At 44.5% G+C, this 250,471-nt stretch overlaps 22 protein-coding genes, 3 non-coding genes and 1 pseudogene across 37 annotated transcripts; 16 read left to right on the top strand and 10 right to left on the bottom strand.

Moving 5' to 3' along the window:
- Positions 1-474: 474 nt before the first annotated feature.
- Positions 475-4,859, bottom strand: LOC112935987 (ent-isokaurene C2/C3-hydroxylase-like). The gene is made up of 2 exons (XM_015759389.3): positions 3,855-4,859; positions 475-1,383 (listed from the first exon to the last, which is right to left on the bottom strand). Exons 1-2 carry the CDS (start codon positions 4,788-4,790, stop codon positions 760-762), a joined length of 1,560 nt encoding a protein of 519 aa, XP_015614875.1. The 5' UTR covers positions 4,791-4,859; the 3' UTR covers positions 475-759.
- Positions 4,860-6,557: 1,698 nt separating this feature from the next.
- On the bottom strand, positions 6,558-11,744 carry LOC4348723 (transcription factor-like protein DPB). Its single transcript, XM_015759390.3, has 9 exons — positions 11,380-11,744; positions 10,507-10,589; positions 10,207-10,250; positions 9,748-9,825; positions 9,521-9,667; positions 9,361-9,429; positions 8,543-8,641; positions 7,839-7,909; positions 6,558-7,138 (listed from the first exon to the last, which is right to left on the bottom strand). Exons 1-9 carry the CDS (start codon positions 11,604-11,606, stop codon positions 6,916-6,918), a joined length of 1,041 nt encoding a protein of 346 aa, XP_015614876.1. The 5' UTR covers positions 11,607-11,744; the 3' UTR covers positions 6,558-6,915.
- Positions 11,745-14,808: 3,064 nt separating this feature from the next.
- Positions 14,809-17,839, top strand: LOC107275942 (heavy metal-associated isoprenylated plant protein 6). The gene is made up of 3 exons (XM_015758203.1): positions 14,809-14,896; positions 15,032-15,328; positions 17,457-17,839. Exons 1-3 carry the CDS (start codon positions 14,809-14,811, stop codon positions 17,837-17,839), a joined length of 768 nt encoding a protein of 255 aa, XP_015613689.1.
- Positions 17,840-20,869: 3,030 nt separating this feature from the next.
- LOC4348724 (heavy metal-associated isoprenylated plant protein 3) lies at positions 20,870-22,651 on the top strand. The gene is made up of 4 exons (XM_015757298.3): positions 20,870-21,146; positions 21,236-21,543; positions 21,662-21,740; positions 21,842-22,651. Exons 1-4 carry the CDS (start codon positions 20,972-20,974, stop codon positions 22,357-22,359), a joined length of 1,080 nt encoding a protein of 359 aa, XP_015612784.1. The 5' UTR covers positions 20,870-20,971; the 3' UTR covers positions 22,360-22,651.
- A 31,044-nt stretch (positions 22,652-53,695) lies between these two features.
- LOC136353551 (probable inactive receptor kinase At5g10020) lies at positions 53,696-54,431 on the top strand. The gene is made up of 2 exons (XM_066304557.1): positions 53,696-54,086; positions 54,139-54,431. Exons 1-2 carry the CDS (start codon positions 53,696-53,698, stop codon positions 54,429-54,431), a joined length of 684 nt encoding a protein of 227 aa, XP_066160654.1.
- Positions 54,432-58,277: 3,846 nt separating this feature from the next.
- Positions 58,278-58,416, top strand: LOC112936747 (small nucleolar RNA Z247). Its single transcript, XR_003239171.1, has one exon. It is a non-coding gene; the product is annotated as a small nucleolar RNA Z247 (small nucleolar RNA).
- A 4,697-nt stretch (positions 58,417-63,113) lies between these two features.
- On the top strand, positions 63,114-67,360 carry LOC4348725 (ras-related protein RABF1). The gene is made up of 8 exons (XM_015759456.3): positions 63,114-63,322; positions 65,097-65,170; positions 65,295-65,378; positions 65,492-65,586; positions 65,775-65,880; positions 66,569-66,658; positions 66,772-66,858; positions 67,012-67,360. Exons 1-8 carry the CDS (start codon positions 63,145-63,147, stop codon positions 67,048-67,050), a joined length of 753 nt encoding a protein of 250 aa, XP_015614942.1. The 5' UTR covers positions 63,114-63,144; the 3' UTR covers positions 67,051-67,360.
- Positions 67,361-68,147: 787 nt separating this feature from the next.
- Positions 68,148-70,383, top strand: LOC136353665 (L-type lectin-domain containing receptor kinase SIT2-like). Its single transcript, XM_066304808.1, has one exon. The coding sequence runs from the start codon at positions 68,161-68,163 to the stop codon at positions 70,234-70,236; it is 2,076 nt and encodes a 691-aa protein (XP_066160905.1). The 5' UTR covers positions 68,148-68,160; the 3' UTR covers positions 70,237-70,383.
- Positions 70,384-71,440: 1,057 nt separating this feature from the next.
- On the top strand, positions 71,441-73,919 carry LOC4348726 (L-type lectin-domain containing receptor kinase SIT2-like). The gene has a single exon (XM_015759455.3). It carries the CDS (start codon positions 71,560-71,562, stop codon positions 73,681-73,683), a length of 2,124 nt encoding a protein of 707 aa, XP_015614941.3. The 5' UTR covers positions 71,441-71,559; the 3' UTR covers positions 73,684-73,919.
- A 4,610-nt stretch (positions 73,920-78,529) lies between these two features.
- On the bottom strand, positions 78,530-87,446 carry LOC4348728 (uncharacterized). Of its 2 annotated transcripts, none has more exons than XM_015759235.3 (14): positions 87,261-87,446; positions 86,834-86,979; positions 86,670-86,755; positions 85,503-85,779; positions 84,539-84,882; positions 83,158-83,449; positions 82,850-82,917; positions 82,089-82,340; positions 81,268-81,343; positions 80,674-80,750; positions 80,556-80,605; positions 79,898-79,982; positions 79,574-79,672; positions 78,530-79,079 (listed from the first exon to the last, which is right to left on the bottom strand). In XM_015759235.3, exons 2-14 carry the CDS (start codon positions 86,943-86,945, stop codon positions 78,876-78,878), a joined length of 2,022 nt encoding a protein of 673 aa, XP_015614721.1. In that variant the 5' UTR covers positions 86,946-86,979; positions 87,261-87,446; the 3' UTR covers positions 78,530-78,875. The 2 variants fall into 2 exon arrangements, with proteins under 2 accessions (XP_015614721.1, XP_015614720.1); XM_015759234.3 differs by having other exon boundaries at positions 86,834-86,994.
- A 118-nt stretch (positions 87,447-87,564) lies between these two features.
- On the bottom strand, positions 87,565-96,898 carry LOC4348729 (UDP-glycosyltransferase 86A1). Of its 2 annotated transcripts, none has more exons than XM_015759239.3 (2): positions 96,064-96,898; positions 87,565-88,805 (listed from the first exon to the last, which is right to left on the bottom strand). In XM_015759239.3, the coding sequence occupies exons 1-2, from the start codon at positions 96,632-96,634 to the stop codon at positions 87,883-87,885; spliced, it is 1,494 nt and encodes a 497-aa protein (XP_015614725.1). In that variant the 5' UTR covers positions 96,635-96,898; the 3' UTR covers positions 87,565-87,882. The 2 variants fall into 2 exon arrangements, with proteins under 2 accessions (XP_015614725.1, XP_015614724.1); XM_015759238.3 differs by lacking the exon at positions 96,064-96,898 and adding an exon at positions 89,292-90,169.
- Positions 96,899-105,263: 8,365 nt separating this feature from the next.
- LOC4348731 (cell division control protein 48 homolog E) lies at positions 105,264-109,729 on the top strand. Its single transcript, XM_015758769.3, has 9 exons — positions 105,264-105,401; positions 105,502-105,664; positions 106,402-106,630; positions 106,760-107,526; positions 107,633-107,854; positions 107,944-108,015; positions 108,110-108,391; positions 108,474-108,833; positions 109,182-109,729. The coding sequence occupies exons 1-9, from the start codon at positions 105,364-105,366 to the stop codon at positions 109,473-109,475; spliced, it is 2,427 nt and encodes an 808-aa protein (XP_015614255.1). The 5' UTR covers positions 105,264-105,363; the 3' UTR covers positions 109,476-109,729.
- A 2,543-nt stretch (positions 109,730-112,272) lies between these two features.
- LOC4348732 (pentatricopeptide repeat-containing protein At5g08305) lies at positions 112,273-116,731 on the top strand. 2 transcript variants are annotated; one of them, XM_026021039.2, is made up of 4 exons: positions 112,273-113,929; positions 114,253-114,407; positions 116,087-116,424; positions 116,516-116,731. In XM_026021039.2, the coding sequence occupies exon 1, from the start codon at positions 112,314-112,316 to the stop codon at positions 113,793-113,795; it is 1,482 nt and encodes a 493-aa protein (XP_025876824.1). In that variant the 5' UTR covers positions 112,273-112,313; the 3' UTR covers positions 113,796-113,929; positions 114,253-114,407; positions 116,087-116,424; positions 116,516-116,731. The 2 variants fall into 2 exon arrangements, with proteins under 2 accessions (XP_025876824.1, XP_025876823.1); XM_026021038.2 differs by having other exon boundaries at positions 112,273-114,407.
- On the bottom strand, positions 114,863-118,025 carry LOC4348733 (serine/threonine-protein kinase PCRK1). 3 transcript variants are annotated; one of them, XM_015759106.3, is made up of 5 exons: positions 117,878-118,025; positions 116,881-117,341; positions 116,505-116,765; positions 116,265-116,384; positions 114,863-115,685 (listed from the first exon to the last, which is right to left on the bottom strand). In XM_015759106.3, the coding sequence occupies exons 2-5, from the start codon at positions 117,307-117,309 to the stop codon at positions 115,158-115,160; spliced, it is 1,338 nt and encodes a 445-aa protein (XP_015614592.1). In that variant the 5' UTR covers positions 117,310-117,341; positions 117,878-118,025; the 3' UTR covers positions 114,863-115,157. The 3 variants fall into 3 exon arrangements, with proteins under 3 accessions (XP_015614592.1, XP_015614591.1, XP_025876825.1); XM_015759105.3 differs by having other exon boundaries at positions 116,881-117,346; XM_026021040.2 differs by having other exon boundaries at positions 116,881-117,420.
- Positions 118,026-122,757: 4,732 nt separating this feature from the next.
- LOC136353749 (ABC transporter G family member 25) lies at positions 122,758-130,758 on the top strand. Of its 4 annotated transcripts, none has more exons than XM_066304961.1 (15): positions 122,758-123,087; positions 123,198-123,271; positions 124,518-124,766; positions 125,110-125,173; positions 125,284-125,427; positions 125,530-125,564; positions 125,947-126,020; positions 126,614-127,329; positions 127,713-128,009; positions 128,409-128,855; positions 128,934-129,082; positions 129,604-129,893; positions 129,970-130,094; positions 130,202-130,354; positions 130,478-130,758. In XM_066304961.1, exons 1-14 carry the CDS (start codon positions 122,825-122,827, stop codon positions 130,350-130,352), a joined length of 3,078 nt encoding a protein of 1,025 aa, XP_066161058.1. In that variant the 5' UTR covers positions 122,758-122,824; the 3' UTR covers positions 130,353-130,354; positions 130,478-130,758. The 4 variants fall into 4 exon arrangements, with proteins under 4 accessions (XP_066161058.1, XP_066161057.1, XP_066161059.1 ...); XM_066304960.1 differs by having other exon boundaries at positions 130,481-130,758; XM_066304962.1 differs by lacking the exons at positions 122,758-123,087; positions 123,198-123,271 and adding an exon at positions 123,786-123,925 and having other exon boundaries at positions 130,481-130,758.
- Positions 130,759-132,980: 2,222 nt separating this feature from the next.
- LOC4348735 (uncharacterized) lies at positions 132,981-136,709 on the bottom strand. Its single transcript, XM_015758407.3, has 2 exons — positions 136,081-136,709; positions 132,981-133,829 (listed from the first exon to the last, which is right to left on the bottom strand). The coding sequence occupies exons 1-2, from the start codon at positions 136,565-136,567 to the stop codon at positions 133,288-133,290; spliced, it is 1,029 nt and encodes a 342-aa protein (XP_015613893.1). The 5' UTR covers positions 136,568-136,709; the 3' UTR covers positions 132,981-133,287.
- A 3,513-nt stretch (positions 136,710-140,222) lies between these two features.
- LOC4348736 (uncharacterized) lies at positions 140,223-144,116 on the top strand. Its single transcript, XM_015757747.3, has 7 exons — positions 140,223-140,666; positions 140,788-140,884; positions 140,997-141,112; positions 141,208-141,252; positions 141,643-141,668; positions 143,495-143,630; positions 143,804-144,116. Exons 1-7 carry the CDS (start codon positions 140,288-140,290, stop codon positions 143,896-143,898), a joined length of 894 nt encoding a protein of 297 aa, XP_015613233.1. The 5' UTR covers positions 140,223-140,287; the 3' UTR covers positions 143,899-144,116.
- Positions 144,117-148,709: 4,593 nt separating this feature from the next.
- Positions 148,710-163,857, top strand: LOC107279132 (uncharacterized; annotated as a pseudogene).
- A 7,027-nt stretch (positions 163,858-170,884) lies between these two features.
- Positions 170,885-171,868, bottom strand: LOC112936624 (uncharacterized). The gene is made up of 3 exons (XR_010736880.1): positions 171,395-171,868; positions 171,240-171,298; positions 170,885-171,159 (listed from the first exon to the last, which is right to left on the bottom strand). It is a non-coding gene; the product is annotated as an uncharacterized protein (transcript).
- A 6,006-nt stretch (positions 171,869-177,874) lies between these two features.
- Positions 177,875-182,151, top strand: LOC9268141 (uncharacterized). 2 transcript variants are annotated; one of them, XM_015758348.3, is made up of 7 exons: positions 177,875-178,412; positions 180,246-180,339; positions 180,417-180,491; positions 180,573-180,640; positions 181,357-181,539; positions 181,645-181,701; positions 181,786-182,151. In XM_015758348.3, the coding sequence occupies exons 1-7, from the start codon at positions 178,155-178,157 to the stop codon at positions 181,888-181,890; spliced, it is 840 nt and encodes a 279-aa protein (XP_015613834.1). In that variant the 5' UTR covers positions 177,875-178,154; the 3' UTR covers positions 181,891-182,151. The 2 variants fall into 2 exon arrangements, with proteins under 2 accessions (XP_015613834.1, XP_066160679.1); XM_066304582.1 differs by lacking the exon at positions 181,645-181,701 and having other exon boundaries at positions 177,883-178,412.
- A 9,552-nt stretch (positions 182,152-191,703) lies between these two features.
- On the top strand, positions 191,704-194,897 carry LOC4348738 (uncharacterized). Of its 3 annotated transcripts, none has more exons than XM_015758353.3 (8): positions 191,704-191,856; positions 192,071-192,311; positions 193,456-193,549; positions 193,625-193,699; positions 193,782-193,882; positions 194,106-194,288; positions 194,388-194,444; positions 194,530-194,897. In XM_015758353.3, the coding sequence occupies exons 2-8, from the start codon at positions 192,099-192,101 to the stop codon at positions 194,629-194,631; spliced, it is 825 nt and encodes a 274-aa protein (XP_015613839.1). In that variant the 5' UTR covers positions 191,704-191,856; positions 192,071-192,098; the 3' UTR covers positions 194,632-194,897. The 3 variants fall into 3 exon arrangements, with proteins under 3 accessions (XP_015613839.1, XP_066160700.1, XP_015613837.1); XM_066304603.1 differs by having other exon boundaries at positions 191,704-191,851; XM_015758351.3 differs by having other exon boundaries at positions 191,709-191,851; positions 193,622-193,699.
- A 16,023-nt stretch (positions 194,898-210,920) lies between these two features.
- LOC4348739 (uncharacterized) lies at positions 210,921-215,464 on the top strand. 2 transcript variants are annotated; one of them, XR_010736907.1, is made up of 14 exons: positions 210,921-211,409; positions 211,494-211,571; positions 211,658-211,713; positions 212,193-212,312; positions 212,449-212,519; positions 212,862-212,955; positions 213,031-213,237; positions 213,665-213,916; positions 214,040-214,148; positions 214,371-214,455; positions 214,537-214,606; positions 214,688-214,762; positions 214,859-214,950; positions 215,038-215,464. XR_010736907.1 is itself a non-coding variant. In XM_015758634.3 (14 exons), exons 1-14 carry the CDS (start codon positions 210,999-211,001, stop codon positions 215,117-215,119), a joined length of 1,785 nt encoding a protein of 594 aa, XP_015614120.1. In that variant the 5' UTR covers positions 210,921-210,998; the 3' UTR covers positions 215,120-215,464. The 2 variants fall into 2 exon arrangements, 1 of the variants encoding a protein (XP_015614120.1); XM_015758634.3 differs by having other exon boundaries at positions 214,371-214,438.
- Positions 215,465-215,595: 131 nt separating this feature from the next.
- LOC107276329 (uncharacterized) lies at positions 215,596-216,525 on the bottom strand. The gene is made up of 3 exons (XR_010736908.1): positions 216,385-216,525; positions 215,981-216,131; positions 215,596-215,869 (listed from the first exon to the last, which is right to left on the bottom strand). It is a non-coding gene; the product is annotated as an uncharacterized protein (transcript).
- Positions 216,526-216,586: 61 nt separating this feature from the next.
- LOC136351091 (pentatricopeptide repeat-containing protein At3g24000, mitochondrial) lies at positions 216,587-218,963 on the bottom strand. Its single transcript, XM_066304604.1, has one exon. It carries the CDS (start codon positions 218,596-218,598, stop codon positions 216,685-216,687), a length of 1,914 nt encoding a protein of 637 aa, XP_066160701.1. The 5' UTR covers positions 218,599-218,963; the 3' UTR covers positions 216,587-216,684.
- A 2,890-nt stretch (positions 218,964-221,853) lies between these two features.
- Positions 221,854-223,844, top strand: LOC4348740 (probable inorganic phosphate transporter 1-3). Its single transcript, NM_001423046.1, has one exon. It carries the CDS (start codon positions 221,952-221,954, stop codon positions 223,530-223,532), a length of 1,581 nt encoding a protein of 526 aa, NP_001409975.1. The 5' UTR covers positions 221,854-221,951; the 3' UTR covers positions 223,533-223,844.
- A 6,404-nt stretch (positions 223,845-230,248) lies between these two features.
- Positions 230,249-232,324, bottom strand: LOC4348741 (probable inorganic phosphate transporter 1-8). The gene has a single exon (NM_001423048.1). It carries the CDS (start codon positions 232,123-232,125, stop codon positions 230,500-230,502), a length of 1,626 nt encoding a protein of 541 aa, NP_001409977.1. The 5' UTR covers positions 232,126-232,324; the 3' UTR covers positions 230,249-230,499.
- Positions 232,325-250,471: the final 18,147 nt, after the last annotated feature.

Here is a 250,471-nt window from a genome sequence, read left to right on the forward strand (position 1 = left end):
CATGTCTCCTTTCATCCTCCCATTTGGCTAGAATGTTGTCCGTTGAGTCATGGTGTAGGTACAGAGTGTTTGACTCATTTTGAGGTAATTTGGTCAACTTGTGGGCCCTTCGATCCACATACTTGCGTCTGATCGGACGGAGGTGTGTTCCTTCAAATGGCGGGTTATCTTCATACAAAATTGCGTGCACACAATTCTAGTGGAAATGGTTAGTAATAAACCCTACCACTAGGTTTGGTATTTCATTTTATTTGCTTTTATGCATGAATTGACAGTCATATTTGGTATTTAAGGACCGTAATAGCAATCTTATCTAACCCTGGTCCAAAAGTGCAAAGGATGGTATACATATGTGTTGTTAAGTGAAAAGATTGATTTACCCCTAGTCTATTGTGAATCTTGGCTAATAAAAATGGCACAAAGTGAAATTTAATCAATTTTTAACATACACACTCATATCCAATTACACGTAAGTATACAAACCTTGTCTTTTCATGTAGTAATATTTCTTGGTGTACATTGCGAAATTGCGTCCAAAAGGCGCCCTTATCAAAATACATATACACTGAGTACAAATTTGAGGTTTGACATGGTATATACCCTCCGCACAATACAAATTTAGCGAATTTGAAATGTAAACAGCAATTTAGATATCCAAATTTATTGCGATAATTGGGGATATGTCCCATCAACTTCGATAGAAGGGAGAAAAGGCAACATACTATGATAGCATTACTTCAGATATGTATGTGTTGCCACCTAAACACTGCTTGGAGCAACACGAGTAACAGGGTGCAAATATAGGCTGGTGCGTTTAGGCCCAACAAGTCCAGGTGCCTCTCTCATATCGATTTCCTCAGGCTCCATTTGATTAGGAAGTTTCCAATCAAAATGGTAAAGCAAACTAGCCAAGGGGAATTCTACGTTGGCCATACCAAGAGTTATACCTGGACATATTCTACGGCCAGATCCAAATGGAAGGAATTCAAAGTTATTTCCATTATAGTCTATACTTATGTTTTCAAACCGCTCTGGCTTAAACTCCTCGGCACTCTTCCAATACTTTGAATCCCTACATATTGCCCATGCATTCACAAACACGATAGTGCCCTTGGGCACATCATAACCCATAACCTTGCATGTCTCACGACATCTTCGGGGGCCTAAGAGCGGCACTGGGCAATGCATTCTCAAGGACTCTTTGGTTACCATTTTAAGATAGCTCAATTTGGCAACATCATCATCGGTAATAGTGTTCTTTCCCTGAAAGGCTTGCCTCACCTCATCATGCACCTTCGCCATTACTCTTGGTGACTTGATGAGCTCTGCCATAGTCCAGTTTAGAGTGGTGCTAGATGTTTCGCTGCCTGCTGAAAACATGTTCTGCAGTGATTTTGTTATTTATCAGTACCATGATTCTTGATTATCAATGAATCATATAAATTTGTAGAATATACAGTCCAGACATACACAAGTATATATATCATGTACCTAGCTTGCAACCCTTATACAATATAACTTTTTTTATCTATTATAATTGTATGGTTATAAAAGATGCACTTTTACGTTTGTCTAAGTTAGACTTCTTTTTCTTACTTTGAGGGGCTTCAGCAAACATACATTATGTTTGTTACTACTATTTGAGAAATTATTGGCTCCAGTAATTCTTTAAGGTATACGTGTCTATATAGCTCTGGAAATTCTTTTGGAGCTAGAGTTGGGCGTTGATGAGAGGTATACTAGCCCACAAATTTCATATTCTGCAATTAAGGCTGTGTTCGTTTGGGTGTGTTGAGAACAAATCTCTTGTGCACGGAAAATAGAGTGGTCCATTAGCACATGAGATTAATTAAGTATTTATTTTCTTTTTGAAAAATAGATCAATATGATTTTTTAAAGCAACTTTCATAGAGAATTTTTTTTTTAAAAAAAAAGCACTATTTAGCAGTTTGAAAAGCGTGTGCGTAGAAAACGAGGGAGGTGAGTTGGGAAAGAACTCAGCCTAACAGTAGTAAATAGTAGTAGCAGTCTAGCTACTTTATGTGCTCAGATTTTATAAACTGCACTTTAGAATGAGAATGTATAACTTTTGTTTGGATTAGTAGCTTTTCAGAAAAGAAATAATAATAATAATAACAACAATAAAAATATTGCGCATCAGTCACTTTATAAATACGCATCCACCACTATGGAATTTCTAGCTAGGTTTCTTACCCCCTCACTCACCTAAATTTGTGGACAAATAACCTAGAATTGTATTACTAATTATTCTAGATTTCTTACACCTCATATTAAGTAACTGTAATTTTAATTTCAAAAGAGATTATTTGAGCATTAAATAAATTTGTTCAAGGTGTGTACAATCCATCCTTTGGAACCGCACAACCCAGTCCATCCAATAGCCAGCCCACTCAATATCACCACACTTACGCTTTTGTTCTCGCCTTGTGTAATAGAATTAACCCCGAAGTGATATGATTGGAGGGACAAGCTCATATAAGTTGGTTTCACTCTGGATAAACTAGCAAGATGATGTGTACACAGCTCTCATAGGCCACATAAACCTCATTCTAATTGAACGAGGATACAACACAGTGATGATCTTCTAACGATTAGGACCATATATATGTTTATCAATTGGCACATATTTTTCCTTGTGGTTAAACAAGCAATGTTCTAATTCTAACTTGAAATTAAATATGAGTACATTCATTTGAGTCCTCTTGCCATTATAAAATAAGAAAATTATAAACTGGAAAAAATAATGCTGTGTCAAGGTTAACAGAAGAGAGACAGTAAAAACTAAAACTACAATTTCCATTCATGTTATTTAAATTTGTAATTTTTCACGTTATTCCTGGCAAATACTACTATGTACTACGACAAAGAGCAGTTCTAAGATTCAAAAGGAAAATTAGTAGAGAAGGGAAATGACATATATATCATTATTTAATACGGATGGGCTATCGGTGGGAGAGGAATTTTTTTTTGGGAAATAATACGATTTTAATGAAAAATAGCAAAAATATATATCGGTTAGACGAAATCGCAAGTTTAGCACCGGTTCGACAGGGTACCTATCGAACAACCGCGGTTCGACATGTGATTAAATAATTTTAAAAATAGAAAAAAACATTGTAGTGTCACTGTAGCCACGCCCCTATCGAACACTGCCCGTTGGATATGTCCCTGCCAGGTACTGTAGCAAGTACTTTTTTTTTTCTTGGACCAACTAGCCTGTCAAAGTGTGGCAGTCCAATAGGTACCTGTCGAACCGCAGTTGTTCGATAGGGTACCCTGTCGAACCACGGTTATTCGACAGGGTGCTAAACGTACGATTTCGCCTAACCGACCTATATTTTTGCGATTTTTCATTAAAATCGTATTGTTTTTTTAAAAAAAATCTGTGGGAGAGTACGTGGTTAGGTAAAAGGAAAGAAATTAATTTTAAGTGAGAAGTGGTTGATGGGACAAGCTGCTCTTTGTTGGATAAAATTTAAACATTAGAATTACACTCATTGTGGAATGAAGTAAGAAACCGACTGAAAAATTAATTGAAAAAACTATCCACTGCATTCCACGCTATAAGTCTCTCTTTTACTCTTTTTTATGTCAAACTTAAGTAGGTTTGATCAAATCTTTAGAGAAATATAGCAACTATCATAACACCAAATTAGTCCCACTAAATTTAATATTGAATGCATTTTAATACTATGTTTTTGTTTTGTATGAAAATGTTACCATGTTTTTTCATACTAGATTAAATTAAAGCGTTTATGAAACGGAGGGAGTACCTTCCTTTGTTTTTAAGTATTTTTAGATAAAGGAGGTATATAGAAGCAATTAATCCTTACGTGTAGAAGCAACATCATGGTTTCGTTTGTGATTGGGATCGGTGTGTCGCCTTCCTTCTGCAGCCTCAACAGCACGTCCAGAAAGCACTCGTTTCCGGCCGCCGCCGCCTCGTCGTCGGCGCCGGCGCCGGCGCCGGTGCTCCTCTCCTTGATCTGCTTCCGTTCTTGGATGATCTGCTCCAGGATGCGCTCCATCTTCTTGCGGGAAGCGAGAGCCTTCCGCGGCGCCGTGCCGAGCATCCGCGCCAGCTTGCTCGACGGGAAGACGTCGGCGACGGTGAGCCACGTCGTCTGGTCCAGCGCGGTGCGGAGGGCGTCGAGGAACTCGTCGCGGTACCTGCTCCGGCGCCCGCCGATGCAGCACCTCACCACGACGTCGTTGACGAGCTCGGCCACCCTCGCGGTGAGGTCCACGGCCTCGCCGGCGGCGGCGGAGGCCGCCAGGTCGCGCACGAGGCGCGCCACCTCCTCCTCGCGGACGCACCGGAACGACCTCACCCGCGCCGCGGTCAGCAGCCGCTGCGTGCAGAGCTTCCGCAGCTGCCGCCACCGCTCGCCGTAGGGCGCGAAGGCGAGGTCCCGGCCGCCGAGGTAGATCGCGGCGATGGTGGTGCTGACGTAGCGGTCGGCGAACGCGAGGTCCTGGCTCCGGAGGACGTCCCGCGCCGCCTCCGGCGACGACACGACCACCGCGGGAAGCTCGCCGAGCCAGACCTGCATGAGGTCGCGCCCGTGCTTCTCGGCGAGCGCGCGCATCGAGCGGTGGATGGGGTGGCTCCCCACGAGGTGGTGGATGCTGCCGATCACCGGCAGCGTCCATGGCCCCGGCGGCAGGTTGAGCCTTGGCTTGGTGGCATATGATACCAGCTTGGAGATGACGACGGCGACGAGCACCGACACGGCCAGAGCCAGCAGCAGCAGCAGCTTGTCCTCCATGGTATTGCGAGGAGCTAGTAGCTACTACCTTCTTGATAAATTACTTAAGTTACTCCCAGTAGGACCTCCGTCCTTAAAAAAACGAATCTAAGACTGGATGTGACATATTCTAGTACAATGAATCTGGACAGAGGTTTGTTCAGATTCGTAGTACCAGGATGTGTCACATCCAGTACTAGGTTAGTTTTTTATGGGACGGAGGGAGTACACAACTATAGTACACTTTCTATAAGCAGAAGCATGAATAACGCCGCATTTGATTTTATGCCATCCTTAACATGTGAGTGGCTTATAATGTCAGTGAAGAGGGGACCCCTGTTTTTTTTAAGAGAAAGGTGCATCTACATCCAACGGGATACATGCAGCTTTTTTAAATTAGGAACTTAGACTATCAAACAGAGAACTTACTCACTTAACCCTCAAATAATCCAATGTGAAATTCGCTTCTATAAAGATTTGAACTTTGAATCTTAGGGAGTTGGGGTGCTATTCAGGTCAAGACGCTATTCACCCTGGGTGATATTTTCTTTGATCAATTACGGACCACACACAGCAGTTGGAGTTGACTGACTAGGTGCAAAACACATGGTAACACGACTTGAACTGATCTTTTAGACAAAATTTGCTAGTGACACTCGAAATTTGTGTAATTTGTTAGTAGACATTGTAAAAACATGTCATGACTAAAAGAGACTCTAGAAAGATTAACTTTCTGAAGGATACTTTCGGCTTAATTGGAGATAGAGAATTTTTTCAAAAAGATGACAATGCCCCTTGGGTCAAAAGTTTTTAAGGTGAGGTTGGAATGAAAATAAAATATGATATATGCTTGTGATGTATTTGGGTGATGGTAAATTTAGAGTTGCATAATTTCTAAAATTTTACTCTAACACCATGTTTGAAGCTCGTGTTCCTAGTGGTATTCTCGTCTTTTTTTAAGTTTATGTCTCCAATTGAGCCAAAAGTATCCTTTAGCAAATTATCCTTTTAGGTGTAATTTACCAATCTTTTATCTCCTAACGTACTTGTCTCCAAACCAACGTGCTGATAGTTAATTTGCAACCCAATTATAGAAGGCAGAGTGCTAGTGTTTTCACCGTGAATATACGCATTTACCCAATTATAGAAGTCATATTCCAACCTATATATTTATGAAAGTGACGTATCACCTATTCACATAGTTCCTCTGTTTCATAGTGTACGTTATGAAACGGAGGAAGTACCATTTTTCATAACTTGACATATTGTTTAGATGACATGTAAGGGACACGTGGAAATGGTGAAGGGTTTAAAATTCATTCGCACCGAGCCACAAGATAGATGCTAATTCAGGCTGCTGTCCAAGACAGCGACACCGATTGATGCACATCAGTTGGTAACAAATATCTTTCCACTTAATGGTGTATACAGTTCGATATTTTCTATGTATTTGCAGTTGCCCTCCTTTCCCATGATTAATTGTTTGGCTGTTCATTACGTAGCCACAAGATCCATCTGGCCTGTTAGAGACAGTTCTATCTCAAAGCATGGTTGCTCCCAGTTGTACGTGGACAAAAACTTAGTTTTCCAAACGAAAACGATTCCATAAACAACACTGGCACAACGATTTGATTTTACTTCGATGTTCGTCTAAAAGGGTTTTAACACTATAGATGCTAGCTTTCCTCGAGCATCACACGAGATGGCGCAGACAAGACAAGGATTTAAGTTACGTATAACTTAACTTCATCGCAATCTGGCCTATAAATTCCTCCTGTCCAGTACAAATATGACAAGAGCAGCCTGGAATCTCCTGGAATGTTCATCCTAAATAAGATGACTATTGAATCTCCAGGAATGTTCATCCTAAATAAGATGACTATTGATGAGACAGTACTTCACAATTACATTAGTACAATATTGAGTTTACTAAAAACCAGAAAGCTGAATCCTACAAGTTAAGTTAGGCATATGGTTTGTCAACATGCCCATCGATCTTCTACCAGTGAAACTAAACTAGACCCGCCATTTTTCCCCCATTGATCTAATGTACAGGCTCTTTCTACATGTAAAGTTACAAAAAGGGAAAATTGGGGAGTAACAAATAAACCAAGTACCTCACACCATCAACAAATCATAGTAACCCCTAATGTTCATGCTTGACACGCCCTTTAAGTATACCGGGAATAGGGGGCGATGTTGGTAGTCTAACTCCGTTTGGCCTCGCAACTTGGGGTGATTGATGATAGATAGGTGTGGTTGAGCACTCACCTCCATTTCCAACCCAGGCTTGCGTATCATCTGGTTCTTTGCCAGAGAACCCCAATGCTTTCAGTACAAAGGAATCGTCATGCAGTTCAAATGGAGTGCTGCATTTTCAGAAACATGTGTCACTCGTTATTCAGTCATGAAGATTTAGTGGTAATCACCTAATTTTGCACCGCTCGTAAAATGCAAACAGAAAAATTGCAGAAGATGAAAAGGGGGTTCATCAGCTAGTTATATAGGCTGATCATGACGAAATGTAGACACAAGCTACCATCTCAGCAACCAAGCATTCTCTTTGATATCAGATTGATTAGTAAATAATGATCAATGGATCTGCCCACTTTTTTGACAATGGGCTGTATGATAGTTGCATAGGACTACAAGCGCTGAGACTCATTGCCACACTGCTTACAAATATAAGGACTCATTGCCACACTGCTTACAACTATAAGGACCATAGTTTCAACCTTTCAACCAAGCTATTAGACAGTAGCAAATCATTAAGAGAAATTCATGACCAACAAACAGAATTATGCAACAGAATGTCAAGATTTGTCAAATCTCATTTTCCTCATAAGGGATAAATTCAAAACAGAAAATGAATGTAATTAAGATCAGAAAAATGACTAGCTGTTTATGCTTTTGTGAATAGTTGTTTAAAACTTTGCATAGAAAAAATGTATAGTTTAAAACGTTGTACAAAAATAGTAAGAAAACCTGTACTAAAGTGAAAGTTCATCACCAGCTGAAATTTGTACGATGCATATGTTAGGGAGAACGCATTAGATATTCTTGTCTTACCTATTGAAATCAAAATGCACCAGCTGCATATCTTCTGATATCTCCACTTCTACTGTAGCATGAGGACGTGTCTACAGGAAAAAAAAAAGCTGTCAGTCTGTCACTTAGTCTGTGATTATAAAATAAATAAATGATGGCAGAATATACACAATAAAATTGAAAAGCAATTGCATGGAAAGTTAAGCTGTAAAGAAAACGGAAACAGGGAAGGCAAAGCCGCAAAGTTGACCAAGAATGCTGCTCCTACAACTAATTGATGGCTCTTGCAATTAATACTTCATAAAATATATTCAATTCATAATTAGCTAAGAATATGCACATGTCTAATGGTACTGCTCCGAAATTTTGGACAATAATTATATAAGTCATAGGTCCAACCAGGTCTGGCTTAAGATATAACAGGATTTGAACTTGGCATCCCAGTGTCATTATCCAAATGGTCTAGAATCTCAAAATTAGGGTACCAAAAGCAGATTGGCCAAATATTACAAGCCATAAGTGGACACTAGAAATTGGCCTGACTAGGTGATTTCGTTCATTCATTGTCGTTTTGTTTTGTTTTCACAAGGGCTGAAGTAACACCTACATTACTTTCAATTCATATGGAAAAAAGCTAATCAAATCAGCTCAGGAAATCAAACATAAGGGTTTGTCTAGGCCGATATCTGAGTGAGGACTGGGGAATAAGATAACATTTCCTATACCTGCACCAATATAAATGGCAATGCCACTCCTCCTGAAGGAGCATTTCCTGAACCATAAAGCTGCTCGTTTCGCTGTGCCAAGTTTTGAAGACCTACAAACTTAAATACAAAAGAAAAAAAAAAAGCAACGTCTGTAAGATCCATCATGGTGAGGCAACATGAGAGATAAATAAAATCAAATGGCTAAGTTGGCAACACCATTTGATCAGAGAGTTTTAAACCATTTATTATCCTAGCTTCGAGTAAAGTTATAGGCTTCTACCATTACTCAAAATTAAATCAGCCCTTTCTGTTTAAAACATACTATATTTGTTCAGTCCATGGTTGGGAAATAAAATTTTAATACATTATCATGAACACATTTATGACAACAGGCATTAATGAGTTGTTGGAGACAATGACTTTAATGTGGTGTGCTGTTGTTGCCCATGACCAACACTGACAAGAGTTAAAACATACTGAATTTGGTTCATATGTAAAGTGGTCGGTAATCAGCACTCTCAAACATAGATACTCAAGCAGCACACCCGTACAGCAGTAATCGATTAAACATCTTTTGCATTCATTTCTGATATCAGAAAGAACAAAAAGAGAAGATTTGGTTATTTCCTTAAGTTTTCATGCAAACTGTAGAGTATCAGGGGGCACCTTTCCCTACACATTGTCCATTGGCACTGATGACTTAACCATTCAAGGCAGAGTTAAAATGTTTATATTATTAGTAGCTTTAAGAATATTCAACTGCAGCTAGGAAAAAGATTCAGAACTAAGCACTTTTAAGTAGATTCGTAACATTAGATAGAAGAAAATATCCTTACTTGATCTTCTAACTCCTGCAAATATGCATTTTTCTTGTCGATCCTACCTTTCAGTCCGATGATCTCTGTCTGTAAAATTTGTATAAATTTATCAAGGGAGCAGCCAGGGGAAAAAAAAGAAATGTCAGTAAACATAAAGGATTAGATGCAAGAAGACAACCTTCAATTCTTCAACATCGCTCATACTTGTCCGAGGCAAGCCCTTCCACTGAATTTCCTTTTTATCCTTAGATATAATATCCATAGCCATCAGGACATTCAATGCATCATAAACCCTTCGTCGTATATTTTTCTCATCAAATTGTGGCTGTGTTGCATTCACATAATCAGCATTACAGATAAAATATAGCATAAAAGTGACAAAGGAGAGTAGTCATATTTCTTAACTGTGTTAGGGTTGTCAGGATCAGGTGATGCAAAATTATTGTTGGGGTCTGCAAACTCAGCTACAAGCTCATCTGCCACCTGAAAAAGACAATCCATACATATATTATTGTTTAAACACAAATAATAATAAAAAGAACCAAACAAGTGCTGTCGTTGGAACCAGCCAATACATTTTATGACCGTATAATCACCCTATGTAACATGTAGCAACACCTAAGATAAACTAGATAATTGGATTCAATCTCACCAAAACAAGATGAATATCCTTTGGCTTGGCTTCATGCTAAGTTTAGAACAGATGAGACAAAACAGCAAAGCTGATTTTTCAGATTTTGGGAAAAGACAGATGCATCAGCCAGGATAAGTACCCACTTAGCAGCTAACGCCTTTTATAACACTACAGTTAACCATGTTAAAAATAAGACAAGTACAGTTTACAAAGTAATATGAACACAATACCTCGTTGTAGGTTGTTCTCCCTTTGCTTTCAACTTTCTCACAAACTGGTAAGAACAAATGAAACACTCCATTACAACTGTTAATGCTAGCACATGGTGAAGTAAAACTAACTAAAATAGTGCTCTCAAATAGCAAAATGCATGTCTGATTTGAAAATATTCAGCAAAAGATGCTTCTGCACCAGTTGCATTTAAATGATTATAGTAATATCTGTCAATTGCCTTAAGGTTATGTTCCATGTAAATCAATATGGAGATGAACATCACAAATATATTAGTGAGCTAGAAAACTATTCGTCACCTTTCATACTAAATTGGCGCAATCCACGGCCACCCTTGTCAGGGCCCGTTGCACGTGTTCCAGGCCCCCTTTTTTTCTTCTTGCTGCATCACAAAAGGAGAGGCATCTTTTCATCACAAGTGTACTATGAAATTTATTAACAGTGATACACAAAGAAACAAAAAATAAAAATTTCACGATGACGGAAAACAGAACCAATTTATGTTCTTTAAATGTTGCTAGATGTGAATCAGCTTAAGCTAGCAAGCAACAACAGTACAACAAACAACATATAAATATGTAGTTCTAAGTAAACCAGCATGGAAGTGGCTTTGATCAAAGATAAACGAGAAATAGCAAATACTTCTGTGGACTATGGAAGTGCTATGCACATTGATGTTAATTATATTGGTCAGCACATTCTGTAGAGAACACAACTAGCAACCACCATGTACGACAGACAGCGGAAGGCACCATAGTCAAATAACTGGTGGAATTCCTGTTATACTAGTTTGATACCTAAATCCAAAAGTTAACTTGAGAATATGAAACAACAATTTCCCATGGCTTGTGTAAACATGCTCAATACAAAGCAATCATAACACTTTGCTCAAGTTCAGCATCATATCTTAGCAGCACTCTCATTCATTACCATCGCATCAATTTTCAACAACAAACAAGCTACAGCATTATACTCAGAACCGAATCTTAGTTGCCGAGCAAATGCAGCTCGGTACACTGCCGATCCTCGCAACCATAAACCCCATCACAGACCACGGAGGATCCCAATCCCCACCCCCGCCAGGAAATCCTGACCAGACCAGCCCCAAGGGGCGAGTCAACCCCGAGCAACTGAGAGCCTGAAACGATGCATCGGCAGATTTCTTCACGGACCTCGTGGCGGGCTGCGACGAGGGCGCGTCGTCGCCCTGGATGTCGAGGCCGTCGAGGCGGCGGGCGACGGTGGTCTCGCTGGCCGGCGTGGACGCGGAGGCCGAGGCGGCGGGCGTGGCGGCGCTGCCGCCGCCCTGCATGCCCGGCGCGGCGCGGCCGGTGGGGGAGCCCTCGCTCCCCCCGCCGCCGCCACTGGTGGAGGCCGAATGCGCCGCGCCGGAGACCATCGCGGCGGCGAGATTGGGGGGGAGGAGGCGGGGGAGAAACCCTAGAGAGCGGAGGTGGGGGATGGATGGATGGAGGGAGCGGAGATGGGCAGGAAGGAACCGACGGGGGAAGCGAAGCGCGGAGAAACGGGCACGAGAAAATTTTTCTTTTTCTCGTGTTTCGTCTTTTCTTCTTCTCTTTTATTTGGGCTAACTTTTGGGTCATTGAGATTAGTTGAGCAAAGGGTGTAAAGTGTAAAATTATAATAAATTGGAATATATTCAAATACGTTGAGTCGAATTAGAACATAATTAGGATATCAGATAAAGTTAAAAACAACCGATATCCGGAGCGGCAGAGCGGTGGTGACTGGCAAGTGGCAACGGTGATCGTGGTTACGGTGTCGTGGCGCCGAGCAGTGGAAACATATGGACGGCGCAGCATGACTGATCGACGATTCGATTGGACAAATGAAATGTCGTCAAAAGCTATGAAGCGTGCGTATCCAATGGTAAATAATAAAAAATTCTGATTCAGATTATACTGTAATTTATTTTTATTGTGTTCTCTATATGATCATATTTAATATTAACATACATGACATAGTATAAATAAAGTAGAAAAAAATATGTTTCGACATATTTCGTTAACTATTATATTCTTGAATTTGGATCATATGCACATTGTCCTAGAACAAGAAAAGTGTTGGAATGTCCTAATCAAAACATTATCATTTTAATTTATCTATCTTGGATTTGAATTAGTTTTTATATTTTTATTGAATATTTTCCTAAAAAAATATTTGAAAGACCTCATGAAACTTTTTTTTAAAATCGAACATTTTCGATACATCGACATTTTTAGCATGGTGTTTTTCTATTCCACGGCACTACAAAATGGCGTAAAAGAAAAACCATGTGCGTTGTTATACCTCAACAACCGACATAGACATCAGTATCTGAACACGCAAGAAAATCATATCAGACAATGATGACACTGAGGCATGGCATTTGTTAACAAGGTTCAGCCAACACCTACATCCCCAGAGCAATGATTGAGAGCGTTCCTCCCCGATCTAGCTAGGCCACCCACCACTCGTATCCCCACCTATGTTGTTGCAGCCATACGGTAACATGTATTCTCTCTATTTAAGAGAGATACCAAAACATAGTCCAATCCTAATTCTATCTTACACCTATTACAACTTCAAGTCCCGATTTATTTAACAACTCTGCAACTATATCCGACACAGTCTAAAACAAACTTCATATTGATGAATATGCCATTTCAATTTGAATTTATTCACATGCGAACCTCCATGTACTCAGACTTGACTTGCTTCCTTTTGCTGCTCTCACGAGCTACTCGACAAGCCTATCACTCGTTGCTTTCATTTTCTCTATAACTTCTTCCTCGAAACTCCACCTACAACAGTACTTTCACCATCTCTTCCATCCTAGCAGTCATCTTGTCAAGCAAAACTGAATTCCTTTGTAGCAACTTGGTGGCAACATACCAGTTAAATTATGAGTTGGCGGGATGATATGATATGTCCAAGATCTATAAGTTGTTATAATGCAGATATATGAAATTATGTTATTAAAGATGAGGAACAGTGAGTACTATTAGGTAACATCTTCGAGTGATTCAATGCGAATATATGGAAATCTATGTCACAATGGATTTCTCGTACTATCATTTGCTCGGTCTAAGGATATGAAAGTGTGAATGTTAAGTTCAGTTAGCTTTGATACCATTTGTTATAAAAACTGACATGATATAGATCTTAATGGCCAAATGCAAAGAGCACGATACATATGATCCAAATTGATGACGAGCACCGATATATGATATTTGTTAACGAGAGTCGGATATAGTTACATATATCTTATGATAATAATTTTGAGCTTCACTATTACACAATTGATTTTTCTGGACGCTGCCCCCTTTTGTTTCCAAACGGTTCGTAAGTAAAACCGCACAGAAAAATAGGGGGACCTGGGCGCAGGCTGTTGCCTGCACGGGAAATCGAATTTTCCCGTGCGGTCCTCTTAAATGGACCACACAGGAAAATAAACTGATTTTCCTATGCGGACATATTAAGAGAACCGCACGTAAAAATACTCATCCCTCTTTTCCCTCCTACCCACTTCGAAATTTCCCCTTTTTTCCATGCGCCTCGGTCCCCTCTCTCTTTTTTATTATCTCACGCGTCTTCTCTCTCTCACACGTGCCTCTCCTATCCTCTCCTCACTCCTCTATCCTCTCCTACCGCGGCGACAACGCCGATGGCGGGCGGCGGGTGTAGGCGACGGCGGCGGCCCATGGCGACAGCGACGGCGGCGTGTGACGACAGTGGATGCACGGGATACGGCACGCGGCGGCTGTCCCCGCCACGGATCCGGCGGCCAGCCGCCCTCCCCCGCGCGGGATCCGACTCCCCTCCCTAGATCCAGCAGAGGGGAGGGGCGTCAGCATTGGTGCGGTCGGAGGGGAGCGCGGATCCGGCGGAGGTCGGTGGGAGGCGGGCGCCGACGACGACGAGGAGGGTTTTTATTTTATTGAATTTTTTTTCCGGATTTTTGTTTTTTCGTGCAGGCGACCTAGTGAAAATCCGATTTTCGCGTGCAGGGGCGCCACCCGCATGCGAAAATCACGATTTTCTTAGACACTTGGGTGCATGCGGGCCGCCCACCCACACGCAAAAATCGTTTAATGCGCACGGGATAATCAGTGTTGTAGTAGTGCTTTCTTGTCCGATTCAATATAATTACATTACACAAGTACAGTACCACAACTTTTGACACAGGTCCAAACAAACTTATGCATGCCTCGCACAGCCCAATGCCACCCTAAACAATTTCTAAAACAAAATTTCGGCCCAACCTCCTGTACGGAGCTCGTAGCTGCTGCGTGACACACGGGCGCGTTTCCAGCTGAAATCCGCGACCGCAAAGGAAAGAACTTGCCTACACGTAGCAACGCGCGTGTATTCTTTGCGTATATGCTTGGCTGGTCATTCATGCAGGGAAAGAGATCCGGCTACTTAACTGTGTAGAGGTAATTGTGGGATTAGATTGAGTTTGATTACAAAATTTTAATTAACTTTGATGTGCTCACAGCTCTAGTATAAAATCACGCAGAGCTACCATGTGTACACGCCCGTCTCACATCTCAAAGAAATTCAAGAGGTTGAACCCACGCTGGATATCATCGGAAACAATGGCGCCTGCGACTGTGATCCTCGAGATGGAAGTGCACTGTAATGGCTGCGCGAGGAAGATCGAGAAGACGATCAAGAAAATTTCAGGTGCGTATATATATATATACCAATCGATCTCCTGCTTGCGCGCGCTTGTGGACTTCCGTGATCAAGATCGATGTGATAATAATTAAAGTGTCAGATGTGTTGATCTCTTTCATGTCGATGTGGATGATGCATCAGGGGTGGCGCTGGCGACGGCGAGCCTCGGGTCGCCGGGGACGGTGGTGGTGCACGGCACCGCCGACGCGGCGGCGATCCAGGCGCGGCTCAAGGCCAAGATTAAGAGGGACGTCGCCATCGTCAGCATCACCGCCGGCGCCGTCGAGCCACCTCAACAAGCCCCGCCGGCGGCTGCTCCGCCTCAGCAGGCGGCGCCGCCGGCTGCTCCGCCGCATCAGTACGGCGGCGACTACCGGCAGCACGGCAGCGGGAACAGCTTTCGGTACCCGCCGTCCTACTTCAGCGATGAGAACCCCAGTGGCTGCTCCATCCAGTGACGACGACGACGACGTATAATGCAATATAACCTAGCGAGCTGAGGCGAGCACTGGGCACCGGCGAGCTATTCTACGGGCGACAACCGCCACCGCCGCCCGGTCGATTGCACTAGCTAGCTAGCTACTTTTATGCTAGTTTACCCAACAATTGGTGAAATAACGAAGCTGCAGCTGCCAATGCATAGAGTTAATTTTAGTTATCATATATCCAATACCAAGCTCTATTTTCTAATAAATGATGCCTGTTAACTTTTATATATTTAAGAGTAAATTGCAGTTTAGGCCATATATTTTGACCCTTGTTGCGGGTTGGATTAAGTCTTATCCAAGATTTTCACTTTGGACCATATTATATTGCCATTTGTTTCACCTTACACCACCATCTCGTCTTCCCCCAAATCAAACAACCCATCACTGATGCCATCTAATCACTCTCGAGCATGGGATAATATCAGTGGCATTGGTGCACCATGCTCAAGCTAATATACATCGGCCTCAACTCAATGAAGCAAAGAAAGAAGAGAATTAGGAAACACTAGTCCAATATGAAACTTGTGCAAAAATACCTAGTACAAAGTGGTAATATTGACTTACCCCTAGTCCAACTTGCAACTCTGGTAATAAGATGTGACCCAATGTGCAATTCACTCTATATTTAATCGTATGTCCAGAAATCGATAGATTTGTAAGCAGAAATGGTGACAGATTTATAGCAAAACTGACTCATTGTACGGCAAGAACAGGACTGCGATCAACGTGCGGCCCATCATGTTTGGGCCGGACCGGAGTGCACATAGAGCGCGCTAGGCCTCAATTGGGCCTCTCAATTCAAATCTCTAGCGCAGCGCAGGTCAGGTCAGGCTGCTCGCAGGCCACCTCTCGCCTTCTCTAGTCGTCGACGTGCGGTGCAACCGTGCAATTCCCAAAAAAGAAAACGTCCGTGCATGAGAAAACTTGATTCAAATTCTAGCTTCCCGTGAAAAAGAAAGAAACTTCCATGTAGTATGGATGCAAAATTTTGGTAATAAACAAAACAGGGAAGGGAAGAAAAACATATATACGGTAGGTTATTTTACATTTGGTAATTAAGGAACAAAATAAGAAAAGAAAGTGAAACCTAAAAATATGGTATAAGCATGGGCGCCCGATTCTACAAAGATCTTCCCGTTAATGGACGTGACTACGACGAGACCATACGTTGAATTATTGTAACCAGCGACATCAATCTTATATCCAGTTGCTACTAATACACCTGAAAGTGCATGTATTTTTTCTTCTTATAGAATTTTCTCTTAAATTACTCATCCGATTTGTGATCCGATTACATCATTGGTTTCGTCAGAATTAAATCTTTATAACAAGATCTCACATGATTATATTTTCTATGAAAAAATACAAATTACTTTTATAATATATCTAAATTATTTTTAGATTTTACTAAATTACTTCTCAGTCATAAAATTAAATTCAATAAAACCTGAAAGTAATTTACATATATTATAAAAGAAACTTAAAACAAAAGTAAAGTAAATTGTTACGGTATTAAAAGTAAATCTATTATAGGGGTAAAAATATAAGTCTATCTAGAAATTAGATTTAATCAACATATCACAGTAACCCCACAACGGATTTACTTCTAATGTCGTGACAAGTTACTTTCCTTCTGTTTTAAGTTACTTCTATAATATATGTAAATTACTTTTACGCTTTATTGAATTTACTTTTATATGTCTAAAATGTAATTTAGATATAATCTAAAAATAACTTGTATTTTTTCATCAAAATATAATCATGTGAGATCTTATTATAAAGATTTAATTGTTACGAACACAACGGTGTAATCGGATCGTAGATCGGATGAGTAAGTTAAGAGAAAATTTTATTTGAAGCATAGGTAGTAGTAACGTATTTTATACTTACTTGATAGCCAAGTACTATATATTAACACATATTCAGACAACATCTGATGGCGTCATTCGTTGGCACTAAAACGAGACGTCTCTCGATTTTGCGAAGCCCGTACATAAGCATGAAATGTATTGAAGAGTGGAAAAAAAAATTCCACCCGTACTTCTCTAGCTCAATGCACGAGAGTGATCACTGATCAGACACCACATGCGCGGCTGCTGGTCGGCGGTGGCCACCGCCGTCGGTCTCCTCCGTGAAGGAGAAGCTGGACGATGCCGCCGCCGAGAACGCGGCCGTAGCCGGGGGTGCCGGCGGTAGCGGCAACGGCGCCTCGACGTCGGAGTCCTCGCCGGCTGTCGCCGTCCTGCAGATTGATATGGATTGCTGGGGACACAGCAAGATGGTCAGGAAGCTTGTGATGGACTACCCCGGCGTTGACAAGGTGACGGTGGACATTCCAGCGAGACGGGTGATGGTCGCCGGGAAGTTCGACGTGCAGTGCTTGGAGTTGCTCCTCCAGGTCAGGTCGAAGAAGAAGGTCACCATCATCAGCGCCCCCGCGCTGGCCATTGCCGGCCGGTGATGGCGGTGAGTAGCCGTAGCCGTCTAGCCGGTCGGCCAGGACGAAGGAAGGAGTGGTGTTTTATATGTGTAAAAAAATGCGAATATTAGGGAATGATCTAATATCAAAATAATATCAAATAATTAGAAGGGATGAGTCTTCGAATTCAGATCGTCTAGCAGACCACCCTGTGAAGTTAGCTGAAAGACCATGGGCGTTTCTTGCTTTCATGTGTAGCGTGAAGTCTCTAGGAGAGCACGATATAAGATTTTTGACGCGCACCAATAATATGTTCCTCCATTGCTTTAAATTTTTTAAGTCAAACTTTTATAAATTTGATCAAACTTTAAAAATGCTACACTTTTCTATACATTTGATCAAAAATATATTTTTTTAAAAAAATCAAAGCGACTTGTAATATTAAACGAATGGAGTATAACACCATTGTAACGTTTTCATCAGAAGGATCGATCAACCTAAATAGAGTTACACACGCATACAGCATAGGCCCTCTTATAAACCTCCGCAAACCATCATCATGAAAGCACACATGCATAACATATATCTATTGCTATATTTGACCAAGTCTGTATATTTTAAGATTCACATAGTTATTATATTTCACCGTGTCTAGTTCGAAAGTTTTTCTTCAAACTTCCAACTTTTCCATCACATCAAAACTTTTCTACACACATAAATTTTCAACTTTTCCGTCACATCGTTTTAATTTCAACCAAACTTCCAATTTTAACGTGAACTAAACACAAAATCTATAATATGTTCTTCCAAAATTTAAAAATAGAATACATGATGGCTATGCACCAATCCACCAACTCTGATTCACTTCATACCCCTGGAATAAAAACGATCACGAGGGCGAGCGTGGGCCCACCCTGCCAGAGTCCATTCGACTGTTATTAGTTTCGATTTTTCGACCTCAATTACGCCCCCGTCACGCGTTCACGCGCCCAACATGAGAGCCGCACCAACCCAAGCCTTAATTTCGGTCAACCGCAACGCACGGTACGCACCCAGCCCAGCGTCCGGTCAAAGTCGTCGGCCAGGGCCCACTTAGCAGCAGGCACCCATGCGGCCCAGCACACTTCCGAGCATCCACGCGGGCTCCGTTTGCTGTTCGTCCGTGCCGGGCCCACCGGACAGCACGTACACGTGGCGCTCCCGTGGCTCCCTGGCACAGCGCCACGTGGCTTTGGGAGTTGAAAAGTCAAATCTACGGCCGCGACGCGACGGCTCCCGCCCGCCTCGCTCCCCGAATTCCGGGGAGGGGAAAAAAAACCGCTTCCACCGGGAAGCAAACGAGCGGACCGACGCGACGCGCGCACAGTTCGTTTCAAAAAATTTGGCCCACCATGCATATGTTGCATCCGTACCATCTCCCATATTTTTTTTTCTGAGGGAAATATCTCCCATATTTGGACTTTGGAGTATTCGACGTTGTTTCCTTGGTCCTAGCACAAGAAACACAGTTTCTTCTCTCCACTATTCTGCACGTGAAAAATAAGTAAAAAAATAATAATCATCACTCCAACTCCACTAACGGCCTGTTTGGTTGGAAGGAGTTGGTGATGAGGAATAAGAGTTTATGATATCTGGGAGTTTAAGTCTGTAATTTGGTTGGAAGACTTGGGAATTCGAGGGGGTTTGGGATGAGGAATTAAAAGGTCGAATTCCCACCAATATCTTACCTGGGAGAGGCCTGTTAATTCGTGAGACTGGGAGGGAATTCGACGTGAAATCAAACAAGGGATGAGGACTTAACTCTCATGACCAATCCCACCATCAACTCCCTCCTTAAAACTCCCATTCCTCTTCCCTTCTCTTGCCAAATAGGCCGTAAATGCTAAAAAAAAAATCCCATCGTTTCAAAATAAGTTCATTTATATTTCATCTATTCCAGAATATAACAACATAGAACTATAAATCTAGATATGCTCCATGATTAGGCTGTGTTCTTCTTCATATTTCCCAACTCACCTATATCGCTTTCCGCGCGCACGTTTCCTAAAATACTAAACATTACATATTTTGCAAAAAAAAAATAAAATACTAAACATTACATATTTTGCAAAAAAAATATAAGAAGGTTGCTTTAAAAAATATATTAATCCATTTTTCAAATTTATTTTAGCTAATACTTAATAAATCATGCCCTAACAGCCACTCCATTTAGCATGTTGGGAGCGAGGGGCTGTTTGGATGCCCACCTCAATTTACCACAGTTTTTGTACCAAAGGTGTGGCAAGATGCAAATTGTGTGGCTCAAATTTTGATGGCCACACTTGTGGTAAACTTTGGCTAAGAAAAGGGTCTATGACTAGTGGGACCAAAAGAATAGAAAGTGTGGCATGCCAAAGTTATAAAAACAAACCAAACACTATCTACATTTGGTCAAACTAACATACCTCAAGTGTGGCAAAATGTGGCACCAACCAAACAGGCCCTGAGTGTTCACAACCCTCGCTCCCAAACTCAGCCTTAGACTTATCCTAAATAGTTACATTTTGGGACAGAGATATATCTGTGTCCAATATTTGATCGTCCATCTTATTTAAATCTTTTCAATAATTAGTATTTTTGTTGTCATTAGATGATAAAATATGAATAATACTTTATACGAGACTTATTTTTAAATTTTTTTCATAATATTTTTAATAAAACGAACAGTTAAAAATTAGATAAAAAACACACAAATGAACCTATTTTAAAACGGAGATGTACTAGCAGTAGAAAACAAGGGGCTATAGCTGGAAACACGAACCAGCCAGGAACAAAAACGAGAACGAAGGGCACACGCCCCTGGGCCCACCAAGACAGCCTCACCATTCCCAACAAGTCAGCAGCCACCACTGCAGCGCAGACCGGTCCGCCCCCCCCGCCCTTACCGGGTTCCCCGACCCGTTAACCCGCTAATACCTCCATTACTGCGCCCACCAACTCAACCCCAAGTAAAAGCCGCACACTCTCATCACTATCCCTCCTCTCCTCCTATTTAACTCCCCCTACCCCCCACCTCCTCCACCTCCTCTCCTCAAACCTCCGCTCCTCGAACCCCGCGCCCCCATCCACACGCCCCCAGTAACCACCACCGTTTTCCTTCCTCGGAGTCCGCGGTGACAGGAGCCCACCGTCGCCATGGGTGAGGAGAAGAAGGATAAGGCGAGCGGCAAGGACGCCGGCGAGAAGAAGGACGCCGCCGGCGGCGGCGAGAAGGCGGCGGCGGCGGCGCCGGGGCCTATCGTGCTCAAGGTCGAGTTGCATTGCGCCGGCTGCGCCAGCAAGGTCAAGAAGGCCATCAAGCGCGCCCCCGGTACGTGTGCGCGGTTGTTCGCGGCGCGGTCGGTAGGTGTTCGTCCGCTCGTTCTGGGTCGTGATGGGTTGTTGTGGTGGCGTGAGCAGGTGTGGAGACGGTTGTGACGGACACGGCGGGGAACAAGGTGGTGGTCACCGGCGCGGCGGACGCGGCGGAGCTGAAGGAGCGCATCGAGGCGCGGACCAAGAAGGCCGTGCAGATCGTCTCCGCCGGCGCCGGCCCGCCGCCCAAGAAGGATAAGGAGGAGAAGAAGGACAAGGACAAGAAGGGCGGCGGCGACGACAAGAAGGCCGAGAAGGAGAAGGGCGGCGGCGGCGGCGATAAGAAGGCGGAGAAGGAGAAGGGCGGCGGCGACAAGCCCAAGGAGGAGAAGAAAGCCAAGGAGCCCAAAGAGGTTAGTTTAGTTGGATGGAATTAATTCCTCTGCTGATTCCGTTTCCGCCATGCGTGACGCACATGCAAAAACTGTTCTGAAATTCCTCTGCCTTTTGGATTCTTGATTTTCCAATCAGGAGACGGTGACGCTCAAGATCCGCCTCCACTGCGAGGGATGCATCGACCGCATCAAGCGCCGCATCTACAAGATCAAAGGTGGGTGTTCTTTGCGGCGGAATCTGAATTCGTAATCAGGAATCGAGTTTTTTCACTTTTGGGCCGAGATTGACGCCTTATTGCGTTTGACGCGATTGCAGGGGTGAAGGATGTGGCGGTGGACGCCGCCAAGGACCTGGTCAAGGTGACCGGCACCATGGACGCCGCCGCGCTCCCGGGCTACCTCAAGGACAAGCTCAGCCGGCAAGTCGAGGTCGTCGCGCCAGGCAAGAAGGACGGCGCCGGCGGCGGTGACAAGAAGGACGGCGGCGGCGGCGACAAGAAGGACAAAAAGGAGGGCGGCGGTGGCGGCGGCGACAAGAAGGACGCCGGCGGCGAGAAGACGGACAAGGACAAGTCGGCGGCCGCCTCGGCGTCCGTGGCGCCGGTGCCCCTCGCCGACGCGGGCATGTTCCAGATGCCGCCGCAGTACGGCTTCAACCCGTACCACGTCCACCCCGGCGCCGCCTACTACGGCGGCGCCCCGCCGCCCAACCCCGCCGCCTTCTACCACCACCCCAACGCCGCCGCCGCCGCCGCGTACCAGCCCTACCCGTACAACGTCCATGCCCCCCAGATGTTCAGCGACGAGAACCCCAACGCCTGCTCCGTCATGTGAGCTCCTCCTCCGCCGCCGCCGCCTCCGCTCCCCCACCCGCTGTATCAAAACCACGGCATGGTTTTTAGCGGTTCAGTTCGTCGCCGTCGTCATTAGCTAGCTTAGCTTAGTCATCTCCATGCATCAACCCGAGGGATTACTAGAGTAATCTAGACTTGTAAATAACAGCAGCAGTTGAGTTGAGGCCGTAATGCAATGCAGTGTGATGAATGATGATGTAATCCATGAATCCATCCATGGACAAGCCAGCCACCACCATCTTGATGATGAAATTTTTTGTTCTAGCTACTAATCATCACCACCATTATTATTATATCGCTAATTATATGATTAATCAAACTGTTAAAAACCTCGGTGATGCGTAGCTGTCGCCGGTGAGGTCATCGACGACGGCGACAAATTTGACAGGCAGCCAGCCATTCCGTCTTCAGGAGGGTTCGAGACGCTGCTCTCTTTAGCCGCGGCCGTCGTCGGCAAGATTAATCTAGTGCTCCAACAATTAATTATCTTTTTTAATCTCGATGGTTAATTAGTGCGGCTAATGGCGTGCGATGGGGACATTTCGCTTGCTTTCAACTTAGTTATTACGGCGTCGTATTATCGTCGGAATAATTAAATATGGTTGTATATGCGAGGATGGTGTCTTATCTTGTGGTAATGGCCTTATGGGGGGTAATTAAGCATATCATTAAGATTGATTAGTGGGTAATCTGCTTGTCCTCTTCTTCTGGGGCAAGAAACATCTCCCGTGTCAAACACCGCGATGGCGATGTTGGAAGTAGTTTATTTGCAACGATCTGGCGTGAGCTAGAAGAGGGGCCACTGGAATATTCTGGCGTTAGCAGGCGAAAATTTTTGTTTGTTTTTTGTTTATGGTTGATGTCACATTTTTGTTTATTTTTTGTGCTGCGATTGCGGCTGCGGGTATATAGAACAATCTTGTTGTGTTCAGAAACGACTAGAGAGGATGGTTATATTTTTTTAATGGAAAGAAAAAAACATACTCTCTGTTCATGTACGTTTGTGGCGTGGGCAACGCCGCAATGGCTCATGTGGCTTATGACCACGGGCATGTTCACTTTGATATCATTTTCAATCTTACTAAATTTTATTAGATGTTATTTTCAACCTTACTAAATTTTATTAAAGTTATCAAAAAATGAATATATTTAGTTTGTTGTTTAATTTTAGTAACTATATAAGAAATGCCAAATTTTGGTACGGTTTATTTTTTGACATCAAAGTGAACAGGCCCCACATTTTTACACAAGAATGAAAATGTGTTCTATCTATTTTTCCTTAACATGCGCATCCATTCACCAGTCTAAAAAGGCAAAATTTGTTACATGACACGTAAAAATTGTGTAATTAACTAAGAGACACCGCGAAAACGTGACACTGTTCTAGGACACTAATAAACTGTGAAATTTGCCTAGAACACCGGACACATTATTTTATCATTTTCGTGATGAAAGTGGTGAGAATTTTTTCGAAATGCCTGAATTGCCCCCCGAGTGTCGACAGCTTCGCAGTTCTCCCCGGCGCCGGCAAGATTCCCGGCCAGCGAAGGGACGTCAGCGTCGTCCATGGCGACGAAGCTACAAAGGAAGAGAGGCGGCGGGTGGGTGCGCGTGGGGAGGCGGCCAAAGAGCGGCATGGGTGGAGCCGAGCGGAGGATGGTGACCTTGATGTCCCCGCTGCGGAATCCGGCCTCGGCAAAGACGCGACTGACTATGGGGTTATCAAGGACGGCCACGAGGGAGTTGGAGATGGGGGGCTTGTCGGCTGTAACGCCCCGATTTTTGGTCGGGATTAAAAATTATTTAATAATGCATTGTCTAGAAATTAAATAAAAGATAAATCAATTTAATCAAGTGAAATTATGGAGGAAATTAAAATTTCCTTTAAAAATCATTGGCTGAGAATATTTTGTAATATTTTTTGTGCCCTAATATACTCTCCGGAATTTTCCGTGAATTTTCGGAGCTCAAAAAGTAATTTTAATAGCACAAAGTTCATTGAATCAATTAAATAAAAAGAAAACAAATTAAAAACTCCCCTTCCTCCTTGGGCCATTTTCGGCCAATCCTTCCCCTCCCCGCGGCCCACGCGCCCCTCCCCCTCTCGGGCCTCTCTCTCTCCCCTTCGGTCCGCTCGCCCTTGAAGTCTAAATAACCCCCTGCTCCCTCTCTCCCTTAGGCCGACAAGTGGGACCGCGGGACCCACTTGTCAGGTCCATCCCCATCCCGGCCAACAACCGCCCGAAGCCGCCATGCCGCCCGTTGCCGCCCACGTCGCCGCCGATTCCGGCCCTCCCACTCGTGCCCTCGCGCCCAAACCGAGTGAAATCGGTTCCCCTCCACCTGCTCTACACTCTCCCCACGTTTCCCCCGAAAATCGCGCCGGGATCGAGCTCCACTTCGCCCACGATGTTGCCCACAACGCCGGCCGTTGCCGCTCCAAATTCGCCACTCCCCGGCCTCCCCGTTGCCCCCTCGCGCTATAAAAGCCTCCCAGTGCTCTCCTCTTCCGTTTACCCTTCCTCCCCGAGCTCCTCGCGTCCTCTCCCGTGCTCCCCACGCGAGCCCAAGCGCCGCCGCTCGTCGGCAACCCTCCAGCTGGCCGCTGCCGCCATCCCCGCGCTGCGCCGCTTGTGCCATCGCGTTCGCCGCTCTTTGCCGCACCCCGGCAGCTGCTCCATTTTCCCCAATAGCCACCGGAAAGCCGCCCCACCGCGCCACCAACCTCCGCCGCTCGCTGGCATCATTCAGCCGCCCACCACCGCCGTTCCCATCGCCGCCGTGCTGTGCCGTTTCCACCGACGGCTTCGCCGCATCAAGCTCCACCCCGACCTCAACTCCGAATCCACAAAACCACCACCAAAACACCATTCCACCGTGCATCCGAGCCACCACTGCCTCCCGTCGCATCCAGCCGGCCACCACTACCGCCCAAGTGGCCGCTGCGCTGCGCCGCCGCCGCCGTCAGCATCGCCATGCTGAGCTCCACCCTGGCAGCCGCTCCTCTCCCTTCAACCACCACCGAAAAACCATCCCCACCGCCAACCTGAGGACGCCGCCGCATTTGCCGCCTCCTGCTGCCGTCCCATACCACCTCGCGATGCGCCGTCGCCTCCTTCGGCTCTGCAAGGACGAGGAGTCCCTTGGCTGCCTCCTCACCGTCGCCATCCCCCGCCGGAACGCCATCTGCCCTGCGCGAGGTGAGCTCCGTCGCCGTGCTTGTTGCCTCCGGCTGCCCTTCCTCGTGGTTCCCGGCCACCCTGCGCTCGCCTAACCCATCCATCACCTTCCTCAGGTCACGGCGCCCCTTGGCCGCCCCTCTGTTGGCGCCGCCCGTCGCCGGAGCGCCGCCGCCCCCTCTCCGCCCGAGCTCCGCCGGCCGCCTTCCGTCGTCGTTCCGTTACCGGCGCCCCTCGGTGAGGACCCCCTCCGTCTCCTCTCCCTTTCCCCGCGTCGCGCCGCCGCCGCCGGTGGCCGTCCGGCCGTGTGCCGCCGACGCCTGGCGAGTCAGCTCCCTCCGTTGCCGATTTTGGGCGCTGCCTGTGGACCGCCCGTGCTCCTGGTCCACGGTGCCGCCTAGGCCGCGGTGGACTTGGTCCACCGTGTGCCCTTCCCTTCGAGCCGCTGACGTGCGAGGCCCGCGTGTTGGCGCCGGCTTCTCTTGCTGATGTTAGCGGCAGCCCTTTTCCTTTGTGAAAATATTTAATAAATGCGTCATAAACCGATAATAATTATAGAAATTCATTTAATGGCTCAACAACTTCTAAAATTCATATCTAATTCATTCGAACTCCAAATTGGGCCATTCAACTTGCAAATTTCATCTAAAATTGAGTTCTACATGTATGTTTACTTTTTATGTATTGTTTCCTTAGTTTTTACTAGAGTTTTTCCTCATTTTGCATGCCAGTGTGTAGAATCTGTCGTTTCGGAAGTCCGCGGTCGCGAGGAAAAGAGTTCGGAAGATCAAAGTGAAGAAGCAAGGCAAGTCACATATTACCCTTGAGCATTTTGATCCTAATTTATAAACGTTTTACCGTTTGCATATAAACATGCATGTCTTGCTAATTATATGGGATCCGGGTATTACCTATCTCTTGCTTGTGCTATGTTTACTTGATATCTGTTCTTTGTCAACATTGGGTAATAAATCGACTAGCTCAGGTTACTTATGTGACCTAGCTAAAACTATATGCTTAGCCATGTTTAATTACCACTAGCTCAGTTGATGGGATAATTGCAGTATTAGACCTTTTTAGCATCAGAACGAGCTGCGTGCTCGAGACACCCGGCCATGTTTCAGTGGCCGTAATTATCCAACTAAAATGCGACTGAATGGTGGGCTGTGGGTGCATGGTTTTGCTAGTCGCACCCATGGCAATTAAGGACCGGTTTGCGGGATGCCCTAGAATAACTTATCGTACTTACCACAAGCCAGCGTGGGCAACGGCTGGGCTTGTAGTGTAGCTTTCCTCTTAGCTGACGCATCCAGGCAAGGGTGAGCGTGATGGAGTTTGGATGGGCCATGCGACGGCCTATGCGGCTTCCGGATTCACCTAGGCACGAGAGGGGACTGCCCGCTGCCTTGCGAGGAGTGGGGGTGAAACCTGAGGTGTGGTGTGCTTGGTTAGAGGGGGTTATGCGAAGGGTCCTGTCACGGCCTCTTTCCGGTATGTCGTGGTGGCATATCGGCGCACGGAAACATGTCGTGGGGCTGTGTCTTGTGGGTACAGTTGTACACCTCTGATCAGAGTAAAACTATTCGAATAGCCTTGCCCGCGGTTATGGGCGGTCGACCAGATTCACCGTGATTAGTCCCACCTTAATAAATCGACTCAATGCACTGTAGTTCAGGTGGGTTGGTTGGGCCTGTTCAACGTGGTGTAGCGTTGATCAGTGGAGATTTAATGCTACTTTAATTACTCAACAGTTTTACTGTTTTGCTCAATAAAACGTTTTACAATCGCCTTTATGCAAATAGTCTCAAACCATCCTTGTATTCCCCTTGCACGCCTACATCGTTGGTGTGGCTTGTTGAGTACGGTGGTTGTACTCAGCCTTACTATTATTCCCCTTTTTCAGAAGTGTAGTGTTTCTGAGCTGAAGATGGAGTTAGAAGGCCAAGGCTCAGACCCCAGTTGAGTTTTGCCTGTGGAGTGGAGCTGAAGCCCCTCTAGAATCGCCTTTTTTCCGCTGCTGCTGCTTTTGTTTCGGTGTGAGGACTAAGTGCCTCTTCTGTAAGTATTTTACGCTTTATTTACGTTTGGAACTGTTTATTACTTGTCGTTTTGTGTACCCTGGCTGGTCCTGGATAGGGATTTAATGCACAAAATAGTCTGGAAATTTGGGCTAAAATTCTGGGCGTGACATCGGCCTTGGCTCGTCGATGCACGTGGCCTTCGGGTGCTCTCCCTCCAATCCAACCGCCTCTCTAGCGGGCGCACGCAAGAGGTTAGTCCGATTGGCGCCGCCGCCTGGCCACCACGCGCCGGGGCCTCCCCTGCGCTTGGTGCCACTGCCCGGCCAAGATCCTCCTCCGCTTGGCCACGCCTCGCCACATCGGCACTACCGTCAGCCACCCACCATTGATCTGGCCCGACGCCGCGCCTCCATGGTTGCGCCATGCCGTCGACCACCCTGGCCGCTAGTGTCGCCGCACCACGTCATGCCAACCTCACCCCACCGCGCCTCTGAGGTTGCTGTGCCATTCCCGGCGAAGTCAAAGGAAGGGAAAAGATGGAGAGAATGAAGGAAAGAGAAGTGCAATCCAGGCATTTAGAAAAATATCTCACCTCTTTTGACATGGAAATAATAAAATAATACAATCGGTGTCCTACTACCAATTATACGTATGTTTAGTATCCATCAGCCCTATCACGTTTACATGGTGTCTCCCAACAAATTACATGTTTTTTACGTGTCCTGTGGCAAATTTTGCCATCTAAAAATGCCGAATCATATGAACCCTTTACGTAGCATTGGAGCTCCATTGGTGTAAGGGCATGAATAAATGCTCCACCATGACTCTGGTCTCGGTCATCCGTGCAGTATGTGAGCAGCCGTAGAGGAGAAAAGGGGAGAGGAGATTGGCTAGCTGTGGCCTTAAGGTGCCTTCGCAGGGGTATAAATGGCTTTGAAGAGGCACATGAGTATAAGGCCTTGTCTAGTTCCTAAAATAAAAAATTTTTATGCCGTCGCATTAAATATTTTGACACATGCATAAAGTATTAAATTTAGAAAAAAATTAATTGCACAGATTGCGTGCAAATTGCGAGACAAATATTTTAAGCATAATTGCGCCATGATTTGACAATGTGGTGCTACAGTGACCATTTGCTAATGACGGATTAATTAGGCTTAATAAATTCATCTCGCAGTTTCCTGGTAGAATCTGTAATTTGTTTTGTTATTATACTACATTTAATACTTCAAATACGTGTCTGTATATCCGATGTGATAACTAAACCCAAAAATTTTTCCCAACTAAACTAAACAAGGCCTAAGTTATGGAGAGAAAAAAATGCCCTAAAAGTAAGATAAAGGAAAGTGGACCTTGAGAGATCTCGTCGGGGACGCACTACTAAAAAGCAATCTTTTTCAAATGGGCAAAACCTATTTTTACGTGCGGTTGAGCCGCCAGTCCGCCCGAAAGTGTTACGAAAATCACTATTTTTTTCATGTGGGTGTTTATGTTGTCCGCATGCAAAAAAAAAAAAAAAAAAACCCAAAATCAAAACCCTAGCCACTGCTAGCCGAAACCCTAACGTCACTAGAGTTTGCCGCTGCCACCATCATCACGCCGGGGGCTAGGGGCCATGAATCCGCCTCTCCTGAGGGTGGTGCTGCCAGATCTACCTCCCGTTGCCACTGTCGCCATTGATGCTCCTAAGGGCCGCGCAGCCGGATTAGCCGCCGGTGCCACTCGCAGTAGTTGCCGCCGTCGCTCCTGAGCGAGCCTGCCGCTCCAACCCGCCGCTCGAGAGGGAGAGGTGAGAAATAGAGAGAGGAGATGAGAAATGAGAGGAGGAGAAAGGACGTGAGAAGAAGATACGAAAGATAAACTGAAATAAAACATAATTGATATAATAATGGAAGGGGCTGAAATAAAAAATATTTATAGATCCCGTTAAAAGTGACATGTATTTGAGAAGAGTGGTCTCAAATGGTTTCATCCTACGTGGTAGCTAAGACCATTGATATGAGTGACCTTCATTGTCCATGTTCTATATGAACCTATGTGGGTTTTCTCTCTTGTCACTAACTAATTGTTACCTCTTATATTATCACTAATTATACTGAGATCATTTGTTTTATCCATAGTAAACTTACATTATTACATTCCTTTGGTATGTACTTCTTGATTCACGTGGAAACTATCTGTTACCCATCAGCATTTCTTGAATACTTGATATCAAAAAAGTAATGATTGTTGCTTTCATTCTAGAATATGTTTTAGCCCAAAGTTGGAGTAATCAATAAAGCTAGATATATAGAACGTTTTACGAAGAATTAAGTTGCCCCTTGCTATGACCCCCTTTTGGGAGTAAAAGGCACACTCAACCTTGAAGTCGTTTGTTTTGAAGGTGGTTTTACAACCAACATGGTGCAGGCTGCATCATTAGCATTTCTTTTCCGCTTCCTCGGTTCTCCTGCTCAGGATATGTTCTAATTTTAGATATTGTCCGCTCCGTTCTTTTGTTCAACTCTAAACTTCAGCTTCCTCTTTTTTATTAGTAAACTTTTTAAACTATTAAATGATGCGTACTTTACAACATATCTCTATATACAAGTTATTTTAAAAAATCAAATAAATCCATTTTTTAAATTTATAATAGTTAATATTAAAAATTAATCATGTTATAATGAGTTTACACGTTTCGCCTGCTAGCTGTAAAACCTAACCTATACTATATGCATGATCGAACGCAACATGCTAATTTGCCATACGTGTGCGTCCAGTACAATAAGAGCACTACTGTGATGACTAGGTGTGGCGGCATCGTGTGCATCGCCTATCAACTCTCAAGACTCCAGCATTTTGTCAACCACTATCACGTTTCGAATATGACGGAACATGGGTTCTTACTTCTTAATAGAACTCCCTCCGTACCATTTTAATTATAATTTCGAGTTTTCATGTCTAACGTTTGACCATCCATCTTATTTAAAATTGTTTTATTGTTTTATGATTAGTATTTTTTTATCATTATATGATAAATATAAATGGTATTTTACGCGTGACTTATTTTTTAATTTTTTCATAAATTAGTCAAATAAGATAGACGGACAAATATTGAACACGGAACCTACAATTACACTTAAAATGGAACGAAGGGAGTACGATGGAACATGCAACATTTTTGCCATTGACGAACTACATACCGTAGATAGGGAACGCCTCCTTGATAATATTGTTACTGTTTCAGGACATCGGAATGGAATGCTAAGCCTTCTACCCCCGCTCCGCACCTATCGTCAATAGCGTCGTCTCATGTTACTTTGTCCTCTTCCTCCACACCCTTCATGCTCCTCTTCCGCCTCTCGCATGTTGTTTTTTTCTCGTGCTACTCCTCCTCTCACCTAGGCAGCGGAGGATGTGAAGCGCCCCAACTATTGTGTCGAGGAAGGAAGTGTCTATTACCGTCGAAATCGGGACTTCATGTTCGCACGATGAAAAATGTGGATGGTTGAATATCAGTGCTCTCCCTGTTGCACATCCGAGGTGGATTTGAAATCCCGAGATCACCAGCCACTGGACTTAGTGCCACCCTAACTATTTGTCGTTGTCTCTAGGTGGTTGAACCAACATCAATAACTATCCCTATCCCTTCTTCTCTTCCTTCGTAGCTTAGATATGATACCCGATAGGTATTGGCTGATACCAACGGGTATCAAACGATACCTGTGAGGTAACAAATTTGATATCATTAAGGTATCAACCCATTAAGGTATCGAAGTTTGATACCTACTTAATATAGTGATAATGGGTCTAACGTTTTAGCCTTTAAAATTTAAGTCTTGAGTCTAAAATAAAGTGGACCGAATTTTTATATATTTTTTATAAAAGATATCTAAGGGCTATATAGGTTTGTGAAAAAAATACATAGACCTTGACATCACGTTTGGACAGGATCTCGATAGGGTTTAAAGGAGTTACTAACATTTATGAACTAGAAATTATCATGCTAATCGAAAAAGGACTAGTTCAGATTATATTACGTCGAGATAGCCACGTACAATCGTATGTGGAATTAGCTAAGTTTTGTTTTATGTTGTTGAAGTAAAATTGAACTTTGTTTCCATGCACAAAAAAGTCAAGAACCCACGCGTGCATCATCTAAACTTTTTTCCAAAAGCAAGTCGTATTCAGATGATAAACTCTCCGGTGTTTGACCACATTTGCTACTAATAATCTACCATCCATGTCGCTTGGACCTATAGCATGATAATCGCCATTATTGGCGCAATCAACGTCACGGAGGCGTACACTCAACGAGCCTCGCGCCGCCGGCGGCCGTAGCATCGTAAGAGCAAGTTTAATAGTTTAGCCAACTACAAGCTCCAATTCATCTATAGCCAATCTAATAGCTCATTCATATAATAGTTACAAACTATACTATTTATATCTGGTTCCACATGTCATACATACACTGCGTCTTGGAGTCCGTGCTACATCTGGCTACAAATCTGTAGCCCGCTGCTCTTCTCTCTCCTCATTTATCTCTTTAAAATATGTTTACCGCTAGTTTATAGCCTACTATTGTACCTATTCTAACCGATATTTTGCCTAAAACAGGATTTGACAATTAGGATGGGTTCAGTTTCTGAAATTGGAGAGAAGTTTGGAGAAAGTTGGTAGTTTGAAAAAAAATTTAGGAGTTTATGTGTAGGAAAATTTTGGATGTGATGTGATGTGATGGAAAGTTGGGAGTTAGGGGAAAGTTTGGTGTGAACTAAACATGGCCTTAGGTTAAAAAAAATCTGAAATTTTAAATCTAAAACTATAGTACCAAATTTAATTGAACTTGCTTAAAAATCATATTCAGTAAAATCTGTTCAAAATCAAAATTTGTCCGAGAATTTCATCTCAAATTTCCACATCTACGGAATTTCAGTAGGGATGCAAATAATAAGGCTGGCAGGTGGGATTCTTTTTCCTGTTTACCATTTTTCTAATTCATGTTTTTTTAAAAAATTATACTACCATGTAAAAAATGCACTAGCAAATAGGTTTTTATGTGATAGTGGTATTGTTCACGTGCATTCCAAAATATCACTATTTTAGACTTTCAGTCATGCGCATTTCTTCTTTCTTCTGGATTTGGATTTGCAAGACTATTCCCTGAACCCGCTTTGACCGGCCGTACGGACGACTCATACCGGGTGTGGCCAGCCTGATCTATTTGATTTGATTAATCAATGTCACCAACCGGTTGGAAACTATGTATACTAATTAAAACCGTGGGGAGTTTAACATCAGCTAAAGACAATTAATTAATTTTGAGGATACCGTGGGGAGTTTAACATCAGCTAAAGACAATTAATTAATTTTGAGGATTTTTACGGTACTCTATACTGCAAGTATATCTATACTACAAGTATCTGATCTCTCTCTAAATTAGTTTGCAGTATAAATTGAAAAAGATATTTTTATATTTTCGTGTTTCTTTTTTTTTTGTCAGATCCGGCTTGAGAGAAATCCGCTCGAGAGGTTAGCTTTCCTTCGTTCCATGTGCTATCGCCACCGCCGACAACCAAAACTCTCCAAGCACCTGAGCCAAACTCGGTACCGTCGGCGACGACGCGTCCCAGCCTCTCGTTCGCCATAAACTACTGAATAGTACTGATAGCCATTTTCATTTTGCATGACTGTCTCCTGGTGCCGCCTCCGTGCAGGGATTGATAGAACTGGCAAATCATCCCGTCATAAACTGAGAAATCAATATAGTAAATACTGAGAACTTGATATGTCTGGCAAAAGAAGTATGGACCAATTAACTAGTCACCGTCTATCAGTTTCATGGATCATGGCTATGTATGCCAAAACTTAACAGTGCTGATAAATATTTTCAGATGCAAGTGCGACAAAAAAATCTCTACTACCGGTGGAAAATTACTCCCGATGAAAATAAATCCTAACTTCAAATAACTAAACAGCCATTTTTAGATTTTTAACAAATACATAAACCTACTCTTTTATATACTGCAAGTGTATACTTGTAGTACAATGTAACGTAAAATTCCTCTTAATTTTAGCCGTACGTTGCATGCTTCGATATCCTGGGACTCGACTCGATCGCGTAAACAGTGATCAACTGATCACAAAACAGCCGCTGTCTCCTGCGTCTCGTCGTCACCTAGCCGGCGAATCGACCAGCTGTCCTGGATGAGAAATTGAGAAGGGAGTGAGTGAGATGGACGCGATGTACTACGTGTTTAATTTTTCTATCAGAATTAAGATGCGTGTTAGGTCATCGGGGCTTGTCAAGTAGTACTTGCTCGAATTTGATTAGTTTCATTTGTTTTCTACGGGGGAATAATGGCTAGCTGGTAGCTCCTTCTATGTGTGTCGGCAGCGAGCTAGGCATACGTATTGCTTAGCTGGGCGATATATCGCCACGGTTCAAAGGAAGGCCCAAGGAGAGCGCGTGCATTTTGATGAGTTCAGAAAGTTCAGATATTTCTTTTATGTTTTAGAAAGGCTACTCTTAAGAGCATCTGCAACCAAAACCACACATAGAGTGTGGCACTCTCAGACACTCATATCCTAATGGAAGATGCCCTTAGATGGGTACTTCAAAATCTGAGGCAACCGGATAAATGTACTCCAGCCCACAACGAGGTTCCCCAACCCATATTGCCACAGGTATTATTTCTCTCCCTACCCCTAGCCTATTCTCTCTTGTGTATACCGCAACCCACCCAACAACCGAACCGACCACTTCTCCCCATCCTCTTCTCTTTTTCTAGCGAGACGCGTCCACCTCCTCTGCCCGCCCGTCGCCGGCGCGAGTCTCCGCCCCTCCTCCCGTTGTTTTCTCTCCCCCCGCCCGTCGCCATCCACCACACCGGTAGCCGGCCCTGTCCCGCTACCGCTGCCAATATCCCCGCATGTGGCACCGCGCCGAGATGGTCCGCCTTGGCGCCGTCCCAACTCCCAGCGCCGCCTCCACCGCCTGTGACGACGCACATGAGGCTTGGTGGAGCAGCCGACGACGCATGAAGCGCGGTGGCCAGATCTGGTCGCTGGCTGGTGGCCGACGGCTGCCGCGGCACGACCGAATCCATCGTCGCCGCCGCTCGCCTCTCTCCTCACCACGCCACCACGCCGCCCAGTAAGGGGCAAGAAGGGCAAAATATGAAGGGAGGAGGTGGGGGAAGACGAGGACCCCGAGCCGCTCCTCGGGAAAAGGGAGTGGAGGCGCTCGTTCCCCTCATGGGGGTCGCGCCTCCCTCTAGGGACACGGCTGGCGGATGACGTGAGCAAGGGTACGCTCTGGGGTACCCATTGCTTATGCTCTAAGGAGATTTCAATCACCTTCTCCCTGGCCGTTAAATCCAATGGCCTGGGAGTCAGCTTTAAGTTCCAGCCAAAGCATGAACATATCCAATCCTGAATTTCTCCTGATTTGTCAAGATTTGGCCGTAACTTATCAAGATTTGTCAACATAACCGATTCGTACGTGGGTCACACGGGCCATGGGCCCATGGCTATCACAGATTCACAGTTCAGACAAGAGGAACTGGTCTGGGTTAAACCAGTTCATCTGATATGTCAACACCCCGATGGCTAAACAATGAACCTGCCTACTCTCTCCGTCCCAAAAAAAAAAAGACTCAATTCCTAAGTTTTTTATTCAACGTTTGACCGTTCGTCTTATATGAATTTTTTTTATGATTAGTATTTTCATTATTGTTAGATGATAAAACATGAATAATACTTTATGTATGACTTATCTTTTTAAATTTTTCATAACTTTTTCAAATAAGACGAACGGTCAAACAATAAACACGGAAACCCTAAGAATTAATTTTTTTTGGGACGGAGGGAGTACTTCTCTTATCCACCATCGTCGTCGCCAACCTCCCGTCGTCGACTGTCACAGATTAACATTAGAACATTATGACCATGAACCGTCACTATCCAATTTTATCATCTAGCTAGCTTCTTCGTTTGGTCCAAATATCTTTGTCAGCTCTCAGCCTCTCACACATGAAACGCTGGAGTTTCTTACCTTTTGTCCAACTATATACTATTGAGAACCACGACTCACTGCAAAACCCCAAAAAGAAAGACAAAGAAAACCAAAGAAAGAAATAACTGCAACAAGACGTACACTGTTTGGATTTGTCTACCAATTCAAGTTTAGATTACGAATCATGATCTAATCAAGTACTCCCTCTGTCCCATAATATAAGGGATTTTGAGTTTTTCTTATAATGTTTGATCACTCGTCTTATTCAAATTTTTTAAAAACTATTATTTATTTTATTTGTAACTTACTTTATTATCTACAGTACTTTAAGCACAACTTTTCATTTTTTATATTTGCAAAAAAAATTTGAATAAGACAAGTGGTCAAACGTTGCAATCAAAAACTCAAAATCCCTTATATTGTGGGACGGAGGGAGTACTCCGTATATATTGGAATCGTGCATTCGTGCTGGAAAAATATGGTGAATACTAAATATGTAATGAAAATCTGGAAACTGCCGTTGAATCGAGAATTGAACTTACGAGATTCGTCTACATCACCATGAATAAAAAATACTTATAGATTTACTCATGAGTAAAAATTTTACTATGATATAGACGAATCTCAGACCTCTATTTTTCGATCCAACGATAGTTTTCAGCTTCTACTGTATTTGGTTTGCATTACATAATTTTTCTGTTTGTGTGGGAGCTTAAATTCCCACTCGCCCAATTCAATTCAATTCGATGCCAATGAGCAATTTAAGCATCAGGCTAGGGTTTGAAATTTTGAAATTGGATTTTACGCTGGGGTCACCGAAATTTCTGGCTAAAATTATTTGAAAATTTGACTAAATTTAAATAAAATTTAAACGAATTAAAAAAATGTAAAAAACTCGTTGTTGCGGGGGGGGGGGGGGGGTGGATTTCAGAAATTTCAAACCCTGCGTCAGGCCGGGGCGCGCACTCTCAGATTCCCAACGTTTTACTAATTTTTACGCTGGCCGCTAACTGTTTGGCAGTGAGATTCGTGAAGAGATTGATCATGCACCGTGCGCCATAAACAAATATATATGAGTGGAACACGGGGTGGAGCGGGTGGTACACACATATACTCCCTCCGCGTAAAAAAAAAAAAAAGAGACAAACCCTGGGTTTTCGTGTCCAACTTTGACTGTCTGTCTTATATAAATTTTTTTATAATTCGTATTTTTATTGTTGTTAGATGATAAAACATGATTAATATTTTATGCGCGACTTGTCTTTTTAAATTTTTTTATAATTTTTTCAAATAAGATGGACGGTCAAACGTTGGACACGAAAATTAGGGTTTTTTTTTTTTTGACGGAGGGAGGGAGTATATACGACGACAAGCAGAAGCAATCGCACACAAGTTCCAACCGCGAACCACCAACCACATACCCATACATGCGCCTACCGAATATGTGCATGCGTGACCGTGCCGGCCGGCCGGCCACCCGTACGTTCGTGCTCGCAACACGTACGCACATACGCGCGCCATGGCAACAACGAGACCGACGGCGATCTCCGTCTAACAGACAACAATAACTTAAGATAGGATACCGATTCAATCAAAACCAAAACCAGCCGTCCCCTATTACAGGTTCTACAGTAGTGTCCGGATTACCAACGTAGGGCACGTACACTACGATTGAACCGGCACCTACAAACCATCCCTTAATTATTAGGTGTTCTGTAATAGTATCCGGATTAAGTATGCAATGTACACCGCGAGCTAGTTCATCAGCCGCATGATACATCGCCTGATCGCGAGCCCCCTCATGCTCCACCGCCACCCCTTCCACGTTAATTAGTTCTTTCTCCGTATCCCCAACCCACCTTATCGTTGTTCGGGCTCGCCAGCATGTGCTAGCGTGACCTCACCTGGCTGGCATTCTCCCCTTCCCCAACTTTGCCTCCACCACCAACACTGGCCCACCGTCCACTCCAGTGCCGCCGTCGCCGCCTCGTCGCCCACCCTTGTTCGTCACCCACGGTCGGTTCGCCGTCTCTCAGACCATTCCTCTAAACCCCGATCCTCCACTTCCCACTCCTCTCACCCCATCACCGAAAATCTAACTCTAATTGTAACCCCATATCCCGATCTTGTCGTGACGTGGTTGAAAAACGTGCCCAACTTTCCCCCTCGCGCGTGTACACAAATTAGGATTCGTGAATGCGCACTGCATGTAAATATGTTATGTTTTGTACTAGAATTACCAATAGCCGTTAGTCTTACTTAAACGTTATAATACAAAATTTTAAATGCCCTTCCGACTGGTTACCGCCAACTGGTCCATGTTCCAGAGTCGAGACTGGTTACTGGGTTATCGGGTTTCGGGTGCTCGTATTTGGAACTTGGAACCACAATCCCACAAAGCAGAGTATCTCTAGCTAACTTCCACACATTTTTCTACTATGCATGTATGACTGTCAACGTAGACCATATTAGTATTAAACTGCAACTGACAGCTTACACCCTTTTTTTTAACAACGCAGATCGAGTTTCAAGTAGCATATGAGAGATTTGAAACCGCTAGCTTAGCTTGGATGCATACATGGATCGAAACTCCCGCCAAAAGGGGTAGAAAGACACGAGCCCTTTACGCAAAGACTCATCTCCGTTTCGCGCTCATCTGCCAAAATCCTCCTTCCCTTTAACTCCCTTTTCCCCTTTCCTTTCTCATCAGCGAAAGCCTCTCATCATGAAAGAAAGCATGGGGATCCCTACCCTTTACCTACACTGACCAGGGAATCTACCAAAAGGACAGGAGGGAAGCAGACAACACAAGTTCCATCCATCTCTAGCTCATGTGCAGTAGTAGGCTATGTTTAATTCAGCGCAAAGTTTAAATTTTGATTGAAATTAGAGATGATGCGACTGAAAAGTTATGTGTGTATGACAGATTGATGTGATGGAAAAGGACTGAAGTTTGGATCCAAACTTTAAATCTAAACACAGCCGTAGTAGATGATGCAAACATTTGCAAATGTGTAATCCATGGAAGTGAAGTGGCAGCAGCAGTGGCAGCGAGCGACCTTTTCTCACATGCCTCTGCTCCTCCCCCTCTTTAGTTCATGCCACTTCGAGGAAACCTCCATCCACTCGACGGCGGCGAACTGGGACAAGCATGCTGGTGATCACTGATCAGCCTCTCCTTTCCAATTCCCTCTTGTGTGCGTGTTTTTCTTTCTTCTGTGTGTGCCACTGTGTGTTGTTTGCTGCATCCAGTAGTAGCTGATGCGGAGGACGAAATGCCAGGCTGCCATTGCAAGTATTTTGTTTCTCTGAATGTCTGAAGTTTTCAGAGCCATTCCCTTTTCCGGCTTTCCCCGGTTCCGGTGCAGGGTGTGTGTGGCTGGGTCCGTGCGTCGTTGGGTTGAGGGAGGCTAGCTAGAGCTATAGCCATAGACGTGCTGAAAAGAAGAGCCGAGGAATGATGGCAGCTATAGCTGCTAGTGCAAGGTTCGCATGATGACCGCATCACCTGCATTGCTCTTTTTTCAGGTATACACATACTACCTAGTACGTGCATCTACGTACGATCGATGATTAATTGGACAGCGTAAACAGTGTATTAGTATATTCTAGTGGCAAATACTCCCTGGGTTTTATATTATAATACGTTTTGATTTTCTTCAAGTTAAATGTCTTTGAGTTTAACTAAATATATTAACTAATTAAAGAAATACAGAAAGGAGCATTAACGTTCACTCTCACGGCCTAGAAATTCTCATATTAATTGAAGAAAAAAACCAGAGTCCATATACAAATACAATTTAAAAATAGTTGAAATTCGAAATTAAGAAAAATAAATATTGGAAAAGGAGACTAGAGCCCTTTCAGGTATACAATTTAGAGCTAACTGAAATTCGGAATTTAAAACATAAGAAGATTAAAAAGTAGAGGTTAGATTCCATAGAAAAAATACAATTTAGAAATAACAAAAAATAAAAAATAAGGAATACGATAAGAACATTATAGAGTCCATATAGGAATACAATATAGAAATAATAAAAATTCGGAATTAAAAAATAAAGAATATTAAAAGATAAGTTTAGAATCTATATAGAAATATAATTAGAAATAACGAGAATTCAGAATTAAAAAAAATATTAAAAGAAGAGTCTAGAGTCCATAGAGAAATTTAGAACTAATTAAAAGTTGGAATTAAAATATAATAAAATTAAAAGTAAAGTTTAGAGTCCATATAATAATACAACTTAAAAATAACTAAAATTTTGAATTAATAAATAATTGATATTGAAATAAGAGTCTAGAGTCCATATAAAATACAATTTATAAATAACTAAAATTCAGAATTAAAAAAATAAGAAATATTGAAAGAAGAGTCAATAGTCCATATAGAAATACAATTTAGAAAAAACTGAAATTCGGAATTAAAAATAGGGAATGGTGGAAAAGGAGTCTAGAGTGTATGTAAGAATTAATATAATTCAGAAATAACTAAAATTCAGGATTTATAAATGAAAAATTAAAATAAGAGTTTAGAGTCCATATATATATAAATAAAATTTATAAATAATAGAACTTAGATCTTTTTAAAAAAAGAAATATTGGAAGAGGAGTCTTATTTCCTATAGGGATACAATTAAAATTAGAAATTAAAAAATAAGTATTAAATATCATGTATATAAAATAAAATATGAATATTACACATTGGTTAGTTCGGGTAAGTTAGTGCAGAATATAAATTTATAGTGTTATTTTAATATATTTATAATAATAAAATATGAAAACATATAAGCTACTATGTGAGAAATATGTAACGATGCTACTAGTTTATAGAAAAATATATCAAAATTTCAACAATAAACAAACATAGTATCAAAATATATTTTTAATGTTATGTTTCCTGAAGTTAATTTTGTGCTATAAGATTTGCAATATTTTTTAGATTTATAGAAGTTTAACTTTAAGAAAAAGTCAAAATATTTTATAATACGAAATACAGAGAATAGCTAGATAACTGACCTCAACAAGGTAACGAGTGATTTGTAATCATGGCTAGCTAACTGGTGATAATATAAATAGTGGGGGCTTTGGCCTTTGCAGTAGTCTAGTTTATTCTGCTGCTACAAAGGAGTACATGTATCAGGACAAGCCATGCATTTCCAAAGTACTAATTAAATACTCTCTCTGTCTACTTTTGATCACTATATTTTATCTTGGCACATAGACCAAGAATAAGTAATTCTACTTATCATCTATTTAAACATGCTACTACTTACTAGTCATTCCTCGTAAACAAGCGATTCATTGATATTTGTATTTCTTCATGCCCATGTAGCCAATCTTGTATGGAAGAATGGTGAGATATGCATTAAATCCGAGAAAATTATTGAGAGGATAAGTTGTTGGATTGAAATATACTTCCTCCATCTAATTTTGATCGTCATATTTTATCTTACCACACAGACCAAGGATAAATAATTCTACTTATCATCCATTTAAACATGCTACTAGTCATTCCTCGTAAACAAGCGATTCATTAATATTTACATTTCTCGATGCCCATGTAGCCAATCTTATGTGGAAGAATGGAGAGTCGCGCATTAAATCCGAAAAAGTCATTAAGAGGATAGGTTGTTGAATTGAAATATACCTATTAAAAATAAAATTTTTAGATTTGGAAATATACCTATCAAAACCTATCAAAAGTAAATGGAGGGAGTACCTATCAAAAATAAATTTTTTAATTTAAAAATATACCTATCAAAAGTAGATGCAGGAGGAGTCAATCGACCACGCAGGGAAAGATTCTGGAGAATTTTTCGGTTTCGAGGAAAAAGACGATGCGTTGTGTCAACTTTGAAGGTTTCCCACATTAGGGTCACCGTGTGCATGCCTAGCTAGTGAAGCCTTTTTCGACTTTCCTCCTGGAAATGATGATATAATTAACCCAGCTTCCTCGATCGATCTGCATGCATCTGCCCCCCAAATAATTATATATCGTCTGTATGTTTGTTGAGTGAGCTATAGTGGAGTGAGTAGCAAGGGATCACCAAAATATCAATGGAGTTGTTACGGGAGTTCAAAAATACGAAACAATATCGTCACACGACATAGTACCTACTCCAACTGAGTAGGCAACACACTACGTATACATATCTCACTGTCACACACTAATTACTAATAGCCCGAAAATAAACATGTGATTAATTTTCCTTTCGAGTGTTGCCGAATATAATCATGAAACGGATCAAAGCAAACCTGTCAAAAAGCATATATATAATGCGTTGGAAAATAAACTGGGGTTAGGGCTTTTTCACCACCTTGGTTGGGGCTTTTTCACCAACTTTAGCTATGGATATCACTGTCCAAGAAAAGAAAGAGAGAGCTTGCTTTCTCTTGATCTATTCAAGTCTCGTACGTACGTGTACTGTTGTATAGGCATACGTCTAAAATTAACGAGTCGAAAAGAAAGAAAAGCGACTAAACGAGCACATATATCACGTACAGTACGTACGTGTACGTATATATAGCTCGTAGCTACAGGTTCCTAGCTAGCTATAGCTGCTTAGCTTTAATTAATCACTATCATTAGAGCACGTTTAATAGTATAGACAACTACTAGCTTTAAATCATCTATAATCAACTTAATATCCAATTCATACAATAGTTCACTACTGGAGAAATCATCTTTGGTCGGTCACCTAAAATCCACAATAGTCCCAGTTTGAATAGGAACTGGGACTAAAGATCATTTTTAGTCCTGGTTAAAACTTTTGGCAAAATTGGTTATATAGCATCGAAAGTTCACGTTTTTGGTTTTATAGCACCGAAAGTTATCGGTTCACTTTAATAGCATCCAAAGTTCACCATATTCCCATTTTTAGCACTTCCGTCAATTTTTCCGTCCGTCTTGATGATTATTGATCCAGCCACACACATGATATGACATTTCTACCCCTCATTGACATGCATTACACTTGTACTTGTGAGGGGTAGAAACGTCATATCGTGTGTGTGGCTGGATCAAAACGGACGGAAAACGATCGAGAATTGACGGAAGTGTTAAAAATGGGAACATGGTAAACTTTGGGTGCTATTAAAGTGAACCGGTAACTTTCGGTGCTATAAAACCAAAAACGTGAACTTTCGATGCTATATAACCAATTTTGCCAAAACTTTTTGATATTTAGTCCCGGTTGGTGGTCTCCCCGTCTCCTCCTCTCCAGGCGGCCGAGTCCGGGCGGCGGCGACTGGCGCGGCGGGCCATGCGGAGAGCTGGCAGGCGGCGGCGGATGGGAGGGCAGCTGGAGCCGGCGGGCCGCGTGGATGGGAGGGCGACGGCGTGGCCGCGCTGGCGGGCGGGCGGCGGCGTCGTGGTCACGCTGGCGAGCGGCAGGCTGCAGCGTGGCCGCACTGGCGGGCGGATGGGAGGGCGGCTGGAGCCGGCGGCAACTCGATTTTGTTTTTTTTTTAAGAATTTGTGATACATAGGATCTGAGAATTTTTAGAAGTTGTGATTCATTGGATCTGAGAATTTTTAGAAGTTGTGATTCATTGGATATGTGATGTATTTCTTTTAGGATTTGAGATGTGTTTTTTCTTGAGAATTTGTGATGTGAATCTATGTTTGTGATGATACTTTGATTTTGATTTGGGGATACAGGGAGCAACATGATTTGGGAAGAGATCTGTGCAGTTCCAACTCGATTTGGGAAAAAATAATGAAAAAAAAATAGTGGCCAACCGGGACTAAAGATGCATTTTTAGTCCCGGATTGCTACTCCTGGGAGTATAGGGGTTACCAACCGGGGGGAAAAATGCTTTCTCCACCAGTGGTTACATATAATCAATAGGTTACAATATCAATACATGGTCTCACCTATCATATACACATTATATCTTAGAGTCCGTACGGTAGCTGGCTACAAATCTGTATTCCGCTGCTCTTCTCTTTCCTATTTTATCTCCTCGATGTGTGTTTATAACTGACTTATAGTCTTCTATTATACCTGCGCTTACCAAACTGCCTTTTCTTTGCGTACCAACAGTTACACTACCGTATACCCCGTCCTGTCCCAACAACTCCGCAAATCGAACGCTAAGCTGTACTCTCTATTTATCCCATAAAAACCAATCTAGCTAAACATCAACGCATCTTAATAATACGAATTTAAATAAGGATCTGTCTAGATTTATAGAGAATATATCCATATTTAATACTAGATTAATTTTTTATAGGACGGAGAAAGTAAGTGCCGTGGTACATACACATCACTAGTGGAAATTGATTTGGTCAGGTACGGTACAACTGAACTTACACCGGCTGTCTGCTTCTCCTTTTCGTCTCCTCTCCCACACATCGCACATTTCACTGGCTGTGCCGGACACCATCAGGCACGCGTCGTATCCGAGATGTGGACGAGACGCCACGTAACAAACGCAATTTCTGCCCGGAAAACGCCCAACTGCATGCCGCATGCGCGCATGCCCAAGAGCAATAGCAAGCGAAAATTAAAAGGCGCGATGCAGGGTAAAAATGGTACGGAATTCCTGATCTTACCGATTTCGAATTTCGTAGGACTATCGTAAAACTGTTTTTTTCTTTTACTATTTTCGTTTCTAGACATACGTAATTAATATAGATTTTCAAATTTCTACCAGTATTGTATTAAGGGAAGTGCTAAATGACGGTACCTTGTTCCGACAGGATGAGGTATCAGGCGATACTTTTAGGTCCCATCTATAGGAATAAGGTATCAGCTGATACCTACTAGGTATTAGGCGATACCTCTAAGATATCATCATGTACGATATACGAACAGGATACCGTCATGTAGTATTTTTCTTGTATTAAAGCTATCACTAAATATGAAAAAATTCTAATAGTATTGAAACCGTTTTGAATAAAAAATAAAAACAGTAAGGAAAAAGTACAAATTACCCCCCGAACTAAGAAGACAGTATGAATTACCTCTTTGAACTACAAAACCAGATATTCACTGGTGGAGAAACCATCTTTGGTCGGTCCGGCAAAATCCATAATAGTACTGGATCCAAAAAGAACCGGGACTAAAGATTGTTTTTACTCCCGGTTATAAAAATTTTGATGTTTAGTCCCGGTTGGTAAATCCCCTGTCAGATGTATGTCAGGGGGCCGAGGATCTTTAGTCCCGGTTGGTGTCAATAACCGGGATTAAAGATCACCACTTTAGTCACGGTTGGTACTACCAACCGGGACTAAAGATCAAGATGATCTTTAGTTTCGGTTGGTAGTACCAACCGGGACTAAAATTAAACATGTACTATATAATCTCTATCCCTTATCCTCTCATCCAAAGTTACAACTTAACATATCGAATCTCACCACCTCTCCTCAGATCTATCCTCTCTCACTCTCTTCTTCAACTCCTCCCCTTCCTCCTCTCCTCCCCCTTCTCTCCCATTCCTCCTCCCCTTCCCGGCCGGCCACCCTTTCCCATTCGGCGGGCCGGCCAGCGGCGGGGCCGCGCGCAGCGGCGGCCGGCGGCGGGCGGCGGGGCGGCGCCCGGCGGAGGGCGGCGGGCGGCGGGGCTTCGGGCGGCGCCGGGCGGCGGGGCCGCGCCCGTCGTTCGTGGCGACCGGCGGCGGCAGCGGCATTCTTTTTTTTTTTAATTTGTGATGATTCACTGATATGTATTTATCTGAGAAGTTACAAATTTGTGATTCATTGTTTGGATCTGTGATGTATTTGAGTAATTTCTTAGGATATTGTGATGTATTTGATTTGTGTGTATAAGTAACTTTATGATTTGTGATGTGGATTTGGTGATGTGAATTTGGGATGTTAGTTAGATTTGGGGATTGATTTGGGGATTTGCCTACTTGATTCGGGAGAAAATAAAGAGGAAAAAAGAAAAAGAAAAAGGGACCATCTGCACTGCCGCTATTGTCTCTTTAGTCCCGGTTGGTAACATCAACCGGGACTAAAGATTCCCGGTTATTTCAACCGGGACTAAAGATGTCCATCTTTAATCCCGGATGCTTACTCCCGGTTGGAAAATCGGGATTAAAAGGGGGTTCCCAACCGGGAGTAAAGATGGTTTATCCACCAGTGATTGTAAAACCTGAACTATCTATACCGGACAAATAAACCCCTCGATCCAATCCAAAGCGGTATTGTCCTACGTGGCATACGCGTGGCAATCCAGTCAGCTTTTTTTATAAAAAAAATGGTTGGGCCTACCTGTCATACTCTCCTACCTCTCTCTTTCCTCTTCCTCTCAATCTCCCTCTCTTTTCCTCTTTCTCTCAATCTCTCTCCGTCTCTGTCTCAGATGTCGCCAGGGCGAGTTGGTGGCCGGCGATGGGCGCAGCGGGGACGCGGTGGGCATGGTGGAGCGGCGACTGGCGATAGGCGCGGCGCGCGGCGGGCGTGGCGGTGGCGCGGTGGGCGTGGTGGAGCAGCGGCCGGCGATGGGCGTGGTGGGGGTGCGGCGGGCATGGTGGAGCGGCGGCCGCCGGCCGGAAGGCTACTGCGGGTGGCGGGTGTGGCGGATCTCCCCGCCACCGACGCCTCTTCTCCCACCGCCCGCCACCGACGCCTCCTCTCTCGCTGCCCGCCACGACCTCACTGCCACCGACACCTCCTCTCCCGCCCGCCCCCACCGGATCTTCTCGCCACCAGCCACGCCGGTGCGCCTCGTCCTCCTCCGATTCCTTCTCTGCCGCCGGCCTCCCTTGCTCGAGCCGTCACCGCCTGCCACCGGCGCCATCCTTCGCATCCCCAGGTTGAAGACGATGATGACGAGCTCGGGTGCGGTGGTGGTGATGGCGGCAACCGCCGGGGGCTCGGAGCGGAAGGGCGGAGACGACCTCCGCCTCCACCATCGCCACTTCGCCGCCCTCCGCCGCGACAGGCAGAGTCGGGGACGGCGCGCGGGAGGGCAGTGGGGCGGAGCGGTAGCACGGGGGCACGGGCGTCGCCCCCTCTTCGCCGCCACCCACTCCGCCCGCCATCGTCCGAGCTCCTCCCGCCGTCCCGAGCTCCGCCGCCCCCTTCATCGCCCCAAGTTCTGCCGAACACCGTCCTCGAGGTGAGGCCGTGAGGAAGGGAGAAGAGAGGATTTTGGAGAGAGATAGATAGGTGAGGGGTAAAAGAGAGGGTGAGAGACTGACATGTGGGGCCCGCTAATTTAAAAAGAAAAGAATTGCTGACTGGGCTACCACGTATACCAAAACCGCTTGCAAACCTGCTCGGGGGAGGGGGTCATCTGGTATCGATAGTTGAGGGTGAAAAATGACTGGTTTCCAGGTTTAGAGAGGTAATTCATACTCACCCAATACTTCAGGGGGTAATTCATACTTTTTCCAAATAGTAATATCATTTCGGACCATTTTCATGCCTAGCACGAGAGGACTTTTATTGTACAATATACTGCAAGTATATACTTGTAGTATAAATGATCTAACGGTGTAGGTTCATCTGATATTCCATCAGATTAGTTTTGTGCAGTATAAATTGAAAAGGGTATATTTGTCTTTCCATCTTTTTGCGTGAGGGTATTTTTGTATTATCACGTTTCCAGAACCCATTCGAGAGAGACGGTGGCTCATATGAAATCCGTTCTCTTTCCTAGTCCCACCACCGCCAGCCACCGCACCGCGCCGCCGGCTCGCCGCCGACATCCACCGCGAGCAAGCGCTGCCCCACGTTGCGCTAAACGAACGGACGATAAAATCCAGCGCATGCAGGGGCGGAGCTAGAGTCATCAGGGGGTTCCCAGGAACCCGGTGAAGAAAAATTGTAACTAAAACTTACCTATTTTCAGCATATGTGCACCTCCTCAATATTAATTTAGACACCCGTATCAACTTAAACTCGATATAAAGTAGAGTAAATTAAACAAATGGCATACCCCTCCATTTCGTTCTAGCTCCGCCCCTAAGTGCATGTACTACTCATCTATCCATCCATGATAGATGCATGCCAGAGTCTTAGTCTCTTGCCCGTGTCGTCGTCGATCGGTCGGCATGTACGCTAGTACGTACTCGATCGATTTGTCAAAAAAAAAAAAAGCGGTAGCATGCATGAACGGACGACGAGATACAGAACAATTACTTCCGATGAAAATAAATCTCAGCTTTAAATGATTAAACAACATTTTCCAGATTTTTAACAAATATCAAACCAACCCTTTTGTATACTGAACAGTAGAATGTATCCAACACGATGTCAAACGGGACCCATGACTGCATCAACTCGATCGTTTTGGAGTGATTGATGTGGGGAGGTTCAGCTAGCGCTTTTGGCTAACGGGAGTGAGTGACTAGTGAGTGTGAATGGATCAATACGCGTTTGATGGGAGTATCGGTTTTCTTCTCGCAAGGAAAGCGACCCCCGGCATGGCTGGGCCGGTCGTTTCTGCGTTAATTTTTGGCCTGAACCAGATCGACCTGATAGACGATGGTGAGCGAGGGGACACTGATAGTGTGTGATGTTGAGCTATTTAACCCTGAATTCTCCTCTATCAGTCGTCCATCGAACAAATCCAAACTCCCTGATCGAGTATTTTTCTTCGAGCGCAAGTGTGACCATTAGGCTGAGTTCGGATGGGGGAGATGGGAACCTAACTCCTGTGCACGGAAAACGGAGCGGTCCATTAACACGTGATTAATTAAGTATTAACTATTTTTTTTTCAAAAATGGATTAATTTGATTTTTTTAAGCAACTTTCGTATAGAAACTTTTTGCAAAAAACACACCGTTTAGTAGTTTGAAAAGCGTGCGCGCGGAAAACGAAGGAGAGGGGATGAGAAAAGGTGCATGCGAACACAGCCTAAATTCGTTTGGACTTATTAATTGCTGGTTCCGTTTGCTTCTTGCCAAAGCAATATCCTGCCTCTCTTGTTTTATCGAGAAAAACAGACGGCCGGAAGGTCTGAAACGTAACACCACTGATATATTTTTTTTTCTGGAGTAAATTCAATTTTCATGTTCTAATTTTTCTCTTTCTAATAACGGTGGATGGATGTTACGTTGCACTAGAGGTGGCCAAACGGGCCGGGCCAAACGGGCGGCCCGGGGCACGGCCGAACCTGTAGCAGGCACGGCCCGGCACGGCCTGCTACAGTAACGGGCCGTGCCGGCACGGCCCGAGTAGCCGTGCCGTGCTTGGGCCGCTGGCCGAGCCCGCGGGCCGGCACGGCACGGCTACTGTAGCGGCACGGCCCGCGGCACGGCACGGCCCGTTTCGCCGGCGGCCCGTCAGGCCGAAAGCGCCACGTGGGCGGGCGGCGGTCGAATGGGAAGGCGCCACGTGGCACACTAACGGCTATTTGACCGTTCAAATTTGAAAATAACCGTTGGGAGGCTAAAAAATTCATAAAAATTTCGAAAAAATTCCAAAAAATCTCAAATTTCGCCCCGAACGGCCCGTGGGCCGCAGGCGTGCCGTGCCGGCACGGCACGGCCCGGCCATCCACGGGCCGTGCTTGGGCCGGCGGCTCGGCACGTGGGCCGGCACGGCACGGCCCGTTTCATCAGCCGTGCCTAACGGGCCGTGCCGAAACGGGCCGTGCCGGACCCGTGCCCGTGCCGGGCCGGGCCGTGCCGCCCGTTTGGACACCTATACGTTGCACAACCATGCATTCGTCCGAACTCAATCCAATATTTTGTACCTTTTCCTCCCAAGAATCGTGGCCAGATATTTTTTTAACGAATCGACGAGCGCCAATTTTATTGAATAAAGAAGGAGAACTTTACAAAGCGAAAGGAAAAAAGAAAGGAGCTAGGACCTTTGGTCCAAGCTAACTTAAAAAAACCAACTATTAAAACTTCTCGCTCCTGCTAAGGCCCAAGTTTTGGCCTCTTCCTTGATCTTGGCTAAAAGGGAGGTAGCTGAAAGTTCTTTCTGTTGGAAGGTTCTGCGATTCCTTTCGTTCTATATCTCTCAGACGACCAACAACATTAAAGTGCGGAGTGACTTCTTAGGGGTCTCTTGTATGTTTGCGGTAGCCTCCCACCAATCTAGCACCGTTGAAGTTTGTCTCCATTGGCTAGGATTTAGTTGCTCGCACGTTGCCCACTCCACTAGTGCCGTCCAGACTCTCCTTATATATTTACATGCTGCGAGGAGGTGCAGGGCTGTTCCCTGGGTCTGACGATATAAGGGGCAGATGGAACCGTTTGGCCAACCAGAATCGTGGCCGGATAGAAAACGGGATAGTGTACTGTGTTTCCCGGTCCATCACGATCTGTCTCCTGCAGCATAGCTTGACTAGTTCGGATCCATCCAAGGAGTATCTAGTAGCTTATAGAGTAGTAGCAGTCAGCAACGAAAGAGATGTGTATGGTTGGATGGAGCAAATGTGAATCGACATGGAAACACTCCTCGATCGTGTTCGAGGGCTAGCTGATCTTGCCGATCGACTTCTCCATCTTTGACTGGTTAGGTGATTGAATTCATCTTTAAAATAAGTGTTACGTGATTAAAATGAACCGAAACCTCGCGTGCAACGCCATGCATGGAACGCACGTGTTCACAGAAAATGGCTTCATCCGAGCGCCAAGACAACCAAGAACTCAAGAATTCCAATCCCGGCCGACGCCAATAGATAGACTTCCTTTTTTGCGTTTCTTTTTTGGTTGCGCGCACAGTAGGGAGCAGCGGAAGCTCCAGGAATGGAATCTGTGGGGCCCTGCGGCGGCACACGTCCGTTTCCGCGGATTTTGACAGCTCCGATCCGAGGCGCCCGAGTCCACGAGGCGTGCGTCCGGGCGCGCGCGCCCGCTAGCCCGCCCGCCCGCCTGGACGGCTGCTTCTTCTCACATCTCGCTTTCTCCGTGGCTGTCACCGCCCGCCGCCGCCGGCGGCTGCTGCCGCGAACCGTCGTGTGATCGACCGATCGATCGGTGGACTGGACGACTGCGGTGATGCGGACGTGACGACGAGGCGGGCGCTCGATCGATCTCCCGCTCGCGCACGCAACGCACGGCGTGCAGCCAGAGCGTATCGTTGCCGTGGATGACGCGGGAACACCGGTGGAACACCGGCGCGCGCGCGTGCGTGCATGCATGGGCGGCACGTGGAGTGGCGCGGCTGCGGGCCGCGGCGGTGTGCTGTGGGGTGGAACTAGAAAACTCGTGTTGGATACTTGGAGTGAGACTTCGGGTGTCTACGCATAGCTTGTGGACTGCGTGCCATCGGCTTCGGGCTTCAAAGATGGGCCGCCTTGCTCTTGCTGAACGAGGCCAGCACACACAACCCCGTTTCGAAATAAGTACACCCGTACATATCCGTGTCCAACATTTAACCATCCATTTTATTTATATTTTTTAATAACAATAAAAATACTTTATCATATAATAACAATAAAAATAGTAATTATAAAAAAAACTCAAATAAGACGGACGTTCAAACGTTAGAAATTAACTGTGCAAAACTACACTTATTTTAAGACGGAGATAGTAGGTAAGTACGGAGTCTTGTCCAACGGAGGGTGCTGAATTTCTTTCTGAGAAAAAAATACACCTATCCTCTGGTGGTACTCTATCCGTCTCATAAAAAAAAACCTAGTATTAGATGTGATATATCCTAGTTCTACGAATCAAGATATACATCTGTTCAGATTTATTGTACTAGAATATGTCACATCCAGTTCTAAAAAAAATTTGGATGGATAGAGTAGGTGATAGGTGATTTTAGTACCACGCCTTTATCTGTTGCGCGCACAGGAGGGCGCAGCATAGTAGTAATACTCCCTCCATTCTAAAATATAAGAAACAATCATTCTTTACCAAAAAACTAAGGAACAATCATTATCATAATTTTATTCGAATCAATCCCAACTAATATAATACAATACAATGTACCCAATAGAATTAAAGATCTTGTTAGCGTAGAATTTAAAAATAATAATTTAGAAGAGATGATGTGCTAATTAATTGTCATGCATGCATACATGTCTTAGGCCATCCCCAACCCTCCATGTCATATAGTGTCCATAGAATTTAATACATTGCCACATAAGCAAAAATATGATGTAGCAAGAGAGTTAATGAGGAGAAGGTAAAAAGACGAAGAAACCATTTCTCATACAAGAAATCATCTCTACATAAGAACCAAAAATGAAAACAAGATGATAGGTGAATAAAAGGAGAGAGAATATAGATGATTGGATGAGAATTTAATTTGAAGACAACATCCATTGAATAGGTAGTTTCTATGCATAATGTCTATATGACATGGCAAGTATGGAAACTAGTAGATGGTTTCTGGGTTGGGGATGGCCTTATATAACCTCTTATAACAAGGGGTGGAGGCACGAGCGTGCGGTCATCACTTATCCACCGTCCATACAATCCAACGGCTCACGGGTCACGCACACTTAACTGCTGTTAAAATCAGTTCCTGACAGCCCACGGCATCTCAACAAGAGACAAGTACTCTAGACTCCAGAGTCAGTTCGGTAGACGCGTAGTGCCGCCACCACTGTCGCCAACTCGCCATCGCCACCGCCGCCGTCCTGGGCATCATATTGAAGCTTTGCCATTCCATCTTCTTGCTGCCTGGAATTTGGATTTTGGGACATGATTACAATGAGCAGTGCAGAGCAAAGCATGCATTCGATTCAACCATTATTCAGTAAGTAAAGCATGCATTGCATAAGGCATCATAAGTTTTAAATAACACCACTCATTACTAAGTACAATGGTGAGCAAGCCACATCGTAAATCAAAAGAGATAGTGAATAGAGTATACGATATTGGAAAGAACAAAAGCAACCCCTAGAATCTACAATCTCCATAGCTACAATTTGTCTTCATTACCATACCATCAACAGTTGAACAAAGAAATAACTTAGCAAATTTGGTATTTTGACCCCAAAAATTGAAGAACAACAACAAATAGTTGGGCCTAGACGACGGTTGGTGACGACGCGTGCGTGTCGGCAGACGGCATCGGCGGCGGCGACAGCGGTGACAAGAAGGCGTCAATGCGTCATCGATTGACTCATGACTCATGAGTGCTTCTTGGTGGGCTGCCATGGACTGGTTACTTTCAACAGCAGTTAAATGGGCATGGCACGTGAGTCGTTGGATCTTGGATTACATGAACGGTGGATAAGTGAAGACTGCACGGCCGTGCCTTCACCGGATGAAGTTGGACCATCCAAATCCAGCTCTGCGGAACTCGCACGTCCGTTTCCACGGATTTTGACAGCTCCGAGGCGCCCCTCCCGCGCAGAAGCCGCACTGCACCGTGCAACGAGCGAGACGGGCGGACGCCCGCTAGCACGCTTTCCTCTTGGCTGTCCGCAGTGACCGCCGCCGCCGCCGGTTTCGGACGAACGGTCGTGTGATCGGTGGACGATTGCGGGTGATGCGGACGGGGCGACGAGCGGCCGGGGGAAGATACCGGAGATCGATCGTTCGCTCGCTCTCCCACCCGCGTACGCAACGCTCTGCCTGCGTGCCGCCAGAGCGTATCGTTGCCGTGGATGGTGATGGTGGTGGCCGGCTAGGTTCGTGCATGGCCATGGGGGGCACGTGGGGACGTGGAGTGGCACGGCGGAGAATACCGGGGTGAACCAGAAAAAAATGGGTGAACTATAGTGTTGGACCGTTCGTGTCGTGTGTGCGAGGTGGGCTCGGCGACGCATCTGCCGATGCTTGTGGGCTGCGCGTGCCATCGGCTTCAGGCTTGAACGATGGGCCGCAGCTCGCTCAAAGGACGCTAGCCCACACAGCCCAAGCGGCCGAACCTAATATGCACGTACAAGTTACAGTGTAATTACACTACGATTGTACTATAATTACATCTGTCAAATTTTTAATGAAAAATTTGTCGACAAATATATAGCAAATTCGATCGTACTACATGGCATTTTTCTTTTCTTTTCGAAAGATGGCAATTCGCCTCCTTCTACGGAAGGAAACTTACGGCTTGCGATTGCATTCCGAAATATTAATGTCACAAATCGAAGATCGTAATCACAGAAACGGGCAAGAGGCGAGATATAGTAGTAATTCGCATATTTAACGCCACAGCAATATATATAAACTGACGGCAAACAAATCGATCGATCGTGTCTGTGTGCGTCGTACACGAGACACAAGTAAAGCGATCGATCATGATCATGTCAATGCCGGTGCTCGCGCTGTTCATTCTTCTCGCCGCCGGCGTCGCGGCGGCGGCGGCGACGCATCCCGGCGATGACGTCGCCATGCGATCCCTCGCCAACACGACCGGCACCGCCAAGACCCTCCAGTGGGGGGCGAGCTCGCCGGACCCATGCGGCGGCACCTGGGTCGGCGTGACCTGCAACGCCGAGGGGCGCGTCACCGCCATCAACGCCAGCCGCGGCGGCCTCACCGGCCACCTCGTCGGCGCCGACCTCAGCACGCTCGCGTCCCTCTCCGACCTCGACCTCAGCTTCAACGCCCTCCGCGACGACCTCCCCGTTCTGCCGCAGCCACTCGGCGGCCTCCGCGCCCTCGACCTCCGCTCCAACTCCTTCTTCGCCATCACCGACGGCTTCTTCGCCGCTTTTCCGGCGCTCGAGACTTCAACCTCGACGACAACGAGATGTCGACCTTGAAACGTGGATCCCGTCCGACGTGACGTCGTGCCCCGGCCTGCGGAGCTTCTCCGCCGTGGACGTCCACTTCGCCGGCGGCTTCCCCAACTACTTCGGCAACGCCACGCTGTTCCCGGAGCTGGAGAGCCTCTCGCTGGCGAGGAACCTGCTGTGGGGGGAGATCGCGCCGGAGTTCGGGAAGAACAGCAAGATCAGGTTCCTCGACGTCAGCCAGCAGGGGCACGACGAAGATGCCAGGCCCGATGACGTCATGCAGGGGGGGGGGGGGGGGAGGGCCTGAGCTTCGTCTCCGGCATGGCGAACCTCGTGGAGGCACACCTCCAGCGCAACGTGTTCAAGGGGCCGCTGCCGGACGCCACCAGTCTCGCCAACCTCCGCGTTTTCGACGCCAGCGACAACGACTTGTGTGGTGTTGCCAAGTTCCCTGCCGGCGTTACCGTCAACGTTGCTGGAAACCCTGGAGTTGGCACGCCATGCCCTAGTTGATTTCGGCCTTTCTCTCTCGCAAGATGATCCTTGCATTTTCGCTAGTTTAATTCCATGATCTATCTATGTATCTAGGTTAATTGGATATGCCATTATAAATATGATTGTTTTGAGATATACCATTATAATTTTTTATTTGTATTAGTGCCATTATAATTTGCATGTAGTTTGAAAACTGCCACTAGTCTACATATTTTAGCCGTATTGGACATAAATGCCCCCGTCTTCCTCCTCCATCTCTCGTACCAGCCGACGTAGCTGAGCGTGACGATCGAGCACCTTCCACCACCGCCGCCTCTACCTTCTCCGCAGCACCCCCACGCCCGCGCACCACCACCGCCCACCTCGAACCGCCCCTGCATGTCCATGCTCAGCTCAGCGTGTCAGCGCGCCATCGACACCAACCACGCTAGGATGCGCCCCGCCGCCGACCTCCGCGAGCCCCGCGTCCAGCTCCAGCACCGCCGCCGCCTCTGTCCCTCCACCATCCCCGTAGCTTCACCCGCACGGCCGCCTGCAACTTCGACTACAACATAGCTTGCAGCGCGCGCCTCCTCGTGGTGCCGCTCCAGCGCTCCTCAGCCTCCGTCTCCAACAGTTGCCGCTCCGTGGTGATGATCATGTTTGCGTACTGCAGGTCCAGCACCGCGCTGCCCACCGTGCCCGGCGGAATCTCGACTCTCGAGGAGCTTCCCCTCCAGTCGAAGCCCAGCGGCGACATGTGCCATGGTTGCTGCCAACGCGAGCGTATGATCGAGCATGAGTTGCTGCTCATCTCGATGCGCAGCGGCATGTCTCGACGTTGGATGGGCCCCGACAACACGATAGTGAGAGAGAGCAGCCCCCGATGGCGTGCCTTGGCGCAGCTGACGAGAGCAGCCCCCAGTGTCAGTGAGAGGGACGCCAAACTCCATAGCAGGGACAGCTCCTGCTCGTCGATAGTGAGAGTGAGAGTGAGAGAGCACTCCTGCTTCTACTGCTCTACCGAGGGAACTGAGAGTGAGAGAGGTTGAAGATGAGGGCATTTCCGTCACATTTATGTAAAATGTGTATGTTAATGGCACCATTACAATTTCAGAGAAATACCAATGGCATAATTCTAAATGCATGAATAGTAGTAGCAATTTTCAAAACTGGAAAATTTTTAATGGCAATGTATCCAATTAACCCATGTATCTATCTACCAATCTATTATATTATTAAAATAATTTTAAAAGAAGACACCACAGATTCGCTCTAGATGTTTAGAGATTCTCAAATTAATCGAAGAAAAAAAATCTACACCGTTAGATCGTAATAGATCTCGACATAACGGTTGAGATTTAATCGAAGTAGGTGTAAAATGTTGACTCGGACACGTGAAAGAGTGGATAATAGATCGAAGTATGTGTATGTTTTTTGAATCGGAAACGTGAAAATGAAGTTACTTAAAAAAAAGTCAAACAACTTATATAATATAAAACGGAGGGAGTACAGTTTAGGCAATGCTCTGCGGGCCTAAATTATTGGCCCATATTTGCGTAGTGTGTGCTAACATCCTTGGGCAAGCCAGCCCATCTTTAACAATGTAGAAGCCCATTGTCACACGGATACAGTGTTTTCTTTTTGGAATAAGTTCACTTTGTGACCCTCAAAAGTGATCGAAATCTAATCCGTGACCATAAATAAAAAACCAGATATCTTAACTCCCTAACTCTTAAAACCGGTGCAATTTAACTCCCTCGGCGGTTTTGGAGGGCGGTTTCGCTGACGTGGCGCCTACGTGGCATCCCAGTCATCAAATAAACTAGAAAAATAAAGTGAGGCCCACCTGTCAGCGACTCCCTCCTATACTATATCTTCCTTCGTTGGCAGTGGCGGTCGGCGGCATGGGGGCGCAGCGAAACCAGTGGCGGCGGCTCAGCCGCGGAGGCTCGCAGTAATGGGAGGATGAAGGGAGTGACAGCGGCGGCTCACGGCAGTGGGAGGACGAGTGGAGCGGCGGCGACAGCAACGGCGGTGGCTCTCACGGCAGTCGGAGGACAAGTGGAGCGGTGGCGACGGCTAGTGACGAGCTCCCATCCGGCAGCCCTGCCATGTCCACCACGTCGAATGCCGCGGCGTAGTACCATAGCGCGTGCGAACCACACCTCCCACCACCCGGAGTTGAGGCCGCCGCCCTCGTGCTCGTCGAGGAGGAGGATGGCGGCGCTCGTGCTGCGTGCTAGCTGTGCTTGCCGAGGAGCATGGGCGTGATGGCGTTGAGTATCCACAGCGCCATGGAGTCGTCGTCGCCGCTGAAGGCGTCGTCGGTGAGCGGGACTACCCAAGCAGAGTCGTGGTTGAGCGGGGACGAGGAGCCTCGGCCTCCTCGCCGCCCTTCTCGTCGGTGCTGAACAGGGAGTGGACCGAGCGGCAGCCGAAGGTCTGCCGTCGTTCCCCTCGTGCTCCCACTACCGCAAGCCTCCACGGCCGAGCCGCCGCCGACCGCCGCCCCCTGTTCCGCTGCGCTTCGATGCCGCTAGCCGCCGCCGCTCCCCTCGTCCTCCCGCTGCACGCTGCTCTACTTCGAGCAGAAGAAACCCACGGCGCCGCTGGCGACACCCTTAGCGTCGGCGCGGCCGTGCGGCGGGCTCGACTTCTTCCTTGCATCGCACTCCCATGCCGCCCGCCTTGTCGACCTCGTTGTCGCAGAAGAAACAAGGAAAGATGCAAAAGCAGCACTAGCAACAACCACCACCTCCCCTAAAACCAACAAGAACAGTTGTTCGCTACGAATCTAGCTAAGGAGCTAGCAGAAGTAGATGGAGATGGTGATGCATGCAGTTGCCGTCAGGTACCTAGCACCTGGAGGAGATGAACTGAGCTAGCTTGCTTGCCTTAGCTTAGATATGGCGCCTTCTTGCCCAGGGTGTGTGCTTGTTGTTGTGCTGCTAGATGATGTCGGTGTTGAAATATAGATAAGTTTAGTTATCCTGTTTCTGTTGTTATCTCTTTATCCTTATCTCTTGTAACCATATGTTGTTATCCCTTTGTAATCGCCACGGTAGAGGCTGTTTCTACCCTATTTAACACGTACCGCGACCCAGCGTGAGGGAATCGCGTTCCATCTAGTTTTCCTATATGGTATCAGAGCCCTCTCCCTCCAGATCAATCTAGTTCATCTCGCCATGGCGACGTCGTCCTTGGTGGCTCCCTCTCTCCATGGTCAGGCGGTGACTGAGAAGCTGACCAAGGCCAACCATGTTCTTTGGAAGGCGCAAGTTCTCGCCACCCTGCGAGGAGCGCAGATGGCGGGGTTCCTGGATCGCTCGATCCAACCACCACCAGCAATAATCATCCTTGCCACGAAGGACAAGGACGGGAAGGAGACCACCGAGAAGGTGGCAAATCCGGTGCTTCTCCAATGGCAGGCGCAGAACAGCAAGTTCTCAGCTACTTGCTGACATCTCTATCAAGGGACATCCTCGCTCAGGTGGCAACCTTCACCAACGCAGCAGACGTTTGGGATGCCATCGAGGAGATCTTCAACTCGCAGTCCCGTGCGCGTATCATCAACACGCACATGGCTTTGTCATCTACTGTGAAAGGTAACCGTAGTATTGCTGAGTATGTTGGAAAGATGAAAGGGCTTGCAGACGAGATGGCATCTGCTGGAAAAGCCCTTGATGATGATGATCTGATCTCCCATATCCTTGCTGGTTTGGATTTTGATTATAATCCTGTTGTGTCCTCGATTACGGGACGCACCGAGTTTGTTTCCTTTGGTGAAGTCTATGCGCAGCTGCTGAGTTTCGAGCAGCGTCTTGATCTCCTTCAAGGAGGCTCTTAGTCCTCCGCCAATGCTGTGTTGCGAGGAGGGCGCGGCGGCGGCGGCAGAGGCGGCGGACGCAATGGAGATGCCAACCGCGGTGGTCACGGTGGTTTCGGCCGCGGCGGTGGCAGAGGTGACGATGGCTCCTTCAACAACAACAATCGTCCGACATGCCAACTCTGCGGCAAGATCGGCCACACCGTGCACAAGTGCTGGAAGAGGTTTGATGCCTCTTTCACTGGGGAAGACAAGAGTGCCAATGTCGCAGCCTCGTCCTACGAGGTTGACACAAACTGGTACATCGACTCAGGCGCCACCGACCACATTACCAGTGAACTTGACAAGCTGACGGTGAAGGACAAATATGCCGGCAACGATCAAGTGCACACGGCAAGCGGCTCAGGTATGGACATTAACCATGTTGGTCGCACCATTATTCACACTCCCACTCGCAAGCTTTATTTGAATAATGTTCTTCATGTTCCTGATACAAAGAAAAATCTAATTTCTGCCTATCGCTTGATGCTTGACAACCATGCCTTCATTGAACTTCATCCTTCCTTCTTTTTGATCAAGGATCAGGCAACGAAGATGCCGCTGCTCCGCGGCAGATGTAGAGCCGGCCTATGCCCACTTCCATCATCTACGGTTCACATAAACAAGCTCAGCAAGTCCTTGGCGCTTTCAAGGTTTCCCCGACGTTGTGGCATAGTCGGCATGGCCACCCGTCGTCAGCTATCGTTGATCAAGTCCTTAGCTCAAATAAATTACCCATGTCTTTTGAGAGTACTCAGAATCAAGTTTGTAATGCTTGTCAGCAGGGTAAAAGTCATCAATTACCTTTTCCTAAGTCTGTTAGTGTGTCTAAAGCTCCTTTAGAGCTAGTTTTTTCGGATGTTTGGGGACTAGCTTCCTCCTCTGTGGGCAATAAGAACTACTATGTAAGTTTCATTGATAATTTTAGTAAGTTTACATGGGTCTATTTGCTCAAACACAAGTCTGAAGTTTTCTCCAAATTTCGTGAATTTCATACCCTTGTTGAACATTCATTTAATACTAAAATCAAAGCTATGCAAACTGATTGGGGTGGTGAATATCAAAGACTCAATAGCTTCTTTTCTCAGATTGGCATAGCACATCTTGTCTCCTGCCCACACACACACCAATAGAACGGCTCAGCTGAACGGAAACACCGGCATATCGTTGAAATAGGCCTAGCTCTCCTATCCCATGCCTCAATGCCCCTCAAGTTTTGGGATGAAGCCTTTGTTACAGCTGCCTATCTCATTAACCGGGTTCCTAGCTGGGTAATCAACTTTGAGACACCTTTAGAACGTCTCTTTAGCATCAAACCTGATTACTCTGCCCTTCGCACCTTTGGTTGCGCTTGCTGGCCGAATCTTCGTCCTTATCAAGCTCATAAGCTATCCTTTCGATCTAAACAGTGTGTTTTCCTTGGATATAGCCTCCTTCATAAAGGGTTTAAATGCTTGGATGTTGCTTCCGGTCGGGTTTATATCTCTCGCGATGTTGTGTTTGATGAAACTGTGTATCCATTCACTACTCTTCATCCGAATGCTAGCGCTAGGCTTCGTACTGAACTCCTCCTTCTTCCCGATAGTTTCTCTCCTACCACTCAATCTGATCATGGGGTGAAATAGTGCACCAACCGCTGGTTAATTGTCCTCCTAATTTTTCTGATCAAATTGGTGAGAATTCTTCAAGAACAGGAGTTGCTCAGATTGGTGGTTCAGCTACTGGAAGCAGCGCAGCAGAAACCAGGTCGCCGGGTAGCGCCAGCAGAGAAGAAAGCGTTTCACCGGAGGAAACACATGATTTTATGCATGGTCCTGTGCAGTCTCAGTTTTCTATTGGTGCAGCTGGCGCAGGAAATGATGATGGTTCACCAGTGCTACGTGACGTGTCAGCAGAGCTGCAGTCAGACAGTGATGCTGCACCAATCTCTTCATCACCTAGTACTAGTGCACCGAGTGGTGGAGCAGTGCATAGCACACATGCTGACCAAGTCACGTCGCCATCGCCAGCAGCGTCAGAGCAGTCTGAACAGGAGCAGCAGACAACACAGGCAAGTGATCAGACGAGACCAGTCACGAGACTACAGAAAGGTATTTCTAAACCCAAGCGATATACAGATGGGACTGTTAGGTATGGATGTCTTACTACTACTGGTGAGCCAGAAAATCTCCGAGAGGCTATGGCAAATAGTAATTGGAGGCTTGCCATGGAACAAGAATACTCTGCTTTTATGAGTAATAAAACTTGGCATCTAGTTCCACCAACCCAAGGTAAAAATATAATAGATTGCAAGTGGATGTATAAGATTAAAAGAAAAGCTGATGGGTCAATAGACAGGTATAAGGCTAGATTAGTTGCAAAAGGGTTCAAGCAGAGGTATGGTATTGATTATGAGGACACTTTTAGTCTAGTTGTTAAAGCTGCAACGATTCGCCTAATTCTGTCTATTGCAGTCTCAAAAGGTTGGAGTTTGAGACAACTTGATGTTCAAAATGCCTTTCTGCATGGATATTTAGAAGAGGAAGTATATATGAGACAACCCCCAGGTTTTGAGAACAAAGGCCAGCCTAATTATTTGTGTAAGTTAGACAAAGCCTTGTATGGATTGAAACAGGCACCAAGGGCATGGTACTCTCGCTTAAGTACGAAATTGCAAGAACTTGGATTTATTTCTTCAAAGGCTGACACCTCCTTGTTCTTTTATAACAAGGGTGGTTGCACTATATTTATTCTTGTGTATGTTGATGATATCATTGTTGCCAGTTCTTCTGCAGAAGTTGTTGCAGCCTTACTTAAGGACTTGGAGAAGGATTTTGCATTGAAAGATCTTGGAGATCTGCACTACTTTCTTGGAATTGAGGTCAAGAAAGTGAGTCAGGGACTTGTGCTATCACAAGCCTGGTACGCTTCTGATATTCTCAAGAGAGCTGGAATGTCTATTTGCAAACCAGCTAGTACACCTTTATCTACTACTGAAAAATTGTCTATTGAAGATGGAGATTTCTTGGGACAAAATGATGCTAGTCATTATAGAAGCATTGTAGGGGCTTTGCAGTATCTCACTCTGACTAGATCAGACTTATCATTCTTGGTAAACAAGGTCTGTCAATTTCTACATAGTCCTACTACAGTGCATTGGTCAGCAGTAAAACGAATTTTAAGGTATATAAAAGGGACTGTGGAATTTGGACTTAGATTTGGTAAGTCTGATTCTATGCTTATTAGTGCTTTTTCTGATGCTGACTGGGCTGGTTGTTCTGATGATAGAAGATCTACAGGAGGTTTTGCAGTTTTCTTGGGTCCTAACTTAATTTCTTGGAGTGCTAGAAAACAGGCTACGGTTTCTAGATCTAGTACTGAAGCAGAGTATAAGGCCTTAGCTAATGCTACGACAGAAGTTACGTGGGTAAGGAAAATTTTGGATGAATTGAGAATTGCAAGACCTTCGGTAGCACAATTGTGGTGTGATAATTTGGGAGCTACTTATTTATCAGCTAATCCAGTCTTTCATGCAAGGACAAAGCACATTGAGATTGATTATCATTTTGTGAGAGAGCAAGTTGCGAAGAAGCTACTTGATATACAATTTATATCTACAACAGATCAGCTAGCTGATGGTTTCACTAAATCCCTGCCGGCGCCGAGTTTAGCACAGTATAGACACAATCTCAACTTGGGCTAAGTTGTGATTGAGGTGGAGTGTTGAAATATAGATAAGTTTAGTTATCATGTTTCTGTTGTTATCTCTTTATCCTTATCTCTTGTAACCATATGTTGTTATCCCTTTGTAATCGCCACGGTAGAGGCTGTTTCTACCCTATTTAATACGTACCGCGACCCAGCGTGAGGGAATCGCGTTCCATCTAGTTTTCCTATAGTCGGCATGGATGGAGTCGTTGCCCTTGCGCGGCCCGCCGGCGAAGGAGAAGAGCCAGGGCCGCGCCGCTGCGCGCACCCGGCGCTGCCACGCGGCCACGGCGGCGGCGGTCTCCAGGTGGAAGTAGGTCGGGTAAGGGACGGCAGGGTTGTTCCGATTCCATGGGCTCGCCTCGACGAGGATCGCTGTTATGTTTTGGACGGCGGGGTAGGTGAGCAGCTTGCTGCCCCACTCCCAGCCTTCGTTGCGGTGTCGCCGGAAGTCCCAAGTGGTGCGGCCGACGACGAAGAAATGGTCGCGGCCTCCCATGGCGTGCCACTCCGGCGGTCCGGCCGCCACGTCAGCCACCCGCCGAGGTCATCGAAGAGCGTGTCCTTCACCGACGCGTTCCGGTGGAAGAGGTACCTCCCGAGGCCCACATTATATTTGTGTGTATGAAAAATGGGTCCCGCTCGTATTTCTTTACTTTTATACACGTAAGCGCCACGTCAGCTCCACATGGAACAGAGACCAAGTCAATGCCACCACGTATACGCCACGTCAGCGAAACCACCCTCGAAAACCGCTGAGGGAGTCAAATTGCACCGGTTTTAATAGTATGTGGGTCGAAATACCCGGTATTGTGGTTCAGGGATATGATTCAGATTCGACCACTAATTAAGGGAGTCAATGTGAACTTATTCCTTTCTTTCTCTTTTTTTTTTTTGGAAAATACAGTATGCGAATACGCCTACAAGTATACAAAAGTAGTAGACGACTAGACCTCTCTTGCCATTGCAAGCCTTACACGTGACCCTGCGCATGCTGCGTGTCCCCGAGCAGCTGTCGCACAGAAGCAGTTGCAACCTGCGAGCGGAAACCCACCTCCACCCCGTCGCCGGCCTGCCGCCGCCGCCGCCGCCGCTTGCCCTCCTCCGCCTTACTCGGCCTCCGGCGCCTCCTGACCCCCCGGCCATGGGTTGCTCTTCGTCTCTGCCAGGTCGTCGCTCCTCCCCCACCAACGGATGAAAATAGTTTTTTTTTTCTTTCACTTTCTTGTTTTGCTTGCCTACTTGGACCTTGGATCTTTCCTTCTGCTTCCGGCGATGCTGCTGCTTGTGGGTACTACTGTCAGCTCTGAAAGCTCTGAAGAGGCAGTAGGATTGACTGTGTTGACTGTTAGAATTAGTGGATGGAGAGGTTGGGTCAACGCTGGTTTGGTTTTGGGTGTAAAATCTTGGCCGTGGCATTGTCCAGCGGTAAAATTTCCTGATTGATGGTGTTTTGATCCGTATTCAGTACATGTGGTCCTGGGTTTCCTTTCTTGATTTGTGATTTTGTTCCGTAGCACCAGAGGGGCTGTGAATTTGTGATCATGGAGGTTGGTGGAGCTTGTAATGGGGAAAGTTTGGTTTTTTAGGTTGGTCACCTACTAGTACTCGGCTTGCATGCAATTTTTCACGATAACATTGTAGGGAGGTTCTCGCGTGCTAGATGTGAATCTTCTGCAAAGGTGCAGGAAATTAGAATGCAAGGGATATGGACAGAATGGTTTTCATTCGGCTGTATTTATTTGTTGAGTACTATCAATGTGGAACTTGGTTTCATCCATCAAAATCGGTGTGTTGTTTCTTGCTTTTTTGACAGACCACATTCCACTTACTGCTTTTAAGTAAAATAAGGAAGAAAAACCATCTTGATTTCATGAAGCGGAACTTTCTTTGTTGAAAACTGTCCAAAAGAGATCCTAACTTCTGATGTGCTGACAAAAAAGCATTTAATGATTAACACAGCTACAAGTAGGATATGTTGTTTAACTAAGAGTAAATTTCATAAAACTACAGATACTTTGCATGATCTATCACAAAACTACAGATTTTAGAACTAGTTTCACAAAGCTACAGATTTAATGTCTTCGTTTATCACAAAACTACAGGTACTTTGAACACTATATCACAAAACTATAGATTTAAGAACTTGTTTCACAAAACTACAGGTTTAATATCTTCATTTTTCACAAAACTACAGGTTTAATATTTTCATTTATCACAAAACTACAGATTTAGTGTCTCCATTCTCACAAAACTACACGTTTTAACAATGCTAAAACCTGTAGTTTTGTGAGAATGGAGACACTAAATCTGTAGTTTTGTGATAAATGAAGACACTAAATGTGTAGCACTATAATAAACGAATGCACTAAATCTATATTTTTGTGAAACAAGTTCTTAAATCTGTAGTTTTGTGATAGATTGTATAAAGTACCTGTAGTTTTGTGATAAACGAAGACACTAAATCTGTAGTTTTGTGAAACAAGCTCTTAAATCTGTAGTTTTGTGATATATTGTGCAAAATACCTGTAGTTTTGTGAAATTTACTCTTTAACTAAATATAGGCTATAACAGGATTATGGGGAAGAAGAATAGTGTGAACAAGGATGCTTTGCTATATTTCTTTCACATGTCAGCCACATGTAAGATGTAACATAATTCTAGTAAGCTTAAGTGTTATGGAGAAGCCTTAAAAACATGTAACCCCTATTTTCATCGTGTGGCTCTGCTAAATCAAACCTGATATGGACATGCTAAATTACTATTCCTTGTTGGGTGTAGTGTTGTAATATTTCACATTAATTCTTCCAGCTTTCCAGCTTATTTTATTCTCTGTTCAGTTACTCTATGTTCCTTCAGAACTCAAATCAGTTTGGCACTTTCTGGGGAGCAAACACATTTATGTATCACATATTGATGCATCCATTGTTTTTTTTTCTACAGCTAATAATGCTGGAGGGGTAGGTACTATCAGCAACGAGAATTCTGGTACTGATCTGAAGAACTTGCGAGTGAAGGTTTGGACTTACTCACTAGTGTCTTCATAATTCTTTTAATATTTCTCATCTCCATTGTTGACATTAAGTTGAATTGGAATGAAAAGGTTCATGCCCTTCGTTTTTATTTTACCCTATTCTGTAGTTGGTATTGCTTGGAGATTCAGGTGTTGGGAAAAGTTGCATTGTTCTTCGCTTTGTCCGTGGTCAGTTTGACCCCACTTCAAAGGTGAAACAGACACTTGATTATTTTTTACAGGTTTCCTGTACAGAGGACACACCATTTGATTCTCCCTATAATATGGCTTATTCTATTCTGTTTGTTTTATTAAATGAATTTAGGTGACTGTTGGTGCATCATTTTTGTCACAAACATTGGCGTTGGAGGATTCCACAACAGTAAAGTTTGAAATATGGGATACTGCTGGTCAGGAGAGGTGCATAAATATTAGAAGCTTTGATTAACTATTTTCCCAAGTGCATCCTTGCATTAACTCTGTACTATGGAATTTCTGTACCATCTTTTGCTTCACATATGTCTTCTTCACCCTTGATTTACATTGTTTGCAAGCATATGTGTTGCTATTCGTTACCAAAGAAGTCACGAGAACTGGTTAATTTTCAGGTATGCTGCATTGGCACCTCTTTACTACCGGGGAGCTGGTGCCGCAATTGTTGTGTATGACATAACAAGTTCAGAATCATTTAACAAGGCACAATACTGGGTGAAGGTATAACATTTTTTATAACATTTTTTCCTATCTGCTCTGTTGTACTTATCGATTGTGTCTGCGTGATCTGTTCTAAATGCATGAATGAACAAGTTGAATGAATTTGCTCAAAGCTTTTGTAATCTACATTTATACAATTTGTGGTTCGATTTGTATCGCTGCTTCTAACTCTGTATTTTACCATGGGAAAATTGAGAGTATTTTGGAACACTCTATTAGATTTTAATCCTGGTATAATTGGAGAACTCATTTTAGTGTCCATTATTATATTTGTGTGCCCTTCTATAACCCTTCTCTCTAGGGTTGTGTTTAGTATGTGTGCACTTTGTAAACAAATAGATGTATGTTGACCATGGTCTACATTTGACTTCGATAAATCATGTAAGTTCTGCAAGCAGCATCATGGCAAATGCAAAGGCTAACTGTTGCTACTTTAATCATGCATTCAAGAGCATTTTTTATAGATAATGGATATCAATCCAACCTCTACATCCCTCATACTACATAGCCAAAGAGCTTTTATCTTTTTAGATAATGGAAATGGTTTACATTCCCATTCTACAGCTTTTATTATTCAGTATCAACTGTGGGTTTTTTTCCTATGAACAAAAGTCTATGATGATTCCCACCCCTTTTTTTTGTATGTGGAAAATGCAACTTCTTCACAATTTGCCTTTTACATTTTCAGGAACTTCAGAAACACGGTAGTCCAGATATGATCATGGCTTTGGTTGGAAATAAGGCTGATCTACATGACAATCGTAGTGTATCCTCTCAGGTGTGCATATATATATTTCTGAAAGAATATGTTGCACTTTTAATGGAGATATTAGATGCCGAAGCTACTATAAAGAGATTTTTAACTGTATCCTTTGGTTCTTATCTCTGAAGGATGCACAAGAGTATGCAGAGAGGAACACTATGTTTTTCATCGAGACATCAGCGAAAACGGCTGATAACATAAACCAACTATTCGAGGTATGCATCAGGAGTATCTCCGAGTCAGTTGGCTTGAACAGAAACTGGAGCATGACAGTAGAAACCATGATTAACTTTTCTTGCGTTCAATTCTTGAGCTGTTCTCTAAGGTAAATTTAGGAATCATCTTAACAGATTGTACTATCATGGCAGGAAATTGCGAAGAGGTTGCCCAGGCCAACACCATCCTGAATTCCTGATTGGTAACTGACCCAGGAAACAGGCTGGCAACTGTGTATTGTACAACAGCAGTAAAAGCTCTGTATGCACATTGTTTGGAAATGCAACAACTGTCATGTAAAGCAACTACTTTGCTCCTTGCTGCTTCTGTTTCCAGCTTGGTCAAGTGAGCTCAGTGTTTTGCTCAGCACAAGCTGATAGGCTATACGCATGGCCACATGGTCATTAGCAGTTGCATTATGCTGCAGGAATTTAACCGTTTCCTGTGAAAATCTTGTGAAATTCCTGCGTTCAAAACAGAGCCTTTATTTCCAGTGCCAAATTGGTTCTTTTACATCTGAAAAATTCTGAAACCTACGGTGTGTTTAACAGTGAGGAGGATGCTCAATTAGCAGCTGATCATGGCCTTTCCATCTGATCAATGCACTTGTAGCATCATTTCCTGATTCAGCCTTGACTTGACTCAGCCTGGACTATACTAGTACACAGGTTCCCGAATTCCGACGCTGCCCATGTGCAATTAAACTCCATTCTGCAGAACGAATCGTATGGACTAGGACATCTGATGGCCAGCCTAATAATCAAACCGGGAATTTTCGCTTGTCCTTCCTGGCTTTGGATTTTTCTCTCTGCCAATTAGTGGTGACTCAGTTGACCTGTTGCCTAGCTCCAGCAGTATTATTCTAGAAACAAAGATTTGGGAGTTCAGACATGTAACATGTTTTGTTAAAATAAATAAATAAATAAATAAAAGAGGTGGGTTAGACGTCACACACACATCTAACATTTGACTTGCTATTGAAAAATGAGAAGAGAAACAGAGAAAATGTTTCTCTTTTATGTGATGATAAGATAGAGAAACAGAGAAAATGTTTCTCTTTGTATGTGATGATAAGATAGGAAGACATCAAGAGATGGCCAGGTGTTAGATCTTAGATGCATTTCTACCTAAAAGATCAAGAAATGGCCTAAGTGTTAGAATATTGCTTGCTTAACCAAACGCCTATTAGAATATTGCTTGCTTAACCCAACACCTAATAATCAGAAACTATAGCTGACAATCCCCTCTACCTACCTAGTAGAATTCAGCTTTCCTCTGCATTTTCTGCAGGTTTGCCATTGATGATTGATGATCCATCCATGCATCTCAAGCCTCACTCCATCGTCTCCTTCCTTGTGCTGTTGCTACTCTTCCACGCGGCGGCGGCCGGTGGTGATGGCGATCAGTTCAGGTACGACGGCTTCGCCGGCGCGGCGCTCGACCTCGACGGCATGGCCGTGGTGGAGCCGGACGGCAAGCTCATGCTGACGAACGTCACGTCCCAGATGAAGGGCCACGCGTTCCACCCGGCGCCGCTCCGGTTCCACCACCCGCCGCCGGCGAACGGCACCGCCGCCGCGGCGAGGTCGTTCTCGACCGCCTTCGTGTTCGCCATCGCCGCCGACTACGTCACGGTGAGCGGCAACGGTCTCGCCTTCTTCGTCGCGCCGAGCAAGAACATGTCCACGGCGTCGCCGAGCCAGTTCTTGGGCCTCTTCAACAGCGAGAACAACGGCAACGCCAGCAACCGCGTCTTCGCCGTCGAGCTCGACACCATCCTCAACCCGGAGTTCCGGGACATCAACAGCAACCACGTCGGCGTCGACGTGAACGGCCTGGTGTCCGTCGCCGCCGAGCCCGCCGGCTACTACGACGACGCCACCGGCGGCGCGTTCAAGAACCTGACGCTCTTCAGCGGCGCCGCCATGCAGGTCTGGGTGGACTACGACGGCCGCGCCGCGGTGGTGAACGTGACGCTGGCGCCCGTCGAGGTGGCCAAGCCGAGGAGGCCCCTCATCTCCGTCGCCGTCGACCTCTCGCCGGTGGTGAACGGCACGGCGTACGTCGGGCTCTCGTCGTCGACGGGGCCGTTCCACACGCGCCATTACGTGCTCGGCTGGAGCTTCGCCATGGACGGGCCCGCGCCGCCGCTCGACTACGCGAAGCTTCCCAAGATGCCGGTCGTGAGCGCCAAGCGGCGGTCCAAGGCGCTCGACGTCGTCATTCCGGTGGCCGCGCCGCTCCTCGCGCTCGCCGTGGTCGCCGGCGTCTCCTTCCTCGTGTGGCGGCGGCTCCGGTACGCCGAGCTCCGGGAGGACTGGGAGGTGGAGTTCGGCCCGCACCGGTTCGCGTACAAGGACCTGTTCGTCGCCACCGCCGGCTTCGACGGCAAGCGGCTGCTCGGCGTCGGCGGGTTCGGCCGCGTGTACCGGGGCGTGCTCCCGGCGTCCGGGACGGAGGTCGCCGTGAAGATCGTGTCGCACGACGCGAAGCAAGGGATGAGGCAGTTCGTCGCCGAGGTCGTCAGCATCGGCCGGCTCCGCCACCGCAACGTCGTGCCGCTGCTCGGCTACTGCCGCCGGCGAGGCGAGCTCCTGCTGGTGTACGACTACATGCCCAACGGCAGCCTGGACCGGTGGCTGCACGACCACGGCGCGCCGCCGCTCGGCTGGGCGCAGCGGCTGCACGCCGTCCGCGGCGTCGCCGCCGGCTTGCTCTACCTCCACGAGGACTGGGAGCAGGTGGTCGTCCACCGCGACGTCAAGGCGAGCAACGTGCTCCTCGACGGCGAGATGAACGCGCGGCTCGGCGACTTCGGGCTGGCGAGGCTGTACGACCGCGGCGCCGACCCACAGACGACGCGGGTGGTGGGCACCATGGGCTACCTCGCGCCGGAGCTCGCGCACACGCGGCGGGTCACGCCGGCGACCGACGTGTTCGCGTTCGGGTCGTTCGTCCTGGAGGTGGCGTGCGGGCGGCGGCCGATCGAGCGCGGCGGCGCCATGACCGCCGCCGCCGACGAGGACGGCCAGCTCGTGCTCGCCGACTGGGTGCTCGACCGGTGGCACAAGGGCGACATCGCCGCCGCGGCGGACGCGCGGCTGTGCGGCGACTACGACGCCAAGGAGGCGGCGCTGGTGCTCAAGCTGGGACTCCTCTGCTCCCACCCGGTGGCCGCCGCGAGGCCGACGATGCGGCAGGTGGTGCACTTCCTCGACGGCGACGCGCCGCTGCCGGAGCCGGAGCCCACGTACCGGAGCTTCACCACGCTGGCCATGATGCAGAACGCCGACGGCTTCGACTCATGCGCCGTGTCGTACCCGTCGACGGCGACGAGCATCGACGGCGCGTCCTCCGTCCTCTCCGGCGGACGGTGATGGATCGAACACCAATACTAACTGACCCTCCTTAGAAACAGTCAAGTTACAAACATTTTGGAACCTAGAAATTTCATTTCATCATTTGTAAACTTTCAAAACATGTACATTCAAACACATTCTAATCAGTATGTTTCTGACGCAAAATTGTCTCTGAAAATCACATGAGGTTGTGAACAATTTTGCACGATTTTGTTTGAAATTCCGCGTATCAAGCGATCACTTAGAATTTTTCTCTAAAATCACATGAGACTGTAAACAATCTTGCATAATTTTGTTCGAAACTTCTCATAACGAACCATCACTTACAAAATTTCTCTGATACAACATGAGATTGTGAACAATTCCGCGCATTTTTTTGGTTCGAAATTCCTTTGCTAAGCAAATGTGGATTTTAGATCCAGTGCTACACACAGCAAGTGAAGTAAATGCACTCTCACATCTCAAATTCAGTGGCATGGGTAGTCTCTGGATCTCAGTAATGGTTGCGGAGAACTGTTTAATCATTAATAAGGCATTTGGGTCAACAATGCTGGTCATGGTCCAATCAATCCACCACTCCATTATTTTGCGTAATTTTTTCCCCTGTCCCAACATTGCAATGCTGCCAATGCAATTTGCAGCTATACCATGTCCTATTGTTGTATGTTTTGCCCTAAAAAGAAGGCAAAAAATACAGTTGTTTCTCCCGTTCTTGTTCACGGTCAACTCATCGTGGCCCACAATCGCGCTGTTTTTATTGACCATTTTTTGTGGGTTTTAGCGAGTACAACATCACATCAAGCGTCTTAGATTAGTGGTTAGTCCGTTCAGAAATCAGACTTGAGAATAAAAAAACGTCACATCATTTAATCGTCTTAAGATTAGTGGCCAGCCATCCCATCCGGATTTCGAATTTACTCCCTTCGTCCCAAAATAAGTGCAGTTTTGCACTATTCACGTTCAACGTTTGATCGTTCGTTTTATTTGAAAATTTTTTATGATTAATATTTTTATTGCTATTAGATGATAAAACATGAACAGTACTTTATGTGTGACTAAATATTTTCAAATTTTTCACAAATTTTTCAAATAAGACGGACGGTCAAACGTTGGGCACGGATATCTACGGCTGCACTTATTTTGGGACGGAGGTAGTAAAATTTAACGAAATTTGGTGGAGACAGAGCTGGTGAAATACTACAAACTTTTCCAGCTGCAAACCGGACGCGTCTCTGGGTGACACAAATCACAGCAGGTCGCGGTCATGGCGGCCTCTCCTTTTCTTCCTCCTTTTTCTTGTACTCGCAACCTCTCTCACGTTGCGTGTTGGTTGATGTCTTGATGACTCCGCCGCGGGACAAATGGCGAGGGGAAAGTGAGCGCGCGTTCTTCGCCATGGTTTCTTTGCCGTGTCTGGTGGTGCTGCTTCTTGCCGCGGCCGTCGGCGTCGAGGCCGCCGGCGGCGGCGGTGGTGGTGGAGTGGAGTTCGTGTATGATGGGTTCGGTGGCGCGGCGCTGGCGCTCGACGGCATGGCCACCGTGACGCCGGGCGGGCTGCTGCTGCTCACCAACGACACGGACATGAACAAGGGGCACGCGTTCCACCCGGATCCGGTGAGGTTCGTCGGCGGCGGCGGCGGCGGGGGCGGCGGCGTGGTGGCGTCGTTCTCGACCACTTTCGTGTTCGCCATCGTGTCGGAGTTCCTGGACCTGAGCACGAGCGGGTTCGCGTTCCTGGTGGCGCCGAGCAGGGACCTGTCGGCGGCGATGCCGCAGCAGTATCTCGGGATGTTCAACGCCAGCGGCAACGGCGACGCGCGGAACCGGATCTTCGCCGTGGAGTTCGACACGGTGCGCAACCCGGAGTTCGCGGACATCAACAACAACCACGTCGGCGTCGACGTCAACAGCCTCAACTCCTCGGCGGCCGCCACGGCGGGCTACTACGACGACGCCACGGCGGCGTTCCAGAACCTGAGCCTGATAAGCCGGCAGCCGATGCAGGTGTGGGTGGACTACGACGCCGCCGCGGCGGAGGTCACCGTGGCCATGGCCCCGGCGCGGCGGCCGCGGCCCAAGAAGCCGCTCCTCTCCACGGCCGTCAACCTCTCCACCGTCGTCGCCGACGCGGCGTACGTCGGCTTTTCGTCGGCGTCCAGCATCGTGCTGTGCAAGCATTACGTCCTCAGCTGGAGCTTCCGCCTCGGCGGCGGCGGCGCCGCCCCGGCGCTCGACTACGCCAAGCTGCCCAAGCTACCCCGCATTGGGCCCAAGCCTCGGTCCAAGGCGCTCACCGTCGCGCTGCCCATAGTCACCACGGCGATCGTGCTCACCGCCGTCGCCGTCGGCTTCCTCCTCCTCCGCCAGCGGCTCAGGTACGCCGAGCTGCGCGAAGATTGGGAGGTTGAATTTGGGCCGCATCGGTTCTCATTCAAAGATCTTTACGACGCCACCGGCGGGTTCAAGGACAAGCGGCTGCTCGGCGCCGGAGGATTCGGGAGAGTGTACAAGGGCGTGCTACCTCGGTCCCGGACCGAGGTCGCCGTGAAGAGGGTGTCACATGAGTCGAGACAAGGGATGAGGGAGTTCATCGCTGAGGTTGTCAGCATCGGCCGCATTCGACACCGCAACCTCGTGCAATTGCTCGGGTATTGCAGGCGCAAAGGGGAGCTCTTGCTGGTCTACGATTATATGCCAAATGGTAGCCTTGACAAGTACCTGCACGGGTGCGACGAGAAGCCGATCCTCGATTGGGCTCAGAGGATCTACATCATCAAAGGTGTCGCGTCTGGCCTATTGTATATGCACGAGGATTGGGAGCAAGTTGTCATCCATAGAGATATCAAGGCGAGCAATGTGCTTCTTGATAGCGAGATGAATGGACGACTAGGTGACTTTGGACTTGCAAGGTTGTATGACCATGGAGCTGACCCGCAGACCACGCATGTGGTTGGCACCATGGGATACCTGGCGCCGGAGATGGTTCGCTCCGGCAAGGCGACCACTCGCTCCGACGTGTTCGCCTTCGGCGCGTTTCTCCTTGAGGTCACCTGCGGCAGGAGGCCAATAGAGGAGGAGGAGGAGGTCGCCGGCGCCGGCGCTGACGACGACGACCGCTTCGTGCTCGTGGACTGGGTGCTCGGGCACTGGCGCGAGGGCGCCATCACCGACGCGGTGGACGCCAAGCTCCGCGGCGAGTACGACGCCGCGGAGGCGGAGCTGGTGCTGCGGCTGGGGCTGACGTGCCTGCACCCGTCGCCGGCGGCGAGGCCGAGCATGCGGCAGGTGATGCAGTACCTCGACGGCAGCGCGCCGCTGCCGGAGCTGCCGCCGACGTACGTGACGTTCAACATGCTCGCCACCATGGACACGCACCAGAACGTCTACGGGGCGTGGTCGGTCCGGCGGTCGTCGGCGATGAGCGTCGCCACCGTGTCTGACATTGGACTCTCCGGCGGCAGATGACGTAGGCCAGGTGTTCGACATTAGGACTCCAGTTGATTAGGATCAACTTCACGTTGGTAGCACTAATTGTAGACTGTGATTTGACTTTTTAGCTTGCAATTAGCAATTAGCAACAGATGTTATTTGGGGGAGATGGCGTTTGTTTGTTAGATAGTATGAAATTTTGATCTGAACAGTTTCAGGATTCCTTCTGCTTTGATCTGAACAATAATACTAGTACTACACGTTCGACATAATACTAGCTGAATGGAGAAAATTGCTTGGTCCGAATGGACAAAAAAAAAAAAAACGTGGACGAGTCTCGAACGGTCGAAATAAGGCCTGGTTTAGTTTCCAAAACAAATTTTTTTTCACCAATCACATCAAATGTTTGGACACATATATAGAGTATTAAATATGGAAAAAAATAAAGCCAATTACACAGTTTGCGTGTAAATTGCGAAACGAATCTTTTAATCATAATTACGCCATGATTTGATAATATTGTGCTACAGTAAACATTTGTTAATAATGAATTGATTAGGCTTATTAAATTCATCTCGTAGTTTCCTGGCGGAATCTATAATTTGTTTTGTTATTAGACTACGTTTAATACTTCAAATGTGTGTTCGAATATCTGATATGGCAACCAAACCTAAAAATTTTCCCCAACTAAACAAGGCCATAGCTGAACAATACCAATTGTACAGAATTGGAACTACTCTATGCATGTAATTGGTTTTTTTTTCACATTTAATACTCCATGTATGTGTCCAAACAGAATTGGATGTGATGGATGAAAAGTTTTTGTTTTAGGAACTAAACAAGACCTATGGGTGTGTTTAGATTCCCTGGCAAAATTTTTCACCCTGTCACATCGAATGTTTAGATACATACATAGAGTATAAAATATAAATGAAAAAATAATCAATTACACAGATTGTGTGTAAATTGCTAGACGAATCTCTTAAGTCTAATTGCGACATGATTTGACAATGTGGTGCTACAATAAACATTTGTTAATGACAGATTAATTAGGCTTAATAAATTTGTCTCGCAATTTACAGGCGGAATCTGTAATTTGTTTTGTTATTAGTCTACGTTTAATACTTCAAATGTATGTTCGTATATCAGATGTGACACGCCAAAACTTTACACCCATAGATCTAAACACCCCCTATGTCTTCGGTTCAAAAAAAAAATTCATCTCAGCACTGTCGTGTCTGTTGCATTTCTGTCGACACACATGTTAAACCTTCTTGTCTGTCTTCTGTTTGCAGATTCGGAAAGGTACAAAGAAATACAAGAATGTCAAGTTCTTTGAAAGCCACCGAGTGTTTGCAGCGAGAAATGTTGGTGGTAACTACGGACATGCAGCCGGAGGTGGTGACGATGCGGTAGACGTCACAGGAGTAGGCGCAGACGGATGGACACAGGGAGGAGGAGGAGGAGGAGGTGCTGCGGCCCGGCCGGAGGAACCGGCATGGTCGCCTACACCGAGCAGCAGCCCTTCGTCGTCTGCCTCATCGGAGGATTCATCTATCGCACCGGATTCATCCAGGAGAAGGCAGAGAGAGGGCGAGAAGATTGAGGAGGCAGAGAGAAGATTGATGTACCACCAGTCTGCTCCTCCTCCACACATAGGTGTTCCACCTCCGCAGGGTGGATTCCTTCCTAGACAGATTGGTGGTGGTTCAGGCCGGCCAGGATTTGGAGCTCATGGAGGTGGTTTAGGCTGGCCAGGATCTGGAGTGCAAACGCCAGTATTTGGAGCACAAGGAGGTGGTTCAGGCTGGTCAGGATCTGGAGTGCAAGGAGGTTATTCAGGCTGGTCAGGATCTAGAGTGCAAGGAGGTTATTCAAGCTGGTCAGGATCTAGAGTGCATTAGGCTGGTCAGGATTTGGAGTGCGAAGACCGGGATTTGGCGCCCAAGGAGGTGGTTCAAGCTGGCCAGGATTTGGAGTGCAAGGAAGTGGTTTAGGCTGGCCAAGATCTGGAGGACTGGGAGGTCGTTCAGGCTTACCAGGATTTGAAGTGCAGAGGCTAGCATTTGGAGCACAGGGAGGTGGTTCAGGCTGGCCAGGATATGGAGTGCAGAGGCCAGGATTTAGAACGCAGGGAGGTGGTTCAGGCTTGTCAGGATCTGGAGCGCAGGGAGGTCCGTCTATGGGTGGTCCAGGCCAGGGTAACCTGGAATGATCTCTTGGAATCCAAGCCCACTTTGTGGACGTCAAATTATCAAATCACTCCTTATATTCTCTAGTCTACCAAGATTGGGTTTCGTCTTTATGTTATTTTGCACGAAACCTGTGAAACAATGTACTCCCTCCGTCCCAAAAAAAAAAAGACAAACCCTGGGTTTGCGTGTTCAATTTTGAATGCCCGTCTTATATGAAATTTTTTTATAATTCGTATTTTTATTGTTGTTAGATGATAAAACATGATCAATACTTTATGCGTGACTTGTCTTTTTAATTTTTTTCATATATATCTATTATATTATTAAAACAGCCTTAAAAGAAGGCACCACGTTCACTGTGGAGGCTAGAAATTCCCACATTAATCGGAGAAAAAGAAAAATATCTTAACCATTGGATCATAATAGATCTAGATTTTAACGGTAAGATTTAATCGTAGTGTTTCAGTATATACACAGCAATAGAATCGGACAAACCGGACAAAAAGTCAGAAACACTGTAGTACATGGATTCACATGCAATAGCTTTTCTAGAGTTTCCTATAGCCAAAACTTTGTGCTGATCGGACACATGTGCAATAGTAATAGGACACCAATTAATATATGACAATAATAGGTATATGGCTGTGTTTAGTTCAGCGCGAAGTTTGGATTTTGGTTGAAATTAAAGATGATGTGACTTTGATTGAAATTAAAGATGATGTGACTGAAAAGTTGTGTATATATGACAGGTTGATGTGATGAAAAAGGACTGAAGTTTGGATCCAAACTTTGGATCTAAACACGGCCTAAGACAGTAGATTCCAAAATAAAAACACCCTAAACAATCCGACTCTGACAATCTTGATTGTCACCGATTCCTAAACTAATCTTGATTGACTCTCCAATAAATACCAAACACCAGAAGGGAGCCACCACCAACCAGTTCAACAAGAGAAGAGGTAAATAGCAATCAACGCAACCAGACGGGAGCCACCCACCAGATCAACAAGAGAAGAGGTCAATAGCAAGCAATGCAACCGAACTATCGGCAAACACAGCAGCAAAATATAAGTCCAAGACGCCATTGTCGCCGGATCATTACACGCCATTGTCGCCGGATCATTATCATCAGATTTTGCCGCTGTGCCGCCAAGGGCCGCACCGCCCTGTGCTCCTCAATTAACCGGAGATCGTGCACGTGCTTCCCGGCCCGGCTTCGGCAGCCCCCGACGACGTGAGAGCCACCACGGCGCTCGGGACGGCGATGGACGACCCTAGATCCGCCGGATCTGGCGGCAGCCGCGGCGGCACCTCACCAACAAGCGACCGGACTCGATCGGGATAGCCGGATCCGGCACGACATCACCGACCATGCAGAAGAAAGGTGCAGCGATGGGGAGGGGAATATGGACCCACGTTGAGAGAGAGGAGAAGTTTTCCGCAGGTTCCACCTCTCCCTTTCCGTTACTCCTCATCAGATTTGGCAGTGGAGGAGATGAGAAGGGTGAGAGAGGAATGACAGGAAGAAACGAGAGAAGATGAGAGGCGAAGAAACTGAGACTTGGCTGTGAGGTTTGGGACGGGCGGAAACTAAAAAAGTCAACATATGTAACTACTGTCCCCACCACTTCCTCTGTCCTTTTCTTTTCTATTTGTTGAGATAAAATTTCTGAGTTGCAGCACAAAATTTAAATTAGTACCTTCAAATTATACATACAATTTAAAATCTTTGCACACTATTAAGGCTGTGTTCGGGAACCCTCACTCACTAGCACGTAAAACGAAACATTATTTAGTGTGTGATTAATTTAAGTATTAGATAATATTTTCAAAAATAGATCAATATGATTTTTTAAGCAACTTTCGTATATAAACTTTTTTTAAAAAAAAGCACCATTTAGCAGTTTGAAAAGCGTGCGCGCCGAAAAACAGGAGGGGGGAGTTAGGAACGGCTGGGAACGAACGCAGCCTAAAACCAATACTATCAAATCATAATTTCGAGATCACATTAATTATATTTCCGAATGTAAGAATACTTTATTTTATATCGTCTTCTCTTAGCATGTCATCCACATAAACATTATATATATATATATATATATATATATATATATATATATATATATATATATATTATAATTAAAAACATAGTCAAATATATATTTTGGAGACCGTGTCATTATTCAAAGCGTAGCAGAGGAATTGTACTGCATCCAGCATACTTTTTCCTCACACGTGCAAAACGGAGCAATTCATTAGCATATAATTAATTAAATATTACTTAGAAAAACTTAAAAAATGATTAATATAATTTTTAAAAACTTATTTTTTTCAGAAAAACACATAATTTAATAATTGAGAAAACGTGCGCGCGATAAATTATTGAGAGGTATTTCGAATTGTTTGTTGACACGGACAAAGTAAGGGAAAACCCCTGAAAGAATTTCCATATTAACCTGAAAGAACATTTTTACTGATGCAATATTAGGAAAAGACAATAAAGAGAATAGGCAGTGGACGGGCCATAGAGGAGTATAATTGATGGGACGTCTAGAAATTGTAAAAACAAAACCCAACGTGATAATAAACTCTAAAAACTATAAGATCCATTTTTTGAAAGTTCCAAGGAGAATGAATAGAAATAGTGGTAGATCGAGCAAACAAATAAAGATGGAGATGACATAAGGTGTAGCAACTGGTGTGACTTTTAAAGAACTGCATAATTAGAAACATGAGGATGATAAGGTTTGGTCTTACAAACTCTTAAGATAATGACATAGCTATTTAATAAATTTTAAGTAAAATCATAATAAAAAATATATAATTTTGTTTGGGTGCTAGCCGCGCAATTGCGCGGGCCACCCAACTAGTTTTTTTTAAATAAGACGGATGGTCAAACATTGGGCACGGAAATCAGGGTTGGTCTTTTTTTTTAGGACGAAGGGAGTAACGATGAAGTAATAGTACTAGTAAGGAGGCGAACAATGGAACCTGAAAACCCAAAATGTCAAGAGGCGCAGTGCTCCCGTCCCGTCACACTTTGCGTAGCATCGTTCTGTACATGGGAGCTCCACGAGCCAGCACATGGCGCTCCCAGTCAGACGCAGCGCCGAACGGGTTGTCCATCTGGTGGTCGCCGCCGCCATCGTCGTCCACCACCAGCTGGCCCTTGCCGTGCGTCATGAACTGCTCTTTCATTCTGAGCAGGACGGACTCCACGTCAGACTGCAGATAAACCTGGAGAGGCAAAAGTTTATTAGAGGACGGCTGGTTCGTCCTCTTTCCCCTCAGACCAGACACCCACTCCCTCGCTTTGCTTTGTAAATTGCTGATTAAGCAATGGGTGAGACTAGTTGTTTTCTAATTAGACATTAAAACTTCCCCATATTAAAACTTCCCCATCTTCTTGAGTGGTATGATGGTATCAGCATTTTCTATTAGATTGGTCCCCTACAAGCTCCGTCGCCCCCAGTGCCACACTCACCAAGCAAGGATATGATATATTACAGCTGACCTTAGATTACATCGAAATTAGTGCCGTGATAACAAAAACACTAGTGCTCATATGCGTAAAGCGCGTCTAAGGTCAACCTATATTTTTCTATAACAACAAACAGCTGTGCTGCTGTTACTGAAGTCGGACTAGATTTTGTTACTATTTCTGTACTGTTACGCAAGGATATATAACCTTGGTCAACATCTGAAATGGGAAGGTGGGGAGTACACTATACCTTTCCATTGGGCTGAAGAAGATCAGCAATAGCTTCAACAAGCATTCTTCGTACCATTCTCCACCTGTTCTGCTCTCTGTTGAAATCAGGATTTGGGCACTGCAAAGAGGAGAGGATAACAATAAATGTACGCAATACAACAGTACTGCTATATTCTAAGCTTGCATACAACAAATACAACTAAGAGCAGTCCCAAATTAAAACTAACATAAAGTGCAAATCTTGTTACTGTTCTATATAAGATTTTCCAGCAGGTAGCTGTGTAGTTTAAGTGTAAGTAGACGAAGACAAAACTGTATCAGAAATACTAAGAGTTAAGAGTACCTGTATAGTGACAAGAGCCAACTGTCCAGGGTAACTTGAAACAATTGATCGAAATGTGGATGTTGCATTTGTTGAAACAAAATATCTGACAGAAAGAAACACCTGCGTCATTAATGCTAATTGCCAAAATATAGAAGCCAAAAAGTCCAAAACAAAATTACAAGAGTACCAGATTAATTCATATAGTGGTTAGAAATAAATAAAAAGATTTCTCAGAAGAACCTTATATTTAAGGATTACGAACTGCAAGCAAGAACATACCCTTGTTATTTAGACAGTATGGTGTTTGAACTTGATAGCATAGCGACATCTGTATAAAGTGTCACTACATGAGATCATCACAAAAAAAATATATCTTAGATTTTATAAACCATCATCTGTAAAGTCAACTCTAGGATCCCTTCGCAAATAGTCAATCTAGTTCCAGAATAGCCACATAGGAGAAGGGGTACTTCCAGTCAAGGTGGGCAGGTGGGCAGAGAGCCAGAGACAAGATAGTTCGTTACTTTGTTTCAGTCGTTTTATGAGCACACTAGTTGCTGGAAATGAGAGTCTGGGACCACTCGCGTGAACAAAAAAAAAGGGCGAGGAGAGAACAAGCAACATGTCTACACTTCTACCAACTAAAAACAGATCTGTAGTTTGTAGAGATGCTTACAGATTCCTTTTGTCAACTGAAGCAACATCCCGAAGGCACCTTACAACAAGCTACATGAAAAGCAAGTCAAAAGGAGCTTGATCACTTATGTTAATAGAAACTACAGGGCAGTTATTACCTTTTTATTCATCTCAAGCCCAAGAAAATTGGAGCCTTCCCAGTCTCTAGCCATTTGAAAAAGAAATAAACCATTTCCTGCACAAATAGAAAAGAACTCAAAAGGGTGAGAGAATGAGAAATGTGATCCCACAAAATTCAACTAATATTCTCTATAGTAAGACGGATGTTATACATGTATTCATTCACTCTGGCAAAACAGCAAGCCAATCAGGCAGTCGCACTAAGGAATGAATTATACTTTGTGCTTACTAGTCACTACAGAAGAGAAACTGAGATTTAAGATCTTCTAAAAATGGGAAACTTGTACTGGAAGAGGAATATTGATATGCGATGTGAAAAGTTTTGAGTATTTCAATGCTATATGAGTTCACAGAAAATGAATGGAACCGTTAACAGACAATGCAGCTTAAAGAGGTTCTGCCGAACCAAAAATCATTACATTGGTGTAAATCAGCTAAAACCTATAATAACTGGAATTAGTACAAAGACACCACAAATAATTAAAAGGGAAGGTTCCTCCCAGTTTGTATTCATTGGATAGCACATACTGATCACTTTATCAGAGATTGAACATTGTAGTAGGGAGACCTACCACTTCCAATATCAACCACTAACGGTTGTGAAGAATCAGAAAAGATAGCATTCCATGGTATCTGATAGGGATAACTCTGAAAAAATATGAGGGTATTTTATTTTAATGACCAGCAATAAGGATCAGTACAACAAATAAGGCACTTTGTAATATTCCACTTCAGAAAACTAATGCAGTGTTAGTTGGTAAAAATATGGACCTGCTGGCAGAAATTATTCAGTAGAAGACATGACAATAGGTCCATCACTGTTCAGATTATATGCAAATCATTACCCATTTAGAAGACCATGAACAGTCACTAGAAATCCCTGAGCGGAGTACTCCTGACTAAGTGGATATTTGTCATTCACTACACAAACACACATTGTTAAAGGGTTATTTTACAGGCATTATTAAAAAGAATTTCAATGCTTGATTCCCTGTATTTAGTGTAATTTGTGAGTTCTGAAGCTGCACATTCTAGACTTGAAATATAAATGGTGTGTAAAGTACTGTAAAAAGGACAATGCCGTAGCATTAGTTCATATAGAGGAGAAAAATGCCATGTTAGATGTTTGAATATGCTTTCATTAACTCAGATATTAACCTGGCAGATTGTTGAAGCTTTTATACATGCCATTTGAAGATATCGTGCTCTCATCACAAGGTCCAAAGTAGGATCACTTGGATATTAGACGTTTAATAGTATAGGAATGCAAATTTGTTCTGGAATGCTGGGAACATTAGGGCCTCGGACTAAATTTTTGTCCACATATGTTTTACAGTAGAATTTGTTGTCATGCATTGCCGAAAGGGAATAAGCATTCTAGACAATGACTTACTTTATCCAATGCTGCAACACCAGGCAATATTTTTCCTTTCAGGAATTCCAAAACAACAGATGCATTTTTAAATGTTGTATATTTTGATGATGATCCTGATATTCCTTTTACTGCCTTGCATGCTGCACTCCCCACTAAAATAACATCGCAGCTATCATGGCTTGCCTTGTCCAGTATCCTGCCCAACTGTGCTGCCCCACCAGAAAACTCTTCTGTTAAATCAAAACATGTTGGCCCAATCCATAGGACCTTCTGAGACATAGAAAACAAATGAATGTGATAAGTTTTCTAGGAATAAAAAAAGATTATCCTGAGAATTAAGATATATAAGATGATAACAACAAAAGAAACCTCAATGACGCATGAATCATGATGTCATAGAAAAGTCAACTTGAGCACTTCACATAAATTATCACTTATCAATTATAATGCTGCTCTCAAGTTGCCTGAAGTGTATTATTATGTCTAGTACTTCAATGTGTTGACTTCTTTCTCATTTGTAAACTGAGTCTAAGACTGAGAACTTATGGGACGTGTCGATGCCACAAAACAAGGTGTGGTGTGTACACCATGTAGTTTTTGGTATTTCCAAGCTAAAATAATGTAGAATCAACTACAGAAACATGAAGGTTTGTGAAATACTTTAGAGCATAAATTATTTTGATGTATTGTTTCTATGTGTTACACAGAGTAGCACAAATACTTTTTATTGCTCAGTTACACTAACTGAAGGGAAATATTCATCAATACTCTTTTCTTACCTTGTATAATGGCATTAACGAGGAAATTTTCTCCAATGTTGATGGCCCTATATCAGCTGGTGTCCAGCCTAAAGAAATTAATCATAGAAGGAAAAACAGGTATCAGAAAGCTTCACTATTATTGTATGATTTATGTAAACAACTAATACTTTGAAATATAAGTTGTTCAAAAGGATGAAAATGATGTATTACAAACAGGATGTTAACACTAATTAAGGAAATTGTTGCAGTGTATGAGTTGTCAAGAAATAGGGCATTCCTATTGAAAACATGTGAACGAAAATCAGAGAAATGACTAGTATATTCACCAGGCAATAGTTCAGCAGAGTCGAGAATTTCCAACTTTTCATGATTGTTGTTCTTGTTGTTCAAACACCAGGTGTCAGTTGGATAATAAATAGGAATATTCCTGTTATGAGCTGTTTGTATAAGTTGTAGCACTTCCTTAGTTGAATTCTTTTCTACAAAACAAGAGGGCACTGGTATTCCAAAGCCATTCATTATTTGCAATGACAATTTGCCAACAAAGAATAATCCATCACATAGAGAGGCTAACAGATTCAGAGCAGGTGCCTTTCCCAAGAAGTTACTGCCTCCAATCTGCAATAACCAGAACAGTGTCAGAGTGAGATCAATATCGTTGTTGAAGAAATACTACTAAGACTTTAAAAAAAAAAAACACTCCCAGTGCAAAGCATGAATCTTGCTTTCATATAGTATACCAAAAGAGGTTCTTTCCGGTCCCTGAGGAGGACCATGATACACCACACTTTCTAGTATTAAGTTGTAGTGCATCCTGATTCATTCCTCTAACGTACCAAGAGATACTACAAATTGACACTAGATGGTGTGGTACCTCGTGCTTCCCCCTCAACGACTGTAAAAGAAGTCTCTTATAGAAAACATTTTCTAGGATAAAGGTTCTGGCCTTTGCTATTCAGCTGTCATTTGTGAACTGTTATGATCACTAGCCATCAAGCATTTACAAATTCTTGACCAGTCCCCTAAAAAGATGACACTAACAAAACCACTGAGCATTTATCTGTTATCTATAATGAACATAACATGACAATCAATTGAACATGCATTATGATATCTCCTAGCATCCCTTTTTTTTCTAATAAAATATCAGAAATAAACAGCTTTCAATAATTAGCATGTCGGCTTTTCTGTAGTACCTATTCTTGCTTTGACCCCTAGTGTACAGAGTACAGACCAGGGTCAGAGTGTAAAGTAATAAGATTATGTTTGTACAGCTTTAAAGAGAAATGCAACTATAATAATCTGCTATCGTGCAAAAAAGCTAAAGCATATACTTACACATAAGGATTGGTTGTCAATTGCGTCTAACTACGCAGGCTTACTGTTGTGAAGAATAGAAAAAAGAATACTTGGTTATCATGTATGTACTTAACAAAACACACCGTCAACACAGAAATTAACTTAGCTTTTCAACAAGGAGGAACAGAAGTACAAAGCAGGTTGGAACAACGTATTCTGTAACTCTCTCCCTTAATCAGTTTATTTTACAACAGAAAAGTGGACAGATTCAAAATAAGCATGTCAAACTATAAGAGCTGAATATTGTAAAATAGAAACTAAAAATAAAAAACTTTTAGGGCTAAAACTTGTAGTTAGTTCCTTTACTATGTAGTATGTACTGTAAAGAAAACAAAGACTAATTATTACTATTGCAATGAATGGGCGCCTTGTGGTGTCCGTGATCTTTCTCAATTGCATAAGCTCCTCCTCAAAATGGAAACCAGCAAGGGATGCATGGCAGAAGCGAGTGATGCCAACAGTAGATGCTAGCATCTTATGAGACAGTGAGAAAGAATCATTGACAAAGATTGCAGCACCTGAAGCGAGCTTCTGAGAAAAATCATTGCAGTTTGCATTTTCTCCTTTGAAGTTCAAAAGATTTTCAAACAAAATAATGTCATTCTGCATCCACCCTTCTGGCTTAAATGATGTTAAACCAGGCACACCATTTACTGGGACCACTTTTACTTGAAGAAGCGATGACATATAGTCTGACAATCAACATTTATGACAGATTATTTTAAATAATCGATATGAAAGAAACAAGCTATTCTGATTTGCAATTCTAGCTAAAAAAAAATTGTATATAACACTATTTTTCGATAATGGTATATAACACTATAGTTGATTAAAACAAAAAACATATTACAATGAGTCAGAAGTCATAAAAAATCAAACCAATTTATAATCATTGACATGGAAAATATAACAAGTGAGAAATACAGTGTCCACGGTATGCATCAGAGATATCTACTGCATAAGAATTCAATAGCAATGCTTCTCAGTTTCCCAAGATGAAGATATTTTCAGGTGTATGAATAAAATCTAAAATATTTGCATTGGTTTCAAAAACATGTCATGTGTGTCCTGAAATGATGCATAATTAAATGTCCTGGCATATTAGCATCAAAACTGAAAATATGTTTTTATCCTGGCCTGAAAAAACTTATGTCTGTATCTTTTTTTTGAACGAGTCGGCACTTAGAGTGCGCCAATTTCATTGAATATAGCAGGAGAAAAACTGCACATTGAATATATACAAAAAGAAAAGGAGAGCTATAGTATTATGAGTATCATTTAAAATTAGCATGCGAATCATGAATCAACTGACCAGCAAAAGTTTCAGTTGACTTGAGTACTGGGTAAACAGATTGAAGAACAGGAGTCCAACTGGTGACCAGAAGCACTTTTGCTCCAGCTTTTTGCAAGTATTTGATAGTTGACACAGTCCTTTCCAGCGACAAACTACATGATCCTAGAGGATTACAGATCAGTTCGGAATCAAGTCGCACCAGAACCACCTCTGCATTGAGTTTTTCAATGGGGAAATCCCTAACAGATTGCACGTGCAGATATGATGTTGAATGATCAATACAAGAATATTTGTCCTGAAACAGTGATGGAAAAACAAGAAGTTAACAGTCCATGTCAGGAATGAGTTTTCTTTTTCCTTTTCTTTTGAAAATCGAGAAGGGCTGTTTCGAAAGAGATGTGCACCCAAGTCAAGCCTAGCATTTGAACCTGGGTGGGTACTGAGGTTAAACAGCCTCATCACCACCAGGCCATCAGCCTGTTCACAAGAACTGGATTTACATGTTAAGTTGCTAAAATTTATCAAAGGAATCAGGAAACAACAGGAAAAGGATTTGTTACTTGAGAAGGTAAAAAAAAGGATGTCAAGCATTTAATCATGTCCAACAGGCTAGAAACAAGTTATCTAACTTCCGTATCAAACTAGGAGGTAGGCAAATGATCATGGCTACAACAACAATGCGCAGACCAAAAGAACAATTGTAATAAGGTATTAAGGTGACAAACACTAGTCTAAAGAGAAAAAGTTTTGGCTTTGTATATTTTATTCTTAAAAACAAAAAGGTGAAGAAATTAAGAATACCTCGCTAAATAATGTTAAACACCTGCCTTAAAGATCAAATACTATTGACTTCCATTCTCACCATCTCATTAACATGGAAGCATTTAGTCTCTTAATCTCTTTTGACTTTTGAGTACATCTGACAGTATATTCATTATTACCTCTTGGTACATTTTCAAGTGCCATAAAAGACCTCTTCCATCAAAGGGGTCGGGTTTATCCCATTTTCTAAAAATCAAAGGGGTGCAGTTTTTTTTTCTCCATCAATTATAAACAGTTCACTCATCCTTAGCATTCAGTGTTCCACAAAACAAAGGACATGTAATGCCACCTCTATAAGCAAAAATTGATTGTCATTGGGGATTACATGCCACATTATGTAGAACCCAGAGAATTCTAGCATACCTCTCCCTCAAGATGAACCACACTAGCAGATTGCGGTGGCTGAAAGCACAGTACCATACCATTAAGCCTGGATAGTCCGCGACTTCCTACCGTAGGATGGAACTAAGAGTCAACACAATTGGAATGAAAATCAGAACAGAGTTAGTCATGTTACTCCAGCTCACCCCGTAAGTAACAAGGACGTCCTGTAACCACGGATCCACCCGATTGTGGCCATGATTCTCGCCGACGAGACCTCGATGGCCTCAACAACTGGACGCTGCAAGCCTTCTGCATCAAGCCGTCCTTCCTAGCGCCTCGCACGCTGGCACTAGCATCCGAAAACCTAAATCAGCAGAAGAGAAGATAAAAAACCGAGCACAATCAGTCACCAAATTACAGCAGAAAAGTGCGGGCAATCGGGGCCGGCTGACGCGGCCATCGTTCCCTTGGGAAATTGGCGAAGCTGCAAGCACAGCGCACAATCGGCACCGCAGCATCGCCGAATGCCCCGAATCCCCTGCCTTCCTTCTCAGCTTCGCTGCCGCCGCGTCGACGCGGCGGGTCGGGCCATCAGCGAGCTAGCGAGAGAGAGGGGGAAATGGGACTTACCCGCTCTTTCGTTGCCGCGGCGCCGCTCCCGTCGGCGCGTACGCTCCCCGGCGGCCACCCGCCGCCGTATCTCCCCGTCGAGGAGGAGGAGGAGGACGCCGAGCCGCTCGCTCGCTTCTCGCCGTGGAGGTGGAGGAGTTCGCGAGCGCGAGGCGCGGCGAGGTGGGTTGCCTCTGCCTCCGTGCCGTTGGGGAGCGGAAGCCAACGGGGATAAGGCGTCGCGGACTTGGGCCGGGCCGAATTATATGATGGGCTTAGATAGAAGTACAAAAGGAGCCCAAAAATGCTTAAACACCTTTCTAAGTTCTAACCAAACAAAATTCAAATGTGTTTTTATTTGAACACACAAACACATCGCTTCAAACAAACTTAGTTTGAACGGAAACACAATCCGTTCTCGCAAACATTTGGGTGGTTCTGCCCAGCAAATCCCCAAATTACAGTAGCTTCTACATAGACACATCTGCTGCACGTCACTGGCACAGTGGCTACAATCTAGGACTTGTACGTGTGTGCACGTACGAGAACGATGATACTACTAGTTCATACGAGCCCGACACGTTACGAGACGCGTGGCATGGCGGTGTATCGATGACGTGTACATGTGCTTTGACCCGCCGGGTCAATGGCGGCCGCCGCCGCCGCCGCAGCGGCGCTTCAGCTCGTCGACGAGCTCGTCGAAGCCGCGGCGCGACGAGCCGCCGGGCGCGACGGCGGCGTGCAGCGTGGCCCGCATCTTGCCCACCTGCTCCCGGAGCACCTCCCCTTCCTCCCCGCGCATCACCCCCTCGATCCTCGCCCTCACCTCGCCGGCGTCCACGGCGCCGCGGTCGCCGACGGCCACGCCGGCGCGCCACTCCCGCACGACGAGGCGGCGGTTGGTGAACTGGTCGGTGAGCAGCGGGAAGCACAGCATCGGCACCCCGGCCCACGCGCTCTCCAGGATGGAGTTCCAGCCGCAGTGCGTGAGGAAGGCGGCGACGGCGGGGTGGGCGAGCACCTCCACCTGGCAGCACCACGGCACCACCACGCCGCGGCCGTCGGCGGCGGCGGCGGCGGCGAAGCCGTCGGGGAGCGGGTCGGGGTCGTCGGAGCTGACGATGTCCGGCCGCATCACCCACAGGAACCGGGCGCCGCTGGCGAGCACGCCGCGGGCGATCTCGTGGAGCTCGCGGCGCGTGACGTGGGCGTAGCTGCCGAAGGAGACGTAGAGCACGGAGCGCGGCGGCTGCGCGGCGAGCCACCGGGAGCAGTCGGACTCGGCCCACATGGAGGTGGCGACGGCGCTGCGGGCGAAGCCGGCGGGGAGGATGGGGCCGACGGCGTAGAACGGCCGCTCGCGGCGGAGCGCGGCGATGGTGGACGGCTCCAGCTCCTCCACCGTGTTGCACACCACGTAGTCGGCGCCGCGGGCCTCCTCGAACGCCCTGAAGATGATGCGGTGCACCACCGTGGTCGTGTCCGTGTCCTGCAGGTACGACATCAGCTCCCCCGGCTCGATCGCCTCCACCCCCGGCACGTACGTGATCGTGTCCTTCCTCGGCTCTGCATGCACCCACCACCACACATTCCCCCCAACAAATTAAAACAACTCGTAAAATAAAATTACTTGCTACCTCCGTTTCAAGTCATAAGAAAGTCTTATAACCTAAAACGAAGGAAGTACTTGCAAGGATCTTCGTTTCGCATCACGAAAAATGTGAAACAGTTGAATTACATGCACCGACCAATTCACGAAAATGAGAAATGTGACTGAGAAGATTAAAATGATGAGAATCACAACTGTTTGGTAGTCAGACTCTGAGAATTAATATTTTTTGAACTTTCAAGAATTAATAATATTGAATTTTTTTACTTCTGATTTATAGTTTAATTTTAAGATTTTAAAATTATGAATTCTGAGAATTTGAATTAAAATCTAAACTATTTGAGAAAGCTAGAGATTCTGCACGAAACTGCAACTATATCGTAAGCTCTTTTGGCAAGACCTAAGATGGCTTGTGTAAGTGCCAAGTGCTCGTGTTCGTGTACCGTTGCAACGGAAGTGACCGTGCTCGGTGAGGAGGTTGATGTGGTAGTAGAGGTTGAAGATGAGCGCCGGCTCGGTCCAGAAGGAGACGTAGGGGATCCCGAGCTTCTTGGAGAGCGTCGCCGGCCAGACGAAGAAGGTGTCAGCGACGAGGAACGTCGCCGCCGCGTCGACGACGACGCGGCGGAGCAGCGCCTCGACGTGCGCGCCGAACGCGTGGAGCAGCGACCCCATGAAGTCGTCGTGGTTCAGCGACCGGTCGAACCCCACGGGGAGGCCGTCGCTCACCACCTCGTACCGCACGTCCATGGCGGCCGCCACCGTCTCGCCGCCGCCGCCCCCTTTCGCGGCGGCGGCGCGCGCCGCGGCGAAGACGTCGTAGCCGGACGGATCGGCGACGCCGAGCGCGCGCGCCGTCTGCTCGTGGACGGACTCCGTGCTGACGAACGTGACGGCGAACCCCCGCGCCGCCAGCTGCAGCGCCAGGTGCACCGCCGGGTTCACGTGGCCCTGCAGCGGGTACGTCACCACCACCGCGTGCGGCTTGCCGCCGGCGGCGGCGGCGGCGGTGGCAGCAACCTCTTCCCCCATTGCCGATCGCCAAGCTAGTAGCGCTAGCAGCTAATCAACCAACCAATCCTATGATTCTTTCGTCTGCTCTATCACTGGTTCACTCCGCTACCAAGCTAGTGGAATTTATAGGGAACTATTCGTTAAAAAAGAATTTATACAGAACTATTCTAAACATACGAGGAGACATCTCCTATATCATCTAAATGGTTATGAAAAAACTAAAAAAAAATAAATAAGATATATTAATATGTGATAAATCACTACACATGTAAGATCAAATTTAACTTCTATAAGTTACAATGAAAAATAAATCTGCTTGTGAATATATGTTAATTTGTTTTTTTATTGAAACATGTAGAAGTTGAATTTTAACCTGTATGTTTATGATCTATCACATATTAATCTATGTATTTATTTTTTAAATTTTCTATAACTCATTTAAATGATATGTAAATAACAAGGAGATATCCCCTCGAGAATTTAATCCACTCTCGGAATTTATATGATCCAGCGAGTGACATCTGACATCACTATATGTGGACACACCAACTGATGACCTCGTGATCGTGTCAAAGGCGGCGATTGAGAACCTTAATTTACCCTAATAGGTTTTGTTATATATTTTCGCTTTAGCCGCCGGCCGGCAGCTAATCTGTTTGTTAATTAGGTTGTTCTTGCCATTGACAGTGATGGATATTGGATAATCTTGGTGAATATGAGAGAAAGAGAGTTTGGTTTTCACAGAACTATAAATTATACCTCTATCCCATAATAATTGTATTTTTAGGATTTAAATTTATCCCAAAATAGTTGCCACGATAAAGTACTAATGATCTCATTAATCACTTCTCATTCAAAATTCTCCTTATTTTACCCTCAACTACCCTCACACTTTTACCTATACATCATTTCATAAAGGGTATTATAGTTTTTTTTCTCAAACTTTAATATATGCTAAACAATCTAGAATTACAATTATTTCGAGACGGATTGAGTAAGTAGTTTTGGCTAGGAGCTTAATTAAGCCCACTATCATGGGAATTTTACCGGATTTTTGCAATTTTCTAATGCATCGAGTAATTAAAAACATCTAAGAAACACATAATAACATACACGTGTGGAGTAGTAAACTATTAAGGGCACCTCCGCACCTCCAGCGTTGGTTCGACCAGTGCAATAGGCAGAAGTCAATCAAGTCATACAAAATTCGGTTCGATCGCTCCAACGTGAAAAACAATTTATGGATTCCACGTAAAAAGAATCCGCTAATCGTGTCCGTCCTAGCTTCATGCATATGCCAATTATGTACAATGCAACAAACCATTTTTTTTACTTCTTTACTCGCCTAAGTTAGATTTCACTTTGAAGTTCCTTTTTTTTCCTATCTAACAATCACGCATCAACTACCGCAAAATGCATCATTTGGTTTCTCCGCTTTAAAATTGGTTTTATCTTCACATTGGAGATGCATGCTCTAAGGTTGTCTTCTTCCCCTTCTTTCTCAACTCGTCTCCCTGTTTTTCCGTGCTCACGCTTTTTAAACTGCTAAACGATATATTTTTACAAAAGTTTTCTATACGAAAGTTTCTTTAAAAATCATTTTAATCCATTTAAAAATAACTGATACTTAATTAATTATGTGCTAATGAGTTGCTCTATTTTACGTGCGGGTGGGATTAGTTCCCAATACCACATACCGAATACAGACTAAGTGAGGGTTTTAATGGTGCAATCGTGGGACAGTATAGTAGCTAGTCCTGTGTGGGCATGCATCTCTCGTATAAGCGGAAAAATAAAAAGGAACTTTCCATGTTCCACACAAAGCCTAAAGGATAAACATGTACATATATACATACATACTCCATCCGTTTAATATTATAAGACATTTGATTTTTTTCTAGTAAAACTTCTTTAGGTTTGACCAATAAAAATATACTATCATTTTCAATATAATACAAACATATTATTAAAATATATTCAATATTAAATTTAATGAAACTAATTTGGTTTGGTAGATGTTGTTATTCTTTTATAAACTTGATTAAATCTAAATAATTTCGATTGAAAATATTCAAACGACTTATTATAATATAAAATGGAAGTGTAAGCTACGACTTCTCGTGACAACTCTAAAGACCTGAGAGGCTAAACAGTTATTCGGTATGTTCTGGAGCAGTCTAGCCCAAGCGGCAGCTACTGCCAACGCTAGTCACCATTCTTTTTCGTTTCTCCGTTGATTAATCAGCCTCTCGCTCGTCAGGCACTGAAGTCTTTCGGTATGATCGGTTGCTCACATCACATTTTCTAATAAGTCATTTTAGTTTATTAAAAAATAAAAACTAATTTATATGTAAAAATTTTATATATATGTATATATATGTGTTCTTAACGATTAAAAAGCCAATACTTAAAAGAAACTATGCTAAAATTATTTGAAAATTTAATTTTTGACTTTTACTTTGGCTTATTATAGGGCAATCCATGGAACTCTCTTTAAACGAGAAGAGGAGAGAAGAGTACTATTATTTTTTCTGCGGCAGCCTACAGACGTTTGTTTATATTCATGCAGAAGAAAAGTCCAGCGGAGTGAGGCAACGTGACAATGATTTGAACGACCGGTAGGTCACTTCTTGACGTTATTATGTGCTCGGTAAAATAAAATGATTCTAGTTTGGGCCCTCGGTCCATGTCTGCCACCCCATGGAAAATAGAATGATTTGAACGTGACAATGATTCTACTTTTGTTTTTGCATGTACAGTGAATCATTTCGGCTTTTCTTTTTCCAATGTTATGTTTTGCAAAGTTTCTACGGAGAGTGGTTTTATGTGGCTTGTGATTTGGTTCCACCTACTTCTAGTTGTATCCCACTTGTTTCGATACTGGCTCGTACGAGTGAACGCTAACACAAAAAGACAAATTTTTAACATGAGCATCTGCGCTGTATTGGTTTTTACCGCTTTGTAGAAATTAAAATTATGTTGTTTTTTTTTATAAAACTCTAATTATATCTTATATGCAAGTACTTTATAGGGTAATATTGTATTTAACAACCTAATTAAAATGAGGATGACTAGGGGACCGAATACTTTAGTGACCCCCTTTCTTTTCTTACCTATCCGACCGAGCTTCCACGCATGAGTGAACTTTTGTACTCCCTAGCTCCTTGCCTCGCCAGCCACATCAACAGTAGGGAAGGAGGGAGCACATAGAGGAGAGCAGGAGCCAACGGTAGGTGGCTCACAGCCTAGGCGACGACGACGTGCATTCCTTCCTCAAGTCGTGATACTTGGCATATACATGGTACCTACGGTATCAGCCGAGGATGGCGTACATACACACAGTGCAAATGAGCAACGTGATGAGCCGGCAAGGAGCACGATGCGATAATAACCTCAAGCCCGCATGAATCACTTTGTGAGCACCCCTCATGCTGAGAACAACAACCTGTGCCTTATCGCCGATGCACGGCCCAGACCTCATCTCAGCCCCGCATCCTCCCTCTTCTTCCTTCTCAACTACGATAACATCAACCTTGCCACTGTAACCGCATCCCTTCTTGCTGACTTTTCGGACTCCGATGACCCCATGACCTCATCAACTTCCATACTATCGCCGGTGAGGGAAAGAATACGGGGGATACTATCAGCATCGAGGATTGATGCGTGTGGAAGAATCGGGGAAGGGAGGGAGGAGGAGGACGGAGCGGCTAAGAGAGAAAGACACGAAGAAATAGATCTATGAAAATGGGAAAAACAGTTATATGGAAATATGGTTTCGATACAAAGGCATCTCTCATCCTTGGTTATGATTACGTGCTATAATATTTATGAATTAAACATGGTAGGCCGGGATGTTTTCACTTCATTATTTATAAAATAACCCCATATTATTTGTTTTTCCACCGGTCCCAATCATCGACATGTAATTTTATAACCAGACTCTCGAAAGACAAATAATTACCAGTACCTCCTGGCTCGTCGTGTTCCTCCCTTGGCCGCCTCGTTCGCCGCCCCAGCTCACCCTGCAGCCACCATGCCTTGCCGGTGAACCCATCCCCGACCGGGTGATCACCCCGGTGACCCGTACGTCTAATCAAAGCTTGTTGACGAGTGTGTGGGTTCGATTGAACTTCTCTGTTTTAGTAGGGACTGAAAATTAAACAGCGTTTTACAGTAACCACCCACCGTGTATACCACTTCTGCCCTTGGCTCTACCACACCACTGACGACGTCGTCTCCTGCGTGGCCGCATCTCTCCGCGATAGATTCCGTTCAGAGATACAGTACAAGGAAGTACACACGAGCCGACATGGCTGTTTGCTACCCCTCTCCCTCGTTTTTCGTGCGCACGTTTTTTAAACTATTAAACGGTGTGTTTTTTAAAAAAATTTCTATACAAAAGTTGCTTAAAAAATTAAACTAATCAATTTTTTTTAAAAAAATAGCTAATACTTAATTAATCATGTGTTAAAAGATCGCTCTATTTTAAGTGCAAGAGGGATGGGTTCCTATCCTGCACTTTGCCAACACACAATATGCTTCTCCATCGCCGCCTGCCGCGAGCCCTCCATTGGCTCGTTCCGAATTTCTGGTGGAGCGTGCCCCTCGTGGCCGTGTGTCCAACGGACGCGAGAGCGCGGCGAGAGCTGGAGCTGTGCGCACGCACCGATCCTGCAGGGCTGGGCGGGTGGGCGATCGAGAGCGATATGGACGACGACTAGCTACAGTGAGTCAGTGATGGCAAATGGCATTGGCTTGGCATGGCGTGACATGGGCCTGTCTCCGCCTGATTGGGGTGACGCTTTCGTCAGGCTTTGATTTATCTTCTCTGCTTCGAGACTTCCCGTTCTAGATCGAGCCTCGAAAACCAAGTGACTTTTGTGGTTCTACACAGTTTCTGTCTAGCTTCTGCCTTCAGTTTGAGTTAAACGTTCGGAACGTTGTATTTTGAAAAAAAAAATCTATTTTTTAAGTTAGACCTCATCTTTTCACTTATGCTTATATTTATGAAACAAAATTTGAATTTTTAACCTTAAATTTAGAGCTGATTTTCGGGTTTTTTATTAAAGTTTATTTTTCAGCCTTTACGTTTAGATCGCAAAGAACACTTATACAAAAGTTTTATTTATAAATTATTTTTCGTTTGCAAATATGATGTTTGGCTTATTCCACAAATAAGCGAAACAATTAGGCTAATACAAACTAATCATGAGCTAATTAGCTAGTACCTTATTTTTCATGCAGAAGGAAAAGGATCCCAACTAATACTAACAAACAAAGCCATAGCCAACTTAATTGGCTCCGTTATTTTCAGTTTATCTATCAAATTGTTTTCACATCTTACTTGTTCCATACTTTTAAAATGTGTTATTTAAAAACTTTCTTCAACCGTATACTTGTCCAAGTTACTCCCACCGTTTCAGGTTATAAAACGTTTTGATTTTGGTCAAATTGTTTTAGGTTTGACTAAGATTATAGAAAAATATAGTAATATTTATAATACTAAATTAGTTTCATCAAATCAATATTTGAATTATATTTTCATAATAAATTTATCTTGGGTTAAAAATGTTGCTATTTTTTTCTACAAACTTAATTAAACTTAAAGCAGTTTGACTTTAACTAAAGTCAAAATATTTTATAACTTGAAATGGTTATAAATAGATGGAGTATTTATTAGGCTTACAACATATAATATTTATTTGTTTTATAATTAAGTAGATAACCCGTCAGCTGTCCTTGACTATTCTCAGTTTCCATTCTAACTTCTCAGTTTGTGATGTCTGTTCTAGCTCAAGCTTTCAAGCTTGAGTCGTCGTCTCGTCGAAGCTCTTTTGTTTTTCTTTTCTTTCTATTTTTTGGTACTTTTTTTTTGTTAGTGTTTCAATTGTACTTATTTTAGAACAGCGGTAGTATATACTGTGAAGATTGTTGCGTGAGAGTAAAAATCTCTAAATATTTGATACCGTTGACTTTTTTAAATATATTTGATTATTCATTTTATTAAAAAAAATTAAGTAATTATTAATTCTTTTTCTATCATTTGATTTATTGTTAAATATACTTTTATTTATATATATATATAGTTTTACAAATTTTTCAAAAAAATTTTAAGTAAGACGAATGGTTAAACATGTTTAAAAAAAATCAAACGGCGTCGAATATTTAGAAGCGGAGGGAGTAACTTATTTGGTTTTATACCTTTGCAGTTGAAGTGGCCGTTCTTGGTGAGCAGGTCCATGTGGTAGTAGAGGCTGAAGATGATCGCCGGCTCCGTCCAGAACGAGACGTACGGCACGCCGAGCTTCCTGGCGAGCGTCGCCGGCCACACGAAGAAGGTGTCGGCGACGAGGCACGTGGCGGCGGCGGCGTCCCCGTCGCCGACGACGCGGCGCAGCAGCTCGTCGACGTGCGCGGGGAGCACGTGGAGGACGCCCTCCATGTACTGGTCGTGGTTCCGCGACCGGTCGAACCCCAGCGGGAACCCGTCGCTCACCAGCTCGTACCTGATCATCGCGCCGCCGCCCGCGCCGGCGAAGATGTCGTCGCCGCCGCCGACGCCATGGCCGCCACCGCTCGAGGTGATCTGGCGGTGCACGGACTCGGTGTTGACGAAGGTGACGGCGAACCCCCGCGCCGCCAGCCGGAGCGCCAGGTGCACCGCCGGGATCACGTGGCCCTGCAGCGGGTACGGGATCACCACCGCGTGCGGCCGCTTGCCGCCGCCGTTGCCGTTCGCTGCCACGGCGTCCTGCGGCTGCTGCTGCCCCATATCGATCTCTCTGCGCTGTGCGCGGGAGAACTCGAGAACGCACACGGTGTACGTGCGTGTCGTGCGTGTGAGATGCTGCGAGCAGAGAGAGCTAGTAGCGTGGCGTACGTGGACTATGGTGGTGTGCTGCCGTTTTTGTAGCGGTGGGCAGCATTATTGTGGATGATGTAAGGCTGTTTGTGTACTTGTGTGGTACCAATCGAAATCATGTGGATTCGTAAGTATACGGACTCCCTCCGTTTTTTTTTTTAATGAAGTTGGCATAGGTTTTGGGATATCCGTAGCGTAAAACATCAGATTTTATGAATTTTTTTTTCGGACATGCTATATTTATGGCGACACAAAATTAGCTTGATCACAGTCGGTCAATCTGACCCTTGGATATCATGTAGATTGATTTAAGGAACGTTTGATTTGCTAAGTCTGTATTTATTCCATCTCTCTGTATTACGAACCTGTTGCTCCTGTTATACATTAGTTTCCCATTGAATTTGCACTAGCATCTCTTCTATTTATATCTACTTACATATGTAATTTTGAGACTTACATTGTAAATGCACTAAAATTACATATGTAATTTTATGACTTGCATATGTAATTTTAGAACTTACATCGTAAATACACTAAAATTACATATGTAATTTAGGGACTTACAATGTAAATACATGCCGACTATTTTTTGATGAAAAATATGGCGCCATAAATATAGTTACTCTCTTTTTTTTTAGAAACCACATGTTTTAAGGTAAACTGTTTCATAAAACCCCATGTACAAGTTTTATATGGTTCATTTGGCTAATATATCTATCATTATAATTACAAAAGAAATATATTGGGATATTTTTAGTATTTATAAATACTAGTTGCTTTTTAACAAGAATTGTTTATCGAAATTTGATTATTTATGTGTGTATTAACCGATTATCACGTCGTTATTAGTTTGGATGTGTAATAGTGTGGTGCAAAATTGAGAAAAATGGTAAAGTAGGCAAGAGGGTCGCGTATTTTGAGTCAACTATTGGAAATTTATATGAAAATAGTCATAGATAATAATGAAATCTGGGTTTCTTATAACATTTTGCCCCTAAAACATAGGGTTCTTTGAAACAAATAGCAAAACCATTCTAATTATTATTATTATTATTTATTTATTTTTTTTGTTTTTCTATCATTACACTGTAAGCATGAGTATATATATATATATATTTACATATTTGGATAAAATTTTTGAATAAGACGAATGATTAAACATATTAAAAAGTCAACGGCGTCAAAAGTAGAAAAAACAAAGGAGTATATTCTGATATTATGTACGTCATTCTTAGAAATTAAATATATAGAATTATATAAATCGAATATGTTCACGCTGCTTTTCAATTGAACAACCATAACTTGACATTAACTTAAACTATAGCTTTCAACATTGGCCGTTATACACGAAATAGTCACAAGTTTGATTCATATATATATGGAGTAAAGTAAAACATATTTTTATGGTACAAAACATAAACAGTGCTAGAAAAACATAAAAGTGCATTCGAACGCTTAAGAAACAACGGATTATATTAATTACTAAAAACAAAGTTTTGGCACATTCGTTTTAATTTAGTAGTAAGCAACCGGATTAATTAGATAGCCGGTACAGTCGTTTTCCAGTTTCCACAACTAGTAGTAGGCAACCGGGAGTGACCGAGGGCAAACAGATCGGAAAACGGTGCGGCGTTGCAGCACTGGGGTGAAAACGCTGTGGAGTTAGTATTATGGAAAGGAGCTCGCGTGATCGGTGTCGCGCGCGCATTGGCGGTTTTGCGCCTGCGAGGGTGCGCCGCGAGAGGGACGTGTCGACTCCGATCCTCGCCGTGGAGTTTGGAGGGCGAGGGGCGTGTGCGTGAGTCGTGCGTGATACGGAGGTCATCATCTCGTGAGGTCATGACATTTGACTTGTCTAGCCAAAGCTAAAATTCCAGGGAGGGACGTCGTGATCGCTGAAAATTCAGGCGTACTCCCCCGTTCCATAAAAAAAATCAATCTAGTACCGGATTTAATACATCTTAATACAATGAATTTAGACATATCTCTATTTAGATTCGTTGTACTAGAATATGTCACATCGAATACTAGATTCGTTTTTTTCAGGACAGGGAGTAGCTAGTAGCTTGCGTGTACTGCTAGCTTTGTTACGGCGAAGGTGATTGATGATTTGATGGCATATTATTGGCATCCGGTTCAGAGATGGCAATGGCCCCCGTTCACCATTTCTCCGCGGTGAATTCACCTATTAGGTGATGGGATGGTTAATATATATCCACTATGGTGAATAAAATGGTTGCATAGTTATCACCATCGGGGATGACGGGGCGGGGACGGTGCACCATTCCCCGTCCCCGCCCCCCGTGGTGACCCGACTGAGGACTAATTCTAGACTTTTTAGACGTTTTGGCCCATAGTATTGAAGCCCAGTTAACAGGGCTATATAAAGTCTAACCCTAGTCAACCGGTCAACCAACAATCCCACATCCAAAATTCCAAATCCTCCGGTCCAGATCGAGCACAGCTGTACGGAGCGCCTCTTCTCCGGGCCGCCGGCGCCAACTCCTCCGGCAGTCCGGCACTCCGGCTCTACGCTGCAGCCACACCGCCACCGCCAGCCGTTCCAGACGCGCGCGCCGCCGCTGTCCCGTCCCCTCCATCGGGCGTCGACGCGCCGCCGGAAGCCGCCGGTGTCGCGTTGCCCGGCGCCTGCAGCCGTCAACGCGGGCGTGGCGCCAGCAGCCGTCGTCTCGCGGCCGGGAGAAGCCGTCGCCGGGAGCACGCCATCCGTCGGGAGCCGCCATCGCCGGGAGCACGCCATCCGTCGGGAGCCGCCGTCGCCTGGTTTGATATCTAGTGTGCTGATTTGTTGATCCATGACTAATAGTTGTTAAGTGGATTATTTTCGAAAAATACTGATGTGCTGTATTGCTCAAGTGTTGATTTGTGTTTCTTTGCATTTATATATGTATGGTATGGAGTTTGGACTTTAGAGATTAACTAGGAAAGAGGCGGGCACTTATATTATTGAAAGGTAAGATTATTGTATGTTCAGAAATTTTGTCTTATAGATTAAGGGCAAATTAAAGTTTGGATGATTCTATTTTATAATAATTTAAGGGTTCTATTTTTCTTAAGGTATCTTAGAAAACCATTCACAAACTTTTGAGTAGAAGATATTTGAGTAGGAGATGGATTAAGTACTTATGATTTTTGAATCATGTTTCTTTTTTCTCGAGTAAATAAGAAACTATTGCTAGTTAATTATCATATAGTCCATCTATATACATACCGTGTAGTATGGCCGCAAATGAAAAATGCGAGTGCAAGATACTCAAAATTCTTTTGATTAAATTGTCTCATGAAGACGCATGATATAGGAATAAAGGGAGGGAAGCATATGCATGGGAAAAAAAAGAAGGAGAAAAAATGAAAAAAAGGGAGGGGAAGCGTACCTACCCATGCACGTAGGTGCGTACCTATGCCGCGGGAGGAGAGGTGGGACCTCGTAGTATTTAGTTTGTTCTAAGATCAATTTAATCTAATGGTTTATAATATTGGACCTAATGATTTAAGTGAAAATCAAGAAATAGATACTTTGATTTTTTTTCTTAGAATTTCTAATATTTGCCCTAATTTATTAGAGCACCACGTCACAGCTTGAGAGCATTTTAATGAATTTTAAATGACTTAACACATGTAATTACAAACAAATAGTACAAAATCCAAATACGACATAACACAAATACATTATAATTATTATGTAATCAACTCTCGGTTTCAACTTAAACAGAGCTAATTAGTGTTGAGAAAAACACAACCCATGGTGCTTAATTATTCTCTTTGCTACATCACACTTTTAATTTTCTTTTCATGTTATTAACAAAATTAATTATCTCCATATATGATTTGATATGTAGCAAAGCAGTAGCTCTACAGCGGTTGTGATCACCTTATATGTCTCAGACACTACACCTTGTCACACATGCGAAAGGCAAAAGGTGCAAACGTGCATTGTGCAGCGGGCAAAAAGAGAATTCCGGACACTTTATTTATTAGCAAACAATAGATCCGATGATTATAATAATAAGTCCACCAGTTTTAGTGTAAGTGTACATTAGTTAATATAGATTTTAAATTATTAATTTAATGGGTATACAATATAATGGTGTAGACCTTATTTTGAAACAGTGCATTACTTGAGAATAATATACCAATGTAATAAAAAGTAGATTCGATGATTTATATAATGGGACCATCAGTTTAAGTGCACGTAAAAATTAGTTAATATAGATATTGTTTATTTAATAGGTACAGAATATAATTGTTTAAAATTTATTTTAAAATAGTTCATTATTTGAAAGGAAGATTTTTTTTGTTATATGATAGTAGATTCTTTGTTTTGTAAAATTATGATTTTTTAAAAAATATATCCACTGTATATATAAATGAAAAAAAGAAAAGAAAAGAAAAAAAGGAAGGAAGCGTACTTATAATGTATACGTACATATATACTCCATCTACCACCTGCCAACGCGCGGGAGGAGGATAGGTGGGACCCATGGTATTTAGTTTGTTTTAAGATCAATTTTATCTAACGGTGTATAATATTGGACCCACCAATTTAAGTGAAAATCAAGGGGTAGATGTTTTTCTTTTTTCTTAGAATTTCTAGGATTTTCTATATTTTATTAGAGCGCCACTTGGCGGCTTGAGAGTGTTTGTAGGAAGTCTCATGAACTTTTAGTATATAATAGATAGAAGATAGAAGATAGATAGATAGATAGATAGATAGATGTCGCTAATATTACAGTTATTGGCATGTATTTTTACCCTTCTATTATCTCACAAGTCAACATCTGTAATAATAGGGTCATCTTGACATAGAATGTGTATACCATATATCACGATCAGGAGATAGCCTCCGACCTTAATTATGCCTCAATTATGCAGGCGATCGATGCATTGGCGTTGGCGGCAGCTAGTCCACTGTTTCAACGATGCAATATACTCCGCAATTGACAAATGGCCAATCGATATACGACAGATTGATCTGAGATATTATGTTGGGTGGTGTCGCCTGGCCGTCGTCCATCGATGCATGGCTCACGGTTGGCCATGTACTAGTAACTGTCATGGACACCGTGCTGCTGATCCAGCCTCTGCAACTACACGCACACGCGCTCGCACTCGCACACGTTCTACGTTTCCACGCCCGTGCTGTGCTGCAGATGGCTGAGCACCGACACGCGATCGCATCGCATAGCCCACGCCACGGTTCAGACGGTCAAGCAGCGCGGCACGTGAGATATTTAATTTACGGAATTGCTATGTGTCATTGGACGTAAAATTGTGAAAGGAATCTTATAGATTTTAGACCGTTGGAATCGCGCCAAGATTTGTGCATCAGTTTCTTCTCCTCTAACTCTAGCGAGGTCCTCTTCTTCTTCGGCGTCGGCGACACTCCAACTCCGATAGGGAACATACATGTTAGGGTTTGGGGTTAGGGTTAGGGTAGAATGATGTTAGGGGAGAGGGAAGAGGGGGTTTCCTCGGGGTTTACAGGGATAGTCGTGGGTGGCGGTGGGTGGTGAACACGGATGGGGGTGAGGGAAAACAACGAGACTAGTTAGGAGGTGGCGGCCAGTTGTAACGGATCCGACGGTGGGGAGCCGCTGGAGAAGGTGGGGTGGGGGCACTCGGCGCTGCCACCTTGGGGAAGAGAAGGGGGAGGGGGGTTGCTGGCACCGATGACCACTTCTGGCCAGCCGACAAGGCCGGGCAAGGGTGGCGGTGCGGCAAGTGCTTGCAGGAGGTGGAGTAGTGCTCGTGCACATGCGTGAAAGCGGCAACGGCGGCATGCGGACTGAGAAGGGGAGGAAGGAAAATATGGTCTAGATATGATGCACAGATCTCAAAGTGATACAGATCGAGGTCTAGAATTTGTAAGATTTTAGAGGTTTTTTTTTTTCAAAAGACACGTAGAGAGTCCCTTTAATTTAATTACTTGTCACTTGACTTACATGTTATAAATATATGAAGATCCACATATCATAAATTATGAGTGATAATTTGATAAACGTTACATCTTAAAAGTGGCACGGACCATTTCTGCCCAATTTCTTGCTCCTCATGCACGCTTAATTTTGGACTTAGCTCTTTTTAATTTATTTCTTCCTATACCGGGCCAAATCTGACAAGAGGCAGGCCAGTAACTTGGGCCTCGCAGCCCAGGTGTGTGTTTTTTTTTTCAAATTACCTTTTCAATCCATTTAAAATTCAGACGCATAAAGTTTCTATGTTTAAACTTTTTCATGTATTTTTTTCTAGTCCGAACTATTATGCTGCCACATTCGTTTCAAATTAATATGTATAAATTTTATATGTATAAAGTTTCTATTTACAGAGTTTTATATGTAACAAAGCGTCTATGCATATAGTTTGTATAATTTATATGCATAACCGTTTTGGTATAAAATCTATGTATAAAGGAAAAAATAGTGTTAGCTAGGCCGGTGGCCGGTGACCCGTAGAACGTAGAAAACGGGGAACATATAAATTGGTTTTATTTCTCCATTTGGGTTAACCAGCTCGCGTATGAAGAAAAAGAAAGACGGAGAGGAGGTGAGTAGTGCAATTAGACCGACCCTAAATTTGGAGTAGATGTCATACAATGTAAATATAACTTTCCTATGGTGTAGCTCAAGAACTTTGAGTGAAAATACATAAATTTCTTAAAAAAAAGGGGTTACAGAGAGAATTAATGCTTATGCAATTGATGCAAGTTGTTTAATGATAAAGGTTTGTTTTTTGAATTAATAAGACTGGGTTCTTTTTCAGCAATCAGAACATAAACTCTCTCATTTTTCTTTTGCACACTTCTCAAATTATTAAACAATGTGTTTTGGATAAAAGTTTTTTATATTTTTTTTTAGAAAAACAAACAAGCCTATTTTTAATTTTGTAATTATTAATGCTCATTTAACCATGTATTAATGAGCTGGAACGAACGTAGCCCAAGTAAGATATTACTTCTTCTATCTCATTTTAATCATTACCTAAGATTTTTGAGATATTTCCAAATTAATCATCATCTAACCAATCTCTATTCATTAATCTGTGTAGAAGTATAAATGAGCTCGTTGCATGTCAGTTCGTTAATGTATGCAAGAGTAAATACCATCGCTGCATTTCCCGCAAAAAAAAAAAAAAACATCGCTGCATGGCCACACGCATTCCTAACATTGCGCATTGATCAAGGAGGTTTAATCTAAAAGGAAGGATTTTTTTTTGGCTCGGTACCATTTGCAAATATGATGATTAAATTGGAATGGGGTGAGTATATATTTGTCAAGGTCTTTTTAGCTATATTGATAGTGTTCTGCACTTTTTTTTTTAATGGAAACACAGATGAGTGTATATACCTCACGTCAGTAAATTAGAAAGAAGAATCTGTTCTATAATTCTATTCCATGTCAAGCTAAGGAAAAAGAGAAGGAAAAACCGAAAAAGAAAGATAACTAATCAACTTTTCTTAATGGGCCAGCCCAAAAGGTGCACACCTCAGTCCTTGTTTCACTATTTGTGAGTCATGATCCATGTTTTTGGGGGAAAAGGAACAATGTCCATGTAACAATGACTGTGACGGGAATATACAATGGCAAAGAATTCAAAGTTCGCCCAGACTAAAGTGAAACAAAGAAAAACATAGTTTATGTAGGAAAAGAAAAAAGGATTGGAGTAGACAAGATCGTAAAATTCTGATCTCCAAATTTTGTTTCTGTGTTTATTACTTTATTAGGCAGATAGTTCCTGCCGCTTGATCATGGGCTGCGTTCTAAGGAGCCGATTCAGTTCAGCCTCTCTTATTTTCCTTTAGCGCATTTGTTTTAAATTATTAAATGATGATATATTTCGTATGAATTTTTTATATAGTATATGTTTTCTAAATAAATAAAAAAAATCTATTTTTTAAATTTTTAATAATTAATACTCAATTAATGATATGTTTCCTCGTTAATTAGCTATAAATCAATCAATCATTTGAGTAGAACGCAGATCGATGGGTTGACACATGTTCTCACTTTTATACTAGACCAATCCTAAAAGGAACAGCTAATATTTTTCATGGAATTCTTGCTCCCTTTCCCTGTCGAAATTTCTGGATTCAGTTCCTGTGTTTGAGTTTGATGCTGATTTTACTCGATTTTACTTTCGGTGTTTTGAGTTTGCGACTGATTTTTATTCAATTTCGCATCACAATTCATACACCCCTGCTCTCCTTCGGGTACAAGTTCGGGACCGGATACCAAACCCCCTCTCGCAATCCGTCCCCAACCACACCCATCCACCCTCGGGGCCCACCTCCCTCTCGCTTCCATGTGGGTCCCAAGCCGGCTACTCTGACCTCCGGAAGAGCCCGGAACGTTCCATGCCAGGTGGGCCCCACCTCCCCCGTGGCCCCACTCCTCAGTGACCCCCACCGCCGTACCCGAACCCGATAGCGAGAGAGAGAGAGAGAGAAAAAAAAACAAACCAAACCAAACCCCCCGCTGCAAGAAAGAGGCTTATAAAAGAACACTTTAATCCCCCTCCTCTCGCCTCTCTCTCTTCTCCCAAATCTCATCGCCTTCTCCGCCGCGACGCGGACGCGCTCGAATTAACGCCGCCGCCGCCAACCACCGCCCGCCGCCACCGCGATGGCGAGCCAGGGGGAGCCCTCGTCGTCGGCCGATCCGTAAGTTCCGCCCCCCGATCTGGCCTGCTAGGGTTTCGTTTCTTTCCCCGATCTGGGTATTGGGGGGGTGCTTAGGGTTTGATGGTTTTGGTGGGTGCAGGAAGGGGAAGAAGGACTACTCGACGGCGATCCTGGAGAGGAAGAAGTCGCCGAACCGGCTGGTGGTGGACGAGGCCACCAATGACGACAACTCCGTCGTCGCGCTGCACCCGGACACCATGGAGAGGCTGCAGCTCTTCCGCGGCGACACCGTCCTCCTCAAGGTACGATGCCGCGGGGCCGATCTGTGAGCTGTTTAGCTTTTGGGATTCGGAGATATTTACTTGTTTAGTCGTTGATGGTGATATCATGGGTGTTTGGGTTATCGTAGAGCCGATCTGATCTGCTGCCGCTGGCCACGAAATTATAATTAGTTACAGATCTGTTGAGAACAAAATCGTAAATTTGTCAGTATACATGTCTGATGTCTAGGATAACACGAAATTCACTGTTTTGTTGGAATTTTGAGTAGAATGATATGGTTTGTAGGTGTTAGATTGCAGCCTTTGGTTAAAAGTGTTGCATTGCGGCCTTCCTTCAGTTTGAAGGAGTGATCGAAATATTAGTCAGTGATGTACCGCATGTTGTAGTTTGTGTTCTTCATAGTCACCCACCTTTAACTCTGTTGTGCAAGATACCACTCTATTTTATACCATACATGATGTTTGAACTTGTGTTAAATGTGGTTATTGGTGTGGAAATGATCAAGAATAATATTTGCATATGTAAACATGTGCACATTAATATTGGTTGAAATTTCATACAAGAGTCTCAATGAGATACATGTAATTCTCTCTAACATGTACATATAAAGGTCATCTTTTTGTAAGGTTGTTTTTTGATGATCAGTCTAATCTATACATATTAACAGACAATGGAGTTTTCACCTAAATGTGTGGACTGTTGTTGCTGTTGGCATCTGATTTTTGTTCTAACCTTTCCTATGTTTTGCACTATATAGGGCAAGAAGAGGAAAGATACTATTTGCATTGTCCTTGCGGACGAAACCTGTGAGGAGCCCAAGATTAGGATGAACAAGGTTGTCAGGAAGAACCTGAGGGTGCGACTTGGTGATGTTGTTTCTGTCCACCAGTGCCAGGATGTGAAATACGGGAAACGTGTGCACATTCTTCCGATTGATGATACAGTTGAAGGCATTACCGGGAACCTGTTTGATGCCTTCCTGAAGCGTGAGTTCATAACCTTAGAATCTTTGTTTATCTGCTTTTCTCAGAACATTTTTTCATTATGATGTGAATGTGAAACAGCAGATCATACATAGCATTGTACTAATTCAACCCTCTTCTGAAAATGCGCAGCATACTTCTTAGAAGCATACCGCCCAGTGAGGAAAGGAGATCTCTTCCTTGTCAGGGGTGGAATGAGAAGTGTGGAATTCAAAGTCATAGAGACTGACCCTACTGAGTATTGCATCGTTGCACCAGATACAGAAATATTCTGTGATGGGGAGCCTATTAAGAGGGAAGATGAGGAAAGGCTTGATGAGGTTGGATATGATGATGTTGGTGGAGTTAGAAAGCAGATGGCTCAAATCAGAGAGCTTGTTGAGCTTCCACTGCGTCATCCCCAACTTTTCAAATCCATTGGTGTGAAGCCACCAAAGGGCATATTGCTGTATGGACCACCTGGTTCTGGAAAAACCCTCATTGCTCGTGCTGTTGCAAATGAGACTGGAGCCTTTTTCTTTTTGATTAATGGACCTGAGATTATGTCAAAGCTAGCTGGAGAGAGTGAGAGCAATCTCAGGAAGGCATTTGAAGAAGCAGAGAAGAATGCACCATCTATCATTTTCATTGATGAGATTGATTCCATTGCTCCCAAGAGAGAGAAGACCAATGGAGAAGTGGAACGTCGTATTGTTTCACAGCTGTTGACTCTTATGGATGGACTCAAAGCTCGTTCTCATGTTATTGTTATGGGTGCTACAAACCGTCCCAACAGCATTGATCCTGCTCTTCGGAGGTTTGGAAGGTTTGACCGTGAGATTGACATTGGTGTCCCTGATGAGGTTGGGCGGCTTGAGGTTCTTCGTATTCACACTAAGAACATGAAGCTAGCTGAAGATGTAAGTGTGTTCAATCATGATTCCTTGTTTCTGGTGTTATTTTATTCATAATTTCTCTTTCTCTTGAAGTTCTCGTCACTTACATATCACTTTTCTTAATGAACAGGTTGATTTGGAACTCATTGCGAAGGATACTCATGGATATGTTGGTGCTGATCTTGCTGCCCTTTGCACTGAGGCTGCTCTTCAGTGCATTCGTGAGAAGATGGATATCATAGATCTTGAGGACGAGACAATAGATGCTGAGATATTGAACTCGATGGCTGTCACAAATGACCATTTCAAAACCGCGCTTGGTACAAGCAACCCATCTGCTCTTCGTGAAACTGTGAGTTTCTTCAGGAGTACTGTTATACTTATTTGCTCGCATATTTGGCTTCTTTCTGTTTAGAGGTACTAAAGTTTCTTTGTCTTCAGGTTGTTGAAGTTCCTAATGTCTCATGGGAGGACATTGGTGGGCTGGAGAATGTCAAGAGGGAGCTGCAGGAGGTAAACATGCTTGCTTATTTTATATATGCTATATATATATATGCTGCTTCTGGCTTGCGCTATACAGCCTATTTATGTACTTGAATTCCTGCAGACTGTCCAATATCCAGTGGAGCACCCAGAGAAGTTCGAGAAGTTTGGAATGTCTCCATCCAAAGGAGTTCTGTTCTATGGCCCTCCTGGCTGTGGTAAGACCTTGTTGGCCAAGGCAATTGCCAATGAGTGCCAGGCAAACTTCATCAGTGTGAAGGGCCCAGAGTTGCTCACCATGTGGTTTGGAGAGAGTGAAGCTAATGTTCGTGAGATATTTGACAAGGCCCGCCAGTCTGCGCCATGTGTGCTCTTCTTCGACGAGCTTGACTCAATTGCTACTCAGGTCTACTTGCCTTCCCCACATCCACTCCTGTTTATTTTTACCATATATTCCGTTACTTGAAGATTTCCTTGCCCTGTTGCAGAGAGGAAGCAGTGTGGGTGATGCTGGAGGTGCAGCTGATAGGGTGCTGAATCAGCTGTTGACAGAGATGGATGGCATGAATGCCAAGAAGACTGTTTTCATTATTGGGGCTACAAACAGGCCTGACATCATAGATCCGGCCTTGCTTAGGCCAGGGCGTCTCGATCAGCTGATCTACATTCCACTGCCTGATGAGCAATCTAGGCTCCAAATTTTCAAAGCTTGCCTCAGGAAGTCCCCTGTGGCGAAGGATGTGGACTTGAACGCTCTTGCCAAGTACACCCAAGGCTTCAGTGGTGCAGATATTACAGAAATCTGTCAGCGTGCATGCAAATATGCGATTAGAGAGAACATCGAGAAGGTATTTTCATCTAACCTTGCAAATAGCACAATTTTTATTCATGTGCAGCTCATCCGTATTACAACAAACTAGATGTAAGGACGTTTCTGGCTTTCAGTATTACACGAGGCTATGTTATGTTCTATGTTCATGACTACTTTTGTTTAAGATCAGCCACTCCTAGAATTGCAGTTGTCTATATGAGATTATGCCCATGTTCCCTTTGTATTATATATATATATATACTTATATATAGTTGGGCCTGATTTGTTACAATTTTATCTGTGTAAGCACTCTTATTCAGAATGCATTGATTGATATGGTAGAAATCTTTTATGCAGTTAATAATTCTTTTCGTGTTTGTTTCAGGACATTGAGAGGGAGAGGCGGAGTAAGGAGAACCCTGAAGCGATGGAGGAAGATGAAGTCGACGACATTGCTGAGATCAAGGCAGCCCACTTCGAGGAGTCGATGAAGTACGCGCGCCGCAGTGTCAGCGATGCCGACATCCGCAAGTACCAGGCGTTCGCCCAGACGTTGCAGCAGTCTCGCGGGTTTGGCAGTGAGTTCCGTTTCGAGCGGACAGAAGCTGGTGCTGGAGCTGCGGCTGATCCTTTTGCGTCTGCTGCCGCCGTCGCTGATGATGACGATTTATATAGTTAGGTTGTCTGTTGTGTCCTTCGTTAGCTCGCCCTCCGAGTTTGTGTTCAATATTGGTTCCATCTGCCATGCCTTTGTGTTGAAACTAATCGTACTTGAAACACGGCAAAGCCCTCTGGTTATATTTATTTTCAGTGCAATAGGGTGCTGCTTGGCTGAGGACGATGCCCTCGGTCTAAGCCGTTGCCCTCCTGTGGCTGGCTACTGGACGATGACAATTTCTGAATTTCCCAACAATATACAGCTATTTTTTTATACTTCTCAACTATGCTGCAGTTTGTTTTGGCGAGAGCAAGATTGCTCTTCAAAATTTACCAGTTGGGCACAAAATCAAATTACGGCAGCGCGTTTATTTCAGTTCTTATATGATATTAAGAACAAAATATAAGGCAGACCGATTGTAGCAATTTTTTTAAAAAAAATTACTTTGGGCCAACCTTAGGATCAAGCATATATTTTCGCTTATCACTTTGAACTGGGGGTTTACAAACCTATAATATAATAAATAGGATTACATTACCACATGAAATTCAAAGATAAATAGATTTCAATATCAAATTTCACCACTTGGAAAAAATAGATTTCAAGGCATAAGTGCAAAGAATTGTGAAATTTTGGTTAACTAGTAATATACACATGCTAGCGTTACGGCAATATTTCATAACATAGCTTGCGTTACGGCAATATTTCATAACATAGCGGTGATAGATGTGATAGACAGCAAAATTCACATTAAGAATCAAACAGCTTCATGGTGTAATGAAAATAATGCTGACTTAAGATAAAAGTGGCCCAAAGTGAGTTGTATTCTCAAGTAATTTTGCGTTAATTTACCAGGTTCATCCAACATGTCTATGAGTGCCCCACGGCAAATTTTTGAAAAGAAAAAACAAAAATGGAAAAATTTGGAAAAAGCGAAAACAAACAAACAAACAAACAAGGGAGAAATTTTGTTCGTCGACCACGAACTAATAGGAGAGGAAAATGTTCGTCGACCTAACACAAACAAATAGGAGAATTTATTATTTTGAATTCAAAATAGGAGAAAAAATTGTTTGTTTTGAATCCAAAACGCCAAACTAACACACACAAATAGGAATCTAGGACCTTATCAGTTGCCAATTAAAAAATAATTCATACATAAAACTTTTACATGTATGTTTATATATATATATATATATATATATATATATATATATATATATATATATATATATATATATATATATATATATATATATATATATATATATATATATATATATATATATATATATAGGACACTCATATGGGGCTCCATGGTGCCCAGGCACCATGGTATGAAATACACAAATTCGCCCAAATTTTTCAAAATTTTCAAATTGTGAGTATATATCTAGTTATAAGTATTCGATTCATACCTATACCTAGCAATAAAACAACTCAAATTTATCTTTATTTCATAATCCAATATTACATACCTAACTAATTATATGTTTGGATGTTATATACCTAGAATCAAAATCTAACATATTACATGTTTAAATTCAGTCCAAACTTGTTTGAACTAGTTAGTAAAGTAGTTAATGTTAATACCTAAACATTTAAAAAAAATTCATGCTCATTTGAATTGAGTATATACTCAATTTGAATCATGGAGCCCGGGCACCATGGAGCACCAAACAAATTTACTATATATATATATATATATATATATATATATATATATATATATATATATATATATATATATATATATATATATATATATATATATATATATATATATATATATATATATATATATATATATATATATATATATATATATATATATATATATATATATATATATATATATATATATATATATATATATATATATATATATATATGTTCTTAGCAACTATTAAAAAAAACTACATTGAAATGCATCAAAAATCAACTTTAAAAATAAAATTTAAAATTTAAACTTTGGTAGTGGTTTATAAGCTAATAGGTCCAAAATAGGCCTTTATTCTTTTGAGTCCAAAATAGGAGAGATTCTTAGGCCCTGTTTAGTTACAGGGGTGAAAGGTTTTGGCGTGTCACATTGGATATACGGGCACACATTTGAAGTATTAAACGTAGACTAATAACAAAACAGATTACATATTCTACCTATAAACTACGAGACAAATTTATTAAGCCTAATTAATCCGTCATTAGCAAAATGTTTACTGTAGTACCACATTGTTAAATCATGGAGCAATTAGACTTAAAAGATTCGTCTCCCAATTTACACGCAATTTATGTAATTAGTTTTTTTTCTATATTTAATACTCAATGCATATGCCCAGACATTCAACCTGATATGGTGAAAAGTTTTTGCATGGAAACTAAGGGGGTGTTTAGATGAGGTTAAAACTTTTTAGCCCATGTCACATCGGATGTTTGGACGTTAATTTAGAGTATTAAACATAGACTAATAAAAAAACTAATTTCATAAATGAGAGCTAATCCGCGAGACGATTTTTTTAAGCCTAATTAATCCACAATTATCAAAAGTTTACTGTAGCATCACATTGTCAAAATCATGTCATAATTAGACTTAAAAGATTCGTCTCGCGAATTAGTCCAAACTTATGGAATGGGTTTTGTAATTAGTGGATATTTAATACCCCAAACTAGTGTCCAAACATCCGATGTGACAGGGATTTGGAATAAGTCCCTGAACCAAACAGCCCCTAAACATGCCTTTAATTTGGTGGGAAAAAAAATTTGAAAATAATTTTTTACTGCCTTTGGCTTTAAACCAACTACTGTAGTCTTCCCAGCTTCCAGTGATCTTTGAATGCACAGCGAGCAAATCCCGCTCGCCGGATGCCGCCGCCGCCGCCTCACTCTCCTCCCCTCCCGCCGCACCTCCTCCGCCACCTCGACGGCCGCGCGCTCTCCACCCCCCTCCTCGACCCGCTCATCCGCGCGGCCTCCGCCTCCGCCTCCGCGCCGCACCACGCCTTCTCCCTCTTCCTCCTCCTGCTCCGCTCCGCGCTGCGCCCTTCCCACCTCACCTTCCCCTTCCTCGCCCGCGCCGCCGCGCGCCTCGCCACCCCGCGCCTCGCGCGCGCGGTCCACGCGCAGCCGCTCCGCAGGGGGCTCCTCCCCCACGATCTCCACGTCTCCAACTCCCTCGTCCACATGTACGCCGCCTGCGCGCTCCCGGGACTCGCCCGCCGCCTGTTCGACGAAATCCCCCGCCCGAACCACGTCTCCTGGAACGCCCTCCTCGACGGCTACGCCAAGTGCCGCGACCTCCCCGCCGCGCGCCGGGTGTTCGCGCGGATGCCCCAGCGGGACGTGGTGTCGTGGAGCGCCATGATCGACGGGTGCGTCAAGTGCGGGGAGCACCGGGAGGCTCTTGCGGTGTTCGAGATGATGGAGGCCACCGCGGCGCGCCATGATGGGGTCAGGGCGAACGATGTCACCATGGTCAGCGTGCTGGGGGCTTGCGCGCACCTGGGGGACCTTGTGCGGGGGAGGAAGATGCATCGGTACCTGGAGGAGCACGGGTTCCCGCTGAACATCCGGCTTGCGACCTCCCTTGTTGACATGTACGCGAAATGTGGGGCAATCGTTGAGGCGCTTGAGGTTTTCCAGGCTGTGCCGGTGGAGAATACTGATGTTCTGATATGGAACGCCGTGATTGGCGGTCTGGCGGTGCATGGGATGAGCAGGGAGTCACTGCAGATGTTCCAGAAGATGGAGCATGCTGGGGTTGTGCCGGATGAGATCACATACCTTAGTCTGTTAAGCGCTTGTGTGCATGGTGGTTTGGTGGACGAGGCTTGGAGCTTCTTTCGCTCGCTTGAAGCTCAGGGGCTGAGACCACATGTCGAGCACTATGCTTGCCTGGTAGATGTGCTTGGTCGAGCAGGCCGCTTAGAGGAAGCATATGGTGTTGTTAAGAGTATGCCAATGAAGCCGAGTGTTTCTGTGCTTGGTGCTCTCTTGAATGCCTGTCATCTCCATGGATGGGTGGAGCTGGGGGAGGCAGTCGGCAGGCAGCTTGTCCATTTGCAGCCAGACCACGATGGCCGGTACATTGGTCTGTCGAATATCTACGCTGTTGCTAGGCGGTGGCAAGAGGCAAAAAAAGCGAGAAAGGTGATGGAGGAGAGAGGCGTGAAAAAGGTTCCTGGATTTAGTGAGATTGATGTTGGCAGAGGGATCTGCAGATTCATTGCCCAAGATAAGACTCACCCGGGCTCAGCAGAGATTTATGCCTTGCTGAAACTTATTGCAATGGATATGAAAATGAAGGATGATGTCACTGTTCCAGATTATACCTGTATGTACTGCTAATAAGATGGTTGCACCTGTAGATTTCTCTCTACAAAAATTCAGAGATGCAATTTGAATAGTGCAAGAGTATTTGTTGCTCTCAGTTCTGGCTGCGTACACTGAATTTATGTTGTTTTGAGGAAGTTAACTACCAGGTATTGCCTAGTCATGAGCAAATATAGAAAGGCAGATAATTTGATTTTGAAAATAAATCCATGTTCAACATGTTTGCTGATGAAAACAGGGATATAGAACTAGAAGTATGGGGGTGTGAATTGTGAAAAATACTCTGCTATGTTTCCGAGCTGCCTTCTATTATCATCTAATCAAGGCATTCAGACAACATAAACAATCACAATAACTGCATGTCTGTTGCTGTTACAACATGTAGAAGTATAAAGCATCTGGATCAGCTTTCTCCTAGAACATTTTAACTTATGGCTTCAACTTCAACTTATATGGACTATTTGATCGTCAGACAGGACAAATGGATATTTCAAGTATGTGGAGTTGTGGACTATTAGCAGAAGATGGGCCTAAACTATAAGAACCATACCAGAGATCTGATATGTCACTCATACAATACAAATATAGTTGGATCCTGGATCCACTGATTGTTTGCACGATGCTAAGGTGAAACTGCACTCTGATTACTCCTGTTTCCATTGTGCAACTTAATTTTTCCAATCCTGATAAAAATGAGTTTTCTTTAGTACTTAACATTAGGGGCAATTGTATTCTTACCATGTTTGTTAGAATTGTGATTTGCGTCATCCTAATAAAGTAACTTCCAGAGAATGTCAATTGATATTTGACTAAAAAAACAATGTCTGCTTATAGAAAATGGTACGCAGAGCAATTAGGAGGAAACATGGCCAGTGCATCCTTTACATTCTCTTTCTCTTTCTTTTATTTTAGACAGATCTTTCCTCTTATTATGAAACTAACATATTCAAAGATATATAATCCATTGGCAAATTCTGCTCCTCCATTGTTTTACTATGAAAGAAAAAAAAACTTTGCATGACCGCATGTATACAAAATCAATAAAATCTCAAGAGATGTACCAAATGGTAAACATAGTGAAGTGGAACTAATGAGCTTCAGCCATTGCCTGAAAATTCTTATTTGCTGTATAAATACAGCTCAGAGTCATTCAGCAAAACAAAGTTAAACTGTACAGTGATATTTCTACTCCAAAAAGGACTACTTGAGCTTTGATTTTTCTAGCTCTGGTAAAAAACATGGAGCCTCCAACCGTATAGAGAAGATCACCTGTGTGTGATCCACAACATTCAGACCTACCCATTATTTAGTAAATCCTTGTTGTTTTCTCTACTAGCTAAGAAAGGTTGAGCCATGCAGGAATATCTTTATGCCATGTCATTGTGTTCTGACAAGTTTGGGTCTCCATCTCTGCCATGTAAACCATCTCTGATCCCCTCCAGCTTTAATATCAGCAAATCTTCTCTTCAGGTCAAGCCCTTTTCGTTTCTTCTCATCACGCGTCAGCTCTCTTGACTTGCTGATGAGGGGATGCTCCGGCGTTCCGAGGTCAGTGCTATCGACGATCTTCTGCACCATCTCCAGCACCTCGCTCATCTTTGGCCGGTGCCTGGCGTGGCGCACGAGGCACTTGTTTGCCACCGAGGCGAGCTTGGCCGCCGACTTCAAGCTGTAACTCCCTTCAAGCCTTGGATCCATTATGATTTCAAGCTTCTTTGAGTCAGTGGAGTAGGGCTTCACCCACTCTATGAGGTTCTGTTCGCCTCTCGGCCTGTTCCTGTCCAGAGGTCGCCGACCGGTAAGGAGTTCGTAGAGCACCACGCCGTAGCTCCATATGTCGTTCTTGCTGCTGAGGCGCCCTGTGTGGATGTACTCTGGAGCTGCATACCCAATAGTTCCCACCACCTGTTAAAAGAGGATTTCCAGAAGAGACATTAGCAAACCTACCTAGCTGTTCAAACTATGAAGACATTGCTAGTGGATTGCAGAATGTTAGAAAAACGTGTGATCATCACTGATCAAATGTTTGGAATTGGAGAACAGCCAGAAAGCTACTAAGTTGATGTTAACCAATCAGCAAAAAAAAGGCACCTGCCCTTTCTGACCGGTCCTTGTGCACTAGCACACAGACTAACCGAAAGTGCCTATCCATGTCCTGTGTTGGGTTGGTTTTTTCCTATCACTGTGTTGTGTCAATTTGTTGTTTTTGCGGGCCACTAACTGGTTGATCAGATCAAGATGACAAAATGGTTCTATGTTGGAACAGTAACAGGCTAACAGCCATTGTGTTTGCTGCTTGTCTTCAGGAAAGGAAGAACTACACCCAAGGTGTTCTACCACGGATTGTCTACCGAGCAACATCGAATGTTTAACCTCTGAAATCAGTCATATCATTCAAAATGCCTGCATTTTGCAGTTGAGAACAGGTGCCCTAAGGAACTCTAAATGCTGGGCAAAAAAATGATAGGTTTTCTTGTCACGTACCGCAGTGGAGACATGGCTGCCATCCTGAGATACCAGTCTAGCCAATCCGAAGTCTGACAGCTTCGCGTTCCAGTTCTCGTCGATCAGAATGTTGGAAGGCTTCAGATCACGAAATATTATCTGGAAGATCATCGCATCGCATCGCATCGCATCAATGCAGGTGATGTCAGGCCAGCCAGTAATTAATCAAACAAGTGAGGCAGAGCAATCAGGGCAATTTCTGAATTTCTGATACTGGACCTTGATTTCAGATTCTTCATGGAGATACTTCAAGCCGCGCGCGGTGTCGAGCGCCACCCTGAGCCGCATCGCCCACGACGCCGGCCTCGGCGACCTCGACGACAGGTGATCTGCCAGGCTCCCGTTGGGCATGAACTCGTAGACGAGCAGCAGCTGCATCCCCCTCTCGTCGTCCTCGGCGCAGTACCCGATGAGCTTCACCAGGTTCGGATGATCCACCACCCCAAGAACGTTCACCTCCGTCACCCACTCCTTATGCCCCTGCGTTCACCATCACAAATTCAATTCACAACATCAAATCAAATTCTAGCCTTACTTGTTCATGCTCAGAATCGTCGACGAGAGCTCTGATACCATGTTGAGAATTATTGGTTACCTGTAGGCCTTTGCGGCCGAGCTGCTTGATGGCGACCTCGACGCTCCGGCGAGGCTCGAGGACGCTGCGGATGGTGCCGCGGTAGACGCAGCCGAAGCCGCCCTCGCCGAGCACCAGCGAGCGGCTGAACCCGCGGGTGGCGCTCTTGAGCTCCTGGAAGGTGAAGATGCGGAGGTTGTTGCTCGCGCGCTGCGGCAGCGACAGCTGCCGGTACCGGCCGAACGACTCGGCGCTGATCTCCGACGACACGTTCAGGGAGCACTCCGACCCCGACCGCCGCGCGTCGCGGTCCGTCGACGTGCTGCTGTTGGACCGCGCCGACAGCGAACGCGTCGTCGCCGCCGCCGCCGAGGCCACCGCCGACGACCGGCCACGCCGCTCATCCCTCTCCCAGCCGGCGAACCCGAAGCACTGCATCGCCTTCGACATGCTCCCCGGAGAAGACGACGACGACACCTCTCCTGCTCTGCACCAACGTCGCGGGCGCCGGAAGAAAGGTCAGTGACTCAGTTCATGCGCAACATTAATCATTGACGACAACTGAAATGGGAAAAGAAATAGTTCTAATCAAGCCGGAAAGGAAAAGAAACTAAAAGCTTTTCGTAGTTTAGTTTGCCACTGATCAACTTTATGCTTTCCAAAGAAACAAAAGATTTCTCCTTTCAATCTTAATAACATTTGGTCAGCCATCCTTTCGACCGACCCGGCAAAAAAAGAAGAAAGGAAGAAAAAGAAACAAAAGATATCATCACATCTCATTTTAAATGGAAAAGGGCAAATAAATTTAGGCTGGCAGAGAAAAGGATCGATCACCAATCACACATCCAGCAAATCTCAACGGAGAGAAAAGAAGAAAACAATTGATGATCAGCCATGGGCAGAAGAACTCCCATCGTCGTCAATGGCCGTCCTAACCCACCTCCAACAAACGAATCATCCCCCACCCAATCAACCAAGCAACTAACCAACCAAAAGCTTCATCCCTCTCTTTGCTCACCTGTGTGGCATGTGTTACGAGCTCAGCCGCCTCCGCATGGAGAAGAAGACGACGACCTCGGATCTCGCCTCACCGGGAAGACGAGTAAAGAGAGAAAGAGAGAGAGAGGAAGAAGATGATGCACTTTGTGTGCGGCTAACGGGTCAACAATGGAGGAGGGAGGGGTTTGGGTTGGGTTAACCGGGTACTGTCCAGATCGTCTGGTTGTCTCTTTCCGTTTTTTTCGCCGGGCAAAAAATTTTTCGCCGGGCGTCTCTTTCCGTTTGGTTGGTCTCTTTGGTTGCTTTGGGGCGAGAGAAATGTGAGGGGATTCGGACAGCGAGAGGGCTTAAATGTCTGGAAAACGAGGTGTAGAGACGAAGCAGAGGCCAAGGAGTTGAACAAGATGTACTAAGAAGAAGAGAAGAACTTTCATCTCTAAGAGGCTGGAAGCTAATGGAAATGGATGCAGCGGTGGTGGTTTTCATTAGGACCAGCCACTGAGATGGACTACTAATGGATGGATGAGTTTTTTCTTTTGCTGTTGGCTGTGGCAACTCGATGGCACGTAAAACGAGCTAATCCATTAACACATAACTAATTAAATGTCAATTATTACATACTTGAAAAATGTGTTTATTTGAAATTTTTAAAGAAACTTCTATATTAAAATGTTTGAAAAAAAATACTGTTTAACAATTTATAAAAAGTTAACAATTTATAAAACGTACTAACAGAGGAGCAAGTTAACAATTTACAAAACGTACTGATAGAAGAGTAAGTTGCCACTCCCAAACAACCCAAACTAAGGTATTAGAAAGCCTCTGCTTTTCTGCAGTACCAGCCGAGAGGATAAATTTGATACTCTGATACTTTTTTCATTACCAAGTTGCGTCGAAGTCTATCTCTGCCTCTCTGGGCTGGGAGGTATATCACGTTTTTTTTAAAAACATTAGTACCACATCAGATGGCATAGAATTTCTTTTGCAGTACTTTTTGAGGGGTACCTGTCTCAGTGGAAGTAATAAAAGACATGTCCTGTTGCTTCAAAATTTCTGGCTCAACATATAGCACGTGGTCAGTAGTTGTGAAGTCATGGGTGGAATATTAACATCACCGTACCTGATCAGATATGCTAAGCATACATAGATTTGTGAGATAGTAACATGCACTGTTGTTTTAGTTGTGATGGTTAACGACATGACCTCACAGTTGTCTGCGTTAGCCATTTAATTTTTTTATATCCACTAGTTATTGTTTGTATAGAAATAAAACATAAACCATATTTTTGGAGAATTTTCATCCAGTTGCTGCAAATTGCACAGAAAAATGCTATCAGTAATGCGAGAGCTGCTTAGCTTTATTTTGGCCACCTAATTGTAAAGCGCAAAGCTTTGTGATTTAGAGCTAAACTATCTTTGGCTCTCAATATAACAATGATGGTTTGTCCTTAGATATGCACAAATAGAGAAATAATAATACGCGTGCTGTGCTGTTCCCTAAATCTTTTTCATAATTATAAAGCACGACGTGAGACACCATGCATGTGAACAATGAACCTAGCCACTTGTCCATTGATGAAACTTGCAGGCATCAACTTTCTCATCCAATGAACACTTGCCAAGGAGGTCCTCTTTTTGTTGAGTGGGTGACAGATCTAAGAAAGATAATATTCTTACAAGGCTAGGAGAGCTACCACACCAACTATAATTAATTAGGTTCAGCAGCAATCAGTGGAGACTACCAATTTTTTTTTAATTACTGGTAAGAGACTGTTCCATTCAGATTCAGTCAAATTCTCTGTTAGTAAAGTACCTTAGTAATTACGTCCAGTGATTTCAGGTAACTTACCTAGTTGATGCATGACTGAATGGATTGGATCCCAGATGACACAGTACTCGCCACAGGAGAAAAACTTGAGCTATGATCTGGCTTGGTTATCGCAAGTTGCGGCAGGTAACAACAACGATTATGACCGCTAATAATCAACCAGCAAAGTCAAAACTGCTATCTGTTCCATCTTTTCACCTTTGCTTTCAATGACTTTCCCCTCGTGTTTTTGTGTTCATCTCTGCTGACATTCTCTTTGACACTGGAAATTTTTGGCATTCCTGCAACTCACCTTTGATGTCGAAATGTATGCATTGAGGAAAACATACTGTTTAACCCTGTTCTTGGTTGATCATACTATTCTCTGAACAGATCACCTTGAAGAGTTGAAATTCTGCATAATTTATAAACATGTATCCACTTCACCATTGTTTCCTAACCAGTTAACATAGCAAATCAGCTGAGCCATGATAATATTTGATATGCAATCCATTGTAGATAGCGGCAATTTTACGGGAATATAATTGCAATTAGCTAAGCAAAGAATTAGCACTCTCATGACACTAATGAATAATCGAGTCATTTAAAACGGTAGTGGTCAAAGCGATCTGCCCATGTCGCTTGTTTTGGCGTATCTGAAATATTTATTTATACTAGCTAGTAAGAATACCAGTACAATACTGCACTGTCAGCTGCCCTACTATTCCATTGGCAACACATGCCATTTAAATTTTGTTTAAAGATTGGTAGGAGAACTATCAAATTCATTGCATTAAAATTTATTCAAAGAACACATGCTAAAGTAGTTGGTGAGATCAATTTGTGAGCCTTAGCAACAACTACTCCGTTAGATTTAGACGGACATGAGCTGTCGAGGAATCTTTCAGCCTAAGCCGCTGCCAGCTGCTTCTACTTCTGCTTCCTTGGTCAACTTTGTATCCGGCCAGGGATCTGGATTAGTATCAGAACTTGGATAAATTGTGGCTTTGTTTAATTAATTTGATCACTAATTTGATTGATCTTGTCAGCAAATTAAGGTACCATAATGGTCCTGGACGCTGCATGCCTTTGGCGCCCCTTCAAGGGACAGGACATTGTATATGATGAACTCCCCTGCAAGTCTGCAACCCTGCTTGGTTTTGTTACTAATATATTTGTGGTTGAAACTTACAAGTACCCAAAACAAGTTTTTTCGTAAAAAAATATGTGCTAGTATTAAACTTTTGATATGCTAGTATTAAACTTTTGAAGTATCTCAGCTGGACAAATGTGTCAACAAATGGAAATATACAATAAGTGGATGCTATTTATTTATTCCATTCATTGACAAGATGAAATTGGTCATGTACATTTGCTTCCAAAAACCGAGTTTCTATTTTTTAATAAATACGACAAGGACCTTATAATATAGAAAACACCACTAAATTCTAAGAGGTTTTTGTTTTGACAAAAGGCACTTGGGATCTGTAATACAGGGGCTGTTCAGATTGATGCCATTTTTAACCATACAATTTTTCGGCAAAGTTACCAAAAATGTGTCTACGTTTATTTTGTTGCTAAATTTTGGTAAATACATAACAAATCTTGCTAAAATTTTGGCAATAGTGTCAACTTGCCAAAATTTTGGTATTGCCAAATTTGGTAAGGTTTATTTTGGCTATAATCTGAGCAGGCCTATAGGTTTTATCTGTAATAAAAGTTGTTTCTGTAATACAGATAAGTTCATAAGTGCTTATAGTTTAGGAGGGAGAGAATACTATCTTTAATAAAAGCTGTGTTTTTCGAGCCATTTTAATATTTAAAAAATGACAAATGTTTCAAACCGTAGCGAATGCATATGCATCACAAATTCACAAAAACTGTGGAATATCAACTAAGATTGCCACGGGCCTCATGAATTCATCGGCCCATGGGCCTAAGAAACCAAAATTTGCTCCTTATCAGTAGGCCTCTCCCTGCAATCCTGCCCGTTAGGCCTAATCTATTGCTTTATTCTCTCCTTTTCTTTTTCCCCTGCGAACGATACTACTACTGTTACTTTCTTTTTCCTGTGAGTTAGTTGTATCAAGCTCACGAACAGTATATTTTGAACAAACAAACAAACACCTTTTTTTTTTAACGAACCGCTCACGAACGATATGATAATCAACGTACGTCTGCTTAGCCGCCTTGTTCTTCTTGTTAGTTGATGCTTATTATTTGAAGTCTTTTCTTAAAAAAAAAAAACTTGATATGCTGCTTGTTACTACCTCCGTTCCTTTAAAAAACATAGTTTTAACTAATAGAAAAGATTAGTAAGAGGTTTAAAGATTACTATAGCTTTCATTAATATGATGAGAAATAAAGAGGGGATAAAACAAAAGGAAAGAACGAGTACTACTGATTTGATGGTTGAAAATATAGAAAAAAAATAAAGAAGTATTAAAAAGATATAGCAAACCCTACTTTAAAAATAAACTCTCTTTTAGGAACGGGTGGAGTAGTTGGTGCTTCATGTTTGACGATTTTTAATTTTCGAAGAAAATGTTTGACTGATCGAGCTAATTAATCCTGAGCTAAACGGAAAAAAAAAAACCAACGATTAACTACGCGAGTATGACATAAATCCCGTGGGCCAGCTGCTCAGATAACGACTTAAAAATAAGTTTAACAGAAAACTATAAACCAACTATATGATTATAATTAGGGACAATTATGTAGAAGAGGGAGAAAAATATAAAGAGCTAGCACACATACTCCAAAATAAATTTATCGATTATACAAGTATAAGAAAAAGAATTAAACATAACATTATAGCTATTCTATATTTCTATTATACATATTGCTTCTAACTTTATTTTTAAATTACCTTATAGCTAGTTTTTAGTTCTGCCCTAATCACATCATCCTGCTGACAATTCCTCACAGAATTTAAGCACTTTTAGTCCTTCACTTCATCTTTTTTAAAAAAAAAAGCAAAGCAAAGAAAATGTCCACGCGCGCGTTGCCTTGCCTTGCCTAAGCTCGCGCGACACTCTGACCGTGTCTCGTCCGACGACTGCACAAAGCCACGGTCGTTCACGTAAGCTACTACCACAGCCTAAGCTAAGCTCGCCTTGGCCTCGACGGGGTCAGTGATCAGTGCGTGTCACCTACCACATGGCGGCGAGCCAGCTCCTCGCCGCCGCCGTCGCCGCGGCGGTGTTCTTGGCCGCGCTGCTCGTCCCGCCGGCGCGATGCCAGCAGCAGCAGGTCGCCACCCCGCCGCCCGCGTCCGCCACGCCGCCGGTGCGGCTCCCGCCGTCGGCGCCGCCGCCGCTGGTGGGCGTCCCGCCGGGGGTTCTCATGGCCAGGATCGACGCCGTCCGCGACGAGCTCGCCGCCGAGGTGCAGGCCAAGTACGGCTTCTGCATGGCCAACGTGTAAGTATCTCCTCGCGCCGCCGCCGCCGCCGCCGCCGCCGTGTTTTGCATTTGATACGTGAGATGGAGGTGATCATGGTGAGATGATCAATTCTTCGATTCGATCGCAGGCAGGAGGATTTCACCCAGGCGTTCAGCTTCTCCAACGCCAGCTTCGTCTCCGACTGCATGGAGGAGACGCAAGGTAATCTCCTTCGATTACTTGGTTGACTTTATCTTAATTAGCAAGATTATTTATGGTATTTTGATGATCCTTCTATCTGCTCGTGTGTGATCAATTAGAGATTAATTAATTAGTTCTTGCTAGTTCAAATGGATTTGGTTATTATTGACAAGAAAACCAGCGGCCTGTGTGATTAGTTGGCTTTGTTTTGTTTCGGTCAAGTTACGCGTGCAATTGTTTAGAGGAATTTGGTTGCGTGTTTTTTTGTTTGGGATTAACACTGAAATGGTGTGCTACTTGCATTCAGTTAATAGGAATTTGGATTCGATTTCATAAGGAGAATATAATTTTGTATTTAGAGACACAGTGGGGCAGATTCTTTCTTGTGCAAACCAAAATCCTCCCGCTCCAAATTCGCAGCAGCGTTTCTGCCTCGCTGCGTCCGCGAGCACGAGCGACCCCGCGCGCCGTTGGATCCAAAATGAACGGCACAGATCAACCCGCCGCCGTAGGGACAGCATTTCAACGCCGAGCGCCGAAATGCCACGGCGACTACGGCGCGGCGGCGGCGGCGGCGGCGCCGGTGCCGGTGCGGCGGCCTCGAAGAGCGGGCGGAGGCCGCCGGCGACCCGTCTTGGTGACGGGGAGCGTCGCGGTGGCTCCTCCCCCGCCGTGGTAAACTCGAACCCAACCATCGATCCCCTCTCTCTCTCTTCTTCTCCTTGAATCCCCAACACGAGTGGGACGGGGAGTAGTAGTAGTAGGGATGAGGAATGCGTGGGGGGAAGAGTTCATTGGGTGAATGATTTAGGGTTCGTGCCTTTTGTGGCCGTGAGATGGTGGGAGGGGATTAGGGGGGATGAAGAATGCAACTGCTTTTAATTTCTGTTTATGTTGCCAAATCTCTTTGCATTTCTCAGATTTATGCCAATATTTTGATTCAGCCAATCATTTACTGAAACTGGTTAACTGAGTGATGACATAGTGATTTCATGAGTTTATAAAACACTCGTATGAACTTTCATAGGATGACGGTGATACTTGAAAATGGGTTAGGATAACAGGGGGAAATCGCAATTTCTGATCACAATGAGATGAACTGTTCCATTGGAAAAGGAAGAATTCAGTTCTGGCTTATATTGTACTGCCTCTTTTATTAGATGCTGCAATATTATGGATGTAGTGTTAGGGTGCTGGTAAATTCTAAAAACTCTCAAACCAAATGTGTTATGACTTATGACCTCTCCTAATTATGTTGTGCACGCAGGGCAAATGACTGGAATGCTGTGCGGGAAAGCGGAAATAGAAATATATGTCAAAAGCTTGGGTAAAAAGCCCAGCACGAGGGTTAGTAGGAACTGTGACCAAAACTCATGGGCACTAGGGTGCCAGCCTGGCTGGGCTTGCGCAAGACAGGATTCTAGTTCATCAGGACGAGAGGTTCCATCCAGGGCGGTGAACTGCAGGCCATGCTGTCCAGGTTTCTTCTGCCCTCGTGGCCTGACCTGCATGATACGTAAGCTCTTTCTTTGCGACAAACATTCGCAGTGTTAAATCAGTTTTACATGACTGGATGTTATTGTACTCTGGAAGGTCCTGTGAATTCAATCATTGTTAAAAAATTGCCAAGACTTTGAAATGCTGAATGTGCAAAACTGTGCAAACAGTCTTTGAAATTCTTTTGATGCACCCAGTTAAAATTGATTGTTGTCTATTAGGATAACTTTATGGAGAATATACATCTTATTTTCAACAAAGTTTATATCATATATAGTAAATCACTATTGTTTCTTTTGTTTGTTGTTCATAGTTTCTTATTATCTTCTCAAATTCAATCTGTTTTTTTTTTTTTGTCACAGCTTGTCCTTTGGGTGCTTATTGTCCTCTAGCGACATTGAATGACACTACTGGCCTTTGTGATCCGTAAGGGGAATTTTCGTTTGGCAATACTACATAACAACATCAGCATTTAAATGTTCTTCATAAGAATTTCATAGCATATTACTGTTTTGTTGTGTTTCAAAAAATGCCAGGTACTCTTACCAAATAACTCCAGGATCGAACACTGCATGCGGCACTGCAGATTCTTGGGCAGATGTGATTACAACTGATGATGTCTTCTGCCCTCCAGGGCATCACTGTCCAACAACAACCCAAAAATTTAACTGTACTGAGGGGTGGGTGCTGTCTCTACCCTTTCTCCCCTCTATGAAATATCTGCGATATATTGAAACATTTTGTTTGTTGCTAATGGTTATTTGTAACTTGTTTTTTTGCAGGTACTATTGCCGTAAAGGCTCCACAGAGGAACATAGTATGTATATCCTGTTTTCCTTATTATATTAATTGGGAATCATGATTTAGAGATGCTACTTACCTATCACTTCAAAGTTATATTACTATCTGTAAACCTCAAACCAAAGTCTAACACTTTAACATTACTTCTGGAGTTGAACAATCTCTTGAAATCCTAATAACTGGTTTGCAGTTGCTCCAAGTACAAAACCACACCAATTTCACTGTCTAACACAGATTTGTTTAATTAAAATTAGATAGTTTAGTGAGCTATATTATTTCAAAGTTTTCTTTAAGGAATGCTGTTGCAATACTTTCTGATAAAACATACAAATTTAACTTGCTATCCTTTCCTTTTGGAATTATAGTTACAAGCTCAATAATGTCATATGTATTTGCAGAGTGTATTTGGAAAAACACATGTAAGGAAAATTCAACAAAAGAAGCGACGGCTTTATTTGGTGGTATATTAATTGTATGTACCACCTTTTACCATTTTTCTCTCTTCTCTCTTTTTCTATCTTTGGGTGCTAGTTTCATGTGGGACCTGGAACTTGGTTGGTGCTTGCACTACATCCAAAGGATGCCTCTCATTTTCCAAATCTGAACTTAAACATTTTGCGTGGATGTATATAAAGTCCTAAAATAATTGTGTATTGCTGGGAAATATTTTCTCCGCAACAGTTTCTTGGATATATCACTTACTCAAATTCTTTTTATTCATACCGTTGTTCTCTGGTTTTGGGTTTGTAATCAGTGCCTCGCATGTTTCGAACAGAAGTCCTATCTCCTTTCATGTAGATATGACCCGTTACTTCTGTCTCAGTATAATGCTTGCAAATAATATAAGTTGCAGGCTTCTGCAATACATGCATTTATTTAAGTATCCATGTTTCTTTCACATGTCTGTGTTCATCAAATGTCACCTAAAAGAAGAGAGATACAGATGTTCATGAATACTTACTTACTACCTTTTTATAGAGTATTTTTATGAATGCTCACTATTTTCTCCACTATTTAATGATATTTTGTGGTAAAATTTCTCCGTTTTTAATCTTCCTCTTGCAGGTTATCTTGAGCGTTGTTTTACTACTGGTGTACAACTGCTCTGATCAATTCATCAAAATTCGAGCTAAAATATTGTCCAAATCTCGTAGAAAGGCTGCAACGATTGCACAAGAATCAGCAACAGCACGTGGAAGATGGAAATTAGCAAAAGAACTTGTACTAAGTCATGAGTTAGAAATGTCTGAGTCCGATCAATTAGCTGCATCATCTAATGAGGCACGGCATGCTACTGAAGGTAATGGTAAGAGATCCAAAAATCGCAAAAAGCTAGCACATGCACGCACTGAAAGGTTCAGGCGTGCCTATAGTCAAATTGGTAGGGAAAGAGTTCTGCAGCCAGACAATGATAAAATAACACTATCTGGAGTAGTGGCTCTAGCTGCTGAAAACAGATCGAGAAGGCCAATGTTTGAAGTGGTTTTCAAAGGTCTAACACTGTCCATTGGAAAAAAGAAACTTCTGCAGTGTGTTACTGGAAAACTTTCACCAGGTAGGGTAACAGCCATCATGGGTCCTTCTGGAGCAGGAAAGACTACTTTTCTCAATGCTGTGTTAGGTAAAACAACTGGATATAAGAAGGACGGGTTAGTTCTTATAAATGGAAAATCTGGATCAATGCAGTCATATAAGAAGATCATTGGTTTTGTGCCACAAGATGACATTGTCCATGGGAACTTGACGGTTGAGGAAAACTTGTGGTTTAGTGCGTGCTGCAGGTATTAAATACAGGCATATGGTGCATAGCTTGGTTACTTTCATTATTGATTATTTTTCCTTCCATTAAATATGCTTATATCAAAACTTATGACATAGCACTGCAAGACTATCAATGACTAATGTAATTTGACTATTAAATATGATATGTCATCTACAGTTTGAAATTCAGTTTTGCCAACCCCCATCCCTGGTAGATAATTTAGCCATAGCTTACATAAAATATATGTTGTGCCTAGAATTCAAGTGATAGCATATACTCTTTAGTTTATTATTAATAAAACAGTAATACCATCAAATTTATTTTATCAATTATTTTCATGATATGTACTCTGCATTGTCATAAATTAAATAGTTATCTTATACACTCTTTTTTCTGGAGTAGGTCAAGCAAAGGCATGTCAAAATCTGATAAGATTATAGTTCTTGAACGGGTTATCGGGTCATTAGGGCTTCAAGAAATCAGAAATTCCCTTGTTGGAACAGTGGAGAAGCGGGGTATTTCCGGAGGACAAAGGAAGCGTGTAAATGTTGGAATTGAAATGGTTATGGAACCTTCTCTTCTTATTTTAGATGAGCCAACTACAGGCTTGGACAGTGCTTCCTCTCAGCTACTTTTAAGAGCTCTTCGTCATGAAGCACTCCAAGGCGTAAATGTTTGTGCAGTGATTCACCAACCAAGGTTTCCTACTTTCCTTACATACATTGAATCATTAATTTGTCTCCTTTCAGAAGAATCAGTACTCAATTCTTACCTAAATAATATTCAAATGAGAATATGGATATAATGACTGTGCTCAGATACAGAAGCAACATATTCTTACAGCATTATGTATTAACATCATTAATTAGTTCACCCTATACGCTGCCTCCAATACCTGAAGTCACTTAGGTGTCACGAACCTTATGAAAAGAAATCAGATTTAGATAATTCTAACCTTTATGTATGACAGTCAGACAAAATAAAAGTGGTCAGCCTATCATTTGCCTCTATGAACTAAAATTACTTGTTTTTAAAATTATTGTTTACTTTATTCAACTGCAAACTTGGATCTGACATTTATTAATTGTTGTTACACAGCTATACTTTGTTCAACATGTTTGATGACTTTGTTCTTTTGGCAAGAGGTGGTCTTATTGCTTACCTTGGACCTATAAGTGAAGTTGAAACATACTTCTCAAGCCTGGGGATTAAGGTTCCTGAGCGTGAGAATCCTCCAGACTACTATATTGACATCTTAGAGGGAATAACAAAAACTAAAATGAGGGGACATGCTGCTCCTAAACACTTGCCACTTCTTTGGATGCTACGTAATGGATATGAAGTTCCAGAATATATGCAGAAAGATCTTGAGGATATCAATAATGTTCATGAGTTATATACTGTTGGATCCATGTCTAGGGAAGAGTCTTTTGGTGATCAGTCAGAGAATGCAGATTCAGTGCACCAAAATGTCAGGGAACCATACAGTTTACTTGATAGGAAAACACCTGGTGTACTTGCACAATACAAATATTATTTGGGGAGGTAAATTAGTTTCTTTATTTTCTCTTATTTTCTTGGGTGAATCAGTCTGTAACTCTACAGTCAAAATGATATTTTCAGGGTAACTAAGCAACGCCTACGTGAAGCTACACTACAAGCTGTTGATTACTTAATATTGTGTATCGCCGGCATATGCATTGGAACAATTGCTAAAGTTAAAGATGATACATTCGGTGTAGCTTCATATGGATATACCATAATTGCAGTCTGTAAGTCAGTTTCTTAGTTGTTTTTAGGAACTTCTTAATTTTCCATAAAGTAATGCATCTTGGTAGATAGCATAATATATCATTATCACATAATTTGTAGTTAGGCCATAAAATCACTGCTAGTGGGTGACCGCACAAATACCACTTGCCACATTTTAGAACATTTATCCTTTACAACATCATAGTGTTACATTTTTAACTGCATCGAATTTTCAAGTAGCTATATACACATTTCAGCCTTGAACATATACCTGGATAACATAAAATGTGCGCTATTAGAAAATTAGGGGGAAATAGAATCCCATCTCAACCTTCCCTTTTGTCACAGAAAGATATACCAGAAATTTAGCAGTTCCAGTTATGCAACCTAATGATTATACAACAGCAGCATTCTGTTTCATTGCCAAATAAACTACAGTCCCACACAGGTCACTTATATCACTTCTTAATGCAATGATACACAATGTTCCCTAAAAAAAGACACAGCAACATTTTAGCTAACTTTACTGTATTTTGTGCAGCGCTGTTATGCCAGCTTGCAGCACTGCGGTCATTTTCACCAGAAAGATTGCAATATTGGAGGGAAAGAGAATCTGGCATGAGCACTCTAGCTTATTTTCTTGCAAGAGATACAATTGACCATTTCAACACCTTGGTGAAGCCAGTTGCCTTCCTCTCGACATTTTATTTCTTCAACAACCCACGTTCTGAATTTAAAGACAACTATTTGGTGTTTTTGGCACTGGTTTATTGTGTAACTGGCATAGGTTATACTTTTGCTATTTGGTTTGAGCTCGGATTAGCTCAATTGGTAAGCATAATAACTTAAAATATCTTCATCCTGACATTGGCGGTGTCATTTGGCTAAATGAACTTTTCTCTTGCAGTGTTCTGCGTTAATACCTGTGGTATTGGTTTTGGTAGGCACTCAACCAAACATTCCAAACTTTATAAAGGGATTATGCTATCCCAAATGGGCACTAGAGGCTCTCATTATTGCAGGAGCAAAAAAGTTAGCACTTTTCTCTCTCTAATCAGCATTAGATAGATTTTTTTTTTAAGTCTGTATGTCCCAAAAGCTATATGAACTTTTGTGTAACACATTTTTTCAACTTTCAGATATTCCGGCGTGTGGCTGATTACTCGATGTGGAGCACTGCTAAAAGGTGGTTATGATATCAACAACTTTGTTCTTTGCATCGTCATTGTCATGCTCATGGGGGTACTCTTCCGGTTTATCGCTCTGCTTAGCCTGTTGAAGCTAAAATAGATGTAAGTATGTAGATGACTGAATTCTGGCCATTTCCTCGATTTTTTTTTACATTTTACTCACGGGGCTAAATAATCTTAACATGTGATTCGTGAATGTCTGATCATCTTTTATGGACTGGACAGCAGGGCAGGTAAAAACAAGGGTTGTGTTTTGTTGTCTTGAAGAGTACAGAAGAGTGAAGAATAGAGGAAGGTTCTGGAATTTGTACATAAGATTACTGCAATGATAGCATTTTTGTACAGATTTTTACAAATTTGCACCATCAATTTTTCTTATAATTGGAACATTAGTCCATATTTTTTTGTATATACTATATAGTGCACAAATAAGACTGTTATACATGTAAATTTGTCATTGCCCTATTCAGTGATAAATAAATTTCGGCTCATCTGCTTTCCCTCAAGAACGTACAGCGTGTTAAACCTGAGGCTTTGTTTGGCTAATGGGTTAATAATTTCCCACCCACCAAAAGACATCTTTAAATCTTAACCATTCATTCCTCCTCTTTCATTTAATCCTAACCCTTCATTCATTTCCCAATCCCAATCTCACCTCTCATTTCCCATTATTTAAACATAGCCTGATTTTCTCTCTACCCATGTAGGCATTTCCACGTCCTATCTGTTCCGAATTTTTAAATGTACAGCGTGTTTTGAAGTTTACAAAAGATCAGACATCAAGATAGAATCCACTTTTTTTTTTTATAAAGCTAATATCCACTAAATACCTAAAACTCAATATGCAAACATAATATTTATTAGCACTCCTAAAACTTACATACAAGCATACCACATCAACTCATTAAACACACAAAAATTCAACATACACAAAAACTCAATATGCAAGCATATAATAATTATATGTATAATTTATTTCATTCTAAAACTAAATATACACACGCTAAATCATCATTCTCAAAACATTTTCGTAATATTTCAATCCAAATCATTTCATCATTTCTCCAATATCTAACATGTATCCTGCAGCAAGGCGCAGGGCATCGTTAGTTATTTCAGATTGGGAATAGGTTCACCGGAGGTCCCTCAACTTAACAGTGAGATTTTTTGAGGTCCCTTAAGCACAAAACCAGAAATATATACCCCTAAATATTCTTACCATGAAATCGTCGTCTAGAATGTTTGGACAAACAAAGAACCTTCAACCCAAAGTCGTAGACTTTATGGAACGAAAAACCTGACAACGATCACCGCATCTGCATCTTGGACGGGCTTCCCATGGAGGGAGTGCCGTAGTTAGCACCCGCCAGTTGCACTGTTGTTCACGACGTTGTCGTTCGTAAGCCGCTTTTCTCTGCAAGTATTGCTCAGTACTTTCGGATGCGAAATACCAGCGTCCTTCTTGTAAACAAGTGGTTAGGTCGAGAACGAGATTTTCTGTATTGACCCACTCGATGTATCCGCAAGCCATAGCGTGGGTCTGACGAATAGAGTAGTATGATGAAGAATAAAACAATTGCCCATATAAAATGAATAAGCATATGCAGATAATAAAATACCTCACAGTCATAGTTAGGGCACCTAAAAAAGCACATTCGTCGAATGTCAAGATTCATCGAAGCCATTAGTTGGCATCGGTCACAGCAAAGGCAGAGAGGCCGCTGGCACCAAAGTGGTAGTAGGTATGCACAAGGATCGCTACGCCAGTTCAAATCCTCAATGCCCCGCCATCTAGCCATTGCCGAAAGCTGGTGAGATTTGTAATGAAACCAGTGAGGAAGAGAGTATTGAATGTGACTGAGTTATGAAAGATTGTGAGGCATCGCTTGTTATGGCGACTTATATAGGCACCAAAATCTTAGTGATAACCTTGACATGTCTACATCGTGGGCCATGGTGGGTCAGCCTGATTGGCGCCGAAAGTAAGATTGGATGTATGCGGGCCATGGTGGGTCAGCCATTCCGCAGTCGTATCACACGCGAATAAAGGAGGCTGCATCGGTGCGGTAGAAAGTACTCGTGCATGTGCCGAAAGGTATCGTGCTTTCGTAAAAAGTAACAACGAAATTTAGGGATGCGAAACCCGAATAGCAACAACGTATTCATTATACAAGCATACAGTACTGGTATGTAAAGTAAATAAACAAAGAGAAGGCCGCTCTACTGGCCCTGCCCCGCGCCGCGACCACACTTGGTCCTCTGGGCCTGTGCTCGCATGTGGTCCTGGGAGTACGTGAAGCGATCCGGTGGCACAGCACGGGTAGCACGACTATATGGTGGCGGAGTAGAGGGCGACTGGTCCTGCGTCTGCACCAGCGGTGCGCCTCTCAGCTGTGAGGGGCCGATGACGTCCTCTGTCGAGTGCTGGAAGTCGAAGTCGCTGATGTCGAAGTGCAAGGCGGAAGCCCACCTGTACTCCGACGATGTCCCGGCATGGTCCAGTGGTGGACCCTGACTCGACGTGCCTGCTGCCTGTGACGAAGTCCCAGCATCATGCCAGAACTGGGGAGAGTATCATTAATCATGGATGGAGAGAGCCCCGGACACACGGCACTCTGCGGTCTTCGGAAGCATCACCTAAATTAGATGAAACCCTGGGAAATGGAATCATCTTGCCTGCTGTACAAGTCACTAATCAAAATCCCTGTCCATATGGTTGACAAAATAATTGCATTATTGCGAAATTTACTCTCCTATAATTGAAACTGAAATAGTAGGACTAGTTCAAGTTCATAGTCATACTTCTATTGACAGTCAGGTGTGCACTCTTCGTATATTAATCTGGTATTTGCACAAAATTAACACGTGCAATTGCAAGCAGCAGAGATTGTTCTAATTTCTAAACAAACTGGCAATGGATTGCAAAAAAGGACGTTGGACGAGCATATGCATGGATGCATACTCCTCAGGCATAAAACCATCAATCTGTCACCGAAGTAACACGAGATCAAAGAACCTTGAAGCATGATCCTCGCCTACAAAGGCGCGAACGCCGCCTTGGAGATGACATGCGTCTTCTTGCCGAGGCCGAACCCGATGATGTGGTTGATGTACACGTCGCCGTCCTTCACCGTCGCCGACGAGCCGATCCGGTGAGCCGGGCCGACGTGCCGGCCGGTGACGGCGGCGGTCTCCCAGTCGTCGTCGCTCTCGACCAGCCGGCTCACCAGGCCGGCGGCGACCAGCCTCGCCGGAGACAGCAGCGCCAGCCCGTCGCCGGCCTTCAGCGAGCCCTTCACCTGGACGACGCGCACGCTCCCCGTCTCCGGGTCGACCTTGAAGAGGTCGCCGCCGGAGGTGTGGACGACGAGGAGGTAGCCGCTGGGGTGGTAGACGATGCCGTTGAGGCCGACGAGGTTGTTGATCCACCCCGGCCTCTGGAAGAAGGCGGCGTTCTTGATGACGGACAGCGGCTCGCCGTCCGGGCTCACCTTCCAGATCTTGTTGCCCTTGGCGTCCGTCACGTACGCGTTCCCCTCGTCGTCGACGGCCACGTCGTCGGCGAGCGTTGAATCACCTACAAAATTAGACAACAATCTATTCATATTCTCGAACGGCAAGAACCCCCAGAATTTCACTACAAACTGGAAAATATAATAATCGTTGTAATTTGCTCAGAGGAGAGTAAATAAACAATACTCCCCCCGTTTCATAATGTAAGTCATTCTAGTATTCCCCATATTTATACAGATGTTAATGAATCTAGACATAGTTCCATATCTAGATTCATTTATATCTATAAGAATGTGGACAATACTAGAATGACTTACATTATGAAACGGAGAAAGTAGATTGGTGGCTCCCTCTCGAGTGAACAATGCTTGAAATGGACACCTAGAAGCTACAAACCCATGGCGGCCATAGATGGCGCGGACACGCGGACGCACCTGGCCGGTCGAGGCGGATGAGGAAGAGCGGCGCTAGGAGCCGACTGTAAGAAGTATAGATATGTCGGTTAAAGATAAGAGTGAAAAATTTGATATTTCCTGGTTTGCCTTAGAAGGGTAGAACTTGGCAGTGGAGACGGTGGGCATTGTCCCGTGGAAATTTGATGATTTGCCGCTTTTTAGCGGCTGTATACGGTAACATATAAGTCAGCACGCCGAATTATCATATCTTATTTCTAAAGAGTGAAAAATCATCATCAAGATAACTTATCATGGAATCGCGCCTCTATCCTCGTGGTAAGAGGAGAAGCAATTCGCTACCAAGCCTCCTCTCCCAAGTACCCATCACTTATCACTCACTCGTTGTTTCATGTACATACTTCAGTCCTTAAGCACATGGCGTCCTCGTAGTCGTAAAGGTGAGTCGCAGGACCACAAAATGGATGCATCAGGCATGAGGTCAATCGGCAAGATTAACTTCGATGGCGACGGACAAAGAAAAAAATTTCGGTGTTCCTTGCAACATGAGCGCCACATTGGTCAAGTGATTGGGGATGGCATGTCTTGACAGCGAAATGTAGTAGATGCCCAGACCGGCCTGTTGTTACTATCATCTAAGATTTAACCTTGTTTTTTTTTGTCTTTTGTTCTTGTTGATTGTAGGATCAAATCAACTGGCACGCTCACGAACCTAAAAGCAAGATTTTGGACCTGCACAGAAGTTAAAAGGGAAGAGGAGCAAAGGAGGCTTCGGACGTCCTAGAGATCAAGGGGAAGAGGCAGCCAACAAGCGCGCAGTCGGTGTTAAGCCTGGAAAAAAGCCACTTCTGGATTACTACTTGAGTGTGAACTCGCAGCTTCTCCTCACTGGTTTCTGGTTGATTTTAGTATGCGAACACGAGAGGACGTGGAGTCCGGAAGTGTTCAGTTCTGTCAGTAAAACTTTCGCTAGATGTAAACTGGAGTAGCGAAAGAGGGAAGTTGGTGTCTGGTGACGAAGGGAAGGAAAATAAGGTGGTGTTTGGATCCAGGGACTTAACTTTAGTCCCTGTCTTTAGACACTAATTTAGAGTATTAAATATAGACTACTTACAAAACTAATTACATAAATGAAAGATAATTCATGAGACAAATTTTTTAAGCCTAATTAATCCATAATTAGAGAATGTTTACTGTAGCATCACATAGGCTAATCATGGATTAGTTAGGCTCAATAGATTCGTCTCGCGAATTAGTCCAAGATTATGGATGGGTTTTATTAATAGTCTACGTTTAATATTTATAATTAATATTCAAACATCCGATGTGATAGGGACTTAAAAGTTTTAGTCCCATCTAAACAGGGCCTAAGCTTCTGACTTTAGTGGATCTAAATGGCAAATCTTGTTTGGGTTTTAGGCCTGAAAATGTGCTGCTGCTCTTCATCATATCTCTCTTGTCCCAGAGAACCCAAACAGAAGTTCAACCAACCACCATGGGTGTGTTTAGTTCACATTAAAATTTGAAGTTTGGTTAAAATTAGAATGATGTGACGGAAAAGTTGAAAGTTTGTGTGTGTAGAAAAATTTTGATGTGATGAAGAAGTTGAAAGTTTAAAGAAAAACTTTGTAACTAAACACGGCCCATATATTCTTCGTACTACCTGCGAAGCTCCATTCATGGACGTTCCCTACAAATTAAATGCACACGCGCAAACCATGCAGCCACAGCGAATCTGTCCCCATGTCATACTGTACCTTCCCATGGAACGCTTTTCGGCGCCGTCAAATACCGAGGCCCCACCGATTAGTTAAAAAAATTATTGACACGATCACACGACGAGTCCACGGAGGAGGTAAAGGTAAAGATCGTGCGGCCAGGAGGAGGCCATCCATCACGCACCTGGTCCGTCGAGGCGGGTGAGGAAGAGGCGGCGCCACGAGGCGAGCTCGTACGCGGCCACGGCGGAGTACCTGAACCGCGGCATCCGGTCGGCGTAGACGATGAGCAGCCGCCCCCTCGGCGCGTCGACGGTGAGACCCAGCGCGACCCTCCCGGCAACGTCGGGATCCGCTAGGACCACGCGCTCCTCCTCCTTCTCCTTCCCTTTCGTTTCGGCGCGGAGCTCGGACACGCCGGCGCCGAAGAAGTTGGACACGAGCAGGCGCCGCCCGTCGGCGTCCCACTTGGCGCACTCGTGGAGCCACCCGTCGCCCACGTAGGAGACCCCGCCGGCGGTGCCCTCCAGGACGGCGACCGCCGCGGCGGCCGCCAGGGCCACGAGGGCGAGCGCCGTCCCCACACACCCCCGCTTCCTCCCGCCGCCGGCGCCGGCCGCCCTCGCCTCGGCGGCTCCCCCGGCACCGCCGCCGCAGCAGTCACCGCACATGGTGCACACAGCGATCGGCGAGATTTGGGTAGCCACTGCAGTAGCGGCGACGAAGGGGAGGAGGATTTGGGCCAATCGGGGTGATCCGATTCGGTCAATTGTAGGGTGAGAGGGGTTTGGGTCTCCTTAGCGCTATTAAAAACATATAGTACTGATTTAATAAAATGGTGTGTTTTAGTGAGGTTTTTGGTGGCAGTTTGGCGACCGGCGCGGGCCGCGGGGGAGCGGAATCTTTCAGTTTGTCCCCATCCATTCATCCAAATCCATCCATCCAACTCCAACGCTAGTTGATCTGCGTGAGTTTTACCGAGTTTTACCGAAAATGCTTGTCGTCAAACGTCCAATGAAGGAGGAAAAATCGGACACCTCAACCCAACAGAGTAGTAGTAGCGCAGGTGCATGACAAGTGCATGCAGCCAATGGAGCGTGCATGCAAGTCACATGGATTCGAAATTTAAATGATATTTTCTCTTAAACTATTTATCGGAATCATGAACTAATTATACCATTGGATTTGTTATAATTAACTCTTTATAACAAGATCTCACATGACAATACTCCGATGATTTTTATCACATAATGTTATTCCGATGTTTCAATAAGTATTTACTCATCTTTCACTTATTCAGATGTAATGTTGCATGTGGTATTTTTATATGCTTCAGTAAATATATTTTGTGTTTCAACAAATATAACTTGACGCTTCAAGAGTGATATTAAGTTTTAACAATATAAAGTATTTGCAAATATGTTGCATCATATATATTTTTATGCTTCCCTAGATAGGACATAATGTTTCATATAATGGTGGTTATTGTTGCAGCCAATAATTTTTATATAGTTATTGTTGCACATGATCTATTTATATGTTTCAGCAAATAATTTTTTTATTTTTCAAAAATGACAGGTTAATGTTTCAAGAATGATATAAAATTTAACAAATCAATATTTGCAAATATGTTGCATCATATTTTTTTTGTTTCAGTAGTTGGGACCTAATGTTTTATGTGACGGTGGTTATTGCTGCATTTAGTAATTTTTATAAGTTACATCTCTCTGAAACATTTTTTAAAGTGAGTTGAGTTATCCGTACAAGTGATAAAATAATATTATGGTGCAACAAAAGGTTGATTTTTCTAAAACACATATAAAATGGTTCATGGCATTATTTCGATGTTTCAATAAATATTTTTCTGACGTTTCACTAGTTTATTCGTGAATGTTGCACACAATATTATTGGATGTTTCAGTAAGTATTTTCTAATGTTTCACTAATTCATTTATAAATGTTGTATGTGTTGCTTGGGATGTTGCAGTGAATATTTTCTAATGTTTCAATAATTATAACTCGTTGTTTCATGTATAATATATAAATGTTTCAATTAGTAATATAATCATATTTATAAATTTTATTAGAAATATAGTCAAGTGAGATATTATTGTAAAGATTTAATTGTAACGAACACAACAGTGAAATTGGATGGTAGATTGGATAAGTAATTTAGAAGCGAAAATAGTTTAAAGGTTTATTGGTATGGAAGATGAAGAGAGAGACTACATGTATGCATGCACGAGAGTAGGGTATAGGCTTGCAGCATAGCAGCTTAACTACGATGGTTTTTTTCATGCAGTTAAATATGTGGGTGAACAACGTCCGAGTTCGATCTTTTGCTAAATATCAGACGTCTGATGTGTAGCAACCTCCGAGTTTTACGGGGTAAGTTTGAGTGCCGACGGGGCAGGAACGCGCTACGACCGCGAGTGGCGGCGATCCGGCCAGTGCATGGAGTCGACGGCTTTTGGCAAGGCTGGCGAGCGGCTGGCTTTGGAGGAAAGCACCGGAAATCAGAGCATTCGGTGCGACTTTTTGCCTCGTCTTTTGCTTTCGGGGGGTCACGACTCACGGGCCTAGGTGACCGGTGTACCGAAAAGTTGAATGTTTTTGCGGTGTAACCCTCTTAAGTACGAGAAATCAGGTAGGACTCCGTAGAGAGGACTCAACCAGAGTGCTTCTGCGTCAGATCGCTTAAAGTGTGCTTAGCTTATATTCTTTGACGGGATCAGGTGTGTTTAACTAATGCTTACTACGAGCCTACGAGGAGAGAAATTTTTTCATTTTTATTTTTTTTAAATATTTATAGAAATAATCTATCGGTGAAAAGATTTACAAAAATAGACCCTGCCGCCCTAGTGGAGGACGGCAAGCTGACGTGGCAGACGGCGGCGCGACGGCGCTGTGTGCGCATTTTGCGCTTAGGTCCTTACCGCCGTGTGCCCCACCGATCAGTTAAAATCCTCACTAGTCCATTCGGCTGAATTAATATTGGTGTCCTTATCATCTGACGAATCATCTTCCTCTACACGCTCGTTGTTAGAATCCTCTCTCTCCATTTCATCCACAATGGCACCGACAGCTCCCCCTGGTCAGCCACTCCACCGGGTTGAATGCCCACTGGTGCTACTACGCCACCTTCCTCTAGTGCGTTGACCTCTTCCACGGAAGTCTCATTCACTTCAGCACTTGGTCCCTCGCCATCATCCATGTTCATCTGTACACTTGGATCCTGCGGGTGAACATGCGGAACCATAGCTAGAGGCCACCCGTGTTGTAATGCATTCTCCACATATCATCTCCACATTCGAGAGTTTTGAACTGGCATTAGTTCCCAATAAAAACCCTCAGTTGCCCGACTTACTACAACATAGATTGTTACGTCACTTGTCTGTGGATCAACTCCCAAGTCCCTCATCAACTACATTTTATAGAAGGTACACTCCTCTCAGCCGGTCTATCAATTTTCCTTGGTGTTACAATAAATTCTGATAGATTTACCCCAGTCGGGCCGTAACGGATGTTTTCTGGGCCATGGTATACTTGAATTATATATTTGTTGGACATATCTGTCAACGAAATAACTAGATCATTCTTTTATGTAATAAACGCCTACAACGTAATATCTTATTATGTATGCTAATGTAATGGTACTCAACAACATGTAAAACTACAAAGACTATAGATCTACTTAGTTACCTACATCTAATATCTTGTTATGTATGCTAATGTAATGGTACTCAACAATATTTAAAACTACAAAGACTACAGATCTACGTAGTTACCTATATATAACAATACACAGTTCTACGGCAGTACATCTAAAACCCTAGATAATATAATGCATTTATTCAAGGAAAGTTTTTTAAAAAATACACACTAGTTAACTAAATAGTCATATATATGATCTATGAATTTTACCTAAAATAGAAGTCTCAAACCGGCAGGGCTTCGCCTCTTCTTCTCTTCTCCTCCCCCTCTCTTTTTTTTCTCAGAGTAGAGGCGAGGAGAAATGAGGAGGGAGTGTAGGGCGGCAGGCCTTTTATAGGCGAGGAGGCCTGCCGCCCTGGCAGAGGGCGGCAAGGGGCCGCCTGCAAAATGGCAGACCCGGGCTAGCTTTTTTTTTTTTTTTTTTGCATGCAGGCCCATTACCACCCTGGCAGTGGGCGGTAAGGGTGTTAGGTGTAAAAAAGCAATCGGTCGTCACCGGCCGTCCCTCTCCGTCTGCTACGTTAGCTTGCCGCCCTCCGTTAGGCGGCATGGTTTATTTTTGTAAATTTTTTCGCCGATAGTATATTTCTGTAAATATTTTTTAAAAAAATTAAAAATGAAAAAAAACTCACGGGTCTCTCCCAAAACTCCCCCCAAAACCCCTCGCCGCCGGCGCGATGAGACCCGCAGCCACCGCCACCGCCGCGCTCCGACTCCGAGCCGCCTTCCTCTCCCCTCCTCCTCCTCCCGCCGCCGCCGCCGCCTCCGCAGCCGCAGCTTCGAGGCTCCTCCCTCGCCGGCCCACCGCCTCCATCCTCCTCCTCCCCCTGCGCCGCCTCTGCTCCGTCCCTCCCCACGCGGTAGGCGACGCCGGCACCGGAAGCAGCTCCCAGCCGTCGCCGGTGATGGACGCGCAGTTCGAGTCCTTCCGCGCGCAGCTCGACGAGTCCTCCACGCTCCGCGACCGCATCCGCGCCGTCGTCTCCGAGGTCGAGTCCGCCTCCCGCGTCGCCTCCGCCGCGCTCCTCCTCGTGCACCAGCCCGTCCCCCTCGCAGGTTGTTTCCACTTCCTCCCCCGCATTTCCCCACACCTCCTACTAGATTAGGGTTTCGTCGCTCCCTCGCGCTTAGCCTCGTTGCTGATTCCGGAAGTGATTTCCTACTCTCGTGTGTGCAGATGTGCTCGGGAAGGCGAAGGCGCAGGTGGAGGTGATCAAGGGGCTCTACTCGCGGCTCGCCGAGATCCTCAAGGAGTGCCCGGGCCAGTACTACAGGTGACGGATTGCTTCCGGCTCCTCCTCCTCCTTTCGCAGGATGATGCTGGGGGGATAGGGTTTTTGTAGGAATTGCTCAATGTGCTTGTGGGGATTTGCATTTGCTGCCTAGGTACCACGGCGATTGGAGGAGCGAGACGCAGGCGGTGGTGTCGATGCTCGCCTTCATGCACTGGCTTGAGACCGGCGGCCTCCTCATGCACGCCGAGGCCCAGGAGAAGCTAGGATGTATGCCAGGACCTTGTGATGGTGGCGTGGTGCACATTGATTGTGTTTTGTGTGTGATGAAGCTGAAAGGTGTTTTCTGTCTCTGTTCTTTGCAGTGAGCTCCGGGGAGTTTGGCCTGGATGTTGAAGATTACCTTACTGGTTAGTTTTCCTTTATGCTATCTGCTATTTTAATTGCTTTATGAATTGGATGTTATTTATGGGATCTACTGGTCATTGTTGTTAAAATGTTTTTCTCACGGGCTATATAATGTTGGTTAGTGGGGAAAAATGGGCCTGGACTATACAGGGGAATAGAAATGGTGGTTAGTCCCTTCTTTCGAATTGGAACTAGTGGTGATCTTTATGCAGATAACATCATTTAGCATGTTATCGGCATTGAAATTTTTGTGTTGACAAAATGCCAAAAATATCAGAACCTGCTTTTGTCAAAAAACGATTTTCGTCTATATCTGTTACACTTATGTTTGTTGAAACATGTTGTGGTCAAATTACACTGCCTGCTCACATGAAGACTTCTTTGCTTTGCAGGATTGTGCTTCATGTCCAACGATTTCGTAAGTTCATCATCACTATGCATATTTTTGCCCACTTCCTTACATTGTTCATATGATTTTATCTTGCAGTAACAGGCTACCTTTTCATTAGCCATGTGTCTGGAAAGAATAATAAGCATGACTTGTCTGAAGAGTCCCAAAGGACTGGTGTTATAAAATATTAATTCATAGTTTCATATCCGACATGTCCTTAGAGAATACTGTATTTGACTTTGCCAAGAGCCTGAGATTTTCTTAGAACTAGAATGTAATATATATAAAGAACAATCAATTGATATGTACAACTTTGGATAGCTTGAGTGCCTATTACCATATGGTGCTATTCCTTTCATCCTTTGGTTGTTGTATAGCTTTAGTACATTTTAAGCTGGTCATTGGGTCTTGGCACTTTTTTGGTTGATAGGTCTCTGTTACCCTTTTTTGTGTAGACAACATCAGTTCTCGAACCATGTATTAACCATTAGGTGACTACTTACTACAGTTATACTACCTCATATATGAGGTGGTTTTTCATGTTTAGAAATAATTGCATGCTGCCCTTTCTGTCTCAATATGTGTGCTTAACCTGCAACCTAGAAAGTAATAAATATTTATCTTGACTTAATGTGAAAGTTGAAAATGTAGCATATAATAGCACTGGTGCAGTTGTGTTAGTTCAGATTGATGAAAAATTGGTAACTGGGAAATTAGGACTAGCTGTTATGTGATCTTGTGTAAACTGTATTCTGGCTTCAAGGATGATTAAAATTTAAGTATCAATATCTTTTAGAATTTTCTGGTTGGCTGCTAGCTCATTATGTTTGATTATTTAAAATAAATATTGATGTGAGAGTTCTTGACACTTCAGTTCACAATCACAAATTCCAGTGTTCCACCTTAGTATGTACAGTAATAGAGCACATTATGGTTGCAACTTTGTTGGTGCAAATGGATATTGGTCATGAATTTCTATTACATTCATTGACTGCGGACTTAAAGTTTTTGTGAGACATGAGGATTCCAGCAAGTTAAATACAATAAAGTACGTAGAATGTATTCCCCTGATCTGTTTAGATGAAATTGATGGTTCAGTTTTTTGTTGCCTGTAAGGCAAAAGGATCAGTGATAGGAGTATGAATGTTATGCCAAATCCATAATTTGTCAATCTGATTTGTATTTTTGATTGAAATGCTTCCTAGGTTTGTTGGTTTCGTTCTGTCAAATCCTTGTATTCTATCCTAGCATCATATGTTACATTCTCATTTCCAATTTCTGTCATGTATTTCATGCTTTAATTGTACTTTGCACTTGTGAAAATCCTTATATTCTATCCTAGCATCCTATGTATTCTTCTTTCCAATTTCTGTCATGTATTCATGCTTTAGTTGTATTCTCCACCGATTTTTCTTGTTTAATCTGTTAAAATGCTACTAGTTGACATCAAGAGGGGAACAAATGACTGGAATAAATATCTCATTTTCCTTTTGAGACGATAAGCACCTTTTTTTTTGCGAGACAAAAACAGGCTATAGCACTACGCAAGTACAACACTAAATATTTAAACTTGATGAATGTTGTGGTTATATGAACATTCATTTTATGTGCCTACAAACTATAAAATCCTATCTGAATAAAAAAAATTACACATGTAGAATTTGTACTAACATTTAAAGTTGGTCAGTTGACCCAGACCGTTGTACTGTATGTGTACTTGTGCGTGACCATGGGTGTGGCATGCATATCTGTGAACTTCACACGATAATGTCTGTTTTTTTTTAACTGAATGTTCTATTGTTCTGTTACATTTTGATTGATGTAGTACATAACTGTAATGCTATTTTGTGCAGCCGAGATATGTAGTGAACCGTGTCACTGCTGGAGACTATGACTGTCCAAGAAAGGTGTTGTCATTTCTGACAGACCTTCATGCTTCATTTAGGATGCTGAACCTGCGCAATGACTTTCTACGTAAGAAGTTTGATGGTGAGTTTCTTGCAAAATCTGTAATCGCGTAACTGGCAAGTAATTTTTGGGCATCACATGACAAATTGCCTCACTCTTGGTATTTACTTAGGAGCATTACTTTTATCACGATTCTCCTTGTTAAGTTGGGACATGTTTGTTTTTTTTCTCATTTTCCGTACTTTGTTTTGCAGGGATGAAGTATGATTTGAGGAGGGTAGAGGAGGTGTATTATGATGTGAAGATTCGAGGACTTGTACCAGGGGAGTCCAAACAAGAGGCAGCTTAGCAAAGACTGTCGTTCCTCACCGAGTTGTTTGGATCCGTCACGCGTTTAGCAAGATCCGTCACTTGTCTAAACTGTGCTAGTTCCTGTTGGAGTCATTTGGATTCCTCTAATATCGACTGGGCTGGCCTATGCTGCCAAATTTACCCGAACCCTTCTAGAGTAGGCATGTGGCAAATATATTCAGATCTGTTCTAATGAAAATGATCGATCTGGACTAAGGATTAGTTTGTTATCATGGCGAGCGACTATAGATGGCCGAACGGGTGGCACGGCCTAGGCCTGGCCATGCCTGGGCTGAGAGTAGTCGGGCCGGCACAACCCGACCTTCACACCGGGCTGTGCCGTGGCAGCCCATGAGCCACACACATGGCCCAACATGACTCGGGCCATGCCGGGAAGGCACGATGGTCTATCGTGCTTTTCCACAGAATAAGTCTAATTTGTCTCCCTCTTCGGCTGTGACATGTATATAGCTAAAAAGTCTATTTTCCCTTCCTCTTCTTTGGGCTGTGATATATAAATAGCTAAAATAAGTCTATTTTAGGTCCCTATTCTTTGGACCGCGACATTAATGTCTTTTTTTAGTCCCTATACTTTGTATGCCGGGCCTGGCATGCCAGCCCATTGTGCCGGGCCGGCCCGATTGTGTCGGACCGCGTGCTGGTGGGGAGGCCCAGGCACGGCCCGGTGGTCAGGCCGGGCCAGCATGGGCCCGATCCAAGTCGGGCCGTGTCGTGTTTGGGCTGGGCCAAAATACCGTACCGTGGGCTGGGCCTTCAGACATCGGGCTTTATGGCCATCTATACGAGCGACTCGTATCGAGCCACCAATCTAGTGAAACGGTGGAAACTTTATTGAATCATATATCAAGGCTTAAATAGAATATTCAGGAGCACCACAAGTAGACCCACGCTGAACCTGTGATGTAGGAGTAACAACCAATCACTCTAATTCATGCGCCAGCTTAGTTATGAGTAAAATCGGTTAATAATAGTCGCTCCCTCCAGTTATAGCAAGTTTAATAATATAACCAACTACTAGCTTCAAAATTTAAAACATCATCTACCGTCAATATAAAATAGTCCACTACGTTATTAATATTCAATCTACTTATCTTTATTGGAGCCCATGCTACAATCACTCCCTCTAGTTATAGCAAGTTTAATAATATAGCCAAAGCTTCAAAATTTGAAACATCATCTATAGTCAATATAATAGTCCACTACATTATTAATATTCAATCTACTTATCTCTCTCATATTTTATTGGAACCCATTCTACAGCTGGCTATTAATAACCTATTATACAAGTAGCAGATGATCAAATCGGCAAGCTTAGGGCCTGTTTGGCACAGCTCCAGCTCCAGCTCCACCCCTCCTGGAGCTGGAGTTCAGCCAAACAGTTTCAGCTCCACCAAAACTGGGAGTGGAGCTGGGTGGAGCTCTCTCACAAAATGAACTAGAGTTGTGGAGCTGGGTTTAGGCAGCTCCACAACTCCACTCCAGACCCAACTACTGAAGCTAAATTTAAGAGTTAGAGCTGTACCAAACAGACCCTTAGTTAGCTACTCCCTCCAGTTCACATTTTGGACAATGATACGTGTCCAAAACATATCTTTAACTATATTTTTTTATATATAATATATAATAAATATATAATTATTTGTTTTTATTATAGTTCCTTTTAAGCCTAATTTATATATTCCCGTTTTGGGTTAATTAGATACATGCCATGAAAATTTTGCCGGTTTTGAAATATGCCATTACTATTTACGTATTTGGAATGATGCCATTGCTATTTGTTGTAATCTTAGTGGTGCCACTAAGATACGTATTTTGCATGTATTGGACGAAAATGCCCTCATCTTCTACCTCTCTCCCTCTTCTCTCATCTTCTAGCTCTTTCCCCGCTGCTTCTACTCTGGCGCCGTCACCGCCGCTGTTGCTGTCGCTGCTGCGCTGTTGCTGCTCGACGTCGCTGCAGCTCGCCGCTCCGCCGCCGCCGCTCGCTCCACCGCTGCTGCTCGCTGTTGCTGCCGCTCCGCCACCGCCGCCGCCGCTCGCGCCGCTCGCTGCTGCCGTCGGTCGCTTCGCTGCAGCTGCTCGCGCCACTTCGCCGCCGCCGCTCGTCGCACGCTGCTGCCGCTCACTCCGCCGCCGCCGCTCGCCGCTCCACCACCGCCGCTCGCTCCGCCGCTGCTGCTCGCTGTTGCCGCCGCTCCGCCACCGCCGCCGCCGCTCGCGCCGCTCGCTGCTGCCGTCGGTCGCTTCGCCGCCGCCGCTCGCGCCACTTCGCCGCCGCCGCTCGCCGCACGCTGCTGCCGCTCGCTCCGCCGCCGCCGCTCGCGCCGCTCGCCGTTGCCGCCGCTTGCTCCGCTCGTTGCTGCCGCCGCTCCGCCGCCGCGCCGCTCGCTCCACCGCTGCAGCCGCTTGCTCCGCTCGCTGCTGCCGCCGCTCCGCCGCCGCCAGTTCTCTGAGCTGTGGAAGAAAGGAGGGGGAGAAAAAGAAGGAAAGAAGGGTAATTTGGTCCAAATTTTTTTATAAATGGTTGGTAGTGGCATATCTTGAATATGTGTAAAATTGCAATGGTATGGTTCCAAATACGCGAATACTGATGGCATATTTCAAATCCGGCAAATTTTTAATGGCATATATCTAATTGTTTTAGTGCCTTCAGTCTAAGTATTTCAAAGCTATTTATAGTTAACGTTTTAAAAGTTTGATCTTAAACTTATTCAAAATATCAAGAATTATGGAACTAGTGAAGTACAAAACCAGTGAAGTATAGCTTTCAAGTAGCAAGTCGTCGCCAGTGGTGAGAATCTTTAGCTGTAACTGTAGCTTAGCTATGGATTTGCCAAAGCAGCACTATTCGTTCGACGCACAGACCATATTCACTTGTGTAATGCATGCATATTTATTTTAAATAATACGGTTTTTAATAGAAAATCGCAAAAATATAGGTTGGTTAGACGAAATCGCAAATTTGCACCCTGTCGAACATCGAACGGTAGTTCGACAGGGTCAGGGTAGTTGGTCAGAAAAAAAAAAAGGTACACGAATAGTGCCGCTACAATGATCGACAGGGGCATATCGAACTGCCAATGTTCAATATGTTAGGGTTTAGGGTTCACATTGCCACTACAGTGATGACGGAGCGCGGTGCTCCTCACCGGGAGACCGCACAGGCCCCCCTTTGCCGGTTCGGCCGGGGGCTCAGGGTGAGATCTCAAGCTCTCCGTGTGTGTGGGAAGATCGCGACCTCTCAAAAGAGCATGAAACTCAAGCGATGTATACAGGTTCAGGCCGCTGAGAAGCGTAATACCCTACTCCTGTGTTTTGGTGGATCTGTGTATGAAGGAGCTACAAAGTGTCAGCTAACCTCTCCCTTGCTCTAGGTTCCGAATCTGGAAAAGATCATCCTCCTTCTCTATGGGCAAGGTCCTCCTTTTATACTTCAAGGGGATACCACATGCACCCCTCCCTTTCCAAACTGGACTTTTCTTCTCTTCATAAATGGACGGAGATTTGCACGGTCATCCTCCGAACACCCTCCTGACGGGACGGCACACACCTACCTCCACTTCTGCCTGAGGCGGGCACATCGTGGGAAAGTGGCTGTGTGCTGACGACATGAGCAGTGTCAGACCGGTCACAAATCGGTCATTCTTGTCCACCACGCGTCGGCTTAGCAACGTGCATGTTTGCCCTTCTTCAAACAACATCTTGCTTGTAATGGTTAGGATGAAGCCTGGCATATATCGATCGGGGCTAACGTGTCATCTCTGGGATGTAACACGCTAGCTCCAGCCGGGGACGAGTGCCTAGAAGCTTTCGTCTTGACGGGATGGGGCGAAGCGTGCGCCAGACCGCCTGTCGCCACCTAACCCGCGATTTGACCGGTCTGTGACTGGTCACAGACCGGATAATCGAGTGCACTGCACTACACTTCGTGCGGCGTGACACGCTTAGCCAAGGCGCAATAAATGCGGTTAGGTGAGCCCCGCTGTGCTCACCTAACCCATACACGTGGAGAAGAAACGCGAGGGGTCGGGGCGCCTCGGCCCTCGGGGGCGAGGCAGGAGTGGTCCGACCCCCCCCTCGGGGAGACCAAGAGGTGGGCGCACACATCACCCTCGGGCCCGACGTCCCCCGAGGGTGCTAGGCCACGTGGGCGATTGTGTCTGCCTCAAGCCTCGAGTCATGATACCCCCGGTCCCATGTCACCGACAGTAGCCCCCGGCGTTATGCCAGGGCGATCGCCCTTCTTATGGGAAGTGGCCGGGCGTGACGCCACTCCTAAAGCCTGGTGACAGGTGGGACCGGTCTCCATGGTTGGGCAGAAAACCAACGGTCTCAAACCATGCACACCGGTAATGGTAATTTGGCTGTCAATAATGGGCGGTCTCTTCAAGACTGCCACATCACCTGAGCGGCGCACGAATCTGGGCGAGCCGATTTGCTTCGCCTGGAGATACGGTAATGTCGCTTTGGTCGGCGAGCGTAATTAACGCGCGCACGATACGATCTATCTCGACTGCCGCAACCGCATATCCACCTCACGCGTCGCAAGCGGGCGAATGGGATTAGTGGAAGCGTGGGCGCGAGAAACGAGGGGGCGAAATAATGGGCGCGAGAAACGAGGGGCCGGGCACAGCGTTGGCAAGGGTATAAAGGCACTGAGGATAGGATTTGTTTCCTTCCTTTCGCCATCATTCCCCTTGCCTTCGCCGCTTGCGCCCTAACTCCTTCTTCCCTGCGCCCTTCTTTTGCCACACGCGCTCGCTCTCCATCTTCTTTTCGTCCGGCGCTATGGCACGGGGCTCCGCACTGCTTGATGGTAGCGTGCTGCCGCCTTCCCGCATCGTGAGCGAGAAGCAGGCTGGGTTGCCGCGCCGCTTTATGCCGGAATCTGCCACCGGCCGTGAGATAGTCATGCTGGGCGAGGGACGCCCGGCGCCAGACTACCCGGGGAGGTCCATCTTCTTTCTCCCCTTTGCAATGGCAGGGCTGGTTCCGCCATTTTCTTCTTTCTTCATGGATGTCCTGGAGTTCTACGATCTCCAGATGGTGCACCTTACCCCCAACGCAGTGATGACATTGGGCATCTTTGCTCACCTGTGCGAGATGTTCATTGGGGTGCGCCCATCTCTTCGGCTGTTCCGGTGGTTCTTCACCGTGCAGTCGGTATCGCCACCGTCGGTGGTCGGCGGCTGCTATTTCCTGCCGCGGGGGCCGGTGTTGAACCGCTACATCCCCTGCGCCCTCCGCAAAAAGTGGGATGACTGGAAGAGCGACTGGTTCTACACCCCCCTCGCCGACGAAGCGCGCCTCCGACTTCCGAGCCAGCCCCCGGCGCAGGCCTCCAGCTGGCGGGCGCCGGTAGATCTGGGGGATGGCTATGACGCCGTCCTCGACCGCCTCGCGGGCCTGCGATCCCAGGGGCTTACCGGGGCCATGGTGTACGGCGACTACCTCCGTCGTCGGATTGCGCCGCTCCAGCGGCGCGCTCGGGGCGCCTGGGAGTACACCGGGTCCGAAGACTACATGCGGACCCACCAGGGAGTCAGATGGGATTGGGCTCCCGAGGACTTCAAGATACTGGTCCAACGGGTGTTAAATCTCAACTCCGTGGAGGCGTCCCTTATCCCCCACGGTATCCTCCCCCTCTGCAGCGATCCAGATCGCGTCTCCATCTTGACCATTATGACGGCGGTCGGGGCCTCAGAGGAGCAGGCTCCTAAGGGCCATGACGGCGCAGGCGGGAGCCGCCGAGGGGATCAATCTACCCCCGGAGGGGGTCGTGCTTCTGGGCCCCGCGTCGGGGGCTCGGGGAGCAACCGCCCTACCGACGCCCGGGGGAAGAGGAAGCTGGGAGGAACACCTCCCCCATCTCCTCCCCGAGGGGGCGGGGCGGTGCGTGCCAGCAGCAGGCGCCCGGAGGGGGCCGCGCCAACATCGCAGCCCGAGGGGGAGCGCAAGAAGAAGCGGCTGCGTAAGATGGGGGAGACAGAACCATCCCGGGGAAACCTAATTTCCCCTCCAAGGTGGTCATTTAACCGACCCCCTCGCAGGTTCGTCCCACGCTCATTGCGACCGTCTTTTCTTCTATCCCAAAAGCAAGTTTTCTCTTATCCATCTTGTTTGCCTTCTGGTTTTTCTTTCTGCTTCAGTGACATCCCATCGCGTTCCTCCCACCATCCCAAGTCCGGCCAGTCCGAGGCCGAAGATCCGGCGGCCGCAGAGGCACGGAGGCGGGAATCTGACCGGCGAGAGGCCGCGGACCGCCTACGGGAAGCTGAAGAGGCCGCCCGGGAGGCCGCCCGGGCTCGCCAGGCTGAGGATACCGCTCGGGAGGAGGCCGTCCGGGCTCGCCAAGCCGAAGAAGCCGCTCGGGAGGAGGCCGCCCGGGTTCGCCAGGCTGAGGCGATGGCGGCTTCCGAGGCAGTTCGCGACGAGGCCGCGGGCGCCTCGCTTGGGCCCACCCCTTCGGGCGACGCCCAGGACCAAACAGGTCCGGGGGCGGCTCGCGACGAGGCCGCGGGCGCGTCGCTTGGGCCCACTCCTTCGGGCGACGCCCAGGACCAAACAGGTCCGGGGGTGGCCCGCGATGAGGCCGGCGCGTCCATTGGCGGGCCGAGCCGCGCGGCATCTTCTCCAAGGCAGCCCTTCCCCACGCCTTCCGTCGCCCCGCTGAGCGCAGAGCCCCTTCTGCAGGCCTTAGCCGCCGCAAATACCGCGGTGTTGGATGGGTTAAATGCCCAGGTGGAGGCCCTGCAGGCGGAGCGTGCGGAGCTCGACGCCGCATGGGCGCGTGTCGAGGAGGGGCGGCACTCGGTGGAGGCCATGGTGGAAGCGGGCCGCAAGGCACACCGCCGGCACGTCTCAGATCTTGAGGCCCGCAAGACGGCACTGGCGGAGATCGCTCGAGAGGTGGAGGAGGAGCGGGGGGCTGCCCTCATCGCCACCATTGTGATGAACGAGGCGCAGGACTCCCTCCGCCTTCAGCACGGGAACTGGGAGGCGGAGCTGAAGAAAAAGCTCGACGCCGCCCAGGGGGTCCTTGATGCCGCCGCTGCCCGAGAGCAGCGAGCGACGGAGACCGAAGCGGCGCTCCGGCGGCGTGAAGAGGCCCTCGAGGCGCGCGCCATGGCGCTGGAGGAGCGCGCCTGCGTCGCGGAGAAGGACCTGGCGGACCACGAGGCCGCCGTCGCCTCCCGGGAGACAACGCTGGCGGCGCACGAGTCTGCCTGCGCCGAAGAGGAGTCCGCACTCCGCCTCCGCGAGGACGCGCTTACCGAGCGGGAGCGAGCTCTCGAAAAGGCCGAGGCCGAGGCGCAACGGTTGGCGGACAGCCTGTCCCTCCGTGAAGCAGCGCTGACGGAGCAGGCCCGCCGCAATTTGGAATCCGTCCGCGCCGAGAGAGCCGCACTGGAGCAGCGGGCCGCCTACCTCGAGGCGCAGGAAAAGGAGCTGGACGCGAGGGCGCGCATCGGCGGGGCGGCTGCGGGCGAAAGCGACTTAGCCGCCCGCCTCGCAGATGCCGAACACACCGTCGCCGACATGCAGCGCGCGCTAGACTCATCCGCCGGGGAAGCCGAGGCCCTCCGTTTGGCGGGCGAGATAGGGCCCAGCATGCTCTGGGATGCAGTCTCCCGTCTGGATCGCGCCGGTCGGCAGGCGGGCCTCTGGAAGGGCCAGACGATGAAGTACTCCACCAACCTGGGAGGCCTCGCTCAGCACCTCTCAAAGATGGCCGGGGCTCTCCAGCAGCTCCCCGAGGAGCTCGAGAAGACCATCAAGTCATCCTCGAGGGACCTCGCCCAAGGAGCGGTGGAGCTCGTCCTGGCGAGCTACCAGGCCAGGGACCCCAACTTCTCTCCGTGGATGGCGCTGGATGAGTTCCCTCCTAGGACTGAAGACAGCGCGCGCGCGCAGGTCCGGGATGCCGCCGACCACATCGTCCACAGCTTCGAGGGCTCGGCCCCTCGGCTCGCGTTCGCCCCCAACTCCGACGAGGAGGGCGACGCCAGCAGTGCAGACGATAGAGACGACGAGGCCGGCGACCCGGGCGCATCGGATTGAGCCCCCAGGCCCCCGCTAATCTCCAATTTTTTCTTTTTCTTTCTTCTAAGGCCTTCAGGCCTCTTTTTTGTATAGATCAACTTAATCTGCAATCAAAAATGATGAAAAAATTCTTTGTGTTAATTTTATTTTGCTATGCGAATGAGATGAGGATGATCTGTGCCGTGGTCCTCTTTTTGTGTCTTAGCTTGATTTAAGGGCCCGTGCCCAAGTCCCAGTCCTCGAAAAGCGCGGGTCGGGGCTAGTGCCTGGGGAGATCCGCATGTCGAGACTGGCCAGGCCGGGAACGTGGTGACCGAGGGTTATGGGTGACCCGATTGTGGGTTTTTGCCGATTCCCCCCCGGAGTTCACCACGCCCCGGGGCACGGCTCGGTTCTGGGCCCCGTTTGGCGATTTTAGCTGACCGAACCGAGCCCCCGAGGGCAAGGTTGAGCACGAGTGACCTCATTTCAAGTCAAAATTCTTCAAAAAGGAAAAAACGGCACAGATACAGCCCTTAGGAAATTGAAAGTGCTTTTATAGAAATACTGAAATGAGAGAAATGAGAAAGTGCATATGTGGCAGCCCCCGGCCAACCCTGCACACCCGAGGGGGGGTGCGGGGTTGGCCCGAGCCCGAAACCTGACACCCGACCCCCCCCCTCAGGGGTAGAAGCGACGAAGGTGTTCGATGTTCCATGGGTTAGGCAACTCAGTGCCGTCGCCCGTGGCCAGCCGTATGGAGCCCGGCCGGGGGACGCCGATCACTCGATACGGACCCTCCCACATTGGTGAGAGCTTGCTCAATCCAGCACGCGTTTGGACGCGGCGTAGGACGAGGTCGTCGACGCAGAGTGATCGGGCCCGGACGTGGCGCTGATGGTAGCGCCGCAGGCTCTGCTGGTAGCGCGCGGCTCGGAGGGCCGCGCGCCGCCTTCGCTCTTCCAAGTAGTCGAGGTCATCTCTACGAAGTTGATCTTGATCAACCTCGCAGTACATGGTGGCCCGAGGAGACCTCAGGGTGAGCTCGGATGGGAGAACCGCTTCTGCGCCGTAGACGAGGAAGAAAGGCGTTTCCCCGGTTGCTCGGCTTGGTGTGGTTCGGTTCGCCCAGAGCACCGCTGGCAACTCCTCGATCCATGAATCGCCGTGCTTCTTGAGAATGTTGAAGGTCTTGGTTTTAAGGCCTTTGAGGATTTCTGCATTGGCGCGCTCCACCTGACCATTGCTTCTGGGGTGGGCAGGTGAGGCGAAGCAGAGCTTGATGCCCATGTCTTCGCAGTAGTCGCCGAAGAGTTCACTAGTGAATTGGGTGCCATTATCCGTAATAATACGGTTAGGCACTCCAAACCAGGCCGTGATGCCCTTAATGAATTTAAGTGCGGAGTGCTTATCAATCTTGATGACCGGATAAGCCTCGGGCCACTTGGTGAACTTGTCGATCGCGACATACAGGTACTCAAACCCGCCCGGGGCCCGCCTAAACGGTCCCAGGATATCGAGCCCCCAGACAGCAAATGGCCATGAAAGTGGTATGATCTGCAGGGCCTGGGCCGGCTGATGGATTTGCTTGGCGTGGAACTGACACGCTCTGCATCGCCGAACCACGTCGACCGCGTCATTGAGGGCAGTCGGCCAATAGAATCCTTGACGAAAGGCCTTGCCAACCAGGGTGCGCGAGGCAGAATGGGCTCCGCACTCGCCTTCATGGATATCGGCAAGAAGCTCAACGCCTTGTTCCCGAGGAATGCACTTCAGGAGGATTCCGTTAGCCGCGCGCCGATAGAGGGTCCCTTCTACCAGCACATAGCGTTTGGAAATGCGTTGGACGCGTTCACTCCCTTCGCGGTCCTCAGGTAGAGTCTTATCTGTGAGGTATGCTTGGATCTCAGAGACCCAAGCAATCAATCTAAGGGAGCTTGGAGCGCTCCCTTCGGGTCCCGAGGCCTGGACTCCGACGGGCCTCGGGGGCCGGTCAGGCGCATCCGTCTCCCCTAAGGGGTCAGGTCGCGCCGACGGCTGGGTAAGCCTTTCTTCAAAGGCGCCCGGTGGGGTCTGGGCTCGCGAGGACGCGAGCCGTGAGAGTTCGTCGGCAACCATGTTATCCCGTCTGGGCACGTGCCGAAGCTCTATCCCGTCAAAATGGCGCTCCATACGCTGCACTTGGCGTACGTAAGCGTCCATCTGCGGGTCAGAGCACCGGTACTCCTTACAGACTTGGTTAACGACTAGCTGGGAGTCGCCTAACACCAAGAGACGGCGGATCCCCAGTCCGGCTGCCACTCTGAGTCCGGCAAGGAGTCCCTCATACTCTGCCATATTATTGGTCGCTCGAAAGTCGAGGCGGACCAAGTATTTGAGGACGTCTCCATTCGGAGAGGTCAACGTGACCCCCGCGCCGGCGCCCTAAAGAGACAGGGAGCCGTCGAACTGCATCACCCAGTGGGCGGCGTGAGGCAGCTGCGAGGGATCCGTGCTGGCCTCGGGGATTGAGACGGTCTCTGGAGCCGGGGTCCACTCTACCACAAAATCGGCGAGGGCCTGGCTCTTGATAGCGTGGCGTGGTTCAAAGTGTAAATCGAACTCAGAAAGCTCGATTGCCCATTTTACCACTCGTCCTGTACCCTCTCGATTATGCAAGATTTGACCGAGGGGGTAAGACGTAACCACAGTGACCCAATGCGCCTGGAAATAATGGCGCAGTTTCCTCGAGGCCATCAGAATAGCGTAAAGCATCTTCTGGGCCTGAGGGTATCGGGTCTTGGCGTCCCGGAGGGCCTCGCTAACAAAGTAGACAGGCCGCTGCACTTTTCGGCGGGGCCGATCCTCTTCGCTAGGGGCCGTATCCCCGGGGCGCTCTTTGTCCAAGTGGCCTCTCGGGGCGCACTCGTCTTCTGTGCCGATGACCTCGGGGTCGGAGGATGACAGGGGCGGCCTTCCCACAGTGGCCTCGGGGCCGTCCTGGGGGTCGGGGGCTCCTGGCGTCGTCGGACAAACGGGCGAAGGGCCAACTCTGGTCGTCAGGGGCCTTAGGCCACCGTTCGACTCGGGGGCCTCTTCTCCCTGCTCCCTCCCGGGTCGAATCGGTACAGGGTTAGCCTCAGGGTCAAAGGGCGATAGATGCAGCCTACCCGCAGTGGCCTCGGGGCCTTCCTGAGGGTCGGGGGCGCCCAGCACCATCTGACGAGCGGGCAGAGGGCCGACTCCGGTCGTCAGGGGCCTTAGGCCACCGTTCGGCTCGGGGGCCTCTCCTCCCTGCTCGCTCCCGGGCCAAATCAGCACAGGGTGGGGGTGCGCGGAATGAGGATTGTCCTCATCGCGCTCCACAACCAACGCTGCACTAACTACTTGGGGGGTCGCCGCTAAGTAGAGTAGCAGGGGCTCATTTGGCTCCGGGGCGACTAGAACCGGAGGAGAGCTGAGATATGCTTTCAACTGAGTGAGGGCGCGTTCAGCTTCCTCCGTCCAAGTAAACGGCCCAGAGCGCTTGAGGAGCTTAAATAAGGGTAGCGCCTTCTCTCCCAGCCTCGATATGAACCGACTTAGGGCGGTCATGCAACCGGTGACACATTGCACATCCCTAAGTTTACTGGGGGGCGCATCCGCTCTATAGCTCGTATCTTCTCGGGGTTGGCCTCGATGCCTCGGGCAGAGACCAAGAACCCGAGAAGCTTACCCGCAGGTACACCAAACACACACTTATCGGGGTTCAGTTTTATGCGGGCGGAGCGGAGGCTCTCAAAAGTTTCCGCTAAATCTGAAAGTAACGTTTCCTGGTTGCGCGTCTTTACAACCAAGTCATCGACATAAGCCTCAACATTACGTCCTAATTGGCTACCCAAAGAAATTCGAGTAGTACGTTGAAAAGTAGGACCTGCATTCTTTAACCCGAAGGGCATTGTCGTATAACAATAAGTTCCTATGGGAGTAATGAATGCAGTTTTTTCCTCATCCTCCCTAGCCATGTGAATCTGATGGTAACCAGAGTATGCATCTAGAAAACACAAAAGGTCGCACCCCGCTGTGGAGTCGACGATCTGATCTATGCGAGGCAGGGGGTAAGGATCCTTAGGACATGCCTTGTTAAGGTCGGTGTAGTCGATGCACATCCGAAGCTTGCCGTTCGCCTTGGGAACGACCACCGGGTTCGCCAGCCACTCCGGATGGATAACTTCGCGGATGAATCCAGCCTCCAGAAGTCGCGCCACCTCCTCGCGGATGAAGGCTTGACGTTCCGGGGCCTGGCGCCGCACTTTCTGCCGGACCAGCCTTGCGCCCGGCCGTACGGCGAGACGGTGCTCAATCACCTCCCTGGGGACCCCGGGCATATCCGCCGGTCTCCATGCGAAGACGTCAGCGTTTGCCCGCAGGAAGGAGCCGAGCGCGTCTTCCTATTTGCCGTCCAGAAGACCACCGATCCGTGTGGTCTTGGACGGGCCGTCGCCCAGGGCAACCTCCTTGACCGGGACCTCATCGGACGTGACTATCCGCTGCCTCGGGGCGGCGGGGGCGGACGTGCCAAGCCTCTCGTCGCCACCCTCGGGCTTGGACACGACGGCGAGGCGGTCCGCACGCTGCTCCATACAAGCGAGCGCGACTTTGAGGTCGCCATGGACAGAGATGGGGCCGTTGGGGCCCGGCATCTTCATCTGGAGGTAGGCGTAGTGGACCGCCGCCATGAACTTCACCAACGCGGGCCTCCCCAGGACCGCGTTGTAGGGCAGACTGAGGTCCGCCACATCGAAGTTCACCCGCTCCGTGCGGAAATTGGCGGGTCCACCGAAGGTGACCGGGAGGTCGATATGACCTAGCGGCCAAGTGTGCCCCGGCGTCACGCCGATGATTGGCTGGGACGGCCGGAGTATCATCCCCGGGGCCTTGATGGCATCAAAGGCTGCGGGGGAAAGGATGTTGAGGGCTGCTCCTCCATCAATGAGGACACGCCCCAACTTCACGTTGCAAACGGTGGGAGAAACCACCATCGCAATCTGCCCTCCCCGGGCAACGCACGGCGGGTGGTCGGTCTGGTCGAAAGTGAGGGCAACTTCCGACCACCGCGCCCGGCGCGTCGCCTCATGAGTAGGGGCCGCGGCCAGAAGCTCTCGCTTCATAGCCTTGAGGCTCCGGCGAGAAACGTGAGCACACGCTCCTCCATCGACGGTGGCAATGGCGGCCCCAGGCTCTTGGAAACCTAGGTCATCATCGCCATCATCGATGTCCTCGGCGGGGGCCTTCTGCTTGGCCTCACTTCGCCGACGGCCGGAAGGAACCGCCGGGGACTTGCCTTCCCGGCGCTCCTGCCTCCTCTCCTCCTCCCACTTCCTTGTCCGCTCTGCCAAGCTTTTGACTGCGCGACAGTCCGCAAGGTCATGGAGGGAGGTGTTGTGGACGGTGCACCACTTGCCGGTAGGGCGCTCCCTGCTGGGAACGCTGGCCTCCTTCTTTTTGTCGCTCGCAGGCCTCCCCTTTCGGGTGGCCCGCGAAGCGCCCTCGACGGCGAGGACATGACCCTCGTCGTCGGAACGGACTGACCTCTTCTTCCTCCTCCTGTCACGCCGCCCTGCCTGAGCGGCGGATCCGGGGGCGGCCGAAGCTGCCACACCGGAACCGGAGGGGTTCCAAGTCCAGGCCTCCTCCTTGCGAGCCACTCGGTCCGCGAGCTGAAAAAGCTCTGCGGTAGTCTGGGGCTCTTTGGAGGCGATCTTTTCGAGCATGCGGTTGTGCCGCACGCCCCCCCTGAACGCGTAGATTACCGCGTGTGCAGGGATGCATGGTATAGTATTGCGGACTTGACAGAACCGCTGAATGTACGATCGAAGCGACTCATCGTCCCTTCACTGTACGGCGTGCAAGTCCGCTTCCTCACCGGGGCGCGGATACGTGCCTTGGAAGTTCATGGTGAACTGCTGGCACAAATCCTCCCAGGAGTGGACAGACGCGGGTGGCAAGTTCATTAGCCAACCCCGCGCTTGCCCCTTCAGGGCCATGGGAAAGAAATTCGCCATGACCCTGTCGTCTCCCCCGGCGGCCTCAATCCCGGTCGTGTAGACCTGGAGAAACTCGGCGGGGTTGACGCTGCCATCATATTTTTCGGCGATGGTGGGCCGGAACCTTGGGGGCCAACGGACATTCCGAAGACTCGCCACAAAGGCTCTACAGCCGACACCACCAACCGGGGGCACGGAGGGCTGATTCCCACGTCCGTGTCGAGGTGACACTCTGGACGAGGAAGCGCCCTCCGTTGCGTGGGCAGCACTTCGGTCATTACGCCGGCGCTCGATGCTGGCGCGGGCGTCCTGCTCCCCACGCAGATCTTCCCGGGTCGAAGGAGTCGACGAAGGAGTGGCAGCCGAACGGCGAACAGCGGCTGCCGCTCGTCGTGCCCTTCGTCTTGACGATGCGGAGCCGGTGGTAGCAGCACCAGAGGCCTTGGTGGCGGAGGACCGCCCACCAGCATCTAGGCGCTGCCGTGCCGTCATGACCAATTTGGCCACATCGTCCAGCCATCGTTGGGCTGGAGACTCCGGGTCAGGAACGACAGGCGGGTGGCGTAAGAGCGCGCCCGCAGCTTGGAGCGCGCCCTGGGGCGTGCTGCCGTCGCCGTAGACGAGGAGGCGACGGTCCCCATCTCGCCGTTCTCCCCCATCGCCCGCGATCGGTGAAGCCGCGGATCTTTCGACCCTTTCGAGCGCCTCCCCCTGCTTAGGACTTTGGCGTGGAGGGGGCGGTGGAGTACGAGCTCGACGGCGTGGGTTCGGCTCCCCGTCGTCGCCACTCACACTGGGAGAGAGGTCGGGCGCCTTTGCTTGCTCAGCCATGAGGCTGATCAAGAAAAACTTGACGCACACGGAAAAGTGCGAGAGCTCAGAAAACACACGCTGAGCCCCCTACCTGGCGCGCCAGATGACGGAGCGCGGTGCTCCTCACCGGGAGACCGCACAGGCCCCCCTTTGCCGGTTCGGCCGGGGGCTCAGGGTGAGATCTCAAGCTCTCCGTGTGTGTGGGAAGATCGCGACCTCTCAAAAGAGCATGAAACTCAAGCGATGTATACAGGTTCAGGCCGCTGAGAAGCGTAATACCCTACTCCTGTGTTTTGGTGGATCTGTGTATGAAGGAGCTACAAAGTGTCAGCTAACCTCTCCCTTGCTCTAGGTTCCGAATCTGGAAAAGATCATCCTCCTTCTCTATGGGCAAGGTCCTCCTTTTATACTTCAAGGGGATACCACATGCACCCCTCCCTTTCCAAACTGGACTTTTCTTCTCTTCATAAATGGACGGAGATTTGCACGGTCATCCTCCGAACACCCTCCTGACGGGACGGCACACACCTACCTCCACTTCTGCCTGAGGCGGGCACATCGTGGGAAAGTGGCTGTGTGCTGACGACATGAGCAGTGTCAGACCGGTCACAAATCGGTCATTCTTGTCCACCACGCGTCGGCTTAGCAACGTGCATGTTTGCCCTTCTTCAAACAACATCTTGCTTGTAATGGTTAGGATGAAGCCTGGCATATATCGATCGGGGCTAACGTGTCATCTCTGGGATGTAACACGCTAGCTCCAGCCGGGGACGAGTGCCTAGAAGCTTTCGTCTTGACGGGATGGGGCGAAGCGTGCGCCAGACCGCCTGTCGCCACCTAACCCGCGATTTGACCGGTCTGTGACTGGTCACAGACCGGATAATCGAGTGCACTGCACTACACTTCGTGCGGCGTGACACGCTTAGCCAAGGCGCAATAAATGCGGTTAGGTGAGCCCCGCTGTGCTCACCTAACCCATACACGTGGAGAAGAAACGCGAGGGGTCGGGGCGCCTCGGCCCTCGGGGGCGAGGCAGGAGTGGTCCGACCCCCCCCCCCCTCGGGGAGACCAAGAGGTGGGCGCACACATCACCCTCGGGCCCGACGTCCCCCGAGGGTGCTAGGCCACGTGGGCGATTGTGTCTGCCTCAAGCCTCCAGTCATGATACCCCCGGTCCCATGTCACCGACAAGTGATTATTCTCTTTTTTAAAATTTTGTTATCACCTGTTGAACTGCCGTACCCTGTCGAACTGCGGTTATTCAATAGGTACCCTGTCGACGTACTAAACTTGCGATTTCACCTAACCGGCCTATATTTTTACGATTTTCCATTAAAATCGTATTATTTTTTTAAAAAAATTCGATAACACATTGCGGTGGTCAATGCATGTAGAGACTAGCAATCTGGCAAACTGATATGTGATCAAACGACTATGCTGGACCGATGATCAACCACGACTGACCTGGTTGCAGGGGTGGTAATGGGTTAAGGCCATGGGCCTTTTCAAAACCCATCTCAACCCTTAAATATTTTTAGCGCAAAAAACTATTAAATTTTAGCACAACCCTTTATAGGTCTGGCCCTCACAATTTGTAGGTCAAAATTAATGTTGGGCTAATTACCACGCCTGCCTGGTTGTTGCTTCCATTAATTATCTGCAGAGAGAAAAAAAAAACCTACGACCCGTTGCCAAGATTCAAGTCAATAACATAAAGTGGATGGTTGACATTTGTTACTATGAAGTTATTTAACGCAGTGGTGTTCCTACGTGCAAATACCTGGTGACATGAACAAATCGGACATAGTGCTTCTATTTTTAACTATTTTATATCGTATTAATCATTATATTAGTTTAAGAAAACAGACTGTAAGTATATCGAGCACTTGATTATTTTTTTTCTAGAATCACCACTGAATTATCCATACAAGCAGTAGGGGTTGCTCTTTTCAATCATGTGTCAACTCACGTATGGTTCAAGATCCAGTTTTGATTTTATCATAGAATAAGTTCATAAGTTTTACTAATTTATGATATCATATTGAACATTAGTTTTGTAGTAGAATAACTTTAGAAACTCTACTACTTTAAGTTTGTGATATAGAATACGGAGTAGTACTTTGAAGACAATTCTGCAAACGCCCTATCTCCTTTTTAAGTAATTATTGATCATCGAAATCTTAAAGTTTAACTAAATCTTATTTTACGGGATCGAGTCCTATTGCTTAGAGTGTGTTGAGTCACATCATGAGTTCATGACCACAAGAGTTATCCACCATCCAAAATCATGACATTTATTTCTCCGGTCGGTTGATCACAAAATCCGTCAGGGAAAAATGGATTTGGGGTAACACATGATGATGATGTTGGTGATTCGCTGGCCGTATCGATCGGAAGGTTGCTTTTCCTCCAACTACGTTCAAAAGGGAGAACGTTTTCGGGTTAAAAACAAGGGTAAATTGGAACCATGCCATTATAATTTTTGCAAATAAGAAGAAGGGTTGGGGGTTGGGGTTGCATGCTTTACAAAAGGAGCACTGATGTGATTGAGATATATTCCAAGTAGGTGATTTGGTTATCTTACATGTACTTATGTACTTGATCGAACATGCTTGTAGAGCAATAATTATTAGAGAATTTATTCTACGCCACTGAGTTTACTTTAGTTCTTCTATCAACTTTTTCTCTTTATTAATATGACACTGAATTTGTTAAATTCTTCCCCGCAAAAGAAAAAGAATTTGTTAAATTCTTTTGCAATGTACTATTAGGGTAGATACTTTTCAAGAAAACTACCTAAAATACCCAATAAGTCATACAAGGACAAACAATTGATTGACCCACTTTCAGAAAAAAAAATATAAAAGTTTTTGTGTACATAAACTTCTTACAAAATATAGAAGTTTGTGTGTATTTTAATATTTTCTTTCATTTTTTTCCAAAACTATTTTTATGTAGCATATAAAAGAAGAATCACATACGCCGCATAAAAAAATTGTATAGCATGTGAATAATGATTTACATAAAAAAACATTTACACAAGAGTATTCTATTCGCATATAATTAAAACATATATCATTATGGTTAAGGAAACAATTTCCTTTCAGTCATAAATTTTGAATTTTTAATTACTTAGTTTCTCTTGTTAAGCATCTAATTGGCTGGAAATCTATAAATTTTCATGCATTGGAATTATTATACTCCTACAGAGTACATCATCAAGGATGCTCAGTGCCGTCTAGCAAAAAAACTGGTATACTGATAGGGGATTACACACCCCCTGAGAGCGTACGAGAGTAAATATCTGGCACTAATATAAGGTCAACATCACCAGTTATTTAAATGAACTGATACTAATGTATTCAGTGTCGGTTTTTTAATAAATCATCACTGATATAAGACCAATGTCGGTTGTTTAGGTAAATCGGTAAGCTCATCCATCAAGAAAGCCGATCCGATAGGGAAAAAACAACTAAGCGGGTGTTTAGATCTTTGGTGTAAAGTTTTGGCGTGTCACATCGAATATACGGATATACATTTAAAGTATTAAACGTAGACTAATAACAAAACAAATTACAGATTCTGCCTGTAAACTGCGAAACGAATTTATTAAGTCTAAATAATCTATCATTAGCAAATGTTTACTGCAGCACCACATTGTCAAATCATGAAGCAATTAGGCTTGAAAGATTCGTCTCGCAATTTACATACAATATGTATAATTAGTTATTTTTTATATTATTTAATACTCCATGCATACGTCCAAACATTCGATGTGACAGGGTAAAAAAATTTTGCCCGGGGATCTAAACAGGCCCTAATAAACATCTCCTATTCTCCTTCTCTCCCTCCCTCTCTCTCTCTTGCTCTCCCTCTCTTCTATCCCTCCCTCTTGCTCTCCATCTCTTTGTGGCAACCGCACCGCTGCTACAAGCGGAGATGGATAGCTCCTCCAATCTCCTCCCATCTCTAAACCACCGGCGGCATCATCCTCTTCGGCTCTTCCCCCTGTTAGTTTCCGCTAGGATTTTTGCACTGCAGTCGCCTTTGCCCCATGTCCTCCACTCTCCCTAGTTTCTGCTAGGATTTTGTTTCTTCTCTTATTAAACCACATCATCCTAATTATTTCTAGCCTTTGAATGATATATCTATGATTTAAATTATCTCTTCTTTCTTCTCTCATAAAACCATGCTTGGTAACTAGGAGAGAAGTATCTGCAATTGAGGCATGGGTTCATACACACAGGGGATCAAATCCTGAAGATACTAACACACTGAACACAGAAGAAGCCACTTTATGCTTGGTAATTTTCTGAAATTTTCAATAGTTTCCACATTTACAGTATAATATTTTAAAAACTGATGGTTACCTGGACAGGAGCGATATAAAACCAAGGCAACGGAGTTGAATGGTCCAGACTTTGATTGGATGAACTCCCCTGTTGACTCAAGGGCCTTATATGAATGTTCTTGCGGTAGACCACATGGAAAATGGGCAACATTTAATGGGATGGTTGATGATATATAGTGAGGCCATGGCTGAGATCAAGAGAAGATCTACATCTTCAACAGCTAACAAGCGTCGACGACAAGAAGAAGATGACCATGAAAGAGCAAGGCTGATCGAGGATGCTCGTATAGCAAAGGAATATGCGCAACGAGTGCTGGAGTGGAGTAGTGGCCAAGACAGCTACAATAACACTATAAAACTTATTCTTGAGGTGCAATCTGTCATATACCTATCATTTTTATTAGCATAATTCTAAAGCATTAGTTTTTAATTTTGTGTGCTAAATATTTGAATTGAAGAGTGTTATCCAGCATACTGGAATGCCTCTACCTGTTGCAATTCCACATCCACCGCCGCCGCCGCCACCACCTACATACGGAGTTTATCATTTTGCAGATCAATCTACGGTGAATGTATGTGGTCATGTTTCTATTAATATTGCAGATGTGTCCTAGAGATAGATTTTTTTTACCTTGCAATATCCAGCAATTTCAATGTCATTTTAGTGTCGTTTACTATACATATGCAACCATTCAAGTGTAGCAGTGTCATATTTATCAATTGATACTAATAGTGTAATGTCTCAGTGGTCTTTATGCTCATCGTCTAGTTTATTCTATACTTACTACTGCAAATCAATGTTTTGTTCAATACCATTTGTTACAATTACATGAAAACCATTAAATTTCACCAATTGTGCTTTCAAATTTCTATGTTGGATAGGCTCGTAGCAGTGGCTCAGTTGTTGGAGCTGAAGGAGAGAATCATGCTGGGACTGCAACTGTTGGAGCCGGAGAAGAGAATCATGGTGGGATTGCAGCTAGAGAGGAGAATAATGGTGGTATTGCAGTTGGCGAAGATAATCCAGAAGAAACTTTGGCCAGAATTTCTCTAGGCATGTTTGGAGGGCATATTAATGCATCTGGCAGTGCAGTGGAAACTACTCCCCTCCTTTGGAAGAGCTTGGCCCATTTTGATTTTAGAATGTTTGGAAGAATTGCACTGAAGTGTGAACCTTGATGCAAGTGTTGAATGCAGCTTCTTTGTTCTTGGATAGTTTTGTTTCATATTAGCTAGCTGCAAGCCCTCTATTTTGGAACCTGATGGAGGCTATGACTTCTTATGTATTGAATTTCTATGAAACTATGACTCTATTTTCCATGAATTTGGTTATGTGGCATGTGACTTATCAAAGTAATGGTTATTCATGGAAAATTTGTGTGAGCTTGGGTTGATTTGGTTTCTCAGATTAGTGATCTACATTACCCATTTAATTATTTCAAATTTGAGTGGATTGCCTATTTAATTTAATATTCAGATATTGCATATAAACGAATATCCCTACTATTATAACATTTTGAAGGGAAATAATTGTGATATGGAACAAATAAGAAATTTATATTAAACAAATAGATCCCTACAGTTTTAGAAACCTAGGGGAAGTTACTTTACATACTGGATACAATGCCATGGCTGTGTTTAGTTAGATTCAAAGTTTGGATTTTGATTGAAATAGGAGATGATGTGATTGAAAAGTTGTGTGTGTATGACAGGTTGATGTGATGGAAAATGACTGAAGTTTGGATCCAAATTTTGGATCTAAACACAGCCCATGTCAGCCAAGTTCCCTACCATTTCAAATCCTAGGGATCCTTTTCGTTCCCTGCGCTTTTACAATTGAAATCGTAGGGCACATCTAGTTCCCGGCGAATAATTTCCCATGGAAGTTTTCCCTAAGAAAAGGCCTAGGGAACTTGTTTCCCTACTAGTTTCAGCTCATTCCCTACTAGAAAAAACAATAGGGGACATGGTGAGTTCATCTCAATTATTTTAAGCTCAAAATTATATCAATTTGTTTTAGTTTTAACAATCATATTGCATCTTAATTATTTGTACATATTATACAACTTAATTTCCCTCAGCAACACGGTGGGGGTATTCATCTAGCTACTCTCTCCGGGCCGATAATATTAATCGTTTTGAACAAGAGTAAAGTCAAACTTTAAAATCTTTGACTATAAATAATTTCTAAAATATTTATCTTAAAAAATGGAAACCATATGTGTAGATTAATTTAAAAAATGCTTCAATAAAATCATATATTTGTTGATATTTCTATATATATTACAATAGAAAATAGTTGTCAAAGTTACTTTTTATAGACCGTGCTCTTGTAAAAAATGACGAGTATTATCAACCTGGAGGGAGTAGTTGTTACTTAAAAGTTATAACTCTTGAATTTTTTTTTTAAGTGCATGCATCCTCTTTATACGGAGGGGAGCATTAAGAATTCAAGGGGGCTAACTGAAATAATGCTTGTCAGAGAAACCTCTTTATTGTTCTTTTTCTCTGTATACTTACGGAGTGAAATTGTGAGTATTTTAGTTAGGGATGAAACTTCCTGAAGTTGCTTCACAGAGCGCTCTCTAGATGCCATGAGAGAGACAGAGATACTTAAATTGAGCCAAAGAGGTATAGCAAAATTGTAGCCATAGTGGTGTCATACACTTGATCCAGGCCGGGACGTCAGTATGCTATCAGTCTATCACATAGGTATAGCAAGCTACCTAGCAAGAAAACCCACCAAACAACACCTCATCACGCACTCATTAAGTTTCCACATATGTAGGTCAAGTCCAAGTCAAAGTCATTTACCTAAGCAAAAACAGCCCAAACAACATCAACAACAACACATCTGATAATGCACGCACATACATGGGCTAATGACTAGCTAGTTTGCTGCCCAGTTCCATGCAATTTCTGGTTGCATTATGCAGCCTAGCACGGCTAGCATGCAGCTCTTCCCGTATGACTAAAAGTAATAAAATCCATCGGACGATATATACTATGACTCAGGCATTCGATTTATTTATTTTTAAAAAAATAGGGTGTTATTTACTCTTTTAGAAAATTCCAAATACAATTGTTTCATCACTTAGTTCAATATTTTGTTCATTTGATATTAAAAAAGTGCAACTACAATTAATGTATATTAATTGCATGTCTGCAACACGGATACCCACAAAACAAAACATTATTCCCAACTACGACTAAAACATCGAAAGAATTCATAAAAATTAGAACTTGAAATATGAAACAAAGTCAAATTTCATTGGACAACATTTGTTTCTCACATGTCGAACATCAAATTTCAATGGTTAATATATATATATTTTTAATAAAATATAATCATGTAAGTTGTTGTAAAGATATAATTTTAACCGAATACAATGATGTGTGTTTGATCATAATTAAAGTAATTTTAAAAGAATAATTTAAATCTTAATACTTTAATAGTGATGCATGTATATAAGAGTATATAAGGCCTTTCACAGTGCGTAGACGTGGAGCGTTACTTCGTTGCGCTGGCTAGGAGATTCCCCTCCACCTCGGCTTTGGTCGCGCCACCATATGGTCGTTCGTCTCTCTGTTGAGGAACGAAGAACCTCGTCAGAAAATGTCAGGCAGAAGGGTAAAGAACTCGAACGAGCTGCGTTGTGGGAGAGATGCGCGTCCCCGTGCAGTCCCTTAGCACTGACTACCCATACGATTTTGGCGGCAGCACGGTAGGAGGAAGCAGAGGTGGCCGCCGGAGTAGGGGGGAAAACAACGACCGGAGTAAGGGAAAGACGACGACTACGAGGGATATACCAAGGGCTCCTCCACCGCCATCTGACAGATCCGTCAGTGAACGTGGAGGAGAGAAACGGCGCCGGTAGCCTACGACGGGACTAACGACCCTAGCGCCCTGATTTGGTCAACGTTGAAGCTCCACGACAGTCGTCGAGGGGAATGGGGCCACTCCGAGCTTGACGGCAGGCGACAGCTGTAGCCCTGCTCAGCGCCGCCGCCGACTAGATTTGTGTCGCCAAGCTCCATCTCTGGCCGTGCCGCCCCGCGTCTCTGTGCTGATGGTGGCACACGAGCTCGTCGCTGCGAGAGGTGCAACCTTGATTTGCCACGGCGAGGGACGAGCGGGTGGTGGAAGGGCTCGCTCCGCCGCCCTTGAGCTCGGTTCGCGCCGACCAGGCTCGATCCGCCCACCGACCATGATCCCGCCGAGCTCGTTCCGTCCAGGTTAGGAGGAGATGAGGAGTGGGGTGCCGGCAAAGATGGAGGAGGGAGAGGCGTCGCCGACACTTCCGACGAGAGAAACCGGGAGAGGGAGTGATGGCCGACGGGGAGAGGTTGGGGGAATAGAGAGTGATGGTTGTTTTATATTCTCTTTGTGATTATTTTGTGGTTGCTAGGGTCCCCTCTATAAAATTCTAGATTTATCAGATTCGGAAGGACTGGAATAGAAAACATAAGGGCTGAAATAGAAAATTTCGTGTCTAGGGATTCTGCACTGTGGGATGAGTTTCTTTGAGTAGTTCTATCCAATGTGGAAGCAACTTTTTCATAGGGCCATTCAGTTTGAGTAGCTTGCATGGCTAAGACCTTTCTTAGTTTGGGAAAATTTTTGGGTTTGGTTGTCACATTGGATATATGAACACACATTTGAAGTATTAAACGCAGTCTAATAACAAATTATAGATTCCACCTAAAAACTGCGAAATGAATTTATTAAGCCTAATTAATCCGACATTAGCAAATGTTTACTATAGCACCACATTATCAAATCATGGTGCAATTAGGCTTAAACGATTCGTCTCGCAATTTACACGCAAACTTATAATTGGTTTTTTTTGTTTTGTCCACATTTAATACTCCATGCATGTGTCCAAACATTCGATGTGATGGGTAAAAAGTTTTTGTTTTGGGAACTAAACAATGCCTAATGACCCAAGAGGAGAGATGATGCATGAGGCTAAGAGAAAGGAGTCTGACATGTGCAGAGGCAGGAGTAATAGGGTATGCTTGGAGATAAGAGCAAGTGCTATGGTAGATGTGACTAGGCAGGAGTAGTAGGGTATGTTTGGAGATAAGAGCAAGTGCTATGTGAGATGTGACTACCCCTTTAATTTTATCCATATCATTTACTCATAAACTAAGAGACAACCTATATAATATGTCATATATAGTACACAAATACTAATATCTCTAATACTTTCACACCGTTCTTGAAGTTTGTGTAGAAGTTATCTCTTGATTTAGGGGTGACTCATCATCTCTTTCCTTCACTCCATCACTCAATCCAACATGGCACTTTTTATGGCCAGCACATAGAGCATCACTACTTGTCCAATGGGAGAGAAGCAGAGCAGTTACCCGATCTTTGGGCATAGATAAAAACCATGTACTCCCTTAGTTCTAAACAAATCTTACGTTAAACTAGATAAAATTATATTGATACTATCATAATTATTTTTTAAAAGGAAAAGGTTTGGGGTAATTCGTACTTTTTCTTTTTCTAAAACAAACATTAAAATTTGATATGATGAACATATTAGTATAAATGTATTGGTATAATTAAAGGTAAAAAGGAAAATACTTTTAAAAATGCATTAGTTGAGAAGCGAGAAGCGAGAAGGATAAGTTTTTAACAAACCTTTTGAATACAAATTGAAACGGATGGAATATATATGATTTTGACAAACCCGCTATATATATAGCAGCTGGTGTTTGATGTCTAATTAACTACTAATCCTCATGGAAGCGCCAGTATCTGAATCTATGGTTGTAAATATATTCATGTGTGCCTATACGAAGTAGTAGATGCATTATTTGGAAAAGTTAATATTTTTAATCTTTTAATAAATTAAATTAGTAATACTAGACATATTATACGTACCACACCTAGAGTGTGGTACAACTAAAACGTAGCTCAAAATAATAAAATTTCCACTGCGAAAGTATTTGAGGTTGATATCTCTATTGTGTCTACTAGTAAAATTTTTACTATTATGTATTTGAGGATAATATAACTTGCAGCAAAAATATTACTATGTGAGTAGCATGTTTTAATTATATATTGTCCCAAGATGTATTTTAGCGCATCCGTTACTGTATGTTATGCATGTGTGATACTATTAGTTTCATATTTAAAATAAGAGTAAATTTCATAAAACTACAGATACTATGATCAAACTATCACAAAACTACAGATTTAAGGAGTTGTATCACAAAACTACACATTTAGCACCAAATTTGTCACAAAACTACCCATTTAAGATGAAGTGTTACAAAACTACACGTTTAGTAACTAAATTATCATAAAACTACGGTTTAGAACCAATTTAATCATAAAGTAATAATGTTTATTGCTCCACCGTAACAATGGTGCTAGGGATTTAAACTCCAAAAGTTGTAGTTTTGTGATAAGTTCAATATTAAATATGTATTTTTATGATACTTAACCTAAAATCTGCAGTTTTGTGATAAATTTGATGCTAAATGTGTAGTTTTACGATACAACTCCTTAAATCTGTAGTTTTGTGATAATTTGATCAAAATACCTGTAGTTTTGTGAAATTTACTCTTAAAATAATTATTACATAATAATATTAATTATTGATAGCACATTATAAAAACTAAAAAAGGTGTGCTAAAAATTTGTCGAAGGATCTCTCCATCTAATTCAGTTTTTTTGGCTGTTGCATCGCACTTGAGTCTAAGGCTGAGTTTAGAATAAAGGTGAGGATTGAGTTATTTTTGGTACGGAAAACGAGACAAGATGAGATGAGTCATTAGGGCAGTCCCAACCCTCCACCTGGGATGGTGTCTATGATATTAACTACATTGCCATGTAAGACTTTTAACTTATGTGACACTATATTAATTAAGAGAGAGAGAGTGAAGAGTGGAAGAAACTGGGTCTTATGCAAGACACAGCTTCAACACGAGAACCTATGCACTAGACACTATCAAGTTTTTGCATTGGGAGAGAATAGTGTCTTCATAATAGATGAAGAATAAATATGATTGGTAGAGAAGAGAGATGATGTATTTATTAATGGCCCACTTTAAGAAAACATGGGTTGTGGAGTGTAGTTTCTATTGTGATGTCTTATTAACATGGCACTATAGACACTGCTTATGGACACTATGGGTTGGGACTGCCCTTAGCACACCATTGATGAACTATTATAAACTTGAAAAAATATATTTATTTGACTTCTAAAAGAAATTTTAAGTAAATTTAGAAAACACACTCACGAAAAACGATAGAGTAGCCCACCTAACTGCTCTTTAAAACTCAGCCTAAGCCATTAAAAAGTAGATTTAAGATTCCAAAATCATGAGAAACTGAATAGACACCGGTCAAAGTAATCATGAGAAGCTAAATAGACACTCTCTTATCTACCATATAATTCGCCAACACCTTTTACTCATCTTTCACTCCTACACTCTTACATTCATCACTCAACTAGGGATGGCAGCGGGGCGGGGCGGGGCCGGGTTGGGCTGGAACGCCCCCGACCCCGACCCCCGACTTCACCCCCCGCCCCCGGCCCCGACCAGTGATGCGGGTTGAAAACATCCCCCGCCCCCGACCCCTGCGGGGCCCCGCAACCCGACCGGGGCCCCGCATTGGGTAGCATCTCCATCCAATCAGCTCAAAAAATACAACACAATCATCATTTCATCAAAAAGAAATATTGTACATAATTAACACAACATCAAAAATAGCATGAATACTTCAATTTCATCATAAAAATTCAGCAAGAACACATTGATGATATCCATAATTTCACACAGTTACACACTAACACACATGAGTTCAACTGTTCAAGCGAATCAAGCCTTCAAAGTTCAACAGTTGAATTGTTCAACACATCACACACAGCAAGCAAATTCAGTCTCACAGAAATATAGAAGTCTTAATATACTATTACATTGCCAACATAATAAAATATATAGGTAGATAGTTTGCAATTGCAGGCTTTCTAGCCCATCCTTCACTTATGAAATCTCCACCTCAAGCTTCAGTGACAGTAGATGCTTCCTGAAATCAAAATTAGAGGAAGCAACTAAGCATTGTATGTTATAGTAATAAAAACAATAAAGTGGGAGTGTAGGACATACCGATTCTGATTCATCGTCAAGTACCGTGTTCAATGCATTGGTCTTGTTAGCAATTTCAGCTATCAACATATAATGTGATTTGCAATTAGATGAAATGGAAGAAACATGAAAGGACAAATTAAACTTGAACGATACAAAAGCAAAAATGAAATTACCTAACATATCAGCACGACCCCATGCTTGCACACACATAAGTGCCTCCACAAGATCAGGTTTAAGCTGATTACGATTTGGAGTTATCACCCTCCCACCAGTACTAAATGCTGATTCAGATGCTACTGTTGTAATAGGGATTGCCAAAATGTCCCGGGCAATCTGTCTCAAAGTTGGGTACCTAATGCCCCCAAACTTCCACCAATTGATAATATCAAAATCTTGTGTCCTAGGCAACGGTTTCTCTTCCAAATACAAATCTAACTCAGTGCGAATCTGTGAGGAAGAGGCAACAGTTTGTCCAGACATATACTGATCAAATATATCATCCACCAAATCAAATCCCCCTGGAGGGGCAACACTTGAAGAAGCACTAACTCCATCTGAAGTTCCAACACCCTCCTCAACATGATTTTGGTATTGTAGCACTAACTTATTCAAGTCTTCTTTCACAGCATTAACTTTTCTTAGTGCCACCTCTTCTCCATAGATTTGTATAAACATAGCATTCAACATATGAAGTTTATATCTAGGATCCAAAACACTAGCAATAGCCAAAATACCATGCACATCCTTCCAATACTTCTCATATTTGGCTGACATCAATTTAGTCATTGTTATAATGTTTGGATTAGCACTAGTTGACCATTTTCTCATAGCCAAATAAATACCACAAGCCTTAGGAAAGAAAAGATTTGCAGTACAATACTTACTACCAGAAAAAGCCTCTGTTGCATCATAAAAAATCTTCAATCTATCACAAAGCTCCCTAGCAAACTTCCAATCATCATTTGATGGACAATAAGGAGTATACATTTTTTCACGAGTTCCAAGTTTTGTAAAGACATCTTGATACAAAACTGCAGTGCTAAGCATGAGATAAGTAGAATTCCATCTAGTTTTGCAATCAAGGGCAATTACTTTCTCATACTTAACATTTATTTGTTGGGCCTGTTTTTCAAATTTCTCATGTCTCTTTGGTGTTGCTGTCCAAAATGAAACACTCTCACGAACCTTCTCAATGATTTTATCTAGGATAGTCATTCCATCTTTCACAATCAAATTCAAAATATGTGCACAACAACGCATATGCAGCAATGAACCATTTAACATAAGAGTATCAGCAGGCAACTTATCTAGCATTGTCCCCAATAGGTTCTCCATTAACTTGTCATTGGTGCTGCAGTTGTCAAGTGTGATAGTAGACAGCCTACTCTCCAAGTTCCAATCAGCAAGAACCTCATAAATAATTTCACTTATAAGATCAGCGGTATGAGGTGCTGGTACATAAATAAACCTACAAAACATAAAACACCACAAGAGAACATTAGTATAGAGTTAAACAAATGTAAGAAGCATGATATAGCATAATGTGCAGCACATATTCAATATACCTCAAAAGAAAACTCTTCAATTTCCATTCATCATCGATGAAGTGAGCGGTGATTGCCATATATCCTTTCTTTTGATGAGTTGCTGTCCATAAATCAGTAGTAATGGCCACACGGCTCTGAAGCTTGTGAAAATAATTACTGATAGAAATCTTGTTAACCCCAAACAAGTCAATAATATCCTTCCTAATTGTGTTTCTGGTCATAACCTTGAACAAAGGTTGCAATGCACCACAAAACCTACGAAAACCAACATGGTCTACAATAGAAAGTGGGTACTCATGGAGGCATATCATCAGTGCAAGTTCTTTCCTAGCAACCTCTTGATCAAAGACATATTTCCCTACGGTAACCCTCCCTTCTGCATCTATTCCCATCTTCAAATTGGATTGTGTTAGACCTTTTCTAGCCTGCCTAGACTTGCAAGTTTTAATATGGTCTAACAAATGTTTAGTCCCATTTCTACTTTCAGCTCCAAGCTTGTTGTGACACCATTTGCATTCAGCTTTCCACGCACCATTTATTTTCTTCTTAACAAAATCTTGCCATGCTGCAGATTTCAGTCTCTTATTATCATGTTCTACTTCTGTACCTTGTGAATCATTTATTTCGACGCTTGGAGCATTGGTTGGAGTGGGAGTGGAAGATGGTGTCAATGCAACTTGTGACTCAACGGTGGCAGCAGGGTTCGACATTCTGTCCACAAATAACATAATTCAATAATAGATCACAATCTGCTGCTATGTGCTATGTACTACCAAATCTACCAAATATACACTGAAATATACACTGAAATAGATCACAATCTTCTGTTTCATAATTTCATTCACAAATCACAAGGCACATTTGGAGTATTGGAGATGGAGCAATACCTCTCACTCTTTGTGATGTGCTGCAACCTCGCCGCCGGCCGCGCCCTGTGCGCCGCCGCCGCCGCCCTGTGCGCCGCCGGCCGCGCCCTTGCTGCCGGTGTCGCCTCCCCGCCACGCCTGTGCGCCGCCGCCGGCCCGCCGCGGCGCTGCCCTGTGTGCCGCCGCCGCTAACTCCCGAGGAAGAGGACGAGCTCGAGCTGCCGGACGCCGGAGGGGAGACTGGAAAGGAGGGGAGAGGAGATGGTGGCCTGGCGGCTGGCAGGCGCCGGCGACGCCGAGAGGGCGAGATCCAGAGGCGAGCCGGCGAGCCGCCCACGAGCGCGCGCCGCCGCCGAGGTCACGCGGCTCACGCCACAGCCACACGGGATGAGTGGATGACGGGAGGGGAGGGGAATGGATGTGGGGAGGAGAGAGACTGAGGGATGTGCTGCAGTGCTGCTAGGGTTAAGGATTTTTTTAGTGGGCTGGGCTTTTTGGGCTTTCTTTGATCTATATTTTGAGGTCTATATGTACTCCCCGGGGCCCCGCGGGTCACCCGCGGGTGAAATCAGTCCCCCGTCCCCTCCCCGCCCAAATGCGGGGCCCCGTCCCCGACGCACCCGCGGGTCGAAAATCGGCCCCGCCCCCGCCCCCGTAGGGGCGGGTCCCCGCAGGGGACCCGGCCCCGCGGGGGAAATTGCCATCCCTACACTCAACGGTTCAGATCATCTCTGTGAAATCCAACGCTCACGATCGGCTCCTCTCCCACCTCCCGTCTCCCTTCCGCACGACCACACCGCACCCCTCTCCCCTCGGTTGCGCCCTCCCCGCTCCCCCTCATTCACGCTCTCTCTCCCCGCCTCAACCAGTCGCCGCCGCCGCCACCGCCACCGCCACATTGCCCTGTGCCGTCACCACATCGACGTCCCGGTGAATCCCAGGCGCTCTTCCACCGCTTGCCACCGGCCATCGTGCTTCCCACCAATCGCCCACCGCGGGTTCGTCGTCGATCCGCTGCGGATTCACCGGATCGATCTCCACTGCAGCGGATCCCTCTCCACTGCGGCGCCATCAGGTCATCGTCGATCCGGCGAGCCACCGCTCCACCATCACGCCGCCACCGGCCACCTGGACCCCTCGCATCCGCAGGCCATCGATCCCGCACGTGAACAAGGTAAGCATCTTTCCTTCAACCGTTGCATATAGATCCTTTTCCTTCAACCATTGCATAGATTTGGTTTGCTATTTTACAGTTGAATAATGCAAAATTGCAAAGTCAATGGATGTGATTGTGAATAACGGTGTCATGTGTCTATTGATGCAAATTTGATCCAAAGTGACTGAGAGAGACGGATAATTGAAAACAAAAACTTGATTTATATTCCTCTCTCCCACTATAGCATACATCAGTGCCATAGATGTAAGGGTAAATTATGTAAATATACTGAATTTACAGATTGCATATGGTGATACAATTTTGTGAAAAATTAAAACCTGATCATACCCTTCCTTCAATGATGTCAACCATATTTATCGTGTATTCTTATCTGCCATTTGTGCTTACCAATCCAAAGAAGTTGGTGTTTTTTTCTTTATTATTCATGTTTGTGCTTAGCTATCTAAGATTAATCGCAATAGCAGACATTTTGTAGACTATTATTCTCTACCCTCTGAGTAAAAAACTGAAAATAGATGTCTTAGCAGATTCTTTTCAATGACCGTTGTGCGTGACCCCGCTGATTGGAAACCTCCTGTGTGCATATCCTGCTGTTTCCAGTCCATGTCCTCGGTTCATGACCTGAATTGAAGGTAAAAGCAGTTTACCAATATTTTTACTCCTTAAAAGACAAATGTTTTTACTCTACCAATTGATTTATTCCGTGATATAAAGGAAGCCTCTATTGAAACCTATAGTGCTGAAGTCATGCTTTATGAATCAGCACTATTTTCTATATATCTATGGTTTCTGACAACATAGCAGCTTTGGTGAGGTCACAATCTAATTGCTCATATACATGTTTATGCTTGATACTTCCAATTTGTTCCAAACTGACAGAGAGAGACTGAAAACTGAAAATAAAAACTTGATTTATTTTCCTCTCCCACACTATAGCATGCTTCAGTGCCATAGAGGTTGGTTTCACGTGCAAATGAAAGAGTATTTAGTGTAGGGCTGTTTGGAAAATGACTTTGCTGACACTTGTTCTTCATTCAGAAAATAACAAATATACTGAATTTGCGGATTCCATTTAATAAGTAGGACATCTTGCTCGCTGACAGATCGTCATCTGCCTTCCTCTCACCAATATCCCCAAATCTCGAACTCAAAGGCACACATCTCCTTCAATCAATTCATAATCTAGATTTCAGATTACTGCACGATACATAGCATGATAGATTGCTAATTGCCATTTTACAGAGCAAGAGTACAAGTAGTTGCATTTACATCCTAGGAGAATGTAGTTTAAAGAGATCAAAGGAGAAACAGAGAGTTGAGGTGCAAAGCAGAAAATGTGAACTATCTCAGGAATATGCAAGTGATTTTCATAAAACAGACAGTTGTCTATGCAAGTGATTTTCATAAAATTGCACAAACTACAAATTACCACATTGGTCTCAGGAATATGTGAACTATCTCTTTTGCATTTGAGACTGCTGAGTATTTTTCCAGTTCCTGAAAATATTGAATTGCGGTCTACGGAGTGCTGAAACAAAAGTAGCGCACTTGCATCGCCACCAGATCTGCCGTTGGTGTCTGCCGGTCCTCCTCACCCCCATGCTGCTAGCCAGGTAAGCATCGCTCAATCCCCTTCCAAATTGGAATTACTTTTGACAAATAGAGGTTCGTTCGGTCTATGATCACATATTTATATGTATAATTTTTGTATGACCAGTAACATTGGCCAAGCAGAGTGTATTTTGGATGAACTGAATGTGTTATTGTACCCTCAAGTACTTTCGTATTTTTCTATACGAAATATTTTTTTTATTTTACTGAAAGCTGGGCTTGAATATATGTTTTTGGACCAAGTTATTTCGGACCTACATACATTTTGGTAACAAATCATTCCTGCTGCCATAACCACTAAGCACAAGCAAACCGCAGAGAGAGGTGGAAAATTTAAAATAAAAACTTGCTTGTGACATGGGATCTAATGTTATGAAAGTTGCTTGATATATATACTGATTCCTTTACTTGTCTCTCATATACAATGTATAGGTTAATTGGGGAGCTGAAGCTGTCTCATCGACTCTCCAGTTGCGTCGATAGGTTAATAGATAGGTACTGCCACTAAGCATTTTGCGTTTTTAAGGTGGTGACCACTTATAAAGAGCAAGCCCTCTACTTGCCATTTATTTTGCTGAGGGTACATAATATATGTGATATTTCTTTGCTTTGAGTAGAATTAGCATTGGACAGGCAACAGGGTCGACGTGCTCCAGTGTAAGATTGCTCGAGACTCAGCTGTTGAGAGCGCTGCCTCGCCATCGTTTCAGACTACGTCGTTGCACCCAGTAGGTTTTTCGCAATCACACAAACTCCTTCCCTGAATTGATGGGATCACCTAATTTCTCTAATGTAAATTTTAGAGAAATTACTATGGAATGTGAAGTTTTTAGAGTTTTTAAAATGGGCATCCTGTTTAGACTGCCGGCTTTTCAGATGAGGTTCCTGTTTACCATGCAGTTGGGGTGATTTAATACAGATATGAATTATAATACTTTGGGATTTTATTTTTCGGTCTGTTTAAAATTGCAGTACTTTCGTGTTGATGATTCCTTCTTTCGTCAATAAATAGGATTCAGAGCTACTACATTGAGTTCAGCAAAGGTATATGTGTTGCAAATTACACTATGTCTCTAAACATTTTCTAAGTTACATGGTGAAACTATTATTAAGATATCTATATCATATCATACTGTTATTTGAGTTTATATTCACGCCGTTATGCTAACAGAAAAAAATTGCTAACATGAAATTTTAAATGTTATTAAAGACAAACAGAATTACCCCGTAGCGTTTAGCATAGGCATATTACTAGTAAAAAAATTAATAGTCAAAGTATAACGTTGGAAACCACGTCAAACATACTTTGTGGATTGAACCAGGTGATAAATTCTGCTGCAGTATCACGTCAAAAGTCTGGACGTCGCGCGGATTATTAAATCCGGCTCGCGGGAGCCGTGGCGTCCGTCCTCTCGCGCTTACTTATATCTACCGCATGCTCGCGTAAACGCTGCGTCCGTCCTCACCCCGCGCGGCGAAGCTATAGCTCCATTGGCCGGCCTCTCTCTCCGCTCGTCCTCGTCGATCCGCCCGCAGCAGCCGATCGCTCTCTCGCGCACTGCGACTCAGAGTGAGGAATATTGAAGGGGATCAATCAATCGGGGTGACTTGTTTTTTCTTTTTTTTTCTTCTTTTTTTTGTTTCTGTTTATGGTTGCTTTCGCTTTGGCTTGTGGTTTCCACTTGTGGAAACCTGAACAAAGATTCGGTTTGTTCTTGTGGCTTTCTTGTTGATGGATGGATGGATGTCGCCGTTGTTATCCATCCGGGTGTGTGTAAAGATTTTGTTCTCTTTTTTCTTTCTTTCTTTTTTTCTGCATTTTTGCAGGGACCGGCCGGAGCTGCTAGCTCTTCGCACCGCGGCGGCGGCGGCGGCGTTGTTCTTGCCGGCAGCTATGGAGGAGCAGCCGGCTTCTGGGTGGAGGTGGGGTGTGGTGGGAGAGCCGGAGTGGGCGGCGGCGGCGGCGGACGGCGGCGGTAGCAGCAGCCAGGCAAGAGGCCATCGCTCTCTCCTTTGATGATTTTTTTTTTGTCTGTATTTTTACTGCAGTAGTAGAACATGGAGATGGAGGTTACCTGAGACTTCAGCGAGATGCACTTTCGGACTGAAATTGGTGGCAAGCGCAGAACAAAAATTTTAAGTAAGGGTGAAACAAAACTAGATTAATTTAGACTACCAAACTGAAGCAAATGGTAGTATATGGTTTGTCATGATTAAACATGTTTAAGATTTAATGAAAAAAATCAACGCAATTGCCAAACAGTATATGCAGTAAAAATCTGCTGGCAATAGTATCGAAGGTTGCCTATCGGGCTATTTACATGCTGCCGGCCGGGTGCCCGATTCTGCTTAATTACCAACGTTGAACTGGGACAGTAGGGAGGTAGAAAGATTTTTGAGCCCGAAAAAACTTTAATATAATAAGTATTTGCTACATAAATTTCATGTCAATTCATTTAACAACGTAAAAATTAAATGGAGTTTTCGCCGGTGGCCGGGGATGGCTCCTCCCCTGAACTGGGGTAGCTATGAAGTTTCCTAATAAGTGTGCTTCCTGATACTGTATTTGAAACAAGTTTTTGCTAATGGGAAAAAGGGAGGGTGTTGATTGTAGGTGTTGTTCTTATTTTGCCCGAGCGATTTAAATTAGCGTTATCCAACCATATTCAGGGCCGGCCCTAGGGGGTCAGGCCATGCGGCCGCCCGAGGCCCCCAAAATCTAAGGGCCCCCTATGCACATACAGTATATATACTACGTATTGTATAATTCTAGTACACGTGCCATGGATCTATATTAAGTTAGATAGCTGAATAGCCTAATATAGAAAATGAATTTTAGTCTATCGTTAGGCCTGTTTTAGTGAAGCTGAAGCAATCTTCATTTGACTCCCGTCGCTTTGCCTTGATCACATCACGCCACTCACGTCGTGCCGCCTCAATCACGTCACGCCGCTCGTTGCTCCTGCGCTCTTGGTGACTTCTCGGCATCTCGCAAACGAAAACAGCAAGTTGGCAAATCGCGACTCGCCAGTAACCACGCTCGTGTCAATCGTCCGCCGGTCGACTTCTCTGCTCGCTACTGCTATTTATTTTTCATTGGAGTTTTAAAATGTTATATATAGATAATTTTGTCACATCGAATATTAAATGGTATGTGTTTATCAGACTATATAAATATATAAATTAGTTTATGTATATATGTAGGGGCCTCCATATAAGTTTTTGCCCTGGGGCCCCAAAACCCCAGGACCAGCCCTGACCATATTTCTCCTTACTACCTTATATCAGTGGCTTATTATTAGGTTGCTGGGCTGTTCATGGGGCCATGAGTCCCTAGTCGCACAAATCACATCATGATGTGTCAGCTTGAAAATTGATTAAGTAATAGATTGTACTAGTGGTACATGAACTTGGGAGAGATAGATGTAAACTTATGCAATCGTGCAATATGTTTGTTCTGCTACATGAACTTGTATATTATTGTGCGGAGTACCACAGCTAAATTGACACATGTTACTTATTGATGATCTCATAATTTGTTAGGACGTCATGTATATGTGTGGTAAGTATTTTAATTCAAACATCATGTTCGTGCTTTCTTAAAGTTATGATTTTTATTGGAATACTTTATGCCATCTAAGATATGCAAAATACTATTTTCATTGGTAGTTTTTAAAGCACAGTTTGTCTGGGATCAACCAATTTTGTTTTTCTTTATTGCATCTATTGTGGACTATACTATTTTGATGCTTCCATTTGATTATATACTCTCGAACAAATAAATATACAATTTTACATTAATATTTTGTTTTCTTCATTGTAGATGGATGATATGTTATATCTAGCCTGCGAAGGCGAAATTCAACAATTATTACAAGGGCCAAGAGATGAAACAGACATCTACAAATGTTTGGCAGGTACAAAATTTAGTAAGTGTTGTCTGTTTTCAATCTTTACATGACAATCAGCCATGCTCATGAAACTCTTCTGGTAGGTGAATCTTATTTGCTTGCTACAAAGGAGACCGTGACAATCCAAACACCTCCAAATCCCATACTAAATCTTCTAGGTATGAATAATTAATGAGGTATTTGCTAATACAAATTAGTATATTTATTCACTAACTTATCTAGACATACTTATGCTTCAGATTTCATACCTAAGTATGGTAGTAGATGTGGCCGGCGATGTGGCCGCAAGAGAAAACCATTTTCGTTGGTAAGTAAGAAATTCCATTCCTATATTCTTTTAGTTACAAACTATCTAAATAGATTAAACTAATTATAATATTGTCAATGTTTCATATTTTGGCTTTCAAGTAAAAGCCGGGCCTCTGGCCTTCTCTCTAAAAAAATGTTTCATATGTAATAATCTTAATTTTTTTTCTATTTTAGATAGGTACAAGTCGATATTACACCCTCAACTATCGTCTTTGTGTAAAAATATATACATGAACTATCAAAATGAATATTCTACACCCCCTCAACTATCAAAACTAGCTAACTGTAATAAACTCAGTTTTAATAATGGTTTTCATGATATTCTTAATTCAAATATACATATTCTTTTACATACATTTATCTACCTTTTACATCAGCTACTAACTAAGTGTTGTACAAGTACTGTTTGGATTTTTTTATATCATTATAACTAGGTTATATTACACGTGGATCAAGGGGGTACTTTATTCAGTTTTGATACAGTTAGGGCTTATAGGAGCCAAGGGCTATTTCTTTACAAACCCAATAGTTGAGAGCAGTAATATGAACTTATCTCTTTTAGATATAACATTTTATTTAGCTCACAACGAGCTCTATTTGCATAGTCTTATATTTTCCATTATGCTATCTTTCAGTTAAGTATTTAGATTTTCAATCTGTTATATCTATATATATTAATGGAGATTCTTGTAACAATTTTTGTTATCTTCACAGAAACCACTTCGGTTTGGAACCACTACAATTAGAAGACATCATCTTAGAAAAAACAATGAACATTGGACATTCAAAGAAATAACTGAATTAGTAAAAGGTGTTTCTAAGCATGGGGTTGGATCATGGACTAAGTTGAAGAGAGACTTCTTCTCAACGTCTATTCGAACTGCTGTTCATCTGAAGGTATAATGCCTTGCTTATTTATGATATATTCCACCAAAAATACATGCATTGTTACTTGTTAGATGGTATTGTAAGACATTAGTCTCATGAAGTTCCGTTATCTAGGATAAATGGAGAAATTTGTTGAAAGCTTGTGGAATCAAGTTCACCTCCAAAAGAAAGGTAGCTGTGCATGCACTACATTTGTAGAACCTATTCTTGAGGACTACATACTTCATTCTCACACATTTCTTTAACTTGTACCAGGTAAAAGTACAAAAAACAATGATACTGTCCCTTGATATGGAATTGGTTGAAGAGATCAAGCATTTGGCAAGTAAACATCCTTACCCAAGACGAAAGAACTACTAGAGTGTGATGAGTAGTAGAATCTAGTAGTTGACCATCAGGAGGGCAGTATATAGTTCCTCTGATCCTCCGCCTTTACCCTTTGTTTTTTGGTCATTTTGGCTATCAGTTTCCTCTCTCCATCTTTGTAATTTTGTAATGATAGTCAAATTATTGGGCTCAAACAACATTAATTATCTTCATGTGTTCTCTTGACTCCTAGGTAAACCATGGCAGTCCTGCTGGAGTCATTGGTTCTCTAATATTGACAGTATGTTGACTAGCTGGCCGCAGTATTTTTTTTGTAATTAAGGTGCTGCAAAATTTATACAAACGTAACCATTCCCTTTCAGAAGTAGGCATATGGCAATCGAAAATATATGTTCAGAACTTCAGATCTATTCTTAATGAAAATGATTGATCTTGAGTTATATCCAACCATAAGCTTAATTAAGGGCATTATCTCACAAGCATGCATGCATGCATATATATAGTCCAGATATGCATAGGGAGGACCTTCTCTCTCTCTCTCGAAACGTTAAGAAGTATTAGTTTCCTAAAATGGAAACAAAAAGAAGCTGGAAACAAGTTTAGTCCGATTAGTTCGAGATTTGGAAAACTTAAAAAGGTTAAGTCTGTTTTTTTGCGATTAAAAAGGTAAACAAGTTGGGTAAAAAACAAGCCACACCACATGTCTAAAACAGAAGAGTAGAGCAACAAAAGGAAAGCACAATATCCCAACCACTCTCTACTCCATCCATGCCTTTGGGTTGGAGCAGGGACGGATTTAGCATACAAGCAATGGGGGGTGGGGGGGGGGCACAGGACCCCACTCAAAAATTAAACTCCTTAAGTATATCCCTAATAAAAAATCATGGGCCCCCAGTTCAATTGGAAAGAAGGACCCCACTCCCCCTAAGTGTCACGCACGTGTTTCGTCGAACATCCGTTCCCCTTCTTCTCGCCCCATCCTTTCACCTTCTCGATCGCCCATCATCGTCAGCGGCACACTCCGTCCCGTAAAGCAGTCATGTCAGGTCAGGCACTGCTCTCTCCCTCCCTCGGTATGCATACTATGCAGTCATATCTTTCTCTCCTCCCTCTTGTGCAGTAAATAGTGGATGAATCCTGGAACTCCCTCCTATATGCTTTATCTAATCAGCCTTATCTTGATCTAGTAGGGGATAAAATGAACAATTTTTTATTAGAAATCCAGCTGATATGAATACCATTGGAGAGAGTTCTAGTGCAAATGCATCTAGACCAATATTGGGAGAAAATTCTGCGGTGCCTCAACCAATTGATTTGGACAAGCTTCCTCGTGATCCAGGTTAAAGGAAGAGAGTAGCGGATTATCATTCCAATCAACATGAAGACATAAGGAGAAAGTATTTAGTATGAGGACCATATCAATGGTATTTTCAGTATCCTTGTGAATTGATTGAGAATAAGAAGTGGTTCAATCTATAAGGTTTGATAAGTATGCTAATTAACTAGAGTATAGTGAAAAGGATGACAAAGCCTACTGTTTATGTTGCTATTTGTTTAGCGACAGCATAAAAGATAATCATCATGAGCATTTCCTATTGCCACTGCAACTGTGGAGAAGTGTTTCTCGGCTAGAAAGATTGTGAAGAATGCTCTACGCAACAAGATGGGAGACAAGTATCTAAGCCATAGCCTCATTTGCTTTGTAGAAAATGATATGTTGGACACAATTACTAATGATGTGATCATTGATCGTTTCCATAAGATGATGTATTGCTGTGAAAAGGATGTTAGGTATGTTTTAAACCTTATTTCCTATCTATATTTATATGACTTGTGCTAAGTTATTTCGTCTTTACAGGCAATAGTATTATTTGGAAGATATATCTATATTTACTATTTAAGATAATGTGATATCTCAAAGTTCTTATAAGCTGCAATGATGTAAGTTTCGTGGCTTTCAAACTTGTTGTATGAGTTTAGATGCATGCCCCCAGTCGTTTTTTATCCTGTGTCCGCCCTTGGGTTGAAGAGGAAGAGGGCGAGAAAGAGATGGATCCGTTTTCCCTCAGACACACCCGCCAACGTGGTCATCTTGTGAAAGTCATAAGCACCACCGCAAAGAGGACGGTCGTCTGGAGAAATATTTAAAGGAAATGGACCTTCAAACGATGCCTCCATGAAGATCATAACGAGGACGCCGCTGCCGTCTGTCCCAAGTAAACGGGGCATGGTTTTTACCTGAAGGATCCACCAGCGAGGGAAGAAAGCCACGATAGCGTCCCCAAGAAGGTTACGGCACCCAAAAGCATTGCTATTGTGGTACCCTTTGGGCTAGGCTTTTGCCGAAAACTTCTTGCCCTTGCAATGTCATTGCTTCCTCGTCATTGCCTTCAGCCTCCATCGTCCGAACCACCTTCAGTATGCAGTAACCGTACTAGAGCCGCAACACAGTCGGCCATCGGGGAGGAGAACCAGTCCTCCATATGCTGCCAAGTTCCAATGAAATGTGGCACGACGCCATCTCCTCTCCCCACATGCAGCATAAGCAATGAGCACGTGAGCCTCGCCGTTATCTAGCACCACTGCTCTCCATCATCCCGCCGTCGCGGTCATCTTAAAAGAGAGACGCCGCATCCAACCTTGGGGAATCAGATCCAGCAATCCACTCCTCGCCTTTGCACCCCTGCTCCGTCGATGCCCACCACTCCACTATGTGTAGGCCCGCCGTCGGGGAAGATGGCCACTAGTAGAGCGACCAGCCAACGCACCCATGACTGTTGCCGTCGACCACCTTGCAGTTGGCTGCCGCCATCTGCCGTGCCACCAGCCAAGCCGTAGCTTACCTCATCGGCATTGTTGTTGTCCATGCCGACCACTTGCTACCATTAGCCACATGGGAGACCCTTGCCATTACCTGCGTCGGCTTCCTAATGCCGTCGCCTCCGCCAACCCCACACCTCGTCGGTTTCCAGGTAGTATTGTGTTGCCGCTCGACCCCAACCAGATCCATCGTGCGTGGGGGCACCAGATTTGCTCGTGGGGGCACCGGATCTGACCACGGCGGTGTCGGATCTTGCCCTAGGTTTCGCCGCAACGAGCTCACTAGGGGAAAGTTGGGAGGGGGAGCAGCCACCTTGCGACCACGGCCCACGGCCTTCTGCCTCGCCACCTCCGTGTATGCACCCCATGCCGCCATGGTAGCCTCCTCTGCTTCGCCTTGACGCGTGCTGTCGCGCTACATCGCATCGCCACAGCACGTCGTATGTGATATCACTACTACACTATGTGTCGAAATTCTTAATTACACATCTGGCAAAGTTCTTATGGATTGTCAAAGTCGAACAATCTAGAAAATCTTTTACCAATAGAGCGTCCCAGTATGACATAGGAGTAAAACTTTTACTCACCATGTATTTATATACTAGGTATATCTGCGGGTAAAATACTTACTCAGCGTGCGTGAAGCGATATGTTTTACGTATGTTTGTTTTCGAAACTGTTAAACGGTGTGATTTTCTTAAGTTTTCTATAAGAATATTGCTTTAAAATATTATATTGATTTATTTTTTAAATTTAAAAATAATTAACACTTAATTAATCATACACTAATAACTCATATATATTCTAAATCTTATACTACTTTCCTTTCTCTCAAGAGGAATTTTATAGTTTCTGAGAAAGTACCTTGAGATACTTAAATTTTACACTAAAATTATTTTACGGTACCTTAAGATACTTAGTACCTAGAGGTATCAAATTTTACACTAGAAAATATGGTACCTCTGTCAGGATGGTAAAATTATCCTTCTCTTAAACATATCCTCGGGAGAGAAGAAGTTTTAGCGTCTCGTAAACCCGGCCGGGGATGTTTAATACTCAGCTATCACACATGAAACATAGAGCTAGCTAGCTAGGCACAAGCTTGTCAAGCCACACAAGATCATGTCTGAGAGCTTCCTGAGAACTTCTGCCCCCGTTCCAGTCAATTTCCTGCCGGTTGCATATACTTTTGCATCATGCAGCCTGCCCAGCTGGGCTTTCCCAAAATGGCCAAAGCAAGAAATCGATGAAAGATTGGAAAAACTTTGGCAGGTCGATGGAGATTGGAAAAAACTTGGCAGCTACAAAAACCGCCGGACAGAGGCCTATGACGTCTCCAATGGACAGGTACAAAGCTTTGGGGTGGACGGTGGACGACCCCGATGACTTTCAACAAATTAAACGTATGACAACTTATACTCCTGTTACAGGTATATATATATATACTTCCTCTGTTTCACAATGTAAGCCATTCTAGCATTTCCCACATTCATATTATTGTTAATGAATCTAGATAGATATATATGTCTAGATTCATTAACATCAATATGAATATGGTAAATGCTAGAATGACTTACATTGTGAAACGGAGGGACTATATATAATCGATATTTTTATGGTACGACATTGGTATGTGTATCAATTTACTATGTTCTGGGTACTAAGGCTGCGTTCTTTCAAAAAGATTGGGGAGAGGCTGGGGAGATTGTCACTCGTTTTCCGCGCGCACGCTTCCCAAACTAATAAACGGTGTATTTTTTGCAAAAAATTTCTTTATGAAAGTTGCTTTAAAAATCATATTAGTCCATTTTTGAAATTTAAAATAGTTAATACTCAATTAATCATGCGCTAATGGCTCACCTTGTTTTTGCGTATCTTTCCAATCTTCTCAATCCCCTCTCCCTCAAACACAGCCTAAAGATCCGTCAATGCGTTCGAGTCTTCAAATAGTTTATTTGATTTCTAAGGAATGTACACTGCCGTAGAAAATCTTATCCTGCCCAGTGCCCACCCATCATTCTCGGCTTGAATGTGAACCGATGACGTACAGTATCACTGTCGGTTTATTTTGATTTAATTCCTGATCTAAACCTAGTATCAGTGCCAGTTGAAGCCATGAATCGGACAGTATAGTTTGTGGTTCTTAATTAAATCAAGGCGTCTCGTACCACCACCACCGCAGCATCGTCAAATGAGGAGGCCAAGGCCATTGGATTTGGCTACGTCGGCCTTGAATAATTAGAAATCGTGAGGTTTCGAATTTAGACCGACTAGACTATTATTATTTTTATAGAGCTAGCCGGAAAACCTTTGGACTACCAACGGATCTAGCTGGTCAATCGGAGTGCTTCACTTTGAAAAAGAAGCAAAATGGCTTCAAAACAGGGGTAAGAAAATTATTACGCCCCATGTTTCATATTATAAATCGTTTTGATTTTTTATCTTCGTCAAATATTTTTAAGTTTGATCAGATTTATAGAAAAAAAACTAGCAACATAAAGCATAACATTGAATATATTTTGATAATACATTTATTTGTTTGAAAATATATATTACTATACTTTTTTTAAACTTAATCAAATTTGAAAATGTTTAACTAGGGAAAAATTCTAAATGACTTATAATATGAAATGAAGGGAGTACCTAAAGAAATCGTCATTGTTCAACGGAATACAACAAGGGCACAATGGTAATATCTACTAACTAAAACATTATTTTATTTTTCATGGAAACCACCCTAAGTTTATATAAGCAGGGTTTTAAATATGTCCTTGTGATGTAGTAAATACATCTATACGAAGTAGTAAATGTAATGCATCTATTTACATCCCATGATGATGCTATCTAGAGTGAATTACAGTTTGTGCTATATATTACTGCCAACGAGGCATTTTTTAGTAGGTGCAAAACAATGTTTTCGCTTTGGACAGTATACGGACATCGACTGTGTTTCAGTTTGAAGCGGTGGAGGCATTGAATCAAAGAAATAGCAGGCAAGAGGTCCAGGGCCGTCTTACGGGACTAGGCGAGTTGTACGACCGCTTAAGATCCAAGCCAGTACGGGGCCCATCACCACCAACCCAGCTAGCAAGATATCGTTGCCTATCCTCACGTGTGACTCTCACGCGACCACATCTTATTTTACCGTGGCCAGGATTAGAGTGAGGTCTTGTAATCTTCTCATCTTCTCATTTGCATATATTTAGTCTGAAAATTAGGTTAGGATTTTATTTTGTTCTCGTTGATTAATTTATATTGTAATTTTAGGTGTTTATAATGTTTATTTGCATTATTTTCGATGATATATGATTTATAAAATTACATATTAAAGTATATTTAGTCTTTAGGGCCTATATTACAAAGTTCGCCTAGAACCCTCTAAATATAGAGCCGACGCTGAAGAGGTCAAGCGTGATGTCTTCCGTGCTCAACGGCAGGTCATGTCTTCCAATGTGGCGCGTTGTTAGGCCGTTCATAGTGCGAGGACGTGGCGAGTTCCTTCGCTGCGCCACGTCGGAAAAACACCCGCGTGTCGGTGCTAGCCACGTCCCATCAGAGCAACTCGTCCTCATGCAGGGAAGCACAAAACCTCGTCTCGGTGAGTCCACGCGCGGCACCGAAACCGCATCGCGCCTGCGCTGTGGGCACCGTTGCTTCGCCGCCTGTTGATGACCAAATTTGGTGTGTGTTTTTCGCATCAACACCGCCCCATGCCCTTGCGCCGAATCCGCCTGGAGAAAACCCCAAATCGCCCTCCACTTCCTCCGCAGCCACCCCAGCGACATCCCCTCCCCTCCCCTCCGCTCGAGTTTTTCCCCTCCTCCGCCGCCACATGAGACGCAGCATGAGAAAGGAGGTGTGGCGAGGCGAGGTACGCGTGAGGTGGAGGTGGAGGAGGAGAAGTCGTCCGCTACCGCCACCCCACCCTCCCCCCCTACCCCCTCGCTGCCGCCTGTCGGCGTCGCGCCATCCGCTCCCACCGCCGGCCGCCCGTCGGCGTCGCGCCGTCCACTCCCACCTTCCTCGCCACTCTCGAGTCTGCCGTCGTCAAGTCCGCACGGGGGCCAGGCTCCTCCCGCATCGACCACCACATATGCTGCCACCACCAAGTCCACGGGGTGGATGGGAGAGTCGAGTGGATCGGATGAGCGGCGGCCAGAGCAGAGTGCCGCGGCGGACGGGGAGGAGGAGCGGTGGGTCCGGCGGAGTGGGAGGAAGCGAAGGGGCGATGGAATGGAGGGCGAGACGAAGCGCTGGAAGGATAGGTGAGGAATTTTTTCCCTTCCGCTCTCATGTGCCCTATTTGCCTGGGTCACCCGCGTCATGGGCTTTGTATCCTTCACAGCACCTCCATTCAATTAGGCTACACAAAATAGGTTACTAGCATTGTAGGAATGGATGTCTTTGTTCAATTTGTTGGGCTGGGACCCCTATGCCGGAGCTTGCACTGTGAGTGCCCTTATAATGCAGGTGATGACGTGGCACAGTGATGTGGCTTCTTGTTCCTCCCCAGGCATGAATAATCTGTATGACATGTGAAGTCGGTTTATGGATCGAACACAACTGTAACTTTATAATAATCGAATGATGCTATTGTAGCAATTTAAATTTTTTTCCTAATATTACAACAAATTGATAGTTTAGTCAACAAAATTATAGTTATTTAAATTTTACTCTATGTTTAAACAAACGACAGTAACATACCGGCAATCCTCAAGGTTGCATTCGATAGTTGCAGTTAGAGTTTAGTTTTTTTGACACGTAAAATGATACAAATCATTAGTGCATAATTAATCTAGTATTAATTATTATATATTTAAATAATAGTTTGTTTTAATTTTTAAAAGAACTATTGTGATAAAATTCTTTTGAAAAATTACCGTTTAGCGATTTAGGAAATGTGTTAACGAAAAATCAAAAGGTTGTACTCCTAATTTGAAGGGAGAATAAGAGAATAATAAACGATGAAGTTTATAATGATTTGACGTTTGGCTACATGTACCACCATTATTTGGCGTTTAGTTTGCGAAAAGAAAATTTTTAGGTGTCACATTAAATGTTTGACAGGATGTCGGAAGGGTTTTCGGACACGAATGAAAAAACTAATTTCATAACTCGCCTGGAAACCATGAGATGAATTTATTAAGCCTAATTAACCCGTCATTAGCACATGTGGGTTATTGTAGCATTTATGGCTAATCATGGATTAATTAGGCTCAAAAGATTCGTTTCGCGATTTCCATGCAAACTGTGCAATTAGTTTTTCATTTTATCTATATTTAATGTTCCATGCATGTGTTCAAAGATTCGATGTGAAGTTTTTGGTAAAAAAAAAATGGAAACTAGACAAGGCCTAAACAATGCGAGATTGCTAAGCGGCGATTGATCGCCCCTAGCGATCAGATTCAGATCCCCTCTCCCTCCACCTGGTTTCCTTTTTTGGCACCACATTACTTTTTCTATTTTAGTAAATTTATGTACTTAAAGTTTGTACACCTCAAGTTTACACATCTAAAGTTTAGAGACCTGAAGTTTATAAATCAAAAGTTTATATATCCGATTTAAATTTGAATTTGAATTCAAATATTTTTATATATAGTATTTCTATACATCTAAAGTTTATAGACCTAAAGTTTATAAGTCAAAAGTTTATATACCCGATTCAAATTTGAATTTGAATTATATCCGGTTCAAATTTGAATTTGAATTCAAATATTTTTTATATATAGTATTTCTATACATCTAAAGTTTATACACCTAAAGTTTATAGACCCAAAGTTTATAAGTCAAAAGTTTACATACCCAATTCTAATTTGAATTTGAATTATATCCGATTCAAATTTGAATTTGAATTCAAATATTTTTTATATATAGTATTTCCATACATCTAAAGTTTATACACTTAAAGTTTATAGACCCAAAGTTTATAAGTCAAAAGTTTACATACCCGATTCTAATTTGAATTTGAATTATATCCGATTCAATTTTGAATTTGAATTCAAATATTTTTTATATATAGTATTTCTATACATCTAAAGTTTATAGACTCAAAGTTTATAAGTTAAAAGTTTACATACCCGATTCAAATTTGAATTTGAATTCAAATATTAGTTTATAGACCAAAGTTTATAAGTCAAAAGTTTATATACCCGTTTCAAATTTAAATTTGAATTTAAATTTTTTTTATATATAGTATTTCTATACATAATTTTTTTCAACTTTGTTTTTTTTATTTTTTAAAAAAATTATGGTGTAGTAGTAAGAGAAGAAAGGGAGAAGGAAGGGGGGAGAGGAGTGTATAGGGGTGGATGGGGATCGATCACTCCTTAGCCGGCCCCTAAACAATGCCTTGTTCCAGTTGATGAGGCCATTCCCAACCCAATGACTTGGATAATGTCCATAGCATTAAATAAGCTGCCACCTAGGATGAAAAATAATGTGGCAAGTGAATAAATGAGGAAAGAGAAGGAAACCGTGTCTTGTATGAGACATGGTTTCTACACAACATCCAAAACATCATGTGAGATACGTAGCATTAAATTTAAGTATGGAATAGTGGTGTTTGCATTGGAAGAGTAGTGTCTAGTACTCCCTCTAGTTCTATATTAATTGACATTTTGGACAAGATTGAGGTTAAATTTTTATAACTTTGACCATCAATAACTTTAAAAATATTTAGTTTAAAAAAATAGAAAAACATATATAGATTTGTCTTTTAAAACACTGTAATAAAAGTAAACATGCATTTATTTATTGTATATATTATAATAAAAAAATAAGGCTAAAGGTATATCTTATAGAGCGTGTCATTGTCCAAAGCGTCAATTAAAATGAAACCGGAGGAAGTACTAATTTCTTGAAAACTAAACATATGTTTAGTGTCTTGGATTTAAAATGGCCTGATGGAGAAGATCCGGGGGGTGTTGTGGACTGTGGTGTCCGGATGTCCGAACCTCCGTCCTTCCTTCCTCCCTCCCTTAAAACTATAAAACGTCATTTGCTCGCGTAAACACGCTCTCTCTCTTTCTCTCTCGTCTTCTTCGCCTCCCTCCCTCCGCCGCGCCTCCCCATCCCCTCCGCCGCCGCCGCTCTCCGCTCTTCCGGTCTCCTCGGCGATCTGCGCGGCCAATCGCACAGGCGGGGCGCGCGCGCGGTGAAGGATCGCTCCAGTGAGGTGAGGTGAGGTGATTGTTGTGTTTCTTTCTTCCTGCTTTCTTTCTTTTATGGTTTCTACCTGGTTTTGCTCATCTCGTTTCTACTCGTGGAGAGAGGTGGAGAAGATTTGGGTTTTTCTGCTTCGGAATGATGAATGTGGGCTGTTCTTGTTATCCCGGTGAAAAAAAAAAAGCTGCGTTTTTATTCAGTTCAGCTTTCTTTTTCTTTTCTTTCGCAGTGCAGGGGAGCTCTGCATCAGCTGGGCCATGGAGAAGGCGGTAGCGGCGGCTTGTGGATGGAGGAAGGGTTTGGAGGAGGGAGAGCCGGAGTGGGAAGCGATGGAGCTGGAGGCGGCGGCGCCGGCGATCTTTCCGGCGGACGGTGGCGGCGGCGGCGTCAGGAGGAGTCCGGCGGCGTCGACGATCTTCTTGCCAGATCTTCTAGACGGGAGCTTTCTTTCTGACGATGATCTAAGCCAGGCAAGAGCCCCCTTTTTCTGCTTCGCTTGATCTTGTTTTGTTTTCTTGGCAGTAAAACGCTGTGGTGGATGTTGCAAAAAGTTTTTGTCTTGATATCTCTGTAGTACAAATGTTTGTGTGTTTTTTTAGTGAAAGAAGCAATTGGAACATATATATCTATGTTCTGCTCAGATGTTGAAGCAATTTGTTGGTTTGTTGAAATGGGTAGTCTTTCAAGAATGAACTGGAAATATTTCGTGTGTATATGATGATGATGATGATGTAGTTACAGTATTGCACTGATTACTTAGTACAGTACATGTGTCGCCCTTTGTGATTTTGAAGGCTGAATCCTTCACTATGCTACTCCATAAGAGCATCTTCCTATGGAGTATTTCCTGTCATCTGTTTTGTACTTCTTGTCCCCCTTTGTAATCTTGAAGGCTATGTACATCCGCTTGAATATAGATGCCGGAATTTTTTTTAATTCATTATCTAAAAGAAGTAGGAGCCTCTTCAATACTTCTTGTCATTTGTTTTGTACTTCTTGTCCCCCTTTGTGATTTTAAAGGCTATCTACATCCGCTTGAATGTAGACGCTGGAATTTTTTTAATTCATTATTTAAAAAAAGTAGGAGCATCTTCCAAAAATGCATTTTTCATGGATGTACTTGTTACCGCCTTATGTGTACTATATGCTTTATAGATAGGGGAGATGCTTAAACTAGACTAGGGCCTTGTTCGGTTAATTCCTCCCACAAGAGGATTGAGAAGGATTTGGATGTGTGGTGTGGAATTCATCCCCTCAATTCCTTCCTTCTTTGGGATTAACCGAGCAAGGTTGTAGGAAGCCAATTGTTCATCACAAATATTAATCATGACAATGATTTCACAAAGGTTAAAGGGGTTCACAGTCACAACCCCACCTCTAAAATTGAAATTACACAATCTATGTCTTATTAGGGTGATCAAGAAGTAAGTTATCAGGTATTTGGTGGTATTTGAAGCACACTTTGCCTGAGCCCTGGGATGAACCATTTTTTTCTTTGCTTTATTGCATTTTTTATGCACCATTATTTGATACATCCATTTGATTTTGTGTACACATCTCAGATATACATATAAAAAATAAGTTTCAGTACCTTGTTTAATTTCTTCATTGCAGATGGAGGATATATTTCAACCAGCACATGAGGATGACATCCACCATTTGTTACAAGGGCCCCAAGATGAAGCAGACCTGGACAAATGGTTAGCAGGTAAAATGTTTAGGAACTATTGTCTATTTTCAGTCTTTTAACATGCTCATCACATCTGTAGAACTCTATTAGCAGGTCAATCTTGTTCACCCGCAGCGGAAGGCTCCATAACAGTCCAAACACCTACATATCCCATACTAAATCTTATAGGTATGAATAATGAGGTCTCTCCACTAATATAAATCAGTATACAATTAGTCATGAACTTATTGAAACATATTGATTGCTTTAGATTTCATACCAAAGGACGGTTGTAAACGTGGCCCACGAGGTGCTCGCAAGAGACAGACATTTCCATCACGAGGTGCTCGCACGAGACGGGCTTTTCCATTGGTAAGAAAGTGGACACATTCCTTTAGAGAGGAAAGTCAGTGCTTCCTGTGCTATAATTCTATGAAAAAGTTATATTTTTTAGGCATAGACATGTACTTTGTTCACAGAGTTCCATTGCTGAAGTTCAATGCTTTATATTGTACCCTCTTTAAGTTCAGATTTTCGATATGCTATTATCCATCAATGGACAATATCTTCTATAATTATTTTTTTCCCTTCACAGCAACAACTATGCTTTGGAACCACTAGAGACAAAAGATGTCGTCTAAGAAAAAATAATGATCACTGGACAATCAAAGAAGTAAAAAATTTGGTACAAGGTGTTTCCAAGCATGGGGTTGGACGATGGACAGAATTGAAGAGAGATTTTTTCTCCACATCCATTCGAACTTCTGTCCATCTGAAGGTCTAATGCTTTGTTGCTTTGTGATATATTGCACGCAAAATAACTTCATTGTTAGATGGTGCTAGTCAAATATTATTCTCATGATGTCTCCTGATCCAGGATAAATGGAGGAACCTGTTGAAAGCATGTGGGATCGATTTCACCTCCACAGCAAAGGTAATTCTATGCTACATTTCTTGAATGTATCCGTTATGGCGGCACTGTGAATTCCATTCTCTCACATTTCTCAAACTTGCACTAGGGAAAAGCACAGAAGACAATGCTATGGCCCCTTGATAAACGATTGACTGAACAGATTATACAGTTAGCATATAAACACCCTTACCCAAGACAAAAGTACTAGAATAGTTACTGGTTGTTCTAGCAGAGAAAGCAACTGGTAGAAGAGTCAGAAGGTATCAGAGCATATAGTAGAGTTGATTTTAGTCAGGACCATCAGTAGATTTATCTCCTCCTTAACTAGTAGCTACTGAAATTTAAACGTTTTTTTGTCGTTTTGGTTACAATTTCCTCTCCACATTTGGGATTTTGTAATTGGATTGTAAATACTGTCTTATTGACAAATTGGAGGGGGTTCAGTCTCCAGGATCTTACTTGGTTTTACTGAAATTCAGTTGTCAAGTTTGTGTTCTCAATCACACAATTTCTCTTTTTGTTAATTCTCAACGATTTGCCTGCAATCAAGAACGCTCAATCGACATTCTTATGTTGCTCCCAGGTGAATCGCCTAGTCTTGTTAAAATTTTAGGCCGTGTTCTGAATAGCATTCTTGAAAAAGTGACTAAGTTTATTCAGGATGTTCAATTTTTTAGATAATGGAAGCTTTATTAAGACTCAGTTAAATACACCAAGATGATACATTCCAACTGAGTCCACCCCTGGCCATTCAGGATGTTCAAATGTAACTTTGTCAAGTTTTTCTTTAACTCTGAATACAGGAGAATGGAAAATTCAGAGTGAGAAATGCGTCATTGTTGCTCCCCTGCATATAGAATATATCAGCTAAGTTGGTTCAAACCCCTTGCATTTGATTATAGATAAGGCAGTACAGTGCACCCAGGGATCCAAAATCTGGGAGCTATCCTGAGTTGTGACAGAAATATGCAAGCAAACCGAGAGAAACCTGAAGTCCTGAACCTGAACTATCATGAAAATCATTGAACAACCTCGCAAGCGTATGCAACAATATCATTGTATCCGCATCCTTATTGCACACCAATGCTGATTCCATATCTTTGCCTCAATGACAAAATCTTGAACAATCCACATGCATTTATCTTGTGATACATACTGTAGTGTGGAACAATCAAATACTCATTGATAAATTTTTGGGTCAGAGTGGCGCAGCCTTTAACAATTCTGATTCACAAATATAAGCACATTGGGTTTTTCTAGTGATTAAGGCCCTGTTTAGTTCCCACGCAAAAAAATTACACCCTGTCACATCGTACGTTCGAATACCTACGTAAAGTATTAAATATAGGCTAAAACTAACTAATGGCACAGATTGTGACTAATTTGCAAGACGAATCTTTTAAGCCTAATTGCTCCATTATTTGACAATATGGTGCTACAGTAAATATTTGCTAGTGACGGATTAATTAGGCTTAATAAATTCGTCTCGTTGTTTATTGACGGATTCTGTAATTAATTCTTTTATTAGTGTCCGAACACTCCATACGACACTCTATATAATACCCGATGTGACACGTCAAAACTTTATATCTATGGATATAAGGCCCTGTATAGATGGGACTAAAACTTTTAAGTCCCTATCACATCGGATGTTTGGAAATTAATTATAAATATTAAACGTAGACTATTAATAAAACCCATCCATAATCTTGGACTAATTCGCGAGACGAATCTATTGAGCCTAATTAATCCATGATTAGCCTATGTGATGCTACAGTAAACATTCTCTAATTATGGATTAATTAGGCTTAAAAAAATTGTCTCGTGAATTAGCTTTCATTCATGTAATTAGTTTTATAAGTAGTCTATATTTAATACTATAAATTAGTGTCTAAATATAGGGACTAAAGTTAAGTCCCTGGATCCAAACACCACCTAAACACCCCTAAGAAGAAAATAGAAAAGCTATGATGCCCTTATTAAATGAGTGGTTGTTGAGAATGGAAGGGTGGTTGAATGTAAAATCAATTGAAGGGACGGATGGATGACAAAAGCCACTTTGGTTCAGCCTTTATAGAAAACTGACAAGATGTATAAATGTATAACGTGCATCCATAATATGGTAGAAGTGAGTCTTAATCTTTTTATAATCTACTTATACATTGTGAAAGTGGTCTTTAAAATATTTCTTAGGATGAGCTACCTATATGCTACTCCCTCCGGGCTGATAATGAAAAATAATGAAAAATAATAGTCAAAGTTTTTTTGAGACCGTGCCCTTGACTAAAACAACAAGTATTATCAATCCGGAGGGAGTATATTCAATCCGGAGGGAGTATATGCATATGGACTACCTATACAGAATAAAATAATATATCTATCTCTACTTCTCTCTCTGTCCCTCTAATATTACATGGCATATGTACATTGTGAAGATTGTAATAGTTAAAATCCATGTGAGTGAACCTTACCTATGTGGAGTTATGGACTACTTTTGTCATATACTCCCTCCTTTTTAAAATATATGGTGCCGTTGATTTTTTTTATGACGTTTGACCATCCATTTTATTAAAAAATTTAATATAAATATGTAAAAGTATAAGTTAAAATTATATTTTATTTGATGATAAAAACAATTCACAACAAAATAAATAATATTTATATAATTTTTTGAATAAGATAAATTGTCAAAAGTTATGAAAAAATCAACGACATTATATATTTTGAAATGGAGGTAGTTCAATATTGATGTTGCATACTACCTCCGGTCCAGAAAAACCGTAGTTTTACGTTGCTTATGTCCAACGTTTGATCGTCCGTCTTATTTGAATTTTTTTATGACTAGTTTTTTTATTAGATAATAAAATATAAATAGTACTTTATGTGTGAACAATTTTTCTAAAAAAAATATAATCTTTTAAAATAAAACGGGCGGTTAAACATGGACACGGAAAACTACAACTGTATTTAAAGTAAGACGGAGGTACGAGTAGTACTTGAGTGGGTTACCAGCTATCAATACACCTATGGAAACGATGGTTGAATGACGGATAAAATTTATTACTCCCTAGAGGATTCTGGTTATTAGATTTGTCCAAAGGCTGTGTTTAGTTAGATCCAAAGTTTGGATTTTGGTTGAAATTGGAGATGATGTGACTGAAAAGTTGGGTGTGTATGACAGGTTGATGATTAGGAAAAGGACTGAAGTTTGGATCCAAACTTTGAATCTAAACACAGCCAAAATTACAGAGTATTTTGCTTCTCCCAAAAGGATGAGTACAACCCATTAGTAATCCTATTCTCATCCTTTCACATATGAAAGACACATAAAGAAAATCACATGTACTATGATGTAAAAGAAAAATAAAATATCCCCAGTCCCCCACCATCTCTAATCCCCATATGTCCTTAGATGTACTTTTTTTCCCTCTTCCTTAGTTAGTGCTAAATAGGGAATAATCTCTCATAATCATAGACGGAGTGAGTACCAGCTATTATAGGACTGTGAAGAAGATAGGATTAAATGAACTGGAATGACATACAAATTTTGTTTGCCTAGGTAGCTTAGGCAGCTAGCTTTTTCTTGTTCTGAGCAGCAACATCAACATGAAAAAGGAAAAACTCTGCAAATGGTTACTATTAAATCTATTCCAAAATATAATAATTTCTTACTATATATCCAAACATACGTTTATCCATATGTCAAAAATTGTTACATTTCAGGATGGATGTAGCATATTTTTTTAAAATTTGTTGATGGAGTAACTCAGAAAATATGTATTGCAAATTACATATGTAGTGAAAATCTGAAAACTACTATTGAATTAAAAAACAGACTCATGATATTTATCCACGTTAACAAAAATAAAAATTATACTCCCAATAATAGTAAAAATTTTACTCTCAATGATATGGTCAAATCTTAAGCGTCCATTTCCAATCTAAAGACAGTTTTCATACTTCCACAACATATGTGATTTTCACTGCATATTGGCTGTGTTTAGTTCAGCGCAAAGTTTAAATTTTGGTTGAAATTGGAGATGTTGTGACTAAAAAGTTGTGTGTGTATGACAGGTTGATGTGATGGAAAAGGACTGAAGTTTGGATCCAAACTTTGGATCTAAACACAGCCATTTTCTCATTGAACAATGAACTCTACACAGGGAAGATATATACAATTAATTAATACTCCTATGTCGTAGTATTAGTATACTGAGTACTGAGGCTACTGCAGGTAGCAGCAGATACAAGAATTCCGAGTACCGAAAGCCAAATTGGCAGAAAGCCAGCGTACGTACGTAGCGCGCGAGGGGAGAACGCCTCACCTCTGGCCGCCATTGCCGGTGGTCTGCTTCGCCTCACCGCTCGAGCTCGTTTGGCTCGCCGATCGACCATACGAAAACCCCGCCTCCAATGGGTTATATGGTCACCGTACCCGCCCGCAGACGCGCGGCCGCATCCGTGAAGCCGTGGCCGTCGCTCTGTCGCCGAGATTGGCCGCCGCACGCCGTCGTTTCGCTGAGCTCGGTTACGGTTAATTAATTAGCTCAATTTAGCTGCATGCATGCCTGTGCATGCTCATTGCAGCTTGGCTCTCTGTTGGTTCACGACGCATTGCAGGCTCAACACTCAGCCATATCAACAACATGATTAAAGACAATTAACGCTTATTAAGCATCATTGATGTATATCACGGAAATGCTACTTGGCGAGCGATCGCCCTTCAGATTCTCCCCCTCCAGCCCTCCACCTGGTTTCCTTTTTTGGCAACGCATTACTTTTCTATTTTAGTAAATTTATACATCTAAATTTTATACACCTAAAGTTTACACATTTAAAGTTTAGAGACCAAAAGTTTATATATCCGATTTAAATTTGAATTTGAATTCAAATATTTTTTTATATATAGTATTTCTATACATCTAAAGTTTATACACCTAAAGTTTATAGACCTAAAGTTTATAAGTCAAAAGTTTATATACCCGATTCAAATTTGAATTTGAATTATATCCGATTCAAATTTGAATTTGAATTCAAATATTTTCTATATATAGTATTTCTATACATCTAAAGTTTATAGATCCAAAGTTTATAAATCAAAAGTTTACATACCCGATTCAAATTTGAATTTAAATTCAATTTGAATTTGAATTCAAATTTTTTATATATTGTATTTCTATACATAAATTTTTCTAACTTTTGTTTTTTAAAAAAAAATTTGTGATGTATTGTAGTAGGAAGAGAAGAAGGGGAGGAGGAAGGGGAGAAGTGGGGCGATCGCCCCCCCCCCCCCCCCCCCCCCTCCAATATCAAGCTATGTTAAACAAAACTATTAATTATGCACGTGCGTTGCACCACATAAATCAAACATAGGAGTACTTCACAAATAGAATTGGGCCGCACAGAGGCCGCCTGCACGCGCGGAGGCAGGCCTGGCAAAAAGGGTCCGCCCGTGCGGAGGAGGGGCTCCATGGCCGAGCGGTAGGTGTGCTACAATCAGGGAAAAAATATATAGTGAAAATTTACAAAGTATCGTTAGATTAAAAATTAGATATTTAATATTTATCCATCTCACCTAGAATAAAAATTTTACTCCCAGATTCAACTGTCACTCAAAAGAGAGATGAAAGAGAAAAACCTATCGACGAAGGAAATTGCCGCTCGATATGGAGGCCGGGTCACCATCGTGACATTGTTGCAGCCTGAGGGTGAGATCTCTCGGCCCCTCCCCACCTCTGGCCGTCGGCCGAAGCCGCTGCCCTGTACTCATGTCTTCGTTTCCGAGCCCACCAATGAACTCATGGCGATGGCATTTTTTGGACAAAATTGCTTGTACGATGGCATTTCTTAGAACTCACACTTATTGATGGCATTTCTGGGATTTAGATGCTTGTCAGTGGTATTTCATGGATTATCTTATTTTTAAAATCAAAGTTTTAAAATGTTTTGAAATTTTCTACTTCCTCCGTTTCATATTATAAGACTTTCTAGTATTGCTCACATTCATATATATGTTAATGTGTGTCTAGATTCATTAATACCTATATGAATATGGACAATGCTAGAAAGTTTTATAACCTGAAACGGGGTGGTAGCTTTTGATTGGCACTGTTCTACGGCAGCTGGGTAACGCGTGTACTTGTTAACATAGAAATGTTGGCGTGATATACATTGATTGTGTGCAATCAGAGACGTATAAACATATATTTCTGAATTCAATTACAAGTGGTCGTTCTAAGATCGCATAAAAAAGTTTCATACGATTGTAAAAATATACTAGTATTTCCCAGAAAAAACCTAATTCTAAAAACGTATCTGAACAATGTGCATATCCAGATACATTCTTAGGATTGGACTTTTTTAATTTTAGACGGAGGGAGTACTCCAGAACAAGTAATAGCTGGTCCGTTTCAGAATTTGTGAAACGCCCGAGTCCTGAAGGTCCGTTGGTTTCTTCGTTTTCAAGGACGGAGAGGAGGCGGCGACTGCATCTGGCTTGGACGGCCGTTCGCCGTGCATCTTTGTGCTTGAAAACGGGCCAAAGGGAGGAAAGCAATGCCGAGCGATGGGCCACAAAGTCTACGGAGGCAGGCAATGATGCCATGGTATTCATCAGCGTCATTGCCGGCCCGACAGGACACCGAGCTAGGCTTTCACCTACAACACTCTCACCCCTCCCTGCCATCGCCACCCCCATGTTCCATGAGTTTTTTTTATTTATAATTTTTTTTATTAAAAGTTTTATAAAAATAATTTTCCATTTTGAAAATTGACGGAAATAGTCGCCTACCGCCCTCTGGGAGGGCGATTTTTAAAAATCGCCCTCCCAGAGGGCGGCAAAAATGACGTGGCAGACGGCCGTTCGCTCTCGGGCGACGGCCGTCAACGAAATTTGCAGGCGGCCCCCTTGCCGCCCTCCGCGAGGGCGATTTTGTACTGTGCGGGGGGCCGCCTGCAAATGGGCGGCGAGGGGGGGCATGGAATTTTGCAGGCGGCCCCCTTGCCGCCCTCCGCTAGGGCGATTTTGCACTGTGCGGGGGGCCGCCTGCAAATGGGCGGCGAGGGGGCATGGAATTTTGCAGGCGGCCCCCTTGCCGCCCTAGGGGAGGGCGATTTTTGCCCCCCCCTATAAAACCCAGTCCCTCCTCTGTGAAATTTCATTATATTCACTAAAAATCCAAAAAAAACGAAAGAGAGAGAGGGGAGGGCAGCAAAAGGGGAGCGGCGAAGCCCTGCTGGTTCGCTCACTTCATCACAGGTATGCTCCCATACATCTTTTGCATTTGTACTAATATGTTATGTTTGAGTATATATGTTGCGTTTTAGTTTTAGTTCCATATATTTTAGCACATCTGTAGCACACAGCATATATGTGTAGATCCAGAGCATAGAATATAATAGTATGAATTGAGACATAGACAGTAGTGTTAATTGTAAGATGTAGTTTAGTTTGATCTGGAGAATGTAACGTACTTTTAGAAATTTAGAGGACAATATTGTAGAGAATGTAACTTAGGGCGTAGTACAGAAATGCGAGGTTAACGCAGTTAATGTTTTCATCAGGCACAATGTCAAGTAAGGTCACATTTCAGATAGTTCACGGTGAAGGAAATATTAGATTTGGTCCAGATGGTGTTGATCTGTCAGATTTTGTAATGACATCTAAGGGCATCGATAGGCCTGCGGAGAGAACATTTCAGTCAATTTATAGTTGGTTGTTGAGAGGATTTAGAATAGACCAAGAAGTCTACACAATGTCAGTATCTGTTGTAGTGAGTCGTGCAATAGAAGGTTATTTTTGGGAACTAATGCCGATGGACAGCACTGCTGCTTGGAGACGGTATGTGGAAATGGCTTTTGAACGGTCATGGCCCCTCGTTATATTTGTGTCGGTACAAGAGAAGGATAGAAATGTTTCAATGCGAACCGAAGATGTGGAGGGTCCTAGCAATGCAGGGGATGTTGTTGGACCATCGATGGAAAATGAGGAAAATCAACTAAGGGAGGAGCAGGCCATGGGCATGGCGGATGAGGGGGAGAGAGTCGGTATAATTGTTGATGAAATGGAGAGGGAAGATTCGGATAATGAGCAAGCGGAGGACGACGCATCATCCGATGAAGAAGGTGATGTAATGGCCACTGATTGGGCAAATGAGGACTTCTCTGGACTTGTTATATCAGAGGGTGATCATGTACCCTGGGAGTATAAGGAGAACGAGGTAATTGAGGGTGCAAGGTATGCTCATAAGGATGAGATGAAGGAGGCGGTGAAGCATTGGGCAGTTTCATTGCAGAGAGAGTTTAGGGTGGTCAAGTCAACAAATTATGTGTATGAAGTGAGGTGCATGAAGGAAGATTGTCCGTGGCGTGTCCATGCATATAAGGGTAAATGGAATGATTATTGGAAAGTTAGCATTGTGACCGAGCATAAGTGCTACTTACAAGGGGTGGAGAAATATCACCGAAACATCACTTCAGCTTTTGTGGCAAGTGAGATGTACAGCAGTGTTGTTGGTAACATTGGCTTTGAACCAAAATCAATTATTAGGCACATCGAGAACAAATTCAAGTACACCATAAGCTATGCAAAGGCCTGGAGAGCCAAACAAAAGATCATTGAGATGAGGTATGGCACATTTGAAGCTTCTTATGATAATTTGCCTCGTTTGTTAGCCACAATTGCCCAGAGGAATAATAATACTTACTATGACCTACATACATTTACATCGGTTGATGATCGAACAAAGAGTGTGCTGCAAAGAGCCTTTTTCTCATTGGGTGCTTGCATCAATGCTTTTGTGCATTGTCGACCTGTTCTATGCATAGATGGAACTTTTATGACAGGTAAATACCGAGGTCAGATATTGACAGCAATTGGGTGTGATGGGAACAACCAGGTTCTACCTATGGCTTTTGCATTTGTAGAGAGTGAGAACACTGAAAGCTGGTACTGGTTCCTAGAGAGAGTGCACATTGCAGTGGTGCGTATGAGGCCCAACGTTTGCCTTATACATGATCGTCATGCGGGTATGTTGCGGGCTATTGACTACTTGCAGAACGGTTGGGATGAGAAGGGACTTCCAGCTAAGTGGCCTGATGTTCGGAGTCGGTGGTGCATGCGTCACATGGGTGCAAATTTCTACAAGCAATTCAAGAACAAGCATCTTATGGAGCTCTTTAAGAGGCTCTGTGCACAGAACCAAGAGAAGAAATTTAATGAGTTGTGGGACAAGTTGGATGAGTTGACAACGAAGCAAACAGATGAGCAATCTCGCAGACCACAAGTTGAAGGTGACGAGCCTCCCATACCTCTTGGTGCATTACATGATGACCCACCAACAATGAGAAGGAGGTCAGGGTCGTCCATCAGAAATTTCAGTCAGTGGATTGAGAATGAGCCTAAGGAGAAGTGGTCTCTATTGTTCGACACCGATGGATCTCGGTATGGCATAATGACAACCAATTTGGCAGAGGTGTACAACTGGGTAATGCGAGGAGTTCGGGTACTTCCATTGGTTGCTATTGTTGAATTCATCCTTCACGGCACGCAAGCCTACTTTAGGGATCGATACAAGAAAATTGGTCCGTCCATGGCCGATAACAACATAGTGTTTGGCAACGTAGTGACAAAGTACATGGAAGATAAAATCAAAAAGGCACGGAGACATAGAGTTGTTGCTCAAGGCACACAAGTGCATCGGTATGAAATAATGTGTGTTGATAGGAGCAGGCGTGGTATCTATCGCAAACAAGCCGTGCAGGAATGTGTCTTGAAGGCGGATGGTGGATGTACCTGCAGTTGTATGAAGCCGAAGCTTCATCACCTTCCTTGCTCACACGTTCTTGCTGCTGCCGGTGATTGTGGCATATCTCCCAATGTGTATGTCTCAAATTATTTCAGGAAAGAAGCAATCTTTCATACATGGAGTGAGGAGATATATGGGTTCGGGATCTCAGGATCTTACACAACGCTGAGTGCCCAAGTTTTTTATATTCCAGATCCATCTAAGTTAAGGGTGAAAAAGGGTCGACGCCAAACTAGACGCATCAGAAATGATATGGATGAGTCAGAAGCAGGTGGGAGGACTTTACGCTGCAGCAAGTGTGATCTGCGCGGCCATACTTACAAGAAATGCCCGAAAAATGCAGAAGTTCCAAGCGGCGCAGATGCTAGTCCATCTGGACAGGCAAGTGATGGTAGGCGACCACCTGGTGAAGGAACAACAAGCAGGCGCGCAAGGCCAAGGCGTCGTCACGCAGCAGGCGATTCCATGGTGTAACAATGCTTTCGATTTAGGAAATGAAATGCTGTTGTGATGTAATGAGTGTTCGGACTAAATACTTCTATCGTGTAATTCAATGTTGTTGTAATGAGTACCTCCGACTATTGTTGTACTAGTAGTATTGCGAACTATTCGGTGTTGTATCATAATGTTATCGTGATGAGTGTTCGGACTAAACACTTTTGTTTGTTTGTACTCTTGTTTAATATGTGTTAGTAATTCGCTTATGAACATTTATTACTTATGTTGACATAATTATTTATATGTTTCTGATCAACCTATTTGATGCAGGTATGGCGTACGACACACCGGCGCTGTTGAACCGTGGGATTGACAGGAACCACCGCTCGTTCCTGTCAGCAGTCGAGGGTGCACAGCTCGGCACCTTCCGTCCACGCACGTCGCGCGAGTGGTTGCGTGTCGACCCCCGTCACGTTCCTTGGTACGCGTATGTTCACATGTCAACTCAACTTTGCTTTGTGTTGTACTTATGTTTGAAGTTTGCTCTATACAGGTTGCGTGCGGCAGGCCTTCTACCACTTTGTAGGCTTGTTGAGGCGGCGGCGGACGACCGTGACCCAGCGAAGCGGTGGGATGCAGACCGGTCACTCCTTGCCGCTCTTGTAGACCGCTGGAGACCTGAGACGCACACGTTCCACCTTCCCTGTGGGGAGATGGCTCCGACACTGCAGGACGTGTCGTACCTGCTAGGGCTACCGCTGGCGGGAGCACCAGTTGGTCCCGTGGACGGTGTTTTTGGGTGGAAGGAGGATATCACTGCGCGCTTCGAGCAGGTGATGCGCCTTCCACACCTAGGACCGACCAACACCCTTCCTCCGTACTCTACAGTCGGGCCTAGCAAGGCTTGGTTGCTCCAGTTCACTGTAAGTAAATAAGTTGTTTATTATCATACATGCTTATTTGCGACCGGATGAGTGTTTTGTACTAACATTTCATTCTTAACTGTAGGCGGACCTTCTGCACCCTGACGCTGATGATTACTCGGTCCGACGCTCCCTTGAGGCGTACCTGTTGTGGTTGTTCGGGTGGGTGATGTTCACTAGCACCCACGGGCACGCTGTGGACTTCCGGCTGGTCCACTACGCACGGTCCATCGCGGATGCTCAGCCACAGGACGTGCCGCAGTGGAGCTGGGGTTCTGCCGTGCTAGCAGCCACGTACCGTGCCCTCTGTGAGGCGTGCACGAAGACTGACGCGGGAGCGATCATCGCTGGCTGCCCTATGATGCTTCAGCTTTGGGCAGCCGAGAGGTTTGCCATAGGGCGACCAGTGGTGGACAGCGCACCCTACGGGGTTGGTCGCAGCGCGCAGTGGCCAGAGGACGGTCCCACGATGGGGACTTACTGGTGTCGACGTGGGGTTAGTGCAACTTCGCTGCGTTATAAGTTTATCAGTCCTCTTCTTTTTTTTTCCTTCACATAACATGTCTAATTCCGATCATGTTTATTGCAGCGTCGTTACGCTCACGTGCAGGTGAGACGTGGTTACCCGGACTTCGTGTTCGAGTTTGACCGTCTCCAGCCGGGCGACGTCATCTGGGAGCCGTACACAGAAGAGGCCGTCGCTGCGAGAGCACCGCTAGGACTTTCGTCCTTGTGCACACGCGACCAGGCTTACTGGCTCACCATCCTGCCGATGGTGTTCGGCATTTTCGTTGAGCCTCACTGCCCGCAGCGTGTGATGAGACAGTTCGGACTTAGGCAGGTGTTTCCGGGCAACGTGCAGCCGACCGTCCCCCCTGCCGACCACTCGTGAGTTCGGATTGTTCATTTCTAAATTTTTATGACAATTACATCATCGAGCCTTATAATTTACCTCTCTTCACAGGTTGACTCGACGGGGACAGCTAGCAGGCACACTTTGGGCTCCACGTGTACAGCAGTACGTTGACGACTGGGTGTTAGCTACAGAGGAGGTGATCAACGAGCTCTTCCCACACACGGAGGAGAACTACCGTGACTACCTTCGCTGGTACCTTCCTCGCACTCGTGCGCGTGTGACCTTCACTCCAGACGCCCCAGAGCCGCACGTTGCCGCTGTCACGGACGCGTATCCCACGCACCGTGACCGAGACTACTTCGTGGCGGTACGTCCAATTTGTGTTACTTCCAACAATTATTTCATTTATCTTGCATAATATAGGACAACTACTGATTTTTTTATTTCCATCTTGCATAGGCTGATGCCGCACGGGATATCAGTGCCGATATCACCGCCGTCCAGGTGAGGTTGAACAGAGGTTTGCACTTGACTGACGTTGAGCAGAGGGCGACCTTCGACCGGATGCAGGAGAAGATGCGTGCGGTCATGCGCGTCTTCTCCTGTCGCAGCGCCGTGGACGTCGTACCTCCAGCTGGTCCGGTACACCCACGGCCTCGCGCGCCTACCGTCGGAGCAGGACCTCGTTTGCCTTCGAGCGCCCCTAGCTTCGGAGCAGTGCGACCTACAGCACCGGTTTCGCACGGTACAGTTCAGCCCAGATATTAGTTCATTTTTGTTTCAGCTTTTGCACGAATGTGTCGCCATGTTTTAACTGCACGTTTCCTCATCGCAGGACCTCGTCTGCCTTCGAGCGCGTTCGCAGGCACGCCCGGCGCTTCCGCGAGCTCCGCAGGGGCGTTCGCCACCTCTTCGGGCGCGTTCGCCAGCTCTTCCTCTCACGGAGCGTCGATCCCTCGCCCACACGGTACTTTACTTTTTATTACTACTGTTAAATACTTGTACAAAACTGATGGTCCTTGTCCAGCAAGATATGCAGCCGGGATCTTCGGTACTGGGGCCTCTTCGTCTCACGCCGGTAGGACTGGTCCTACTAGCCAGTTCTACGACGACGACTTGCACGGTGCAGACCACCAGGACGTACTAGGCTCCTCTCAGCTTGGAGGAGCTCCAGAGGCGCACACTCAGGAGCAGCCAGAGGTCACACCTTTACAGGCAGGACGGGTTGGCCGTGCCATACCCCCGGACCGACTCACGTACTCCCAGGGGCACATTAGGGCGCAGGGTAGGAGGGACAGGGGTAAGAGGCCTCGTCAGTAGTGTTCTACCTCTTCAGTCCTTATGTGACCGTTTCTTTTGGCTTACAAACTTGTAAAGCAGTACTACTTTTGCTATTACTACTGCAGTACTACTTGTGTTTGTCTCGTCTACGTAGTTCTTTTCATTCATATGGTGCTTGAACAACTTATGCTCACAACAACACACTTTCGGCGCTTCACGGTAGTGCCATATCCAGTAGCGCGCACAGTCCACAACAGCACACATGAAAAGCGGCAGCTCGAGTTATCACTATCAACTTTCGGCGCTGCCTGTTGACATAAAGTGAATCACGCCCACGCGTGATCGTCTTGTCACATCTAATGAATAATGTATCTCATTGAGTTCACATATATTGCAGTGAAAACGACGCTATATAATTGACAATCTGAAGGCAACCTCTTCATATCTTCTTTCCCACTAGCACACCACACACGAAAATGGAAGCCTATTAATTGGTAATACGTAATCTAGAATTGAGATTATGTACAACATTCTTCACTACAATTTTACATTTTGGCAGCAAACCAAATATGATCAAATGCAATTTTACCTTACCAAATATTTGGTAGTGCCAAAACTTGCTTATATTTTGGCACTAACAAAATATTTGTACGGTAACAATCCAAATATGCCCTAAAAAATAATAAAATTGTATTTTACCAGTCTTGGAGATTTTAATCTTGTATAGTTTTCAATATAAAAAGATTTGATAACTATTGATATTTATATAAAAAAAATATAGAGCACAGTACAAAATCGCCCTCCCCCAGGGCGGCAAGGGGGCCGCCCGCAAAATTCCATGCCCCCTCGCCGCCCATTTGCAGGCGGCCCCCCACAGTAGAAAATCGCCCTAGCGGAGGGCGGCAAGGGGGCCGCCTGCAAAATTCCATGCCCCCCCTCGCCGCCCATTTGCAGGCGGCCCCCCGCACAGTATAAAATCGCCCTAGCGGAGGGCGGCAAGGGGGCCGCCTGCAAATTTCGTTGACGGCCGTCGCCCGAGAGCGAACGGCCGGCTGCCACGTCATTTTCGCCGCCCTCTGGGAGGGCGATTTTTAAAAATCGCCCTCCCAGAGGGCGGTAGGCGACTATTTCCGTCAATTTTCAAAATGGAAAATTATTTTTGTAAAACTTTTAATAAAAAAAATTATAAATAAAAAAAACTCCATGTTCCATCACCCAAACAGCCTCCGCTAGCATGTGGGCTCGCCGTGCTGGTGCCTCACCGCCAGTCAGCCATGGCCCCACCTCCCGTGGTGCGCTAAGGGAGGCCAGCACGCACGATCGTTGCATCCTCGCCATCCCCGCGGGCTACTCCTCCTCAACGCATCGCTGTCATGACTTCACTCTCTAGATCCGGCCACATCTGCTGCCGTGAGTCACGCCGCCATCAAATCCACTCCTGGCGAGCATCCACGCCCTCTCCGGCACATCGCGGTGCTCCCCTAGCCGCACCTCACCGCGCTCCTTGCCCCCATGGGTCACCGGTCTTCGCCTTGTCGAAACATCCTCTGCCACCTAGCCTCGCCACCGTTGGGTCGTCGCCTGATCTGATTGTGGGGTTGCCAGATCTGGTCACAAAGCTCCAGTTCCTGTAGGCATTGCCGCCACTTGCTACCCCAACGTGAACCTCCTCTTGCGCCGGTCACACAGCACGCTGGCTCAGCCATCGTCCGCTTTGCCTGCCGCCCGCCAGCCTTGCACCGGATTCAGTTGAGTGCTCGGATCTGATCGGCTTGGTGACATCTTTGTCGTCCCGGACACTAGTGTCTCCACCGTTGTCCCGCCAGGAAGGAGAGAGAACCTCGCTGTCACCATCCTTGCAGCTTAGCCAACTTTCCAACATTAGCTCGAGCGGCAACGAGGCGAAGGGAAGGAGGTTCAGGGTGGCGGCGGTGGGCGGTTGAGGGGTTCGTGTCGGGGTGTCGCCCCATCACTTATTAAATGAGTGGGAGTGGGAGAAGTAAAACGAAGAGATTTGAAGGGGAGGTGATTGGTAGAAAGTAGTACTCTAACCCGCACTAAGGGAGACGATGACCAGCAACGTATTGTTATCCTCATTAAAATTTTAATGAAAACATACTTTTGTATATGTAATATTTATATGCACCAGTAAATTAAATAGTAGATTGAGGTGATATTTTCGCATGACAGAAACTAAAAGATACACGGGTATACGTAAAAAAAAAGAGTCGAGGAATGAAATGCATGCAATGCACCTTGCATTGTTTTGTTTGATCGTTCTAACCTTATCCAAAACGTACAAAACCATCATCAATCAGTGCATGAACAACATCAATGATCATGCACCACTGTTCCTGTCCTGGCTTTGCACAACATCCATCCGAACTCGACGATGAGATGATCACATCTTAACATTTCATTCTCTGCTCAAAGATTCGATCCAAACGAATTGTGGACAGATCCTACGGTTGCCCAGGCCCATGCTGCTCCGGACTCGTCTTCCTTGTCGTCGCCTCACGCCCTGCTAGCCTACTCCCTTCAGTCTCAAGATAATATAAGCTCGTACCGGTACGTGACACATCTTAATACAATGAATCTTGATATAGAATGTTCAGATTCATTGTATTACGATGCGTCATTTCGTGATAAAATGAGTACTCTCTCCGTCTTATTTTAAATGCAAGAATGAGTTTTCGTGTCCAATTTTAATCGTTCGTCTAATTTAAAATTTTTTATAATTACTATCTTTGTTGTTATGAGATAATAAAACATAAATAATACTCTATGTGTGGCTTATATTTTTAATTTTTTTAAAAAATTACAAATAAAACGAACGATCAACTGAGTACGCAAAACATAACTGCACGACAGAGCTAGAAGTCTTCCACTAGGTATCTTCTCCTATAGAGGTGGACCCACCCAGTCATTGACCAGAGCCACATCCCAAGCTGGCCCTCCACGTCGGCCACGTGTGGAGGTGAGCGCCACGTAAGCGGTAGGCGACTCCAGCGCACGCACTCCCCCGATCGCATCCGATCCAAGCTACGCCCACGCGAGCCGCGCACCCACGCGTGGGTACAGTCGCTGACAACGTGGGCCCAGGATGATGTGGGACCCGCCTGTCAGTGACGAGATAGGGGTGCCTAGTTGAGAGATTACGGTGTTTATCTCTCTCCTCCGCCTCGCTTCTCGCGTCCATCTCTTAACGGCCGCTTGACCTCTCCCGGCTCAACGCCGCCACCGCCGCCGCCGCCGTCTAATCTCCGCCGCCATGCAGCACCGCTCGCCGGCGGCGGCCACGGCGTCGTCGGGGCCGGTCGCCGCCGCGGCCTCCGCCGCCATGGCGGTGCCGGGCGTGGGCGGCATCGAGCCGGCCGTGACGCTCGACCAGGTGCCCCGATGGAGCGACCCCGACCAGCGCCTGTACGCGCCTTCGTCCTCCTCCGCCGCGGCCGCCGGAGGTGTGGAGGCGGGCGAGGGTGGCGGATCCGAGCCCGCCGCGTCCGCGTTCCTCTCGTTCTCCGACCCCCTCACCGGCGACGACGGCGGCGGGGTCACCGGCGGCGGCCGCGGCGGGGCCTCGAGGTTCCCCGTCGACCACGAGATCAACTCCAGGATCTACCTCTGGAGGGGCCACCCCTGGAACCTGGAGGTCGACGCTGTCGTCAACTCCACTAACGAGGTTGCGATTCTAGTTTTATCTTCTTGTGAATTGTGGAGAGTTAGAATTGTGGTACTCAGCTCGGTTGCTTTGGGGATTCTGCAGAGCTTGGACGAGTCGCACAGCAGTCCTGGTCTGCACGCCGCGGCAGGATCGGGGCTCGCGGAGGAATGCTCCACCTTGGTACGGCTTGGAAATTGTGGGGATTTGGTTCAATTCTGCGGTGATTGGGGAAGTGTCATTTGTTGTTCTGTTTCAATTTTTTTCAGGGAGGATGCCGAACTGGGATGGCGAAGATGACCAATGCTTATGATCTGCCTGCAAGGTTGGTGATTCCAGCATGCTGTTTCATTTTTAACATGTGTACTTTGTATTTTTCACTTGTTGGATCGTGTTGAAAATGATTAAAACAGGATGACCAATAGAGTTCTATTACTAGCATATTATTATGCTCTTTCACAATATTAAACATGGTAAATGGTTGTCATTACAGATTTAAAAAGAACTCAGTTTTGTTGATTCCTCCGTATTGAATATATCAAACACTAATTATGTGTATAGGAAGTTCATATGCCCACACACACTTATCAACTTTAGTTGTCAGTACGATTTATATGGACCCACTGCTCTTCAAATCACATAACCTGAATAGTGGAACTATATATGGGGTTTGGACTTAACTTTGGGAATTTTTTGTTAATAAAAATCTGACATATATGAAAAAGTTGTTGATTACTGATTTACTGTTTCACAGTGGTGTGATTTCTTTGTTACACTAAATTTTTTATCTCAATTTATTATCAGGAAGGTCATTCATACAGTCGGCCCCAAATATGCTGTCAAGTATCACACAGCTGCAGAGAATGCACTTAGTCACTGCTACCGTTCTTGTTTGGAACTCCTCATTGAAAATGGCCTTGAAAGGTACTTGTATAATCGTGTGGATCAAATTCTTTAATCCGTAGTTAACATCATTCCTAGTTTAACATGTATGCACTGCTGGTTTTGAATCAACGCATGCTGTTAGTAATTTCTTTTAATTGGTCTTTTATTTCATTAGCATTGCAATGGGCTGCATTTACACGGAAGCTAAAAACTACCCTCGTGAGCCAGCTGCCCATGTGGCGATAAGTGAGTTCTTTTTATTCAATGTTTCATTTATCAATTTTCCACTCAAGCTATTGATTTTATGTTACGTAAGAAGAAACGAAATATTCTATTCATAATTAGGTGAAAGTATGATATGGACACATGTCAAACATACACATACTCCAAACTCTGTCCACTTCATGCATTTCTCACCTTTCCCTCCCTATTGGAGAGGTGAACTGATGACTGCCTGAATGTGGAACAAAATTCTTGTGAACTGCAAAAAATTATAAAAAAAAAGTGTACCATAGTTACTCCATAAATATAGTATTAATTATGGATGCTTTTAGGTTTTCTTCTGCATGACTTTGCTCTACTCTGCAGGAACTGTTAGACGCTTTCTGGAGAAACAAAAAAGCAAAATTGCTGGTGTTGTTTTTTGTACTGTATCATCATCTGATACAGAGATATACAAGAGGTGATTAAGCTTAAACCAAAAATTTGTATTGGTTTTTCATGCATTTACTAATTACTAATAATAACCATTCTCCAGATTGCTCCCACTATATTTCCCTCGGGACAGGCAAGAGGAAGAGATTGCGGTATCAAAACTTCCAGCCGATGTTGGGGATGAGAATGGTGAAACAGTAATTGATGAAAGGAAAATAAGAATAAGACCTTTGCCTGCTGGTGCAACAGACAGAGCTGCAACTACTGCTCCTATAGATCTTCCTTTTGATTCTGGATTGGCATCGAAGAGGTCAGTTTGAAATTTTCTATTACATTGTGTGCAGTAGATAGATTCAGAATTCACCTGTAGAGACACAGGCTGCCATGATATGTGCTTATTGCTGATCATAGTTTATGCATTATGTAGCCTTGTTGGTCTGAGATGACTGCTCAGATCTATTTGGTTTTCTTGCGTGCAACTCAATTCCTTAGCCATTTTCATATTCTTAATCAGCCTTTTTTCATCTGAAAAAAAACACTCTTTTCTTGATTAGAGGCAACTGATAATTTTGTAGTACTAGTTATAATCACCATTAAATTAATCAATGGTTCTTTACTTCTTTATCTTACTGTATACTTTACAAGATTTTTATTTTTACTTCATATTATGATTGACCCTCAAATAGTATAGTATTAATCATCCATGATCTTCTTTAACTTATTCATCTATTCAACAGGAGTTCTTTCAAGTTGGATTCATATCTGGATCCTTCATTTATGTCATTAATTAAAGACCCAGATCTGAGGCGCAAGGAGCAGTGGGAAAAATCTGCTCAAGCTCAAAAGGGATTTAATTATGCTAAGTTGCTTGGATATGGAGATCTAGCTTGCCCTTCATTATCCGCCGCAGAGGAATATTCACTTCATTCAAGATACCTTGCTAAAGCAAATTCTCTTAATCTTTCAGAGATTGCTGAAATGAAAATAATGTATGTGTTTTTTTTTCATTTTAATTTAAGTTTTGTTTTTCTTTTGACTAATGATACTTTTTTTTTCTGCCAGTGTGGTGTTGCGCCTTGCCTTAGTCTAATGCCCTTTATTGGTTATTGCAGTTATCGAGGTGGAGTTGACAGTGAAGGACGCCCGGTTATGGTTGTTGTTGGTGCACACTTTCTTCTTCGCTGCTTGGATCTTGAACGGTTTGTTCTACATGTAGTAAAGGTAATTGTCCTGCCCTGAAGTTATGCAGCAATATGTTACATTATGTATATAACTATATATCTTAAAACATTTCTTGAAGTTTCAGATGGCAGTAGCACACAAATACTTGAATTACATGTTTGAGATAGTTAGATTAGCTTAACCAAAATCTGCTTCTGCCATACCCTGTTTTGGCTGTTAGCAATTTAATGCTGAAAACATCACGTTATTTACTCTTTGCAGGAGTTTGAACCTTTGATTCAGAAGCCATATAGCATTGTCTATTTCCATTCTGCTGCATCATTACAACCGTAAGTGCGCATTAAATGTCAGTAAGGACATTCCTTATTGTTTGCTTGTTAAATCCGTGCATTTTGTATGTAAAAGGAGCTATTCGTTCTATTTCCAGGCAACCAGATTTAGGATTCATGAAGCGCCTACAACAAATATTGGGTCGTAAACATCAGCGCAACCTTCATGTCAGTATCTTGTTTGTGTGTAGTAGGTAAACCATTTATCTGCTGGTAAGTTCACTCTTCTAATAGAATTCACTATTACAGGCCATATATGTCCTCCACCCAACGTTGGGTTTGAGAACAGCTATTCTGGCAATGCAGATGTTTGTTGATGGAGAGGTATTACCTAGCTCAACCCATACTGATATCATCTTTTATGTTTCATCAGTATCTGTATTGAGATGTAGCATTATCTTTTATTAATTAAAAAACTAGGTTTGGAAGAAAGTTGTCTACGTGGATAGGCTTGTGCATCTGTTCAGATATGTACCACGCGAACAACTAACTATTCCTGATTTTGTCTTTCAGTAAGTACCCTTTACACAATGCCAGATTTTGGCACATTGCCACAGTTGCTAGAAAATCATGTAATATTTATGTACTTGTACTTACAGGCATGATTTGGAGGTGAACGGTGGGAGAGGCCTAATTGTTGACCCAAGAACAAAACACATTTATCAGAGACCGTCTGGCTGATGTAGATATTTCTGCGGTCCAAAGCTCTCATTAGTCCTTACCTCACTGTGCCTTCTGATCTTCCCTGTACCAGTATTCCTTGTTAATGTTTCCTTTTGCATTTGCATCTAGTTAATGCGTTTTATTCCATTCTTTTGTTCCTCGACCTTTTTGGGAAGGAAAGTTCTGTCTGTATATGTTCATTTTGTACAACCAAATAAAGGTGGTGTCTCAGTGTTATTGTAGAACAGTTCAAGTTTCACCAAGCAGGTTAATTGTGAATGTCATCCTGTATTATCATCAGAATTGGGTACTATAGGAACTTGTTATATCTTCTACACATAAAACGACTGAACAGTTTGACTTCGTTGTACACTTTCAGTTAGTTTCGTTTGTGCAGAGAAACACCTAGCACTAAAAAGATTCAGTTAATTAGTCGATATGCAAACCTGGAAGGATTGGAATGAAACAAACATCAATAAGTAGACGATTGTTTCTTCGTTTCTTTCAATTAAGACACTAGTTATTGCTGTCGTAATGGTTATAAGACGTTTTGACTTTGGTCAAAGTCAAACTGTTTTTTTTAAGTTTAACTAAGTTTATAGACAAAAATAGTAATATTTATAATACTAAATTAGTTTTATCAAATCAATAATTGAATATATTCTCATAATAAATTTGTCTTGGGTTGAAAATACTATTATTTTTTTCTACAAACTTGGTCAAACTTAAAGCAGTTTAACTTTGACCGAAGTCAAAACGTTTTATAACCTGAAACAGAGAGAGTAACATTTTAAGTCACATGAGCCATCATAAAACATATCCAAATTACGAATTTGTAACCAAACAAACATTTTTCCTGAATTTTGTCTGGAAAATTACCGTATATGGATGGCGCAAGGTTGTCAGCGGTCCACAGAGTAGCATCCTCTCGTTCCACGATAACCTCCTGTAGCTGAATAGCGATTGTGCCTCACTTCCCAGATGCTTATGATGATCACAAGTAAAATAAGGGGATAACTTCTGTGGAGTACTGCAAGGAATAAAACGGTTCAAAGTAATTCAGGCATTGCTCGATTGATTCTCTTGGTGAGCTCCGGGTAAGGTCAATATAACCTGATGAAAAGACCATATCATGCGTAAATACAAAAATCAACCAGAGTTATCTTTATACGTCATATAGACATGCATAGTAATGTGATATGTTGTCCAGATTGGGCTGTGCAACTAAATTCCTATTTTTCAAGATGCAAAAGTTAATCTGCAGGAGTGTAACGAAAAATTACCTGAAATAAATTTGTAGCCAACTAGAAGCTGCATCACCAAGTGCATCTCTACTTTCCTCGTAGAAGCCCATAAGCCGCAACAGTGAGTCAATTCAAGAGCATCCTTTATGGTCTCTCATGAATGATCTTAATAAACTGAAGAATGATGTTTTCCTCGGTCAAGAAAATCAACCCGAGTGGAGGCATGCCTCAAAATTGTTTATAATGCATAAACAGTTTTGTTGGCTATAACTTCATTAATGATGATCGACAAGCACAATGGCCCATTTGTGAAGTCACAAACACTTGAGATTAGCAAAATCACCAGTAATCTCCACATGAACAGGAGCCACTGCTGAAATGATGGAATCTGTTTGTATCCCTGACAACAATCTCCCGCTTGAAAACTTTGGAGATGTATCTGAATGCAGAATGGCAATCCCCGCATATCCTAATATTCTTCATGATCCGAATGGTCGCCCCTAAAGGCATGTTGATCAGTGCAAATGCGAGCGCGATCTTCTCGCTGTGATACTGTAACTTTGCCTGCCTCTCTTGTTCATCTACATGCAGAAGCACATAATCCGTGTTAGGAACATACCCTGCTTTCCTAATCTGTATGCTTATCTCCTCCCACTTCTTATATATCTCCTCTGATCTTGGATGGGTGTCATCATTTGCGACAAACATGTGCACTGAGTTCTCTATCTCCACCCAACTGCATGCAGGTTCCTTCTTCACACCAGTTGCCTTCATCATCTTCCTCACTCTAGCTGCAGCATCCCATTGGCCTGTGGAAGCATAAATGTTGTAAAGCAACACAGGTGGACCAGTATCATCTGGGTCAAGTTCAAATACATGATCGGCTGCAAATTGCCCAATTTTGGCATTCTTATGCATTCTGCAAGATCCAAGCAAGGCTCCCCAAACAGCAGCAGTTGGCTTCATGGGCATTTTAAATATAAATACAAGAGCATCATTCAGTAAACCAGCTCGACCAAGGAGATCAACAACCGTAACGTAGTGATCAATCTCTGGTTCCAGGTTGTACTCCTTCATCATGTCAAAGTATTGCTTGCCTTCTTTCACCAGTCCCCCATGGCTACAAGCAGTCAAAATGGAAAGGAAGGTGATCTGATTCAGGTGAACACCGCATTTCCTCATCTCCTCAAAATGGGTGACTGCTTCCCTGCCAAGTCCATACTGTGCAAATGCAGTCAGCATTGAGTTCCAAGTAACTACATCCTTCTTGTCCACACGGTCAAACACCTTTCTCGCGTCGATCATGCTCCCTGACTTTGCATACATGTCAAGTATTGTGTTTCCGACAAATGCACTCAGTCTCTCCCCAGATTTAATCATGTGTGCATGCACCCACTTCCCCTGCTCAAGAGCACCTATGCCAGCAATGGCACTGAACACACTTGAGTACGTAAAATGTGTTGCCTCAAACCCATTCCTCTGCATCTCTGCAAACATTAACAGTGTGGTCTCTCCATCACCCTTTCTTGCAAACCCAGCAATCAATGCGTTCCAAGAAACCCCATTCTTCGATTCAAGCTGGTCAAAAACCGCAATGGCCATGTCCATTCTTCCACACCTCGCATACATGTCAAGGAGTGCACTCCCTACATAGACATCATCATGCCAGTCATACTTCACCGTGAGCGCGTGGATCTGTTCCCCGATGCCACTGCTCGCACTAGCACCAGCCGCCTTGAGGAGACTCGCAAACGTGAACCCGTTTGGCTTGAATCTCCCTCTCAGCATCCCAGGGAGCAGCCCAAGGGCCTCATCCGGCATGTCGTTCTGCGCATACCCGGCAATGAGCGAGGTCCAAGAGCACATGTCGCGCGCCGGCATTCCGTCGAACACACGTCGCGCGTCGGCCACGGCACCGCACTTGCAGTACAGGTGGATGAGCGAGTTGTCCAGGAAGACGCTGCCGGCGAACTGGGAGCCGGCCAGGTGTGCGTGGATCGCCCTGGCGTCGTCCAGGCTCCTGTACCGCGCGCAGGCGGTGATGAGAGAGTGGTAGAGGCGCGGGGTGGCGGCGAGCTCGCGGGCGTCCACGCTGTCGAGCGTATCGCGGATGATGCCGGTGGAGGCAGCGGCGGGGACGGGGATGTCTGCGACGGAGGCGGTGAGGCTGGGGGCTGCGGCGTAGCGCCGGTTGGCGTCTCGGCGACGGCGAAGGCGGTGGAGGAGGAGGAGACTCGGGAACGGCTTTCTCATGGAGATGAGGAGAAGCCGGTCGGCGCAGGTGTTCGACGCGTTGCCTCGGAGAGAAGGCGAGGATGGAACGACCCCCCCGCCGACGGCGACACGCGATGCCTAGCCGCAGGGTCGTGGCATGGGGCCGCCCAAAAGTGGATGGGGCGGCGGGTTGGTGGTGCTGCCGGCGAGGAGGGGCAAGCAAGCGGAGGCGGCGGAGGAAGCCGGGCGCCGGGGAGGGGAGGGGAGGGGAGGGCGTTCGAGGAGCGGCGGCGGCGCGGCGCCGACGACGGCGGGAGAGCGTGGCGGCGGCGGTGGTCGGTGAGCGCGATGGGCGGCTGGGTCGGCCGTTGGATTGGAGTCTTGGAGATCGAATGGTTGCGGTTGCTCGGCTGCTCGCTTGGGCAGAGTGTTCGATGACGTTTGCATTGTGTTCCTTTTTCCCGTTTCTCAATTTTTACTTTCTCATTTTTTATGGGCAAGTTTTACGAATTGATAAACGGTGTGTTATTTTCTAAAAAATATATGTACAATAAAGTTGTTTTAAAAAAATTATATTAATCTATTTCTCAGATTTTCTTTAAGCTAATACTATCTCCGGTTTTTTAATATACGATGTCGATGACTTTTTAATAAACTTTTGACTATTCGTCATATTCGATCCTTTTTAAATATGAAAAAAATTAAATCCTGCTTAAAGGCTTGATAAATCAAATAACAATAAAATAAATGATAACTACATAATTTTTTTAATAAGACGAATAGTCAAACGTAGCTTAAAAAGTTAACGGTGTCATATATTAAAAAACCGGATGTAGTAATTAATTAATAATGCGTTAATCCGTCACTCTATTTTGTGTGTAAAGAGGGAAGGGTTTCTAACTCCTTCAGAAGGATGGAGGGATTCTAACATCAAAGTTTCTAAGTAGATAAATAATGTGAAGGGTTGTGGCTACACAGGGATGAAGCAAAGACGTATAAAAATTGAAGCTTGGTCTTCTAGTTTTCTTTGTTAGTCCTCTTTCTTTCTTGTTTTATTGTGTTCCTCAGCTATGATTCTATATGTGAAGGATATAGAGATTGGATTTTTATCCATTATCTTAAAAAAGAGCTACTCCTACCATACTGTGAAAACAATGGCTGAAATCACACAAATTGCATCAGTACATCAGGACCTACGTGCTATCTAAAGCCAGACCGTTTTGCTGCATTCCATGGACCATGCATGATTAACCTCTGGTTCTGGGCACAAAAGAGTAAAAACTTCCAATGGATATTTTACAAACACCAAACAAGACAGATACAAATTATCCCCATATTTTATTACAGGGTCCAGTAGGATGACATGGAGTACAAATTAGTTGGTCGCTTACCACATGGGTTTAAAGCAGGTAGGCGAAAATGAAATCATGAAACAATCGACACTTAGCTTATTTAACATCATGCGATGCATGCTGATGCTGAATACTCCAATGTTCAAGCTTGCCCTCTATCAGTCTCCAAATCATGTACGTTCAATTGTAACGGTCCTTAATTAATTCATCAGTCATCACTGCCCAAATTCATAAATATTTTGATAAGAAACTCCCAAATTTACACCAGGACAATATTTAAATTTGGAGATCCAAGCTGTCATATTAGCATAAGAAAGATACCTAGGAATCTGACTTGGCAATGTGCAGACACGGGTGACTTGGAAGACCAGGCAAAGCATATCTGCTTCTTGGCATCAAATGATGCTCCATCGTGGTCAATTACTCTATCCATTAATGAAGGAGAGAGATGGGATGAATTAGGCTAAAATAGTTTAGTTAAGCTGTTGTACCATCAAATATATGTATGTCCAACTTGCAACAACTCATTAATGTTAGTACATTGAGACAGAGAGATGTGTACATTCAGTTCAGATTGCTCTGAACTTGGGATTAATATGCTTCAGACCAAGATTAGCATGGATTATCACCACACGATGTCACACCAAATAGGAACTGAAGTTAGATTCAGCAGATACAAATTTAACTATTACTCCTGGAGTTAAATTTAGAAGTTGGAGCTCTACCCAACGGGCCTAAAGCATATTGTAGATTTTTTGTTGACAATCCTTAATTAGTTAAGAGTTCTTCAGAGATAAAGGTACCTCGTAGCGTTAATCAGTAGTGCTTGCCAATAACTCCGAAGAACCAAGACAAAACTATATTTTTGGAGGGAAAGAAACTAATTTGGCAATAGCTTTAGCTAGTGTGTCATCCACACTCCTAAGAATTATATCCTACATATGCTACTTGCCTACTTGGAGATACTAAGCAGAGCCGCTGCAAGCTTCAAGCTTCAAGACCAGAAGATCAAGCTTGGATGTCTTGGATCACATTCACTATGACTTGGAATGCAAAACACTTATAAGAAATGAAAAAGAAAGATGCTCCTTTCACAAAATTGATAAAACTTTATTTTCTTGTGAGTGTGCAAGTAGTGCTGGGAACTAACTTGTTAAGGTACATGTAACACGGCATTGGGAATAGTTGACTAGGATTAAACAACATCCAAATGGAGGAGACTTCTCAGGAGATCAGGTATATTCCTAGGATCAAACCACAGTACAAATAACCAAATACTACAATTTTAGATTATTTGGGCAGTTAGGAATAATAATTTTCAGTGTCCTTTGCAAAACCTTAGCTCCAAGCTCATTAACATAATCGTCTAACCATATAAATGTTTTTAATATGAAGAAATTAAATATTATCATTTACAATTTAGATCATTTGGACAGTTAATTCCTAACATGAAAGGGGTTAAAAAATATTTTATTCCAAAAAACACAGCACAAATGCAGACACTCATAACACATATACTCAACGCATATATGGATATACCCGACCTATACGATTACCTCTGAAAGGATGGACCGGCAAATCATGAAATTGGCGTGTCACCATGGACGTCTCGCTGTTAATAGGTATATAGTCTACCACAGAAAAAATTAATATATAGCCGTAAATACGATTACATATATCAAGTCTAGAACTTGAAACTAGATGGGTTGGTTCCACCATATATAACGAATCTAACCAATTGATCTACTCTATTTATAATAGAGATCATTTGGAAGTTTTTAATTTGAAGAAATTTAAAATGTTCTTTCGGAAATAGAATTTTAAATCGAGCCTATCTCTCGTTGACTCAGATCACTCCAATCATCATGTCCCTAAGCCGGGAAGCAGCATTAACCAATAAAAATCTCAAGCAAGTGCATCTTAGCTCACACGTACTATAGTACATTAATTCTCTCTAGGGTTATACTATATATTTGCACTGCAGCTAGCTGCCTTGCTAGCTCGGTGAGGAGCAAGACGAACGAGGCTACGCCGGCGACAATGGCGGACGGGCAGCTCAAGGTACTGACGACGCTGGACCATGCGAGGACGCAGTGGTACCATTTCATGGCGATCGTGATCGCCGGCATGGGCTTCTTCACCGACGCCTACGACCTCTTCTGCATCTCCCTCGTCTCCAAGCTGCTCGGCCGCATCTACTACACCGACCTCGCCGGGGACAACCCCGGCAGCCTGCCGCCCAACGTGTCGGCAGCGGTGAACGGCGTCGCGCTGTGCGGCACGCTCGCGGGGCAGCTCTTCTTCGGGTGGCTCGGCGACAAGCTCGGGCGGAAGAGCGTGTACGGCTTCACGCTCGTGCTCATGGTGGTGTGCTCCGTCGCGTCGGGCCTCTCGTTCGGGCGCACGGCGAAGGGCGTCGTCGCCACGCTCTGCTTCTTCCGGTTCTGGCTCGGCTTCGGCATCGGCGGCGACTACCCGCTGTCGGCGACGATCATGTCGGAGTACGCCAACAAGAGGACGCGCGGGGCGTTCATCGCCGCCGTGTTCGCCATGCAGGGGTTCGGCATCCTGTTCGGCGCCATCGTGGCGCTCGTCGTGTCGGCCGGGTTCCGGAACGCGTACCCGGCGCCGTCGTACGCCGACGGCCGCGCGGCGTCGCTGGTGCCCGAGGCCGACTACGTGTGGCGGATCATCCTCATGTTCGGCACCGTCCCGGCGGCGCTCACCTACTACTGGCGCATGAAGATGCCGGAGACGGCGAGGTACACCGCGCTCATCGCGCGCAACGCCAAGCAGGCCGCCGCCGACATGTCCAAGGTGCTCGACACGGAGATCCAGGAGGACGCGGACCGCGCCGAGGCGGTCGCCGCCGGCGGCGCCGGCAACGAGTGGGGGCTCTTCTCGCGGCAGTTCGTGCGGCGGCACGGGGTGCACCTGGTGGCGACGACGAGCACGTGGTTCCTGCTCGACATCGCGTTCTACAGCCAGAACCTGTTCCAGAAGGACATCTTCTCCAAGGTCGGGTGGATCCCGCCGGCGAGGACGATGAACGCCGTCGAGGAGGTGTTCCGCATCGCGCGCGCGCAGGCGCTCATCGCGCTGTGCGGCACCATCCCGGGCTACTGGTTCACCGTCGCGTTCATCGACGTCGCCGGCCGCTTCGCCATCCAGCTGATGGGGTTCGCCATGATGACCGTCTTCATGCTCGGCCTCGCCGCGCCGTACCACCACTGGACGACGCCGGGGAACCACACCGGCTTCGTCGTCATGTACGGCTTCACCTTCTTCTTCGCCAACTTCGGCCCCAACGCCACCACCTTCATCGTGCCGGCGGAGATCTACCCGGCGAGGCTGCGTTCCACGTGCCACGGCATCTCGGCGGCGGCGGGGAAGGCCGGCGCCATCGTCGGCGCGTTCGGGTTCCTGTACGCGGCGCAGGACCCGCACAAGCCGGAGGCCGGGTACAAGCCAGGCATTGGCATCCGGAACGCGCTGTTCGTGCTCGCCGGCACGAACTTCCTCGGCATGCTCATGACGCTGCTGGTGCCGGAGTCGAAGGGCATGTCGCTGGAGGAGGTGTCCAAGGAGAACGTCGCCGACGACGAGGAGGCGACGGCGTAGCCAAGAAGAAGAAGAAGAAGAAGAAGAAGAAGAAGACGGTGGTTCAACAGAGCTCATTGGTTGATTGATTAATCTTTCGTAAATTTTGTGTATGATGATGATAGTACTACTGCGACTGCTGTATTCAGTACGTTAGTACATTTGTATGTGTTAGTGTGATGTGAATGGCAGTGTCCAAATGTAAATTTAATTTGATGATTGAAGCGTTAACTCTGTTCATATTTGATGGCATTTGTGTGTATGTGTTTTTTTGTGAGGATTTGATTGTATTTGTTTGTTATATTGAAATAAAAGTGTGATGGTATTTTGTTAGTTTGGTTTGCAAATATTGTATTCAGTTGTATTAGTATTTTTTAAGGGTAAACCTCGAGAAAGACACACCTATTTTTTTTTAAAAAAAAAGAGATTTGGCCCAGTTTTTTAGGAAAAACCAGGCCAAAAAACCTCATAGAAGTATGGTTTATTGGGGAAAACCGACCAAAAACCCACACGAAGAACAAACTATATACTTACAACGGCACAACTAAAGGTCAAAACACAAGCCATCGTGGCCGAGCTCATAAGAGCAGCTCCGATTTTGTATAAATAAACCACAAACAAGACAGCCAAAATGACCGAGCAACGTAGGATAGGGTCTTCTGGACGAAGCCTCCAAGGACAAAGATAGCATCGTAGACGCAAACAACTCACCTGAAGAAAAGAAGAGAGCAAAGCAACAACGCCTTCCAAGAAGGAAACGGTGCTCACATGAGTTGACATCGTTGGGTCTAGCGGTCTAGCCTAAGATCGAGCGGGACTTTCGCCTAAGCTCTTTCTCGATACCAACTACGAAAACCCAAGTTGCCACAGCATTGTCAAGACGAAAGCAGAAGAGGGTTATCGTTGCCAAGTTTGCCACCCATGACAAGCAACTCCGACTCCGCCCCTAACACACCAATGCATAGCCACATCGGGAAGCCACCTGCACAGCAGCTCCTACGACACTACCAAGAAGAAAGAGCAAGAGGGTCATCGTTGCTGAGCTTGCCATACTTGGCTAAGTAGTTCCGACCCCACCCAAACACCAACCGATGGTTGCGTCGTAGGGGTGTGCACCTCCTCTACACCAAACTAAGAACCTCAATGCCACAAGAACTTTCAAAGCACATACAGTATTGGCGACTAGCCGAACTCCATCAAGCAAAGACTTCCAACCAAACTGGTGCCTCACACCTTGTCCTGGAACTCCCCATGACCGGACTCTGGATGCAAACTAGTCAACAGAAGGGAAGGAGCTCTAGGGAATGGGAGAAACCCTAACCGGTTGTGAGGGATCCTTTGATGTTGACCAGGGCGTCGCCCACACAGTTGTTCACCGTGTCGAGTGGCTTTCCAAACAAACAAACTACATTAGTGACCAACCCAACAACGGCCTCACCAAGCGGCAACACCACCGACCATCTCCTAGCACCAAATGCACTCCGCTGGCCAACTGCTTCTCCGGCCACCTTGCCAGCCACCTCCACCCGAAAGTGCAAGGCACTTACACCTCGTTGGCCTCCTGACTCCTGCACATGGCTGTCGGCTACCTGCACTTCTACTCCGACTTGCCGACCACCTTCACCAGCTCCAACTCACTGGCCAACTCCACCATCGGCCGCATGCACCTCCAACTCCCCACCTGTACAACTCTGACTCGTTGTCCATAGCCCCTACCACGTCCACCGGCCATCTGCATTTCCAGCTCCAACTTGCCAGCCACCTCCAATTCTATCGAGCTACCCCTTTCCAGATCTAGGATGGGGGGTGGCTAGATCTGGCCTAGAAGGCCGAATTGGCTACCCCTGCACTAGGGTTTACTAAACCGTTTTGGGTGGGGTTACCGCCACCCATGGTTTGGCGGTTACCGTGGTAACGACGTGGTTACCACGAAAATTGTGCGGTAACCACGAGGTATACCGTGGTTTCAAAAACTGAGAAGGTTTCTGCACATGATAATCGCGCGGTTTTGTAAACTTTGCCCTTCACCTCCGGGCGTCGACGCCCTCCTGCCGCCTCTGCCTTGCTGCTGTTGCTTCTCGCCGCCATCAACTAATGCACCTCACCGCTGGGTCATTGTGGTCACTGCTGAGCATCATCCCCTTCTCCCTCGTACAGTATTGGGCCCGCCGCCTCACAGCTTTCTACCCCACTGCCACCATCCTTTCTCACCGAGCTGTAGCCTGGCTGCTCGCTCTGGCGGTGGCAAGGCAAGGGAGGGGGGGTAGGGCAGTGGCGGCTAGGGTTATCCCCTCTGCCCAGTCGCTCGTGTGGGGAGCGATGCGGGTGGCCTCGTCTCTCCCTGTATTAAATAAGAAAGTTCTTTAGCTGTATTAGTAGGAGGGGCAAAATTTGCTACAGGACACTGAAAGATTGCAGCCTTTGCTGTAAGACACTCGAAGATCGTGTATTTACTCGTGGGCACTGTAAAAAAGTGGTAATTAGCTGCTGGACACTCCTCCCATTATTTTGTTATTTTCGGTCAAAATGGAGAGAGAAACTTTGGTTAAAGACAAGTTTGCCCATGGGCCCACTTGTCAATCTCTCTTTCTCTGTTCTTCTTCTTCCTCTCTTTCTCTGTTCATCTCTTTCTCATTGCGCCGCCGCTGAGCTCCACTATGGCCGAGCCGTCATGCGTCGTCGCCGTCAGCGGTGAACCCCGGCTCTAGTGTCGATCAAACCGAGAGAGGAAGCCCTCAATCTCTTCGTCGCCCTCAAATCCCTCACCGGCCATGAAGAAGACAACGCCCACTGTCACCGTAGAGCTATCTCCATCTCTGCCTCACCACCGTTCCATACTCACCTTAACGTGCCAAATAATTTTCCGTTTGATTCCATCCTCTCTCGTGCAGCGGATCGACGGGAACGCCGTCATGCCATCGCCGGCCTTGGAGCGCGCTCTGCGCGTCGCCGCCTTGACATCGTCACCGTTCCGGGTGCAGTGGACCGTTGCAGGCTGAGCCACCACGCCATCGGCTTCACCTCGACCTCCTCTCCATTTACCCACAAGTACCCTACCCAATGGTTAGCGATCTTGGAGATCGGCATCATCTTCTCCAACTCCGGCCGCCGAGCTCCATCTTTGATTTCTCCCTCTCCGGTGAGTCCCAATCCGATTCCTTGCCATGGTAGCCTCGCATGGACCTCTCTAACATGAAAGACATGCATGCATGGCAGTCCTTTGAAGAAATCGAGCCATCGCCGTTCGTCCAAGATGAAGCGCCACCGCCGAGATATTCCGCGAGCCATCGTCGATGACCAAGCTTTGCCGACCTCATCTGTGCACTGGGATGCTGCCGTGCATCATCGCCGTCGGTGGTGAACCCCGGCGATGCGCCGCCACGGCCACCCCGCCGTGGCCGAGCCATCCCGGCTCGGACCGGTCACCGTCGCAAGGAAGAATGGGGAAAAGAAAAGAAGAGAGAGAGAGGAAGAACACGTGTCCAAGGGCATTTGGGTACTTGCACAGCTCTTTCTCTCTCTATTTTGACCGAAACTAATAAAATAATGGGATGAGTGTCCAGCAGCTAATTACCATTTTTTACAGTGTCCACGAGCAAATACACGATCTTTGGGTGTATCACAGCAAATGTTGCAATCTTTCGGTGTCCTGTAGCAAATTTTGCCAATATAATATGACGATTAGAGAGTAAGAATAATTTTATTTTGACTTTTGGGCTTTACTATAATCCCGTTGCAACGCAAGGGTATTTAGCTAGTACTAATAAGATAGATATAGTAAACTTTTTTTTGGATAGTTAAATTTCTGAATAGCGGAATGGTTTTATAATAACTATTCAAGGGTACAACAAATGAACTAATTGGTCGAGAAATAGATTTAAAATGGTTCTATAAGAAATTCACATATATAAAGTTTTTTTTGGAAATCACACCGTTTAGGATCCCTGGAAGTGTGCTCTGAATGGAATGGTTGCGTTCCTTAAAAAAAAACACACCATTCTTGCTGGGTTGACTGATGGGCAGCAGTCTTAGCTTCTCAGTTTTTTTCGCAAGAAAACAAAGGTGAGCAGGTGACCTATGCTTGGACCTGCAGGTTTTGGTTAGAACTTATTTCGTCAGAAACGCAGAGAATTGTATTGTACGGATGGATATATTTGGGCCTGTTTAATTGGTGAAATAAAATTTTTAGGTGCCACATCGGACGTTTGACCGGATGTCGAAAGGGGTTTTCAGACACAAATGAAAAAAATAATTTCATAACTCGCCTGGAAACCGCGAGACGAATCTTTTGAGACTAATTAATCCGTCGTTAGTATATGTGGGTTACTGTAGCACTTATGGCTAATCATGGCCTAATTAGGCTCAAAAAAATTCGTCTCACGATTTACATGCAAACTGTGCGGTTATTTTTTTTCTTTATATTTAATGCTCTATATATGCGTCAAAGATTCGATGTGATGTTTTTAAAAAGTTTTTGGACTAAACAAGCCCATTAATTTGTGTGTGTGCACACAATGCATGACATGGTCTTCTAAAGAATTTTCTGCTGAATAATCCTTTAGCTGTTTCATTCAGTACTATCACCTTCCTGCACCACAGAAAAAGAGTTAAAAGACCCAATTTTAAGATGTTTGTTTTGCTCAAGAAACTACACATGGTTTTCAGTGCATTCATTGTTCTATTCAGTTTGACTCACCCTGACAGGAAGGCTGGAATTGAAGTCTGTCGGGGTATCAGGGAACTATTAGGCAAATTCAGACTTGGAATTCTGCAGTCTATGGAGCAATTACGCCTGAACTCTCAATACTGCATTTATGCAGTCAGCTACTCAGCTTAATTAGGGTCCTCTCCAGTCATTTTATCAGATAATACCTCTCCAATCTACACTCCAAAATTTTCTATTGACTTCAAGCCTAATTTAGACCTGTTTTCTCTGTATTGTTCTCTTGCTGCTATCCTGACGCGCTCTCTTGAGCGTCCTCCAAAATTATTACACACAATTCTCCACGCTATTGTTCGTCGTTGTCCCTGGTCAAGGTGAGAGTCTTGCTGGATTAGGTTACTTATTAGTGAGTAGTTGCACTCATACCCATGCCTAGTACAGTACTCAACACGGTTGCAGGTGAACTGAAGATGCTCATCTGTAACAGCAGATACATGTGCTTGTGCTTGCTCCTGACCAACGGCAGTGACGTATTGACTTGTATATTGTCTATTCTGCCACTGCTTTTGCTGGAATTTGAAGAAATATTTGCGTTCATGGATTGCCTAGGTGTCTGGTGTTTAGTGGTTTTAGTCAATGTTGGTTGTGAAAGCAAGTCATTGGTCTAAGGTCTAAATAACTGATGAAGAATTTTGGTTTTGTCTGGTTTGTTTGTTGGTAAAACAACAGGTTGTTGCCTTGCTCTGATCTCCAGATTCTTAGTTGGTGGTGGACACTGCAAAGAACATTACATAGATACAATTTGGCATACCTTAAGCTGTCACAAAGACTGTAAAAAATATCCATTTGATCATATACTCAAATACTTCATCTCAAATTATTTTACATCCTCTTCCAAGGAATTCTAAAATGTTATCAGAAATTTAAATTCAGGCTTTTCTGAAAGAAATCCAACAGTATTCAGTCTAAGACAGGGTTCACTTTTCCGATTGAGATCCCGACTCCTGGCGGTATGACAGTTTTCACCAAATTTTGATCAAATTTCAGTCAAAAACCATTTGAAGTTTCACTCAGAATCTAATGTCGTCCCACGTCAAAACCTCAAAATTTTACGGTTTTCAACAATTTTCCGTACAAAACGTTAACGCCGGTCTGAAATGACAAAGATTCGTCAAAGTCGGCCTTCCAGGTGGGTCCCAACCTGAAATTGATTACCAGAACCGGTGAGAGTGAGAGCCGCGGAAGTTCACCGCCGGTTGCTCTCGTCAGAAATTGATTTCGACTCGATATCAAAGTTGAACGACCAGTTGCTATCAGCAAAGACTAAAATAAATGTTTTCATACTCACTTACTGTTCAAACAAACTTACACTTCCCCAAATTAACAGCCAAACACTCAAAAAAAGGTTACCAAACTTTGGCTTAAATTGGGGTTTGCCGCGTCAACAAGAATGACTGAAGAAATTTTGCAAAATTCAGTGAACACGCTTCTTCCCTGCCTGGCTATTTATCCTGAACTTCAGACTTGCCGGATATTTGTCAGAAAAATACGCTGTCCAACAATTCAACTGCTGCTTTATTGAGCCATCGGCATCAATGCAGGCCTCCTTTGGTCAGAAATTTCGTCGAAATTTGTTGTATTTCGTTTTTGTCACCTAGGTACTGTGGGCCCCCAAACGTGGCCTAAGTATGGAGTTCATAGTCAAATATACTCAATTTCGACTTCGTACTCAGATCATAGTGCAAGTCAATTTTTCATATCTGGTTCACATATATTCTCCACAGTTAGTCCATTTCCAACTTTAAAGCTACTTTTTGTGAAGAAAAACAGAACTTTCAGCAAAATTTGAACCAATAACTTTAGACTTCATAGGCTGTGTTTAGATCCAAACTTCAGTCCTTTTCCATCACATCAACCTGTCATACACACACAACTTTTTAGTCACATCATCTCCAATTTCAACCAAAATCTAAACTTTACGCTGAACTCAACACAGCCATAATTGAAAATTTAGACATCTCATTGTCCTCTCTAAGGCAAATTAGTAGTGTACTACTCTGGTAGAGTGGTAGTTCAATTATAAAATGTATTCGTGCCAAATTGCTGGTCTGCAAGAATTATTCCTCAAGTGGCCAAATACTTAAAAACAGAGTTTACATAATTGAAGTATTTAACACACATTTCTTTTGCCTTCTTAACCTAACAAAACATGATCATGGGTTCATGATTCCCAATTTCACATAGACAAACACAAGTAGGAGTATAATAATAATAACAGTAAGTAAATTAAGTAAAACCTACACTATATTCACGTGCAGTCATACACTACGCCGTCTGCGGCCGCACGGCGGCGCCACCGCCGGCGGCGGCCACCTCGTCGTCGTCGTCCTCCGCCTCGCCGGACATCTCCTCCAGCGACTTCCCCTTCGACTCCGGCACGAGGAACGTGCAGATGAACCCGAGCAGGTTGCATCCGGCGAGCACGAACAGCGAGTTCCTCACCCCGATCCCGGGTTTGTACCCGGCGTCGGGCTTGTGCGGGTCCTGCGCCGCGTACAGGAACCCGAACGATCCGATGATGGCGCCGGCCTTCCCCGCCGCCGCCGAGATGCCGTGGCAGGTGGAACGCAGCCTCGCCGGGAAGATCTCCGCCGGCACGATGAAGGTGGTGGAGTTGGGGCCGAAGTTGGCGAAGAAGAAGGTGAAGGCGTACATGACGACGAAGCCGATGTGGTTCCCCTTCGTCGTCCAGTGGTGGTACGGCACGGCGAGGCCGAGCATGAACACGGTCATCATGAAAAACCCTAGCAGCTGGATGGCGAAGCGGCCGACGATGTCGATGAGGAAGACGGTGAACCAGTAGCCCGGGACGGTGCCGCACAGGGCGATGAGCGTCTGGGCGCGCGCGATGCGGAACACCTCCTCCAGCGCCGACATGGTCTTGGCCTTGGGGATCCAGTTGATGCTGGTGAAGATGTCCTTCTGGAACAGGTTCTGGCTGTAGAAGGCGATGTCGAGGAGGAACCATGTCGTGGCGGTGCCGACGAGGTGGAGGCCGTGGCGGCGCGCGAACTGGCGGGAGAAGAGGCCGAAGCTGCTGCTGTTCCGGGTCACCATCTGCTCCAGCTTGTCCTGCTCCTCCTGGATCTCGACCTGGAGCACCTTGGACATGTCGGCGGCGGCCTGCTTGGCGTTCTTGGCGACGAGGGCGGTGTAGCGCGCCGTCTCCGGCATCTTCATCCGCCAGTAGTAGGTGAGCAGCGCCGGCATGGCGCCGAGCATGAGGATGATCCGCCACACGTAGTCGGCCTGGCGGACGGTGGAGCCCGCGCGGTCGTCCTGGTACGCCGGCGCCGGGAACCCGGCGCGGAACGCGGAGGAGATGATGAGGGTGACGATGCCGCCGGCGAGGATGCCGAACCCCTGCATCGCGAACACGGCGGCGATGAACGCGCCGCGGGTCTTCTTGTTGGCGTACTCCGACATGATCGTCGCCGACAGCGGGTAGTCGCCGCCGATGCCGAATCCGAGCCAGAACCGGAAGAAGCAGAGCGTCGCCATGACGCTGGTGGGCGTGTGCGAGAACGAGAGCCCCGACGCGATGGAGCAGATGACCATCATCAGCAGCGTCATCCCGTACACGCTCTTCCGGCCGAGCTTGTCGCCGAGCCACCCGAAGAAGAGCTGCCCCGCCAGCGTGCCGCAGAACGCGACTCCGTTCACCGCCGCGGCGACGTTGGGCGGCAGGCTGCCGGGGTTCTCCTTGGCGAGGTCGGTGTAGTAGATGCGGCCGAGCAGCTTGGTGACGAGGGAGATGCAGAAGAGGTCGTAGGCGTCGGTGAAGAAGCCCATGCCGGCGACGACGATCGCCGTGAAGTGGTACCACTGCGTCTTCGCCGCGTCCAGCGCGCTCAGCACCTGCAGGTGCTGCTGCTGCTCCTGCCGCGCCATGGCTGAACGACTCTGCTCGCAAAGCTCGGGGAAGAAGACGAGTCCCCCTGTATTTGTGTCGAGCTCTCTGGGCACAGCAATGGCGCGGGAGATGCCGCGGTATATGTAGGCGCAGGAATGGTAGCCGACTTGGCCGTGTCCAGTGGATTTGGCACGCCTGCTTGGTTGTCACTGTAATATGGAGAGGGAAGAAAAACGGCACGAATCTCACGCGGGGCCATGCGCTTGTGTACAAGGGTTTGATAGGTGCCCGAACGCACGCGCTCGGGTCACCGATCGGTTCATCCCAGAAGCACTTCGCACGCTGACTTATTAATATGCGATATACAATATATTTATTGTATGTATGATTTTTTTCAATCAGTTCACCCTAAAAGCTTTTAGTATACCGAAGAAGATGGATTTTAATCTCCCGAGTGAACGTTCACTCGTTTCTTACATGTTAACTAAACAGTTATAAAAAAATGATAAAATTGATTAATATGAAATATATCACTTCACAAACATACAAGTTCAAATTTAACTTTTACAAGTTATAAAAAAAACAAATTAAACTGTAGTATATAGTTTAATTTGTTGTTTTTTTTATAACTTGTAGAAGTTGTATTTCAACTTGCATTTTTTAGAGTGATATATTACATATCAATCTATCTTGTCAAAATTTTAAAAAAATTTCATAATTATTTAGTTGATAATGTGAGAAATGGGTGGACTTCTACCTTCGTGCTTAAAAGAGTTTTCAGTATTTCCCTCAAAAAAAAAAAAAGTTTTCGGTATGGAACTTTCTGACGTGAGATCTGGACCGCTCGCTAAGCTCCGAAGCTTAGATCTGCGGCGTATTGTTGCTCGAATTCTCGTCAACTAGTTCACCCAAAAGGTACGTTGGACTTTTCTGGCTTGTGATTGGACCGTTCGAGGTTAGCCCACTAAATTGATTTGAAGCAGTGTCCAGCGTCCACTGTTCTCAACCGAGCAAAATCCTGTATCAACTGATTAACTTTCACTGTGTCTGTCGCTGAAGTCTTACATTTTTGCAGCCATTTCTGAGAAATTTGGTTGCTGACGATGACCAGCATCACTGAAATTTGGTTCCCACAGTATCTCTCTCTACGGAAAAAAAAAAAGGTACCCATAATAAGATATGATACTCTTATGTGAACGCAGATACAATACTTTACAGCGTCCTTTGATGACTGAATATCTCAGAATTAACAAGCAAATTCAGTTGAACCTGCAACAAAATATAATCATCCTGATTGGCATCATCCTCTCCTGAAACTGCGCCTGCCTGGGAGATCGTTCACACTAACGTAAACTGATCATGAGGTGTTGGTTAGGAGATAGTACTATCTAATTATCAACTATCAAGCTAAACTATTGCGTTGAGCTTACTTAATTGGAGACCATACAGCTATGGATAATTGTAAAATGGGCCATTTGACTGCTAGCTAGTCATTGTCACTCAAGCTGTGAACACATTATTGTATTTTTTAAGCACTGTAGTCTGGTGACGTGTTGGGACCAAAAGGCTAGGACATCATGCGTAAATAATTACAAAGATCCAATTTATTTTAATCAGAACGAGGATATGCATCTCCATTGACCGATACATGGATTAATTACGGTTAATCTTCTGGAAAGGCATCAAATCAAATGTTATTTTTTGAATGTCACATGCATGAACGTAGTACTGCAGGCCTGTCAGCCATGGACGCGCCGGGGAGAAGAGAAGACTTGCAATTTTCAGAATTCAGTATATGCTGCTGCAGAGCGGCTGCAAAATTGGATTTTTGTTGATTTGATCCACAAGTTGGTTAATCGGGTGGTTGACTTTGCATTGTTATTAACCAAAAAATTCAGGTTTGAATTCAATGAAGTATAGTTCATCCGCTGACGTGCAGCCATGGATATCTGAAACATTAATGGAGAATGGAAAGGACAAGTTTGTTTTCCTGTTCATTCATTATTGTATTAGACTTGCTTGGAGTATTGAAAAATCAGGATCAGAAACTTGCATCAATGCTGAGTTGTCTCAGGTTATTACTATTGATCATAAACTAGAGTTGCTCCATGAAAACGTTGAATTGTTGTGTCAAAACGTGCTAAACTCTTTTCAGGGGGCATCCTAAGACTGAGTTTGAACGTGGTGGTGGGATGGAATTTTCTACTGCAAACGAACGAAATGAGATGAACCATTAACATATGATTAACTAAGTATTTGCTATTATAAATTTTGAAAATAATGTGTTTATTTGATTTTTTATATAAAATTTTTACACGAAACGTTACGTTTAGCAGTTCGTTGAGCTAAGCTAGCCCTCAACCGTCGTATCAATCAAGTACAAACGTTCGAGATCAATCGCTATAGTAACTTCCACTAGGATTCGTAGTATATATAGCTAGCTTCCATTGCGACAGTACAATTCCACGGTGCTACAGTATTTGCTACAATAACAAGCTGATGTTTTCTCTGCATTTGCAAGCGCATTGTAGCATGCCCCTGTACGGTATTACTATGCATTGGGTTATTAGCATATGTGTACGTGCCTGAAGCCGGCCTAACTCAAATGGTAAGCCGTACTCAGGTCACCAACCAAACAGACCCCTTTGTTGCGTGGAAATCTCGCAACACGCGTTCAACACGTAAACATCAAAACGAAGACACGGGAGAGCACGACATTGACAACCAATACATGTACCGTGTAAGTAATTTCTCGTGGCATTATGCAACAAGAAGCAGGCCAGAGTCGAGACAAGAAGCAGAGAGCGTTTTTTTTTTGGATATGAAAGCAACGAGAACAAAAACTGCGCCAACTCAACCGAGGGAATGTTCCAAGGGTATATGCCGCTAAAAACCGTTGACGATGACTTGGAGTATTATTGGCCGACTGGCTGTGCTCTAGCTCGGTGTATTTGGGATACTCCTCCGTCAACGTTTTTTTTCGTACCACTAAACGGTACGTCTTTTTAAAAAATTCTTTTTTAAAAGAATTATGATAATTAATGTTATATTAAACATAGGGACTAATTATATTTAGAGTTAATTGGATCTATGCCACTGCAATTTTTCCATATTAGAAAAATGTCACTACTATTTACGAAATCTGCTGAGTGCCACTGGAACTTTGTGAAATTGGACCCATGCCACTGCCGTCGCATTTTCCATCCATTGCCGTCACTCTAATGTAGGACCCACACGTCAGCTCCATCCTCTTCCTCCATCCCCTCTCTTCTCCCTTCCCCATCTCTCTCCGGCTAACAACAGCAGCAGGTGACCGGCGGTGGCGGCGGCAGCAGCAGCCGGCCAACGACGGCGGCGAGGGCCACGAACGCCGCCGCGGAATTCCCAGACCGGCGATGGCGGCGAGGCCATCGCCACCGCCGTCGCGTCGTAGCTTGTGTCGGCTTCCGCCGCTGTGATGTCGTTCCAGAGCTGGTCCATGGTGTAGTCCATCTGCAGCTGGCTCGCCGACGCGCAGCAGCTGATGCTTTCTTGCAGCACCGCCCTCGTTATCGTCGTGGTCGTCGTCGGCGTGGTGGCTGTTGTCGTCGTGGGCCAACTCGAACAGAAGGGCCAACGATCGTACGATCAGCAAAGAACATCCACGTGATTGCAAATCATCAAAGCAAATAAGAGATTGGACCTGGATTTCTTGGCGGCGGTGAGATTTAATTTTTGGTGTTGGGCAAAGAGCTGCGGAGCACGAGTCTTTGGTGCAGACAACTGTGAAGGGCGTCGGAGCTCGATCGGTGCTGCTGCCGGCCACCTGCTGCTGCTGTTCGTCGACCACATGCTGCTGCTGTTTGCCGGAGAGAGATGGGGAAGGGAGAAGAGAGAGGATGGAGGAAGAGGATGGAGCTGACGTGTGGGTCCCACACAGGAGTGACGGCGATGGATGGAAAATGCGACGGCGGTGGCATGGATTCAATTTTACAAAGTTCTAGTGGCACTCAACAGATTTCGTGAATAGTAGTGATATTTTTCTAATATGGCAAAATTGCAGTGGCATGGATCCAATCAACCCTTATATTTATATCACCATGTTTTTCATGAAAATTATTGCCTCTGTTTAAGTTTATAAGATGTTTTGACTTTGGTCAAAGTCAAACTGCTTTAAATTTGACTAAGTTTATAGATAAATATAGTAATATTTATACTATCAAATTAGTTTTATTAAATTAATAATTAACTATATTTTTATAATAAATTTATCTTGGGTAAAAAATATTACTATTTTTTCTATAAACTTAATCAAACTTGAAGCAGTTTGACTTTGACCATCTTATAACCTGAAACGGATATAGTAGTCAGCATATATTTATATTGAAGTCTCTAAATTACGTACATATGTAATTTTAGTATACTAACAACGTAAGTTATAAAATTATGTATGTAAGTTTCAAAATTATATATACGTAAGTTGAAGATAATAGTGCAAATTCAATGGAAAACTAATACTAATGTATAACTAGCCGTCAGATTTTGTCAGTCACAGAATGTGACGACAACTTTGTAGCAAACCAGAAGAAAAGACGGAAGAGTGAAGCGGGATACAGACGAATGTCATGACACATATGCGGATGCACATTGCGTGCATGCAAGCCCATTAGTAGACAGCAACGCGCATATGCAAGCTCATCAAACAATTCTAATCTAACTGAAATTAGTCACAAATTATAGCAACGAATCTTAGCAATATCGTTAATCATATGTTAATTACTTATCTCGTTACCTATGCGGCCAATAAACACAGCCCAAGAGAGGCGAGTAGCTGTTTGGTGGTGTACAGATAAGTATATTAATTATATTCAAGGCGACGACTGGGATTCAATGATCATAAGAGCAAGGTCAATAGTGCAGCCCACTACTAGCTTCAAATCATCTATAGCCAATATAATAACCAATTCATACAATAGTTGCTTACTATACTATTAATATTTGGTCCCACCTGTCATACACACATTACATCTGGGAGCCCGTGCTGTAGCTGGCTACAGATCTGTAGCCCGCTGCTCTTCTCTCTCTTCCTTTATCTCTTTAAAATATGTTTATAGCTGGCTTATAGTCTGCTATTGTACCTGCTCTAAGGCCCCCAGCTATCATGAGCTGTGGTTTTGTTATATTTGAGAAATTAACTTATACTCTAATTTGATTGGAGGCTAATAAAATAATTGCTAGTGATTGGTATCAACGAGGAGTCACACTGGGAATATTTGTGATCGACTGCTTTGTCGGCTAACAGTTGTATTGCTTCTCGAATCAAATCGAGTTTTGATTGATTACAGGGTTATGATGAACTGACGGACAAAATTTGTACAAGTATCTTTCATATCACTGTAGTTCAAATACGTTTGCGCATATTAAGAACTTGCTGCAATTGCAAATATCTCTGTTGTCTTGTTGCGATTCCCACATCCCACCGGTCTTCCCATCTTCTTCGGCAGTTTCCTCCGCTATCGGACAGTATATAACCCTGCGTCCCAACCAGATTCACACGCCCCCGCTGCCAATGGTGCCTGCCGCCATTCAGGATAGCCAACAACTAGCTCCAATTCATTTATAACCAATCTAATAACTCATTTATACAATAATTACCCATAAGTATATACTACAGCATTAATATATGGTTCCACCTCTCACATACACATAACATATTGGAGTCCGTGCTGCAACTGGCTACAAATCTGTAGCCCGCTTTCCTTCTCTCTCTTCTCTTCTCTTCTCCACATATGCTTACAGCTGACTTGTTGTCTGCTATTGTACTCACTCTAACCCGACACCACCACCACATCAATGCTCGCCTGAGTCAGCTACCTATCACCGCTTCGCCGTTGTTCGTTGCGATACAACCCTACAGAACACCCCCCCAAAAAAAAACCGCGTTCATAAATAAAAGTATTTTGAGTTTTGTCGACAAATATAAAAATTCCTAGAGTATTATTTATCACATCAATCACTTCCCATTCAAACACACTTCTCATTTTACCTCCATCTACCCTCCCACCCTAACTATTTCTTATATAACGAGGGACATCAAAGTATTTTCTCCACAATTTTGCGCTTAGTTTTTTTTTTGCTACTAGTTAGTACAAAAGTTTTCTATAAATGAGTTTATTTAAAAAATTAAATAAATTATTTTTAAGTTTATGATAATTAATACTTAGAGAAATACTACACAACGGTATACCGTACCTACGGGGTATCATGTCTGGTACCGGAGGTAGCAGATCAAATATCTACGATACCATGCTGATGTCAGTATGATACATCGGTATCAGATCTGGTACATGGTATCATCTCTAATATTGGAGGTACTATAGATGATATGTAAGTACCAGATTTGATACCTACGGTGTATCATGTCCGGGGTTCAAAATTCAGAAATTTTAGAAATTCCGGTCATATCGGACCCTCATATGATATTATTTGAGCCATTTTTTTTCTTTTTTCTAAATTTGGTAATATTTTGATCAAATTTGACCAAAATTTCTTCAAATTTTTAGAAATTTCAAACCAAAATTTTAGTATATCGGCACCCTCCAATAAAAACGTCCAAACCGAAAAATTAAACCCTAATCATGTCTACTACCAAAGGTACTAGATCCGATACTTACGGTACTATACTAACATCATCATGGTACCTACGGGGCATCATGTTTGGTACCGAAGGTACCAGATCTGGTATCTACAATATCGTGCCTATCCGTTACCTACAATATCATGCTGACGTCAGCACACATTAGCTATTCTGTTACAACAGTATACCATTCTATAGTCTCTCTAATACTTAAGTAATTATATGCTAATTACTCGTCTCGTTTCGCAAGACACGGTAAGCTAAGCCCCATCTTTTCATTTGAACGCAGTCTTTATCTTGGCTAAATAACGTAGAAATACTTATTTACGGATGGAGGGAGTATTATATAAGTTGTTGTAGCAAGTGTGACAAATTGGCATTGTCCTCCTTTGACCGTGTTCGTGAATGTTTATGTTGGTTTCTAGCGTGGTTGCGGTGAAATCTACCATGTTGTTGGTTGGTCTCAAGATGACCTAAGCGAGCTGATCTAGGAGAAGCTCGTAATCGATTCCGTTTTTGACTTGACTTTGAGGCGTGCACGATATGCCGTACCTGACATTTGCGCGTGGCAACGTGGTGCATTGACTCTGCTTCTGATACGATGAACACACAATTATAATATGGCTCTGTCCATATGGCCATGCTTTTTAATTGGTTTTGACTTGGAAGATAGCTTATATACAATTGTTTGAATTAATTGCAGGAGAACTTGAATACAAGAGAAAAAAGAAGAACAGTCTCTCTTTACCACTTCACTCTTCTCTGTTTCAAATCCTCTCGGGTGGTTTGGATTGCTGTAAACTTTGTGCAAAGTTTTTAAGGGCTCGTTTACATATGTTGATGTTTGATGGATGTTGGTTGGAATTGAGTCTATAATAATTATTCAAGGGCATAAACGAATGGATTAAGAGTCACATTTCGGTGCTCTCTACTTGTAGTGGAAATCAATCTAAACCGTGTTGATTCTTTTTTATCCAAGAGACTAGATCTATTTATACTACTACCTTATATGCGGTAGTATAAACATAGGAGGACAAAATTGTACATTGAAAAGTGGACATTAAGGGATAAATTTGTAAATTCGTATATTAGTCGAGACGGTCGCGGCGCAACAGAAGCGAGGGGGAGAAAATAGACATTTGGCCACGTTCAAAACACGGTTGCACTAAAATGCTATCCCGAAAATAAGTTTCATTAAAATGCCAATATGGAGCGCGCGCTCACTGCCACTTTGCCATTTTAGTCGTTTTGTGTATTTTCGAAATCATTTTCGCTCCTTCACTGTGTGATGAGACAAAATTTCCCTTCCACCCTTCCGCGGCGGCGGGTCGGAGCTCGAGGAAGGTAGGGGCGGCTGGATGGCCGGTAGCGCGGCTAGATCGGCATACGGCGGCGGTAGAACGAGTCCATGGCGTGGAGGCCTGCGCTCCAGCTCGCCATCAGCTACTGCTGCCTCTCTAGCTCCGCGAACCCGACGCTCATTGCGTCCCCCTCCCGCCTCCACCGCTGGCGAGGCCATGAGGCCCGCCTCAAAACCCTAGCCACCGCCGCTCGACCCCACGGGCAGCGTTGTGTCCCTGCTCACCGCGCTCGAGACACACCGGATGGGAAATTTCGTCTCATCACTCGGCGGAGGAGTGAACATGATTTCGAAAATACACAAAATGGATAAAATGGCAAAGTGGCGGTGAGCGCACGCTTCATTTTGATATTTTAACGAAATGTATTTTCAGGATGTCATTCTAACGAAGCCGTGTTTTGAACGTGGCCAAATGTCCATTTTCTCAGCGAGGGGGACGGAGGCGGCTATCGCGGCCGCCGGCGGCAGCGGCAGCTGACACCCATCGCCAACACCTGCCGCCTCCCACCTCGTGCCTCCTCCATTTGCTCCTCCGCGTCTTCGTCGTCGTTTTCGTCGTTCGGTGGCTCATCGGAGCTCGAGGAGACATGCTCCTCAGCCGGTGCATTCCGTCTGCCGCTATCGGAAGGCAGCGGTGGCGCGGTCCCTCTCGCGGTTGCTGGCGGCTGATCCATGATCGGGGGGCGAGGAGCCTGCCCGAGGAGGCTGAGGTCCCGGGCAATGGTGACAACACATTGGTGAATGGTGACTGAAGGCGTGGAAGCGGCGCAGCCATGGCTGTTGTGGTTGCAGCGGTTCTGTCTGTGAGGCAGCGTATTCCCAGACAAGATAGCCTCCTGTCCATCCATTTCCTCCCCCATGCAGATCAAGTACTGATATTTGATTGCTCTAACTGAAAATCAGAGCAAGAATATACATCTTGTAGTTTTCTGTTCGAATTTGAGACGGCAAGCATGCTGTTCTGTCACTTTAAACACATGTAAGCTGTAAATCAGGTTATGGCTAAAACACCAAACCAAAATACATTTTTTTTCACAGACCACGAACATTCTTAGGGACAGGCTTTACTACCATTGATCACATTATTCTACTCCAATTTTCTGGTTCAAAATTACATGGGGTGAAAAAAAAGAACGAGCTAACTAGAGTATCGACACACCCAAACAGATAATAAATCAAAACAATTGAAGGCTTTATTATGCTACTAGTACAAACAATGGAAGGTAAAGGCATAGTTTCAACCCGAAGGAGCCGGAGGAGAAGAGCGACACCACCAAAAGGATTTATGAAATGCCACAAAGAGTTGGCTGCCCGCGGGCTCCGAGGTGGAAGTGGAAAGGGTCCGTTATGTCGGAATGGGAGATCCAGCGGATTAGGACGGCACCATACACAGGTGGCAGCCAAGCAAGCACGGAGCGCTTCTCACGAGGTCGTCGCCGGAGGACTATGACGGCGTCGGAGAAGGGAGAGTTGATGGCTAGGACGAACAGCGGCGGTTCGCACGTAGCTCTCATGCGGTGCCGATGGAATACGACGGCATATAAAGATGGGGAAGCGAAGTTGATGACGAAGTGGAGGATCTGAAGGAAAGAAATAGTAGTGGGGCTAAGCAAACTAGATAAAGTTACAGTCCGCCTTTCCATCTACATTGGTAAAAAAATTTAGTGGGATTTTCGTGGGGCTCTGATAGTCTTTACGCCAGTAGTGAGGGCTCGAGACCCCGCCGCCCCCATGCTGGATCCGTCCCTAACGACAAGGGCATGAAAGACTGGGGTGGCAACGCAGGAGAAATGTCGGCTACGATGGCGGGATGTACGGAGGCAACGATAGTGGGGATTGGCCGGGGACGAAGTGAGCGGCAGCGGGGGGCGAACTCCGGTAAAGGTCAGCCGCTGAACTTGCCGCCGCCGCTAGAGTCGGGTACATGGAGTTACAGTATGAAGAAACGTTAGAAGTGGCACCACCAACGATAAATTCAACGATTAAAAAAAATAAATATCAAAATTACCCGTAACCATACAGGTAGCAAAGTACTAATTTACCCTTATAAAATCAACGGCTTAGATTATTCTACTAGCAATAGAATACTACCAGTAGATAGCACTAGCATGACTCATGAATTAACTGTTAAAAAAGTTGTTCTAAAAAGTTTTATAAGAAATGGTGATGAAAAAAGTTTTTAAAAATATCGCATCATTTAGAAGATTGGAAGTGTGCCCATGACACTCCATAATCTATAATCAGAAAAAAAAAGTAGTCCTAGCTAGCATGGCCCTCTTTCTTATCCGTCTTACCCCTAGCTAGCTGCTTCCACCATCACGACCTCCCTCAATACCACTATGCGAGTCATATCTGAGGTTGGGCTAGTGCCAAACTACTGATGAAGCTGCAAGATAGACTACAGTTGGCCTCCTGGCCTCGTTGTTGTTGACATCATCTTTCCCTTTTCATCAATTAACAAGTCACTCATGCGTTTTTTCAGTCATTCATCTCCAACTAGGCCATTGGGTGATTTGGGCCTAGCCTTTGACTTTCTCTAAGTTTGACACCGGCTAAATAACTCTTCTATCCTTCCTCCCTAGTGCTGCCCATCAAACAAAATCAATGATCTAAATTAGCTCCATTTTATTGTTTCTAGAGTTCAAGATTGCATACATGGCACCGCTCACGGTATTCTAAGTCATCTCCCTCCATGTCAAATGAAGGTTGAAGATCGAAGACATTGGACTATGAACCTACTCCCTATGATTCAAATGACTTTGTTGCCCTTCATTTATATGAATTTATTTAAGAAATAAAACGATTTTCCATTAAAATCGAAAAAATCACTACTATACAAAGCGTCTTTCCATGTTGTTGGGAAGCATCTTTCCATACGGTTGCCCCAACCGCATGGACAAAATCGTTTGTGAAAACCACCATTTTTGCATGTGGCCGACGCATCCGCATGCGAAGGTGGGATTTTCGCATGAGGTCGCTTATATCGGCCGCATGCGAAAATAAATTCAGCAAACAAAAAAAATAAAATCAAAAAACCCCCCAAAAAAATAAAAAACCAAAAAATCCCAAACCCTGGCCCGCCATCGGAGAGCCGCATCCACGCCGTCGCCCCCGCGCCCCCCCACCTCCCCGCCGCCCGTCGTCGTCGCCCCCGCCAAATCCGTCGTCGGCTGCACCCGATCCGTTGCCCTAGCCGCCCGGCGTCATCGTCGGCGGCGGATCCGTCTCCCCCGCCGCCCGCCGTCGTCGCCCCGCCGGATCTGTCGGCGGCGGCACCGGATCCATCGCCCCAGCCGCCTATCGTCATCGCCGGCGGCGGATCCGTCTCCCCCACTGGATCCGCACGGTGCGGCGGCGCCGCCCGAGGCGGCCAAGCCGCCCCTGCCGCCGCGGCATTGAGGAGGGGGGAGGGATGCCTCATCGTCGTTGTTGTTGGTGGTGGTGAGGAGGGGATGGCGGGCCGCCGAGCCGCCGCCCGCTGCTGCCGTAGCCGCGCCGCCCGCCGCCGCTCTAGCCGTTCCCTATGGCTGCGGATCCGGCCCTCCCGAGGGCGGTGCCGCCGGATCCGCCACCCGCCGACGCCATTGCCATCCGCTGCCCGGCCGCTCTGAGAGAGGGAGAGGGAGAGAGGGAGAGAAAGAGGAGAGAAAGAGAGAGAGAGAGGGGGGGAGAGTAATAAATTATTAGGGGGAGAGAGGAGATGAGGTAGAAAAAATTTGAAGTGGTGGGAGGGAAATGAGAGTGGAGTGAGATGAAAAAATTGGGGTGGTATTTTTGCATGCGGACTACTTAAGGATCGCATGTGAAAATAGATTTTTGCATGCGGCTCCTCAAGTGGACCGCATGCGAAAATAGTTATTAAAAAATTAATTTAAAAATATGAGAACTTCGAATCAAATTTTATTATATTAGATGAACTCATATGAAAAAGTTATCAAAAACAAAGTTGTAGAACTCGTTGAGATCTACCAATTTTGTTTTTGTCATTTCTCCATCCGAATTTGATTGAACTATATAAAATTTGAACTTTATAATATAATAAATTCAAATATTTTTTTCACATAGTAAATGATTTTAAATAGAAAAGTTGTCAACAACAAAGTAGTATAACTTATCAAGATCTACAACTTTTGTATTGGTCATTTTTCTATATGTCTTTGTTTGACAGTCTAAATTTGAATTTCAAAATATGACAACTTCAAATAACATTTTCAAATACAAAATGATTTCATCTGAAAAAATCATCAATAACAAAGTTGTATAACTCATCAAGATCTATAGCTTCTATTTTGGTCATTTCTTCATCCGACAAAGTGAATTGTAGGATTGTTTACAAAATGTACATCTCTTATATAGTTTAAACTATATAGTTAAACTATATAAGATATGTACATTTTGTGAACAATCCTACAATTCACTTTGTCGGATGAAGAAATGACCAAAATAGAAGCTATAGATCTTGATGAGTAATACAACTTTATTATTGATGACTTTTTCAGATGAAATCATTTACTGCTTCAAAATATTATTTGAAGTTTTGAAATTCAAATTTTTAATTGATAAAACAAAGTCACAAGAAAAAAAATAGCCAAAATAATAGCAGTAAGAACACAATAACATGATAGATCATGATTTTAGAAACATTTAGGGAAAAAATCATCCAATTTGGAGTTTATATGAGTGAGATACACTAGTTTCAAATTTTTCAAATTTTATTTTCACATACGGCTTCTTAAGTGGCCCGTATGGAAAAATCGATTTTTCCATGAGGGCGCTTAAGTGAACCGCATACAAAAATGAGCTAATTTGGGAAAATCGATTTTTTCCATACGGGCCACTTAAGCAGCCGTATGGGAAAATGACCTTCGATTTCTATAGACGCCACTAGTTATGGTCCGTATGGAAAAATGAAGGGGCCTCGTACAGAAAAATAACTTTTGTAGTAGTGAATATAGTTTGGTTAGGCGAAATCGCAAGTTTAGCACCCTTTCGAACAACCGTGGTTCGATAGGGGTACCTGTCGTACCTGCCAATCACCGCTGCAGTTTGATAGGGTAGTTTGGTCTAAAATAAATAAATAAATAAATAAATAAATAAATAAATAAATATATATATATATATATATATAAAGTACATAAACAGTGTCGCTACAGTGATTTGTAGGGCATATCGAGCTGGCAATGTTCGATATGTGAGGATGAACAGCGCGCTCAAGTGTCTCTACAGTGATTATTCTATTATTTTAAAAAAATTATCACTTGTCGAACTGCGGTTGTTTAAATGCCCTATCGAACCTTGGTTGTTCGACAGGGTGCTAAACTTGTGATTTCGTCTAACTAACCTATATTTTTATGATTTTTCATTAAAATCGTATTATTTCTAAAAAAAATCCATTTATATTACGTTGGGAAAGTTGATTGACTTATTTATATGTGAGAGTGATATCATCTATTCACAAAGGACAAACAAGAAAGAACAGTTAAAAGAATCACCTAGAAATTCTAAAATGACTTATACTTGGTAAAGAGCAGGGTTCGCAACCCAACGGAAGCTGGACAGTTTTTGCGGTTTTTTGATGTTTCAACTTGGCTCGAAATCAATTTTCGGTTGGATTTCAAATGGTTTTTGACAAATTTAAATGTCAAACAACAAATTTGACCAAAATTTAGTCGGAATGATACCGACGAGGCTCAAAATCGGTGGTCGGTAATGCAAGCCCTTGTAAAGAGTAGAGAAAACTAATGCGGCTTTAGGATCGGAGAGAGTATAAAACGATTATAAAGCTGGAAAGGAAAAAAAGAATCTCGTAGGACGGTGAGGATGCTGCGACATTTTCAGAATAAGTTCATCCGAGGTCCCTTATCTTGTCAAATTTTCGTCCTTCAACCGAAAAAACAAATACAATAGGTCCTTAAACTATCAAAACTGTGCAATATAGATCCCATAGCGGTTTGGACGATGGTTTTAGCTGACGTGGAGCCTACGCTGTATTGACGTGGCATACAAAGTAAAATTTAACAGTTTAAAAATTAAACCGTGTTGATTCTTTTTTATCCAAGAGACTAGATCTATTTATACTACCACCTTATATGCGGTAGTATAAACATAGGAGGACAAAATTGTACATTGAAAAGTGGACATTGAGGGATAAATTTGTAAATCTGAGTTCCCTTGTCAAATTTTCGTCCTTCAACCGAAAAAACAAATACAATAGGTCCTTTAACTATCAAAACCGTGCAATATAGATCCCATAGCGGTTTGGACGGTGGTTTTAGCTGACGTGGAGCCTACGTTGCATTGACGTGGCATACAAAGTAAAATTAAACAGTTTAAAAATTAAAACAAAACATGTGGGCCCACCTGTCAGTATAATAATCAGATTAAAAATAGTACAATCCACGTGTTAGTAGGCCCCCCACCTCGTCCACCTCATCCTCTCTCTTCTCTATCTGCTCCAATCCTCCTTCTCCTTCTCCCCTTTTCCCCTTGTTCCGCAGATGCGGCTGTCACGGGCGCTGGCAGGCCAGCGAGCGAGAGCGGAAGCACGGCGGAGGTGGAATCGGCAGAGGCCGGCGAGTGGAGGTGGGGCGGGGAGGGAGGAGGCAAGGAGGCTGGCGACTTGGGGGGTTGCTAGTTGGCACGCGCGCAAGCTGCTCCTGGCCCAAAAAGCCCATCAATCCATTTTTCCTTTTTTTCGCTGTTTCTTTTGCGATTTTTCTCGCTTTTTTCGTTTTTTTTTCTGATTACTTTTTTTAATCTTTAGCACACTTATTTTTTTCAAAATGTTTTGAGTTGAAAGTTTTTATATCTTAACTTGTAAATTTTTAATTCTGATTTGAAAGTATTCAAATCTTGAGTTGAAAGTTTTTGAATTTGAGATGAAAGTTTTCGAATCTCGAGTTGAAAGTTTTTAAATCTGAGTCGAAAGTTTTTATATTTTTTCAAATCTTAACTTAAAACTTTTCAAATCTGTACTTGAAAGTTTTCAAATCTCGAGTTGAAAGTTTTTGAATCTCGAGTTGAAAGTTTTCAAATCTGGGTTGAAAGTTTTCAAATCTTGGTTGAAAGTTTCAAAATTTGTCTTACACATTTAAAATTCTAGTGAAAAATTTTCAAATTAAGTTGAAAAGTTTTAAAATTTGACTTCAAAAGTTTTTAAGTCTAACTTGAAAGATTTCAATCTGTTAGTAGAAAAAATCTTCCAAAAAAAGAAATCTTATCGTAATTAATTACCGTTGTTATCTACTATAATAACTTAGTTAGTTAGACTAACCTTTCCGGAAAAGCTCGCCGCCAATGCGTACGCGCGCATTAGCTTTTCCGGGCGACTTGCTGTCAGTGACGTAGCCAGGAATTTTTCCTCGAGTAGTCCTACTTCACACATTCATGTCACGTTGTAACATACCATGTAAAACCCAGCATCCTTTGCAACACTATATTCAAGCCAACTATACATATGAAATCAAACAAAGCTGAATTGGCGTTGCTTACCATATATATTTTTGGCTGGGAATTGATGTGAGTACTTTTGCCAAGGGCCCTTGAGAATATATGCTCTCCGAACAGAATCTTGGTCATTGGCCGGATAGCTCGAAATTGGAAGTCTTAGGCCTGGATCACTTTCAAGACGATTAACATCATAAATAGGATAATGAGGTGCATTGACTTCGGGCACAGGAGCTTCATCATCAATTGTTGGAGCTTGTGGTGGTTCTTCTTCAGGTACAGGAGCTTCATCACCAATGAAGCCATTCGAAGAGCTAGAAGAGGTTGCAATCTTCTTAGCTTCATGTTTCCGAAATAACGACACAATATCATTATCTTCACTTGGCCCACCACTCCTCTTCATATTTTACCAATCCTACAAACAATAGCAATTATCATTTAGCACACATTCACTAATGTAACAATTTATAAATTGCATTCTCACTTTCTCAGTTATTCACACTTCACAGACTCACTAATTCTCTAATCACAATTCACAAATCTAGCCATTTAGGTTGCTATTTCTTACCTGGGCTAAGCAAGGGAGGGGAGGGGACGGTGGCACGGCGCGACGTCGGCAACTCGGCACGGACGGCGGGGAGGCCGGAGGAGAGGACGCGCGGCGCTGGCGCAGAGGAGGGGAGGGGACGGCGCGGACGGCAGTGGCAGCGCCGGCGCCGGCGCGGAGACGCGGAGTGCTGGAGTTGCGGCCTCGCGGCGCGGGAAGGGGAGGGGACGGTGGTGGCGGCACTGGCCGCAGGCGCGGCCAGCCGGGACGGCGCCGGGCACCGGCGAAGCGGCGCGGAGTTGAGGTCTCGACAGTTGGCGGCTGGCGGCGTGGAGTCGAGGGCTCGGGCGAGTGGGCGGCGGGCGCTGAGACGCTGACTCGCTAAGGAAGGGCCGGCTGGGAATCCCTCCAACCCTAAAAATTTCTGGGCTATTTGGCCCAAGCCATCTATTTGGGCCTAAATATTTTTGGGCGAAGGGGCGTCTCTGGGCCAGATTTTGGGGTAGTCCCGAGCCCACCGGGACTACCCCCTAGCGACGCCCCTGCTTGCTGTACTCCTCCTCTTTATCGTCGCTCTCTCTTCTATCTCCACTGGCAAGCGCGACAAGGCGGGCATGGAGGGAGGCCGGGGGGAGGACTGTTGAAATTATAAGCACATAATGATTTAATTTATTTAATAAATAAATCCTGACATTGTAGATGTAAACTAGCATGAACGCATCATTAGATTTACACATGTAAACTAAGCAGTAAAACATGAACAGATCAAATATGCACAACATGTCGAACACGTACCGAGGTGGCGGAAAGACCGGTTACACGGCAGGAACTACTCGCGGTTGCGGGCGTCGACGAAAGCGCGCAGCACGCGAAAGGAGAGGAAGACGAGCCGTCGCGGATGAACAGGGAGCAGTCACGTGAAGCGCTTTCCAAAAACATTATTGCCGCCTTCTCCCGATGCAAGACGTCGAAGGCAGAGGTTCCGGAGACCTGCTCTCCCGATCGCCGGTGCACGCCAGCGAGCAGGATGGAGTAGTCTACGAGAGACGGCGCAGTACAGAGTAGGAGGCAAACCCTAGATTGATTTCGCGTGTGTTGCGTGAAGACGGCGGCTCGGTTTATATAGAGATAGGTCGCTTGATCAGGGCGCTTGCACGATCTCCACTCCGTGTAACCGAACCGGATATCGCGCATAACTTATCCAGACTCCATGCCGTTTTCACGCACCGGATTTTTCGAAATGTTTCCAAAACAAAACAAATCCGAATTTCCCGCAGCAAAACAAAACTGCAAAAGGAGGCTACATCTGCACAAAGGTGAAGAGCCAATTTTGCGGACCATTCGATACGTACGTGTTAACGACCAAATTTGATCAAATCAACTGGCACGCTCATACATCCGAAGGCGAGTTTTGGACCTGCACTGGAGTTAAGCAGATCTACCAGGCCTCGTGTTTTCCATCAACAGTACGTCGTGCACGTGCGCCGCCTGCCAGGCCAGGCGAGGCGAACGAGCGCGCGCGTGTGTTCCCCCTTTTCTCTCCACCACACATGCTTTAAGTGGCTAGGAGATCATCCTCCCTTTTAAGGAGGTCCCCCTCAACTAGAATAAGCAAGGTGGTACTAAACTCCACATGCATGCCATTCCATGAGGTGGGCTTTTGTGATTTTCCAAAGAATTAATCTTCGAATGGGCCTTAGCCCATCTATTAATTTCAACAATCCCCCTCCAAATCTCAAAATCCCACCAAGATTTGCCTTTTCCAATGTACTGTTTATATACCAGCGGTTCGATGGAGACCGATTAAGGTTAAACATCCATCTAGAACTCCAAGCTACACTTACTCACAACTTGAACAATGGACTACGCCTTGAATTGCAAGCCTTGTGCAAGCAAGTTTCACTCAGAGTCTTATCTGGTACTAGACCGTCTGTAGACTACCCCTCGGGTGGAGCGTATAAGTCATACTCCTAGGTCTTTAGTAAGCTTCTTAGAAGATTCACCCAAAATCTTCATAGACTGCGACCAACAATCAAGCTCACAGAGGTGAGTTCTTTCAAGAAAGTTCTGCAGGACAGCATCTTCGCTAATTAAAGCCAACAGAACTCATTAAGGCATAGCCAACCTGCCTTGCAGCTCACGAGAGTACATGCATCTTCACTTAGAGAGGGTATAGATTGGTAATCTCCTCTAGTTTACTAATGGTTTGTTCTTCCCAGGTTCTAATTCACGGGATCTTCGATCACATAGATTTGGTTACCACAATAGTATAACTCACATGGGTCTCAAACCCATCTCCTTCGATGCCTTGTCTATCACAGTTCGTGATAGTCCCTTCGTGAAGGGATCTGCTAGGTTTCTAGCTGTTTGGATGTAATCCAACGTTATAACTCTGGAGTTTTTCAATTTCCTGAC

Source organism: Oryza sativa, chromosome 10, assembly GCF_034140825.1.
Source record: "Oryza sativa Japonica Group chromosome 10, ASM3414082v1".
NCBI lineage: Eukaryota > Viridiplantae > Streptophyta > Magnoliopsida > Poales > Poaceae > Oryza > Oryza sativa.

Excerpts from the sequence above, each read along its gene's own strand:
- LOC136353551 (XM_066304557.1), top strand. The coding sequence starts at position 53,696 with ATGCCGGTGCTCGCGCTGTTCATTCTTCTCGCCGCCGGCGTCGCGGCG. Across the intron at positions 54,087-54,138 it reads CTTCTTCGCCATCACCGACG|ATGTCGACCTTGAAACGTGG; the intron begins GCTTCTTCGCCG and ends GACGACAACGAG.
- LOC4348724 (XM_015757298.3), top strand. The coding sequence starts at position 20,972 with ATGGGTGAGGAGAAGAAGGATAAGGCGAGCGGCAAGGACGCCGGCGAG. Across the intron at positions 21,544-21,661 it reads AAGCCAAGGAGCCCAAAGAG|GAGACGGTGACGCTCAAGAT; the intron begins GTTAGTTTAGTT and ends TTTTCCAATCAG. Across the intron at positions 21,741-21,841 it reads CCGCATCTACAAGATCAAAG|GGGTGAAGGATGTGGCGGTG; the intron begins GTGGGTGTTCTT and ends ACGCGATTGCAG.
- LOC4348736 (XM_015757747.3), top strand. The coding sequence starts at position 140,288 with ATGAGACCCGCAGCCACCGCCACCGCCGCGCTCCGACTCCGAGCCGCC. Across the intron at positions 141,253-141,642 it reads TGTTGAAGATTACCTTACTG|GATTGTGCTTCATGTCCAAC; the intron begins GTTAGTTTTCCT and ends TTTGCTTTGCAG. Across the intron at positions 141,669-143,494 it reads GCTTCATGTCCAACGATTTC|CCGAGATATGTAGTGAACCG; the intron begins GTAAGTTCATCA and ends TATTTTGTGCAG.
- LOC4348739 (XM_015758634.3), top strand. The coding sequence starts at position 210,999 with ATGCAGCACCGCTCGCCGGCGGCGGCCACGGCGTCGTCGGGGCCGGTC. Across the intron at positions 211,410-211,493 it reads TCGTCAACTCCACTAACGAG|AGCTTGGACGAGTCGCACAG; the intron begins GTTGCGATTCTA and ends GGGATTCTGCAG. Across the intron at positions 214,951-215,037 it reads ATTCCTGATTTTGTCTTTCA|GCATGATTTGGAGGTGAACG; the intron begins GTAAGTACCCTT and ends TTGTACTTACAG.
- LOC4348732 (XM_026021038.2), top strand. The coding sequence starts at position 112,314 with ATGCCGCCGCCGCCGCCTCACTCTCCTCCCCTCCCGCCGCACCTCCTC.
- LOC4348726 (XM_015759455.3), top strand. The coding sequence starts at position 71,560 with ATGACTCCGCCGCGGGACAAATGGCGAGGGGAAAGTGAGCGCGCGTTC.
- LOC4348728 (XM_015759235.3), bottom strand. The coding sequence starts at position 86,945 with ATGCAGAAGGCTTGCAGCGTCCAGTTGTTGAGGCCATCGAGGTCTCGT. Across the intron at positions 83,450-84,538 it reads GGCGCCCATTCATTGCAATA|ATTGGAGGCAGTAACTTCTT; the intron begins GTAATAATTAGT and ends TGGTTATTGCAG. Across the intron at positions 80,606-80,673 it reads GGCTTGAGATGAATAAAAAG|CTTGTTGTAAGGTGCCTTCG; the intron begins GTAATAACTGCC and ends CTTTTCATGTAG.
- LOC136353749 (XM_066304961.1), top strand. The coding sequence starts at position 122,825 with ATGGCGGCGAGCCAGCTCCTCGCCGCCGCCGTCGCCGCGGCGGTGTTC. Across the intron at positions 125,174-125,283 it reads ACTACTGGCCTTTGTGATCC|GTACTCTTACCAAATAACTC; the intron begins GTAAGGGGAATT and ends AAAAAATGCCAG. Across the intron at positions 128,010-128,408 it reads GCAGTGATTCACCAACCAAG|CTATACTTTGTTCAACATGT; the intron begins GTTTCCTACTTT and ends GTTGTTACACAG.
- LOC4348740 (NM_001423046.1), top strand. The coding sequence starts at position 221,952 with ATGGCGGACGGGCAGCTCAAGGTACTGACGACGCTGGACCATGCGAGG.
- LOC4348741 (NM_001423048.1), bottom strand. The coding sequence starts at position 232,125 with ATGGCGCGGCAGGAGCAGCAGCAGCACCTGCAGGTGCTGAGCGCGCTG.
- LOC4348738 (XM_015758351.3), top strand. The coding sequence starts at position 192,099 with ATGGAGAAGGCGGTAGCGGCGGCTTGTGGATGGAGGAAGGGTTTGGAG. Across the intron at positions 193,550-193,621 it reads CCTGGACAAATGGTTAGCAG|CAGGTCAATCTTGTTCACCC; the intron begins GTAAAATGTTTA and ends GAACTCTATTAG. Across the intron at positions 193,883-194,105 it reads CGAGACGGGCTTTTCCATTG|CAACAACTATGCTTTGGAAC; the intron begins GTAAGAAAGTGG and ends TTCCCTTCACAG.
- LOC4348729 (XM_015759238.3), bottom strand. The coding sequence starts at position 89,880 with ATGGGGGAAGAGGTTGCTGCCACCGCCGCCGCCGCCGCCGGCGGCAAG. Across the intron at positions 88,806-89,291 it reads CGGTCACTTCCGTTGCAACG|AGCCGAGGAAGGACACGATC; the intron begins GTACACGAACAC and ends GGGTGCATGCAG.
- LOC9268141 (XM_015758348.3), top strand. The coding sequence starts at position 178,155 with ATGGATGGATGGATGTCGCCGTTGTTATCCATCCGGGTGTGTGTAAAG. Across the intron at positions 180,641-181,356 it reads AGAGAAAACCATTTTCGTTG|AAACCACTTCGGTTTGGAAC; the intron begins GTAAGTAAGAAA and ends TTATCTTCACAG. Across the intron at positions 181,702-181,785 it reads AGTTCACCTCCAAAAGAAAG|GTAAAAGTACAAAAAACAAT; the intron begins GTAGCTGTGCAT and ends AACTTGTACCAG.
- LOC4348725 (XM_015759456.3), top strand. The coding sequence starts at position 63,145 with ATGCTGCGTGTCCCCGAGCAGCTGTCGCACAGAAGCAGTTGCAACCTG. Across the intron at positions 65,881-66,568 it reads AGGCACAATACTGGGTGAAG|GAACTTCAGAAACACGGTAG; the intron begins GTATAACATTTT and ends TTACATTTTCAG. Across the intron at positions 66,659-66,771 it reads ATCGTAGTGTATCCTCTCAG|GATGCACAAGAGTATGCAGA; the intron begins GTGTGCATATAT and ends TTATCTCTGAAG.
- LOC136353665 (XM_066304808.1), top strand. The coding sequence starts at position 68,161 with ATGATTGATGATCCATCCATGCATCTCAAGCCTCACTCCATCGTCTCC.
- LOC4348733 (XM_015759105.3), bottom strand. Across the intron at positions 116,385-116,504 it reads ATGAAGAATCTGAAATCAAG|ATAATATTTCGTGATCTGAA; the intron begins GTCCAGTATCAG and ends ATGATCTTCCAG. Across the intron at positions 115,686-116,264 it reads GCAGCCATGTCTCCACTGCG|GTGGTGGGAACTATTGGGTA; the intron begins GTACGTGACAAG and ends CTCTTTTAACAG.
- LOC136351091 (XM_066304604.1), bottom strand. The coding sequence starts at position 218,598 with ATGAGAAAGCCGTTCCCGAGTCTCCTCCTCCTCCACCGCCTTCGCCGT.
- LOC107275942 (XM_015758203.1), top strand. The coding sequence starts at position 14,809 with ATGGCGCCTGCGACTGTGATCCTCGAGATGGAAGTGCACTGTAATGGC. Across the intron at positions 14,897-15,031 it reads GACGATCAAGAAAATTTCAG|GGGTGGCGCTGGCGACGGCG; the intron begins GTGCGTATATAT and ends ATGATGCATCAG. Across the intron at positions 15,329-17,456 it reads CTTCAGCGATGAGAACCCCA|ACACCACATGCGCGGCTGCT; the intron begins GTGGCTGCTCCA and ends ATCACTGATCAG.
- LOC112935987 (XM_015759389.3), bottom strand. The coding sequence starts at position 4,790 with ATGGAGGACAAGCTGCTGCTGCTGCTGGCTCTGGCCGTGTCGGTGCTC. Across the intron at positions 1,384-3,854 it reads CCATGATGTTGCTTCTACAC|AACATGTTTTCAGCAGGCAG; the intron begins GTAAGGATTAAT and ends AAATCACTGCAG.
- LOC4348731 (XM_015758769.3), top strand. The coding sequence starts at position 105,364 with ATGGCGAGCCAGGGGGAGCCCTCGTCGTCGGCCGATCC. Across the intron at positions 107,855-107,943 it reads CATCTGCTCTTCGTGAAACT|GTTGTTGAAGTTCCTAATGT; the intron begins GTGAGTTTCTTC and ends CTTTGTCTTCAG. Across the intron at positions 108,016-108,109 it reads TCAAGAGGGAGCTGCAGGAG|ACTGTCCAATATCCAGTGGA; the intron begins GTAAACATGCTT and ends GAATTCCTGCAG.
- LOC4348735 (XM_015758407.3), bottom strand. The coding sequence starts at position 136,567 with ATGTGCGGTGACTGCTGCGGCGGCGGTGCCGGGGGAGCCGCCGAGGCG. Across the intron at positions 133,830-136,080 it reads CACCCGCCTCGACGGACCAG|GTGATTCAACGCTCGCCGAC; the intron begins GTGCGTGATGGA and ends CTAATTTTGTAG.
- LOC4348723 (XM_015759390.3), bottom strand. The coding sequence starts at position 11,606 with ATGGTCTCCGGCGCGGCGCATTCGGCCTCCACCAGTGGCGGCGGCGGG. Across the intron at positions 7,910-8,542 it reads TGCCATTTATATTGGTGCAG|ACACGTCCTCATGCTACAGT; the intron begins GTATAGGAAATG and ends TTTTTCCTGTAG. Across the intron at positions 7,139-7,838 it reads GTGCATTTTGATTTCAATAG|CACTCCATTTGAACTGCATG; the intron begins GTAAGACAAGAA and ends CTGAAAATGCAG.